The sequence below is a fragment of the Pantherophis guttatus genome, chromosome 2, assembly GCF_059756535.1.
Source record: "Pantherophis guttatus breed Tessera chromosome 2, ASM5975653v1, whole genome shotgun sequence".
Classification (NCBI taxonomy): domain Eukaryota; kingdom Metazoa; phylum Chordata; class Lepidosauria; order Squamata; family Colubridae; genus Pantherophis; species Pantherophis guttatus.
Window position 1 is genome coordinate 58113680 of NC_142064.1, and position 288358 is coordinate 58402037.

Consider the following 288358-nt stretch of genomic DNA (forward strand, 5'->3'; position numbering starts at 1 on the left):
TCCAACTCTGTTAATCTGTCAGATTGAAAGACAGTTATTGACTTGTTAGAAAAGCTACTAAAAATTGCTTTTGAATATGCTTAGTTTTAAAATGTTGAATGAAGAGCACTGACGAGAGTGTAAAAATGCTGATTGCATATACTAGTATTTTTCACCTCAACAACTTTAAGATGCATGGGCTCAACTCCCAGAATACTTTAGCTAGCATGTTCAGGTTGAGAAAAATATGCACATGCAATGTGCATATTTTAAAAAAGTGATTATTTTAATACACCTGTACTGTTCCATATTCTGATTAACCTGGCATGATATTTTAAATTTGGAACAGGTTGTGGAACAGATTGCAGCAAACCCATTCACAAAATGGCTACCATAGCAGAAAGGAACACAGGGCAGCTAAACAGTCATCAGAAGTAAATTTCACAACTGCCTAACATTTGCATGTTCTAAAAAGACTTGGAGGCCCATTTCCTACTTTTGGAACTGCAATTATATTAGAGCAAGGCACTTTTCTTTCAATTAGAAAAATTAAAAGCTGTAAAATTGCAAAGAATAATATTTTATAAATAAAATAATTTATAATAGTGAAATTTAATCTCATAAACAGTGTCGGCTGGCAACCCCCAGGGGGAGAGCCTTCTCTGTGGGGGCACCTTCCGTCTGGAATGAGCTCCCCCCAGAGATACGGAGGATCCCGGATCTGCGCACCTTCCGCCGCGCTGTGAAGACCTTTTTATTCCATCAGGCGGGCTTGGCCTAATCTCTTCCCTTTTTTAAATATATAAATTTTAATCTGTTTTTAAATTATTGGGGTGTTTTAATTCTGTCTGGGCCAAAATGATTTAATTTGATTTTATCTGGTTTTTTAAATTTTTTGTATCTATGTATTTTATTGTTTGGCTGTTCACTGCCCTGAGTCCTTCGGGAGTAGGGTGGTATACAAATCAAATAAATAAATAAAATAAAATAAAATAAAATATAAATATTGGGTAGAGCAGGGAATTTGGAACAGCTAGCCCACAAGGATTTTTTTAAACATACATTGTAGTGATTTTTCATAAGCCAATGAGTCTACTAGTAAGAATTCCTCTTAAAAAAGAGGAAAATACAAATCCCAAATTGATTTGGGATTGAGGTAACTTCCATGTGTAGATTCATAACTTATATCATCATCAACTGAACAGTTCATTCATAGCTGTCTCTGAAATTTAGACATGAGAGTTCTATTATTTGTGTTACATCAAAAATGCTGAAATAATTGAAGTATATTTAGGTGTTTTGTTTTTTGATCCTTCATCTCCTGCCTTCGAGACTTTTTTTTTCCTGTGTTGGCTTCTTAATCATAGATTGGCAATCACCTGTATCTTCTCTTTAGCATTTTGCCCTAGGATGTTTTCAATGTGTTCATTTGGTTGCCTTAGCAAGTACTCCCCTCAGCTTTCTTCTGAAAGCCACTGAAGATTGCTTGTAAAAGATCTGTAAAGAAAGAAAGAACAAGTGTGTCATCCCACTCACATTCCCAGAGATAGCGCATCTAAAAATATACCATAGAAAATTATATCTCCTTACCTGCCAAAATGAAATCTTCTTTTTGGAAGAGAATCTAGGACTTGAGGTTCATGTGGAAGACAATTTGTGCTAAGCTCTGTTCTCTTTATATAAAATACTCAGGTAAGCCTGTAACTCAAGATAACAGATGTGTTAAATCTTCCATTTAACAAAAGAACTGAGTGCCAGAGACTCAGCAGGTGCCCTTTCCAGTACATTCCAGGTCAGTAGGATTTTTTTTTAAATTTAATTTTATATTTCTGCTGTTTTCTTCACCTTTCAGGCTAATCATGTTGGGCCTCAGTGTAGCAGAAATTTTAGATATTGAGGGCCACATTTGACTTTTCTATTATATAAGCATGCTTTTTTGGTCTTTTCTGTGAGTACAATGAAAATTTGTTGTGGAAAGAATAGTCCTCATCAAGTATAGGCATTTCCATCTGACACAACTTTCACTGTGTTTCACATCTGGCCCCATCTCTCATAACCCAGTTTGATGTTGACCTGTGAGCATTGTTACATCTGCTGGTATTGAAATGCTAAGAACAGGCAGAAATTCCTACAATAGGTCTCCCTCCAGCTGATCAAACGGATAATTCAAAAATAGGGTTCAAACAGTGCCCTGCTCCTGATGTGCTATAGTTCTTGCAGTAAAAAGACATGATCTCATTTAAACCAAGCCAATGACAAAAGAACAGATAGGTCCAGAGCCAATCTATGAATGACATAAACTGAATAACTAGAATAACTTTTTCAGGCTCTGAAAGGCCAAGAAAGGAGATATACCAATTATGAGATATACCAATATACAAAATACCTGTTTCTTCTGGGTTTTTTTCATATATCCAATATATTAAGTAAAATATATTAATCAGTAATTGCATGTTACAGTTTGCCAGAGATGTTCATGCCATGCACAAATACATACTTATTTAAAACTTAATAGTTATTATTTATTTATTTATTTATTTATTTATTTATTTATTTATTTATTTATTTATTGGTTCGATTTATATGCCGCCCTTTTCCGGAGATTCAGGGCGTCTTATAATGCATTAAGCAATAGCCTTCATACTTTTGTATATACCTGCTTAGTAGGGCTTTCTGGGCCCCCTAAGTGGTGCTCTTTTTTATACAAAGTCAGCTTATTGCCCCCACAATCCGGGTCCTCATTTTACCTACCTTGAAAGGATGGAAGGCTGAATCAACCTTGAGCCTGGTGAGATTATTTCCCCCTTAAAAATATTTTCCCCCTTTAAAAAAAATTAAACAATGTTACTTCTTCAGCAATCTTTTGGCACTTCTCCTGTCATCTAGGACAGTGTTGGCGAACCTTTTCGGCACTGAGTGGCGAAACAGGAGCACACGCAAACACACACACATATGTGTGTGCGTGACAGGAACAGGAAGAACAGCGCCTGGTGTGCATGCGTGTGCTGAGCAGTTGTTCTTCTGGTTTCCAGCGCACGCATGTGCACTGGCCACCTAGTCTTCCGGTTTCTTGCACACATGCACATGCGAAGACCAGCTGGCCGGTGCGCACGAGCGCGCCAGAAACTAGAAGATCATCTTCCCAGCGTGTGCATGTACATCAAGCGGCTGATCTTCCAGTTTCTGGCACTCCTGCGTGCATGAAAACCAGCTGGCCAGTGCGCCATAACCCAGAAGAGCAACAGCTCGCATACCTGGAGAGATGGCTCTGCGTGCCACTTCTGGCACACGTGCCATAGGTTTGCCATCACAGACCTAGGAGATCACAAAGATTATTTCTTTGTTTGTTTATTATTACATTTGTAAGACCATCCAGTTCCATGGTGATTCTAGTCATAATCTTAAATTAGTAACAACAAAAATAGTGTGACATATGGGCAGATGTCAACATACAGCATTTCCCACTAATGGCCTATCACTCATCCTAAGCAAGGCCTAGGAAAGTGTCAAGTTTTAAGGGCTCGTTTGAAAAAGGCCAAGTACGAGTTCATACAAATCAGTTTGGAGATGCTGTTCCATAGGGCAGACCCTGTGATGGTGAAGGCCCATTTCCAGGGTCCTGGTTAGTGGCATTCTTAATGGATGGGACCCAAAGCATACCAGCTATCTCAGATTAAATAGTTTGGATAGACACCCCAAGGTTTGACTAGGTAGTCATACCTTTCATCAGTTCCAACATGGGGCAGAATTGAAATGCTGGTGCAAAATCGGAATTAAGCAGTTCAGCCTATTGCCAGTCACCATCTTATCATATTCTCCATTCTGTAGATTTACCACTTCCTTGACTTTGATCTCTTTTTGTTGTTTCTGAACCTTCACCTCATTCTGAATGTTAATCTTCCTGGTTTCATTAACCTTCTTGACCCTGTCCTTAGAGATTTGGAATTCCCCCCCTGATATTCTGTTTATGTTATATGCCCCTCTTTCCATTTTTATGAAACCTATAATTTCACCTATAACTTCTGCTCTGTTGGGTGGCCTTAGCATCAATGTAGTTTATTCAAACTACTAAATCATGGCTGAATATAACCAAGAGTGGACCTTCTCTTCAATATCCTCTGAGAGCACTCATTAAGGACAAATGAGCAGCAAGCCCAAGAGCTTGTTTTTTTAATCTTTAATCTTTAATCAAGTCTAATCTTTAGGAACAGGCCAAATTCACGAAACACTGTTTCCTCATAAATATTAATAGCATCAACATTTCCTTTTGTGACATACATTGCAGTTTGATGTTGTGCTTTAATTTAAAATGCGTCCAAGGATTCCTGTACTATAATTTCTCTAAGTATGGAATCTGAAGCATAGTCCATCTTCTTTGCTACACAAACTTACCAGACAGTCAGTGGCTCCCACAGGACTAAACTCCAAGCTCAAACTAAATAAAAATCGCTATGAAGTTGCAATACATCGTGTCCAGATAGAAATAGAGTGTGAAATAAGACTGCATTGCTAAAATGCTTGATTGGGAGTTCAATGGCTCAGCAGTTAAAGACGCTGAATTTGTCAACTAGAAACCTGACAGCCTGGGTTTGAGACCTGAGCACCGTGCAACAGGGTGAGGTCTCATTAATTGTCCCAGTACTTATCCACTTAGCAATTCCAAAGCATACAAATGCAAGTAGATAAATAGGTACCACTTCAATGGGAAGCACTCCTTATGCCTCATGTATAATCACGCTGGCCACATGACCATGAAAGTGTCTTTGGACAATGCTGGCTCCCTCAGCTAAGATATGGAGATGAACACTGCCCTTAGAGTTGGACCCGACTGGAAATTTACCTTTGCTAAAATTCTTAGTAAGTTGTAAACCACATTGAACACAGCTGGATTTACCGTAATTTTGAACAGCTCTGCATGGAGCTAAGCCATAAAAACATATATTAGTATTTTTAAAAGACCAATTTTTATTGCTTTAGTTAAGTTGCCAGTGTGGATTTTATTAATGTGTTTATTGTTCTATTACACTGTTGGAAAAACATATCATAGAAAAGATATTATTGTTATAAAACATATATTCAACTTCAAGATAGATAGATGGATAGATAGTAGATGGTAGAAGGTAGAAGGAATCAGATAGACAGGTGAGGATTCAAGTTCAAAATAAATTATTTTTAACAATCTTCTTCAATGTGTACAAAGTATTACCTCTGGATATATTTTTAATCAATGCTGCAATTATATCCATTATTTGTGAGATTAAGCAAATACAAACATTTCTAGCTCTTTCTGAAATATTTGTTTTCTAACATAATTAATCCCCTCCTTTTTAAATATGTTAAGAGAGCTCAGCAACTCTTTCAATACCCAGTACAATCCATTAAATTTCTATGTCACATTAAGAGGTTTTAAATGCATTCAAGCTTCAAGCTGTAAAAGAAAGGCCTCTGCTAATAGTATGTGATTTCATTTTGTATACTTGGATTTTCCAGTGGCTTCATAGACCAATCTCAGCTTCTTAAAAGGCAGATAAAACTGACTGTTGACAGTGAGCATGTATAAAAACTGCAAATCATTGCAGCATTTATCTTTCCATTTTTGTATAATAATTCTCTTAGCTTGTCCCCATGTTCACGATGTCCATAATTCTTTAAGCTATATTGATCAACACTATAAGCAAAGATAAAACTTCATTGTCTAGGACATAATATAGGAGAACATTTACATTTATTTAAATTTATATCTTATTTCAATTTATATACTGCCCATCTGAAATATATGACACTTGGACACATAAATGTTGTGAAACTTATTAAGAGTCCTATCGTCGTCATCATTGTCATTGCCATCATCATCATCACCCATCTCTATTATTACTAGCATCTTCATTTTCACCATTTCTGTGGGTTTTTTCCCTTATTAAGTTTAATTTTTAAGAAAGATTATTATGGGCTAGACATCAACAGCTAGTGATTTGGGTGTAACTAATGGAAAATAGCAAAATGTATTATGGTAGATGGAAACGTAATGTACTTCCTTGTAAAATGACAGCAGAGACTATCACCATAATTTTGCTGGATTGAAATCTGGGATTAGGCATGATCCTCCAAGGTTAGGCATTGCTATTCTCATTTAAATTACCAATACTTTAAAGAGCTGCTTTTTGCTAGAGAACAGTGCACTCTTCAGAAATAATTTAGAAGAAGCAGATGGTTTTTCATAGTATCCACAGCATGGTCTCCAGAGGGAGTAAGGGAGAACAAGAGAGAAAACCAATGTGACAATGCTGCAGTATATTTATTTGAGTTAGCTATCAGGTCACAAGTACATTTGCATAATGGTATCTCAAGTATGTCATCTTTTGGCATCTTTGCAATTTGCTGACATCAGTGATCCATATCTTGAATTTCAGTCTTATTTTATGCATTATTTGAAGTTCTGTCTCAATCTGAAATGTGGGGAAAATGTCATTCCTTTCAATAACATCTTTTTTTTTTTATCGTTCAATTTTTAAATTCTCATCAAGCAGACGTTCTGTATTGAATTTACTTGTTCTAAAATGGATTGAAATTGCTTTCTCTGCTGTGTAACCCAAATAACAGTTGCAAATAATAAAGCCCATCATTTTGTTTTAAACAAATATTCTTGGATGCCTCCAGGACAATAGCCATAATGGAATCATTAAGATTCCTTTAATCAGGAGAGCTAATCACCAATTTTAATTATAAATACACTGGTGGGAACCGGTGTGAATAAAGAAGACAGCGTGGTGAAGGGAATAATGAGGAAAAGGGGAAACAAAAATATGGCAATAAGAGTTGGTTGATAAAAAGAGACTGAAATTGTCCATTCTTAATGTACCACTAAAGTTACTTATTAGTTACTCTATGTATTGTATACCTGTTGGCCCATTAGATCTTGGCTGCAAAATCCAGATAGCTATTAGAGAAATAGAAAACTATAATTTTTGCTGCCACAGCATGTTGGTGAGCAAAATAAAAGGTCTAAATTCTGCTTAGAACCTAAATGCCCCATGCCATTTATAAATCTTGGTTTACAGTGAGTTTTTCAATAGTCTGGTATATACAGTAGAGGCAAGCAGCTAACAAATCTTTATAGGATTCCTGTATTTCTGCATTCTGTGTTTTTTCTTCATATTTTCAGTCAATTTTATTGCTTCATATTGATGATGGCAAGGGGCTAGTGATGAATAGCCTATTAATTGCTCCTTGAATTGCCTCTTTTAATTTCCCCAGAGTTGATCTCAGTTTCTGCAAGGAAAAGAGAGAATATTAAATTGCCATTTTTTTCTCTTTTAGATGTTTTCTTTTCAATTTGTAATATAAGTCACCCACGCACACAGCATATGGAAAATATATGTTTTAAATGGGACATACTTAATTCATACATTTTTATAAGAAACTTATGCAATGCAATATTAATTGTAGGGTAGAACATCCAGTTGAATACTATTTTTAGATAATTGCAAGGGAGTAATCAGAGCCTATTGAATGGCTAAACAACAAGGAGACATGCCAGTGGTTAAATAGACAGCAAGCCAGATGGCCATAACCCTGTTAGTCTTTCATAATATATCAAAGTCCAGGATCTTCCTTTAGGCGTTTTGACCAGGAGGCTAAGCCAGCTCTGCTAGTTGGTTTGTGCTGTTCTTGTCTTCATTGATTCTGGACATGTTGTATTATTGTTGTAGGTGTTCACTTTGTAAATTATATTATTGGGGTTCTTTTTGGAGTTTTAAACTTCTGTGTGCTTCCTAGAATTATTGTGACAGCTATAAAAATTGTTGAAATGAATGAATAAGGACAAAAGACAAAAAACCCACAAGGATACCCATAACAAACTAAAGTGTATCTCAGTAAGCATCTGCATTTCAAGGGAACATCAAGATTTCAAAAATACGAAATACTTTTAAGCAGAGATGGGATTTACTTACTTTCCCTAAAGGTAAAGGTAAAGGTTCCCCTCGCACATATGTGCTAGTCGTTCCCGACTCTAGGGGGCGGTGCTCATCTCCATTTCAAAGCCGAAGAGCCAGTGCTGTCCGAAGATGTCTCAATGGTCAGGTGGCCGGCATGACTAAACACCAAAGGCACACGGAACGCTGTTACCTTCCCAACAAAGGTGGTCCCTATTTTTCTACTTGCAATTTTTACGTGCTTTCGAACTGCTAGGTTGGCAGAAGCTGGGACAAGTAACGGGAGCTCACTTCTTTACACAGCACTAGGAATTCGAACCATTGAACTGCTGACCTTTTGATTGACAAGCGCAGCGTCTTAGCCACTGAGCCACTGGGTCCTACCTTCCCTACCAGTTCGCAAATGGGAGTGTGCGCGACCTCTTTGCGCTTGCACACAGCCTTCCGCACATGCTCTTTGCTCATGCATTACATCCAGGTGGGTGGCCAGACCCTCACACAGTCGCTACTACCAATTCACTCGAAGCGGACAGAACTGGCTGAATCCCACCTCTGCTTTTAAGAGGAAAAGAATCTACTAAAGACAAAATCCACTAATGGGCAAAGTCCTAGACACTTTTCAAATTAAGTTCCTTGGAACCCTAGACATCCATGAGGGGCTGGGAAATGAGTTCACTTATATGCAGCCAATTTTCTACCATTAGAGCTTTGCCTGTTGTTTAAGAATTCTTAGATTTTTAAATTTTTAACTAATATGTTCTGTGGTCTGGAAAAAGTTTGTAGGTTGTATAGATTGTTACAGAATAGTGTCTCTCTGTTGGGACAGATCAGAACATATAGGGAAGAGGAACGGAACAGAATGTCCTGGAAGAACATCTAGCATGGAGCTTGATGGGTGGAATGGCAAACAGAATACTGTCATCTTGGAGTATTTTACTGAAGATGCCACTTGGTCCATAAGAACCCTGGGTCAGGTGTTTTTTTTTTCAAAAGATGTGAGAGCTTCTCAAGAGTAGCCCTCTGATCTGATCTGCCAAGCACCTTTTAAAACAGACTGGATGTCCCTTCACCTGCCTTGCTAACAATAAGCCAAACTCCATCCTAATCATACAATTTAGCTCAAACTGAAACTTTTCTTTGGAGTATATTTTCTGCTGTGAGAAAATATCTTCAAGATAGTCTTTTCCATTCCAATAAAGAGAAAAACATAACAGTTGAAGGTAGTACCAGGATCATTAGTATGTCTAAAACAGTCTTTCAAATCTACCATTTTCCAGATATGTAAGGTTGCAACCGTCATCATCCAGAATCAACATGCTAAACATGTTGCTAAAAATGATGAGAGATGTAGATAAGCATACATCTAAAGGGCATCAGATGCAGAATGTTACTCTTAAGAAGCCTTGTAAAGTATTTTTAAGTCGCAAAAGAAAGGATTTCAGAAAATTTAACCAGCTTCAAGGATTTTACATATATTGTCAGTAATCCTAAATTAGATTTCTTGGTCTAATGAAACAAATTGCATTTGGATTGGGTGAGTCTTCTCATTTTCATATAATCCAGGGTTAATTGGCTGTTTATAGAACTCTTGTTCTATAAACAAGAGCTTTCTTTTTGTACTGACACAAAGTACAGCTCTGTTGGTAAATTTTGTTATTGTTCAATGGACTATAGAGTGATCTTCATTTAGTGACCACAACTGGGACCAGCAACTCAGTATTAAGTGAAGTGGTTGCCAAGTGGAGCTGCCACTGTCTTATGAAATTATTTCACCTTTCCTTTGGTTTACAGAGCTACTAAGACTGCAAATGTGAAGATTGTTTGTAAAAGCTACTTTTTCATCAGTATCATAATTGTGAACAGTCGCTAAATGAAGTAGTTGCTAAACAAAGACTACCTATATGTTTGTTGAACTTCATTAGATCTTTGGAGTTTGGCTGGCCTATTTTGTATGTGGCAAACTAGGAGAAGGAAAAGGACAGAAGACAATTAGATTCAAAATATAGGATGATTCAAGATGTTCCATGTGTTATAATTCAAACTCAAGTTAATTACAATATTGTAATTAAAGAATTATTTTTAAAATATTCTAGGGAGGATGTGATTCTGCTGTACAAATAGTTTTCTACTCCCTAAATTATTTTCTAAGAAGATACTTTATTAAATGATCATTCCTAAGTTCCAACATTACAAATTCAGAAAAAAAAAACAAATTAAAAATTAAAGTTGTTTAACTTCCAGTAATTTAAGAAATAATAATCTAAAAAATATAGAAAGCCCTCTGTTGAATACATTTAATAAAAAATTCATTTCATACTGTGGCCCACATGAAAATTGTCTCAATAAATTCCCTTAATAAGCTCCTGAGGTACTCAACCAAATGGAATACAGAAAAAATACAGTGGGGGCTAAGCATACAAATCTGTAACTCCTGTTCCTTAAGCATCTAAATGTCTTTTAATTTTGGACTCCTTTTAAAGCTTACTTTAAAGAACTGGACCAAGGTCAGAAGACTGAGAAATAAATCCCTGCTGCACAAATATAGAGCCTATTTGTAATTTTGACCCATTGTTATCTCCCAGTCTAATCAATTTTACAATGTTCTTATGAGGAAGAATTTCCTCTGAAATGAGGAAGACTTCTGATAAGTCATTTTGAGTTTCTGGAGAAATGTTGGAATAAAGTTATAATAAATCCATAATAATAGCTATGACAAAGTCATAAAGCCTAACTATAGGCTTTTAACTATATGCTTTTGACACACAAGTCAGTGGCCATTAGAAAGATGTACAGGGGTGGGTGGGTGTGTTGTGTAATGTTTTTTGAGAAGCATTACCTTTATGTCATTGTATATATTTTAATGTTTGAGATAATGTACCCAACTCTGTTAGTTTCCCAAGAAACCTATAATGTACTTGTATTATGGAATTCCAAGACTCCTGGAGTTAGAAACCACAGATTTAATGCATTTGGAAATTACAATATACTGCATTTTTAACATGGATACAATTAATTTGGTTAGAGAAAGCCAGTGTTGTGCAACAGTTAAGGCACAAGGCTAGAAACTAAGAGACCTTGAGTTCTAATCTTGACTATGGCACAAGCCATCTGGATGACTTTGGGCCAGTCACATTCTTGCAGCTTTAGGAAGAAGGAAATGGTAAGCCATTTCCAACTATGTTGCAAAAACCTGCAGGGACTAATCCAGAGGTCAAAACTCTCCCCCCCCTCCCTCCCTCCCTCCCTCCCTCCCTCCCTCTCTCTCTGTCTCTCTCTGTCACACCCACCCACACAGAGATGCCATATAGCATGGATGATGATGGTGGTGATGAGGAGGAGGAGGGGAAGGACGAGGATGAAGAAGATAAGGGTGAAGGTGAGGGTAAGGATGATTATGATGACAATGGTATCTATTCCATCATGTCCATTTCTTGGCAATTCTATGGACCAAGTCTCTCCACATTTTCCGATCTATTGTGGCTTTTTTCAGTTTTATGTTCTGGCTAGTGTCAGCTTTGATCGTGACTAACCACCATGCATTTGGTGGCCTCATTTCTTTTTATCACTAACTATTATAAGCGTAACTGCCTTTTCCAGTGAGTTAAATCGTATGACATAGCCTAACTAATTAAGGCTCAGCTTTGTGATTTTTCCTTCCAGAGATATGTCTGGTTTTGTGTGCTGTATTCCTTATTTGTCACCTTTGCTATCTAAGCAACCAACAAATGTTCTTTCTTACACATTGGCAAAAAGAATCAGAACACTAAATACAAGCTAAGTGGACATGACCTTGTAGATGACCCTCACTCTGTCAAGGACCTTGGACTACTCATATCTAAATGCCAAAGCCCACTATAACAACATCGCCATAAAGGCATTAAGGGTTGTAAACTTAATCTTGCGTAGTTTCTTCTCTGGTAATATTACACTACTAACCAGAGCATACAAAACATTTGCCAGACCAATTCTTGAACACAGCACATCTGTCTGGAACCCACACTGCATATTGGACATTAATACAATTGAGCGCATCCAGAAATATTTCACAAGAAGAGTCTTCCACTCCTCTGCTTGTAACAAAATACCCTATGCCACCAGACTTGAAATTCTGGGTTTAGAAAATTTAGAACTACGCCGCCTTCGGTATGACCTAAGCATAGACTCTTTTCATGTATTCCAATTATGTTTATACTTTTACCTGTTATCTTATATATGGTTGACAAATAAACTTATGATTATGAAAACATCTGCTACAATGTCCTACCTGTCAATGACTACTTCAGCCTCAACCACAACAATACCCGAGCACACAATAGATACAACTTAAAGTGAACCCTCCAAACTCGATTGCAGAAAATATGACTTCAGTAACAGAGTTGTTAATGCCTGAAATGCACTACAAGACTCTGTGATCTCATCCCAAAACCCCCAAAACTTTAACCTAAAACTGTCTACTGTTGACCTCACCCCATTCCTAAAAGGTCTGTAAGGGGTCTGCATAAGAGCACCACCATGCCTACCGTCCCTGTCCTAATGTTCCCTTTAATTGTATTCATTTTATGTATTCAATTCATGCTTATACTTACATATATTATCTAATATGTAGTCGACAAAATAAAATTTTTAAAAAATGCACAGAAACCTTATCCAAAATCACTGCTTGAACAAGTTGATTTTCCTCCTGTCTAGTTTTTTTCATGGTCCAACTTTTGCATACATAAGTAGGTATGGAAAACACAAAATTGCAGATTCATCTGCATTTAGTTGCCAGACTGATATCCTTGCTTTACATATGGATTAATTTCAACAATTGATTTACTAGGTTCTAGACACATCAAAGTTCCAGATGTGTAATGTCTGAAACACTAAAGTAGCATTTTGAAATTGTCTTTAAATTATGATGATTGGCTCCAGAGTTCATCTGCATCTATTCACTATGCTAAGAAGTCTCTAAAATTACTAAATTAGTAAAATTATTTGAACTTTCCTAACTCATTTCTAATGTCTGTGGATTCATGGTGCCACCTACAGGTTAGTTTTGTTTTCCATAGTTTCAAATAAAAATAATATGGAGCTACTTGAATTAATTATCCTTCGATGGTGTGTGATGGTGATAAAGAGTATATAGGTAACAGGACTTAATCAGTGATTTGAGTAGTAGCCACTGCTTAAGTACCTATATAAATTTTCTTTTTGATAATTTTTTTGTGCTATCAAATCAGTGTCAATTCTTACACCTAGCTAAATTTTCTTCATGAGAAACTGTCCCCAATATGGTCTTTTAGTTCTTTCAGTGGTGCAGCTATCAACACTGTAAGGTGAGTCCATCCACCTTGCTGCTCCTCTTCCACTTCACTTTCTTTCCACCTTTCCCAGCATTAGAGCCTTTTCCAGAGCCTTTGCATAATGCATAAGAAGACTCACAAGACTCACTGATGACTTACACTTGACCCACCCACTTGAACTTCACTTGACACACCCACACCTGAACCCCCTATAAACAGAAGAACACTGACACTGACATCCCCTAAACCCATGATGGCAAACCTATGGCACGCATGCCAGAAGTGGCATGCAGAGCCATCTCTCTGGACACGCGAGCCGTCACCTGTTCCTCTTCCAGGTTCTGATGTGCCGGCCAGCTGGTCTTCATGCACACGGGAGTGACAGAAACTGGAAGAGCAGCAGCCAGGTGTGCATGCACACGCTGGGAAGATGAACTTTCAGTTTCTGGTGAGCACATGCACACTGGCCAGCTGGTCTCCGTGTGCACATGTGTGCCAGAAACCGGAAGACCAGGTGGCCGGTGCACATATGCACATGTGCATGCCAGAAACTGGAAGAGCAGCCACCTGGCACACGCATGCACTTCTGGTTTCCAGCACGCACGTGTGCATGTGCACGCACACGCTCCTGTTTCGGCACTCAGTGCTGGAAAGGTTCGCCAACACTGTCCTAAACTTTGCTGAAGATGTTACCTAATCTGGTAACAAATTGTTCAAAAACTAACCCACAAGCTCAAAGAACAAACCTTCACCTCATTATGTATGTATTTCTTAAAAAGAATGGGCTTTTTTTTTACAGTAAATGTTTTGAAAATATTTTATTTTATGGTCATTATATTTATTTCTACAAGGTTGGATTGATTAGATAAAAGTATTATTTATATTAAAAGTTGTCCTACAGAAATGAGGAACAAGAATCCCTTAACAATTTAACCCCTAGGAAACCTATAAACAAGTCTAAAATTAGACAAGCTTATAGTATAGATTGGATTGGCTTCTTATCCATGGGATGAGAGAAAATAAAACTAATTTTTCTATGATGTAAAGGAAACTACCCTCCCATGCTAGAGTGCATGCAGAGATACCCAGATATTTTGACACTGCTCTTGTTACCAACAGAAGACAATATTTATAGCTGACGATTGAACTGTGTTGCTCTTGATGCTCTCTGAGTTTGGTTTTGGGTGGATTTTTTTTAATCTGTGAAGAAGATTATGTAAATGAGGTGACAGGCTTTTGAATCAAAAAGAATTTAAACTCTAATAAGTATACCAAGCAAAGTATCTTCCCAAACAAACTCATGAATCATAGGTGAGATCCTGCTATCTGCACAATTTATTTTCATTGTTGCAACAGAAGCTCTGCCTCCACACTTTCATAATCTTATCATAAGGCAATTTGACATTTTATATGTAGTTGCATTATGCTCCCATTTTACATTTTATGATCTTTACTGAAATTTGGCTGAATGAAAGTAAAGGAAGAAAAAAGGGATTTTGCACTGAATACTTTGGAGCTCCATCCTATTCCATTGTTTATATCCACTAGATTCAGGTGGCACTTACATAGATATAATCATACACTCGGCCACAGAAATGCTACTTAAACACATATTTTGGTAATATTCAATTTAAAACATATAATTCTATACTTATGTTGGGTGAGATATATTTGTATCTTTGATTCAAATTTCTAATCAGATAGTTCTACTAATCTAATTTTAAATTATCCCCTTAATCAGTCTAATGGACAATTATATTTTCCATGTCCCAATCATAATACATTTTGTACTCCTTCTTCTGTCCTTAGAAAAAAAATGCTTAATTAATTAATCCAATTGTTTAAGCTTAGACAATCCTTCATCCATATAAGATTGTCATCGTGTACTTAAAATCAGAAGCATTGTGTATCCCCATAATTTCTCAAACAACATAGGGGACTCTTTCATTCTGATCATCTGCCATTTTACATGATAATTTCTTCTCAATCATGAAATCTTTGAGTTTGATACAGATGTTTAGGCTCAGTTGGGCATCATAGACTGGGAAGTTGTTTCTTCTCAATTCTGATTTTCTTTATAGGTATTTAGCTTATTTTAGTGGACACACCCTTTTAGTGATCTAGTTTAAGGCTGCTGAATAAGAGCGCATCAATATTGCTTATAAAATGTTAGCTGCCTCTGACAATATTGTAATTGTAGTTTTATTTGCTGCAGAAAAAAACAGAAGCATCTTTCTATTTCTTTGGTTCTTTTTTCCTGCAGTTTTTGTCCTTCCTTCCTTCCTTCCTCCCTCCCTCCCTCTCTCCCTTCCTTCCTTCCTTCTTTAGTAGTTTTGACTTCTTTGTGAAACTGTTTATAAAATTTATATAACAAATAAATGCTCATTTATATATCATTATGTTTGTACCAACGTGCAAAGTACCAGACAGATAGCAATATTTTGCCCACCATAAAACTTTCAGACAGAGTCACTATGAAGGACCACATATGAAAACAGAACTGAACTTGGACTGTTTCAAAACCAGTGTGGCAGGGGTGAAATGCTTCCAGTTCGGACCGGATCACCCAATCCGGTAGCGATGGAGGTGGGTGGTTCGGAGAACCGGTAGCAAAAATCCCTGGCCCCCCCTCCATACCCAGCTCAGCCGCACAATCATCAGAAGCTTTTTTTTTAACTTTTAAAAGTTAAAAACATCTACAACATCTTTGGCTGAAAAAAATGCTTTTAAAAGTAAAAAAAAAAGCCTCTGATGATCGTGCGCTCAGCTGGGATCCTCAAAGGCTTTTAAAAGCATTTTTTCTACAACCTCTTCAGAGGTTGTAGAAAAAATGCTTTTAAAAGCCTCTGATGATCCCAGCTGAGTTGCCTAATCGGCAGAGGCATTTAAAAGAAAAAAAGCCTCTGCTGATCAGGCAACTCAGCTGGGATCGTCAGAGCCTTTTGAAAGCATTTTTTTACAACCTCTTTGCCGAAAGTAAAAGTAAAAAAAAAAATTGGCCATGCCCACCCAGTCACATTACCCCCCCCCCCACAAGCCATGCCCACAGAACCGGTAGTAACAAATTTTAGATTTCACCACTGCAGTGGTGAAATGAGCCATATTCTATTTTCCCCTTGAGAGGAATGCATTTAGCCTAGGAAGGAAAAATAAAAACCTCTTCTAGACTGTGAGCCCCATGCAGTGACTCAGAAATCTTAACAAGGCTAATAAATTTAGTTCATCTAGCTACTGGCCTGTTACTGTTTCCAGGATGAATGACGATGGATCAGCAGGTTTTGTGCAGTAGAAGAGGACATAAACTCTAAGTGCATCCCTTTTGGAAAGAGCCAACTTCTGGCAACATGGTCTTATTACTAGGCTTGTCGTGTAACGGGTGGGATTTGGAAACATTTTTTGAAAGTTAGAGAACATCCAGCTGCTTTCCACAGATTGTGAGATCTTCCAGTCAAATCATTGGTCTTGAAAACTGTGGACCCAAAGGCCAAATCAGACATTCTCTGTTCCTATGTTTGTTATTGATTGTACTGCTTGTAATGTTATCTTTAATTAGACCCCATCCCCACCCCAGCATCTTTTTTGACACCTGGCCACTACTTTCTTAAACAAAGTGGATTAAACAAGGATTTGCAGCTGAAATTTGGAATTGAAAGCTGTGCTTTAATACTGGGTGGTGGCTCAGCTACTTGTTTTCAAAGAAGTAAGATTCAGCAAAAATGTAAAGCAGATAATTAGTGGAACTTGCAACATCCCTTCATTCTGTTACCCATCAATATTCAGGCTGTAGAGGGCCATTACTTTTTATGCTTTGTTTTCCTATCTAAGAGAGGTGAACAGAAGCTTAGGTATGTCAGCATACTGCATATATTTACTGTTTATGTTAATCTTATTGTGCAAGACGTAGATTTAAAAAGGGAATATAATCAAATTCTATAGTTATATGGAATCTGACAGTTGATTGGCTCCAGACAGAATTAACTGGACTGGGATTCATGAGACTTTGCCACGCTTCAAAAGGCTGCACAAGCTCACCTCACTACATGAAGCATCTGAATATATATGATACAGTTTGCAGTGTGAACCTACAAAGCTACTGGAACTTGAAGACTTCCAGTTACATTGGCATATAATAGAACTGGGATGACAATCTCTGTTATAGTTTCCATCACTAGCAACAGATTTGCTAAGCCCACTTTCAGGGATGCTCCATAAATTTCCATCCATAAAACAGATCTTTACCTTTTGAGTAGCGATTCTATAGGAATGAAAGAAGTACATGTGAACTAATAGACAAGCCAATCTATAGTTTTTAGTTTTTGATATTATGGTTTTTATGGTTTATAATTTTATTATTTTTGTGAGCCGTCCAGAGTCTAACATGAGCAGCCATAGAAATTTTTTAAACAAATGAATACAATCTAAAGAAAAATGTGAAGCCTATAGTTGCTGCTCAACCATTTGCATAGAAAGTAGACATGAAAATAGCAAGGCTGGAGTGAGAAGCATTGTCTGTGCTACACAGATGAGGTTGGCTCATTGTGTAGTTAAGAATGTCAAGGTTGTTACAGAAAAGATAGAATATAATTCATTTTACCAGACCACTTTGAAATTACATTTAGCAGAGTCACTACAATGCAAATGCAAATTGGCGTACATGTGGAAAAAAGTGTTTGTGTTTTTAAAAATTATAAAAGTCCTCAGTGTCTTCCAATATTCCATGACTTGGTCCATAAAAGAATGCTGGGGAAAGAGTAGGGGGCTAGGGAGATCAAGGAGAAAAATTAACTTCCTCTTTTGCAAACAGAGCTCATGGGCCTAAGATTATTTTTTAAAAGAACACAATGGAGAATACGGAAGAACAGAAATATTACTAGTGAGAATCTAAGATGTACAAATTAAGACCGATAATTATTCTGTTCCTTTCATGGAAAACAAAGAGAAGAAAGGACAAAAACATTTTGACCTGATAAGTTAGTATAACCTCCTGTTAATGATGGGGATTCCAAGCTAATGGTTTACAGCCGAATTACTATTCATTCATTGCTCATTAAAAATGATGAATACCAAGTCTCTTTGAGACAAAGCAAAAAGGAAGTATATTAATTAGATACCTTTTTTGATTGATAAATGATAAGTAGTCACTTGTAGCAATATTTACCACATACCTGGTAAAATCTGGTATTGTGATAATACAGATTCTTAAAGGAATCCTTTATTTTAAAGTTGCCCTTCTTAACAGTGACTTCATCAATTCTAACGTTAAAATAAAATGGCTGAATTGCTTTATTTTACTTTCTCCAGCTACCACAAACTATAGAAAACTCTTCTGGATTTTAGAACTTTGGAATTGGGCTATAAGACAATACAGAGCACCTCATCAAAGCAACTTCACCTCAGGAAGAAGAATCTCAGTGTCTTCACAGTGCCATGGATCAAGGCCACTTCAGCATTTAAAGACTTTATAGCATAGTTATGCATATACCAATCAGCAGCATGGAGCAGTGAAACTAGCATAAAATTGACTCAGTAACGTACCACTAAAACTGACAAAAAAAACCCTCTCAGATGATCCATCAGGGGCTTACCCAGGGTGATCAATTATATCAAAATAATAGACATGACTGCTTGATCAAACCCCTGCCCTTTTTACCTGTGTGAAATCTGTGCAATGTCCATTAAAAGGGGCAATTGCAGAGGTGGTATTAAGCAGGTACTGACCAGTTTTGGAAAACCAGTAACGGAAATTTTGAGTAGTTTGGAGAACCGGTAAATACCACCTCTGACTGGCCCTGCCCCCATCTATTCTCTGCCTCCCGAGTCCCAGCTGATCAGGAAGAAATGGAGATTTTACAGTATCTTTCCCCTGCCACACCCACCAAGCCACACCCACCAAGCCACGCCCACAGAACTGGTAGTAAAAAAAATTGAATTTCACCACTGGGCAATTGCCTTGTCACACCCTCATTTTTCAAACCCCAGGGGGATGTTTCCATCTTTTTTACCAAAAGCATATTTACTGTACCATCTTAATATAGATTGGAGGGGTGTCTCCTTACAACCAACGCGGTCATTTTTTCAGTTCATATATTGACAATCCTTATCTTACATAAGGATATATAAATGTGTACCTTCACTATTGGAATCACCTCTGATAACATGCCAGTTGTGCTGTTGCCAGTGAGATGCCATGCTTTCATCTGAGGGTTCTTTCTCATAAATGAATGTATTGGCCTTTATATTGGATGGTTCTTGAAGACAGTGCAAAAATAATGAACATGTTTACAAAGCATGCTTGAACAGGCAAATAAAGATCTAGTAGATGCATTTGCACAATACGTTAAGCTTGGTTTGTGTTAATACTAGCTAGTTGGATCACAGCTGGATTAATATATTGTATAAATGCTCCTAATTTATGGTTCAATGTTATGTTGTAAACTCAGAAAATAGGGTCAATTCAATAGCAAATTAAATACGTTGTGTGAATGCAGCCAGAAAGCAGCTATGAGAGTTCTAAGGAGAGAGATTTTCCATTACTATTTCAGTCTGCTTTCAAATTCAAATCCTTATGCTGTTTCTAACCTTCAATGTCTTAGATGGTTTGTGACCAGAATATTTTCTAAATCTTATTCACATTTGTTTCTAAAAGGAAGCCTAAAGGCCTGATAAAATCATATTCTATCAACTAGCATCAGATCACCTTTGCTCTTCTTTTGAAGCTCATCTTCTCTGTTGCAGCGGTTGCAATACAGAACAATATTTCCAAGAGAGAGATGGCTCATCCTGATACCACTTATAATCCTGGCTTCATTTTACTTTCTGCTAATGGCTCAAATTAAAATTGATTTTAACGGGTATGAGTTTATTTTGTGCGTTTTAATCACATTTTGTACTATATTTATTTTCTATAAACTGCTATGATTATTTTTTTTTGTAAAAGACAGGGTGCAAATGAAGCACAGCTAGTACTACTACCACCACATTTTCTGTTGCCATTACTTTACTATTATGATAATCCCAAGTGATTAATCATTTGGAAAAGAGAACAAGAGTGCACAAATGTTTAGTAAGATTATATATGGTCACTGTGTGTAGGTTGGGCAGCGTTTGTTAAATAAGTAAGTAGGTAGGTAGGTAAGTAGGTCGTAGGTAGATAAATAAAGAAACAAACAAACAAACAAACAAACAAATAAATAAATAAAATATTCCACAGTTTGAATAGGAATGCTAGGCTACATCCTATAAGAAAAAGATCTAAACAGTTGTGCTTCAAAACTTGCATAAAGACTGATCTGTTCTTTTGATGTAATATTGTGTCATTTCAAACACCAGAGTCTAACATTTGTGGCAATATGGGATAATATTAGAATTTATGCTGATAGAAACAAGCATTCTTCTGATTTCTAATAGTGGTTATTTGATTCAGTGAATGCTGCCTTAATACAAACATCTTTAGGGGTTCTATTTGAACCCCAGAACAAGCTGAACAAGCTTCTTTTTCTACCTCTTCCTTCCCCAAGTGGATCTCTGTTTTTTTAAAAAAAATAATTTTATGGATGGATGACAGAAAGCATATGACCACAGGTAGCCAAACAAAGTATCTATCAAGGTTCACAAATTATCAGGATGCTCAGACCAGAGAGCGAAGGAGGAAAAGTAGGTTAGTGTGGGAACTGGCCACTTACCTGATTCTCTAAGTGGGCTGCTGTTCATTGCCTTGAGTTTGTTGTTTCTTTGTTTGTTTTATTAATGGTGCCTTGTCAATTTGTAACTGACCGACACACTGTATGCAATTGTAATGGATTATGGATTTATGTTTTATGTTTTGTTTAAAAAAAAAATCGAAAAAAAAAAGAAAGAAAGAAAGACTGAGCGCCAAAGAATTGATGCCTTTGAACTATGGTGCTGGAGAAGACTCCTGTGAGTCCCTTGGACTGCAAGGCGAACAAACAAGTCAGTCCTAGAGAAGATCAACCCTGACTGCTCTTTAGAAGGCCAGATCCTGCAGATGAAACTCAAATTCATCCTGCAGATGAAACTCAAACTCAAACTCAAAAAGAGCCTTGGTAGTACAGTGGTTTAATGCACCCTGTTATTAACACAGCTGCCTGCAATTTCTGCAGGTTTGAATCTTACCAGGCTCAAGGTTGACTCAGCCTTCCATCCTTTCTAAGGTAGGTTAAATGAGGACCCAGTTTGTGGGGGCAATAAGCTGACTTTGTATAAATATACAAAAGTATGAAGGCTATTACTTAACACATTGTAAGCCGCCCTGAGTCTCCGGAGAAGGGCGGCATATAAATCAAATTAAAAAAAAAAATACTGTGGCCACTTAATGAGAAGGAAGGACTCACTGGAGAAGACCCTAATGTTGGGAAAGATTGAGGGCAAAAGAAGAAGGGGACGACAGAGAATGAGGTGGCTGGATGGACTCACTGAAGCAGTAGATGTGAGCTTAAATGGACTCCAGAGGATGGTAGAGGACAGGAAGGCCTGGAAGAACGTTGTCCATGGGGTCGCGATGGGTCAGACATGACTTCGCAACTAACAACAAAAATGTGCCTGAACAGTGTAGTATATAGCCTATGTCACATCCTAAGGTTACAGTTGAAAATGCCAGAGTTGTAGCATTATAACTAAGAGTTGGGATGAGAGAAAAGAGCTCTTAAGATGTTTGTGATCAGTGAACAAGGGTAGAGACCCAAACAGTTCCGGTATCTCATCCTTTTTTTTTGCAATGACTATTTTCCATTGCTCTTCTTCTCTGCTCAGCTCTGGGCTCTGTTTTCTCCTATTCTGCTGCTGTGATGCTGCCACTGCTCTCTAGACAGAAGTAAGAATTCACAAAAGGCAAGATTCTTACCAGAGCTCTTTCCTGCTGTGCCCAGACCAGCGGGTTAGCCTAGAACTTGTGCAGGAAGAGTGAAGATGAGTTCTGATTTCTACAGTGTTGAGTTATAGCCATGTTGGATCAAATTCTGAGCTTTCCTCTCCACTTTGCTTAGACAAACCAATAGCCATCTTATCTGGGGAACAAATTTTGACAGCAATCCTGATTTGAGTGTTCAGTCCATTAGGTTTCCACAGGCATAGCTGAAGCTCTTCAGATGGTGCCTACGTCTTTCCTCTCCATTTTCTTCAGACAAGCTGGCAACCAGCTTGTCCAAGAAGACTAGAGATGAGCTTTGACAGCTGTCCTATTTTGCATTGCAAAATACCCCCCTCTGTTTATGATAGAACTCAGTTTCTCAGAATTCAGAGCCAACATGTGAAGTGGACCAAGCTGGGAAAGGGCTGATATTTTCCATCATATAAAAATCCAGTGGGTATTATCTCAGTGGCACACAGAAAGCTACTCCATACTTGGAAAATTAATTGTACGTCAACTTCATAATAATCTAACCTGTCTTAGGTACAGTTTTCCAAGCTCTCAGCCTAGGAAAAATCTTTTCCATCTACTGTTTCTTCACTCTTTTAATTGAAGAGCCTAGTTCTGCCAGAGCACTGTTCATATTGCACAGTGATCTCATTGTATAAAACGAGACTTATTTCCTACAAAGTCTTATTAGAATGAAAGCTTTCCATTCACTATATGAAATCTGATCTGAGGAATGGCAATACTATTCTAGGAAAGGGGATCCATGACCAGTTGTACTCGTTTAGACACATCAGAGTAAGTAGAATCTGCACTTTAAAGATAGTCCTCAACTTACAACAATTCATTTAGTGACCATTCAAAGTTACAACGAAACTGAAGAAAGTCACTTATGGCTGTTTTACACACTTACGGAGCTTGGAGCATCCCTATGATTATGTGGTCAAAATTCCGACCCTTGGCAACTGATTAATATTTATGATGCTGCAGTATCCAAGGGTCATGTGATCACTTTTGCAACCTTCTGACAAGCAAAGTCTATGGGGAAACCAGATTCACTAACAACCATGTTACTAACTTAACAACTGCAGTGATTCACTTAACAACTGTAGCAAGAAAGGTTGTAAAATGGGGCAAAATTCACTTAACGACTGTCTTGTTTAGCCACAGAAATTTGGGGCTGAATTATGGTCCTAAGTCAAGGACTACTTGTATTTATTTAAAACATTTACTGTATTTTTCAGACTAAAAGACACACTGGTTTATAAGACGCACCAAGATTTCGAAGAGGTAAGTAAGAAAAAAAAGGGTTTTGCCCTTCCCGGCCCCAGGAGCACTCTACAGGCTTCCCAAACCTTCTGCATGTCCTGTTTTTTTGAAAAACGGGCCCGTTTTTGTCCAAGGGTTTGGGAGGCCTGCAGAGTTCTGCTGGGGTCTGAGGGAGGGCAAAAACGCCCTCATTTTTGCGAAAAATAAGCAAAAAACGGGCCCATTTTTAGCAAAAATGGGGGTGTTTTTGTCCTCCCCAGTCCCCAGGAACAGTCTGCAGGCCTCCCAAACCCTCGGCACACCCTGTTTTTGCAAAAAAAATGGGCCCATTTTTTGCAAAAATGGGACAAGCGGGGCGGGGCTTCAGGAGGCCAAAAATGGTAGTATTCGATGTATAAGACTCACCAATATTTCCACACTCTTTTGTGGGGGAGAGTTTGTCTTATACTCCGAAAAATACAGTATATAGCTTCCTATAAGTGGCACAGTGGCCTACAGATGGAGCCTCACAATTAGGAGGCTGTGAGTTCGATCCTAGGTAGTGGCAGATATTTCTCTCTCTGGGCACAATGAGTAATCTGCATTGGCAGAGTTCTATACATATATATATGTATGTATGTATATATCTTCCAATCTTATACTAAACTCTGTGCAGCTCCCAACCAACAATTAAAAGAGATCATTGTATGATTGATATATGCATATATCTATTAAAACAACAGATAGTAATGAAAGCTAGCACCATAATAAATTTTAACAAGCAGCCCACCATAAAACCTCTCATTGATCTCAGTCTACCACAGCACTTAAGGGGAAAGCCAGATTATAAGCACCTTTTGGAAGGCTAGGAAGGTGCGGGTTGGCTGAACTGCAGACCTCTTTCACTTACCATGCCTCTGATGCTGGCCAGATGGCTGATGTTCCACTCTTCTTATAGTATCAAGTGTTGCGCTCTCTCTCATGCTCACTCAGATGAGCCAGAATGATCCACTTTTTAAAATCTTTTTTGAATTTGACTGCAGAGCCGTTACAATAAGCCAATGCAGGACAGAAAATTGCAACCTAGTACAGGAGTTCTTTCATTCTGACAGCATAAGGAATCTGACTCAAAGCGGAGAATTTCAGCCACCACACTATCCTTTCAAACCAATTTGGCACCTCTTTCTTTTTCTGCCAGTTCAGTAACTTCTAGTCATCTTGGCTTATTAAAAAGTAACAGCAGTTTTAAAAGCAATTTGGAGGAGGAGACTTATGGTGTGGGAAACACTCATTTCTATTCCTCCGTGCAAGCTTGCCGCATGATATAGCTCCCAATCATATACTTTACCTGGGATGATATGATCAGCTCATTATAGCCACATCCAGTCTGACTAAAATATAGAATGGGAAGAATATGACTTTCAAGGGTTTTTTTCAAGCTACTGGATTTGTTGTCTTCTAGTCCTTTTTGAAGAAGCTTTGTGTCAGGTAGTTTATTAGTTGTGCAATTAGCATCTGGCATTCAAGCCTTTTGGTTGAGATACCTGTTATATTCAGCCATTATTTATTGCCTGCTGTAATTTCATGGCCTTTATTGTCTTGTGCAGAAATTGAAACAGAGCTGCCTGCTGTTTAGTGAAGGAAAACTGGCAGCCATTTTTGTTATGCCAATTAATAGTGCTTGGGTTAATGGCAATGTGACAATAATTCTGCTGGGCTTTGAAAAATTGGCATATATTTGTCTACTCATTTTATCATTTAACTTGAATTATTGATTCACTTGAGGAGGAAAAAATGGCTGAGGAGCATAGAAATCAGCGTGCCATTGGTCCACCTACCACACAATTATCCCTGGTTCATTCCATTCAGTATATTCCAGTTGTATAGACCTGTCCAATTTATTATTTTCTGTGTGATCTGAGGCAGTTTATTGTGGGTTCAGCTGTGGCCTATCTGGAAATATAGCAATCCTGTCCTTTTCATTGGAAGCACTGTGGCTCTGGAGAGCTTGGAGATGATCCAATTTCTCACTGACAGAAACTCAAGTTTCACCCCAACTCCTAGCTTCTCTCTTTCTCCTTCTTTGAGGTCTATCTGCATGATATTTTCCTCAGTATTTCAAGATAGATGGAAGTGAAGATGTCTATGGATTAGCTTCAAACTCTTTTGGAGGGGCTGCAAAATAGGAATCAGCAGCAGGAATGAATGCGAAAGTGGCATGTCACCTGTTATAGATTTTTCCCAAGATTACCTGTGGATATGTTGGACTCATTGTGGTGGTTTTTGTATGGTTTTGCTTATTACCTGGTTATTATTGCAACAAGCCTTACAAACCTTTTCCTCTGGTAATCCATACATAAAATAAACCATACCAGGCAGCTGATATGCTAATTCTCCAACCACTCCAATATATTATCACTTGCCTATAGAGAGATGGTATGTGTTTGTATGTATATACTGTTAGTTCCAATATTTACTAAAATAAATATTAAACTTAGAACTAACAGGTTATATATATGAATAAGTAGCAATGTGTGTCTAAAAATTCTCCTCCTCCTTCTCCTCCTCTTTTATCAGTTCAGGTATCAAGGGAGATACCAAACAAAATGGTATGTCAAACAAAAAAAACTATCACCTCATAATAGCAAATGTTTGATGATGGATGCCTTTTGTTAATAAATATAATGAATATTAGAAAAACATATGTTGGCCTGCCAGACCCCTATCAAAATTTAATGTCTAATAATCAACTAAGATTATTTTAAAATCTGTATTATGTTCTTTTAATGAACAAAGATAATATCCGTGACCTGAAACTTAAGTAAGGATGCTTATGGAGACAATATCTCCTCGTGCTATTGATCAAAAGCTCGTTTTTTGTTCTTTGGAATGGATATTCTGCTAGAAGAAAAATGATGGAACAACAGAGGCCTTTAAAATTAGAAGATAACATTGTCAGGATACCCCCATAAAAATCCATGATTGTGACAAGTTGACTACATAACAAAATATATGTCTGGAAGAACTGTCACATTATTACTGATAGCTCAGATAAGTAATAAATGTAATCCTTGCCTGAAATGTACCACTGTCAGCTGGACAATGAAAGTGTAAGTATTAGATAAATCAACAAGTTTTCTATTGAATTTACTAGTACATAGATGTGTCTATAAATTAGGTGCAAGAAATGCTATCATAAACAGTGATGGGATGCCAGTTGTTTTTGAACTAGGATTTAACTGGAACATTCAAAGAAATTTCAATGTTCAGTGTAAATATTTCTTTTTTTTAGGCAACAAATTATAATTTGAGGTATACAGAAAGTCCTGGACTTATGACTATAATTGAACCCAAAATTTATGTTGCTAAGAGAGAGAGTCGTTGTTAGATCTGAACACAGCACTCGGAGGCCTGTTGCTTCTAACAAGGCTTTATTAACTCTTCACATAACAAGAACTCTCTGGTGACAGAACATAGAACCCCTGCTGACAGGCGCTTAAATAGCGGCTGTCAGATACATTTTAACCAATCCAATACAGATAACTTCCCGCTCTCTCAGTTGCTAACGGCTGAGCCAATCAGCACCTTCCCAAGGAGGACAGCCCGAGTGAGGACGTAACCCTGAGGACTCAACACCCCTTCCCACCTGGACCGTGCAGGCATAATCAGCTAAGTATGCTGGACGGCGGCGGCAACGCCCCGATCTTCTTAGCTCAGAATTGGCTGTGGTGGTGGGCGGAGCCAGAACTTCAGCCTCGGGGGCACTCGAGCTGTCAGGACCATGGCCGGCGGAATCGGCGAGCCCCTCAGGAACCGGAGGCAAGGCAGCAGGTGGGACAGGTGTGCACGGGGACATGATGGGATCCGGCTCGGCCGAAGACGGGGAACTGGATGTTACAGGACACCGTTGCAGGCATCTGAAGAGAGCACGTCCTTGACAGCCCGAAAGGAGGCTGCTGCCTCCTTGGTCCATGCCAAGGGTGTCCTCTTTTCTAAAAGCCGGTGAAGAGGCTCAGCGAGGGAAGCCTTATGCGGGAGGAATACCGCGTAGAAATTAAGGAGGCCGAGGAAGGCCTGCAGCTCGGCCTTGGACTTGGGTGTTGGCGCTTCCTTGATGGCAGCTACCTTGGAAGGCACTGGCCGAATTCCAGCCGCGTCCACGATGAAACCCAAAAACTCCACCTGTGACACCCCAAAATTTTTCGGGTTTGAGTTTCAGCCCGGCGTCCCTAAAACGGGAGAGGACGGCCCTAACCTTGGAGATGAGTGACGCCTGATCCGCAGCGGCGATCAGGACATCATCGAAGTAGGGCACAACACCCTGTAGCCCCTGGAGCAGGCGCTCCATGAGGCACTGGAATATGCCCGGAGCCACTGACACCCCAAACTGCAACCGCGTGCACTTAAAGGCTCCGTGGTGGGTTGCTATTGTTTGGGCCAGGGCCGTGTCCTCGTCAACTGGAAGCTGCTGATATGCTTGAGCAAGATCCAGCTTCGCGAAGACACGTCCCTGGCCCAGCGAGTGTAGCAAATGCTGCACCACGGGCACAGGATAATGGTTGGCCTGAAGGGCCCTATTCAGGGTCGCCTTATAGTCCGCGCAGATCCTTACAGATCCGTCGGGCTTTAGGGGAATAACAATTGGGGTCTCCCACTTTGCAAACTCCACCGGCTGTAATACCCCTTGAGCTATTAATTTGTCCAACTCGTGGTCCACCTTGGCCCGCAGAGCAAGTGGCACCCGTCTAGGTTTAAGCCGGACTGGGGCTACCTGTGGGTCTAAGGCGAATGAAATTGGCTGCCCCGTGTATTTACCCAAATGCCCATCAAACACCTCCGCAAATTCGCGGATCAGCTCTGCCGAGATGACCGCACAGGTGGAATGGATGCCAGTCACCCCGAGATGTAGCGCCGCAAACCAGTCCAACCCCAACAGGCTGGGGAGACTGTCTCTTACTATAATCAAGGGAAGACGACCTGCAAAGGAACCATAAACAACAGAGAATGAGCCACAGCCAAGAGTAGGGATTGGGCGGCCTTGGTAGTCTCACAGCTTGACCGGACACGGCTTCAGGCGTCGCCTGGGGTAAGCAGGAATCAACTTCTTGAGAGTGGACCAAGCTATCAAGGAACGAGAAGAACCCGTGTCCACCTCCATACGACAGGGAACGGACTCCAGCAAGACTTCCAGATAGATCTTGGACCCAGGGGATGGCGTGGAGGCCTGGCTGACGTTCACGGCATCAACTTCGGCGTCCAGGGACACATCGTCAGCCTTCTCGCTGCGGCCGACCCGCTTTGTCTTCCTGCGCTTGGAGCTGGGCTTCCCTGGAACATCTGGAAATGGGAGAGTTGCTCGGCAAACTCTAGACAAATGGCCGCGCTTCCCGCAGCGCCGACAGACAGCTGACTTGAATTTGCAGTCAGCGCGGCTATGCAGACCACCGCAACCCAGACAAGTACCCTGGGTCAGCCTGGCCAGAGTGAGTCCTCCTGTCTTCCGCGCAGTTTTGAGGTGGCACACATCTCCTTCCGTCGCCGCGGAGCCTTCATCTTCAGAATCCTCATAATGGACCGCCAGTGGGGTGGCAGGTGAGATGATGCCATCACGGGGGGAAGGGCCAGTGGTTTGAGAGCGCTGAATCTCAGCAGACGACTGAGCGGACATCTCAGCCACCCTGGCCTCATCTAAAGTGCTGGAGAGAGTCAAGTCAGGACGGGCCAGCAGGCGCCGCTGAAGCTTTAAATCCCTCACGCCGCAAACAATCTGGTCAAGAAGCATGTCGTCTAGGTCACGGAATTCCCAGTGGACAGCAGCCGCACAAAGAAAAGTAACGTAATCACTTACGGACTCGCCAGCCCTCTGGGACCTTTGATGGAATGCATGGCGGCGGGCGATCCTATACGGCGTGGGGGAATAATGGTTCTTAAGTTTCAGGAGCAGGGTCTCCCACGGCACAGAAAAAACAGGCTGCGGTGCGGCCAAAGCGCGGGCGGTCACAAAGATCTCGCGGCCACAAGAGCTCAGAAAGTAGCCCCGCTTCCTAGAGCTAGGCAAATCAGCCAGATCGTTTGCCTGGAGAAAACATTTGAAACGCTCCAGATACTCGTCCCAGGATTCAGACCCTGGCTTGAACGGCGTGAACGGTGGAAGAGCGAAAGCCATAGCGTGGCACAATCACCCGTACCTTCGTCGCCAGTTGTTAGATCCGAACACAGCACTCGGAGGCCTGTTGCTTCTAACAAGGCTTTATTAACTCTTCACATAACAAGAACTCTCTGGTGACAGAACACAGAACCCCTGCTGACAGGCGCTTAAATAGCGGCTGTCAGATACATTTTAACCAATCCAATGCAGATAACTTCCCGCTCTCTCAGTTGCTAATGGCTGAGCCAATCAGCACCTTCCCAAGGAGGACAGCCCGAGTGAGGACGTAACCCTGAGGACTCAACAGTCGTTAAGTGAATATTGCCATATTTTACAGCCTTTCTTGCCACAGTTGTTAAGTGAATCACTGAAGTTGTTAAGTTAATAACATTGATTGTCAGAAGGTTGCAAAAAGTGATCATGTAGCCCTGGGACATTGCAACTGACATAAATATGAGTCTGTTTCCAAGTGTCTCATGTGACTATGAGGATGAGCAATGGTCGTAAGTGTGAAAAATGGTCATGTCACTTTTTCAGTGCCGTTGTAACTTCAAATGGTCACTAAATGAACTGTTGTAAATTAAGGATTATCTGTAATCAGTAAGTAAATAAATTTATTGTTGTAACCAAAGGTCATAATATAGGAATGCCATAAAATACAATAACATAACAAAAGAACCATGCTATTATGGAATGGAGTGGAAATATTATATGTAAAATGGTTATCACAAAGTAAAGCCAAAGTTACAACTAAAACAGCAGAGCAAAACTAGCAACTTGGTTGCTGGCAGTTGGAAACACATCTGCAAGAGAATAGTTCAATTTTTCATAGTCAGAACCATTGAGTTCATCTACCATTAATAACTTGCCTCTGATCTCAATGCAAATGGTGCACTGGAGAACCTAATGGAAAATGTCCTCCATTTACCAACACCACAAGTACTGAGGTTGCTGTTCAACAAGAAGCTTTAAAAGCCTCTCTGAGATATGTAAAGGGCTGTAGGCAAAGGGATGCTAAGCCCTTCTCAGTGAAGCACTGGATATGTTAACCAAGTACAAGGAAAGGCTTCTATATTTTTTTTATAATACTGACACCAAGATGAAACTTTGGGTGCTTGTAGTACAATGGCATCTTTATAAACATCCCTTTCAAAAATCCAATCTCTAATATTTTCTCTATTCCAAGATCTAAGTTCTCCCAAAGATGGTAGGGAATACATTTTTTTTTTTAATTTGATTTATATGCCGCCCTTCTCCGGAGACTCAGGGCGGCTTACAATGCGTTAAGCAATAGCCTTCATACTTTTGTATATTTATACAAAGTCAGCTTATTGCCCCCACAAACTGGGTCCTCATTTAGCCTACCTTAGAAAGGATGGAAGGCTGAGTCAACCTTGAGCCTTGGAGAGATTCGAACCAGCAGTAAATTGCAGGCAGCTGTGTTAATAACAGGGTGCTTTAAACCACTGTAGTACCAAGGCTCTCTAGAATGGGTACTACACCCATTTGTAGAATGGGTGACAAATGTTTAGTCCATTAATTTTCAGCTGTGTAATGGAGAAAGCAGAGATGGAAATCTTGAGGGTCTTCTCATTTCTTATAGCATCCCAGCAATGTAAGATGTAATTTAACTGCAATGAAAGGTATCCCCCACCTGCATGCTTAAATAGGTAATGAGGGTGCCCTAGAGGAAGACCAAGACCTTCCTTAAAGGTAAAGGTAAAGATTCCCCTCGCACATATGTGCTAGTTGTTCCTGACTCTAGGGGACGGTGCTCAGCTCCGTTTCAAAGCCGAAGAGCCAGCGCTGTCCGAAGACGTCTCCATGGTCATACGGCCAGCATGTCTAAAAGCCAAAGGCACACAGAATGCTGTTACCTTCCCACCAAAGGTGGTCCCTATTTTTCTACTTTTTTACATGCTTTCGAACTGCTAAGTTGACAGAAGGTAGGACAAGTAACGGGAACTCACCCCATTATGCAACACTAGGGACTCGAACCACCGAACTGCCGACCTTTCGATTGACAAGCTCAGCATTTTAGCCATTGAGCCACCACATCCCACCAAAGACCTTCCTTATGAACTTGTTTTGGACTGCTTCCAATTGGGCAATGACCTTCTTGTCCCACCCCCAAATCTCAGCCCCATAGAGCATCTGGACTGTTAGCTTATTTTGGAATATTTTAAGAGCAGGGGCTAATAATTGCCCTCTTTTAGAATAAAAAAAGATCAGAATAGCATCCCCTGTATTCTGGGGAGTTGCCAAGACAGTAGATAAGTATGTTTTCCATTAAAAGGACTTATGAAAGGTGATGCCCAGGCATTCTAAAAAGGGCTCTATTTGTTGGATATTAATTGTCCATATGTGTCTAATATTACTTTTGCTCAAAACTACTACCTTTGTTTTATTATAATTTATCTTCAGTTTTTCCCCTTTCACAGTAAGGGGATAGAGTCTGGCCATTAATCTTCTAAAGCCAATCTCAGTAAAGGAAATAATAGCCATGTCATCAGCCTACATTAACAATAAAATTTTCTTTCCACTGTGTGAGGGGAATAAAAAACTTCATAATTTAAAATATGTCAGAGATTTATTTTTTTAAAAAGCTGACTCTCACCGGAGAAAAATGAGTATGTAATATGCATTGACATACTGCTACAATATAAGCAAAGATACCAACAACAATAGAGTTCAAATGTTCATGTTTGCACATACCTGTCACAATTCTTGATGCATGATTCCCATTTGTATTTCAAGCATGTAAGGATAGAGACAGGACCTGTAGCCAGATTAATCGGAATGGTGATTTGGCATAGTCAGAAAGCATGCATATTTAGGATAAACACTATAATTCTCTGTATCAGGAAGCGTCTAGAAGCACTTTTTCCAACTAACAAATTTTATTCAAAAGCTGCCATGAGCTTTATATGAAGCTCATAAAAGTTTGTGCCACTGCAGACTTGCTTAGTGCTTCACCATCTGACAAACTAATATACCACTCTGACTTGAATATATATGCAACCTTCATTAATTTCAACACAACTCCTGATAATATCAAGAGTTAGACTCTGTGACATTCTGGGAAGATCCTCTACAGGCAAAAGACTCTTGCTTTGAATTCATAAGCTTTACAATAAAAACAGGCTTAGAGTGAGATTTAACTGGGAAGGGGACCTTTCTGACTTTATCCAGATTGTCAAATGAGTGAAACAAGAATGCATTTTAGCATATACTGTACATATACTGTATATATCAACCTTTCATTTAAAATCTTCAGACAGTTGATGTCCATATTCTTAAATTAGCCAATAAATATCTCCCAATTCTGCTAAACACTGATAGTGCAGCCCTTCTCTTCCTTATCTTCAGTGAGACATGAAGTGGGTACTAAGAACCTTGGCATACCACTATAATGAGGAACAATTAATAAGCAATTATGAGCCATGGTGGTGCAGGAGTTAGAATGCAATATTGCAGGCTAATTCTGCTGACTACTGACTGCCAGCAATTCGGCAGTTCAGTTCTCACTAGTTCAAGGTTGACTCAGCCTTCCATCCTTCCGAGGCCAGTGAAATAAGGACCCATATTGTTGGGGCCAATAGGCTGACTCTGTAAATGCTTAGAGAGGGCTGTAAAGCACTGTGAAGCAGTATATAAGTCTAAATGCTATTGAAATAAATAAATAAATAAATAAATAAATAAATAAATAAATAAATAAATAAATAAATAAATAAATAAATATTTTATTTCTATACCGCCCTTCTCCCAAAGGACTCAGGGTGGTGTACAGCCTATTAAAAGTACAAAGACAGACATCAGTTAAAAATAATTAAAATTATTAAATAATTTCAGCTCAAATTTAAAATCCCAAAAATTTAAAACACCCAATTTAAAAATCATTACATTGATAGCCCGGCCTGGCGGAACAACAGGGCACAGCGAAATACACAGAGGTCGGAGATCTTACGCAGGGGCTCCCACAGAGAAGGCCCTCCCCCTGGGTGTCGCCAGCCGACATAACTTGGCTGATGGCACCCTGAGGAGACCCTCTCTGTGGGAGCGAACTGGCCGGTGGGAAGCTATTGGTGGCAGAAGTCAGTCTCGAAGGTGATAAACCTAAAGTTATGATAAACCTAAAGTTTTGTGGGTTTTTCAGCAAAAGAGAAAGCACAAATGGCCATTTGTTCCAATGAATTAGACCAAGTTAAATGTTTTAAATATTTGGGCATGGACCTTCAGGAAATTAAACAGCCCAGGTAAATTATGCCACTTCTACACCTAAAAAGGTTTCCCAACCAATATCTAAATATCTAAATTTTATAAGCAATGGAGCCTGTAGTACAGTGGACTAAAGCACTATTATTAACAACTGCTGCTTGCAGTTACTGCAAGTTCAAATCTCACCAGGCTCAAGGTTGACTCAGCCTTCCATCCTTTCAAAGGTAGGTGAAATGAGGACCCAGATTGTGGGGACAATAAGCTGACTTTGTATAAATATACAAAAGTATGAAGGCTATTGCTTAACACATTGTAAGCCACCCTGAGTGTCCGGAGAAAAATTTACAACCCAGCAGCTGTTTTGGGTTGAAAGCAGTTGTCCAACTCTTATATAGCAATAGCAATAGCACTTAGACTTTTTTGTTTTCTCTTTTTCTTGATAGTCAATTGTTGTATTAAATCATTTCTCTTTTTTTTTAAATAGTGTAAAGGTTGATGAAAGACCATAATAAAGATATTTAACTTAAACAAAAGAAGAATAAAAAAAATAAAGAAAGGAAAGGGATTATGGAGAATGAAAGACTAGAATAAGGAGAGAAAAGAGAAGAAAAGGTATACAGGGCCTGCATGAGTTGACAATTCACCCAGACACTAGATAAGGTATGGTAATAAGCCAAAAGTTACTACACAATAATTGTACAGTTTCTATAACTATAGGAATCCAGAGGAGGAAAAACACTTAACTATCAGCTTTTCAATTCTTTTTCAAAGTCTTTATCAAAGAATTGGTTCAAGGACAGAATCTTTTTTTAAAAAAAACTAGTAATGAAATTTATAACAATAAAGATAATACTGATCTTCAGAAGGAATTAAATATCTGAAAAAGCAGGATTGTTGGCTATAAACCCTATTTTAAAAAGCCTGAGCCAAGGCTTGTATTTGAAACTTTTTTATTTCTCTTTGTGAGCTGATACAGACTCACTTCTTCATCCTTGGCTCTTTCAGAATATTTGTAAATAGTAAAGTGGACTGTTTGAAGTTCCCAATATAATAAATTTAAAATAACTCCTGCCACTCTAATATTGATTTGAAAACTGTCACATAATAATTCTGGAAAAAATATTATCTTTAATGCAAAAATGATGTTATGGGTAATCCACTTAAAGAGGCGGTTTCATAAAAGGTTTATATGCATGCTAGGTGTTATCAATAAATGGATATAATATGCAAAGTTTAAAGGCTGAGTGGAAAAAGGAACTAGAGACCCACATTGTCCCTAAATAATGGGAAAATGTTTAACTTCATTCTGAAAAGAATGAAAAGTCTCATTCTGAACTAAATCTTATTCAACACAAAATAATTTTTTTCAATGTAGTAGGCCCCATTTGTCTAAATCATTTTTCAGGGAGAGATGGGCAGCAGATAAATGTAATAAATAAATTAACTAATTAAATGATTTATATTTTTACAAAAAAAAGGAATAAATAAGTCATTGTGTTTTTGGAGAGGGAATAATTTCAATTAAAGACAGATTTTTTGCCATTTCCAAAAGTTGTTATGTTCTGGGAAGAAACAATTACATATATTTCTTTGATTCTGAAACAAAGTTGAGAATTTTGGGATGCCCACCTTTTGAGCTACATAGCCAATACATGGAAATTGACAAATGGACCACAAGGATTTTCTGTGCTTTGATTAATGCAAGAGTTTAGTTTTTCTGCATATTAAAGATAGACTTATGGTCCCAATTATAAGTCTTGATGTCCTGTTGTTACTTGTATCAGGTAACACCAGCTTACAATTAACCCCTTTAAATATATTGTAGATGATACATGAGTAATGACAGTGAAATATAACTATTTTTATTATAACTGTTAAGTGTATACATACAGACATACAGACATGCATATACACATATACATACACACCCCGCTATATATGAAGGAGATGCCTTTCTATTTACAAATTACCCTCTTGTAATTGTATCTTTTTTATTTCTTCTTTTTTTCTCTCATGCTTTCTCTCTGATCTATTAGATAAACACATTAGCAGTTCGAAAGTATGCAAAATGTGAATAGATTAATAGGTACCACTTCAATGGGAAAGTATCTCTGTGCGCCTTTGGTGTATAGCCATGCTGGCCACATGATCTTGTCTTCAGAAAATGTCTTCAGACAATGCTAGATCCCTCGGCCAAGAAACGGAGATCAGCACAGTCTCCTAGAATTGGATAGCACTGGACAGAGAAATCTTTACTTTTACCTAATTGTATGTTTTCTCTGCTTTTTTCTTCTTTATTTCTGTCATCCGATAGTCTCTCCGATCTATTAAATAAACATATGTGTGTATGTATTGTCACTGCGTTTTTGTATTTACCAGCAGAGCTCATTATTTCTGGACTGTCAGACTTTCCGTAGTTTGCCAACTTTTGTTATCAGTAAGCTAATTACGTGTATCCACATTCCTTTCTTTCCACTTCATACTTTTCTTTCTTCTCTTGCCAAGAGACGTCCGGCTACTGAGAAGTAGCCGATAAGAACTTTGCAAAAATGTAACAATTAATTTTAGATAGTTAGATGTTTTATTTTTCTTTACAATAAATATGAGTTTATTAGAAGATGTATTCCGGTTTTATTTTATCAAAAGTATACACAAGGAGAATGCCACGATCCAGGCAATTAACCCCAGGAAGGTAACGGGGCTAATTACCTCTGACATGTATATACATACATTTCTGCACTTTATCGATCATCTAAATCCATAAAAATTCTAGATTGTTTACAGATATTAATAGTGCTTTAAACAATAAAAAATTAACCATGTGCAGTTGCAATAATTCTTTAAAATATAAATGAATTTATATCTGGCCAGAAGCCCTACACTACTATTATGCATTTTCCTGTGCTAGCTATTAAAGTTTGTGTATTAAAGATTCAAACAAGTTTTGATACCTTTGCAAGTTTTTTTAACAAACATTTATATTGTCTGGCACGATATATGCAGAGTATTTACAAATTCAACTATAGTCTGTTACTTGAAAGTATTTGACATATTCCAGAGAAGGCTTTCAGTTGGCTTTTCATTAGCAGGGAGGTGAAGAGTGCACTTAAAACTAATACTCTGTTTGCTGTATATTTTTCTTTAATTAATTTCATGCTGATTTTAAAATAAGATATGAAAACAGTCATCTATGTTCTTCTTCACCTTTAGATGTTGGGTTAGCTTGCTTCTGTGGAGAATGAGGAAGAAAATAAGGAGAAATCTCTCTATTGCAATGTTTTTCTGTATAGTTAGTTTTTTTGTATTAAACACATATTGTTCTGAAATAAAACAAGTACTTGCCATCATTTTATTTTTGTATTACTAAATATTACTTTATTTAATTAAAAAAATTGTGAAATCAAAAATGTATTTAAAATTTCATAAACACACATACATACATACACACACAAAAATTTCTGCAGATTATTTCCATATACATACATATATACATTCACCCACCATCGAATGTCATTGTCATTCATCACTACCCCTGGATTGCTTGTGTTTGAATGTGTCTACACAGTGTGAGGGCTCAGGAATTAATCTAACTGCCAACACACTCTCTTTGTTTGCTGGCATACCAAGTCTCAGGATTGGCTTGGAAATCACTAATTAAATGTAAAACTAATCCTTCAGATGAAAATCCTTCGTTGACATTTTCCCTTGGACTCCTGTAATGTTTGATGAAGAATTTTAATATTCTTTTCGTTCTAAAAACTGACTTGTTACATAGAAAATGAATTAATATTTTAGAAGTTTGTCTTCTGAATGCTCAGAAAGCAGTAATGTGATGCCAACACTGCACCAAAATTCTCATTTTTAATATCAAGACTGTGGAGAGGAATGTGTGATTCATCTGAAGCTACACAAAATTTGAAAAGTGAAATGTGAGAGAAGATATTTACAGTACTATATCTGTAAATGTTATGTGGTAAATGAAAATACAATAGCTGTGATGGGTGGGCTATGATAACCTATTACCCTGGCATACTGAAGTTCACTTATCTTAATAAAAATATATGATTTTCGTTGTACCAGTATGTATTTTATAAATATGGAGATCTCCAATACTATTATACTGCAGTACTATCATACTGCGGCTACTATATTACTTTGCAAGTCCAGAGGTGCCATAAATTCCCTTTTAAATGATTTTGTTCTGGGAAGAATATTCTACTCTCATTTTTCTTTTCCCTAATGAAGCTCAGGCAGGGAATTGAATTTCTTAGGTATCTAAACTAAATAAATGGCATCTCCCAAGTTTGATATGAAATTTAGTCTTACCCATCCTAATGTCTTCCAAACGTATTGAACAATCATTTCTAACCAGACGTACCTTTGGGAGTTATAGTCCAACACATTCAAAAGGTGTAGAATTGGATAAAGTAGTTGAAATGTAGATTTGTCTAAGAGTATATAAATAATCCTCAATTCACTTCATTTCCTCTTATTTCTGAATGGAAGCAGGATTGATTTCTAAAGTGTTTTCAGCAAGCTCAAAAATTCATCCCCACAAAAGACAGAAAAAGATCTCTATATTTCAGAGAATTTATTTCCCCCAATACCATGCAAAACTGATAACCCAAATAATTATATTAAATAATCATTTACTAATTATTTTCAAAAGAAAAAAATGACCAAGGCAGAAGAAGCAACAACGCCTTCCCCCAAAACATTTCCAGTGATTCCTTGACATACTCTGGATTTTTTTAAAAAACAAGGAAGTATTTCCTGCTGATTGCCAAACTGAAAGCTGTAGTAACAGTGAGAGAGCAAGGTGGGAGAAAATAAAATAATGCATTAAAGTACTATTTTAAGAGAAATGTAGGATTGCCTGAAGAATAGGTGACCTTGACCTGACCTTGGCTTTGTGTCTCAGGACTACAATTATGTTCAGTCTTTTACATGCAAGAGGCATCATTTCAAATTTTAGTTTGGGTGATAAAATTTTCAGCAGGGTGTTAAAACCTGCTGTTAGATGTATTCAGAATTAAAATGAAGGGAGAATCAGTGTATTTTAGGACTATTTGTTGTACTGGATGTTTTATGCTCCATAGTAGCTATAGCAACATCAACACAAGTCAAACTGTTCCTTGTTTAAGCAGACTGATTTGTACCTTTGGCATGGCAACCTTATATAATGTAGTTCTATTTCCGAATTTGCAAAAACCCAGGCTATGTACAGTACTAGCAGTAATTTCAAGTGCAATCTATACTTGATAGATACAGATTTAGGATTTGGCAAAAGCATTGCTCTAGGATCTGAATCTAAGACATACTATCACACCGCTCAGCTGCTAAAACATGCAGCAGAATAAAAATTGAGTGGCATATCCTATAGTCTTTCAGTTTATACTTTTGAAAATGGGGAAAATATCTTCTTCTTTTTTCAAAAAAGGCATAGCCCATTAAAGGCCATCCATTACATCCCAATATGTTGGAGCATAATGTAAGTAAAGAAAAAAAAACAGCACTTAACGACTGCAGCAATATGTAAACCATGCACAGAAAGTCTGTGACACTCAGTGGTGGGTTGCCCCTGGTTCGGACCGGTTCTATAGAACCGGTAATAAAACCGGTGGGAGGCTCCGCCCATCGAACCCGATGTCATCAGAATGCTTCTGAACATGCTCAGAAGCTTCTGCGCATGCGTAGAAGAGTGTGTGTGCACACCAGCAAGCAAAGCGAGCGCGCGCACGTGGCCCCTTTGCAAACTGGTAATAAAGATAAGTAGAACCCAGCCCTGGTGACAGTGATGATCAGATGCTTCAACTGAGACTGTATCTCTCTGGTTTCATGATAAGTGCTCTAGGAGAAGGTGCTGAGATGATGGATGGGAAACTATAAAGATTACTTTTTACAAAAAGGTGCTTTCAGAACAAATAGATGAATACTGTATGCACATATTCCTAATATTTTTTCCTTAGATTCCACCAAGTAAATCCAAATATAATCATGATGCTATTAGGTAAAGTCTTTGCACTGTACTCAGAATCCTCTCTGAACCAGAGTGATCTCCTGTCATTATCTTTGTCTAGCAGATCAGCTGACTGATCTCCACCATCAGGGCATCTGACAGTGCAAAAAATATTTCTCACCCTTTGCAGTGAACCAGGTCACAATTCCAATTATATTGATTCTATTGGTGATAATAACTATCTCAAAAGTCTGGCCTAGTTTTTTCCTCCTCTCCTCCTTTTATACTATAATGAATTAAGAAAGAGTCAATCTAAACTTCTTTTCCAGGTTAGCTGTTTCCCAGGCTTAAGATACGTTTTTGTTTAGGTAGTCATTGTTATTTTTCTTAATTTCCCCAAGGTCATCTCCATAACTTTATTTAATACTTCCACCTAAAATGTTTAAGCAAAGCTTGTTAAGTAGGTCATTTTTCCATTGCTAGGATTCCTTCATCACCTAATTCTTCACTGCCGTGCTTAAGAATGCTACTTCCTCTTTCCTCTATAGTTCAGCTGCCATAACACCATGTTGAGACACTATTTTCCTTTTAAAGTTAAAAAATGGAGCAAATATGGCTTAGCAGCTTAGTAGCTGTCCCTCATAACAATTACTAGGATTTCTTTGTAAATCACTATAGGATAGTGGGAAATGCAGTACTGACTGAATGATGGCTTGTATTCTCATATTAGTCAGTTGTGGGGAATGCTGAGCAACTCAAGATTAATGGAAATGCAGATGTTAATAGAGTTTCTTCAAAACTCTTTTGAGGAACTGGGCAGTAGAGAGGGGCAAGTGGAAGTGTTCTCTGACAACACTGTTCCAATCCAACAATCAGGTATGTCAAAATAAAGGACCCTTCACAGAGAAGGTGTGGTGGAATCACCAGCTAAAGAGGAGGGGGAATAAAGAGACATGTCAGCATGGAGTTGCGACATGGAAGGAAACATGGTAAGACTAGTGAAGCCTTATCTACTGGTTCCCAAGGGAATGCAGCTAGTCCGACAAGATTCTTGTAAAATAGGTGACCAACAATAAAGAAACTGTTCAAGAAATTGTTCTGGTTCCTTGCACCTGATATAACGTGTAAAATGTATCTTGAGATGTAAAAACAGTTATTACTGCCACTGGGCCTTTTTTGTATTTCAATATTAAATGTATCTTGTCATTTCAGTATTGAATTTATCTTGTCTTTTCATGTACACTGAGAGCATATGCACCAAAAATAAATTCCTTGTGTGTCCAATCACACTTGGCCAATAAAGAATTCTATTCTATTCTATTCTATTCTATTCTATTCTATTCTATTCTATTCTATTCTATTCTATTCTATTCTATTCTATTCTATTCTATTTAGTAGAAAGGAGTTTCCTGACTGACATAGCATTCAGGCAATAAATGCTATGCCCAGTTCTTCTGCAAATGGAGGGCCATATTTTATGAGTGACTAACTAAATCAGTAGTACAGTATCCTTTTCTGGTTCTCCTAAACAGGATTTAAATTCCATTCCCACTCCCTTGATCCTGAACTTAAAGATAAGTATAAAGTACCTTTATGGAGTTGTTCCAGTATGGATTGATCCAAAATTTATGACCTTTGGTCAACTGTTAAGGGACTCCACATGCCTATTACTTACCAATAATGTTCCAGCCATACAGTATAACAGAAGATTGTCTACAGGGTAAGTTACCTTGCAATGTGGTCCAGAATGGTCTCATTTGCTATAATTTGGCTGCTTCAGGGTCACTGATCAGAGAGACATAGCTTTAATGTCTGTCAGGTTGCAACTTGTATTGATACAGCAGGGCTATTGATGCAGTATCTACAAGTTGCTCTGTAGAGTATGCAGTGACAACTGAATAGCAAAATGTAAATGCAGAACTTCAGCAATTCTCTTTTACCACCCACTCTAGGAACAGTATGCGGTCATCTGAAATAATTACCTGTCTCACATCTGGATCTCAGCAGGAATTTCTTTCTGCTCATTTTGCTGTCAGAGAAAAAACCTGTCAGCATGGTCCAAAATTACATTCAATATTAAAAGAAGTTTATATTCAACATCCAAACAGAATTGGAGAACTGTAACTTATATCAATGCCAACAGAGGCCCTTAAGCACATAATTAATATTTTGTGAATATCACACACATACCGTGCTAGCATTTAACCATGGCAATTTTGTGAAGCGTTCCAGAATGACTGGATTCCCTTTGCAGCTTCACCAACAACCTGACTCCAGTTGAAAATTCTTCTGTCAGTCTTTCCCCTGAGGTTGGTTATTTGCTTGCAGACATTTCATTACCCAGCTAGGTAACGTAATGTTGTCTAGTTAGGTAATGAGATGTCTGCAAGCAAACGGAGCTCCATAGTTCCATCCTGATCTACATATAGTTGTTTACATTGGAAACTTTTCTCCTTATTCATATGAGAAAAAAAAGTGCAAAGGAAATGAGAAGTGTCAGGTTTTACCAGCAAGCTGGGCAGTAAAAGACCAATCTCCTGACACTTAGCTCAAGTTCTTAGCCTGCTTTGGCAGAAGACTCACCAACATGGCTCAATTATTTATTGTAGACAAGAATGAAGCTATTCACACACAGCAGTTAAATATGCGGATGGAAAGTTTATATTCTCAAGGATTACTTGAATCAGATAATTATGAAATCATTGTCTATGGAGATTCTGAGTCATCCGAGTTATGGTTGTCCCAAAGGTGCTTTTTCAAGAGGCAAGTGGACTTTCTTTCTTTTTGAAGACTTTTCGCTTCTCATCCAAGAAGCTTCTTCAGCTCTGACTGGATGGTGGGAATGGAAGGATGTATACTCCTTGCAGACAGCTGGACATTTCCATTCTTTCAGCGAGTCACCTTTTAGTTAAGGTCACCTAGAGATTTAATGGTATCATCAGGGGCACCTGATGGTGCAAATGGGTGTGGAGCCTTCTTGGAACTGTTGAAAGGGTTTACCAATGAGCTACAAATCCATTGGTGACCTTCAGTTTCACTGCAAATTCAAGGAGATCTAACCCTGATGCTAAATGGGTTTTTTCCGCTATGGGATTTTCCAATGTAATTTACCAGGAAACATAGATAGGGCACACTTGAAAAGTTAGCACCCTCCTAAGGTTTCCAATGGGCTACGAATCCATTGGCAACCTCCATTCTGTAGCGCGAATTCAAGGAACCTAACCCTAAACCTAAGTGGGTTTTCCCCCAATGGGTTTCCCCCATGTATTTTACTAGGAAACATAGATAGTGTACAATCGAAAAGTTAGCACCCGCCTAAGCTAACCAATGTGCTACGAATCCATTGGTGAACTCCATTTTGCAGAGTGAGTTCAAGGAGACCTAACCCGAACCCTAAGTGGGGTTTTTCCCCTATGGGTTTTTATGTAATTTGTAATTTCCAATAAATTTTCATTGGAAATTGCAGTTATTAAGCAATTTTCACAAAATAATTCCTGGATAATCACTAGGGTTGCCAGGTCTGCTTCCAAAAAATAGCGGACAAGCGGGGGAGGGAGGTTAAGTAGTAAAAAAATTACAATTAAATTATATATTTTCTTACAAACATTTTAACACGTATTAAAATAATCACTTCAAAACTTTACTTAAAATTCAAAACATCAAATATATTATAATAATATGTAAAATATTAAATTACATTTTACTTTGCTGTTGTGTGTATTTTTTATTTGACTGCGCAGCTTTGATCAATTCTTTGTGTTTATGTGTTTTATGTGTTTTATTTCGTGCCTGTTCACCGCCCTGAATCCTTCGGGAGTAGGGCGGTATACAAATTTAAATTTAAAAAAAAATTCTTTAATTTCAGTACAACGTTGAGAAATATTAAAAAATATACAAAGTTCACTTCGAACTGATGATACAAGCAGTCGGTTACATTCGTCAGTCCACAAATTTCCCATGACGCTGAAAATTTGTTCAACATTTGCATTTGATACCAGAATTGATGCATAATACTGGAACAGTTTCAGTAAATTCAGAGCTGGTTCTTTCTTGAAAAAGTACGTCCACTTATCAAGGGATGAATCGCCCTGCAGATGAACATAAACTTCTTCTAAGGCAGAAATTTCATCGAAGAGAGTGTTGGGTGGAAGTTCTTCTTGCCATGGTGATAATAACCAGATGTTCATCATTTCTTCTAAAGTTGGAGGATTATTGCAATCAATTAGATTGAAACAATTTAGCGTCTCATATTTTATTATTTATTTTATTTATCGAATTTCTATACCGCCCTACTCCCGAAGGACTCAGGGCGGTGTACAGCCATGAAATAAAACACATAAATATACAAAATTTAAAATCGAATAAAAATGAATTAAATAAATTTGGCTGAATTAATACCCATAATTTAAAATACCCCTAATTTTAAAATACATTAAAAATTTAAAATTTACATTTAAAAGGGAGAAGATTTAGGCGAGGCCCGCTTGATGAAATAAAAGCGTCTTCAACTCGCGGCGGAAGGTGCGCAGATCCGGGATCCTCCGTATCTCTGGGGGGAGCTCATTCCAGATCGTCGGTGCCCCCACAGAGAAGGCTCTCCCCCTAGGGGCCGACAGCCGACATTGTTTGGCCGACGGCACCTGGAGGAGCCCTTCTCTGTGGGAGCGTACTGGTCGGTGGGAGGCTGTTGGTGGTAGTAGGCGGTCCCGTAGATAACCAGGTCCTAAGCCATGGAGTGCTTTAAAGGTGGTAACCAGCACCTTGAAGCGCACCCGGAAGACCACCGGGAGCCAGTGCAGCTCGCGCAGGAGAGGTGTTACGTGGGAGCTCCATGTTGCTCCCATAACCACCCACGCGGCCGCACTCTGCGCCAGTTGGAGCCTCCGGGTGCACCTCAAGGGGAGCCCCATGTAGAGAGCATTACAATAGTCCAGACGAGAGGTGACGAGGGCATATACTGAATCTGTGAAATTATACCACTTTTCTAGGTATGCAATGGCTCTTTGATACACATTGATGGCTTCTTTCTTGAACTTTTGCACGGCATTCTCAGGCAAATGTTTTTTACGTAAGGCAAATAAAACTTTCATTCCAAAAAACTGCTCATCATATTTTTTTTGCAAAGAATCACGCAGCTTACACATGATAATGTGAAGATCACATGCAAGAATTTTATTGCTTTCCAGCTTCAGTAAGGTGTCTTGCATTGACATGAAGAAGTGCGTGAAATATAAATACAATTCTGAAATTGTTGGTTCATCGTCCTTTGCGAGTTCATTTTCCTGATCCGAAATAAGGTTCCAGATAACCTTATGGCACTCATCAGATCCAAGAGAAATAAAATACAATTTTAGAGGTATCCAGTTTAAAAGAAGTCTTTCGACCACTTTAAACAAACTTAACCAACATGGCGTAAAACTTCATGGAATTCTGACTCGCAAAACTTACGTACCATTTCATCATAAAGCTTTTGAATAAAAAAAATGTCCACTATTTTGTGAAAAAAAGTGTGAACATAATGTGAAAAAAGCAGACTGTCCGCTCAAATAGTGGACACCTGGCAACCCTAAATTAATCACACAGCCCAGTTTCAAATATAAACATGCAGATGTTCTGGTGAGTCAAGGAATGCAAAAAATAGGGAAAGGAGGGAGTAATTAAACCAGTTTAGAAATATCTTGCAGTGATGAATAATTTCTTTAATAAGGATATATTTCTAATTGACTAAGTATATTTTTATTTTTATTTATATTTCATACTCTTTACCATTTATACTCATATATTAACTTGATTTTAAATAATGATCTATAGTTTTTAAATGATAAGCTATTTAAATAATTATAACTAAATTCATGTTATTTGATAATTTGTACTTAAGTTACTTAATATTATCAAGCTTGTAATTTTCTGTCTGCTTTCTGTTTTTCTCTTTTTTTTTTATTAAAATGTTCAATAAAAAGGGGATGTATCAGCTTGACAATGCGTATTAAATGTTTCATATGAGAATCTGATTTAGGATAGTGAATAGATCAATCCCAGCCAGATTATGGCAATATTTTAAACTGTTTTTTTTTAAAAAAAATAATCTTATTATTTATTCAGTTTAAGATACAAATCTGGAAATTGATACCATTGAACTTTAAGATGTTCAATTTTGAATAGACAAAAGATTGCACTAGTGAAAAAATAATAATCTGCTGTAAAACTGAATGTAGGAACTTATTAGTCAAGATGCAAAATGTCACTGCAGCTTTTGAGAAAGATTTGAGATCAATAATGCATCAACATGACTGTTAGACTCCCCTGCTCCATCTGACTCTGTGTGTGTGTGTGTGTGTGTGTGTGTGTGTGCGTGCGCACGCGCGCACATCTGTGACATTTTATAAAGCAAAGCATCAGTGCTGGGCATTTGAATTTACCAGGTGCCTGTGTTATGGAAATACTTCTGAATACATAAACAGAGTACTTGAAGAAGACTGACTCATTAAGCAATTGAGGTCTTATAAAAATAAAAACATTCATCATTCCGTTAGATTTAGAGAATGGCCTTAGTCTGCCAGTAAACAGTCACTCTATTTATCAGATACGTATTGATAGATATTGCCTGCATAGATATTGTCTATGCAGGCAATATCTGACAGTATTTGAAATAAAAGCTAGATTTATTAACAAATGCCTCAGACAAAAATCCTCTTCAGGGAAATCAAAACATTCAAGATGCAGGATCCAATCTGAGTCAATCACTGGCACCAAAGGTTGATTCTTCCAAGCTTTTGTGCTCATGCTGGAGCCCATCATCAGGGAATTTCTCTCTCTCTCTCTGGAATACGTGCACTGGGCTGTTCTACGCATTGAGTTTATATGATGCCGTGTTGTGTGCAGCTTTTAGATATTAATTGAGATTAAGATAACAACTATTAAGTTGTTGGTTGTTATTTCCTTGTGTTGCTGCACCCTCAGCTCCAAAATACCTGATGCTCTGGTGGTAGATCAGCACTCCTGTTATCTGACGGGGGCCTGTTTCCCAGGCTTCAATCATTTCTTAGACTATTTTTGTCCCTGCTTGGCCAACAATTGTAGTAGCTGCGAAATTGAATGCATGCATTCGATTTCTCTGGCTATTATTTTCCCGGCTGGGCCCAAAAAGCACACATGGACATGGTCTCAATCATGCAGTTATAGCCATCATCATGATTTTTCATTCTATCTACCCCTTGCAAACAGCCCCAAAATAGTAAAGCCTTACTTCTTGGATACATATTGAAGAAAGTGAAGCAGAAGGAAGAAGGGAGGAAGGGAGGAGGAAGGAAGTTGTTTTTATGTCAGTTTTGTTATTTTAATTCTGATTGTTTTTATTGCTTCTAATCTAATTTTGAGTCATCCAGAGTCATGTATATGAGATGGCTTATACATTTACTAAATAAATAAAATAATGTTGGCTGTTTTTGAAAGAAGAATTGCTCATACTGTAAATATGGAAAACTCTCTCCTATAATTTTTACTTTTGCAATTTGAGATGACGAGTAGTTTTAATTACTTCACAGGTTAACAGTTACTTTAAAGTACAGCTCTTACTTACAAAATCACAAATATTCCTTGAAAGTAAGGAGAATTCAGAGGGAATTGATGAATTCTGTGAAATACAAAAAAGAACAAGGCATGGATAGATACCCACTTTCTCCTTTATTATTCATTCCAGCTCTCGACATTTTGAATAGAGTCATAAGACAAGATGACAGAATTGCTTGAGTGCAAGTTTAAAAAGAAGTTTATAAAGTAATGGAATTCACCAATGATTTGATTCTAATGTGGAGAACACTCTAGGAGTGATAGATATATTAATGGAAAACTGTGAAAATTGGGTGTATTTATTGGATATAAAATTAATCAGGAAAAACCAAAAAATACTCACAAAAAATATGAAGAATATGATGATGAAATACCCCAAAACTGACTTTCAGATTGAGAAAATATCTAATATCTGGAAGTCATTATTACTGAATTGTATGTTATTTTAAAAGAATTAAGTTAAAGTATGGAATGAAATAAGAGACAGTGATCAAGATGGAGAAAATTACAATTGTCATTATTGGGAAGAATTTATATATTAAAATGAAGTGTTACCTAGAATGTTATTCTTATTTTAGAGAACTGATTTGAGAACTGATGCATCTTTTAATCTTTGGCAAAAAGAGACATCAAGATTTATATGATGGGGAGGAAAACTAAGGGTTAAATATAAGATCCTCCAAGATACAAATGAAAGAGATGGACTGGAATTACCTGGTTTTAAATTGAATCATGCTGCCTCCTATTGGTTTGGATGAAGGAATAACTGTTGCTAAGAAATAAGAATCTTTTAGATTTAGAAGGTCATTGTCTGAGATTTGGGTGGCATGGTTACTAATGACATGATAAAGTTAAAGTAAAGAAAGAAAAATTATTATATTAGGAATGTTATACTATGAATATGGACTAGGTACAAACTCAGGCTACACCTTAAAATTCATTTGTTGGCCTCAGTTCAAGAAGCATTTTATAGGGGGGGGGGAAACAGCATTCAAAGACAAATGTTTAATATATAAAAACGTGGCACAGAAAAATAGAAAGTTTAAGATGAAATCAAGAAAACAATTGTCTGCAGAAGGATTTAATTTAAATGATTCTCATATGCATGATTAAGAAAAAACTTCAATACACATTAAAAACTACTAGGAATAGAATGTAATACAATGGAATTGGGGGAGGGGAAATGTACAAATCATGAATGAGTAATTACTAAAATGTATAATATTTTGTGAGATTTGAAAGGGAGAAAAAGCAAGTTTTAAAATGTATGGTAACGGGCCAAGAATTTTGATTATAATATTCAAATGGCTCGATAAAAGAGAATGTGATTGAAAGGTCTGACATTCACCTTGACTTACAATTTTAAAGAAAACTATTTTAAAGTGATATATCATTGGTACATGACACCAGAGAAACTGTCTAAGATGCATAAAGACATCTTAGACATGAAAAAAATGAAGGGACATTTTTTTCATGCTTGATGGACTTGTGAAAAAGCAAAAACATACTGATACAAATCTATATCGTGATGCAGACAGTTTTAAAAATTAACATTCAGAAGAAGCCAAACCTTTTCTTATTAGGGCACTCAAGTAATAAAGCCCATGGACATTGATTTTATATATGTTAACCAGTGGTAGGTTGTCCCCAGTTCACACCGGTTTTATAGAACCAGTAGTAAAACTGGAGGGATGCTCCGCCCACCGACCCCAATGTCATCAGAACGCTTCTGCACATGTGCAGAAGAGTGCGAGCACGCATGCGCGGCCCCATTGCAAACCGGTAGTAAAGGTAAGTAGAACCCACCCCTGATGTTAACTGTAGTGAGGTTATTACAGTATATGCACAAAGATGGAAAGCTACAGAAAGATGGAAGAAGGATTGTGAAGTGGGCTGAGTTTGCAGAAATGGCTAAACTGACTTGATTTGATTAAGGAGGGAAACTTTATAAAAGACTATAAATTTTTTACAGTCTTTTTGCTGAAAATGGATAAGAATTAACTGCTAATTTTGTGTGTGAAATGCAATATGGTAGGATGTAGACAGTATTGTTCAGAAGTCACTTCTTTAGATACTTTTCTATGTTTTGCTTTTTAGTCATTCTTCACTTTTTCATTTACTCTTTTAATATCTTTTTTCTTTTTCTATTTCTTCTGTTTCTGAAGTTATTCTAAAAATCTTTGTAAAACCTTTTAATAAAAATTATTTTAAAAATAAAAAAACGAAAAGAAATTCATTCCAATTTTGTATCTTCAAGTCCAGTTTCATAGCCTTTCACAACTACTTGGAGTTGTAGGAAGATCATAAATATTAATACATTGAGCCAAATCAGTGGTCAGCTTGTAGAATTTTGTAGATTTTTATCAGCTTTACCTGAGTCAGAGTGAGAAGCATTTTCAGTGCATAGTCCTTCATTCCTTTAAGCAAAAGATAATATCCATTTCTTCACAGAACTGGAGTTGTAAAAGCTGAAGCAGACAAAGAAAAAATGGTTCTCCAGCTAAAGGTATCAGCCTCATAAAACAACCACCGTTGGGCTTAAGGCCACCAAGTGTCATATTAGATATACATATATATGAAAGGATGGGAGGAAGAATCCTTGGCTGTAAATCCTTGAAAATATATTGAAGAATCCCTTATATCACTCCACTAAGTAGTATATGACTGAATTCTTGTCTGCAATAAAGATTTTAATCTAGCTGAAGCATGACTATTAGCCTTCTGCCAAGTCAGGCTGAAAAATTGACCTAAAACCATGAAGTATAGTTTACTGTAATTTATTGCCAAATCCTGTTGAAGAAGTCTGACAGCTTGATTAACCCCTTTCTGATTCAGAATAGCTTGGGTTTAAATAACTACATGAATTTTTGTGGCACATCTGAGAGCTAACTTTGAGGATCTGATCAAGCAAGTGACTGCCAGCTATGAAATCCATCACTTAAGAAAGGGTTAGTGTTTGGGGCAAGAATAATGCTATGGGCTAGAATGAAAGAGGCTTAACTGACCAGCTTAAAGACAGACTATCAGATGAAATGCAGGATGAGCTCATCCATCAAGGCATCCAAAAACAGGTGACAGCATTAATCAACAACTGTCTGGGCATTGATGGAAGACTTGAAGAACAGAGTATGGGAAGAAAGAAAACATACCATGATTCTTTCATTCTCTCCTTCATCTCCCTACCCATACAAAATAGACTTTATAACCTATGCAGGTACAAAGTACCTTGTTTCTCCAAAAATAAGACATCCCCTGATAATAATCCCAATTGGGCTTTTGAGTGCCTGCGCTAAAATAAGCCTCCCCCTGAAAATAAGCCCTCCCCGAAAATATTTAATGCAGAGTTGGAAATCAGGTAAGACGGCAAAAGGAGCCTCATCTTGCTCCACATGCCCCAAAATAATAAGATCTCCCCAAAAATAAGGCCAAGCGCTTATTTCGGGGTTCAAAAAAAATATAAGACAGGGTCTTATTTTCGGGGAAACACGGTAGCAGAGACTGAGAAAAGTTATACCAATGCACATATGGGAAACCTGACTTCACACATGAATGCCCTGCTAAAGGCATTACCACTACCATTCCAAGGCATAACAAGATGTCATTGTGAATAAAAAAGAATTTTTCATGAGTAGAAGATGTATGACTTGTTAGGTAATGAAACAGTCGCAGTCCTTGAGGCTCAGAAACTTGGACAACCAGTATGGCCCAGACATGTGGGGTTATACGGCAATATTTAGTTGTCCCTATTACCTTAGTAAGCCAGTTTGGCATAGGATACAACTGTAAACCATAGTAGATTTTGGCATCACAGATAAGTTCAGTAAATTACCCACAAAAATAGGCTTTGCTCATTCAATCTCCTGTTCATATTGAAATATTGATGGTTTGCTCTTATACTCAGGACCCATCACAGAGTGCTCAGACATTTTACAATTCACCATTGGCCAGTATCAAGAAACTTGCCATTTTATTATACTCACACTATATTTAAAAGTCTGGGTAATGGATTAGCTACAGATGCACAATCCACATATTCATTAAATCCATGATAACATCATCTTTGATTCCCCAGAATGCAAAGCTTATAGATTGCAAGGACTCCATTCTGTTCATTCAGCAAGTGCACTCTCCAACTTAGCCTGTTGAGTATATGGATAATTCTGGTATGTTTGCAGGGGCACAATAGCTCAGCGGTTAAAGACACTGAGCTGGTTCGAAACCCAAGTGCCGTTCCTTTTCCAGCTGCTGCATACCTAGTAGTTCAAAAGCATGCAAATGCAAGTAGATAAATAGGTACCACTTCAGTGGGAAGGTAACAGCGTTCGGTGCATCTTTGGGATATAGCCATGCTGGCCATATGACCATGGAGATAGTCTTTGGACAATGCTGGCTCCTTCAGCCTAGAAACGGAGATGAAACTACCCCTTAGAGTCAGACATGACTGACAGGGAATCCTTTACCTTGATGTGTTTGCAAAGGAAGAATCACAGAACCATCCTGACAGTTTTATGACTGAAAAATCAATCATATTGATTCATACAAAATGTCACTACCTAATGTCAAATACAATTTGGCTTATCTAAAGACATTGAATGATAAGAATCTATAGAAAAGTTTTAACTCCGTTATGCCAGTATTCCTACTATTTTTCAAGAATACCCTTATATGTAGTCCATGAGTACCAGCTCCTGAATTTTGTAACCGTTAGGGATTACTATCCCTATATACTATTACTATTATCTTTAGACAATTATTTCTGAACTCTTAGAAGAATTGAAGAAAACAATCATTTTACCAAATTGGGGCATACAATTTGAAGAGAGTGGTGTTACAATAAAATGCTTTTGATTGTAAATATTGGAAGAAAGAATAAAAATCTACATCTTTTGACCTCCAGCTGGCAAAAGTAACTTCTAAAGATTCACAAATTTCATTTTCCATTATTTTCTGGACAATACTTTGATTATCTATTCAAACAATTTGCTCTTCTCTAAAGCTCCTGATCTTCATGCCAATCAAGTTCAAACAGTTCTTCAGACTCCGAGGCTTGAAGTTCCTAAAGTTCCATTTTATTAGAGATGTCATATTGGCACATCTGGGGAAACCTGAATCTGAAAGTTTCCATGTTTTCCCCACCCAAAAGAAAGTCCACGTCCCTGCCCAGCACCCACAAGTCCATTACATGGTCCAATCAAGGCACTAACCCAATTGGAGATGCCTGCCAGTCACACCCCTCCAGGTGCAGGGCAGGATGTCCTTGACTCTCTGAGAAATTGTTATTATGTTAATATAATAATTGTCAATTGTTATTGTATTAATATAACAATTGTTAATTGTTATTATGACTATATATCACCCCTGCTCCATACAATTCCTCCCCTCCCAGTTTCCCACAGCAGTAAATATGGCAGGCCTGAAGACCCAATGAAAAAGATGGTTTCCAAACCTGACACCCATGCTCTAGGCTAATTTATAAAACTGTATTGTTGATCACTCTGTGTTGAACTATTTGAAATTCATATGAACACAACATTTAAGGTACAGTAGTTTATAAGATCTTCTTTACATTTTCAGTCATGTGCAGATTTGGAAGGAGTTTGACCATTTTTACTATAGAATTTGTCCTAATTTTCTTTCTTTCTTTTTCTTTCTTTTATTAGATTTATATACCGCCCTACTCCCAAAGGACTCAGGGCGGTGAACAGGCACAAAATAAAATACATAAATACAAAAGTTAAAAGATATAATTAAAAGCAGATTAAATAATTTAGCCCAAGACAATTAAAAAACCCAATAATTTAAAACAAATTAAAATTTCGATGTAAAAGAATTTTAAAACAGGGGAGAAAATTAGGCCAGGCCGGCTTGCTGGAATAGAAGAATCTTAAGAGCACGGCGGAAAGTGCATAGATCCGGGATCCTCCGTATCTCTGGGGGGAGCTCGTTCCAGATAGTGGGTGCCCCCACAGAGAAGGCCGCCAGTCGACATTGTTTAGCTGACGGCACCCGGAGGAGCCCCTCTCTATGACAGCGTACCAGCCGGTGGGAGGCTGTTTGTGGTAGTAGGTGGTCCCGTAAATAACCAGGTCCTAAGCCATGGAGCGCTCTAAAGGTGGTAACCAGAACCTTGAAGCGCAGCTGGAAGACCACCGGGAGCCAGTGCAGCTCGCGCAGGAGAGGTGTCCCACGGGAGCACCATGTTGTTCCCATAACCACCCGCGCGGCCACACTCTGCGCCAGTTGGAGCCTCCGAGTGCTCCTCAAGGGGAACCCCATGTAGAGAGTGTTGCAATAGTCCAGGCGGGAAGTGACGAGGGCATGAATGACTGTGTGTAGGGAGTCCCGATCCAGAAAGGGACACAACTGGCGAATCAGGCGAATCTGATGAAAAATCCTCCCAGTCACGGCTGTCAAGTGCTCTTCTAAAGACAGCCGTGAATCCAGGAGGACACCCAAGTTGCGAGCCCTCTCCGTGGGGGCCAGTGATTTGCTCCCAGTAGTCAGCAATGGCGTCAACTGACGATATCGGGACGTCGGAAACCACAGCCACTCGGTCTTGGATGGTTTTTTTTTTTTTTTTTTGATTTGTATACCGCCCTACTCCCGAAGGACTCAGGGCGGTGAACAGCCAAGCAATAAAATACATAAATACACAAAATTTAAAACCAGATAAAATCAAATTAAATCATTTTGGCCCAGACAGATTAAAACACCCCAATAATTTAAAAACAGATTAAAATTTACATATTAAAAGAGGGAGGAGATTAGGCCAAGCCCGCTTGATGGAATAAAAAAGTCTTCACAGCGCGGCGGAAGGTGCGCAGATCCGGAATCCTCCGTATCTCTGGGGGGAGCTCATTCCAGACGATAGGTGCCCCCACAGAGAAGGCTCTCCCCCTAGGGGTCGCCAGCCGACACTGTTTGGCTGACGGCACCCGGAGGAGTCCCTCTCTATGAGCGTACTGGCTGGTGGGAGGCTATTGGTGGTAGTAGGCGGTCCCGTAGATAACCAGGTCCTAAGCAATGGAGCGCTTTGAAGGTGGTAACCAAAACCTTGAAGCGCACCCGGAAGACCACCGGGAGCCAGTGCAGCTCGCGCAGGGTTGAGCCTGAGCCTGTTCCTCCCCATCCAGATCCGCACGGCCTCCAGACACCGGGACATCACTTCAAGGGCATTGTTGGGGTGGTCCGGGGTGGAGATGTACAGCTGGGTGTCATCAGCGTACTGATGGTACTTCACCCCAAAACCACGGATGATCTCGCCCAGCGGCTTTACATAAATGTTGAACAAAAGGGGTGAGAGGACTGACCCTTGTGCCACCCCACATGAGGGGCCTCGGGGTCGACCTCTGCCCCCCTGCCAACACAGACTGCAACCGGTCAGAGAGAAAGGAGGAGAACCACCGTAATACAGTGCCCCCACCCCTAACTCTTCCAACCACTGCAGCATGATACCATGGTCGATGGTATCAAAAGCCGCTGAGAGGTCTAATAGGACCAGGACAGAGGAGCAGCCCCTGTCCCGAGCCCTCCAGAGATCATCAACCAACGTGACCAATGCCATTTCCGTGCTGTACCCAGGCCTGAAGCCCAACTGGAACGGATCCAGATACATCATTTCATCCAGGTTCTGGGGGAGCTGTCGCGCAACCACACTCTCAACAACCTTCGCAACAAAGCGAATGTTGGAGACCGGACGATAGTTAGCCAACACTGCTGGGTCCAGGGAAGGCTTCTTGAGTAGAGGCCTCACCACCGCCTCTTTCAAGGTGGCGGGGAAGTCACCCTCACCTAACAAAGCATTTATAATCCCCTGGAGCCAGCCTCGCGTCACCTCCCGGGAAGCCAGCACTAACCAGGAGGGGCACGGGTCCAATAAACATGTGGTTGCGTTCAGTCCACCCAGAATCCTGTCCACTTCGTCAGGGGTCACAGGATCAAACTCATCCCAGATAACATTCTCAAGACCTGCCTCAGTCAACCCCCCTGGAACTACCCAGTCGGAGTCCAGATCTTCCCAAATCTGAGTGATTTTGTCATACAGATATTGAACAAAATCCTCGGCTCTACCCTCCAAGAGGTCCTCCCGCACTTCCTGGTGGAGCAGGGAGCGGATCACCCTAAACAGAGCGGCCAGGCAATTATCTGATGACGCAATAAGAGCAGCAAAATATGTACATTTTGCTGCTTTTATTGCCACTAGGTAATTCATAATATGAGATCTTACCAGTGTCCGGTCGGATTTAGAAAGACTGGCCCTCCAACGCCTCTAGGCGTCTTTTCCGGCGTTTCATCTCCCTCAGCTCCTCAGTGAACCAAGGAGCTAGGTGAGATCGGCACTGGGTCAGAGGCCGCAAAGGCACAACCCGATCCAGAGCTCTAGTGGCCGCCCTATCCCAGGCGGCCACTAGGTCCCTAGTCAAGGCGTGTGCCAGAACCTCAGGAAATGGCCCAAGCTCCATCTGGAATCTATTAGGTTCCATCAGGCGCCTGGGGTGGAACCATCTTACCGGCTCCGCCTCCCTGCGACAGGGTATAGCGGTTCAAAGGTCAAGGCGAAGGCGAGAGTGATCTGACCATGACAAGGGCTCGGTGACTATGTCCCCTATCTCAAGATCAGTCAACCAATGTCCAGAGACAAAAATCAGGTCCAGCATGTTTCTCCCTGTGTGGGTAGGGCCATGAATTAACTGGGTCAGGTCCATAGCTGTCATGGAAGCCAGGCCCGCCCCTCCCCTTAGTGGGCTATCCCCCATGCCCACAACCCACATTCCAATCAAACCCTCCCCCTCCCTAGAACCCCTTAAAAATTTAGCTAAAAATTTGAGTAAAAGACCCCTCAACCCCCTAATTTTGCTGTTCTGACCACACAATTGAAAAGAATTCCAATGAGATTCTGAAGCCCAACAAGTCTTTTTTCAGTTCAAACAAGCATTCATTTCTTGGTTTAGCTTTCATCATACAAATCCAATTCCTGCACATTCTTTGAAAACTTATATTAATGCAATCTAAAATTACTTTTTTTTTTCTTTTCACGTACACTGAGAGCATATGCACCAAAGACAAATTCCTTGTGTGTCCAATCACACTTGGCCAATAAAGAATTCTATTATTTATTTGCCCTTTTTGCAACCATATTATACTTTTGGCCACCTCATTTCAAATCGAAAGTGATTGCTAATACATTTATCTTCTATAGTTGCAGCAGAGTGGTTGATATCATTAAACAGCAAAATGCCACTTTGGGAATACTGAGTTATTAAATGCTATAATAGATTATGTTATAAATAAATAAAATCCTATTTGCAGGTACGTATGCTATATAATTTCCTTCGTCCTTTATCTTTTACCAAAGCAGTCAGATTTTGAACCAATCATGTTAGATAAAATAACTGCATTTTACCTTTTACTTTTCTTTTTGTTTTTTTCTTTGTGTTCAATCATGTCTATTTCTTTGAGACTACCTGGACAAATCCTTGCAATTTTCTTGGCAAGGTTTTTCAGAATTGGACTGTGGGTAGCTTTTTTCTTCTTCTTTTGTACACATGGGGTTTTTTTTCTTTTTGTTGTTAGTGTTGGATGTTTGTTAATCTGTTTTTTTATTTATTTTTCTTCGTTTTGTATTTTATCTTTTTTGATAAAAGAATAATTAAATATATTTTAAAAAGAATTAGCAGCTGCAATTTCACATTTTTGTGTATCTAATGACATTAATAATAAGATTGTATCATAGTATAGCTTATTCATGGTCTTTTGCAGTCACCCTCCAGTGAAAATTCTGTGTGCTTTGTTGAAATGCGTAGTCTTGTTTCTTCAGCTATGCTCCTATTTTCAAGACCATTCATTTCAGTTTCAGTCTCTGCTCAAACTGCAAGAACTACTGCAAGGAAATTCCATTAGAAAACCACAAAAATTAATCCTATTCTGCCCTCCTGTGGTCAATCCTGAAATCACAATGCCTCAGATTTGCCGATAAAGTCTGCCAATACAAGAAGACATATTATGTCTTCCAAAATGGAAACCTAAAATTGCATTTTATTCATTTTCTTCATCCCTAACTAATCTTTTTTGGGGAGTGGAAATCCACTGCTTTTATCCAGTCGTTATTTATTAATATAGATTTTTTTAAAATAAACATTTTCTTTTCCCCTTCAAAGTAACTTGAATAATGATGCTATTATAAAATTTATTTTTGTTCAGAATTACAGGCAACCTGTTTGTATGATTTGCTCCAAAATTTTCACTTTCACAATTTTTTTAGACAGACTTGAAGTCACACTATTATTTTTTATGATTTTTTTTAAAAAACAGAATTAAGACTTAAGCTATTTTCTAGGTTTATAAGCTATAAACTAGCCAAAAAGTGTAGATTTGCACAACTCCAGAAGCCTCAAAAATAGTTAACCACATTTAGTATCCGTTACATCTTAAGGTGGCTAGGTTAAGCATGTGGTAACGGATAAAACTAGTGAATATGGGAACTTGATATGCGTTTTCCACATGCTGGTCTAATATCTTATTATTACACTATTAACAAAAATTCCTTCCTCCTCCAAATAAACATAGACACAACTGATCTTTTTCTGGCCAACTATTTTTTTTCTGCCTTCGAGACAGACTTGACTCCTGGCAACTGTGTGGAAAAGTCCCTTCAATTTTCTTGGCAACATTTTTGGAAAGAGCTTGTGATTGCCTTCATTTTAGGACTGAGAGAGTGCTATTGACCCAGTCATCAGCTGGCTTCATGGCCAGGCCAGGCTAAGAGCTAACATTCTCTTAGTTTCTAGACAAATGCTTTTAACCATCAAACTAGTTCTCCTAACTAAATTAACCTAAATATCTAAGAACAGAATTTTCCTTTTCTTCTAATGAACATCTCTTGGCATGGGAATTTGTGGGAACAGAAATAAGATGAAATAAGTGGTGTGACATAAGCTCTGCTCCTTTTGCATGTGAGTGGTGCCATTGTACGTATCTGTATCAGGGGAGAAATTTGCAATGTGACATTGTGATCCTTGTTTCATCATTTCAATGGACATCTCTGCTCCGTTGTCTCATTTGCCAACATGTGGTGCTTTGCATAGACAGACAGCTTTCTCGGGCTTCCTTCTTTCAGATATTTGTATTTCTATGAATTATTTGCCATGACTTAAATAATTTATGAGCAAGCAATGTATAGTGTGTGCATCTCATTCATTGGTATCCTGAATTAAATTAAAACAACTCTGGACAGATTTAACCAGTGTCCAAGCCAGGCCATGTCTGATACCTACTGAAGCTTGTTTAGTAATTCACAAATAGGAAAAAAAAAACTTGCAAAAATTGTACACAAAAGTGCTTTTTCAAGAGGCAACTGGACTTTGTTTTTCTTTGAAAATGTTTCAACTTCTCATCCAAGAAGCTTCTTCAGCTTTTGACTGAAAATTGTACACATTTCTTCCTGAGCTCTCTAGATAAGAAAAAGTCCTGGGTGAGCAGAGATGAGGAGTGGAATATTTTGTATACCAGCTCAGGCTTCTAATTAATTAGTGGGTTTAAGGGATTTCTTTATTTACTCTCAATCTCCACGCCTAACTTGAAGTCCATTATTTTCTGTTTGTCATCTGCAATTCCACAGCATTTTCAATCTATTTCTCCCCATTGTGAAAAAATAATCCTGTTCTACTTGTCTGTGTACTAAACTTTTGCAATTGAATTAATGACCAGACACACAAGTATACTCTCACATAAAAGTGCAGACTTACAAAATAGGTTATTCAGTAACAATGCACGAGCACTTTTCAAGTGTTTTTTAACTGCTGCACGAGCAGCAGTTATGTGCAGAAATTTAGACACCTGGTCAATTTGTGTATTTCAATCATTAAACAGAAGCCGACACAACCTGTCCATAATGTAGTTAAAAGGATACTATATCTGCAAATTTGAATGTATATTTATTGTGCGCACTAAGTGACTTTGACTGAATGAATCTTTTTCAGCCCGAACTAAATTAGCTGCTTTGAGGAAAAAACTGAAGAAAATGCTCCTGAAGGAAAAGTGGGACATCAATCTAATAAACCATTCATAATAAACTGCTAAAGCTAACTCTGCAGAACATTTGTTTATCACCCTTGTGATTTTCATCCCACTGTAACAAAAAATTAAGCAGCTGTGTTCCCTAATATAGTCTATGACTGAATCTTGTATAAGTGTTATCTTGAATTGTTTCAAATCTAGCATAACCTTCTTTGGCCCACCTCCATATTGGATTTTTTCAACCCAGAACACTGAGTTCCAGAGTGTTCTGGAACTCAATCATTTCAGATCATGGCAGGAATAAAATTATTGTTTCATTTTAAATGATGGAAAAGTGATGGAGTGATTTAATGGAGGAAGGCAAGGCTGTTTCAAATTCTCCGCCTTCCCTCAACAGATTCCATTGGCCCATCTACCTTTCCAACTTTGCCATGCCGTTTTCCCTGTCACTGTTGATGAATTAGCTCATCTTTTTCCTTGTTGCAAGGATCTCACTCTAACCCTTTTCCCACCAGCCGTCACCTCCCCCTATTCTTTTCAGGATCCATAATAACTAAATCCTACTGGGTAGGTAGATATTTTGAGTTCTGAGCATATTGGGGACATTCAAAATTGGATGCCCTGAGAGAGGATTTGTCTAATTACAAAATGGTCACCACTGGAAACTTGGCAAGCCTCTAAATGCCCATTCACAGAGGATGAATGAAAGAGGCTGCTCTTTCTGTCCTTGTAACACCCCCTTGCACTGATGTTAAGTCAATATGTAAATATTCTTTGGTTCAGTTATGGTTTTTATAATATATTCTGGTTTTTTTTTCACAGAGCATATTTGTGGCTGTATTGCATTAGTCTCAGTAAACGAAACAGCATTTTGAGAAGCAAAAGGAAAATATCCAGGCATATAAAATACTATTTTCAAAGTAACTCCTGTTCATTTCTGCTTTAACAAACAGCATGAAAAAGATTTAAAATTTAAACACCTTTGATTACTTCCAGTACAACTCATGCTTTCTTTTCTAACATAGTAACACTACAACTTAGAAACAGCTTTTGGAAAGTTTCCGGTGGCTGCATCCACAACTTTTAGCAGCTGAATATAGACCTGAGTATCAGACTGTACTAATTTATGTTACATAAGAGAAAAATGGGGGGGAAAAGAATAATTAAGCTTAAACTTTATTGATTTATGGGCAAAATTTATAATTGTCTTCCACACGAAATATTAATTAATTGGGATTATAAACAGAACATGTGTGGACTCTATTCAACAGATTAAGGACAACGTTTTTCTTCTCATTCAGAGTCTTAGCCTGGAGGCCAGCCCATCTGACGTCCGCCAAGTACATGGAGATGCACATGATAGACTGATTGAGCACCATCTGGACCCTCATTCACAACCATTCGATATCCTCTAGTCAGGCCTAATTGAGCTGCACATTTTTTCCCCACAATGATTAAATGGCCAAGAAGCTGAAAAAGAAAAGAAAAACACATCACTTTAAGACAAAAAGGAAAAAAAACCCAAAGTCCACAGAACTGCCAAACCAAAATCAAATTCAGTATCAAAAGTGTACGTATACAGTACAGTTTCGGCATCGGTAACTGGTATCTCACCCAAAGTGGGGAACATACAATATAAAAGGGCCAAAACAACTTGCATATTCAGCCATTTCTCAAGTGTTCTTTTCAGCAGATTTACTTATTGTTACGCTGAAGATTAGCTCAGAAAAATGTCAGCAAAAAAAAGGGGGGAGGGGTGAAACCCAGTTCTTCCTTCTTTTAACCTGGCATAAAAATATTTAGAGAAGATGCAACCTATGTTCTCAGGGCAGCATTCCCTCATACTTTATTGGAGGTTTTATAACTAACTTTTAAAAACCACTCAAGGAGAAACTTGGGAAAAGTAAAAGACTATTCAGAAATCTGTTATTAACCATTGCTGCTACTGTATAGGAAGTGCTTATCCTAAGAACATATTGAAAATGTAACAATAGATAACTGTGATTGCACTATATTATTTACATAAATTCTAAATATTTATAACTAAATATAACATGCAATGCAAATGAACCTTGTTTAGAATATAGTACACAATGCAAATAAACCTTGTGTAGAAACTAACAGTGATAGTACTGGTCTTCACAGATATTTACTCTACAAGGCAATGAAGCTTGACTAGTATGTCCAGCTACAATTTCTACAACTATAAGAACTGTCCAGATTTTACTGTATTCCAATATGTTTGGACACTATGCTGAAATTGATTAATCTTCTTGTAGCAAGAATTGCTATTCAAGTTTTGGGTTCTCATGAACACTTTAAACGTTATCTTAGAAACTTATAGATTTAAAAATGAAAAAAAATTGCCTGATTTCTCCAGGAAAATCATCTAGCCTTGACAATTTACCTCTCCTCATGCTATTAATAATAGATTCTTGCCCCCACCCCACCCCTGTAGGCTAAGAAAATAGTTTTTTTTTGTTGTTGTTGTTGACAAACATGGAACTAATCTAGGACAGTTTTTTATTCTTTTCAAATAAATCCATGACGTTTGTTAAAGCTTTGAAAAAAACTCTTGAAAACTGAAACATTCTTTAGTATTACATGTATAATACAATCACCTTAATCAAAGGAGATCATTGTAGATTTTAGAAAGAGCCGGCATAGTCATACCCCACTCTGTATCAAAGCTGCACTTGTAGAGGTGGTCAACAGTATTAAGTATCTGGGGGTGCAGATAACTAACAATCTGAATTGATCTCTAAGGACGTCATCCTTAGTGAAGTGTGCAAACCAGCATTTGCATTTCCTGTGTCAGATGAGGAGAGCACATCTTTCTCCTTCTGTCTTGGCCACTTTTTAGAAGCACGATTTAGAAGCATTTTAACAAACTGCATCACTGTTTGGTTTGGTGGTAGCAGTGCCTCAGATAGAAAATCCATAAAGGGAATGGTAAGGACATCTGAGATTATAGAAAGCCAGTTTCTGGTTATTTAGGATACTGCTTATAAGCGCTATGTGCTTAGAGCTCAAAGCATTGTTAGAGACTCCGCACATCCATTTCACGGTCTGTTTTGGTTGGTCCCCTCTGGGAGGAGATTTCAAAGTATTTCTAGCAGGACTACTAGATTCTGTAACAGCTTTGTTCCCTATGCCATCCGTCTGATAAAACTTGCAAGATTCGTTTTTCTCGCTTTATATATATACACACACATATATAAAAATTATGCATATACCCATGCACACACATGCACATCTGAACTAGACTGTGTTGTTTCTCTGGGTCATATATGTGTGTATATGTGGTATATACCAGGGGTGAAATCCAGCAGGTTCTGGAGAACCGGTAATGGAAATTTTGAGCAGTTCGGAGAACCGGTAGCAGAAATTTTGAGTAGTTCAGAGAACCGACAAATACCACATCTGGCTGGCCCCAGAGTGGGGTGGGAATGGAGATTTTGCAATATCCTTCTCCTGGAGTGGAGTGGGAATGGAGATTTTGCAGTATCCTTCCCCTGCCATGCCCACCAAGCCATGCCCAAGCCACACCCACAGAACCGGTAGTAAAAAAATTTGGATTTCATCACTGGTATATACATACCAGTAATTTTTTGTCATGTTTATGTAGTGTATATTGGAGGTAGTTATCCTTTGAGAGCTATATGCAATGAAATCTCTTTTTTAACGTATGCTGATTACTGTACATTTAAAGTGATAATGAAGTTATTATTCTAAAAAAAAAATTAACAATTGAACTAAAACTCTGAGCTTTTGCTGGTTTAGCAAACCTACCAAAACTTTACCCATCCTTCTTCAGATCTCTCAATTTTTGATCCAAGTTATTATTGAAAAGCTGGCCTCTATTTAATAAAGTCTTTTTGCAATACTCACATCTGCATCGGTATCTTCCACTTGAGATATCTGAGCAATATGCTTCTTGGGGATCACTAGGAAATGAGTTGGAGCTTGTGGAGAAATATCATGAAACGCAAGGCACTAAATAGAAAAAGGCACCACTTTAGTAATAGCTTTTACAAAATGAATATAAAGTTTTAAGTAAGCATGTGAACCAAAAACAAGTTTTTAACTGGAATACTTTATATGAAATATTACCCTATGCTGGCTGGCCCTCTTTAAAACACAATAGTACTTTAAAATACAATTAAAAATTTAAGCAAAATTTGATTAGGAGTTATGGACATGAAAACTGCGAGAAATCGACTGTGAGATGCATTATTAAAGTCACAACTTTTTAAAAATATAGCTCTACTGGGATCCTTATAAATATTCATTCTGGCTGAGGATGAATACATTCCTTCCAATCATAAACTTAAACTGTGAATAGACAAGATTGTAGCCAAAATGGAGCTATAAAGAGGGACAGAATGTCTTCAGAAGCCCTAAGGAAATCCTCTCCAGCCTGGGACTCTTTTGTAGTTAGGGTTAGGAACTGCAAAGCAGGTTTTATTTTATTTAATCTCTGGATTTAGAGGAAAATGGGAAAATCAGGTGCTGGATTTAATCATAATAAGCCATTCCTCATTTGCCTCTAACTCTGGCAGGAATATGCTCTGGCATATCTTTTTTCTAGCATTTCCCCATGGTGCCTCCTTCCTGTTGTCCTCAGCACAGCAGTGAAATAACTTTGCATTGTCTTTAAATATACAGTACAAGTTTTCTCCCTTGGTCAGACCCAGTCCAAAAGTACCCTAAAGGTGCACAAAATCTATACCAGCCATTACACTTTGGAGAACAGTCAAATTATTTTATTTACGGTATATTGCACCTTTCCTCCTGAAGTGCAAAGAAGTACATAGCATTCCCTGTTCTAGTTATTATTCATTTGGGATGAAACGAAAATACCATGAGGACATTGGGAAAAAAAATATTCCTGCAATGGCTAGTTGTATGTGAAATTATACAAACACTATGCAGGGACAAGGGCCCAATGGTTGGAATGTACCTAGGTAATTGAGAACACACTGCAATGGTTAGGATTATAATAATAGAAATGGAAATAGAAATAAAAAAGAAATAGAAAAAGAGTAGAGTAGAGTAGAGTAGAGTAGAGTAGAGTAGAGTAGAGTAGAGTAGAGTAGAGTAGAGTAGAGTAAGGAATGGGAATGGGAATGGGAATGGGAATGGGAATGGGAATGGAAATAGGAAATAGGAAATAGAAATAGACTAGAATAGAATTCTTTATTGGCCAAGTGTGATTGTGGAATTTGTCTTAGGTGTATATGCTCTCAGTGTACATAAGGAGAATAAAATACATTCATCAAGAATAAAAAGATACAACACTTAGTGATAGTCAAGGTTACTAATAAGCTATCAAATCGTACTAGGAAACAAATAAAAACAATATAATTGAATTTGAAGATACAAGTAACATGGTTATAGTAATAAGTGGGAAGAGATAGATACTAGTAAGGAAGAAAAGAATAATAGAGTAGAGTAATAATGCAGTCTTAGTAAATTATTTGACAGTGTTGTGGGAATTAGTTGTTAAGCAAAGTGATAGCATGGGGGGGGGGGGGGAACTGTCCTTGTGTTTAGTTGTTCTGGTGTGCAGTGCCCTATAGCGTCTTTTTGAGGGTAGAAGTTAAAACAATTTTATGTCCAGGATTTATTAATATATTTTAAATATATTTTAAAGAATTTTAATTTATTTTAAAATTTTAAGAAATTTAATAAGATAGAAAACATTAAGATTCAGGGGTGGAGATTAGTTGCAGGTAATATATCCTCCTTGCTCTTTTTTTTTTTTTAGGGGAGGGGGGCGAAGGGAAAAAGACGCAGGAAAAATAGAGCCTCCAGGTGCAAAGACAGTCTACCTCGCTTTGGTTGGCACTCCACCCACAGGCCACGAGATAGCAATTCCCGCCACAAGCGGCCACGGAGCATGCCTCGAAGTCATGCAAATGCCTGTTTCAGCCTGGCATTGCAGCCAAAAAAGGCAAACAGAGCTGGCCAATAAGACTTATGGCCGCAGCCATGCAAGTTCGGACTCGCCCCCGTTTCCCCACCTTCTCGTCCTCGAAGATGATCTTGGCGGGGATCTCTTTACGGATGATTTTCCCGAATATGGTGTCCCCGCCCGGCTGAGCCGCCTGAGCCCTGCAAACCTCAGCGGCCATCTCTGCACGAGAAGCGCCCGCCCCACCTTGCTGTCAGGCCTTTTATATCCTGGCCCCGCCTCTTCGAATTGACCAATAGCGGAGCGTAGGTGGCGAAATAAGCGGCAAGACTGTCCAATCAAAGTAATATGCTGATAGAACTAACCCGTTTTACCGGTCGGTTCCCCTGCCCGTCATTTCTTTTCCCGAGGAATAGCAAAGCGCAGAGGCGCAATCGTATGATGAGGCAATAAAGTTTAAAAAAACACTGCTGGGGAAAAATGCACTGAATGAGTTCAGCGTCTCTCATAAATTATTAACAGGTTTTATCAATGTGGCCTTTTTCCTTTCAGGCATTTGTTTAGGTTTAGGTTTATTTGATTTGTATACCGCCCTACTCCCGAAGGACTCAGGGCGGTGAACAGCCAACAATAAAATACATAAATACACAAAATTTGTTCACCCTCTGTGGTAATCAGTTTTATTATTTTAATGTTTCTCTAAGTAGCATCGCATCAGACAATGCTGCTCTTTCCGTGACATGTTTAATTTGAATAAAAGGAAAATATTAAAAGTCTTCTCCGTTGAACACATTTTTTGTGCCGGGCACAGGGTTTTCTGAACCTCCAAGCAATTTAAAAATACGTGGACTTCAACTCCCAAAATTTCCCAGCAGCCCGCTTCCAACTGCCGGCTTGGCTAGAGAATTCTGGGATTTGAAGTCCTCCCTACACCTTAAAAGTTGCGGAGGTTGAGTCAAATTAGTTTAGCACAGGGGTCTCCAAGCTTGGCAACTTTACGACTTGTGGACTTCAACTCCCAGAATTCCTCAGCCAGCGCATGCCAGCATGCGCTGGCTGAGGAATTCTGGGAGTTGAAGTCCACAAGTCGTAAAGTTGCCAAGCTTGGAGACCCCTGGCTTAGTAGAACGCCGATGCTTTCTTATTCCGTTTCCTTTCTTGCAACTTTGTCCCCGTTTTACTTCTTTACATTTCTTCTCATAATGCTACTCTATAGGTATAGCTCTCGAGTCATCTTTTATCTCCTCCCATTTTGGAATGCAGGACGCCCGCTGATTTGTCGTTGTCGTGGAGGCGATGTTCTCATAGAACCAATAACGTGCACGGATGGGCGTGGCTTTGTTCCTCCCGGAAACCTCTATAAGAGGGATTCCTCCAAGAGCGCCGGTCCCAGCGATGCGAAGGGCAGAGGTTAGTGGATGGTCGTGTGTGTACCTTTCGCAGGCAAGATACTGTTTTGAGGAGAGAGAAGATGGTTGTTGGTGGTGTAAAGTTTTGTTGTTGGGCTGAGAACATTATTTGAGCCATATAAGAATGTATTATAGTTGGAGTGCATGCAAAATATGGTACAGAATGTGTAAGAGATATATTTATTCGCCCTTTTTCTTGATTTTCTTACTTTACTGCCTGACCACATTGTTACTACCGGTATGTTTGCTTATCCATGTCAGAAGCATCACAATTAAAATAAGGCATACTATAAGGCCTAAAATTTAATATATAAAATACAAGATTAAAATACGTACAAATGAAATAGATCTTGCCCAGAAACTAGCAACATTAATTGTGTTATGACCGATTGATTTTCAAAATATGCATTACGCTTTGGCAAAAAAAAAAAAAAATCAGGACAAAAAAATACAAGTTTGATGGACACGACCTTGTAGACGATCCTCACTCTGTCAAGGACCTTGGAGTCCTCATCTCTAATTATCTAAGTGCCAGAGCCCACTGTAACAGAGGTGGGTTTCAGCAGGTTCTGACCAGTTCTGGAGTATCGGTAACGGAAGTTTTGAGTAGTTTGGAGAACCGATAGTAAAAATTCTGACTGGCTCCACCCCCATCTATTCTCTGCCTCTCAAGTCCCAGCTGATTGGGAGGAAATGGGGATTTTGCAGTATCCTTCCCCTGCCATGCCCACCAAGCCAAGCCACGCCCACAGAACCGGTAGTAAAAGATTTTGAAACCCACCACTGCACTGTAACAACATTGCCAAAAAGGCATTAAGAGTTGTTAACCTAATCTTGCATAGCTTCTTCTCTGGTAATATTGTACTGCCTACTAGAGCATACAAAACATTTGCTAGACCAATTTGTGAATACAACTCATCTGTCTGGAACCTACACTGCATATCAGACATTAATACAATTGAGAGAGTCCAGAGATATTTCACGAGAAGAGTCCTCCACTCCTCTGTTCGCAATAGAATACCTTATGCCACCAGACTTGAAATTTTGGCCTTAGACAACTTAGAACTACTTCACCTTCGGTCTGACCTAAGCGTAGTACATAAAATTATCTGCTACAGTGTCCTACTTGTCAATGTAGTTTCAACCACAACAATACACAAGCACACAATAGATACAAACTTAAGGTATACCACTCCAAACTTGATTACAGAATATAAGCAGTAGAGTGGTCAATGTCTGGAATGCACTACCTGACTCTGTGGTTTCTTCCCCAAACCCCAAAAACTTTAACCTTAGACTGTCTACTGTTGACCTCAGTCCATTCCTAAGAGGTCTGTAAGGAGCGTGCATAAGCACACCAATGTGCCTACCATCCCTGTCCTAATGTCCCCTTTTATTCATATCCATTCCATGTATTCATAATCATGTTTATACTTATATCTGTTATCTAATATCTGCTTTATTTGCTTGACAAATAAATAAAATAAAATAATATATGAATCCTTGAAAACTTCCTTGAATTTTTTTTACCTGCCGGATAATCTGGTCCTGAAAGTGAGGTTGTGATAAGGCCAGTGATTATTCAAATGATAAGTTGTTTTTTTATTTAGAATTACTTTTTGATGTCTTACTTGGGATGTACTGAATTAGACTACAATTTCCCATCATCTAAAATGCTGTAGAGCCCTATTGTATACCACTCTACATCTGGGTTCACACAACACACTAAGCCAGAATCTAATACAGTATGTTACAGTTCAGTATAATGTATTAGCCCTACATTTCTCACCATCTTTGATAAGCCACCTACTTCGTTTTTTCCTCTTTAAATGGCACGTGTGTCTTCAGGTCAGGGTTGATTGTTGGCAACTGCCTAGCATCCCTGTAGTTTTCTTGGCAAGATTTACACCAATGCTTTGTCACTGTCTCCCTTAGGCTGACAGAGAGTGACTGGCCCAAGGTCACCAGCTGGTTTCATGCCTGAGTTGAATTAGAATTCAGTTTCCTGGTTTCTAGCCTAATGGCTAAACCACTGTGCCAAACTGGTTCTCATTTAAATGGTTACATAGATTATACATACATTCAATGAGATGAAATGTCTATTGCTTCACTCCCATAAAAGCTGCTATTGCCACTTTTGTTTCATCTCCAAAACTCATGTATTCTTAATAGTTATAGGACAAGCGGAAATACAGCAGGTGATGCCTGTTTTAAACTGGAAAGATACATCTATGGAATTCCTGTTAATTGTACATGTTTTTTTTAAAAAATAAGTTTTGTAAAATAAGGTGTAAATATGTATTTTTTACTCTGGTGTTTACTTTATTTTCTTTGATATCTCAGTTCATAAGGATATTTTTATGTCTTCCTATAAAACAGTGTTCATTCCAATTAAGTATTTTGAGTGGCATTAGTGTATTTTGGTCTTTCTGTGAACCACTTAGTATTTTTATGGGAATTTTTCCCATTCACTAGTCAAAGAGGCTGGTATCCTGGCTTACCCATTTGAAAACGTTTATATATTTCTTTCCTCTCTGTCAAAATTATGAAACAATAACTTTTCTAAAAATTCCTCTTCCACCTATTTCTCTATAAACTAAAAACTGGGGTTTGCAAAAATAAGTGTTATAAGGATTCTTACTGCTAATAATGTGGTGTCTGTATATTAAAAACAATACCATTACTGATATTTCTCTCTATTTTAATTAAGCCAGTAGTGTAACTGACTTAATTTAAGCAGTAAATTTCTGCATTTTTGAAGTACTGTGTCAAATTTCCCTTAGTTTGATTTGTTTATGTATTAATTACTCTGTTTACCTTCAAATAATACCTTTCTCTCAGAGTTCTAGCCTCAAAAGATTAGGTAACATCATCCTCTCTCTCAAAGTTTATTTATTTGTATGTTGCCCAACTCAAATATGTGGCAGCTCTTAAAGTTAAAACAGAAAAACATTACAAAAATTAACCAAAATCATAAGAACAAAAACACATTAAAAACATTAAAAGAGTAAAAACTATGAAAAACCATAAAAAGACGTAATCTGCAAGCATGTAGTTCAACGTGCTCCCAATGTAACCATCTAACAAGCTTCACAATGCCACTACCAGATCTCAGGTTCAAGATGGCAAAGCCAAATCTTCAGACCCTTCCAGAAGACCAGTAAGGTCAAGGCTAATCTGGCCTTGTAAAACTAAAAACTAGCATTCTTAAATTTTAAAGTATTATTGTGTCAGACATATAGCTGGAATATCTGTGAAATGTCTTCTTTAACAACTTTTCTGTCACTTTCTAGAGGCTTGCCTATCTAAGAATCAGGCAAGGAATTTGAGATTATAATACCTATCATATGGTCTTTTAGGCTGAGTTTCACATACCAGTATTACATACCAGTATCTATGTTAGAAGCAGGAATGTGGATTGCTTGTTATATCAGCATTTACAGTAGCTGCTATTTCTAGGAATCATTTTCATTTCATTCTGCTATGACCAAATGCTTTTTCTTGGAGAATTTCTATATTTTGTTTCCCCGATATTCTTACTTCAAATTTAACTGAGCAAATTGTGCTTTCTTTATAACATAAGAATGTAAAACTTTTAACGTTCTATTGTATTTACAGGTCTTGAAAGTTTTCAAGATTTTACATAGGACAAGGCAAAATGTGTTCAAAGGTGACACCAGAAGCTTAGATGGTAAGAACTTTTTTTGTAAAACAAGTTTTACTAAAGGAAAAATGCTCAATCTTTCCCCAGCAGAGGGCTACTTAGAAACATAGCATTTAAAAACATAGTTTTAATGTATAATTATTACTTCTAGCATGTACTTGTATTTGAGACTCTATGCTTGTTTTTTTAAAGGTATACATTCTGTATATGCACTGAGTCCCTTGTCATTTCATTATAAGATCTTGCCAGTGTTGAATTGTAGTTGCCTCCTGTTCTATCTAATCTCTGCCTCCCAAGTCCCAACTGATTGAGAGGAAATGGAGATTTTGCAGTATCCTTCCCCTGCCACGCCCACCAAGCCATGCCATGCCCACCAAGCCACACCCACAGACCGGTAGTAAAAAATTTTGAAACCCACCACTGATCCATATATATACTTCTAGATGAAAACATGTTTCATCACTCAATGTATTTATATGCTCTAAACCTTGATTTCTCATCCTTGATATGGATACATTAAAATTTCTCCTGAAATTTTAAAATAACGTATAGCTCTCTGGACTTTTCATCGTGCATTGGGATAAATTAGTTGTATGCAAATAAGAAAAAAATATCAATCATCAACATGAATGAAAATTTATTATTTATTTATCAAAAGACCCAGCAACAAGCTTAATAAAAAAGAAAACAACACATGGGAAACATATCATTCATAAAAGTTTTTTAATGCACCTAACCCTGGCAGCTGAAAATTTGGCTACATTAGGCCTAAATTTATATAAGAGAAAATTACATGGTTTGAAAAGCCTGGTTGAAAAAAACAAAGGAGAAATCAATGTTTGCCTCAGATACAATTCTACTTCTGACTTCTGACAAAGATAAAATCTTTGTACAAGAGGTATTCTCTCGAATCTGCCTATACGAAAACTGATTAAGAACTATGATGTATGTGGGTTAAATATGAGGTCATACAGTAACAGGGTGAATTGGATTTACAACTCAAGTCCTATGATCTTATATCCCAGAGCCCTTGTCTAACAAACAAAAAAGCTGAAATATGCCCATTAAATATAGGCGATCTGGAAAGAGGCCAATTTGGCTAATTTTATGGGTTATAATTTTAAACTAAGAACTAAATGGGTTGTCAAGATAAGAAAGTAATCCTGAAATGGAATAGAACACAGCTAGTAAAGCTGCAGTAAACCCAACCAAAGAACACCACTCACATCAACACTGACAGGGCAAGCTAGTAGAATATAAAATAAGAACAAACTTCACTCCCTGTAGCACTGATAATGTTACCAGGTTTGGCCAATGAAACATCTTCAAGAAAACAACCAAGCTTAGAGAGCACCAGGGACCCCCTTATTCTGTTCACATTATGCCACATTTGAAGAATAGGAGCTTATGTATACTTAAATATCTCCTTGCTGGAGCCTTATCTTATCCAAGATAATTATTATGCTGCTTTTTGATATATCAGGTAAGCTTTCTTTAAATACTGTTAACTGTTTTATGTTCAACTTCCTCAAAGTGTTGCAAAGGAATAGTTAGTTTTTAAATATAACATGCATTTGGGACTTTTAGTGACATTTTGTAATATTGTATATTGCAACTTAACTGTTGTGGAAAAGACTAGATCTTTTAAAATATCTTCAGATTAGCACATAAGATTTTGGTAGCATACTGTGGAAATAATTTTTATAGAAGTATCTATTTTATATGTAAAAACTGAATGACTACATTTTTTTAAAATGCCTGGTCTCTTTTTTTTATCTAGCTGCAAGACTTAAGATAAATGAAGAATTCAAAAATAATAAAAATGAGACTTCTCCTGAAAAAATAGCTGAGGTATTTGCGTGGAAATTGATTTCTGTTATTGAATACAATCCTGTGTTGCATTAAATATATTGTATTAAATTAGTTTAACTATTACAAAATATACTAGGTTTAACTATGTATTAACTATACGGTACAGATTAGGAATAGACCGAGGATAGAGATTACTAACAAAAAAATTGTGCATGTCTCTTTAAAATTATCATTCTTAATGATTTTCTAAAAGAGAAACTATACAGTGAAACTGACAAAATACAAGTGTAATCTATATATTTATATTGGAAACCACAGATTGAAAGCCAATGGCTAACACTCTGTTTTACAGTGATAGTTTTTCTGCTTCATATTCAAAGGGAAAGATAGTGCAAACCAATAATCAAAGATGAATTAGGAACAAGCAATTGTTGAGCAGAGATAACAGTTACTCTATTTTTTTTTCTTAGAATTCTATCCTTTGCAACATTTTTATTGTAGCTTGAAATAGAGAGAATAGTCTGGAGTCTCCTAATCTTTAAAGCTAATACAGGTAGTCCTTATTTAGCAACCACACAGGACTGATAACTGTTGTTAAGCAAATTGGTCACTAAATAGAAAATAAAATGACTCAGATTGTGCTTACATTTCCCTGCCCCTTAGAATGCTCACTCCAATGCTGTGACAATTAGCAAGGAGGAGATTAATATTTGTATTCATTGGAGAGGAAGGGATTATAAAAGACTATGCAGACACACCATGGGGAATATATATTGGAAGAAAAGTGGTGGTACTGGCAGCCCCAATCATGTTTGGGCTGGGAGCCATACAAAAATAACCTGGTTTATTCCCCCTCATATGCCTGCTTAGTCTCTTGTAAACCCTTCCTCTCCAATCTCACTGCTGTACAAACTACAGGGACCACAGGTCAGGCAAAGGATAAGGCTTTCTGAGCATAATGGCGATTACATGACTGAGGGATGCTGACAAGGCAATCGGTAAGTGAGGACTACTTGTAGGTACTTTTGAATTTTGAATAAATGCTATGAACATTCCCACAACAAGACTGCTCTGGTAGTGTGGTCACACAGTTTACTAAAAGGCAACTGATTAGAAGATCCCTGCTACCCTTTCTTGCTTGTCCCAAAACTTTCCAGTTCACATACTCATTTGCAAAAATTTATATCTTTAGGGTGAATATAATTCCAAAAGAGCATTGAACCCCCATCACTTTTATTTTTAAAGAATGCTGCTTGGAGGGCACCATGTGAAGTTCCTGCTGGCACTTGGAGGAACCATATAGAGAGAGCTAAACCTTAATGTTTTGGAATTTTGTACAAGCTAGCTAGTTTCTAATGATACAGGTTTCTTATTTTTTATTAAAGCTGGCTAAATATATCTAGATGCTTTTTTTGTCTGATTATTAATCAATCAAGATCCTGAAGCAGAGAGTTAAATTGCCTACAATTTTGTCACCTTCGTATATAGCAGAATATGTTACTATCGTATACTGTCTGATATAACTGTTATTTTAAAGTTTATTAGCGCAGTATTATATTATGTCACCTGTGCCAAACTAGTGAATAAGCTCTTTTTGTTGCTCCATTTCAGAAACATTCCCCATTCATTGAACTCTTTTCCTAAAAATGCCACCATTTATAAATGAATGCAATCTGACAGGTGAAAAAGAGCGAGATTAGGAACAATAGCATTTCTGAAGAATCTGCTTAAAAGAATAATAATTTGCCTGTAAAACAGGAACAAGTTCTTTTATGTGCATGCAAGATATGTGTATGGACAACTTTAAATGAAACCCTCTTTGTCATAGAGTCGTCTTGCAGAAATTGGCATAATAGATTCCATTATTCTGTAATTTTCTCTCTCTTAAAATTGGAACAGCTCTAATTTCTTGAATTATTGATATTTAGTTTCTTTTGCCTGAAGGAAAAGAATACTCTTAAATTCAGCAAGTGTTCAAGTGTTCAACAGCTCAGCTCTAAAACATGAATTTCTGAAGCTTTCACAAAATCTTAGCTGATTGAAAACTGATAGCTAAAATAAACACATGCATATTTTTTCATGGGTTATTCTTTCAATCAGTAACTCAGATATTTTTACAAGCTGATTCATGCAGATAATTGTTTAGATTTGGAGGAATAGACTGTCAAATTATTCATGAACCTGATGAAATGATAAAATTATAACTGATCTGAAACTAAAATAAACTAATTACTATATGTGTATCAAGTAGTATATTTCTGCTTTATGTTCTAATAAAGTGTGAAACCTTTTAGTGCTATTCAGTTGATAGCTCCCTGACTACTTCTTTGAAGCAAGAGTAGCATTATATATTAAATAGCATTATAAGCATGTCTACTAGTAGGTGCAGTATAAATTAGTGAAAGATGTCAAACATGAAAATTTAATATTAATATTAGAAGAATAAAAATATTTCAAAGAGGAAAAAATATAATTAAACAAACTAATAGTTTCAGCCATTCTTTAGTTATTATAAAGGAAATATATTGAAAAGTTCACTTTTGCTATCTTCTGCAAGCAAATGTATGATTTTTATGATTAAATCTTGACCCCATGATAAATATGTCTTGCTAGTTCTGGAAAAAATTCCCTATTCTATTAAGGAGCATGTAATATAACTATAGTAATGTCAATATACAAATACAATATACATATACAAAGCTTACTTTGTATAAAAAAGAACACCGCTTGGGGGGGGCGAAAGTCCTACTAAGCAGGTATATACAAAAGTATAAAGGCTACTGCTTAACGCATTGTAAGCTGCCCTGAGTCTTCAGAGAAGGGCGGCATATAAATCGAACCAATGAATGAATGAATGAATGAATGAATATCAAAGATAAGCGTCCTTTGAAAATCCCAGTTATGAAATGCACAATGAATTTGTAATAACATTTCATGGATGATCAGGAAGCAAAATATATTGATGAATAATTATTAATTCTGTTTCCCAACTCCACCTAGTTTATAAAAATAGCTTCAGATGTGGAAGTTTTACTTAGAACATGTGTCCTACAAGGTGTTTATGTGGATGCCAACAAAATAAGTAAGTAAAGATTCTCTTCCTTGCAACTTTTATTAATTAGTTTGGCACAGTGTATTTGATTTATTAGATATATATATATATATATATATATATATATATATATATATATATATATATATATATATATATATATATATATATCAGATTAGATAGATAGATGACAGACAGAGGGCATACATATAATTATACAATATCATTCAGAATTTAATTAGATTTAATTAGTATATTAATTAAATAGTAATTCTATAGATTTCTATATATTCTATTTATGGCAGGTTGATATTCATTTTAAGTAGTTCTTTAATGAATAGTGGAATATTGATGAAATATCAGAATAGTTGTGAAGGCCTTACAGTTAGCTATCAAATTTGTTCTGTTTTCCTGATTCCAACTGAATCTGTGTTTAATAGAAACTTTCTACCATGAATAATTAAATATCTTAACAAATGTTAAAGTTTCCATTAATATATTTTTGCAATATTGTCTCTATGAGTTGATTAGATAATGTACCTGAAAGTATACCTGTATCTAATAAAATGTACGTGTTTTCTCTATTTTTCTATCCTATACTTCCTGTGGAGTGTGAGATCTTTGCAACTTAAAATATAAAATGTTATGATTAATTCAAATGGGTTAAACCACTTTTAATCCCAAATATGTAGAGATTCAGTTTGCATCAAAACCTTAACTAGAATTCCAGATATGAAGGTACCATAATTTTCTGTTGGCATTTTTAACCCTTTCTTAATGATCTGTAGCATGGAAATTTGCCTTTTTTTAAAAAAAAAGAAGCTGCTATAAATTGCATCTCAGTGGCTCTGTGGCTAAGATGCTGTGCTTGTCGATCAGAAGTTCGGCAGTTCAGCGGTTCGAATCCCAAGGGCCACGTAACGGGGTGAGTTCCTGTTACTTGTCCCAGCTTCTGCCAACTGAGCAGTTCAAAAGCACGTAAAAAATGCAAGTAGAAAAACAGGGACCACCTTTGGTGGGAAGGTAACAGTGCTCCGTGTGCCTTCGGCATTGAGTCATGCTAGCCACATGACCACGGAGACATCTTCGGATAGCGCTGACTCTTCGGCTTTGAAATGGAGATGAGCACCGCCCCCTAGAGTCAGTAATGACTAGCACGCATGTGCGGAGGAACCTTTACCTTTACCTTTATACATTGCATGAACGTATTTTTTTTATTTATCCACTTCATTATTGACACCAAGGGCAACATGTCAACCCCTCAATCACCCCTTTGGCTTCCATAGCTGTGACTGGATACAAACAGAGATTTCCATAGTTTTAGTTAACCACCATGCCATATTTGTTCTATTATTCATTATGGGTTTTTTAAAACTGAAGAAGAAGAAGAAATTGAGCATTGCATTCATCAAGTCTTTATTAGCTACAGTACTCACAGGGGTTTGTGGCTCAGTAATAAACCTTTTCTTTGCGGCAGGAAGTCAGAGTCGGTGTCTGCGCATTTAAGGAGATAAGGATGATCTCAGAACTCAGCTCTTGATTATCACATAACATACAATAGCGTAGAAATAGTCTGCCATTTTTTTCTTCCTGGATTTATTAACTTGTTTATCACCTGCTAAAGTAGCATCTCCAGAAATGACTGGAACAATTCCTGCCTCAAACTAAGGAAACCTATCACCAGTTGAAACAAATAATACATGGTCGGGTGAATGAATGTTTTACCTTAGTACAGAGTCTTTTGCGATGACCAGACTACCAAACAGATAAAGAATATTGAATGGTCTTTGCAAAAGGGAGAACATTTAAATATACTATATGTATTCATAATTAGTTTATAATTTTACAAATTCCCATGTGTCGAAAATACTGCTTCTAATTCTACAATCTCCATTATTATTAGAGCACTAGAAAGACAGTATTGGCTTTGTTTAAACAATAGTGTGGAAAATCTAATAATAATGTCTTTTTCTTCCAGAGCTTTTACCAAGAAAGGAGGTACTACGAGACAATGCCCCATTCTGTGACACACCGAAGCAAAACACATGAACAGAATAAAACTTTTGATTCATTAACAATGCCATGTAATTTCTTTTAAAATAAAATCGCTTTCCTATAATACTGGCCTAAATAAAATGTTCAACCTGAAAAATGTCAATTATTTGTATTCAGATGAAAAGCAAAACAAAAAACAAAAAACCAACTTTCGGTATTTCAGGAAATGTATTCAAATTTATTTTCTGGTTTAAAAGAATGCCTTTACTATTACCAAATTAGTGTAAGACTTTCATAACTTTTAATCCCTCCAATGGATATGATTCATTCTTCCTATGTACTGCAAGTTTATATTTTTCTATCAATCCCCAAAATATGTAATAACCTGCTTTAGAATTAAAAAGAATATGTTTTCAAACCTTAAGACATAATTCTAAAGGTTCCAGAAAACAAGGTATAGAGTTTCATACAATAAATGTAAATTAAAAAACATTTCAGAGAATTTTATGCATTATGCATATTATTTTGTTTAAGTTTAAGGACATCATTTTAATTTTTTACACTTGAAGAAAGAAGTGTTAGTTTATAATGGTATAATTCCAGTCATTCCACTCAGAAATTATTCACACTGAATTCATTGGGTTTAATCCTAGATATATACCGTAGATTGCAGCCTTAAGCTTTGATGCTATCTACAATTTATATTATTTACATGCTAATAGACATCAAGTGACTTACGTTTACTTTTTCAAATTTTAGTGAACTTCTATGTAATCTTGAAATTGTGCTATATGTAAATTGTTACCCCTTTATGTTTTCAGTATAATTTTGAACCTGAGTTTTAGCCTATATATTGAATATTTTTGGAGGAGTTATAGATATAGCTTGTTCCCTTGGCTTTAACACTGTTACAGGAAAACAGTAATGGACTAAAGGTTTAATGAAGAAGGAGGGACTCTTAACAGTATGATTTTTTGCTTTTTTAGAACTACAAATAGTGGAGTATTGAATGGGAATACTCCCATTCGTGTTGATTTAAATATGGCAAAAGGGCTGAAGAACATCCTCACGGATAAAAATGGAGAGATTATTACGAAGTTTTCTATGAAGAACTTTCCCCATTCCTGATCTAGCATGGTGGCTTTCATTCCAAAATTATTGAAATGATGTATATTGTATTTTTAGAATAATTCTCATTGGATAATTACATCAAATTGACTTCATTTCCTCCATTTGGAACCACAGAATTACTAATTTACATCCTGACTCAGACCAACTCTTTAACACTGATTTCAATGATTCTCATAGCATTATCCAGCCATTACTACTGCAAAGTAATATAAATAGTCATTACTGTTGCTTTGGTCCAAACTTATCAAATGAAATCACTAGTGGGGATAGCTTCAGATAAATGCCATTTCTCTATGATAAAGATACCCACATGGGCAGACAAATTGGCTTATAGGTCAATTTTGTTTATAATTAATGTTTAGAAGCTTACTAGTAAATTAGTACCACTCCATTTGTTCTTTAGATTTTATTTATTTTTATATCCATTCCTAAAGGAGATTAGATAATATTTAGTCAAAAACATAGTGATGTGTTCAGCAGATGGTGCTCTTGCATATCTATACAGAAGCAAGCTTCGGAGAGAGCAGAATCATGCCCTGTGTACATTTTATATTGAGAGGTAAGCAGTATTTAAAAGACAATTGTATAATTAATTGATCAAATTATTTGAAATAAATTAAATAATTAAACCTTTGTTTTACAAAGAACTATAGAAACAAAAAGGTTGGTTTTCAACTGTTTAATCAAGCATGAATTTAATTGAAATACATGCATATGAAATAAAACACATACTGTGTAGAATAAAAGTAAATAAGTTATGATTCAATTAACAATAACATCTTATAGCCATAACAGTGAAACCCTCTTAGATGTAGGTCTGATTAAATTCAAAGAAATGGATAATGGATAAGTAAGTGTACAGTATTTATAATCTTAGCTAAATTATAACCTTAATTAGATTTTTTCCAAATTTTTCAATACCTTTTAAAATTTGACTTCTACAGGGATTCATTGCCTTTGTGCTATTGCTCCTGAAAATGCCAGATTGGTGTTAGCTTTAATGATGTAACTGTAATTATTGGCTGTGTGTCATATTAGATCTGTACATAAGGAATTTAATTTCTAGTACTGGCAGTTCTTTACACTTCCTTTGCAAAAATGGAAAAATATTAACACTGGAAAACTAAAAATAAGGCCAACTAACCTTTGCAGGAAAACAGACTTTCCTTGCATGAAACAGATTTTTCCAAATATTTCCTAAGGTTTAGCTTGGAAACAACTCTTACAATGAATGAGAAATGCGTTATCATGAATGCAATTAAATACGCAATCTTTTCTATCAGTTATGACTACAGTAAATCTCCATTATAATCTTGAATTGTACATACCTTATGTGTTAAAATGTTTTTCTTTATAAACCTTGTTCCTTTTATAGGAAATCACTCCTGGGATACAATTTAGGCATATAATATAATCAGTGGTGGGTTTCAAAATTTTTTACTACCGGTTCTGTGGGTGTAGCTTGGTGGGCGTGGCATGGCTTGGTGGGCATGGCAGGGGAAGGATACTGTAAAATCTCCATTCCCTCCCCAATCCAGGGAAAGGTTACTACAAAATCCCCATTTCCTCCCAATCAGCTGGGACTTGGGAGGCAGAGAATAGATGGGGTGGGGCCAATCAGAATTTTTACTACCAGTTCTCTGAACTACTCAAAATTTCCGCTACTGGTTCTCTAGAATTGGTAAGAACCTGCTGAAACCCACTTCTGAGTATAATCTTCTCAGACATTATGTTTTTTACCCTATTATGGGAACAAAATCTCAGATGTTATGTAGCATGTTGTGTTTAAAGTATTGGATGTATATGTTTCAGCTATAAAGTATCTATTCCAGGGGTGAAATGCTCCCGCAAAAATCCCTGCGCCTTCCCCACCACCACCATGTCCAGCGATTATCAGAGGCTTTTTTTTTACTTTTAAAAACATTTTTTCTACAACCTCTTCCAACAAAAAAATGCTTTTAAAAGTTTTTTTAAAAGCCTCTGATGATCGGGCGGCTCAGCTGGGATCATCACAGGCTTTTCAAAGCATTTTTTTCTGCAACCTCTTCCAGGGAAGAGGTGGTTTAAAAAATGCTTTGAAAAGGCTCTGATGATGCCAGCTGTGTTCCTGATCAGCAGAGGCTTTTCAAAGCATTTTTTTGCATTTGCAGAAAAAATGCTTTGAAAAGTTAAAAAAAAAAAAAAGTTGGCCACAGCCACCCAGTCACATTAGCCCACCACCACCAAGCCACGCCCACAGAACCAGTAGTAACAAATTTTACATTTCGCCCCTGATCTATTCATTTTTGAATTTGAAAGAGGTGAAGTTGGGAAGGACTATTCTAGTTCCTGCCTTTTTAAGATGATTTATCTTAGTACAGATGGCATTATTATATCATGCTTGACTGTACTTTGAGAAATTAAATTTTAAACACCAATTTAAACTAAGGCAATCTGGGAACTTGATAAATATAAAGAAAAGCTAAAGCCCCAAATTCTTAAAAGTATCTTCAGGTTGGTTCATGCTAAGAAAAGATAGTCAGTTTAGACCTTTGCAAAGCAGGAATCGTGCTAAACTGGCCTTGCCTTTGTTTATGCTTAGAAATTATATTCTTATAAAGTTTACTGTTCCGTCTTTCAATCTATCTGATTCAGTATTGTCTGTAGGACTGTTTTCTGTCAGAACCTGTGTTCACACATCATGATACTTCATCCAGGTACAATACTTTTCAAGATAGCTTTACTGCAGTAATTTAATGGTAGCTTTATTTACATTATCTCCTCCTACAAAGCCTACACTGGAGGGCATAATCAACTGCAGTGGCTCCAGATAGAAATGCTAAGTATAATAAAGTAATCAAGAAATCATTCTACAATTCAATATATATTTTAGGACATGGAGCAGATTTAATAAGACAGCACCTTTTTTTCTTCCCTCAATGGCCTATATGTAGCCTCAGGTCAATTTAGAAGATTCAGATGTGTACATCAAATGTGAGGAAAGAGATAAAAGGAATTATGTCCTTCACTTGCCAGAGATTGCCCGGGGCAAGTAACTGCTGTCAGTCTCTGACTTGTCCCATGTTGGCTGTTTGCTAAAACAGATCCAGCTGATTAGGTCTCATACAATTAAAAGCAGCAGGAAAAAATTATGTCTGAACTGAGAATATTTGGGGGGAAAAATAGTGGGGATTGTACTTCTAGAAAGGACCTTATAAGGCAGCAGTCCCCAATCTTTCTGGCTTTGTGGACTGCCAGCGGTGCAGGAAGAGAGGGGATGGTTCTGTGCAAGCAGTGGGCGAGCACCGTTGGCAAAAATGGAGGTTGGAGACACCTGCTATAGGGTTTTTTTCTTATATTGTCCAAACAGTTGGCCAATCAAAATATATTTGATATTTATTTAATTTGCAATTAAGCACTAGGCAGGGCAGTCAGTGTGATAATATATATTCCTGCCTCATTTTTATCTTCATAACAATCCAATGAGGTAGTCTGCACTGGGAATTGTAATTGCCCTTAACTCACACAAAGAGCTACATGGACAGGCATGAATGTGAGTCTGTCAAACTCAAGATTTCCATGCTGATGTTGGAAATGTAAAGGAAAGTTTACCTCTGCAACCAATGATCTCTAGTCCAGTCTGCAACAGTACATATGTTCTGGAGTTGTTGCTTCAAAGCAGGCTGTTAACCAAATAAAACAGTGCTCTGGCATGAAAGCAAAACGAATGACATGAATGAGAATGAGAACACTAATACTCAAGAGAACAGGAAAGAAAGACCAAAACAACGGATACGAAATAAAGCATGGTCATCATGTTCCTCTTTTTTTTCCCCAAAGGATGGTTGCCCCTCTCCTGCCCTTTCCTCCTACACTGCAGAATATGAGTAATTTGATGTAAACTTCCTTTCACTTGAAATTTGTAAGTGGAAGATAGTTTCTTGTGTTCTTCAATTGTCTATTCCTCAACAGCAGACTTGGCAAGAAGTTTTACTAGAAATGAAGTATCACTCTTAATTCTCAGAACATTTTTTCTTTACATGCTTCTTTTCCACTGCAACATTTTAAGATATTCTGGACAAGATGTTCTCTGTGTCCCCATATTCCTGACTCCCTTTTGTCCACCACTTACTTTCTTTTCAGTTGCTTTTACAGTTCCACATTCTCTTTTCGTTTGCTCCTTACCAGACATAGGACTGCTCTCCCCATCCCATTTCTCGGCTAAATTCACACAACCATATAGTATTTTCATCAAGAGCAGGTACCATTAAGGTTGCCCCAAAGCTGATGAGGTATGGATATATAGAAATTTGCCAAAGGTCTACAATCAGTGGTGAAATGCACATACCTTTGTTATCAGTTTGGAAATGTGAATGCATGCACCTCTTCTGTACATGCATGCACAGAGAGTCAAAAACAGGACGTAATGACATCCCAATGTGTTGACGGAGCCTCCCACCACCGGCGCTACCAGTTCGTGCGAGCCAGATAGATCCAGCCAGATTTCACTGCTGTCTACAGTGCTTCATGTATATCATGGCACTATTTTAAGTTTTGTTCATTCCAATACTTATGCTTCCATCCATTCTAAAGAAGATAGAAAGGACTTCAAGGCTACGTAATGTAAGATTAGAATTAGAAAAACCATTATATTTGCTTTGCTACGGTGGACTGTGACTTATTTTTTATTTATGTCCTGCCTTTATTTTGCACACTTCAAGGTGGCAAACATAATGCTTCCTTCTCCAAATTTCCTAGAACAACAACCCTATGATATAAGTTGGGATGGGAAAGTATGATTAGGTCAAAGATGTCTGATCATTATCAAAATATATAATTAGGATGAACTTTCTATTAGATCAGTTAATCAGCAATAGAATGTGAAACCATCTGCCACTATAACTTTATCTCCACCATAAAGTGATATATGCATGCCAGGGGTGGGTTCTATTTACCTTTACTACCGGTTCGCATCGTGCACACATACGCTCTTCTGCGCATGTGCAGATCACTTCTGATGACGTCCGGGTCAGTGGGCAGAGCCTCCCGCCGGTTTTACTACCGGTTCTTACAAACCGGTCCGAACCGGGGGCAACCCACCACTGATTCATGCCTAGCTACTTCAACAACAACAAAGAATGTTTTCTGTGGCCAGCATTGAGAGCTAGCAAGAGAAGCCAGCCGGATTCAGATTTTACATTGTTGAAATAAAGTACTTATCCATACCATAATCTCACAGAATCAACATTGATAATGAAACCTGATTTTATTGATTAAAGCTACAAAAACTATGAATGGTTTATGGTTTTTTAGAGTGTATCAAGGTGTGTTGTTCACACTCAATGCATTTGGCATATTCACCAGTGTGTATGATATGTCATATCTACACCTATCTCATTATATTTACACCTATGTCATCATATCTACACCTATCTCTACATATATATGCATACTGTCATCTTTTTTTTCAAGATGCTGGAAATCACAGTGAAGTAGATAAACCTTTTAAAAGCAAGAATTCTCTGAAAGGCATTATTTATTTGTTTGTTTATTATTAAATTTATTTGTTGCCTATCTTAAGTATGAGCCTGCAATGTGCTGCAGCTGCAAAAAAAAAAGAAACCAAAAACCAGTCCTAGGCTGCATCAATAAAAGAATAGCCTTTTAATTGCCTTCATTCGTGAATAGCATCAAGATCACAAGAAATAATAGTATCACCTTATACTACATTAATTAGGCCACAATTGAAATACTGTGTTCAATTCTGGTCACCACAATATAAAAAAGATAGAGGATTATTCTCCAATGTTTTTGAGGGCAGGACAAAAAGCAATGGGTGGAAGCTTGTTAAGAGAGATCCAACCTGGAACTAAGAAATTTCCTGGCTATAAGAACAACTAACCAATGGAACAGCCTGCCACCTGGAGCTGTGGGTGCTCCATCACTGGAGGTTTCAAGAAAAGATTGGACGATCATTTGTCCAGGATGAAATAAGGCCTCCTGCTATGGGCAGGGAATTGGACTAGAAGATCTTCCAGTCCTATTATTTCTATTCTATTCTGTTCTGTTCTGTTCTGTTCTGTTCTGTTCTGTTCTGTTCTGTTCTGTTCTGTTCTATTCTATTCTAAAAAATAGTAGAATGTTTCCTGAGATAGACAGAAAGTGTAGCTTTAAAATGGGAAATGGGTATCTTAGTGTTTCAATGTGTGTCTGAGAGGAGCTTTGGCTGTTCCATTCTTCTTGGTATTTTATTTAATTAACATCAAATATTTCACATGGCATTTACATTTTGATCAGTTTTTAAGCTTTTCTTTGTTTTCCCAGCAATTATTTCCTCAAATTTAAAGGTATCCCTAGAACTCAAAACTTTGGAGTTTTCTGATCTATTAAATACAAAAGTGTGGCTGAGCAAAAATATGTTGCGTATGTTGAATGTTTGGGACCAGGGTTATAGCTTGCCATATTTTATGCCCAGATACTCCATACTGACCAAGTACTCTGTTTTCTCTTTTTTTTCCAACTAGTTTCCACCTGATTCCCACTGAGCACATTCATTTTTTAAAAATATTGGTGAATGGATAATCCACACACACACACCCAGGAGGTTTTCCAGAAGACCCTTTCAAGCCCATTCATGCGATCTTCTTGTGGGTGAGCTGTATGATACTTAGAATCCATAAGTTCAGAGAACAAGTTTGCTGTTCTAATACAAAACTAGCCAATGTCTAGTTTGACAGAATACCAAGAGCATTCAGAGAGATAAATATATTTAAGTATTTACTTCCTGTATGCTGAGCAACGCCAGATTTTTTTCCTTTTGTAAATGAGACTGGCCTCTGGATTTCATAAGCTGTGATAGAGATCCTTCTATAAAGAGGAACAAATATTTAGTCAATATATTCTAATCACACTGGTCAGTCTTCAGTTAGAAGGTAACAAGTCAACTTGGGCAAGCCAAATTCTTGTTTTCTGAATAAGTATGTTTTTTTTTCTTTTGACAGAGAGTTTTCTATCATTCCTTCAGGATGTAAACTACATAACCCCAGTTTGTATAATCTGTTATGCCATCTGACCTTTCCTCACTTTTCCCAAGGTTTGTATGAGGTGAAGCTGAATTCCAGCCAAGTTGGCTGATATTGAGACTGATGAAAAACCAGCTCACAGAGAAAAACAACTAAAGGAAATGGAAGAGGTTATAATTGCTCCCTGTATCTAGAGAATGCATCCACCTTTTGATTCTCAGTGAATCGGGTTTGGATGAATAGTTGGCTTTCTCTTAGGCTAGATTAAAATGGATGAAACTGGAAAGAACAAAGCAAGTTTCTGATAAATAATAGTTCCTAAAAGAGCAGTTTCTTCAATCTAACATTGTGTGTGTGTGTGTATATCTAATAAACTTCTCCATGGCTCTCCATAACTTCAGTGAAGTTACTGAAATGTCCATTGACTTGTTTGATTAGAGAAAAGACAAAACTTATGTTTATTGATGATTGGAAACCCAATATGGATTCTGCATAAAATAGAATAAAAATAATCTTATGATTCATGGTTTTTATTATTAGATAGGATATATAATAGAAAGAAAGAAGAGAGACATGATATAACTTTGAAGAGAGAGGTCAATTTATATTTGTATTGGAAGCCACTTCTTTATAACTTTTTTCTTTCATTTGTATTTTACTGCTATTCACTGTATTTTACTGCTAAAAACCTTGGTAGTACAGTGGTCTAAGGCACCCTGTTATTAAGCTGGTTATTAAGACCAGCTGCCTGCAATTACTGCAGGTTCGAATCTCGCCAAGGCTCAAGGTTGACTCAACCTTCCATCCTTTCTAAATTGAGGACCCAGTTGTGGGGGCAATAAGCTGACTTTGTATAAATATACAAAAGAATGAAGGCTATTGCTTAGCGCATGGTAAGCCGCCCTGAGTCTCCGGAGAAGGGCGGCATATAAATCAAATTAAAAAGAAAAAGAAAAAATATTCTTTTTCTTTTGGCACTTTTTGTTTTTTTTTCTTTCATCTTTCCTGTTTTATTTTTCTGTATTTTAGTTCGTATTAATCTTATTCTTCTGTTTAAATTAGTCTTATTCTTCTGTTTAAAGTTTTCAATAAAATTAGATATGTATATGAACATGTACATTCCTAAGGAATCATTAAATGACTATATCTAGTCTGACTGGTATAAGTTCCAGCTTGGACAGTGGTGTGCTACAGCAGTTCATAACAGCTTCTGAGGCAGCCAATTATTAAATTTTCAGGAATTCTGAGAGCTGGTTAAAAGCAAGGTAAAATGCCCAATTTGTTATAAAATGAATCAGATGAATCAATAAGATTGGAAATATTTCCTTTATTCAAACTGGGAATATTAGTAGAAATTTAAAAAGCTTAGTGTTGTTTTTGTTTAAAAATGGCAAAGGTTTTTAAGCAAATTTTACTTGACCGTTGCTTTAATTCCCATGTATCTAAATATACATCTCATTTCTATTATTACTGTAACCATAAACTAAGGAAGAAATTAAGGGAAAAATGAAAGATTATAGTATCTGATCTTTAGGCAACCATTATATCCTGTTATGTTATTATGTTCAGAATTTAAGGTTGTGAGGTAACAATAGAAAGGAAACATAGGAAGAAAGAAGATAGAAAAACAGAAATGTGTAAAAAGATATATTATCAAAAAAAGAGTCTTTTTTAATGAAATGTCATTTTGACCCTGAATTAAATGAGAATTCTTTATGCAAATTTGAGTTCATACTTACTATTCATGTATAGTAAAATAATAAAACTGTGAATATGGGTGATGCAGAAGTTTGGATATTCTTCATGTCCATTCGTTATTATTTTACTATTATTTAGGACCCAAAAGTTTGGCTTACAACCAGAAAGAGGAAGATTTTTCCACAAGTGTACACATTTGCTGATCTTTCTAACATCTCTGATTGTGATCCTTTTTCTCTCTACATTCAACAATCATGTGCTTTTCCTCCCAACAGCTGCCTGAACATTCATAGGTGAAGATAATTCACACTTAAAAAACTCAGGAAGACTAAAAAAAAAAAAAAATCTTTAAACACTTCCAACTAGAAGCTTTAACTGTGAAAAACACTATTAAGAAATAGAAGCGTTGAGGCAATATCTCAAGGACCAAAAAAAAATTCTGCAATACAGAAATAACAAATCATTACAAATGACCAAGTGATAAATTTAATAAACTCACACTGGAGTGATTGTCCACAATTCCATAGTACAGTGTAGTTAACAAAACAACAATCTTCAAGAGAAAATTGTCAAAAAATATTACCTCTAATCTCATCACAAAAATCATGGCTTAAAAAGTGCAAAAGAAAACTCAAGAAACACATTTGGAACAGCACTTTGTACTGATGAAACAAAAACTGAACAATTTGGCCGCCACCTTTAAAAGATATATTGGTGGGGGGGGTGAAGGATTTGAAAAAAAAACAAAAAAACCTTGCCAACTGCTAAGTACAGGAGGAATCTGTTAGAGTTTGGGTTTGTGTGGCAGCAAATGGTACACGAAATATTGTATGTAGGAGGAAGGAAGAATGGATTTCATTAATTATCAACACATCCTAGTGGTTAATATATGAAGAAACTGAAGCTGAAAAAAGGTTGACTATTTCAGCAAGATGACATTCTAAAACAAATTTTCAATCAGGCATAAAAGGAAAGAAAGGTAAATGTTCTGGAATAGCTGCTCAGTACTCCAACTTGAATATAATTGGAAATCTGTGAATTGGAATGGAAGCATGAAGTGCATGCAGACAGACATAAGTATATTTTTATTTACCTGGAAGAATTCTGAAAAGAACACTGGGGAAAAGTTCTAAAAGCAAAAATTTGGAAGTTATTTTGGAATGGGGGGGAGAAAAAAAGGGATGCTGTGGCTCAATGGCTAAGACGCTGAGCTTGTCGATCGAAAGGTCAACAGTTCAGCAGTTCAATCCCTAGTGCGCGTAACGGGATGAGCTCCTATTACTTATCCCAGCTTCTGCCAACCTAGCAGTTTGAAAGCACATAAAAAATGCAAGTAGAAAAATAGGGACTACATTTGGTGGGAAGGTAACAGCGTTCTGTGTGTCTTTGGCATTTAGTCATGCCAGCCATATGACCACGGAGACATCTTTGGACAGCACTGGCTCTTCAGCTTTGAAATAGAGATGAGCACCGCCCCCTAGAGTCGGGAACAACTAGCACATATATGCGTGGGGAACCTTTACTTTACCTTTTTATCCACTGTTTTCTTATCTTAATCTGTAAAATAACTGCACACGACTAGTAAATATGCTTTTAAATTTCCAGAAAAATATGGCTATTGTATCAGTTTCTTTCCCCTTATAGACTGAATGAAATACAACATTTGGCAAGAGGTAGCTCTTTTGTACAATAACTGTTATACTCTGCGCAGAGTCATCTTATAGGACAGATGGGTGGCATACAAATTAAATAAGTAAACAAATAAAGAAAATATAGAAACACCCCAAAAATTTGGTGAGGGGCTAGCAGGATATAGAATTAAGCGAATTGGTCACCTAATTGGCCCTTATATCGGTACTATTAGGTGTATGAGCTCTTTTCTCCATCTTCCACTTCTTTTTCGCCTGCTGAGTTACCTAGAAAGGTGATATAGTATTATACTGTATGAGTTGATCAGTAGTCTTTTTTCAATCAGGGAATGATTATATGTAGCTTGAAGGATCTAAGTCAGCAATACTTCTTTATTTGCATTAGCCCCTGACTAAAATGTTATCCATTTTTGCTCCAAAACTATCATAGCTGCCTATTTTCAAAGACCCAACAAGAGAGCTCTAGTCTTTCGCTATCTTAAAATACAATATCAGTGGGATAAAATTGGTATGTCTTTTCAAATCCTGCTGTACTCCAAATCCAATTAATCAAAATAGCCAACATCATTCATTAGAATGGGAATTGAAATCCAAAAATATTGAGAAGATTACAGATTGCCTGCTCCCAGATTAAGTACTGGACTGTATAGCATACTGAAGGGGCCAATTTATATTGAAGCTAGACATCAAAGATATTTTTTTCTGAACAGCAAAGGATGGAGGAGGGCCACAATTAATCTATACCCTTTATTATAATGGTAAGGAAAATACAGTATGTACTTCAGTACTAAGAGACAAATGCTGGAAAGCTTCAGACACGTATTTAATTAGCTGATTAGTTTTGATTCCTTGAAACCAACAATGCTTGGTCAGCAATTGGCAGAAATGATTTAACCTCTATGTTTCTAGATGTGGATTTATTTTTCCTAAAGTAATTCTGAATGCATGCTTATTACTAAAACATATGAGTATACTGTTAAAGTGGCTTTGTATGGTTATATGTGGCAGAGAAAATATTTTTACATAATGACAAATTGTACTGAAGGATAAGGCATAACATAAGGACGCTATCCTCTTCAAAGTCCCTATAGTTCGGCTTTTCTCAGGTAGTCACCATCCTGATCAGGGGAGGGTTCTACTTACCTTTACTATCGGTTCGCAATGGGCTAGTGCGTGCGTGCGTGATCGCTTCGCTCACGCATACGCCTTGCTTCTGCGCATGCACAGAAGCTTCTGTGCATGCACAGATCGCTGATGATGACATATGGGGTGGTGGGCAGGGCCTCCCGCCGGTTTTACTACTGGTTCTTGCGAACCGGTCTGAACTGGAGGCAACCCACCACTGATCCTGATGTGTTGAGCATTACTCAAAGAAATCCCAGTCATTACTCCTAACATATCTGGAGAGTACTTTATGGAGAAACATTATTTGACTCAGGGTCTGCGCTCTGAAACTTTTTCTTTTCATCTTTATGCTCAAACTAAACATGATAAAAGAAAGATACAATTCCCATTTGCTGACATGAATTTAGGGTCATCTGTGTTGGTGAGGGTCTATAAGTCTTTCTGTCCACTGATTACTTCTTGCATGCCTCCATGTCAATGGTGAAATTCAATTTTTTTTTACTACTGGTTTTGTGGGCGTGGCTTGGTGGGCATGGTGTGGCTTGATGGGCATGGCAGGGGAAGGATACTGCAAAATCTCCATTCCCTCCCCACTCCTGGGGGAAGGATATTGCAAAATCTCCATTTGCACACCACTCTGGGGCCAGCCAGAGATGGTATTTGCCAGTTCTCCGAACTACTCAAAATTTCTGCTTCCAGTTCTCCAGAACCTGTCAGAACCTGCTGGATTTTACCCCTGCTCCATGTGGACATTGAAAACAGAGCGGGAAAAACATTAATTGAAAGGGAAGTGATGGTGAGATCTGTCTACTGAATATGATTTTCCCTCTAAATGCTTTTTTCCTTCTGTTTCCATGATTTCCAAATATGAGGTTGGAGTAAAATACTGAGCCCTACCAACTTGTTGTGTTTATAAACTGGAGCTAACGGTCTGGTCTGTCTAACCAGAGAGGCAGTTTAGTGTACTGTAGTGGACATGCTGAGCTAGGAAGGAGGAATCTATGAGTTCTAGGCCTCTTCTAGCCATGAAAGTCAGTTAGGTGACTTTGGGAGAGTCACTCTCTCTCAGCCTAATCCACTTTACAGATTATTGCTGTGGGGAGATAGGAAACACGAGTATGAAGTATGTTTGCTATCCTTGCCAGGTGTCCACTATTTGAGCGGACAATCCACTTTTTTCACATTATGTTCACTATTTTTTTTCACAAAATAGTGGACTTTTTTTTTATTCAAAAGCTTTATGATGAAATGGTACATAATCTAAAGCTGTACAGTCTAAGAGAATAAGGATAGGAGAATCGCTTTTTGTCTTTTTTTTCATAAGTTAGAATGAGACAAAGATCGAATATCCATTGAACTCGATTCTCCGAAAAAATTAATGTTGAGATTGAAATAAAAATATATTATAAAATTATGTACAGTTCACATTTTTAAGAAGTATTGTAGCTTGTGCTGACTGACCTAAAATGGCGTCGAGTGATGAGAGTGACAGCGGTGAGATTCGAATTCTTTAAAACGAAAGAGAGGAGTGTGCAAATACACCAAAGACTGGGAAGCTACTTTTGCATGGATTACCAACAACAAAACTGACAGAACAAATACGATGGCCTACTGTAAATTGTGAAATCATTCACAATTGAATATAATGATATAAAAGCTGTCACACAGCATGCAAGCACAAAAAATCATTTAGACAAGGAGAAAATAGCTTCCAGCAACAAGCGAATCAATTCGTTTTTCATTGTTAAAGACTCCTCTTTCAGTGAGAAAGTGACTGTAGCTGAAATGGCTGAAATTTACCATGGGATCAAACACCATATTTCTTTCCTGGCTCAAGATTGCGGTATTAAATTAATGAAGCAAATTTTTCATGATTCAGAAATTGTAAAAAAGATGTCTTGTGGAAGAACCAAATCATCAGCTATTGTCAATGAGGTTTTGTATCCTTTTTCTATTGAGTTGGTTCTCAATGATCTTAAAACTAGAATTCCATTTTCTCTCTCCACTGACGCATCAAACAAGGGAAATCGCAAAATGTATCCTGTTGTCGCACAATATTTTACTTGTGAAGAAGGACTGTGTGTGAAAATTTTAGCATTTTATGAGGATTCTTTCGAAGATTCTACATCAATAAAAAATCAGCTGTGTCGAGTTCTTAGTGATAACGAATTGGAAATAAATGATGTTTCAGCTTACTCAGCAGATAATGCATCGGTCAGTTATGGAGTGAACAAATCTGTTTACCAAAAATTATTGCTAGAAAATGACAATATTGTAGCTACTCATTGCAATAATCACATTTTACACAACAGTGCAAAAAATGCATTAAAGCAGTTATCTTTTGATATCAAAAAAGTAGTGCTGAAGGTTTTTGCCGAATTTTCGAATTCTGCGAAGAAACAAGAAGAGTTGAAATCATTTTTTGAGTTTTGCGAGTCAGAATTCCATGAAGTTTTGCGCTATGTTCCAACACGTTGGTTAAGTTTGTTTAAAGCAGTCGAAAGACTTCTTTTAAACTGGATACCTCTAAAATTTTATTTTATTACTCTTGGATCTGATGAGTGCCATAAAGTTATCTGGAACCTTATTTCGGATCAGGAAAATGAACTTGCAAAGGACGATGAACCAACAATTTCAGAATTGTATTTATATTTCATGCACTTCTTCATGTCAATAATGTAAGACAACCTACTGAAGCTGGAAAGCAAGAAAATTCTTGCATGTGATCTTCACATTATCATGTGTAAGCTGTGTGATTCTTTGCAAAAAAAATACAATGAGCAGTTTTTTGGAATGAAAGTTTTATTTGCCTTACGTAAAAAACATTTGCCTTAGAATGCCGTGCAAAAGTTCAAGGAAGAAACCATCAACGTGTATCAAAGAGCCATTGCGTACCTAGAAAAGTGGTATAATTTCACCGATTCAGTAAATGAGATGCTAAATTGTTTCAATCTAATTGATCGCAATAATCCTCCAACTTTAGAAGAAATGACGAACATCTGGTTATTATCACCATGGTGAGAAGAACTTTCACCCAACACTCTCTTCGATTAAATTTCTGCCTTAGAAGAAGTTTATGTTCATCTGCAGGGCGATTCATCCCTTGATAAGTGGATGTACTTTTTCAAGAAAGAGCCAGCTCCAAGTTTACTGAAACTGTTCCAATATTGTGCATCAATTCCGGTATCAAATGCAAACGTTGAACGAATTTTCAGCGTCATGGGAAATTTGTGGACTGACGAACATAACCAACTGCTTGTACCATCAGTTCGAAGTGAACTTTGTATATTTTTTAATATTTCTCAACGTTGTACTGAAATTAAAGAATTATTCCTTAAACACAAAGAATTGATCAAAGCTGCGCAGTCAAATAAAAAATACACACGACAGCAAAGTAAAATGTAATTTAATATTTTACATATTATTATAATTTATTTGATGTTTTGAATTTTAAGTAAAGTTTTGAAGTGATTATTTTAATACGTGTTAAAATGTTTGTAAAAAAATATATAATTTAATTGTAAATTTTTTTTTATTTTTTTACTACTTAACTTCCCCCCCCCAGCGCTTGACCGCTATTTTTTGGAAGCAGACCTGGCAACCCTAATGTTTGCTGCCTTGAGATATATAAAAAGGTTGGATAAAAATCTAAGAGTAATGTTGACAGTAATCCCAAACCCATTTTCTACTCTTTAGGGCAGAAAGAGTGCTTGGTAAGAAATTAGTTTTTTTCAACCAAAAAGGGAAGAATAGGGTCAAAAGCTGTTTCTACTCCAAAAATAGAGACATGTGAAGGAAGCTTCCTTTTTTAAGATTTTTGAGCAAATACCAGTAATTTTGCTGCTTGCAAACAGAAGCAGCAAGTCGCAGTCCTTGAGTATCTTTTGTGTGATCAGACTTAATCTCTATTTTAAAAGGCTTGATTGTACAGATCTGTAAGAAAACTGTTGAAATAAGCACTGGCATGTCTGTATTGGGTTTTTCCAGTCAGAAAGGAATAAGAACGCAATCCAAAGGTTCTGGCTGCGAGTGATCCAGGATTCAGATCAGGTAGTGGAGCCTAAAGTAAAATGACTATGGTATCTTTGTTGAAATCTGACATTGCATTCTGTCTCCCTAGATATATTGGAATCACAGCCATTCCTAGCCTGATTCCTCTTGTACCTATTGTAACACTTACTAGTTTAGATCCAAGGGCTGCCTTGGGTAATTCTTTTGATCTAGCGTCTTGATAGATCTAATTTACTGCTTTGGTCTTGGGTGAGCATACAGTCTCACTTTTGTAAAATAGAGAAATTAAAGCATGTGATAAAAATACTAAAATTGGTGGAATCTTATGATGATTAAAATCAAATTGGGGATACCAGAAATGATTTTTTTATTGGTTAGATCCTTTTAATATTAATAAGTGTGATAATGTAATAATCCTGGCAGCTTTCTTCCATTAGAAATTGTATTTGGAAAGGTGAGAATCCTATCACTTTCTTTATGAGAATTCCACTTCTTTAATTTCTTAATATATAAACACGTATGCTTGGAAGTCAAACTGGAAATTTCTTAAAGTTCAGTCCTCAGGTCCTCCTGTTAAATCTAGCCTATAATCATTTTTATTCTTGCTGTCCTTGGAACACTAAAAACATGCTGATAATACCATTGAATTAATCAGGCTTATTTTCAGCTAGCTCATAAGAAATTTCAGAAATGTCTTGCTGATTAACATGGATCCCTGCGTAGTAAGATCTATCACTCACTCTTCAAATTACAAGATAATAAATTCCTAATACCCCAGTACCTGTGGTTTCAGTTTACATGTGAATGTGCTTGCTTTATCATTTTGCAAAAGGCATTTTTCTCATACTTCTAAATCTTAGTTGCATATTGCTATGGTGTTGGAAAAAAGATAAACAGTTTAGAGAGCCTGCAGGCAGGATACCCGACTTTTAATGGAAGAGAGAAAGAGTATTGATGGCTAGGAGGTATGAGGTGATGATCACCACAAATGAAAAATGTCTGTCCATAAATTCTGCAGAGCTTCAGCATCGCAAATAAACAAGTTACCTTTTCTACAATTTGAGGTACTCAGCCGATGAGCCAGAAATATGTTGGATCAGCTGCCAAACAGAGACTGTGTGAAATCATGTAAATGTGGAATTCCTTTTGAAATGGTACAAAGACCCCGTGAGGAAGTGTCCTTTATTATTTTAGGAGAGCAAAAGGATTACATTGGCTTATTAAAAACTCCTCTGTCTTTTCAGGAAATACTAGACTCTACACAATTGTTGCAAAATGGTAACGCTCATGGCCCAGATGGTTTTTCAGTAGAATAGTATAAGACATTTGCAGGTTTGTTGTGTTTTATACTTTTGGAAGCATATAATGAATCTTTTAAGAGTGGTAAATTGCCATCATTTTATGAGGCACATATAAGAGTGATTTTAAAACCAGATAAAGATCCAAACTTTTGTGCTAGTTGTAGACTTACTGCATCAATTAATGTTAACTACTATAGATGTTAACTACTATACTATACTGGCTAGGTAGTTGCAGGGGATCTTCTCAGACATAATTTATTCTTCCCAATTGCGGTTTTTAAAAAATCATTAAGCATCAAACAATTTACAGTTATTAACTAATATATTCAATATAGCCAAGAACAAAATGGATTCTGCAGTACAAGAATCTTTAGATGAAGAAACCCTTTTGATTTGATTTGGATCAAATTCCTAGAGCAAGTGATTATTAGATATGACTTTCGATTGAGATTTATTACTTGCAACTCTGTGCCAGAACTATAACAAATGATATGATTTCTGACTCTTGGATTACAATGTGGCACTCGGCAGGGCTGCCCACTTTCACCCTGGCTATTTAATTTCAACCTTGAACCTTGGCCACCATGGTAGGATAGACATTAAGAGAATTACATTGGCATAATGTGAGTATAAATTACTATCCATGCTGATATTTTGACAATTCTAGATCAGCAACCTATCAAGCATCCTAATTTTATAAAAGCAGTACAGTATGTTGGAAAGCATTATTTGGATAAATCTTACCTACTTCCCTTGTCTTCTAATATATTAATACAGTTAGGCAAAGAGTTGGCTGTTCCAACTGACTATATTGAATATCTGGAGCCTTATAAAAAAGAAAGGATTGCAAAAAGAGAGAATTAAAGGGATCAAAACTAGTGGAATATAATCAGTGACTCAGAATGCTTTTTTGTTGGATAAATGAAAATGATAGACTGCCACAGAAACCAATTTTAGCCCTTCCTGCACATGGCTGAGAGCTATCAAATAGCAGAATTTGCACTGACAATTTTGGTAAAAGACAGCCTAAATGGGTAAAAAAAATCACAATCTGCTTCTGTTCCAATAGATTTTTTAAAAAATAGTATATACAAGTGCAGTAGTCTTAAATTTGAGTAGAATTATGGAGTAAAGTGGAGATGGAATTGCTCCACACATCTTTGCTCCACACATTTTTCAATTTAAATCACTTCCCCCAGGCCTATTATGTTGTTGTTTAGATCATGAAGGAAACACAGAAGTATGAGTATATTTATGCAATGTAGGTCATGTGTACTTAATTACTGTGTTATTTTAGCAAATCAACATGTTTGTTGTTGTTGCTTTCTTTTTCTTTTTTGCAAATTCAGTATATAAGAACTTTCTATATTTTGTGGAATTAAATTCATCTGGAAAAATTTCATGCAAAGAAAACTATCTGCCAGTTCCGTTTCATTCAATTGTTTTCGTTGCAGTGAAGAAGAAAAAAATCTATTTCAACATTTTGATGAGTTACACATGATAGCTAAAAGCAATCCACACTTATTCCAAGATTATACTTCAGTTCCTTAGCGAACCCCCCTATTTGGCAATATTGCATTGATGAAAGTGGGAAAACTCAAGGGTCATTGGGCAAGAATGATGGAACATTGACTTCCTGGTGTTATTGTGCTTCAGAAATTATGAAAAACAATCTTTTTTCTCTCCTTACAACACAATCAATATGTGCGTAAGTCTTCAGTGGAAATACAGCATCTTAAAGTTAATTATGGGTCTAAATGTTTTTCATAATGAAGATAACTATCTTAAATTTTAGGTATGATAGTCTTTACATTCAATAGATACTCTTTATATCACTTGACAGCCAAGTATGAGTTAAGCAGGAAGTATATGGAATGCATCCAAAAGCATGTTCATCAAAGTATCAGAAGATATCGGGAGAACAGAGAACTGAAATACTGCTAGAGGAGGAAACCTGAGCTCCACTCTAAAGTGACAAGTTATCACAAGTACAAGAGGGAAGAGGAATATTTTTCTGCTTAAATGAATTTCTCTTGGTTTTGCAGTGTAGCTGGCAGAAATATTACAACTCTCAGTCTCCAATTTTTGCCCGCTCAACTTCTATGACTCCACAGTGATGTCTTTATATTTCTTTCTATCTACTTACAAAGATCAACTACACTGGCAATTGAATCTTACATTGACCCCAGAGACTTAAGAACAACTGCAACTGCAAACATTACATTGACATTGACAGCATTGTTTTCCAATGAAAGGGAATAGCCAGAGATTCAAGAGAAACAGCCAAAATGGCTAATGCTTCACTAGGACATAGTAGATGAAGTAGATACTTTCCTGTATCTAATGATAGGACTGTTCCTATCTGCATTTATTAACTGAAGGAACAAAGTCCATCCCAACTTTACTACAATGTGTGCAGTTGAAGTGTAAAACTTTATATGATTATTTGAATCATGGCTGAAGTCCCTCCTTCAATTTTAGATGCCTCAATTAACAAACTACAGTAATGTGCACACTTAGCTTTTGTCATGCCAAGAAAAAGTTCTATAGTTTTATTTTCATCATCATGGAAGAACAAAAGGAGGAAGAAACAGCAGAATGAATATAAAAATTAACGTTATAAAGTTGTATGAAATATGAGCAAGCTGGAAAAATTTAACCAAATTCCAATGTATTTCCATCATTTATGCAATCCATCTAAGCTCTAATCTTTAAATGGTATAGCAAAGTATAGCCCTTTTTCCTTTAGGTACACACGAATGTTTAGATACTGTGTTCCATGGGAGCACTGCATGCTAGAAAGAAGAATGGCTTATATGGTTGTAAAAACTGTTAGAAACCATTTATTTGCAAATGTTTCACTGATGCACCCAGCTGCCAACTACTGGTGAATATAGAAAGAAATATAAAGTATACAATATATAGCAATATAATGTATAATGTATACTTTATACAGTATGCTGTATAAAGCAATATCAAACAACCTTGGAAATTTTCAGATATGTGGACTTCAACTCCCAGAAATCCCCAATGTCCGGCTGGGGTGTTCTAGGAGTTGAAGTCGGGGTGAAATTCAGCCGGTTCTATCCGGCTTGGGCGAACCGGTAGCAGTGGCTGCGGGAGGCTCCACCCACCTGCACAGACGTCATGATGTCGCTTTTTTATGACATTTTAAGCCTCTGCGCATGCGCAGAAGGCTTTGGGCATGTGCAGACAACTGTGCGCACATATTTGTGAACCGGTAGGGAAGATAAGGGAATTTCATCTCTGGTTGAAGTCCATACATCTTAAAGCTGCCAAGATTGAGAAACACTATAACATATACAGTATATAGCAAATATATTAAAGATAGCAAAGAGATAGGTAGGTAGGTAGGTAGGTAGGTAGGTAGGTAGGTAGGTAGGTAGGTAGATAGATAGATAGATAGATAGATAGATAGATAGATAGATAGATAGATAGATAGATAGATAGATAGATAGATAGATAGGCAGGCAGGCAGGCAGGCAGGCAGGCAGGCAGGCAGGCAGGCAGGCAGGCAGATAGATAGATAACCCTAACCAGCAAACATACACAAAACCCTTTGCAATTAATGCTTCTTGGGTAAAGAAATATACAACTTCAAATCATTAGCAACATGTAGTCTTCCAAAAGAAAAGCATTTTCCCATTTATTTATTTCCTGATAACAAAACTGGCTGTAAATCAAATTTATATCAGGATTTGCTGGTTGCTTGGTGATGAAGTAAAAGGAACACAGTACAAAGTAAAAGAATTTTTAAAAATTAAACGTGTTGCCATGGTCACAATCATAAGTCATTGAGTTTGTTAATTTATTTCATATTTCATATAAAATATTTTCCCCCTTTGGCTACATTCAGAGCCAGCTGCATGTGAAAACATATTAAATATATATTAAAATATGATTCTGCTCATGAAAACATGAAATGAATGTGAATAAGGATGTAACTTTATATACGCTTAGCTGAAAGTAGGCCCTATTAAGCTCACTAGGACTTCTGAGAAGACACACATTGGATTGCACTATCCATTCAGAATTTAACATCTGAATCTGCTCATGTCCATCTTTCACCATTAGGTTTTCCATCAACAAATATTTTCCATTATTTTGTAATTAGTTGTTGATAATTCTAGTTGTGGAACATTATAATGTATGCATGTATTCAATAGGACAGACATACACTGGCATACTGTAAGAAGATCACATTTATATCACAACATTTATTACAACCACAATTGAGCGTAAAATGTATGTTGCTAAGCAAGACAGTTGTTAAGTGAGTTCTTCCCCAAAACTCACCCCAAAGAAAAGTTATGACTTTTCTTGCCTAAGTTGCTAAGTGAATCACTGCAGTTGTTAAGTTAGTAACATGGTTGTTAAGTGAACCTGACTTCCCCATTGACTTTGCTTGTCATAAATACATGCCAGTTGCCAAGCGTCCAAACTTTGATTACTTGACAATGGGGATGCTAAATCACTTTTTTCAGTGCCTTTGTAACTTCCAATGGTCATTAAACGAATGGCTGTAAATTGAGGACTATTTTTTCAATCAGAATAGAGCTGGAAGGGACCTTTGAGGTCTTCTAGTCCAATTCAAGCAAGAGATCCTATATCATTTCTGACAAATAACTATCCAGTCTCTTCTTAAAAAGCACCCACAACTTCTGACAATTTGCTCCACTGGTTAATTGTCTTCACTGTTATGAAGTTTCTCCTCAGTTCCGAGTTGCTTCTCTCCTCAATTACCAGTACTTTCCATCCGTTGTTTCTTGTCCTGCCCTCTGGTGCTTTGGAAAATAAGTTAGTCCCCCTCTTCTTTGTGGCAGCCTCTCAAATACTGGAATACTGCTATCGTGCCCCCTCTAGACCTTCTTTTCTCTAGACTAGCCAAACCCATATCCTGTAACCTTTCTTCATATGTTTTAGTCTCCAGGCCTTCAATCATCTTAGTTGGTCTTCTTTGCAGTTTTTCCAAAGTCTCAACATCTTTTTTGTAATGTGGTAACTAAAACTGGATGCAGTAGGTGTGACCTTACTAAGGCTTTGTAAATCTATACATTTATAAATTTACCTGTAATGGATTTCACATATACTCCGTCAACCAATTCTTCCCTGTGTTCAGCCATTATATCACCATGCAATCATGGTTAAAGCACATATGTGTAAAATTTTATTTACTGATTAATGTATTGATTGATTAATGAAATTTGTATGGCTACCCACCTCATAGAAATGACTCTGGACAGATACAATAATTAAATATATTTTACTCGCTTGGTAGAAATAATTCCAGAGAATTCCACAGTATTCTTTTTATGGTTATGATTATGTTTTTTGGAAAGATTGGTTAGCAGTTAAAAAAACAAGTCGCCTAAATCAGAAGAGTTCAAAATATCTGGCCAAGATAAAACAGACCTATTTGGGAACAGGCAAACCCTAGTACAGCGCATGTGCTGGCTGAGGAAGTCTGGTAGTGGAAGTCCATAAGTCGTAAAGTTGCCAAGGTTGGAGACCCCTGCCCTAGAAAACCTTGAACTGTTTCTGATTTGAAAAACGTATTTCTGCAAATTGTCAATTTTTTTCTTCAGAATGATCCATTATCCAAATCAGAGGTGGGTTTCAGCAGGTTCTGACCAGTTCTGGAAAACCGGTAGCGGAAATTTTGAACAGTTGGTAGAACTGGTAAATACCACCTGTGACTGGCCCCGCCCCATCTATTCTCTGCCTCCTGAGTCCCAGCTGATCGGGAAGAAATGGGGATTTTGCAGTAATCTTCCTCTGGAGTGGGGAGGGAATGGAGATTTTACAGTATCCTTCCCCTGCCACACCCACCAAGCCACGCCCATCAAGCCATACCACACCCACCAGGCCACGCCCAGAGAACCGGTAGTAAAAAAATTTGAATCCCACCACTGATCCAAACAATACATTTTGCACACCTCTAGGTAGAAGCATTAGAAAATGTCTGCTGTAAAATGCAAATATGCTATCCTTTCATCTCTACAGCTTGCAAGAGAACTTTAAATTCAGGTGAAAACCTTTTTGTCATACTAACTGCTCAGAATTCTTAACAAACTACAGATCAAATGAACCCAAAATAACAGTGAGAAACACTAGCAATCATTTTTTTTCCTGTTGTGTGATGTTATAGTTGAGAAATTTTTTGTTGCACCAAGATCTGTTGAAGCTCACAGAATAGTGCAATGATTGGATGATTTCTTCAAAACTTTCCTAATAGTCAACTGGTAGTGAGCACTGATTTGCTTTTAGCATCCCTTGTGTGTTCTCAGAATTGTGAAATCTGTAGAAACAAAGGTAAACGCAAGTCAGCTTTGAGTTACACTGTGAGGGATTCAGTAATGGAAATGAAGAATGTAGATAAAGTATCTGAAAGACCCCGTTTTTTGTCATGTTGGTGCAGCGGAACTTGAAACTATTGTATGGGTGTAAAAATAAGGCTTGAGCTATTTGCTTTTCATAATTTCTCTTTCGATATATGGGTTATTTAAAGATAGTATTGAAAAAAACAGAGGAGAGGAATAATCGGGGTTTATGGCAGTGGTGGAATTCAATTTTTTTTACCACCGGTTCTGTGGGCGTGGCATGGTGGGTGTGGTGTTGCTTGGTGGGCATGGCTTGGTGGCCATAGCAGGGGAAGGATACTGCAAAATCTCCATTCCCACCCCACGCCAGGGGAAGGATACTGCAAAATCCCCATTCCTTTCCCACTCCTGGGATATTGCAAAATCTCCATTCCCATCCCACTCTGGGGCCAGCAAGAGGTAGTATTTGTTGGTTCTCTGAACTACTCAAAATTTCTGCTACAGGTTCAGCAGGTTCTGAACCTGTCAGAACCTGCTGAATAGCACCCCTGGTTTATGGGACTGATGCAGAATGGGTTAGGAACATGTAGTCCCAAGTCTCCTTTTGTGGGTTGCTTTTTTATATTTATAGTTTGCAGAAATAATATTTCCCTTTTCCCCAACATTTCTGAAAACTGATGGCATGATTTGCTACTTTATAGAAGTGGAAAATAGATAAAAATTATTGTCCTATTGTCCTAAAGCAGGCTTCAGATAGTAGGGCTGTGCAAACTGTTTGAAGGTTTATGTCAAACATACTTTAAATCAGCTTTCCAAAAATTACAGGGCCTTCCCCCTCTTTCCTTTTAAATAGCAGAGTTTCTGCAAAGGCTCTTTCTGGCTAAGGGAGATGATGGAAAAAGTGCTTTGCGTTGACTCAGAGAGGTAAGTAGTTCTGGTGAAGCAAATTGTTATTATCCTGCACTAGCTCAGAAGATCATTATGAATAAAGAAAAGAGCAAACTCTCCAAGTTCTAAAGAAAAGAAAAACAGGAAATTACTAATCCAACTATTACCTCCCTCATCTCAATGTTTCAAAATCACAGATATTTTTCATCTGCAGTCTCCAAATTGCCACCCTGTATACGGCAGTCCAGGGTTTTGTGCATTGTTTGTCAATTTGCTCACACAGAAAGGGACCCATGCATTTTGCTAAGTGGAAATTACCAAATTAGAGAACTATCCGTAGATCAAAAATGACAGCAGTGTTTCAGACCTGAGTAATCAAAAAAGCAAGTGGCAGCCAAATCATTAAAGAATTGAATAACATTAGGGCCAATATTTATTTGCCAGTCAACTTCTAGCACTATACATCCATCAACTAAATGTAACTTTGATAAATTAACCAGATTAAAGTACAGCTCTAAGAGTTAAAAAAAAATGTGGGCAGCCTTAATTGGCTGGTGTTTACACAAGCATCCCTGTGGCTGTGACTTTGGAATTTCCAGTTTTGGATGTGCCACCCTCAAAATGACAGAAACGAGGCTGACTTTTTTGGGAACTGGGGTTATAACAGGTTTTGGGAGACCGTAAAAGTGGTGTACAGGTGGCACACAGAGTCATATTGGTGGGCATGCAAGCGTTGCCCTAGTTTAGCTGCAGTGCGCATGCACATGCCAGCCAGCTGATTTTCAGGCCTTCTGGGCCCACCGGAAGACGGGAAACAGGCTGTTTTCTGCCTCCAGTGAGGTGGGGTAGGCCCATTTTTTGCTCTCCCCAGGCATCAGAGGCTTTCTAAGAGCCTGGGGAGGGCGAAAACAGCCTTCTCCACCTCACCGGAGACCCTCCGGAGGCCAGAAACGGCCCGTAGAAAGCCTCCGGAGCCTGGGGAGAGTGAAAAATCCCACCAGAAGTCAGTAAACGGGCTGTTTCTGGCCTCCAGAGGGCCTCCAGGGGGGGAGGCCGTTTTTGCCTCTGGAGCCTGGGGAGGGCGAAAAACGGGCCTGCTGGGCCCAGCATGCCATCACGTGCCAAAAGCGGGGGGAGCGCGGGGGATCACGCGCACATGTGTGGGGAGGTGGGGCGCATTGAATTATGGGTGTGGCCACGCACGTGACCCCTCCACGCAACCTCCGCTTTTGGCACGCGACAGCAAAAAGGTTAGCCATCACTGCTATAGAAGTTCATTGATGTTCTATATTTCTATACGGGAAATGCCACACTGAGTGATGCCACAATAATATCAGTGCATCTCTCGCCCTCGCTCTCTTTCTCTCTCTCACACACACACAATGCCCTCTCTCTTGAGGTTCCAAAAATTCCTTATAACCTGCCTTTGTTCCCAGGCCTGAGGTTAGTGTGTTGCAAGGTTGGGGAAGGGTTCTGGTGCTTTGTTTAAGCAATATTTTTAATGTGGGCTGTTTGTGTACATTTTTAGCTTTTTAGTATTACATTTTGTAATACACCCAGAAACTACTGGATTGGGTGGATATAATAAATTTATGGTAATTAAATAATAAAAATAAAATTAACATTGTAACTCAAACAGTGATGATAAATAATCCCAGGAGATGGGCTGTCGTAGATCCATGTATTTATCTTCAGAATATATAGATCCTATTCTTTAATCAATGTAACTTACAAATGTCACTTAATTCCTTAGTTCAAGATAATGCACTAACTCACAAAAAAAAAAAAGGTTCTGGAGGAAGAGGGGAAACCAACTAAAGGACTAGTTCTTGATGTTAAGTTTGTTTCAAATGAATTTAATACACTAGTTTAGGCAAAGATGAGGAACTGCTGCTGGCTACTTCACAGTTGAGAAAAATTAAAAAATAAACGTAAATAAAATAGTTTACATAATTAGTGTAGTTTCCAACCATAGTACCTGTGGGTTCTTGGCATTTGTAAAGTTCCATATCCTACTTGATGATTTTTATATTATATTTTTAATAAAACATTAAATTGAAAGATAGCACCTCGCAAAGCATTCATTTTCATTTGCAAGAATGCCTAGGGATCCCAGAGGAACAAAAGTGTCCCATCTGTGCAGAAAAAAGGGCACAAAAAGTTAGTTGAGACATTAGGTGATGCTGAATGTATGACAAACAACCACTTTATATTGCATTCTAGCAATTGAGTGTTTTATGACAAACCACCTTCTTCCTCAGATCAAAGCTCCTCCCCTTTTTAATGTGTTTTCATTTTGCAGTTACCATCTTGACTTTTTGAGCCCCAACCTAATTGTTAAAAAAATTATTAATCCAGCAGTTTGTTTTTAGCAATTTAACAATTTAAAATTTATTTTAGAAATATAGGTATAAAGTACATGACTATTTCTCCTACTTCTAATGCTTATCTCTATTTAGTCTTTTAATTCCAGTTTAGGAACGAAGCCTGAGGTTCTATTCACAGACCTAGGAGTGGATATTTGCCCCAATTCGCTATGAGATGTAAGAGATCCTGTGGGTCGTATTAAAAGGTCAAGATCAGACCGCTACCACCGGTATTGAAGCGATGCTTCATTATCCTCGGTGCAGCAGCACACACTCAGAATCATTAAGGCGGGCTGGGTAGGAAGCGTAGCCGAAGGCATTTGGGCATATATGAGATTCAAGTGAATTACACTGCAGGCGGACGTGGAGAATTCAGATTGGCAACCGAAACATCAACCCGCCTATTCTAAATATTTGTGCTCTGCGTATATTTGTTCAAATGAGTTTGGATCATAAATGCTTCCTGTATGTTTGAAAGAAGGTGCTTGTCCACATAGGTTATATTTTTCACATGTGACGATTCAGCAATTTTTATTTTCCTTCTAAAGAGGATCAAATTGACACTCAAAATGTAGGTATTTGGAGGTATAGGGTTGTAATTTTAAAAAACTTCCCATTTTGGGGGTTGGCGCTTTGTGTTAAGCCATGATTTTCTTAATTGTTGAATAAACTACAGTTCTTTTTCATTCAGTACACCAAGAGTAAACTATGAATCATAGTTTGCAAACTTCAGAAGCCACGTTTTCCGAAAATGCTGTGGTTTACTGAATTAATAAAGCTGACTACATTTGCACAATACAGTAAACTGAACAATAAACTCAACTAACCACATAGAATTCAAACAATGCATGGAGAAGCGAACTGAACAATTAATTCACAAAAATAAATATCAGAATCAAGTGTGTTGCTTAGGTTTACCTTTTAGGCCTACTAAAATGAGATAGGGTGATGTGTGAAACCACCTCTTAGCATGTATGAAATAGGTTTTCACATTTAGATATAATATTTGGGCATGGTGTGTTATGTGAAAATTACTGGGGATAGGACTAAACGTGTGAACACAGTTAATTATGGCTTTCTGTGATATGTAAACCAGTTTTGGTATTATATGAAAATATTATATATGAAATAGGGCAAGGAAAACAAAACTTATCACTCCCTCATTTTGGCCATAATGTGTATATATAAGCTATTTTATTCTGTTTATTTTAATATAGACATTGCCTTCTGTGAGGCCCACTTCTTCAAAATTCTGCCCCCTTTTGTCTTGGAAAAGAGCAATGTCATGTTTTGATATATGAAAAAAATCACTTCATTCTGACTATTGTATCTCGACCTGTTTTTTGCATACATATCAATTAGCTAGAATAATACAACATTCTAAGCTGTAAACTATAATCAAATTGTGCAGTTCCATGCCCATAAAAACATCCTTTCTGTGGCCTTTGAAACTTCCTCTCATCATGATTGCTTCATACTGGCAGTAGAGTTCAGTTGCTCAAGAGGAGTTTGCACTCATTTGTGTATGAAAAGAGAAATTTGTCTGATTGGTTTGTGTAAAGGTTTGCAACAGGAATAGGTTTGCAACAGTGTCTGCAGAAAACTCTGCAGAGATTAATGAAGATCTGGATCCAATGGCATAACTCTAGAATGAAGGATGCATAGGTACAGAATAGGTCAGGAGTGTCAAACTCGCAGCCCGCAGGCCGGATGCGTAACACACTGGCCATGCCCACGCCCAGTTTAGCGAAGAGGAAAAAAAGGCACAATACGTCACGTGATGACGCTGTGACGACATGAGTTTGACACCCCTGGAATAGGGGATACCTGGCTCAACAGTAATAACTATAAGAGAGATCTAAGTGTCATGTTGGACCACCACTTAAGTCAGCACTGTGCTACAGTTGCCAAAAAAGCCAACCCAATCAACAGAGGGATAACATCAAGAACACAAAAGTGGTAATACCGCTTTATACTGCATAATGAGTCCACACTTGGAATACTATGTGCAGTTCTGGTCACTGTGATACAAGAAAGATACTGAGATTCTAGAAAGTGTGTAGCGAAGAGCAACAAAGATAAGAGGTCTAGAAGCTATATTGTATGATAAACAATTGAGGGAGCTAATAATGTGTAGCCTATTGAAGATAAGGATTGGGGGAACGGGACATGATAACTGTCCTTCAGTACTTGAGGAACTGTCACAGAAGGGATTGTCTTATTCTCCAAAGCATCAGGGGACAAGACAAGAAGTAATGTGGAAGCTTGTTAATGAGAGATGTAAGCTAGAAGTACAAAGAAATTTCCTGAGAGTTGGAACAATTAATTTAATAGCTTGCCTCTCGAAATTGTGGGTGCTCCATCACTGGAGGTTTTCAAATATAAACTGAACAACCATTTGACCGGGATGGTATAAGGTCTCCTGCCTTAAAGCATAAGGTTGGACTAGAAGACCAAGGTTCCTTCCAGTGTTGTGATTCTATGTTCTACTCTGTCCTCTCTTTTAGCAATCCATGCACTCCTTGTCTAAGAGATTGCTCAGCTGTCACTTCCGTTTGCTTTTTCTTCCAGGCACACACACACATCGAAACTACATGCTGATTCCCCTGGCAAGATGTAATTAGCTAGTGTTAGGCTTTACCTATTACAGTCTCATATTTTCTGTAAATAAATAATCCCTCAGTTCTAGTTACAAAACCTGCTTCACTAATTGTTATTGAGGTCAGACTACACATTCGGTATTATAAACAAGTATGTATTGCTATTTGCATGAGATCATGCATGCTACATAATTTGCCCCCTCCCAAAACTCCTCTACAGAGACCCAGGATGGGTTGACTATGTACTGGGAAGAGAGTTCAGGAAGGGGAAGTAAAAAAGAGCCAGCCTAAAAGTAGAGAAGACAGTGGAATTTGAGGATAGTTGCACATTCCCAGACTACACTCAATATACTGTATCTTTTATATTTTTATAAGCACTGGGATCTACCTGAAGGCCCCCAACCAGGGATGAAATCCAGCAGGTTCTGACAGGTTCTGGAGAACAGGTAGCAGAAATTTTGAGCAGTTTGGAGAACCGATAGTGGAAATTTTGAGTAGTTTGGAGAACCCGCAAATGCCATCTCTGGCTGGCCCCAGAGTGGGGTGGAAATGGAGATTTTGCAATATCCTTCTCCCAGAAGTGGGGAGGGAATGGGGATTTTGCAGTATCCTTCCCCTGGAGTGGGGTGGGGATGGAGATTTTGCAGTATCCTTCCTCGAGTGCGGTGGGAATGGAGAGTTTGCAGTATCCTTCCCCTGCCATGCCCACCAAGCCACGCCCACCAAGCCATGCCCACAGAACTGGTAATAAAAATTTTTGGATTTCATCACTGCCCCCAACCTCTTAGGAAGAACAGGATTAGACTAGACAATACTTGACATTATCGACCAGTTGTTTGGTGGCAGTTTCAGAGAAGGGACAGATAATGTTTGATTTGCATCACTGGAAAACCGTACATTTAAGCATAATTAAAGAGTTGCTACTTTCCATAGCAAAACTGTCCTATACAAGGTCTACCCTTGTAAGCTTTGATTAGCATTCCTTGCCAGGATTCCCTCTTCGAACTACAATTCCCAGAATTCCTTTGGGAGAGGGGAAAACTATGACAACCATAAACCCATTGAAGTTTGTCAGGCAGACGTCATCTAACTTCCTCTGAGCTCGCTGTCATTGAGCGGCTCTCCGCGTGCTGATTTACCCCGCGTGCCTCCGTCTCCTGAGACCACCACGGTTGATCGCGCGCACCAAGATTTCCCCCCCCCCCTTCTTGCTTTATAATACAGCAACTGTGGCAAAACCGGCTTCATTTGGTCGCAAGTGACGGCCGCGTTTCTTGGAGGCGGGTGGAAGGAGTAGTCTTTACAACTTCACTGCCGTCAAACGAACACGATAGGTTTAGCTTTGAAACTATCACTCCGCCCCGGGTCTCTTGCACCGAAGCCTAGTAGACGAAGCGTGGGAAAACGGGTTTATGACGGTCAAGCTCTCAGTGGCCGAAAGGACCAGTCGTTTAAAAAGATTAAAACTTTTTAACATTGTACTGACGGATACAGTTATACCTACTTTCTCTTTAAGCGTCCAAACCACCATTGTATAAACAGATAGATGAATGTTTCTTTGCAAACGTTTATATCTTGTTTACTGGCTTGGCTTTGTCAAGCAAGCTGTCTCCCACGTCATCTGAAAGATACCGTAGTAGAGAGTGTGAGTGTGTGTGTGTGTGTCTATCTCTCTCCCTCTCCGTTTGTTAACTGGCTTTCTCCTCGCAACCCCAATGCTTGTTCCCTTCGCTTTTTGCCCCGCCTTCCTCATAAGGAAATCTAAAGTTAACCCTTTATTTGCACAATTCTGAAGCCGCCCTCTCCTACCGCATCCCGGAGCACTCGCTCTGTGGCACCGGTCGGACTAAGGAGGTTCCTCCGTCCTCCTGCCCGGCCTGAGCGCTCCAAGGAGAGCCAGCCAGCCAGCGCTACTTGCACCCATCCCTTCGCCGTGCTTTGTCCGGGATTCGCCGGCTTCTCTCGCAGCAGCCCGAGCCGAACCGGTGAAGGGCAGCGAAGCGGGAAACGGCGCTGCACCGCCAAAGCGACAGGAAGAAGCGGAGGGCGGTACGGCGGCGGAGTCGCCTCCCCTTACTCCCCGCGCCTGCCTTCCAAGCCTCGCGTAGAGACTCCTCGTAGAAGCCGCCTCTTCGCCATCCACCGGAGCCAGGAGGAAGACTCGCTCTTCCGAGCTGCAGAAGGCAGAGAAACTGCGAGGCGGCGCCGCCGGTGCCGAAAGCAAAGCGGCGAAAGAGGAAGCGAGACAAAAGAGGGCGAGAGCGAGAGAGGAGGTGAGTGGCAGGCGGAGAGCGGGCTGGAAGCTCAGCTTTTCTGCGGCTCGGGCTTCACTGCTTCGTGAGGGGCGCGGGAAGGGGGCGGTGAGACCAGGTAAACGTCTTCTCCTCTCGCCGATATCCCCGCCTCAGCTTGCAGCCCTCAAGAAGCCACTGATGGACGGGCGCACTCGCGGTCCTTCCAGCTAAAGGCGACCGGGGACAGCGCCGGGTGGTAAACGAAAGGGGGTGGTGGCGGCGGCGGCGGCGGCGTGGCTTTGAGCCTCGGCACGTGAAAACAGAAAGTGCTGTGAGGAGGAGGAGGAGGAGGAAGAAAACGAGCCCTGGCTGATCGCCGCATGATAAAGTGCGAAGGCCTTCCTGGATGTCTGTAATATGTAACTGCACCCGTGTGTGTGTATGTGTGTGTGTGTGTGTGTGTAACTTACGCCTCTAGGATCCACGCTGGGGCCGATTTATGTTTTCCCGTGTGTTTCAATTGATTTAATAAATGCGGGTGTTTTTTTTTTTTTTTTTTGCCCCGTGGTTCTACTCTCCTTTTCAAAGGAAAAGGAGCGGCGCTGAATGAGAAATACGGTAGCCTGTCGCGAAAAAGCATCGAACCACCGCAGGGGAAACACTAGAAATAATAATAATTTTAAAAAGGGTTTGGTTGATGGAGATGAGGGATTAGGGAAGGGGGGGGATGCACTGCTGCTCAACTAGCCAGCCATAGGGATGGAAGCAAGAGGAGGTGGGGAGGGGGGTGTCTCGCAGTGGCAAAGAAGAGGAAATATTTCCCTTTCTCTGCCATTTTTGCAGAAAGCAAAGCCTCATGAATAGGTGGTTAAAAATGTAAACCTTTGAACGTTTAACTAAGGACGAAGAGTGGCCTGTGTGGTTTCCTAATGATGAGTTCAAGGACTGAGAAGCTTTTCTCGTTGCTGCCCTACATAGATAGTTATTCATCATCAGCATAGGAACTAAATTAAATATTTTGGCATTTTCATATGGATTTAAAGCAAGGGAGAACACAGGGCAGGCTTCTCCCCCGTTATATATGGCTCCTGTGTGATGGCATCGATGCCCTTAATAAGAATTTCAGTCTGGTAAATTGGAAGAAAGTGAGAATCTTTGGATACTGTGATGTTTGTATTTGGTGGGAAGGTACATCCACCCTTCTTGATACTTTTCGGAGGATATTTTAAAAATTGCTTCTTCTGCCCTGGTGTAATAGCAGAGAGGAAAAGCTTAGCTAGATGGTGCTTTAACAGGTTGTTCAGCACTATAGTAGTATTTTTTGGCCTCAAGGACCAATGGTAGCTTTACTTTTTTTTCCCCCCCTCATGTTGTAAGAGAGGGTGCGGTACCTGCTCTGTAATGCCGCACTGCTAGCAGCAGATAATAACCAAGGCTTCTATGCATGGACGGAATAATATTTCTGCCCTCTTTCAGAGTCTTATCAGAAGAACAGATAAATGTTGTTTTCGGCATAATACTTTAAATTTCCTAAGAATTTTTTTTTACAAACCTCTGCATGAAATTCAATGCTGAATTAGGCCATTATGTGCAATATGTGCAATATGTTCAAATATAATTTTTTAAAATTGTTTTTCTGGTCAAGTTTAATCCTCTTCGGCCATCCATATTTGTAATAGTCTAGTACTTAAGTACCTTTATCAGTGTTAAAATTTATTAAAACTAATAAACTTTAGTTTTACCGTACACTGCCTTTCTATGATAGGTTTTGTCTAATACTGTTGATTTCATTGTGATATAGTCGATTTTAGTTTGCTAGAAGGTTTTGAGATTTATATGGCCCGTTTGCTAGAAGGTTTTGAGATTTATATGGTTTTAAATCAGTGTTCTCATTTAAAAATAAGCATATTTATGTCATGATAGAGAGACTCTGCTGCAAGTCCGCCCTTGGCCATGGAAGCATGCTGAGTGACTATGGGTTAGTTTCTCTTTCTCAATTCAACCTACCTTCTCCAGTGTGGTTGTATGGAAAAATTGGAAGAATTGTCTTTAGTTTCTGAAGTAAAGTGGATTATAAATCCAACAAATAAATAAATAAATTTATTTGTATTAAAGATAGTTAAATAAGATGCACTTATTGCTTTATTTAAAACAAATAGCAGGTGTGGTATTTTAAACTCAAATTATTTCTAAATGGTAAATGCATATTTTAATGAAGGGATTTTTTAATTATGGAAAAATGTGGATGATTGATTTCAGGATTTATTGAGTACTGATTATATATTGATTAAATAGTTATGAGCACTTAGTTAGGAAGAAATGTTGACTATATCACAGCATGGTGCATGCTTATTTTTCTGTCCATTATATTGATTGGGATATTTTATTCCCAGTCTTTGCTTAGAAATTGGATGAGAAATATATTGCATTTATATATGACATATGCATACTGTATACAGTCAGGCAAAAAAATGATTCTTTGATATGGAACAAGAGTTTTGGGTGGATTACTCTAGTTTTATGTTGGAATAAATCATAATGGAAGAAGGCAGTGGTGTTTTCATACTGCTCTCTTCACCCCAAACATGAATATTTCTGTGAAATCACCATGAATTGAACTTGTGTCTTTATTGTTTTTACAGTAAAGTTAACAGGACCTAATCTTCTCGTAATAAGAATAATGATGATTCTTCAAATTAATATTTTTCCAGGAGAGATAGAATGCTGGAGAATGCTAGATAAATTCTTAATATGGCCTAAGTCCTAAGGAAGAACATTGGAGATATAAAAGCCTTCTCTGTTAATTGCAATCCAACAAAGTTGCCTTTAAATGTTAATAATGCATTATACATTTGTTGGTAAATGGAGGTAGGGACATCCTCAGCTTTTTATGTTATTGAGTCATTTCTCATTGTGCCCTCATTTTACCTTTTGGCCCTATGTTAGGCATATAATTCCTTGATGTGTCTATTGTTGGCAGTGTAAAAGTAACTCATGCTGTTTTTCAGGGATGTCATGTTCTGGTTTATCTCTAAGCCCAGCACAAGATCCCACATGGGTAGAACATTTATTCCCAACTTGGTAGCTTTGTTAGTATGGTTCTCCGGGTAGCTCAGCTAGTATATTAGAAATGCAAACATTAACCTTAATCTTGGTTTAATTTCAACTCAAAGGACATGATGTACTACCCCTACGTTTTCACTTTTGAGCCCTCTCACCTTTATTCTGATCTGTTCCATTGAAACCATTCATCTTAATAATATTTAATCTCTAACTGAGCTTTCTACATCTAGTATTACCACCATAAAGTCTTTACTTATGCCAGCTACTACACAATAAAAGTCATTTCTGTTTTTACTTCCTCTCTCTCTTCTAGCAGATTTTTTATTTGAACTGACTTTGCACCATTGTTTCTCTGCAAAGTGCCATAATGGTACTATATATTAATAACCAAACTAGAATTTCATCATAGATTTGATTTACTAATATAGTTCTGATCTATGTAATGGCGATTGATACGTTAATGACCATTTCTTTATAAATGCCTCTACAAACGTTTATATTTTGTTTACATTTTTGTAATTGTAAACTAAGACACTTTTGCTAGCTTCAGTTTAATTTCCATGATTTACTAAGTTTGAACATTACTAATAGGGTTGATATTTTTCAGAACTTGCAGTATTTCTTGTACTTTTTTCCCCCTTTAGTCTGTGTCTGCCTTTTTAAAAAACTTAATCGCCACTTCCTCTTTGCTAGAACATGCAAAGTTTAAGTGTTATAAATCTCAAATTGTGAAATACTTGCATATGAATTGTTCTATTAATAATCAGTTTAATAGAAATATTTTACTCTTTAAAAACATTTAAATAAATCATTACAAGACTGGGTTCATACAATACAGTTTTAAAGTGGTGTGCATATGCATATACAGATACACATACACCCATAGATACATGCAAAACATTTTATGCTTTAAAAATATCATTACCAATCTTTCAGTTTTATTCAGGAGTAAATTCTACTGTGCATAGTTGTGCTTTACAAGGACTATAAGCAGTATAAGGATCAGAATTGCTCAAATGCCCCTCCCCCCAACTATTTTCTCTTGTGAGGTATGAAATCAGAAGTACTGTGTGGATCTTAAAGAACAATTGTTGATCCCTATATTATATTTTCCACATGTACTGCTACAACTAATGAAAAAATCCTGGGATTTCCAGATTTTCATTTTCAGTCTAAAACCCTGTAACCCAAAAGTGCAGTGAGATTTACCAACAAACCTGTGGCTGGATATGAAATTCGGAAAAGGTAGCTTATAGACTACTTCATTAGGACATACGTAAGCAAAGATGGTGTCTTGTCGTGACAGAAAGGCAGCAAAAGAGAATTTTCAGCATTTTGTTGTGATATTTTTACCTGTAACAGGAGAAGAATAGCCCTTTGACCTCAGTCAGAGAGAGAGAAAAAAGTGGACTAAACAGTCAATAGAAAAACAGGAAGTAGATTCAAAATTATTTGTGTGTGTGTATATATGTGTGCTTGCAAATTGTTATGCCTTTTAGCTGCTAGTTTTTTAGCTAAATTATTTGATAACAGGGCTGTGAACACAGTTTATGTGTTACAGCTACTTAACATTTTTAAAAATAAATGCCCTGTTAGGTCTAGGAATTCTATAATGGAAAACGGATTGTGGAGATCAGTCAATTAATCTCTTGTCTTGTACATGAAAGTCTGATTGTGATAGAGATTACCAATTACTGTATTCTTTACATCATTTTTAAAGATGTAAGTTTTGCTCCCTCCCCCTTTTCATTATTTCTTTCTTGATTTGTTGTTAAAATGAATTCCCAATCATTTGGAAACTAGATCAGTAATATGACATCTTCATTTATTTATATTAGAATTTTAAACAAGTTCTGTAATAATGTTTCAAATAATTATGGCTTGCTTTTTAATAAAAGGATTTATGATTGGAAATGAGTTATGAAGTTGAAAGGTCATTAAGAAAGAAATAATGTTTCACTTCTGTATAAGTATTCTCAGTAATTATTTTTGGCAGCCTGATTTTTTTTAGATTTTTTTTTCTTTCCACGATATAGTACTTATTCTGAATTTGTTTCAACTAATCACGTGACAATAAAGCAAAGTACCTTCTTGTTTGTTCTACTATGTCAGTCAGCTTTCAGTTTTACCTTCAGCAAAGGTACATTCATGCTGTCTAACAAAACTTTTAAAAATTTCTAAATTCTATTTGACACTTCACCAGATTTATATATCTGGACAACTTGTGAAATAATCCAGAATGGATGGATATGGAAAGATAGGTGCATGCTAATCTATATCTAGCATCATATACCTTGCTCTTTAGCTTAAGCGTAGCTTAAGAAGAATAAAACCAAATGGTCGCTGCCTACAGGGCTTGTAATCTAAAAAATATAATACAGGTAGTCCTCAATTTATTACCACAATTGAGCCCAAAATTTATGTTCTTAAGTGAGACATTTGTTAAGTGAGTTTTGCCCCATTTTACGATATTTCTAGCTACAGTTGTTAAGTGAATCATTGCAGTTGTTAAGTTAGTAACTTGGGTTGTTAAGTGAATCTGGTTTCCCATTGAGTTTATTTGTTAGAAGGTTGCAAAAGCTGTTCACATGACCCCAGAGACACTGCAACCATCATAAATATGAACCATCTGAATTTTGATCATGTGACCATGGGGATGCTGCAATGGTCATAAGTGTGAAAAATGGCCATAAGTCACTTTTTCAGTGCTGCTTTAACTTTTGAATGGTCACTAAACGAACTGTTGTAAATCGAGGACTATCTGTAGATAAGGGACATCGAAAGAAGAGGAAGGGACAACCAAACAAGAAGAATAAAAAGGGAACTCACCCTTAATACTTCATGGTTCTTTACTAGAAAGGTATGATGGAAATGGCGCTGTACAGGAAGACTTTGGAGATACTGTCACCCCCAGGAACAGACAGTGCTCCTTTTTCATCACACAGTAGTTGATTGTAAAGAGACAAAGATGCTGAGCCAAACAAAACACCTGCAGCCAGCAAGATAATAACATTTCATTGTCTGCTGCTTCTCTTCCTCAGATGGCTTTTGGTTCTGATAGCCTCTGTGAGAAATGAATGGACGTGTTGCTTTTGTTTGTAGAGTTGTAGGATGATTAGCAGTAGAAGGCAACTGCAACTAGTCTCTCTCTCAGTGGCAATATAAAGTCTTCAAACTGAGCCTTATTCCTGGTGACCATGTTTTTCATTGGCATCTTCTGGGGTTTTTTTCCCCTCCCCAGCTTTCAAAACTACCACTCTTGGATTTTCCAGTGGTCTCCCATCCATCCAAGTATTTACACAGGTACAACTCGCTTAGTTTTTTCCAAGGGTTAGCTAAGTACAGTACTTGTCTGGGATTTTTGCTGGGAAATTTGGTGTCATTTACAAATGGCAGGTATGTTCAAATGAACTGTAACTAGGGTACATCTAGAAGGAGACTCCTTTTGTCTTCAAGGCATGGCTGGGTAATTATCTTTTTTAAGGCAGTTGCTGCTGTGTAAATTCTTGATAATCTACTGTGCTTCCAACATGATGAAACAGCATTTGTTGGTGCATTGTCTTATAATCGCAGGAGTGGAAGGAGTTTGAAAGGCTGAGTGTGATCCATTTGTGTTTATAGGTCAAAGTAGAAATATAATGCTCTGATTGAGGAAGAAGGGGGGGTCTTGCAGGTTTCAGTTTTCGTTAAAACAAAAAAAAATTGCTGATAAATTTATGTACAGGCAGTCCTTGACTTACGACCCCAATTGAGCCAAAAAATATGTTGCAAAGAGAGACATTTGTTAAGTGAGTTTTACTCCATTTTACAATTTTTCTTGCCACATTTGTTAAGTGAATCACTGCAGTTGTTAAATTAGTAACACAGTTGTTAAATGAATCTGGCTTCCCCATTGACTTTGTTTGTCAGAAAGCTACAAAAGGGGATCCTATGACCCCGGGACAGTGTGATTACTATGAGCCAGTTAGTCAAGCAACCAAATATAAATCACCTGACCATGGGGAGGCTGCAATGGCCATAAGTGTGAAAAAGGTTACAAAGTGCCATTGTAACTTTGAACGGTCACTAAATGAACTGTTGTAAGTAAAGGACTACCTGTATTATTATTATTCAGGACTTTAAATATCAAAAGGACTTTGTTGTTATTTAAGATTGTTTATCTTGAAAATTGGGCTTACAATGCTGTTAATATTAAAACAGAACATTTATGAATTTCCAGTCTTCAAATGCCTTCTCCTGTCCGAGGTCAAAGATGAAAATTGAGGAAAAATGTTACAAAACTAGTTTTATAGCTTAACAGGTTATTTAACTTGCATGTTAAATGGCTACAGTGGAGCGTAAAAATTCAGAACAGTACAGAAACTGTGATCACGAAAACAGAAAGTTGTAAAATGCATTTTGAAAGAGAACTATACCATATTCGCATGACTTGCATGTGATTGGATAGCTTTTTCCATCTATGTGGCTTAAAACAGCTGCCACTTAATTTGTTAAAGGTTCTGGTTTCATCTGCCTACAACTTTTCATCTTCCCACTAACCAATGAAGGAAACATAAGAGTTTTCTTGAAAGACAACGGTCAATAGATAAGGCTACTAAGTTTTGCCCAGGGGTGGGTTTCTACCGGTATTACCACCGGTATTACCACCAGTTCGCTTCATGCACATGCAGTGTATTACGGAACAGCTGAGACGCGGCAGTCCGCTCTGCCGCGTCTTTCAGCTGGGCTAAAAACTTCAACTTGTTAATAAGGGGTGTCAAACTGTCCGCCCACGGGCTGGATGCGTCACGTGCAGGCCACGCCCACCCCAGCTCCGCAAAGGGGAAAAACAGTCGTGAAATGTCACTTGACGGCAACATGACACGGTGAATTTGATACCCGTGAGCTGGGCTATCATTCAAGGCACCCTTCTGCATTCCTACCTGCTAGGAGTACAGATAATCCTTGCCTTTCAACAGTTAATTTAGTGAAGGTTCAAAGACACTGAAAAAAATGACTTATGACCATTTTCCACACTTATGACCGTTGCAGCATCCCCATGCTCATGTGACCAAAATTCAGATGCTGGTTCATATTTACGACGGTTGCAATGTCCCAGGGTCATGTGATCCCCTTTTACGACTGTCTGACAAGCAAAGTCAATGGTAAAGCCAGATTCACTTAACAACCATCTATACTAACTTAACAACTACAGAAATTCACTTAACAACTGTGGCAAGAAAGCTCGTAAAGTGGGGCAAAATTCACTTAACCGTCTTGCTTAGCAGCAGGAATTTTGGTCTCAATTGTGGCCATAAATTGAGGACTATCTATATGTGCACTCTAAGACTTCCGTATGATGGAATAATGTTTTTGACTTGACACTTTTTAGATTCAAAAGACAATAATACTCCACTAATTTGGGTTATGATCATCTGCTAATTTCTTTTACATTTTTCTTCATCTCAGGAATAGAACAGTGGCTTTTTCAATTTGTAGGTCAATAAGTTCTTCATATAGTGAATTAATGTGTTGGTGCTCAGACAGTCCCCTTTTTTTCCTATAGGTGGGAGACATAAGCAACCTTAAAACCCTAATTTACTGGCATTGGAGAGGAGGGTATTTAGCTTGCAGTTCAAGACCTGGCCAATTTTTTTCACTCAATCCTTTGTTTAGAATAACAGAGTTGGAAGGGACCTTGTAGGTCATTTAGTCCAACCACTCTCTTCTTTAAAGCTTCCAGTGATGAAGCACCCACAACCTCCGAAGCTGTTCCATTGGTTGATTGTTCTCACTGTCAGAAAATTTCTCATTTCTAGGTTAAAACTTTCCTTGATCAGTTTCCATCCATTGTTGAGAGATCCAGGAATCCAATATTCTTCTGCAGGATAACTATGAGATGGTCTTTGAGTCTTTTTCCACTGTTTGTCAAAACAATATCAGCTAATGTGCTTGCTTCTACACCTAAAACACTTCTTTGCCTTCAGGTACAATAGCCCTAATAACCTGTAGTATGGATTGATATCAGGAAGAGAAGACCATAACTTAACTCCGTGATGGTGAACTTATGGCATGCGTGCCAGAGGTGGTACACAAGCGCCTCTCTGATGGCACGTGAGCCGTTGCCCCAGTTCAGCTGCACATGTGTGCGCGCCTCCCGCTGGCCAGCTGCTCTTCGGGTCTCTGCCGCGCATGCACACAGTGGTGGGGTGTGTGCGGGGGGCAAGTGCATGCGGGGGGCATGTGCGGGGGGAATGTGCATTGTATTTTGGGGGTTCGCGCACGTGCATGCATGCTTTCAGCACTCGGCCTAGAAAAGGTTAGCCATCACTGACTTAACTACAGAAGTTTCAGAAGAGAGTTGCTATATAGATGCTCCATGTTTCGAATGTGGGAACAGTAGTGATATATAAAACAGAACAGTTATATATTAAAAAGGAATTGATATGAGATGGCTTTGCTCCTTATTAATTTTGAGCACATTGGCTGGTGGTTTTTTTGTACAAGTTCTGTATACATTTTACAATTAGTGTTTTATCAAATAGGTCATTTTTGGACTCTTTCTCTGCTGATTTGATTCAGTCTACCCATGTTTATTTACTACTTTTTCTATCTCTGTGCATCTAATGAAACAAGCTCTTGTCCTACAAAAATTGTGTCCGCGCTAAACTGAGTAGCCTCTATGGTACACTGGTATTTATAGCTCTGTTGTTGACCACTGGCTTCCATGAACTAATGTTATTTTTCTGGAGGGATACCTCGCTTAGAATTACCACTTAGTACTTGTACTGAATGTTATGGTATGTATCTTCACAATAGAGTAATTGCAATAGTACTTTAAGACACAAGTAGGCAAAATATTTAATTCTCTGCAGCTATTTTACAGCAGAACAATAACTTACTTGTTTAAAACAGGATTCAAAAACAGCAAGTCATTTGTTTGCCGAATAACTGAAGGTCACACATGGATTCTAAACATACTAAAGCATTATATGTTTACCATTTAAAAATATTTTTTCTTGGAGGATAAATTTATTTTCTCTCAAGCTTCACCCCAGATTCAGTTTCTTAGCAAACTAAATCCATAAAGCTAAAATCTTCAGAAAGAAAGTAGGCGGTGATATATATGTGACATAAGTTAACATTCTAATGAATCCATTTTAATATGTGTATACGGTGATTTAGGTATATATTAAATGAGATAATAAAACATATTTCCAGATATCCATTAATATTTTAGATACCGTTGTATTAGAAAAATGTTGTCATGGGGGCATTGGGTTTTAAAAGTTTGAGTTTGGAACTTTTTAGTAGAATTGTACCAAGCTTTCAGAAGAGTCTAGTGCCCCTCCTGAGAGTTTTAAGGCAGTCATGCCTTTCAAAATGCTGCCGATGTGCATCTGTTGGAAGAAATGTCCATCTGGGTTCAGTTCCAAGTGGGAAAAAAGACACTGGAAACATGGAGACTGCTTGGAAAGATGGTTTAATGGTGGACAGGACCACATAGTTTGAGGTCCTGGGCAAAAAGAGCACATGGATGAGATAGGGAGAGAGATTTATACCCTCTCTTGGGCCCCGCCTTGGAGCTTCCTGTTCCTGTGTAAGAAATGTACTCTGATTGGTTGTCAGACACCCATGGGGCCATGCAGGGGTAACTTTGCAGGTTTCAGGTTGCAGGTTGTCTTGAGTCCCAGGCCTGGTTGAATCTTGCTGGGTGATGATGTAATGCAGGGGCTTAAGGCTTAATGGCTTTGTCCTGGTTTGGATCTTGAGTGAGGGCTAATCCTATCATGTCCTGAGGGCCATGTCTTTTGTTTTGTGGATAAATTGGCCCAGCCTTTGTCTTGTAGATAGATTGGTACCAAAATATCAGCTGCGGGGGCAGGGAGCTGAGGCTCTGAGTTTGTCTTTTGAAACATGTTTCTCCTTTAAGGAAAATATAATATTCTGCCTTTTTAATATTTCCTAGAATATTTCATTTTCCTAGGAGAGGGGCGGATGCTAACTTCCTACACATCCATAGGCTCTTTGCTTCACCAGCAGTCCCAGTAAAGGAACTCTCTACAAAGGACCCAAGAAGGCTCCTTAAGCAGCAACATTTAGCTTTCTGAAGGACATTATAGCCTCGTGGCTTTGAACAGGAGCTCTTCACAGGATAATTCATCGGATTTTCTGCACATCTGTCCTTAATATTGTCCTTAATATTTACTCTGATAAAAGCTACTTTATTCATAATGTCACTGATAGTGCTACACCAACAACTAGAATATCAATTTATTGTAGAGCTTTCTGTTGTACAGATAGTCCTCGAGTTACAACCACAATTGAGCTCAAAAGTTATGTCGCTAAGGGGAACATTTGTGGACTTTTGCCCCATTTTACAACCTTTCTTGCCACTGTTGTTAAGTGAACCACTGTAGTTGTTAAGTTAGCAACAAGGTTAAGTGAATCTGGCTTCTCCATTGACTTTGCTTGTCAGAAGGTGACAAAAGCTGATCACATGACCCCAGGATATCGCTTGTCAGACGGTCGGAAAAGAGGATCACATGACCCCAAGACACTGCAACCATCATAAATATGAACCAGTTGCCAAGTGGCTGAATTTTGATCATGTGACTATGGAGATGCTGCAACAGTTATGTCACTTTTTTCAGTGCTGTCGTAACTTTCAGTGGTGGGTTGCCCCTGGTTCGGACTGGTTCACAGGAACTGGTACTAAAACCAGCAGGAGGCCCCGCCCAACAATGACCGATGTTGTCATTGTCATTCTGCGCATACACAGAAGCAAGGTGAGCGAAGCAAGCGTACGCACGCAATCCCGCTGCGAACCAGTAGTAAAGGTAAATAGAACCACCCCTGGTAACTTTGTATGGTCATTAAACAAACTTGTAACTCGAGAACTATCTGTATTTGTGACAAAGAAGACAGCATTTGATCCATAAGCCTTCATTCTCTACTGATAATGTCAGTACTATTTATCAGAATATTAGTCTTATCCCCTAATTTGATTTCTATATCCTGAGTGTTAAATTCTATTCTATTGTTTTCAGGATGTTTCTCTAATCTATCTAGATTATTTTTATTTTATTTCTGGCAGAGTGTTAAATGTCTCACCCAATCATTATCATCTTCAGATTTCCTAAGCATTGCCTCTACCTCATATATAACTAATTGATAAAAATGTTGATGAGTAGAACTCCAGGACTGAACCTGAACCTTTTATGTTACTCCCACTGTTACCCCATTTCTGTTTGATGAGAAATCATTGATAAACACTTGTTGAATATAATTTGCAAGCTATCTGTAAGCAGACTATCCTCAGCTTCTACACGGTTTAGGAAAGATGCATTTAGTTAGAGGTGCAGGCATGTGCCAGTTTCATATCCATGTGTACTTTGATTTCTTTGAAAATGAAATGCTGTACAACTCTACTTAACGTACCTTCCAAGTTGTCATTTCATCCCGCCCATAATTAAATTTCTTAAGAGCCAGAACGTTATGGACTACTTTGCCAAATGCTTTGCTTAAATCAAGACATATTTATTGCATTTCCATAATTCACTAAAGAAGTATGAGATAAGTCTGGAAAGGTTGAAAAATGCCTGCTGGTTTCTGATAATTGTTCCCAATTTATTTAATCTCTTTACAGTATAACCTGCTTTACAATCTTCCTAGATATCAGTATCAAAATGACTCATCTGAATTTCCTGAGACCCTTTTCTCCCTATGATTGGAAATTATGGACATTCGTTTCCTGTTCATCTGATAGTTCACCAGGTCTCCAGATTTTTTTAAAAATGATGAATATAAGTCTAGCCACGACATCATCAAATTCATTAGGGTGCAGTTCATCTAGAACCAGATATTTAAATTTGTCCAAAGGTAATCAATATTTATTTATAGATATTCATCATATTTCTGTCATTGTTAAATTTCAAGACTTCCTTTTTATTCTGGTCTTCATATTGGCTTTTTATTAATTTTATTAAAGCTTATAAATTAATTTTATTAAAGCTTATAAATACAAAGATAAACAGTGAATACAAATTAAAGAAAATAGAAACAGAAAAGAAAAAGAAAAGTGAAAGGTACCCTGTTTCCCCCAAAATAAGACATCCACTGAGCGCATGGCAATAAGGCCAAGCACTTATTTCAGGGTTCAAAAAAATATAAGATAGGGTCTTATTTTCAGGGAAACACGGTAGAAAAAATGAAGAAAAAAAAAAGATACATGAGATGACTTCCTCCATCCCCCAGGAGAAGTATGAACAATTTAGATAACATTTCACCAAAACTTCAATTTAAAAATTGCTTCTTCCCTTATCTCATCCCTTAGCAATAATCAAATTGCAAAAACACATCATTCAGACCTAATCATCTAAAAGTTCACTAAGAACTACCCCAAATATTAACATAATTTAATCTTAATTTTAAAAAATCAATTTTATAATCTAAATTTACCACTTTTTCTAAAAAAAAAAAAATAGACCAAAAGAATGTCTTTCTCGCCTTCATAATGACTTAATTGAATCCATACCTTTCTGTTTGAGGAGATTGAGCCAAATAAGACTGAAGTAACTATATCTTAAGTATACTTAATGGACAACTAATCTGATTTTGTAGTGTTTTATCATTAGTAGATTCTATAATGCTTTCATGGCTGAGTTTGAATTACTAAATGTGAAAGTGTGTAACTTCCACAAAAACTTGTGCTTGTGCTTTCTCATCTTTCTTTGGAAGACAGAGAAACAATAAAAGAAAATTGAGCCCTATTTTTGCATATGTTAACTTGTCACATGTTAACTGCGAAATGTGTTTTAAAAACAACTTAGTTCAGTCTTTAAAAAAAGTCCCGAGTAGCTTAATTGGAATATATGAACATATTTTTATTGTTATTTTAGAATCTCAAAGAAGATCTTACTTATTTCCAGGCCCTTTTTATTTGTACTTACTTGTTAAATCCATGCCTGTCCTACACCCAGACATTTAAGATAAGATATTCACTACTCAACAGTCCTATGATTGAGAAAGAGGATTGGCCAAATTACTATTTGATGAGTTTCTGTGATTTAGCTTGAAATTGGCCCTATGCCTTTCTGATCATAATCCAAGCACCTGACTTTCCTTAATTTCATTTTCTGAAATAGGCAGATAAAACTCAAAATATTTTGTAATCCATTTTTTTAACACTGTCATTTTCAGAGTTATTTGGATCTCTATCTGAAAAGCTCTCCTAATTATGTACCTGTATCGAAAACATCTGTTGGTTCTTGTCTGCAGCATTTCTCCTTTAATAAATCCCCACTCCAAAAGCATATAACCCATTATCTGAGCTCCTTTTCTTTCCCTCCCCTGTGAGGAGTACAAGTCACTATGGGCAGCCTTATCTATGCTTTGCAGCTTACAGGTTCTAGAGGTAAGTGCTCTGTTGTGCAATGAAAGCATGTGTAAGTGCTTGATTTATTAAATACCACACAATCCCCTTGCTGAGTGATGAGACTGCTCAGCTAACATTTGCAGTGTTTGCCAAAACTTTTTCAAACTGACATTTAAAAGTTAGAAACTTTTATGGTATCAGCTTCTCTAGGAGAGCTGCATAAAAGAGCTGAGTATCCATAAAATGTTCACCCCAGCTAGTCTTCCAGTCTGAACATGTACAGAATCTGTGATACAGTCTGCACGAAAGAGATTATTTTGGCCAGCAGTATTTAATTTATTCAAGCATGGTGTTTCACATGAATAGTATCAGACTATTATTTTACTGGTTATGGTCTTTCCTGATAATCCCTGTACAATGATTTGATGCTTATGTCCAAGGCCAGTCAAAGATTTTTTGCTATGTTCTGCCTGAAGTGCGCAGCGGTCCTTCATAGTGTTACAGGGCATGCCTGAATAAAGATCGCATGTCATATATGAGCACACGTTTTGAGATTTCAGTTCTAGTTAATATCATTGCAAGGCTTCTCAATTGAACCTTAGACTCCTAAATTAATTGCCATGCAAGCAATTTTGTTTTTTTTTTTGCACATTTGGCCCCACCAGTTGTGTAGGAAGGCATGCTATACAATTTTCAGTGGGCACTGGGTGGGATGCAGATTATATTTTTATTATTGTAAAGACATGATCATTGAGACAATATTCAAGAACTTAGTTTGGATCTCATTGGTTTCTTTAATATAGTCTAACCCTGGATTTTTAAAATATAGTTTATTAAATAAGCCACAGTGACTGAATTTACACAATATCAAAATATAATCCCTGAATAAAATGCCGCAATATCAGGGTGCCTTGTTCTTCTATTATATTAAACCATTATATGGTTAATTTTATTTGGGAGTGTATAGAGCAGCATTCCCTAACCTTTCTGGCTTGGCAGACCAGCGGAGGTGGTGTGGGAGGAGAGGGGATAATTTCACGCATGTGTCTACACCACTTTTACAAATGCAGCTTCTTACATGCGCATGCATGCCACTTCCACAGCCCAGTTTCCGAACGGGTGTGGTCTAGAAATGGGCCACGGACTAGGAATTGGGGATCCCCGGTATAGAGGGAACCCAAACACAGTAGTTTGTAAATCATGGTTTATGTAAACTTGATCTGTGAACCATTGGTTATTCAAACCATGACATAACCACAACCTAACCATGTGTTTGCAGGTTTTGGAAACCAGAATGGAAATGTGTTATATGTATTTGATATTTTTTTTCTTGATTTTTCTTAAACTGCTCCTTTTACAATATTTATTATAGAGCTCAATCACAGTTGTAATAATTAGCATAGACTACTGTGTCTCATTGGAAGTTCCTTTTCCCAGTTCTTTAAAATTTTTGTGTGTAGCAAATGATGATATTAGCATATTACTGCAACTTTTTGAGGAATCGTCTGACATTCCGCATAGGCACCGTATTCTTTGAGCTGCTAAATAATGTTAAAATAATGTTCAGATTCTTTTAGTTTATCTAACAATTCAGATACTGAAAGTTAGGAAGTATGTCTTTTTGCTAATCCTGGAGCGTAATATCCTTAATAACATATTGAATTGTCCATATATCATTATTTATCTTTCTCATTTGGATTACTTTGAATGAAATATTGTGAACGTATCTAACTTTTGCATAATGCAAAGGTGTTGGGTGTTTTATCAACTATGATTCATCTGTGGCTCGGAATGTGACTGCTTCTTGGTAGTTTATTGTACTTTAGCTTTTGAAAGAATAAGCCAGTATTACAGTTTGATCAGTGTTCAAGAAGGTAGATCTCATTGGGACATGACAACATAGGTTGCCTGGTCAGGATAGTGGCTTCAAATAGGTTTGATAGCTGGACAGAAATATATATATATATGTAAAGATAACACAGCTTGCATTATATGTGTATGTCTATTTATAAGAATATGTGTGTTTAAATAATTGCCATAGGACGCCTCAGTCATATATGACATATTAAGACCGATACAGTCTTTTTCTCACAAATCCAATTTCTAATATTCCCTATCTGCTAAAGACAAAATCCTGAAAGGGAAGCTGCTCACAACACAGCCTGTAATCTCCTTTCCTTCATACTTAAATATTAATATCACTGTGATTCAAATTATGATAAAATCTCATGACAGAACATAAATCATTAATAGTGAATTACTGTAGTTAATAACAGTTAACAGTGAATATAACATGATTAATATTAATTATATAATTACATTAATGACTGAGCATGATGTTGCTTTACTATAAGGCCAGATAATCCACTGCTATGTCCCAGTGGTTCTATTAGTGCTAAAAATAAACCAGTTAATTTACTTAAATATTACTGGCTAATACATCAGATGTAAATACCAGAAGGTGCCATGTTTGCTAATGATTTGATTTTATCCATTTATTTCCAGTATTTCATCTGGAAAGGCTAAACCGATAATTACAGGTAGTCCTCGATTTAGAACAGTTCATTTAGTGACTGTTCAAAGTTACAACAGCACTGAAAAAAGTGACTTATGACCGTTTTTCACACTTATGACCATTGTAGCATCCTCATGGTCATGTGGTCAAAATTCAGAGGGTTGGCAACTGACTCATATGTCGGCTGCAGTGTCCTGGGGGTTCATGTGATCCCCTTCTGCGACCTTCTGACAAGCAATGTCAACGGGGAAGCCAGACTCACTTAACAATCATATTACTAAGCTATCAATTGCAGTGATTTACTTAACAACTGTGGCAAGAAAGGTTGTAAAATGGGACAAACAAACTTTGGGCTCAATTGTAGTTGTAAGCTGAGGACTATGGACCTATACGACCCTCATATTTAAAATCTAAAAAGGCAAGACATAATGAAAAATGAGGTTGGGAATGAAAAGGAAAACAAAAATCAGGCCCGATTTATTGATGTTACACAGTTTTCATTGTGATTTGATATACCCTTTTTCCCCCAAAATAAGACAGCCCCTGATAATAAGCCCAGTCGGGCTTTTGAGCGCATGGCAATAAGGCCAAGCGCTTATTTCAGGGTTCAAAAAAATATAAGACAGGGTATTATTTTCGGGGAAACACAGAAATACAACTGAAATGTTATGACACTGTTAGCTACTCTTGGTTTCTTTTCATGGCCAGCGAGAGCAAAGCAACTCATGGAGTAGAGCAGAACAATATCACTGTCTCAGATGATATGGCTCACTTTTCTCCCCTTCACCTCTTGTCATACTACAGACTGATAATATGGCTACTGAATAATCTACTGAAGGCCTATTTCATAAGCATATCCTTATGAAATAGGCCTATTTTATCAGCAGAATTTATGGTAACTTGATTTTTCTCTTACTCTGGTGCAGTCTGGTGGAATGGCTGCTGAACTTTCTTTCCCAGTAAACTAGTAGTCCTATACCATAGACATATTAATTTTATTTCCTAAAGCAAATCATTATCAGTAAGCAAGCACAGAGAGAAGATGAAAAAGCCTACCTTTTCGCCACTTTGATCTCTATTATTGGCTTGAAAGATACTTAATCTGAAGAGATTTGTGAAGCAACAAAATTACTAAATCATGTAGGATTCTTTTGCAATTTCTATCAAGCAGAGTAATTAGATAATTGGTCTTAATCAATTCTCCATGAAATATTTGGATTGGATTGGAATACAAATATTGGAATAGCCAATGTCAAGAAAAGTGTAATTCTTAGAGCTGGTAAATGTTTTTGTTCAGTTACACAGGTTCACAGAAGTATGCCCCAGAGTTAATTAGTTTTGTATCACTTCTTAAATTTTCAGTTTTTCAGAATTAGTTTTATTGCTTATAATAATTATTAGGCTTTTACTCTGTTCTGTAATTTGCTCTATTGAGAAAGAACTTGTTTTGTGGTTTTGAATGTGTGTAATAAAAGTAAAATTAAATGGGTGTGTAATTACATTTTATTTAGAATGGTTACAATGACCAAGAAGTGGATAAGAAATAGGAAAAGTCCACTGCAGCCACCTGAGTCTGATTCAGCAGCTAATAAACAGCTTCAGTTAGCTTGCAAGATGCTAGCCTGAGAGAGTATTAATCCTAGTACAGATAGTCCTCAAATTATGATTACAATGGATCCTGGAATCTTGATTGTAAATTGTTGCGGTCATGGCACAAAATGTCACTGGACTTGATTTTATGATCATAGATCATTGTGGCCATTAAGCGAATCCAATGGGCATTTTTTTTGGCATTCTGCTAGAAAGCAGCAAAAAAATTGCAACTCATGGACACATGATTGCAGAATTCTACAACTCGTCATAAATGTAATCGCCCAAAATGCCATTACATGACCGGGGAAGTGGGATAGTAGTCATAACTTTGAGGAGGGGGTCATAAGAGCCTTGGTAGTACAGTGGTTTAAAGCACCCTGTTATTAACACAGCTGCCTGCAATTACTGCAGGTTCGAATCTTACCAGGCTCAAGGTTGACTCAGCCTTCCATCCTTTCTAAGGTAGGTTAAATGAGGACCCAGTTTGTGGGGGCAATAAGCTGACTTTGTATAAATATACAAAAGTATGAAGGCTATTGCTTAACGCACTGTAAGCTGCCCTGAGTCTCCGGAGAAGGGCGGCATATAAATCAAATTTAAAAATAAAAATAAAAAAAATAAGTTTGTCATATCTTCATTAAGTGACCGGTTGTAAATTGAGGACTATCTGTATGCAGTTTGTTCTGTAAAATTCATTGTGGATTATTCACTCAATTTTATTTTCAAGATGCTAATAAGGGCAACGACTGGCCACCAAATGATAGCTGTACCACTCTTCCACTGTGGATCTTCTATGAATAATGATGTGTAAGGATCTTACTGGAGTCAGTCGTCCTCTGTATATAAAAATTTTGCATATTGCATTCCTACATTGAAAATGAACAATGTAAACTAGGTATTTATTCAGTGGCTTGTTGTGATGTTAGTCATCTTTTAACAAAACATCTAATTATTTCATTAGAACCTAAGAAGATAAAATTATACCCTGCCTTCATTTTTTTGTTTTCCATATAAATTCACTAAACATGCTAGTTGACATTATTTAAGTTTCCTTGACTATTTTGACATCTGTCTGTACATTTGGCATTTCTCTTTCCAAACATGGTCCCATTTTTCTAAGTAGCATATTAAACATAACTTTAGGTGAGGAATTAGGTTGAGTATTTTGCACTTTTTAATACAGATTTATTCACCCATCTTTTCCAACCACAGTTTTGGTTGTACATCTTTGTTGATTACAACCATTAGCACATTAATTGCCTCTTCGGCAGTTCTAAGGAGGATAGCAGTTGCCATCTGTGCTTGATATTTTCCTGTTTGATCCCTGAATCCAACTTATTAGACAAATTTGTCACTCTCAACATCCATTAGTAGCTTCCTGAGGTGCTTCTTTCGATATTGCTAAGTGTTTTATATTCCTGTCCTTTCTAAAGAGGCATGATCAATGTTGCTTGTTCTGAAGTTATTACAGGTAGCCCTTGCTTACTGACCATTCATTTAGCAACCTTTCAAGGTTATTACAATGCTTAAAAAGAACTTTATGGCCCCTTTATAACCAATTAACAATATTTGCAGCATTCCTCAGTCACGTGATTGTCATTATAGTCAGTATATCTCCTGTACCTGACCTGTGATATTTTTCTTTCTTTCCCTTCTTGCAGAGCAAATATATTGAAGAAGGAATTGCAAGATAGTAAACTATTTGCTATTCTTGAAAGAAGCGAGATCATGCTGGAAACCTGGGGCAGCCAGGGATTGAGAACCACAGGCATGCTACACAAACAGCTGACAGTATTCTTTTGAAATCTCATTCTCTTCAATCTCTTCCCTCTGTGGGGTGAAGGGTAGGAGGAAAGCAAGCAATTTCTGTAGGCATCTCTCCTTTGCCTAACCTTTTCCCCCCAACAGAGCAGAGAGATTGAGGAGAAAGAGATTTAAAGAGAACAAACTGTTTGGTCTTCTATGTATAAAGAGCAATGCGATTATACCAATAGCTGAGAAGGTTAATTGAGAGCTTATAACATCATGTTATACAGCTAGCTTCTTTCCCACAGTGAATGTACTTTACAGCTACTTTGAGTGCTTTATTCTTTATATGTATATTTGGCTAATCCATTCTTTTTCACTTTCCCATTTTCATAATATTTAAATATAAATAAGTATTTGTTCACAAATATATTTGTATATTTTAAAATATATTTTAAAATACTTTTAAATGAAACATTTAAAAATATAAATTCTTTTTCTATATTATAAATTACATGAGCAATTTAGTTTGATAAATGAATAAAAAATGGAAGAATCTAGGCTATGTAGTTTTTAGTCTAGAGAAGACTAGATTATAAAGATCTGCCCAGAAGACAATGTGACATATACCTAAGGAGGAATCAATTGAGCTTTAAAAGTACCTGAAGATAAAGTAGATTATTATATTATTGGGGGTTGGGGAAACGTTATTTTATTTATTTAAAAGACTTGTATGGCAGCCCATCTCAGAACCCATCTTTTATATGAGAGACCTTGATAACTGGTGTAGAATATATTTTAAATAAATAAAATAAAAATAATCATTGTATACCCCTTTGAATGTAAATATTAATAGTTTTTATGGTAATGCTTCACTTTAAAATTAGGTGGAAAATCCTTTGTTTTTGAACTTTCTTTTGTCTGTAAAATATGAGAATGTTTTTCTTCACAAAATATTGAAGTCATTGGGTCTTCAATATGGAAAAGGATCAGAGTATAAGGATTTGAGAATCACAAACTTCATCATCTAAACCTGAAGCATTTCCTAGAAGGCTACTTGGGTCTAATTAAGTTCACTTGGACATTTGCTTCCCATTGATTTACTGGTGGGAATATGAATATGCAGGATTGAAATAATTTAAATCTTAAATTCATGTTCCCCGACAAACTTCATCATCTTCTATCTAAGATGTTATTACCTGCAACTTGATAGACTTCACACAAATGGGATTAATTTTTGTTCTAGCCTTTTCTTCAATCTCTTTCACACAATACAATTTCACAGATTTTTGTTTTTGTAGCTTTTCAAAGCAGTACTTTGTACATTTTTTAAAAAAAATTGATTTATATGCTGCCCTTCTCCGGAGACTCAGAGCGGCTTACAATGCGTTAAGCAATAGTTAGTTAGTTAATTAGTTTATTATATTTGTATACCGCCCTTCTCCCGAGGGACTCAGGGCGGTGAACAGCCATGTACAACAAAAATTAAAAGCTTATTAAAATAATTCAATCATTCAGCCAAATTTAAAACATCCAACTAAGATCATTTTAAAACCCCTATCAAAACCCAATTTAAAAAACCTTTATCCTGTCAGTCCAGCTTGCTGGAATAATAGGGTCTTCAGAGCGCGATGGAAGGCACGGAGGTCGGGGATCCTTCGTATGTCTGGGGGCAGTTCATTCCATAGGGCCGGGGCCCCCACAGAGAAGGCTCTCCCCCTGGGGGTCGCCAGCCTACACTGGCTGACGGCACCCTGAAGAGGCCCTCTCTGTGGGAGCGTATTGGTTGGTGGGAGGCAATTGGTGGCAGAATACGGTCCTGTAGATAACCAGGTCCTAAGCCATGGAGCACTTTAAAGGTGGTAACCAACACCTTGAAGCGCACCTGGAAGACCACCGGGAGCCAGTGCAGCTCGCGCAAGATGGATGTTACATGGGAGCGACGAGTCGCCCCCATTATTACTCGCATGGCTGCATTCTGGACCAGTTGGAGCCTCCGGGTGCTCCTCAAGGGGAGCCCCATGTAGAGAGCATTACAATAGTCCAGCCGGGAAGTGACGAGGGCGTGACTGACTGTGCGCAGGGCGTCCCGATGAATAGCCTTCATACTTTAGTATATTTATACAAAGTCAGCTTATTGCCCCCACAAACTGGGTCCTCAGTTTACCTACCTTAGAAAGGATGGAAGGCTGAGTCAACCTTGAGCCTGGTGAGATTCGAACTTACAGTAATTGCAGACAGCTGGTGTTAATCACAATGCTATCTGTCTGCTGAGCCACCAGGCTCAATACATTGATGTATTAATGCATTTTTTTTCTGCAGTGTTTCCTCAGTGTAGACTTTTTAATCAAAGAGAAGAGAGTCTGATTATTACTAAACTTTGCTGTATGCATTCGTTGATTGAAGAACTATTTGCTTTTAATGCTTCAAATTATTCAATTATATAGCAAGAACAGATGGGAAAGTACATTTATCATGGTACTGTGCTCATCAAAACATGGCAAGGAATTTAACCTTAAATAGATTGGATTTGGCTCCATGACATTCTTTCATGAATTTCTAAATAGTGCTTCAAGTATCCCTTAGGTAATGAACCTCTCAAAAGCACTATGTTGGAATTATGATATGCAAAATATCTTCTGTTTCTACAATAAAAACATCCTTATTAATATTCATATATAATACAAACCAAAATTGACAGAAGGTCCAGGTGCTTCATGACCTTCAGTTAATTGAATGAATTACTTTTGACAGTAATTAATTCTTCTGTTTCCCCACTAGCATTATTTATAGTATCCTGCCCTAAAATGTAGAAACATATATGATTTTAGGTTTGTGCTGCTTGTTTTTTTGGAATGAGAGGAGCAATTCAATTGTCTATAGAAGATTGAAGCTCATCGCATATCTCAGTATTTCTTTTAAAAAGGAACTCTTCCGTGATAACTTATTTTATGTTGTAACAAATGTAATTTAATATCAGGAATAAGGAAGAGACTAAAGAATTATTACATTTAATATAAAAGTGTTATTTTTGACTTGGTTGTTACCAACTTTATTTTTTAGAAAATTGGCTTCACATCTAAGTTTTTTTTTCTTTTTCCTTATTTCTGCCTATGTAATGTAGAAAATATGAGAGAAAAGGACTATTTTGTCAAAATAATAAAAAGTAGGTCTCCTCCTGCCTTAATATCCAGCTAGTAAATGAAAGTCATTGTCCCAATCAGTGCATAAATGGCTGTCTAGGACAAAACCAACAATAGCTTTGTTAGTTTGACAGAGTTGGAGAAAAACTAGGAGATCATGAGATCTGAACTGGTAGTCATAACTGAAATGAGGCTTCCAAACAATCGTCAAAATTATTCACTCTCTGACATCTTGCTCTGAGGTGTTTGCAAGTTGACTTTAGAATCGATTATTTAAATGTACTTCATGGACAATCTTGCCTTCCAGCTATGGCTAGGCAGATTGATTAACAATGCATATTTTTCCTGATGTATAACTTTAGCCTTAATGCTAACTCTAAAGAATAACTGCTTTTTCTTTAGCTATGATTATTTATTCAGTGTTGTTTCTTCATAAAATTCTGGTGCTAAAAAAAGTCTGATATTTGCAAATTATATTTCAAATATATAGAAATAGAACATGCACTATCTGCATCACAATGTCCTGTGAGCATAAATAATATTCTAAAAGAAACAAATTTTTGTTGCAAAAATTCGGTCATCTATCATTATTCTCATTTTATATTTAAAGCATTTGTTCATTTGCAAAATTGTGGCACATCTTCCAAGTGTGCTACATGGATGAACTTCCATTTTTCTTTTTACTTCCCCTACTCTCATAATAACTTTTAAAATGACTAACAGTTGTCTTCATTGCCACTATTAAGGAAACACCAAGAATACTAGATGATCAAGCCAGCCCTCCCACTAGTTATCCAATTAAAAATGAGGTGCTATATTTTCCCTCCCAAAAAATCTGAGCATCCCAACAGTTTCAGATCGTCATCCTTAGTTTGTGTTACTTTTCTTCTTGGCCAATTTAAAATTAAATTAAATTTTGGCAAAATTATTATTTTTAAAAAACAAAACAAAATTAGTTCCTAAGATTGAGGTACAAACCCTTCAGCTGCTCAGTGTTAAAAGAAGGCACAAAGATCAAACAGTGTCTTAGCAACTAATAAAAAAAAAACCATAAGAAATCAGGACATAACTGGAAGGTGAAATGCAACAGAATTTCTTTTCAGTAGGAACCTGCTTACTTTGAATGTTCAATTGCAAAGTTATATTTGTAGCAATTTTTTGTACTTTAGGAGAACTGGAATTTAATCAAATTTGTTGCTCTGAGGAGGAAACTGCAAGTGATCATACGGGCAGGGCATATGGGCAGGGCATCTCCACTTACCACTCCACTTGATGAGATGATAGGGACCATTTGATTGTGAACAAAAGCTTAAATTCTATTTTACACTAATTGGCCTTATTTTACAAATGCTAAGAAACCACCATACATAGAATGCAGATAGGCCTACATACCCCTAAAATAATGAAATAAAATTCATTGTGTATACATCTTTAAGATTTTCTATGTCCAGAAAAGGGACTTGGTCCAAATTCCTAGATGTCTGTACATTTATTTAACAGGAAGGTATATATGCAGTAATCATAATATGTAGCCCAGAACTATAACCATTGAAATTCTTCTTGGTTACAGCTTGGCTGTAATGTGCAATGGACATAGGATGAATTTAAAGAAGCCTCTGAATTCAAACATCTGTTCGATTTTATCACAAGACAACTCGTGTGATATCATTCCCAAGGTGATAGCAAAATTAAAAACTCTTGAGAGAAAATGTTTAAGGAAAATAATTAATTAGAGATGCAATAAATGCAAATATTTGTGGTCATTTATTTAAAGTCTGCTTAATAGATTAATTGATTTTTTTGTTGTTAGAGGTCCATTAGAGTGCTAATAAGATACAACCATCTGTAACAACATAATCTGCAGGGATGTTCACAGCCATCTGTACTTGTGTTTTAACAGGACTGTTGCATCTATCAATCAATCATTAGTTATTTATATATCTAATAGATTACCTGGAGATATGTATATCAGTATAAGTTAAAATTAAAAAATATGAATGATAAAATCATTGGCTGTAAACATGTTTAGATTTTAACCCATCTATAATTTGGTGAATTATTAAAAAACAGAGCAGATCTGTGATTAGAAATTGGATCAGATAGAGATTTAGACACATGTTAGTGGCTTTTAGTAGAAGCAGACTCACTTATTTTTCTTTCCCTGGATGAATTTTAGTATGGGAAGAGAGACTCTCAAATTCAGATGAAAACATCTTTTGCTACCATTAATGGAAACCTTTGAAACTTCACTTAAGTTATACCTTACTGTAATAGAAATTATAATTCCTGTCATGAGGTGGGATTCAATCAAGCTTGTCCATTTGTGATTTACATAATAAACAATTTCTCAGATATATTTGGAGTTTGATGGACTGCCATATATTTTTCAATAGTCTCTTAAGCAATTGTTTCAACTAAAGTTTAGTTTTGTTAGTGGTTTAAATACACCTGGAACCTAATAATATTTGTCAATTTTGATATTACTGAATAGCGATAAAGAAAAACCAAGCTTCAAGAGTTTTACAACCCATATGGATTTTGGAAAGGCTGAAATATGACTTCCTAAATTCCTGATCAAAGGCAAATAACTAAGAAGATTCTCCATAGTTATTCCTGTGTTGTCCAAATCAGGACTTTCATGGCATTTAACTTAACATTAATTTGGACATTCTCTAATCTGATAGGCATTCATTTGTGGTATGTGTGTTTTAATTTATTATTTTACTGTTTTTAAAATGGTGACAAAAAAGAAATGAAAAACCCTTGCGAAGATAAAAAATACATACATTGTAATAGATACTAATTTGTGTGTTTAACAACATCATTTTTTAATTTTTTTTGAAGATTTCAGAATTTTAGTATTCTAAAATGTTAGGAGAAAACACCCATAATGTCCCATACAAGCTTTTTTTCTCAAAAGGCAACTGGGCTTTACTTTTTTCCTTGAAGACTTTCGCTTCTCATCCCAACAACTTCTTCAACAAAAGTTGCCTTTTGAAAAAAAAAACTATTTTTGAGACAACCATGACCTGAATGACTGAGAATATCCATAGACAAAACACCCATAAATGTTTTAATAGTTAAAAGGAATCTCAGGCTGGACTTTATAAAGATAATTTACTCACATTTTAAGTAGTCTTCCCAAATTATGATTAAGGTAACTCAACTAGTGTTTTAAAAATACATTTTAAGTCTGCCACATACTAAAATTCTTGCTTTGAACCAATTATTGAAACAAGTTACATTATTGATGATAATTCTAAGTTGTTAAGATTGCCATTTCCAATCAGCTGTTTCAGTGAAGAAAAAAGTATATAATTTCTATTTCATTGGTCCTAATTTTTATTAGTTTTCCTCCAAATTACATACTTTCTACACTTATCTCTCTTGAAAAATGGTCCTTTCCCTTTGCATTGTAGACTTACCACTTATCACAAGTGAAAATTAACTGGTATTATAAGTGGTTAATATCTCTGATACCGTTATCTCTTGTTAGTTTATTTTTTTATTTTTAACACACATTTTCTGTAGTACTCTTTGAAACCAATTAAACATTCTGTAAAAGTCTATTTTTGTCACTAATTTCTCTATTGTTCTTCAGCTGTTTGTTTTTTTAAAAAATTAATGTGTGGGTTTGCCTGGTAAATTGTTTTCAAACATTTCTGCAAACTATTTTAAGTGCCATTTTATGGATGAAAAACTTCATGCCATTATTAGGTGTCTGGCTTTAAGAGTAGCATTATTGACAAATGCATCTTTTTATTATAACCTTTTAGAAATTATTTAACTATGCGTCAAGGTTGACAATGTTAAAGTTATTGGGTTCTGAAGGCATGGACCTGAAGAGTGCTTTGATTTCTGAGAATAACGTCTAGCAGAGACACAGGGTATAACTTTTGAAACTTGCTCAGGTTGGATTCTTTCCCTTCCATGGCTCTTCATATGTAAATGGGCATGATTGAGTGGTTGGAATTATTCAAGAGCGAGGGGGCCAGCAAGAGCTTCATTCTCTCCATGTGAGTGCTCTGAGAAAAGATAATGAAGCCCTTTGTACCCCCTTGAAAGATCTGCGTTTCAGCTGGAATTGGCTGAGCAGCTGGCACCTTAGCAACCAGGCCTAGCAGAAAAGAATTAGAGCAGTCTTCCAAAGTGCTAGGCAGACAATGTGGTCACAATTTGAGATGTTAAGCTTTATAGATAAGCAAGACCACAGTCTTCTAAAGAGGATAGATGTTGGGATTTTATAAAATCTGTTTTAGACAAATGAAACCATTTCTGATGACAGCTATTAGTGCCTTTAAAAATATTTATCAACTTGTAAGACTGAAATGGAGCCTGGGGCGTTTGCGACAGCAGGATTTGAATTTATACTCCTATAAAAGTTGGAGATCCTTGGTTGATTTCAGGCATTTTGTTTTGCTTTTTGCTTTTACGTTTTCAGCAGCATTTAGGGCCATAGTCATTTAAAGAAATTGACTAAAAATATTTCAGTGGGAATAAGATGTGTGTCTTCACCCATGTGATTTGCTGTTTGCATAAGCTCTGATTTAATCAGAATAATGGTGCTGATGTGAATACAATAGACTTCATTAATCACCCAGCTGTTTGGAATGATTCAACTAGCTCCAGCACAGTTTTGCTAAGGGGAGTGAGGAAAGAGGAGAGTGAATACAGTTTTTTTCCTTAGCCAGAGTCACACATTTAGTAATTTGTGTCAAATTTTTTTGTGATAGATTGGCACACAGGTAGATTTTTGGATGGTCGGTGGGAAGGGAGTCCTGTATATGAAGTAGTATGTGAAATGCCCTCCAAAATAATTCCTTATGTTGTCCTTTCTTCTAACAAGCAGGAAATTGTGAATATAATAGCATAGGTAACCAAATTCCGTCGAAGACGACATAAAGTAACCTGTGGAGGATTCTAGTCACATCCTAATGGTGGATAGGCCTGAAGAAAATGGAGGATGGAATCACCATTCTTTCTATTCCTAGAACCAATTATCTTTGTCAGAGGATTTTTTAAATTAAGCTGAAAATTGTATATAAGCCTGGAATCATAGGCTGTATACTATCATCTAAATATAAACTTAAACCTTGTGAAATAGATCTTTGGATATTAGATAAATGATCATTCCTGGGTTATTTTTCACAGCATCTGTTCAAAACAACACAGTGCTGATCAACAACTGCCATTAATATTCACATTCTTCCTCTTGATGGTAAAAATTTCTTATGCTTAATGCTGTGAATATTGGCACAAAAGACAGCAATAGGAGCCTTTTCCAAAACCTTTGGGACTAGAAAAATTGGGATGCATTTCTATAAATTTGGGGGTATTAGAGCGGCATGTGAACATTATTTGGCTTGTGTGATCCACTCATGTTTCATCATCAGGCACAGAGCAGCTTGTATAAATCATTACTGTAAATTGTACACTTTGCCTTAATCTTATTTGACTATTATTAAAACATTTCGTTTTAATGAGGCTGGCACCTCCCCTCCCTTCCAAAAATAGTTAGTCTTAAGCTGTGGCCTTAGATCAGGTTCTAAAATTTGGGAATTCAGAGCAATATTGAATTAGATGTGTTTAGCTCTTTAGTGAAATCATTAATAAGATTTATGATAGATAATTTTTACCGAATATGGCAGCTTCTTTTGCACATTTCTGTACTGCAGCCGAAAATTGGAATTATTTCCTTTAAAAATGGGCTGTAGATTCATAGTTAATGTATTCTAAATAACACTGTAGACAAAATTTGTATAATTTTCAGGAACTGGTGAGTGGCATTATGGATGATTCTATGATATATTTAGTTCTTGACAGACACAGAAGTTCAGAATTAGTGTGGTACAAGGGGAAAAAACTGAGGTAATTACTCCAAAGGGTAGCAGTGAGGGCTGTAATTTTAGACAAAACTAGTTTGTTTTTTTTAAAAAAAGACATTTGGTATTTATACAATGGATAGCGTAAATGAATTTTTGTTGAAAAATTAATATTAAAGAATATAAAAAATAATCTCTTAAAGTTCCATGTTGTATATATTGCAGTGGTTTCGTGTGATCCTTTTTACATTCTCAAAATAAGTAGTGAATATAATCAACTTCATGAAGTCAAAACATGCTTGTAATTACAGAGTTTAAATGACAGATTCCTGTAAGTAAGTAAGTAAGATACTTTTGTCGGCTGCTTCTTTCTCTTATAATAAGGCTACTTTTAATTATTGTGTAGTTTATCTTAAAATACTGTAAAGCTACCTACAATTAGTCATCCTACAGAAAGTCTGCACTATACTATTCACAAGCATTGTGTCTATCATTATTTGAAACCTTACAGTATTTAATCACAGAAATGACTAAAAACAGACTTGGTCAGCATAACAGCATAATCTCTTGCTGATGAAGCTGCATCCATTACTGAGCTTTAGGAAATTTCCTCTACCTATGGGGAAGGGAGGGAGAGTTTGTTTCATGGCCAGTCCATTTGCATTTCCTTTACATAGCCCAGAAATAGAAATGAGAATGGCAGCAAATGGGATAAAATGAACCACATTTGCACTAATAGAAAATAAAAAATAAAAAAAATCTTGTTTTCCAAGATAATCAGGAACCAATATTTTTTTGCTTGCTGTAGCACTATAAGAGAGCAACAGATACCTCCAGCAGCAAAAATTGACTTTTCCCTATGTATAGACTAAACATCTGTAGAGTCATCCAGGTCATGGTTGTCCCAAAGGTGCTTTTTCAGGAGGCAACTGCATTGTGTATAGACTGTTTTATTTTGATTAAAGTAATACTTAATATGCAATGGAAAATGAACTTCCCTCTTGTGCTAAATTAGCAGTAAAAGGGCAATATCTGTAGTCTTCAATTTACAGCCACAATTGAGCTCAAAATTTCTATTGTTAAGTGAAACATTTGTTAGGCGAGTTTTGCTTTATATTACGACCTTTCTTGCCATAGTTGTTAAGTGAATCACTGTAGTTGATAACTTAGTAACCTGGTTGTTAAGCAAATCTGTTTGCAGAAGGTTGCAAAAGGGGATCATATGACCTTGGGACATAGCAGCGGTCATAAGTATGAAGATTCTGAATTTTGATCTTGACATGATCGTGGGGATGCTGCAAAGGTTGTAATTGTGAAAAACAGTCATAAGTCACTTTTTTCAGTGCTGTTGTAACTTTTAACGGTCACTAAATGAACTGTTGCAAGTCGAAGACTACCTGCACTTGAAGTTAAGTGTATCTCAGTAAATTAAATTGAAAGTAATATTTTCTCCTACTGTTCATTTTAGTTCTATTATACCTTTGTCCCTTTAATTGAATATATTTTCTTCTTACCCCAATGTTAATTTCATTTACACAGATATTTTGTAGATCACTTGTGGGAATATTTGCTAAATCAGAAGGTGTATTCTGTGTGGGACAGCAGTATAAAGAATACTTATGCACAGAGATGCTTAAATAAAATTCAGAAGTGCATGTAAAATGCACAAGGTAAACTGTATTTGAAGTGTCTCCAATGTTTTTCATACGATGGACATAATCTTACTTTGAATGTCTGACTAGTGAGTGTTCTAATTACACTATCTTCTAAGATTTGGAAGCTGGAGGTACTGAACTGCAAGACCCAAGCTCAGATGTGAATAGTGAAGGATATTGGGTCTTTTAGTTTGGTAATAACATCTGAGGATCATAGACTTCTGACCCCTGCTTTTTCATGCATTATTGGTAACACCTCTGTTTCTATAAATTGTGTACAATAAGAAGTAAGGGGAAATATTTTAAGCAGATAATATGGTATTATTGGGGTTAAAAATCCAACTCAGAAATGAATGCTTTGATCTTCAAAGCATCAATCTAATTTGAAATGTTTATCTGTTAAACATTTTTATTTAATTACTAGATCAGTATCATAAACTCTATTCTGGCCCAAACAGTTTGCATCACTCTAAAACAAAGATAAAGAAGAGAGGGGAAACCCATTTTTAAAAATTTTGTGCTTATCACAAAATCTCTTTATAGTCAGGCTGAAAGCTGAAAATGTTCACAAAGCAAAAGAAATCCAAAAATAACCACATGCCTTACAAGGCCTTAAATAGTCATAGGCTTGTTAGCTGCAAAGGAAATTGCGTGGGAGTAACTGAGCATGATGTGTTTTCTGAAGGAGAGAGGTCTTTAATTTGTAACTTTAAAATATATTAACTGCTAAATGATTTTAATGAGAAGAATTGCATTTATTATGCATAAGGAGGAGCCGTGCTTATCTAGTAATAATGAAAAAACACCGATTCAACTTTGCCTTATATTCTAGTGGTACAAAGATTTATTTATAGCTAGCTTTATGCGATATAGCAGCTCAAGAATTCTGCATTTTGTTGTGGTTTATTTAGCAGCATGTTTATGCCATAGAGCAAAAACTTGCTGTCTGATGCCTTATTATGCATAGGTTATGCCAAGTATTTCATGGATATCAAATTAGGTTATGTGATCCTAATAGGGAACAGGAGTGGAAAGTGGGGAAGATTTAAATAAGCGCAATTCAACTATGATAGTTAAAATAAATTGTATGACCCATTAACACTAGTTCCATCTGACTCCAGGGGAAAAAATACTGCGTGATATTACAATGGGAAATCCTAAAATTTGTTATGTGCCAGAATGTCAACAGAACAAATGAACTAAGTTATCTACTATCTGTCCTTACTAGCCTCTTGCTGGTAAAGCAGTACCGTCCTCAGATAATGCTGGTTTTACATGACTTCAATGCAGCTGTTATATATCAAACATATCTATATGTAGAGCAGATGGCTTAAGAAATTATCAATATTAAATGCTTATGGTAAAAACTCATAACATACATAACATGATCAAGACATTAGGATGGTAAAATTTCTTAAAACATTCATCATTTTCAGATACCTCCTATGTAAACTTTTTATAAGAAATACAAGAAAACACATGTTAATATTCACATACTCAGTTTCCCACTTTTATCTTTTGAAAATATGGACTACAGGATGTTTTCAAGCTCTCACATGATAACCAAAGACAATATTGTATGTGTGCATTTACATGTAATTAAGTTTATTATAAACCGTATTAAAGCAATTGCCTAAATAGGAGAGGAAACATCAGAATTGTAGTAAGGATACCTTAGTATGTTAGTCATAAAGAGATTTTCAATCCCAATCAAAACTTCTTAGGGAAGAGTTGATTGCTTCATATTTTTTTTAGCAATGCAACATGTGTTGACAGCATTGCAAAGGAAACAAGTATAGATAATGATGTCATCTCAAGAGACCATTAAATTCTTGTATAAGAATACCCCTCCAAATGTAATCACCTGCATGCCATATTTTTCTGTGAGAAAATAAAACCTCAATCAGTTTACAAATTTAATTATGGAAAGAGAAACGTGTGTACCAAATGGATCGTCTGAATTAAAGATTTCAAATGATTTAAACATCAGACAGCCTTCCTTATCTTAGGAATTCCCTAGCTTCTTTGAGCTACAGTCTCTACCATCCTCAAGCCTACAGTTGCTGATAATGCTAAAAATACCATATTTCAAAGCTGTTAAGTTGTAGACAGACTGCCATTTTTATTTTTGTTAAATAATAGATGCTTCCAATCACCCCTAGCCCTCACAGTTACGACAGTGATGACACAGTACCTTTGCAACCAACTCACATTTATGACCTCCTCAGATCTGTGAAGCAAAGGAAAAATGAACTAACAGGACTGCATTGCTCAGCAATATAATCCCAGCACTCCCTTCTGCTGCGGTTAGTGTGGATTGCAATTTGTTAAGCAAGACCTAGATGGCTTGCAAGCAGGCTGGCAGGTAGATAAGAGGTTGCTGCCAGGCAGGGAAGGGTGTACAGATGACCAGCAGGCACAATAGCATTAAGAGTAGCTGCTCCTGGGTGGGGGAGGGTAGGTGGCCCTTGAGGAACAAGTGCAGTGGGGTTGGGGGGGTGGCTACTTCCAGATGGGGGAGAGTGCAAGCGACTTAGCAGAGTGACTTGCAACCTTCCCTGCTGATTTCCCCATTGATTTTGCTTGTGGGAAGCTAGCAGGGAAGGTCACAGAAGGTGAATGCTGCAGTCATAAGTGTGAGTCATAGAATCACAGGGCTGAAAGGAACCTTGTAGGTCTTCTAGTCCAACCATTTGCCCAAAGCAGGAGTCTTTATACCATGCTGGACAAATTGTTGTCCAGTTTTTTCTTGAAAACCTCTAGCAACAGAACACCCATTATTCCAGAAGGCAAGCCATTGATTGATCATTCCAGAAGGCCATTGATTGATCATTCCCACTGTCAGGAAATTCCTGTCAGAAAACTTGGCAGAACAAGGTACAATATTCTTCTGATTATTCCTGAGAGTTTTCTGCATTCACCCTTCCATAGTGGGTCCAAAGTGTATGTATGTGTAACAAGGGTGGGTTCTACTTTCCTTTACTAGTGGTTCTCAATGGGAGCTCGGACGTTTCTACGCATGCGCAGATCATCAATTATGACGACAGGGCGGGTGGGCGGAGCCTCCCGCTGCTTTTACTACCGGTTCTAAAGAACCGGACAGAACCGGGAGCAACCTACCACTGATATGTAAGGATAACAATACACAAATAAAAGATAAAGATCTAATATGGCTTTGTTTTTGTTTTAGCACGATCTGTGATCAAACCTATTATAGATTAGCATGTATGAACCTGGCCATTACAAGTACAATAAACCAAACATCTTGGTTTAATGTTATAAGTGAAGCACAATTCTTCTAAACTTCTTGCATTGTGAAATTGTGCCTTATTGGCTTCATTTTTATAGGAAACTAATAATATTATCAGACATTTGTCTTTGGTTTTCTTTACCAAAGAAGACTTTTATTTGTGATAAAATAAAGATCATGTTTGCATCATATATTTTGTTTTTCACATATCAGAAAAATATTGGGAGAATGGAATAGCACCTGTTATTGTGATTAGCTTCATCTGGATGCCAGTCAGATGGAATGCTAGGTATCATTTCTCATTTCAGAAGTAGCTCCTGCCAATCACCAAGACCTACCTTGATTATGTTATAACTGCAATATGTTATGTTTTGACATATAGCTTCTGTATTACTATAGCTTGGAGGAAAGAGAAGGAGATCCTATCTTAACTTTAAGATAGAAATCCCTTAGGTTTGAAAATTGTATTGTACTGTATATTTACCCCAGATAGATAGATAGATAGAAAACTTCTTCCCATTCTTAATATATGGAATTAATACTCCAAATTCTTAGCCACTTTTACTCAAAATATGTTAGGGGAAAGGGGGGGAGGCTAAGAGAATGAAGAGAGATTTTTTCAAAATGAAAAAAAATGTGAATTATCAGTAAATATAGGATTTCTTTTTTAAACAAAAACCACACTAACATTCAGAATGTATATAGGATTTGTTTTGATTGCATAATCCATATCTTTTCTATAAAACAGTACTGGGGGTTTAATGGTAATTATTTTCATTTCTATAATTTTAGGCTACCTACTGTAACCCTCAATAACTTTGGGCAGTTTACACTTAAATATAAAAAAAAAAAAATGGAAATGATAAAAAGAAATAACAAATGCCCTGAAACAGCATACAGCGTAAGCAACCCACATACACACAAGCTAGCCCAAAGCTTTCATTCAAGAGACTCACTATTCACCTTCCCCAAAAACCTAGGCGAACAGCTAGGTCTTTACTAGGTTTCTGCATATCATTACAATGGGTGTAAACTTTCCTAATTTAAATCTCAAGAGATTGTAAATTGGCCACACATAACAGTTTAAGAGACTTTTAATCATACATTTGGATACTGTGCGGTTTTTTGTAATATATTTTGACCATAGCATAAAAGAATATGGGAGAATATGCCAAACAGCTAAGTAGAATGCCTCATTAACTTTTCAAAAAAAAAAAATCATCTAGGTTAGAGATTAACTACTCCTTCAGTCTCACAAAAATATGGATGGAATCTTGTGTGTTTCAATTTTTCCACTATAGGATCTTATCACCTTTTAAGGTAGCAGTTCAAAAATAGTCTATATTTTGAAAACTCCCTTTCTTTCAGCAGTAGGTTAGCAGTAGACAATTTATGTTCATCTGATAGCATGTCAGTAAGAACACAACCAGGTTGCTTAAACACACTTAAATGAACTGGGATTATTTAGCAGGCCAGTGACATAAACAAATACTACAGAGACAGAGGATATTCTAACAGAAACTTACCGTAATTACAATAATAAATAAGGTTGCTGTTAAAGAATCAGGAGGACTATTACTGTGTCATTTTATGATATGCAGAAAATGTTCACATGGAATATTTAATATGGCCTTTTTTGGCGTTCTTTGAGAAGTATGGAAGAGGATGGAAGGCAAGATAAAGTACATGTTCTGAATCTCTGCATATTTGAGATTTATTCCTTATGGGTCTTACTGTAGAAAAAGCAATTTTATATTCAGTTCCGTATAGCGTATAACTTTGTAGAATATGGAATGTTTGGCAATTAAAACCTCACTGTGTAACAAGCAATATATCACATTTCTTTAATTTTTTCTTTTTTGCTTTTCTTTCAGGATTTTACTAAAACGCTAATAAATGAAGAAAACTATTGGTTTGGTGATGCTGCAATCAATACCTTGAGAGATACAGAAGAGAACTACGTGAACGCCAGCTTGTTTCATTTTGTAGACAAAGAAGCTTAAAGGACGAATTTTATTTAGCTACTGTGGGACCTCATGCACACTGATTATTAGGGCAAGATACCTTTCAGATTTGAAGTGTTGTGTCTTGCTCCTAACTTTTAAGATTTGCACTTTGAACTGTTAAAAAAAAATGAGTGAGTTCTGGTTGTGTTTCAACTGCTGTATTGCAGAACAGCCTCAGCCTGTAAGTATGGATTTTAGATTACTTTTCCATGGTTGAATAATGTTCCTTACATTTTATTTAATTTTATTTCTTTTCTTTGTTTTTAATCATTTTAATGATCAAAATATTCCTACTGAGTTATAAGAGCAATTAGTTTGAAGCCATTTTGTGGTATATGCCTTTAATTGATCATTTCTAAATTCTGCTAAATCTGATGAAAGGAACAGCAATTGACACTTCACCTCATAAGATCATTTTCTATCGGTGGTATTCTTTAAATTTGAAAAAGTAGTAAATGTGGTTAGAGGTGTTCTCTTAGAACCACAATTGAGTCTGGAATATTGGTCATTGAAATGAAGCAGCCATTAAGCAAGATGCTGTGTGACCACCTCATTGAATAACCACAATCCTGGCTCACCCAGTCACAGTCATTAAACAGTTTCCTGAGCGGAACACCAGGGAAAGGGCTCAGACCTCCTGGGCATGGTGAGACAGAGCACATGGGGCTCCCACTATACTTGGAAGGCCCAGGCCCTTTCTTCAGCCGAAGAGGTTGTAAAAAAAATGCTTTTAAAAGGCTCTGACAATCCAGCTGAGTTGCCTGATCGTCAGAGGCTTTTGTTTTCTTTTAAAAACATTTTTTTTTTGCTTTTAAAAGAAAAAAAAAGCCTCTGACCATCAGGCAACTCAGCTAGGATCGTCAGAGCCTTTTAAAAGCATTTTTTTACAATCTCTTCAGCCGAAGAGGTTGTAGAAAAAATGCTTTTAAAAGTAAAAAAAAAGTCTCTGATGATCGCGTGGCATGGGAGGGGCAGGGATTTTTGCTACCGGTTCTCCGAACCACCCGCCACCATCGCTACCAGATCGGGCGATCCGGTGACAACCAGGAGCATTTCACCCTCGGACTAGCAGTGTTCCAGTATCTAAGGGGTTGTCACAAAGAAGAGGGGGTTGACCTATTCTCCAAAGCACCTGAAGGCAGAACAAAAAGCACTGATGGAAAATAATCAAGGAGAGAACCAGCTTTGAACTAAGAAATTTCCTGACAGTTAGAACAATTAGTCACTGGAAAGACTTGCCTCCAGAAGTTGTAGGTTCTCCAACACTGGAGATTTTTAAGAAGAGATTGGACAACTGTTTGTTGTAAAATGGTGTAGAGTTTCCTGCTGGAGCAGGGGGTTGGATTTTTCATTTTTTCATTTTCATTTTATTAGATTTCTATACCGCCCTACTCCCGAAGGACTCAGGGCGGTGCACAGCCAAACAATAAAAACACATACAATACAAAATTTAAAAATAGAATAAAATCAAATTAAATAATTTTGGCCCCGACAAATTTAAAACCCCAAACTTTTAAAACCAATTTAAAATTGAATATATAAAATACTAAAAGATATTTAAAATTTTAAAAATCTTTTATAAAAGAGGGGGAAAATTAGGCGAAGCCGGCCTGGTGAAATAGTAAGGTCTTTAAGGCGTGGCGGAAGGTGCGCAGATCCAGGATCCTCCGTATCTCTGGGGGGAGCTCGTTCCAGATAGTAGGTGCCCCCACAGAGGAGGCTCTCCCCCTGGGGGCTGCCAGTCGGCATTGTTTGGCTGACGGCACCCGGAGGAGCCCCTCTCTATGGGAGCGTACTGGCCGGTGGGAGGCTATTGGTGGTAGTAGGCGGTCCCGCAAGTACCCGGGTCCTAAGCCATGGAGCACTTTAAAGGTGGTAACCAGAACCTTGAAGCGCACCCGGAAGACCACCGGGAGCCAGTGCAGCTCGCGCAGGAGGGGTGTTTCATGGGAACGCCATGTCGCTCCCATTACCACCCGCGCAGCCGCACTCTGCGCCAGTTGGATCCTCCGAGTGCTCCTCAAGGGGAGCCCCATGTAGAGAGCGTTGCAATAGTCCAGGCGGGAGGTGACAAGGGCATGAGTGACCGTGCGTAATGAGTCCCGATCCAGAAAGGGACGCAACTGGCGAATCAGGCGAACCTGATGAAAAATCCTCCCGGTCACGGCCGTCAAGTGCTCTTCTAAAGACAGCCGTGAATCCAGGAGGACGCCCAAGTTGCGAGCCCTCTCTGTGGGGGCCAATGATTCGCCCCCAATAGTCAGCGATGGCGTCAACTGACTATATCGGGACGTCGGAAACCACAGCCACTCAGTCTTGGATGGGTTGAGCCTGAGCCTGTTCCTCCCCATCCAGATCCGTACGGCCTCCAGGCACCGGGACATCACTTCAAGGGCATCGTTGGGGTGATCCGGGGTGGAGATGTACAGCTGGGTGTCGTCAGCGTACTGATGGTACTCCACCCCGAAACCATGGATGATCTCGCCCAGCGGCTTCACATAAATGTTGAACAGGAGAGGCGAGAGGACCGACCCTTGCAGCACCCCACATATGAGGGGCCTCGGGGTCGACCTTAGAAGATCTCCAAGGTCCTCTCCAATTCTGTATTCTGTTATTCATTCTGGAAGGCTCAGATTAAATAATCAAGAGATTATTGTCTCCTGATAATAATCCTTGAAATAATCTTTATAGTGTGATTGAAAGGATTGGACTATCAGGAGCAAAGATGAGAAGCACTTAAGTTAAATAAACAGGCAAAAAAGTCTGAGGTAATCAGACTCAAGTTTTAAGTTACACATAAACTGTAAAACTACTTTTAAGGTCAGAGTATTATGAGGAACCCCCCAAAGAATTTTGAAGTTATTTTTAAATTAAGCTTTTCTCATGTTCATGAGTGAAAATGTCAAAATAATGCCTGTCACCCAGTTACAAACACATTTTTGTAAGATTAACCTTGGTACTACAAGGTTTTGTAACCTTGTAAGAGCCTTGGTACTACAGTGGTTTAAAGCACCCTGTTATTAACACAGCTGCCTGCAATTTACTGCTGGTTCGAATCTCTCCAAGGCTCAAGGTTGACTCAGCCTTCCATCCTTTCTAAGGTAGGTTAAATGAGGACCCAGTTTGTGGGGGCAATAAGCTGACTTTGTATAAATATACAAAAGTATGAAGGCTATTGCTTAACGCACTGTAAGCCGCCCTGAGTCTCCGGAGAAGGGCGGCATATAAATCAAATTAAAAAAAAAAAAAAAAAAAAAAAAAAAAAAAAACCAGTAGAGTAAAACAGATGCTCCAATATGAAAATCTCCACAAAATAAATGACTAACTTTCAAGTTAAATAGAGAAGAACTAAATCCTGTGTCTGCTTGAACTTGTGACCAAAGTTGAAATATATACTTAATTAAACCCACCATTACCAAGAAGTAATCATAATTTTTAGTTTGAAAATATCAGTAGATATTTGTATTAGTAAAAGTTGGTGATGGTGATGATGTTATCTGTTCAGTCAAGTTTGACACTTGACGATTCCATGGGTAGTAAAAGTTAGCAATATTTTTGTTGTTGTTGTTGAAATATGATAGAATGAAAACAAAAATATATGAAGCAGTAAACATTCATCTATTTCCATAAAAAGGCACTCGCATGGTGTCAGACAGAAGCAGGAAATAGTTAATGGCAATCTCTGCAAAACCATTTCCCAACCTATATAACCTGTCTGATCTAAAGATAACCTGAGCTGGGTTGAAATATTTGGCCTATGTCAGATGAAAACAGATTATCAGAGGATATATTAAATAGGTTCACTGAAAGTTTGAACAGCATATATCCTTTCTGCTCCTGAAGGTGAGATGGATCTGGCGAAGGTGAAATGAGATCTGGTAGGATAACTGATCTAGAAGATAAATAATTGCACAGTAAATGTCTATGAAAAATAGCTTTGCATTAATTTAATAATTTCTCAAATATTTGTAGAAATTAAAGTTTAGATGCACTGCTGTGATTGGCAAAGAAAATAAGTTTAGGAATGCTAACGTAATTCTAAAAATGTGAATAATTTTTATTAATTATGGACAGGCTACTCCTCCACTCTTTAAACTGAAAATGTGACCAGATGCTCACTTTAATAAGCAAACTTTGGGAGGGTTTCATATTTTGGATGCCTGAATAGGGAGTAAATACCCTCTTAAAAGTCAAGTGAAGGTTTCAAAATGTTAGGACTGATCTATATACAAAAAAAAAAGTGCAGTCTTCTTAGAACTGTGTTGCTCCATATTATAGTTGAGAATCTCATAGACATGCACAACATAAACTTTTGCAACATTAAATAATCCATTGGAGTTCCACATTCACTTTTTCATTTTGAAAGTACAAAACAAGTGTTAAGTGTTAAGAAAAACAAGTGTCTTCGCTTGTGTTAATCTTCAAAGTTCCATTTTTGTAGTTTAGATGTTCAATTATTTAAAGTATTTGTAAAGAATTTTTAACAAATGGTAAATTTGTAATTTGTAAAATTACAAATTTACAAATATGTAAATTTGTAATTTAAAGCATTTGGTCATGAAGACATGTTTTTGTACAAGTTCTTCAAAATATTAGCAATGTTTTTAAAACAATAAAAATGCCAAATCCAGTCTAAACATCTAACTGTGAGACAAACCATAATACTAAATTGTAATAACAAACACCAATAAGAACTTAGCAAAAAGTTTAGTTTTACACCATTAGGCTAGCAAAAGCCAAAAGGTTTTCCAAAGTTCTATGTAATTCATGCAGACTTATCGAGATCTATCAAAAACAAGTTGGAACATAAAGCCTGACCAATGAGGCAAAGACTAGTAACCCAAGATGTTATGATAGAGCATGATAATAAGTAACCAGCGGTAATTTTGGAATAGCAAGAACTTCGTAGAGCTATATTTTAGACGGTCTCTTTCCATGCCTCACAGACACATGAGATTTTAAGATTTAAAAAATAAATTTTGGAAGTATTCATTAAAAATTCTGTTTGTTTGCAGTATTTGGCACTTATATAACATTTAATGCATTCAATACATATTAGATTAGAGAGAATGAACTAAGACTGTTTTTTTCTTCCTAACATTAAATATAGCATTTTGGAAAATTTACCTTAATTAAATGATATATATATATATTTAATAAGGCTGGTAAAGACACATCTTTCTCTGCAATTTGTACAATGTTTTATTCTCTATTCTAAGTAATCTTTAGATAAAGATACTTTACATTAGATGTTAGTTTTATTTTTTAAAAAATAATATAATGATCCTGACCCTGTGATTATTCTTGTAGCCTGATAATGATATCAGAATAATGCGCATCCTGATAAATACATATATTATGTAGCATCCTCAAATGAAATATATTTCCAATTCACATAAATAAAAAGGACAATTCTATGATCTTAGTGTTTTCCTCTAAAGTTTACAAGTTTTTAATATGATATCTCAATATTCCCAGGAGTAAAAAAAATTGATTGTTGCAGTTTTTTTTTAAATGAGACAACATTGAATAATCTTTTTTCTCTAAGGCCTCAATGAGAGCATTGGAGAAAAGTTTCCATTGGTAATGCTAATCTTTTTTAGCATCAATTCACTCCCAATACCTAGTAAAAAAAATCTGAAAGCAATGCATACAAACTTGCAAACATCTTTTTTTTTTAATTTGCAGACATCTTGGATTTTTTGTTTGTTTTATTGTCATTATATTTAAACATTTGAGCCTGCCCTGGCTCATTTCACGAGGTCCCTTGTAAATATGCACACTCAAATTACACAGTAAAAGAAGGATGTGGGTTGATTATTTAAACAATCTTCTTCAGATCAGGGAAAGTTATAATCAGGGAATTAGAACTTTGTATATTCTTTTTAACTGTGATTATGAATGTTACAATTTACAACCATAATGGGCAGACTCCCTTTGGTTATAAGGACAATCTGTGCTGCATGGCTGGAACTTCAAGGACTGTTGTTATAAGTACACTTATTCAGCACTTTAATAACTTTAAACAATTGATCAAAGAGTGATTGTTAGGACTAGCTGTAATAGGGAAAGAAAATAGAAGTAACTGAAATATTGAGAGAACTTGACCATGTAATTATTATTTCTTGATTTTAGGAGAAATTAAAACTGTCATTTCCACCCCAAAATCAAGAAATGTTAATTAAATTTCTCTCAATATTTCAGCCATTTCTATTTCCTAGTGAGTAGATAAATAAGTACCACTTTGGTGGGAAGGTAATTGCATTCTTCGTGTCTTGGCATATAGTCAGGCTGTCTACAGGATCACGGAAAGGGTCTTCAGACAACACTGGCTCCCTCCGCTAAGAAATAAAGATGAGCACTGCCCCCTAAAATCAGATACAACTGGATAGGAGAAACCTTTACCTTTTTTAAAAACTGTCATTGTACACTTATATTGGAGTTTGAAAAACGTAAATAGAATAAACTGAAAACAACTATAGTCCGTGCAAGGAGATGGTAATAGGAAAAGAAGTTCAAAATAGGTGAGTTCTTGAAAAAAGATAATAATATCATAATTGCAAATAATTACAATAAGAAAAAAAAAGAAAAGAAAAGACAGCAGGAGAAGCCAATGTGTTTACACAAAGTTTAGTGAAGATCTGAAAATAAAGGAAGTAAGAAAGAGAAAAAATCACTATGGAAGAATACAATAGAATAGTCTGGAGTTGTTGAGATTATAATAAAGATTAAACATCAAAATGAACAGAGTTTCATGAAGAATGCAAGGACAATAAAGACAACATTTTAAGGTGCAGTATTCTTCAAGTATGTAAAAATTTGTAAGGAAAATAGTATGATTATCTGCTAAGTGAAGATTTCAAATTCTGAAAGGGAACAAAAGACAGAATTACTCTTGAGTCTATACCTTTCATCATGCAATTGTGAAAAGCATAAAAGAGAGGCCAAATTGAAACTTGAGATTGATAGAAACATGGTTAAGAAATCCCAATTTATTTTGAATGAGTTGAGTAAGTTTCCAATAGCCACTCCAGTTTCATTTTAAGGTACTGAGAGACCATGATGATAGTCTTGACAAATATCTTTTCATTATCTTTGAGAAATCCTGGGAAAGAGAAGAAACCTGGATAATAGGAAGAGGACAAATGCTACCCAGCATAGAAAAGCCTACAAATGTCATAATTTTGCTTCTTTTATATTCTATAAAAAGCATAATTGTAGTGGGTTAGAAAAAAAACCAACTTTCTCCTGGTGTTTTATTAAAAAAGCTTCTGGAAGAGTTTGTGGAAAATGCCATTTCTTCCTATGTAGTAAATTTATTATTGTTCTTGATAAGCATTTTTAGTAACAATGTTTATATTCTTTTTTATCATTCTTTTATTATCATTATTATTTTCCTTTGTGTTGATAAGAATCCACTGAGTATAGTATCTAGTTCATGGCATCATGAAAGAGTTTTTAATAAATACAACAGCAAAGAACACATTGTGGGCTAGAAACTAAGGCAACCTATTGGTATTGCCTCCTTATAAAAGTCATAGGGCTTTTGTTGATTTGTAGAAGTTGAGCCAATTAACTCTCGGCTTAACTCACTCTCCAGAGGAATCACTGTAGAAATGTGTGCGCATTTCCCATTATTTGGTACTTGACTTGACATATTTTCTTATTAATCCCTGTCATATCTCAGCTTTCTTCAAATGACTAAAGAGGTCAAAAACTTCCCTATTCTGGTATAATCTATGCAGTTCATCATCTAGGTGATTTTTTTCCTTTGATGTTCAAAATGAAAATCCAAACAAACTAATATCATTAGCACAGGGACCAAAAGTAATATCTCTGAGCAGATGCAGTTATTGTGTAGGTGTTATAGGAAACTGGACTGTCCTTTTTGTTTCACATTACAGAGATGTTCCATAGTCAGTGTAGGTGGATGGGGTGGATTTTTAGACAGATAACAGCTTCTTCTTTATCTCTCTGCTGTCCAGGGGTGGACTTCAAAAATTTTAGCAAGGGGTTCTCTGCCCGGTTGCTGGGTTGGTGTGGCCATGGTAGGCATGTCCTAGTCAGGCTCCTTCATCACGGTGGGGAGGGGGGCGTTTTTGCCATCCCCATGCTCCAGAGTCTTTTCTCAAGCCTCCGGGAGGGCCTCTGGAGTGGGATTTGGGGGTTCTCTGAACTGCATAGAATCTTAGCTAGAGGTTCTACCGAATCCCTGCGAACCCCCAGCAGCCCACCCCTGCTGCTGTCCTGTTAAAAGTATATGTCTATACCATCTATCTAATCACTTTGAGCAAATCATACTCTGTTGCACTCCTTTTCTAGTTGATGAATTAAACCAATTGAATTCCTTGTCTGTCAAGCTGATAATTGAAATTCCCTCTAAAGTAGGGGTGGGCAAATGTGGCTCTTTTACAACCTGTGGACTTCAACTCCCAGAATTCCTGAGACAGCCAAGCTGGCTCAGGAATTCTGGGAGTTTATTTATTTATTTATTTATTTATTTATTTATTTATTTATTTATTTATTTATTTATTTATTTATTTATTTATTTATTTATTTATTTGATTTATATGCTGCCCTTCTCCAGAGACTCAGGGCGGCTTACAATGCGTTAAGCAATAGCCTTCATACTTTTGTATATTTATACAAAGTCAGTTTATTGCCCCCACAATCCGGGTCCTCATTTTACCTACCTTAGAAAGGATGGAAGGCTGAGTCAACCTTGAGCCTGGTGAGATTTGAACTTGCAGTAATTGTAGGCAGCTGATGTTAATAACAGTGCTTTAGTCTGCTGCGCCACCAGGGCTCGTGGTTGAAGTCCACAGGTTGTAAAAGAGCCACATTTGCCCACCCCTGCTCTAGAGCAAAGAAATGTTTGAAAATGGCCTAAATATGCTGCAGTTCTTGAGTTGTATTCATCTGTTGACACCAATTATGGAACAGAATAAATATTAAATATTCACTGTATATCAGGAATTATTAATATATTGTATTAGTTCACCTTTTTGTGCTCGGCTTGAATTGAATTGTTGGGGAACTTAATCTGAATAAAGTAAGAATAAAGAATAAAGTTCTGTTTATAATTGAATTATATATCAGTTTGGCAGAGTAGCATAGCAAAGTATTAAGTGATGCTGTTGCTGAAATTAGTCCTTTGATGTTAGAAGGCCACACTCAAGAGAACTTTACTTGTAAGATTTTATTAACTCTTTTCACATTTCTTGCAATATTGTGCTAGGAATCTTAGGAATTCAAAGTTTTGTGAGAAACATGCTAACTAGACCACAACAGTTTGTATGGTAAATTTTCTATCAGCTGAGAGGGAAAAGTGTTTTCAGCAAGTGTTATTAATCAAGTTTGAAGCAATAGACACATTTCAGGCCATTTTTGTCCCAAATTTAATTTTTTTCCACTAGGCTGAAATTCATTTTTCTAGCTGAAAATCCTAAAAGCAATTGCATCTGAAGATTTAAGGGCTAAAAAATAGATTAACTATTGTTTCCAGTTCCTATAATTTGCTGACCCTTATAGGAAAAGCATTTCAGATTCATGACTCCTTAGATATTAGTTATCTTGTATTAGAACATGAGTTTAAAGAAACTAAATGTTTAACAACAGTGAGGGCTCTGTTAAGGTTTCTTGCCTGGACAAATAGAGCATAAGGAGAGAAGACCTGTAGTCTATTATACAGTATGTGGAAACTCTTACAAACAGAATCTGAAATTCAGAGAACTATCCATGGAAAAGTCAGGCTGATAAAAATGAAAGAGACAGTGCTACCTCTGTCATAATTTACTCTATGGCTGCAAAAATCTGGATTACCACAAGATCATTGCAAAGAGGGTGAGTACCTTGTATGTCTTTGCTTCTATCTCATGATAATCTGGACTGTTGCACTCCAGGTCTGATGCTCCTAGCTTCCCTTTATCCTGTCTATAATTTTTAACAGTTTACATCTACAATCTGACTGAAATTAAGATTAGGAAAACTGTCATATGTAATTTAAATCACATACACAATCTTATTTTAAATAATTACATAAAGCTTTGTGTTTTATAATTCCTAACGAGTCTGTCGTATCTGGCTGCTCTAACATTGAAAATTTTGGTTTGCAGCTAAATATAGTATTTGTACTATCTAAAAACCGTAATCTAAAACATCTGCCAATGTAGTAGCCAACATGCTTATTTTTTGTACTGTATAATTTATATCTGCTCAAAAATGGGAGAAGGTTAAACTATGCAATTAATGGATTTCTGTTTGGCTCCTTGTACACATGAGGAACATATATGTGAAGATGAACAACAGTCAAATAGAGAATTAGTGTACTAGGCTGTGCCAGAACTTTATTAGTTCAAGGATGACATTTATGAAGCAAAACAGTATTTACTCATAAATGGCAAGTAAACGTCCATGTTATTTGATAGTCAAATATACTTAATTGCAATAATAAGATGGCTGCTTGGCACACATTTATGATCCTTGCCTCAGAAGTCACATGACTTTTTCTTTTTTTCTTTATATAGAAGAAATAATCTTAATTTCAAAAGTCTTAGAGAACTGTTGAAAATTAAATGCATTTCTATTCAAGTTTCATTTGAAACCATTTTAAATTTCTTTGGTTTTTTTTCTTATATAAAAATAGGCAACTGAAAGAAATATTCAGAAAGGATCTTAAAATATGCTGAAGCTCAAAATTACCACTTTCTATGCATAATTGTTATGGAAACAGTTCCTTAATGAAGCATATGTATATAGGTCAGTGGTGGGTTTATACCGGTTCGCTCCGGTTTGGGCAAGCCGGTAGCGGCGATGGTGAGCTGAGAGCGAACCGGTTCGCTCTGACCATCAGCTGGGCCCGCCTGCCCGCCCCTGCACTATACCTACCTATATTCATTCATTTTTAGCCCAACTGATAGGCGCGGCAGAGCGGATTGCTGCACCTCAGGTGTTCTGAAATGCAATGCGCTTGCGCGGAGTGAACCAATTATAACACCGGTTGAAACCCACCACTGATACAGGTAGTATCAGATGCAGGTAGTCTAGTATCAATGTAATTAGGACTAGCGCAAAGCAACACAGTCGCAAACTTGCAGTTCTGTCATCCCCATTGTTGTTGCTGGCAAATCCCATAGCCACAGCCCACAGTTCATGATCAATATTTGTGATCTGCTGCTGTCTTCCCCCATGACTTTGCTTGTCAAAGCCAGCAGTGAAGATCACAAACTGCAGCTACAAGGACCCATCATAAGTACTCCTCATTCGGCACCATCACAACTTTGAACAGTCGCTAAATAAGTAGAAATTACATGAGGTCTACCTTTATTGGTTGACATCTAAGTAAATGAAAAAGCCTTATGTAAAAGTAGGGACTTAGTGGCTAAGACGCTGAGCTTGTCGATTGAAAGGTCGGCAGTTCAGTAGTTCAAATCCCTAGTGCCACATAATGAGGTGAGTTCCCATTACTTGTCCCAGCTTCTGCCAACCTAGCAGTTAGAAAGAATGTAAAAAATGCAAGTAGAAAAATAGGAACCATCGTTGGTGGGAAGGTAACAGTGTTCCGTGCGCCTTTGGCGTTTAGTAATGCTGGCCACATGACTACATGTCACGTAGTCCAATCTTCGGACATCGCTGGCTCTTCGGCTTTGAAACGGACATGAGCACCACCTTCTGGAGTCGGGAACAACTAGCACATATGTGCGAGGGGAACCTTTACCTTTACCTTTAAAAGCAAAATACTAACATATAAGAAACAAAAACACCTTTAACTATACTACAACTTAACTCCACCTTTTCAAAACATTGTTACTTAAGAATAAATGTTTTAAATACAAAAAAAATTCATTGCCAAATTTCAGTGACCAGTCCTACTGCTAATGGGTTCAAGAGTCTGGCTGTGATAGCTGACCACCTGAAGATCTTGGTTTGCCCAGCTTCACTCGTCTGTTGTTCATTCAACAGACATTTTTAGCACTTTTTAGGCTTTGAACTGCAGTGAAAAGCAGTTCAAGAAGAGAGCCTGTTTAAGTAATATCTCCACTGGTGGTGGGGGAGGGCGAGAGGGTGGGAATCTGAAAGGCACAGAGCAGTGTATACTTACTGATTATAATGGTGAATATGTGACTGAGAGAAAGATGTAAAGGTCATAAATATGACCATTGATCACAAGCTTACTTTTTTTTTTATCACCATCATAATTGCAAATGGTCACTGTCCAAGACAATCATTAAACAAGGACTACCTGTATATATTTCTTATAGCAACTTGTAATTAGTTCTAGTATAACTAGCATCACGTACAGAAAGCTAATTTTCAACCTTCAGCACAATGAAGTGGGGTTTTTTTTCTCCCAGTGCTTTTGTCAAATGAAACAACTCTAGAGAGTTTCTTATTCTGGACTTAGTAACTTGTGAAATCAAAATTTGCAATCAAAATTGATAGGATTATGAGTGCCTGTCTGAAAATAATATATTTTGATGATTGTAGAGAACACCCGAGTTTCATAGGCATTATCTGAGCCTATTGGGCATCTGGGTATTCTCTAATAAATGTTACATGGTGTTTTACCTGTTAAACGTGACTACTGTGCAATACTACTCTTATGTTATCAAGTGAGAAGATTAGACTGATCAGTTATTTAAAGAGGTTCAAAGCAAAGGGCCTTAAATGAGGCTTTCTGAATCTGATACTCTAATGCATCTCTAAACATTTGAAGGCAAACTGATCAAATATTGGCTGATACTATCCCAGGTTACCTTGGGATATATCCAGTATAGTATGCATTTTGTGAATGTAGCCACATTATGCTTTCAAATCCTCAATGTGAACACTGATAGAAATCGCTGATATGCTATATCTGCTTGAATTGTGTAGATCATAAATAATGTGTCTCAGCAAGATTGTTTGTGGATAATACAAGGTGGGCAAGAATTAACGTTCCACAGCTCTATTTGTGCATCTAAAAGTGACTTTTACCGTTAGCTAAGTGATTCTCTTTAAAAGCTTATTGCATACATGGAGAAGAAGCATGGAGAGGCAGTTTCTGGGTTAGATTAAATTTTAGCCATAAATTTCCTGTGAATACAAGGCCAGCTCTTTGCTTCTTTTTCCCCTTCACAATTGGAAGTGACATTTATTTAGCTGAATAGGAAGGGCTTCACATTGTAAGTACTGACACATATCCTGTCATGGAGTTGTAACATTTCATCATGTTAGTTGACCTCTCCAAATATTTCCTGTGTTACTTCCAAGAAAGACAGCAAGTGAAAAACAGGGTTTGCTATCTCTCCTGTACCTATATCATGTTTAGAGACAGCTGCCATTGAACAACAGCCAAAATTGCTTACAAATTACCATATTTTACCTAAAGGTAACATTGCTAATCATTTAGACACTTAAGACTGTTTTTTCTAACATTAGAGCATTTCTCATTTGGTCCGAGACTGCTCTCAAATAACTTGAGTTGCAGTGTCAATCCTTAAGCATTGGGTTCCCTCAATTCTATTATTTTTTACATCGTTTTGAAGAATAACACCATGCAATCACTTAAGGATTTTGTAACAAGCAGCCTAGATGGGCCGAGAAATGACTATAATTCCATCCTAAGCAGCTCCCAGTCTGTATCTTTTACAACAGAATTCCCCAAGCTTTCCGGCTTTGTGGACCAGTGGAGGGAGGGAAAGGGGATAGTTCTGTGTGCGCGCAGTTCCATTTGTGTGAGCAGCGGGCACCCACACCTGCTGCGTAAATGGAGCACATGCACACAGGCTAAGCCGCTGCTCTGGGGATATGAGTGCACACTCGCACACTTGTTTTGCAACCTGGTTCCGAATGGCTCAAGGCCCCGTAATGGGCCACAGCCCAGGGGTCGGGGACTCCTCTTTTACAAACATCAATTTGGGTGGGAAGGTTTGCTATAGCATGGGTAGTGACCTTCAGATTTAAATTACGTTTCCAGGAACACCAACCAACATGGTTAGTTGTCACAGTTTACATGAATTACAGTCCAAAATATCTGTAAACCACCACTGATTTTATAGTAATCAAAAACTCTACAATATTTTGGCTTGAAATTGTTAGTATTATGTGATGAGTAAAATAACATATATATCATATATATAATGTAATGGTACATTAGAAACATAGTTTACAGATTGCATTATTTACTTTAAAAGATTGCTAAAATGATGGTCTGCTGAGCTAGCTAAAAAGAAAGAAATTGTGTGGTTTAGATAAACGATATCCATTTCTGAGGTCCGGTTCAGCATCACTTACCAAGGTCAATATAACTCAAAATAGATTTGTAATGAATATTCTTCCTATATTTACTATCACTGAGTGTTTCAGTACAATAAAAGGGAAAGTCTCCTTGAGATATATCATAAACCTAGGGCAGAAAAGAGGATTTCTGTGCAACACATTCCGTCCAAATGTGTTTCCTACTTGAATATTCCAGTGAGGGTGTGGCATTGGTAAGCAATTCTTGTGGATGGAGTTAATGCTGTATCCTGCTTTTATACCGGATAAGTAGTGATAGAATACTACGAAAGGTCACTGAAGAAAGTTGAAGGTTTAATTGTAAAATAGAGAATGGATTCACAGATCTAAGCTGGGAAAAGTAGGGATAAGGTCATGTGAAAACATCTATACAGGTAATCCTCAATTTATGACCACAACTGAGCCCAACATTTCTGTTGTTAAGTGAGACACTTGTGAAGTGAGTTTTGCCCCAGTTTACAACTTTTCTTGCCATAGTTGTTAAGTGAAACACTGCAGTTGATAAGTTAGTAACCCTGTTCTTAAGTGAATCTGGGCTTTCCCATTGACTTTGCTTGTCAGAAAGGTTGCACAATGACCTTGGGACACAGCAATGGTCATAAGTATAAGTCAGTTGCCAAGCATCTGAATTTTGATCACATGATCATAGGGCTGCTACAAAGGTCATAAGTGTGAAAAATGGTCATAAGTCACTTTTTTCAGTGCAGTTGTAATTTTGAACATCATAAATGAATTGTTCTAAATCAAGGACTATCTGTATTGCTAATAAAAATAATCTAACCTTAATTAGGAGTATGTACATAGATTTTAGAGAAATGATAAAATAAGAACACAAATAATTTTTAATTGATTGAAAAATGTTTATGTGACATGGAAAAGAAGGGAAAAACGTGTGGGAGCAGAAGAGGATACAAATACTTGGAAAAGATCAAACCGAATGAGCGGCCTGTATACATTCTGGCAGTGCTCTGTGTGGGTGTAAAGTTTTGTACTTAGCAGTGTTGAAACTTCTGCTAATTTTTCTGTTGTCATAGAAACTAGAGCATCCAGTTTCAAAGGTTCAATTTATTTTACTGTTTAGGGGAATTGTAAACATGGAGAATTTTTTAAAAAATCAAAGTGGAAGACTTAGTTATTTTCCATTTTTTATCCCATATAATTCACCTAATTAATCCTCCATGTACCCTCAGAGCAGGAGTGAAATCTACTTACCTTCCCTACCAGTTCGGAACTGCGCGCACGTGTCACGTGAGATTTTGGGACCCTCTGCACATGCACAAATCCTTCTGCGCATGCACAGAGGGTCAAAAACGATGTCCGGGTGGGTGGGTGGCGCCTCACCCTGCCACCGCTACCAGTTCACTGAACCATCCGCCGCCACTGCTACAGGTTCGCCACTGCTACAGGTTCGCCTGAACCGGTGCAAACTGGTAGCATTTCACTCCTGCCTCAGAGGACAAGAGTTAAAAGGAAACCAAACCTGGTTGGTGGCTCTACAAAATTGCTCCAGGTGAACCAAAAGCAATTTTCCAAAGTTGTCACCAGCAGCTTCCTAAATAAGTTTCCGGTTTGTTCAAAATGGTTATTGAATATGGCAACCTTTTTCAACTGTTCCCTATCAGATGTACTGTGACTAAAATTATGAACCAACATTGCCAAAGCAAGAAACTGGAAATTTAGCCTAGTTTGTAGTAAACTTGTTCAGGCTATTTATGTTTTAAACACATTAAAATTTTGCACCAGAAATATTAAAAAAATAGCATATCTTTCATTTTTTTTACTAGAAGATGATATTAGTCGTAATTGCCAGATCCAATGAAGTACAATAGATAAAACTGCTGGGAGAATCTAACTCTCTATTCTCCCAGCCTTCTCCTGTCTTCTCTGAGGATTAGAAGACTGCTGGCATTGGCTATTACTAGTATGTCTGAGAAAGGAAGGAAGAAATCTCAAAATCAGGCAAGATGACTTTCACAGAAAATACCACTGCACCCCCCCATTGAATAGATTTTTCCATTTATTTTCCAACAAACAAAAGTTGAAAATACTTTAAAATTTTAATATTCAGTGCAGAAAGCTGACTCTGAGAGACAAGGAGCAAGTTTTGTATACATCTGGCTTCCCCTGATCAGCATTTTATATACTTCTGAATATATTGATGGAAGAGAATATTTGTAGCTCGAGGTTGAACTGTGGGGTCCTTGGTGCTTTCTAGCTTGGTTGTTTTCTTTAGATGTTTCACTACCAAACAAAATAACATCATCAGTACTAGAAAGGTATGGAGTTTGCTCTCATTTTATATATTAGTGGTTTCCCCTGTCAGTGTTGGTGGGTGTGGTCTTGGTGATTCCTTGATCTGCTTGTTGTTTATTGTTAGGTTGTTTGAACCTGAGTTGGTATTTTCTTGATTAGGGTATTGTTTACTTCTTGATTATTGGTCCAGTGCTAAATTACAATAGCACTGAAAAACTGACTTACGATCATTTTTCACATTATCATTGCAGCATCTCGATGGTTGTGCAATTAAAATTCAGATCTTGTAACCTTCTCACAAACAAAGTCTGTGTTATTAACTTAACACCTGCAGTGATTCACTAACGAATTGGCAAGAAAGGTTGTAAAATGTGGCAAAACTCACTTAACAACTGTCTTATTTAGCAACAGAAAATTGGGGCTCAGTTGCGGTTGCAACCAAGTCTAGAACACACATGGTTCTAAGCCATAATTATCATTTATAAACCCCAATCAGGAGTTCATACAAAATACATGATCATTTTGCACAATATAGCCTTTGTATTTATTTTCAACCATCTGATATTATGAATTTGATAAGACACATATTTGAAGCAAGCAAAGATGCCTGAAAAATCTCACCAGTAAGTTTATTATGTTTGTCTTTTTCAATTGAACTCAGTAAGGGAAAGGTTCCCCACACACATATGTGCTAGTCGTTCCTGACTCTAAGGGGCGGTACTCATCTCCGTTTCAAAGCTGAAGAGCCAGCGCTGTCCGAAGACGTCTCCGTGGTCATGTGGCCTGCATGACTAAACGCCAAAGGCGCGTGGAACACAGTTACCTTTCCACCAAAGGTGGTCTCGATTTTTCTACTTGCATTTTTTACGTGCTTTCGAACTGCTAGATTGGCAGAAGCTGGGACAAGTAACGGGAGCTCACTCCGTTATGCAGCACTAGGGATCAAACTGCTGAACTACCAACCTTTCGTTCGACAAGCTCAGCGTCTTAGCCACTGAGCCACCATGTCCCTGTTTTGAATTCAGTACATTGGGTTAATGGTCTAATATATACCGTATTTTTCAGAGTATAAGACGCACTGGAGTATAAGACACAGCTTAGTTTTTTTGGGAGGAAAATGGGGGGGGGAATCTGCCTACCAGGTATTCATCTGGCTAGCGTCCTTAGTCTGGTCAGCTTCAGCACATTAGTTTGCTGGTTTTTTATCCCCTGCTTGGGGATAAAAAAACAGCTTCTAAGGCACAGCTGAGAGGAAGCAGCAATGAGAAAAGCAGGCAAAAAACGGGGGGAGATCGCTTCACTCGGCTAGCGCTAGTTAGGGCTGAAAAAAAAGCTTCTAAAGAACAGCTGAGAGTTGGAGCAAAGCATGGAGATCGCTTCACTCGCTAGCGCCTAGTTAAGGCACAGCAGAGAGTCGAGGGAGCAGGCAAAGTTGGAAAGATCACTCGCTAGTGCCTCATTAGCATCTCGTTAGGGCTGAAAAAAAGCTTCGAAAAAGCTACATTCGGAGTACAAGATGCACCCAAATTTTCAGTCTCTTTTGGGGGGGGGAAGGTGTGTATTATACTCAGAAAAATATGGTACATGCTTGGTTGGTAGGAACCGGAGTTGATCATTCAGCAATTTCTTGATAACATTTTATTATAAAGTTCAAAATGGTTCACAGTATTGGCTAGGTACCTTTAAGCATGTAAGAATTGCATTCCATTGGAATCAATGGAATGTACATACATTTGTTTAGGATTTTGTGCTAGCATTTTCTTCTGCAGATTTGGCATATTTTTTAAGATGCTTATTATTTGTGAAAAAAGTTCAACTGTCCTGGTGTGCTTGTTATTCAGAAAAAGTGGGGAGTCTATAGCATGGGCATGTCTGTTGTGGGCTTGAGATCATTCTAAACAGATCTTGCTTTTATGGGCTATAGACCATGATGTATTCTCAGCTGTGGCTTTGATTTGCAGTGACTCAACTAGGGCAGTGTTTGGACAGCAGAAATCCTGCTGATGAGATGAGTAAACTTCCACCCAAAACTCTAGGTGGTTTTACCATCTCCTCGCATACCATATGTAGGAGGATGCTGATTCCTTAAAATATGTGATGGAGAAAATGCTTATAGGGATAGTGCTGATGGGGTCAAAGAACCTTTTCAGAGTAATGGAATAACATGAAAAGTCCTTTTAGTAATCACTTTAAAAAAATCACTCTGTTATTTAAGACTGCAATTTCTGCTTGTAGGTCAGGGAAAAACTTTTATTAGATATTAGGAAGAATTCTTAGGGGACCAATTACTTCTTGGGGGACCAAAACTATGAAGAAGAGAAGCTTAATTTTTTAAAAAAAAAGTCTAGTTCTCTTCTATCTTTTAAATCAGAAAGCTGATTTCTGTTCAAGGAAGTTGATCTTGTGGGGTTAGTATCAGCTTTATCTTAGAAAAATGAAATAGCACATACTTTTGAAAACTCCCTAGCTGACATTCCCAACTGGATTCCCTTCCTATATATGAGAACCAAACTGAAAAAAAATAAATAGCTTGGCTGCTTAAGAATTACATCAGTAGGGAAACAAAGAATATAGTGGTGTTGCAAAAAAACCCAAAGCCTTGAAACTTGATTTTTTTTTTTTACTAAAACTTACGGATAGTCAATTAGAAAAGAGTCATGGATGATTGTTTTTATATATGGCAACTGCAATGAGGCTATGATACTCAGAAAGCTAGAAGTACACAGAATACCCATAATAGAAGAATGGATCATTAAAATATTAGAGCTTGCAAAATGGTGCAATGGCATATTTGATTAAAGTAGGAACAACAATTAAGATATAGAAGACTGGAAACCATTTATGGACTTTTTGCCGAAAATGGATTAAAATGAATTTATGCTTTTGGGATTCATTAATTTAAAAAGGTTGTTTATGGGAAGAAAAAAACCATGATATATAACTTGGGAGGGTGGAAATGTTTATAACTGCTGCAAAAGACAATCAGAGGTTGCTTCTGTAGATGTCTTTCTTTTTCCTTTCCTTTTGTTGTCTTTCACTTTTTCTTTTATTTTTTAATATTGGTCTTTTCTTAAACTTTTTGTGTTTCTGTAGTTTTTTCAATCTTATGTAAAATGTTCTTTTAATAAAAATTACATATAACAAATCCAAAGCCTCTAATGGAAACATCCATACATATGTTTAAATGTTGTTTCCTTCTGAGTTGCACACAATGAGTTGTGTTTTGCTTCCTTTTCAGAAAAGGCGGCGGCGGATCGATCGGAGTATGATTGGTGAGCCAACAAACTTCGTTCATACTGCTCATGTTGGTTCAGGAGATCTCTTTAGTGGAATGAATTCGGTAAGTGCATTTGCCAGGAATCCAGCAAGGTTAGAGACCTTATTCTTGAACATTATATTTTGAAATAATATTTCTGTCCTGCTGCCGTGCAGATACGTTGGATTTCAATCTCCGTAATTTCCAGATAGCTTTGGTTATACTTTCTGGAAATCATCAGTATTAAATTCCTACAGGAAGATGGCTTCATGATGGAAAAGGATATATTATACCTTTTAGATTTATAACTATATCTAAAAGGAAAAAAAATGAAATAATTTGAAAATGGGACAGGAATTATTAGTAAAGAAAAGGAGAGAGGAATTTTCAGCACATCATAGGAATCCATTTACTAAGGGATAATATGTTTCTAATCAAGAAATGCTTCTCCAGAGGCAACTAAAAATATATCCATGATGTAATTGCATTTCAGTTTTTTCCTTTTGTTTACTCTGTAGACATCATTGAGATCAGTGCAGCTTACCCCAAGGAATTCTGCATTTGTGTGTGGTGCATTAAAATCGTTGTAAAAACATCTGATAATAAATACGTATGTCAAAATTAGGGTATGGTACTATATAGAGTAGCCTTCACATACAGCAAAGTCTTTAAAAGGTAAATTTCAATCATCATTTTTAATGGCATTATAAGCATGTTGAAAACAAGCTACAGCAAGTGAGTTCTTTTGCTTACCTTCTTTCATGTAATATTGCCACAAGGAAGAATTTGAAAAGTTACCTGCTTGCTTGCCTAAAAATGTTTCATTTTTTTTGTTAGCCATATTTTTTAAAAGTATGATTAATGTCATTTGGGACGTTTAAAGTAAAGTAAAAAGCATGTAGTTGGGAGCCCAGCATATTTAAGCAAAATATCAATACATTAATCATAGTTTAGTGTTTGGACAATGCACTAAACATTCTAGGATTCAAGAAATACATAAAATCTGTAGAATGCTATCTGTCTAATGTAACAGAGAAAGTGTTTTACAGTGCTATATCTGTTGTTTTTGTTCACACGTGTAGTCTCCGGTTTCATTATCAGGGAATAAGCTGTTTGTGTTGGTGATAGGTCACAGCCAATAAGTGTGTGTGTGTGTATATGTGTGTGTGTATATACATACACACACACACACACACACACACACAAAATCATCACTTCTTGATTACAGCACTTACATATTTGAATTCAAATGTTATGAAAAAGCACATCTAGCCATCTTTCTGGTGCCATCTTCTAAAGTCATGCAGCTTCCTGGCTTAGAACTCCATATGTCACCTCTGGGTGAGACTGGGTGGCATATAAAAAATTATAAAATAAAAATAAATAAATAAATATGTCCAATGTGGCTATAAATAGGTTTTTGTGCAGTATTCTAGCCCATTGAAGCTATAAGAAAATTTATGTTGCTTGTTGAGTTGTTAAGCTCTCCCTCAATGTTAACATGTGCCTGACATATAGACATTTAAGAAAGGAAACAAGGAAAACCCACATGATCTTGCATGCTTAGCCACCAGTCTGTCCCTTGACTCTCTGAATACAACAGCATACAAATAGCATGCAAATGAGCTTCGGTCATAAAATAATGTACATGCATCTGTTGGGTGAAATTGAAGAGAAATTGAAATAGTAAGAGATTCCTTTGGAGCTAATTAAATTTTGGGACAGCAAAAAACTTAAGTTGAATATTGCATGAAAAAGAAAAGCACAGAATTCTGTAATATCCTTTTCTTATATGTTTGGCTGTATATATTAATGAGTAATATGGTTGACTTTGTACAAATTTTCTACTGATTAAATAGAATAGAATAGAATGAATAGAATAGAATGAAATAGAATAATAATGTTATTGTCACTTTGAATGTATACTAATCGGCATACATTGAAATGAAATTTCGTTGCATACAGCACTCAAAGGGTCACCACCTCCAATATAGAATTCAAAAAAAGAAAGAAAGAATTCAAGAAATATCACATTATAGTTGACCATACTTTCTATAACAAACAAAACCATCATGGTTTTGTTTCTTTAGGTGAGCTCAATTCAAAACCAAATGCAGTCCAAAGGAGGCTATGGAGGAGGCATGAATGCAAATGTTCAAATGCAGCTCGTGGATACAAAGGCAGGATAACTGGGGCATCTTTCCAGTAAGTATTACACACTTTCCACATTTTAACATCTTTCTCTTCTGACTTCCAGAGACACAAATGTATGGGACAGCAAAGTCATTCATAATTGCTACCTCAAAACTATATGCCCGTGATGGCGAACCTATCATACATATTGGTGAGCACTTGAGTGTTGCCCTAGTTCAGCTGCAGTGCACATGTGCATGTTGGCCAGCTGATTTTCAGGCCTTCTGGGCCCACCGGAAGTCAGGAAACAGGCTGTTTCTGGCCTCCGGAAGACCTCCGGGGGTGGTAGTGGGAAAGGCCCGTTTTTGCTCTCCCCAGGCTCCAGAGGCTTTTTAGGAGCCTGGGGAGGTTGAAAACCACCTTCCCCCCCACCCCGGAGGCCTTCCAGAGACTGGAAACGGCCCATTTGCTGACTTCCGGTGGGACCGGAAGGCCTGTTTTTTTGTCTCCCCAGGTTCCAGAGGCTTACTAGGAGCCTGGGGAGGGTGAAAACGGCCTTTGCCACCCTCCAGAGGCCCTTTTTGGCCTCCGGAGGGCCTCTGTGGGGGTGGGGAAGGCTGTTTTCGTCCTCTCCGGGCACCAAGAAAGCCTCTGGAGCCTGGGGAAGGCAAAAAACAGGCCTACCGGGCCCACTGTGCCATCATGTGCCAAAAGCGGGGGTCACGCGGGGGGGTCGCACACGCATGCATGGAACACATTGAATTATGGGTGTGGGCATGCACGCACGCGACACACAGCCCCACGCTCCCCCACGCTTTTGGCACGCGATGGCAAAAAGGTTAGCCATCACTGCTATATGCAATGTACATTTTGGTGTATTTCATACTGATTTCACACATACATTTATCAAAACCGGCCTTAGCTATTTGAGCCTCTTAATTATTATTTCATTAATTAATTATATCTTCTTCAATATTTGTCTCATACCAAAATCAGAATTAACAATGGAGGAAGTTGGAGGAGGGCACTGTAGTAAAACATCATGTTGCAGACCTCGATCGCTTTCTACATCATAATAGCAAACTTTCAATTACTTGTTTTGGTGGTGGCTTGCAGTGAAGTGCTTAAGGCTGCGGATAGGAACTGTTGCTTCCTAGAAGCTTCTTGCTCCTCTTCCCATTCTACCTTATCTTTCCCCCTCCCTCCAAATGCTGCAAAGAAGACTCAAAAATTCACTGCTGCTGTTTCCAGTAATGACATATTATCACCAGATGAATTTCTGCAGTCTCCAGCAAATCAGGAGATGAAGTTGCAGTCCCTAACCACTCAATACAGGTAGTCCTTGATTTACAACAGTTCATTTAGTGACCGTTCAGAGTTACAACATCACTGAAAAAAGTGACTTATGACCATTTTTCACATTTGCGACCATTGCAGCAGCCCCATGATCACATGGATCAAAATTCAAGACGCTTGGCGACTGACACATATTTATGACGGTTGCAGTGTCACGGGGTCATGTGATCCCCTTTTGCAACCTTCTGACAAGCAAAGTCAATGGGGAAGCCAGATTCATTTAACAACAGTGCTACTAACTTAACAACTGCATTGATTCACCTAACAACTGTGGCAAGAAAGGGGGCAAAATTCACTTAACAAATGTCTCAAGAATAGAAATGTTGGGCTCAATTGTGATTATAAATCAAGGACTATCTGTACTGTCCACTGCTGTCCCTTACATTATAGCATAAAGAGAACACAAAGGTATTTATACTTTCAGATAATAGAGTCACATGATCATGTACCATGACAATATGCTAAACACTTTTTCCTTTATATTGGGGATGGAAGATGTTCAGCCTATAGATTATTCCAGGGGTGGGCAACTGTGGCCCTTTTACAACCTGTGGACTTCAACTTCCAGAATTCCTGAGACAGCCAAGCTGTCTTAGGAATTCTGGGAGTTGAAGTCCACAGGTTGTAAAAGGACCACAGTTGCCCATCCCTGGATTACTCCTATCTAGTTTAATCAAGCCAAGATGCAGGTCTCTCCAACTCCCTTTCTCAGATACAATCTGTTGCATTTCTTCTCTGTGAATAGAGAAAAGGACTGTTTCATCACGGATACACAGAAGAATCAGGTCCTTACCTTGTCTTCCTCTGGCTTCTGTATGCACATCCCTGTTTGGAGAAAGGGACTACCATTTTCTGCACATATAAATATAATATCCAGCAATATTTTTGAACTGTGCCTGTAACATAGAAAACCAAAGTGATATTGGACTCTAGCTCTGTCTGCTGCTAGTACTTGGCCACTGATGCTCTTTATGGATGCCATCATAACCATATTAGCAAACCATCTGCCCAACCTATTCTCAATATATATTGCTGAGTTATCTACTTAGAGTGGGGAAATAGAAATTGTATAATATCGTTGCAATGTGGGATAGGTCACAAATGGTACGACGAGGGGAAAACCCAAGCTATCCTTGATGAACTTGAGGACTGTTAAATAGTGTCATTGGTGCAATGAACATAAGTTTGGGTAAACTCCAGGAGACAGTGGAGAACGGGGAGGCCTGGTGTGTTGTGGACAATGGGGTCATGAAGGGTTGGGCATGACTTAGTGACCAAACAACTACTATAGTTCTGCCCTACTTAAAATTGTTTTATTCATTCTTTGCTCTATTTTTCACAGGTACCTGCAAATTTCTATACTTTGTTCCTGTGTCCCTCTCCTTTATGCCTTGGTGACTGCTTCCTGTGCTCATGATAAGAGAAGTTGATGGCCCATCATCCACCCTTCATGATTATTATGCCATTCAGACATTCCTGTTCTGCTGTGAGGCTGACATTTATCAGACTGGTTGTGCCTTTAAAGTGGCAAGCTTTCATTTCACTACCAAAACATCTGTGGACATTGTACTGGTTGACCTGTTTTTTGAGCTTCTAAAACTTTTACTCTCAGTATTTTGAAACAATATTTTGAGCAATCTAAATTCTAAACAGACAGGTTTGGTGTTGGGTTGACCCTCGTTTTGTACTTCCTCTGCAAACCCTTGATTATACCATTCTCATCCTTTCATTGTTGTTGTTTATTACTTCTTTCTTTGTAATTAGAAGCAAGCAAGTTTCTGTTAATATCTTGTGTCTGTCATTGTTGATATAGATCTATTTTTTTTAAAGGTCTGGGACCTGCAAGCACAACAAACATTTCACACAGTCAGAAATCAGGAGTATATGAGTGTATGACCGCATGCTATGTGAATTTGCTTGGTATGGTGGCCTGTTGGATGCCAAAAACATTATTTTTATTTTTAATGCTTGTTCTTGGAGATGGATGATGCTAAAGTTGGTGGAAAAAATGCAGTGGTACCAGACTATGCCAATCTCTCTAGGAAAAAATGGACTTGTAACTCTTAGCTGCTTTGGAAATACGTCTTAGATTTTTAATCCAATTCATCTTGAAATAATAAAGAGAGAGTCTGCATTCAGAAGACATTTTGGTGTAAATGTTCAATATATTTATTTTGGAAGAGCTGACCTCAAGATTGTAAACCAGTGTGGTAACGTACAAAGTAAATATTGTGGTGGCGCTTTTGTCTAGTTAAGAGGCATTGTTATGTTGGCTGCTTTTTCTTTTTTCTTTTACAGTGCTTAATTTTAGGCTTTTCCAGCATTACCAGTAGCAGCATGATGAACTGCCTGCAATATTATAGCTGGAATTTAGTTGAACTCTCTAAATAGTTGGCAGTTTCCACATACTAAATATTTAGGGGCCCATGTAAGTTGCTAAGACCAACATAGTAACCTAGCAGGAATGGATATCAGTGAAAACAACATACAGGGTGGCTTTTTGCTATATTGGTGAAGAAGCCTTTTGCTCAGGTTCCAAAGCATGTTTCTTTCACAAAGTGTGAAAACTGTGTTTTAATATTGCACTGTTTTTTTATGTTATTTTATATTTTGTTAAGTGGTCTATTTTTGTCTTCCCCATACTCATGCCTCCTTTGTCATATTAAATTAAAACAGTTGATTGAGTATTAACAACATAATTTTAAGACACATTTAGAATCCTCCGCATCATTTTTTAATATCTTAACTGGCAAATAGAGTAACTGAGCCTAATTGGAGAAATTCTTAATGTTACAAGTATTTGCTGCATATTTGGGGAAACAAGACGATGCAAGAACTTTAAGCAGTTGTCCCCAAAACAAAAGATTATATAGTAGCATTGCTTTGTAGTTAATGCTTATTGCTACTTTCTCCACTGCCATTTATAATTTGTAAGGGGAGACTAGAGAATGAGGGAATATCATACTTACAGCTTTTTAAAAAATAAATGAATTCCCTAAGAGTTTTGAAATTATTAACAATTGTTCATTGGAAATAGAAGAATATCTTTATCTACAACCACTTTTGAGCCCATACCCACTGAGGAAGTAATCTATGTAAATATCTCTTAGTCAAAGCAGTAGTTGAACAAATATATGAAGACTGCTGCTGCACAAAAATCCATATTTATGGGCTGTGTCCAGAAGACATTCCTGGTAGAGGCAGCCAAATAATACAGATGAAAATATAATTTTGTTGGGGAAATTTTCATTTCAGGGAGTCCAGGGAGATGCCTTTTACTGTTGGGGCCAAATACACAGGCAGCTTAGTAGTTGCCAAGATCAGGATGTCAAATGCATACATTTTCAAAAGTGCTCTTCAAAGTACTCTATGATATCTTTCCATATGATAGCTGTCTAAATATATTGGACTGCACATTATCCCTGAAATCATAAACATTAGCTACTAGTCAAGGGAACTGTAGTTCAAAAGAGAGCATCAGGTTGGGGAAGACTGTCCTGGGGTTTCAGATTAAATTTCACTTTATTCTGAACTGATAGAAAAGAATTCTGGGAAGAATTTTTGATCAAAAAATAGTCATCATCTTCAGCTCAGTCGCCAGAAAAGAGAGACATATTTTTATAACAAACATACATTTTTGTACATTATGTTCATTCTTAAATAATGTAAGTTCAATGTTGTCTTGTAGATATTAAAAGGAAAATATTGACCTTTGATTCAATAAATGTTTTCTTTCAGTTATTGGTTTTCCTATTTCTTTACCATAATCAGTACCTATTTGCTGGGACAAAGAGATCTGAAAAACAATGTCGTTGTTTCAGATTTTTCTGAACTGATGGTATGGTAAAGGTGAAAGAAAGGTATTGCGATATAGCTGTTCTCTTTTCACATATCTGCACACGGTACAAATTTTATATGACCCTTAAAAGGAAGGAAGTTCAATAAACTGCAGTCAGTTTCTTGAACATAAATTCTTAATCTGCCTTTTCTATATGTATCAAATCCAGTGAATATTTACAGGTAGTACTTGACTTACAACAGTTTGCTTAGCGACCATTCAAAGTTACAACAACATTGAAAAAAATGACTTATGACCATTTTTCACACTTATTCCATTGCAGCATCCCCATGGTCATATGATTTACATTCAGATGCTTCAAAACTGACTCACATTTATGACGGTTGCAGTGTCCCAGGGTCATGTGATCACTTTTTACAACATTCTGACTAGCAAAGTCAATGGAGGAGCCAGATTCACTTAACAACCATAAGACTAATTTAACAACTGCAGTGATTCACTTTACAAATGTGGCAAGAAAGGTTGTAAATGGAGCAAAACTCATGTAACAAATTTCTCACTTAGCACCATAATTGTGGTCGTAAATCGAGGACTATGTGTATATGCCACTTCTTGCTATAAAAATATCAAAGAGTTTGACAGAAATACCAACAGAAAATTAATACATGTTAAAATTAGCTCATTAAATAAGAGAAGTGTGAAGACCAACTTTCCTTGAGAGCTCCAAGCCTTTTTCAGACTATATAGGAAATATTAGATTTGCCTGTCACTGGAAGTGGTCTTAGTATCTGTAGGATTTTTGTTTCCAAATAAAACCAGTTGAAGATCTGTTATAAACATGATAAAGCACTATATATTTCAAGCTCACAATCTTTTAGTTACTTGGAAATGACTCCCAAAGATTTCCAGAGATTTGTTTGTGAAAAAATAATAAGTACACTGTGCAAGCTTCTTATATTGTATTCAGTTTCTTCTGCCTTTTCTCCAACAGTGTAAAGACTTGCTTTAAATTGAAATGCAGACTTGTTGCATAGCTGCGATACAAATGAACTGTATAGTATTAGATATGATATTAAACATGTTAAATTATTTGAATAGCTCGACTTCACAAAATCTATTCCTCCACAAATATTATTATTGTTACGTATTATTTAGAAAAATTTCAATTCCTGAAATCTCATGATAGTTTCTAATAAAACAAATGTTGGTTTTTAATTACTGTTAACTAAAGCAAATGATAATGAGGAAAAAAAGAAAGAAAAGAAACATTAAAAAAGTTCGTTCAGAGCAAATGAATAATAAATATCATGTTGGTTTGATTAACCTTAGATACAGTATATTTTGTTTCCAGTTATCAAAGCTGTTCAAGAAGTATTTTGTTGCTAATGTGGCCAACAGGTATATGTATTAATGACAAGTCCAGTTAATAATTACCGTACTCTTAACTAAGAAATATAAATCACAAGTCGGAGCAAAACTCTGGTTGCAAAACAGGTATCTCTTTAAATAGATAAATCTCCTGTTATTGTTTCAATCATTTTACTTAGTGATTTATAGTATTTTTATATCACTTTTCATTTAAAAAATGAAGCACATTATAGTTTAAAAGTCATTGTAATAATTGCAATGAATAGTTTAAAATAATAAAAACTATACCAACAAAAATAGAGAAGTTTATTTTTTAAAAAATAGGGAGATAAACGGTTTAGGCAAGCAAGAAAGAGATAAAGAGATAACATCCTCCTGATTTCAGCAAAATCCTTCCATTCAATGAGTTTGCCTAATTGTTTTTTGGAAAGTGGTTCATAAAAGAGTTGATAATGCTGCTTAATCATTAAAACAACTGACAGCTGTCAATGTCAGCACAGGAGGATTTCAGTTCAATAATTCTATTCACCTTGTTTTCAAGCATATCTATAAACAGACTGGAATTATGTATGTTATACACATCTTGAGATAAACATTTTAAGATTTAAACTAAACAACAGACCTTTGGGAATTTTTGTATTAATGCCAATTTGCAGTGGCCTATTGTCTTATTCAGCAGTCTCACAGTTTATAATCTAGCATCCTTCTGTTTTGGGGAATTATTATCCAGCTAAGAGAGCAACTTTAATTTTTCTGTTGCCAGTCGAGTCCTAAAAGAATTTGAAACTCACGAGTGTTCTTTAGCTAGCTCAACTTTATACATATATATTCAAAGAAAACTGATTCTTAGTCTTAGTATATCTAGGTGAACCTTTCACCCCACCCCCCCACCCCCAATTGTTAGGTTACTTTTTTTTTTTTCAGAAGCTAATCTTTTGGAAAATCTTTACAATTTGTGATTCTTTAAAATAAAGGATTTGTTATCATTATCACCAATCCTGAGAATAAAAACTATTGCTTTCAAAGATGAATGGAACAATGGAGACAGCTTCTAAAATCTGCTATTTTTCACTCATCAGTCTTCCATGTGCTATCAAAAGTCACAAACTGAATGCTCAATAAACTCTACTCAGTTCTCATTAAGCTCAGTGATAAGATTCACAACTCACTATAAATCACAATGTGCTTAGTTTGGATTAGTTGCATCGGAATCCAGATATGATGGCTTGTAAACTATTGTTTACACTCTGTGTGTGTGTGTGTGTAAAATTATAAGGTGAAAATGGAAATTTCAGCAAAAAATCCAGCCCTAGTTGTGGTGCTTTTTTACTTCACAAAAGGAACATGTTCAGGAAAAAAACAATTGTAATAAGGATGCCTCTATACATTCGGTCTAGCTTAGACATACAAAAGTTTTTCCCAAGATCATGGACCTTGGAAACAAAAGCCTCCAATTACAGCCTGCTAGACTGATGCCAGCATTGGTTTTGTACCGTATATTGTATACCTGTACTCAGAATTTAAAACAGACTATAATAGGAAGTACTCTTAAGATCAATGAATAAAAGCTCCAACTTTAGAACGGAGGAAAGATATACAAGCTAAGATACATGCATAATATTACAGTGGCTTCTATGATAAGAGAAATGAAAATTACACTGCAAGGATTTATGAACGTAAAAGCATGTCGATTAGAAATAACATATATTAATCAGTACTTCTAATTAGAGCAGATGTTCCAAAAGATAGGTTATCACAAAACATAACACAGAAATGTTAATACCATATATCTGGCAGTCTCTTTATAAAGATGTGCTGATAAGGAGAATTTATATGTGCTGATAACAGCTGTTTAGTGCAAAACAGAAAATTGTGCTGTTTCATTCCAGTGTAACAGTAGGAGCTCCTCTGCTTGAGTTCATAGCAAACACAGGCATATTTCTGGCCTACTTTTCATGAATTTTGACCTACTTGTGACAACTCCTATAAAGTACCGCCAGAGAAACAACACAGTTAACTTGTGCAGTCCAGAGATACCTTGGGCGGTTCTTTTGAGACATATTTACAACCTCTTAGAAATTGAGAATATGCTTTGGTCCCGGAGGATCTAAGCCAGTGTTTTCCATCTATATAAAATATAAGCTATATAAATGGGAGCTAATAATTTATTGTTGCATTTACATCCCATCTTTTCTATGAGAGCTGACCCACCCACTCGCATGATTTGTTCTCTTTCCTTCCATCCACCCCAGATAAACTTGTATAGTAGAATGAGCTGAGGGTGGGTGATCGATGCCGAGCCGGCGGAACAAAGAGGGCTGGCGTTGGGGGAGAGCAACGGGCAGCGGCAGAGAACCGGGCTTCGGAGGAAGGGAATTCACCAGCAGAGGAGCCTGGAAAGAAAAAAAGGGGGGAAAGCAGGGACGGGGAAAAGGAAACGGTTAGCGACAGAAAGGAGCCGAGGGAGAGCCAAAGAATGGCGGGAAGGCGCGCAGACAGAAAAAGAGGAAAGGCGGCGGGGGGGGGGAGGGACTTGTTGAAGGAGCGCGAGGGTGCTCTGGCCTCTTTGGGAATGAATGAATAAATGAATGAGCAATCCCGGCCAGATCACCTTTTTTTTTTAATTATTATTATTCCCAGACGGACGAGGTATTCAGAAGCTACAATCAGGTGTCTCTGGGAAATAACCAAGCTTCAAGTCTTTTGAATATGCAGTGATAATTAAGGAATCACGCAGCCAATTAATGAAGAAAAACATGCACGTGTTCGCGAAGCCTTGCCTAAGGATAGAACAGGAATGTCGTTCCATAGCTGGCCCGGAGCAAGGATACCTCTGATAGGGCACTTAAGGAATTGAATTGAATTGAGATGCTCTCAGCGGTGAAACAAACAAACAAACAAACACAGATCAACTATCTAAGCTTGTCCTGACATTATTTAAGTAAGGAGTCCTTTAAAAAAAAAAGATTTTTACCCTGCTTTTTTTTTCATATAGCACTCAAAGCAGCAAAATATATCAATAAACTTTCCTGCTGTTTTCTCCACCCCAACAATCCTGTGAGATGAGTTGGACTGAAAGACTGGCCCAAAGTCCCACCCAGCTGGATTTTCATGCAGTGATGATAAATATCAGCAGGAGAATTAGAAGTGACATGAGGTAGAAATCAGCTTTCCAACATGAGTTACTCATCAATGTTTTTAATATAAGTGTATTGACCTGAATTTGTTTATAAAGACTTACAGGTTTCAAATGCTGAGTGAGCAACCTGCAATAAAGCTATGAAGAGCTCTTGACATTTTAACTCTGAGCCAATAACAGTGCTGAAGTCTTGAGAGAGGCAGTGCTCCCAGCAGAACAATAAATTTCATAGACTGGGGAGATGTGGAAGAAAATACAGGAAACCTGTATATTTTTTACTAGGATTGACAGGAGCCATAATAATTTAAAAAGCGTAGGCTTTATGAAAGCATTGATTATTGCGAATCTGCATTTCACAGCTGCCTTTTTCTTGTTTTAATGAGAAAATTTCTCTTTTTAAAAAAATCACTAATTTCTGCTGACATGCTGTGTTATCTGTTTCTAACAACCCCCCCCCCTTTTTTTTTTAATCCCTTGTGAAGGCTTTGAGCTTGAAAAGCAACAGGGAGGGAGATTTTTCTCAAAAGTTCAATGCAAATGTATTTTCCACCTGAGGTTACTCTAATCCTTTCAAACTGAATGGCATCAGCATACTATCCGCAAGGGATTATACAGAATAAGCAGTGGGAACTAATGAACTTAAAATACCAGGATCTCTTTTAATGCAAATGAGCTTAGCCGTAAAGAATGTGGGAGAAGAAGTAAAACCTAGCATTAAAATGTACATTTTTTTCCCAGTTAGGACTCAAGTTTGTTCTTCATTAATTCATTCAACCAGGTCAAGTTTATTAAAAAGTTATTTATGTTAAGCGCTTATGGTAAAACAATACTTTACTTTAGTACTGTTTTGCTAAATTCAATGTATTGAATTTATAGTTCTATTGAATTTGTGCCTGAATAAATACATTTCAGAATTCAGCCCTTTAATGAAATACGTTATAACTTAATATAATATAATATACAATATAAGGGTTCTGATTTGGAAACCATAGTATTCAATAAAAGCTCAAGAAATTTTACACGAGACAACTATCCTTTAATTCCTATTTTTTTCACCACATCTCATTTCTCTTATTAAGACAGTGGAGTTATAATGTAATCTGAATTTATATGCTTAGTCCTATAGAAGTCTACTTGTTTGGCTTAGTGAGTGATTTACATTATTATTTTTTTCATGCTAAAACTATTTGACAAATTATTATTCATTTTCCCTTTATTAATAGTAGAACCAAATTAAACTTGATCTATAGTAGCTTTTTCCAATCCGTACTCAACTTGGCTAAACTTGAAAATTCCTGATGGCAGTTCGTGTTGGTAAATCTCTATGCTGGGGGTGTCAAACTCGCAGCCTGCGGGCCGGATGCGTCACACACTGGCCACTCCCACCCCTGTTTTAGTGAAGGGGAAAAAAGTCACGATACATCACATGAAGAAAAGATGGCGCCACAAGTTTGACACCACAGCTCTATGCAATAGAAAGAAGACATCCAATGAACACAGTACATGTTGCAGCCCATATCTGGGGAAGCTTTCACACAAAAATTATTATAAATATGATCATTATATTGCACTAGGTCTGTTTTGTGATGTAGTGATCTGTCTCCCAGGCTGAATAATAGAAGAATACTATTTTTAGTATTTTCTGTGCATCCAAGGGTCTTCACTGAAAGAATACTTAGACCATGCACAGATAGTCCTCAACCTACAACCATTTGTTTAGTGACCGAAGTTATAATGGCACTGAAAAAAATGACCATTTTTCACACTTATGACCATTGTAGCATCCCTGTGGTCAGTTGATCAAAATTCAGACGCTTGGCAACTGTATTTATGACAGTTGCAGTGTCATGGGGGTCAAGCAAAGTTAATGAGGAAACATGTTCACTTAACAACCATGTTACTAACTTAACAATGGCAGTGATTCATTTAACAGCTGTGGAAAGAAAGGTCATAAAATGGGACAAATCTCACAGGTCGTAAAATGGGACTGAACTGTCTTACGAATGGAAATTTTGGGCTCATCTATGGTCATAAATTGAGGACTATGTGTGCTAGTTTTTTCACTTGCAACATTTCCTGCCAGCATAATCTGTAAATCTCCTGAAAAAAGGACAAAAATATTCAGTCCTATTCCTATAGTGATAACACAGCATCACTAAACAGACTCCTGTAACTCTCCAGAAAGGCAGTAGCGTAGCTCATCCATCAATACAATCAAGGCTGAGTCAACTCCAAAGTCATGTTTGTTCTAAAATAGACTTAATTAATTGATTACTTTTCTCCAAGAATCTCTGCTGTGATCCTTTCTGATATCTTCCCCAAATGTTGCTTTCAGATAATTAGCCTGGCTTCCTTTTAAGATACTAAGGTATTGCCACTTCACACACCGACATATCCACACAATTGGGTCAGCCCTTTGGGCTATTTCTAATTAGAGAGAGGTTCAAAAGACCACCTACTTAGCCTTGCCCCTTAGTACTTCAAATATTGTCTATATTCAGATCCTATTCAAAAGGCCAGATGGTGTATTGAACCCTATCTGAATCTCTTTTATAATAACCAACTTATTGTTGAACTGGTCAGCACACATCCGCAGTGGATTATTGAGGGCTCTGGACCTCAATTATCCAGTCAGATGTCAGTAAACCCAACTCACAGGAAATGTTTCATTAGATACCCAGTTGCGCTACCGTAAAGTTCACTGCTATGCGTAGCCATTATTTCCAGCAGCCATTTGGTTATTTTTGTAGCAAGATCTTATCAGTTATGCCTTTGCTATTGTTCAGCCTGTTCCATTGTGCACAATTAATTGTCTACTAAAGAAAAGTCACATAAGGCAATCCCAGTAGCATCTGCAGTGGGGGCAGGGGTGGTGGTGGAAAGGGACAGAATTACAAAAGCAGTATTGCAACACAAGCGACAATTTTTTATATGTGTGTTGTGACATCGCATACAATAAAGCAGCAGAGCTTGCAGTTGATGCTGCTTTTGGCATTTGGCAAAAGCAAAGAGATCCTGTGGATATTTGTGTTCCTGAGGAATGACTTCGAGAGACAAATTTTGCTGGTAAAATATTTTATTTTTTATTTTTCAGAGGAAGATTTTCGTTCCTTACATCTGTTCTATCCTACCTTTTTATTTTACTTTTTACCATGCTTCCTACAATTATAGCATTGGAAAGAATGTTAATTGTATAGTGCTTTGCCTTAATTGGCATTTAGTTTCTTGCTTTGTTTGTCTCAGGCATATAGAGTGATGAATTTATGCAGAGCTTGCTTTTTGCTAAATTCTCCCAAGATTGTTTGTCAGGGCTTTCTGGCACTATTCCACAGCTTGGGGGGTATTCTTTTTATAAGAAATGCAGTAAGACATTCAGAAAGTATCAGGCACTCATCCCATTCCTTGATCCACAAAAAGGTTAACAACATTTCAATTGGTTTGGGAGTTTTGAAAGTATTTAAACTTCTAAATGGCCTGAGAGCTCCAGCATGGCTGATAGTGTGCCAGTTCCAGAACAGGCTGTTCCAATACTGGAATGTTCCATCACAGAATATTTTGCATATTCTACATTGGAGTATTTGTAGAAGAAATGAAAGTAAAATTAACCAGGAAGTAGCTGAACAAGCTAGGATCATTTTTTTTGCAAGACTAACATTGTTTTGTTATCAAACCATGATTAAAATAAATTCTATCTTATTACATACAAATACAATGACATATTACCTTGACTTTTGAATACATATGATTTTTATTAATTATTTGTTCCCATACATATTTTTGGGAGATTAAACCAGAAGTTGAATAATTTCCAACAAATTTAGAATAAATTCTACTACTACATTTAATAACAACAACTGGCTCTTTAAATATAAACATTCTTAGGCCAAATGTTTGCTAGCCACACTGAAAAAGATAAGGATGATTGGGTATGTATGTATGAAGAAGCTTCATTTCTTCTAGAAATGATAAAATATGAGGTAAACCAATTTCTAGAACTATTAGTTCCTTTGGGTTGTCTTTTGATTTGTAACATACTTTACTATAGAAAGAAAACAGCTATTCCATACCTTTTTATTAGATGCAATGTACTCAAAATTTGAAACTCATCGAATTTGGTAGTCAACACATTTTGACATGAAAATTTTGTCCCAGTATTCATTGTTTGCTTGGTACTCAATGCACAGGCTAAAATTTGTCAGTTTTGGCTACCTTGTGACTCACTACATTATTCCTTATGAGAAAATGTTGGCAAATCATTGTTTATGGTATTAATGATGAGTACTGAGGTACCACTGTACATTTTTTTCCTAAAACAGCATAGTGATGTCCTAACAAATGTAGGATATACATGTTCAAAGAATAAAATTGCTTCCAATAATCTTATTTATGCTAGTAATGTAAAAAACTCCAGTGAATTTCAATTATGTTTCAGTTATGTTTGTATTGGATTTTACAAACAAATCTAGACCCAACAATACAATAAACAGCAAGTCACAGAAACAATTTCTTTAACATGGTATTCTTCCAGTTGGGCTCCAGTAAACTTAGTCAGCATTCCCAAATTAATCCTTAAAGATTTTGGGGAAAAGGATTCTGGAAGCTGAAGTCAAATAACATTAGAGAGCACCAGATTTAGTGATAGTGGTTTAATCAAATAATAAATGAACTATTGAATTTTTACTTCACAACTATATAACAAGCCAGCTTTGTAGTTTGATTACAAATTACAAACTGTAGTTTGATTTTGAAGGCTCAGGTTTATATATATATTGAAACAGTGGTTTTTCTGTTCTGCTTCTTATTGTTATATTTTATTCTTGCTATTTTTATAATTTGAATACCTTTAAAATTCATCCAGAGAGCTTGTCAGTGGATAAATTCATAACATAATACAATCAGATATATATGGCTGAAGGCTGAAGGGTAGAAAAACTTTTCTATATTGGAAGAGGAAACAAAGGAAACTAGATTTGCCTCCTTTTGTTAATTTACAAAATAAATTCAAAATAAAGCCTTGTTAAAATATATAGTGATATTGATTACATAATAAAACTAGAAATACTTGAAGAAGGCAGGAATCTTTCCAGAAAATCAAGTGCTTGAGATCAGTGGAAGAGATGTTTATAATGTTTCACACCTTCACATATACACATATATACAGTACACTTCTTCCTTCCTCTCCCTTATCTTTTAACCTGCAAGACACATACAATTCTGGCAGAAGATTTAAGAGACAAGTTAGCCCGAGGAGCAGAAGTTAGTATGGAATTTGGCACAGGAAATGGAAAGCTGGTGACTCCTTATTCATTTAAAACTCTGATTGTTTTGTCCTGCCTGAAGCTTTATATCTGAATCAGATCAGAGGGAACCCTCTCTAATTAGCATTGTAGCAATATCAAAATACCACATCTTAAAATACCAAAATAAAGATACTGAAACCAAGCAGAATGTTACATATACTGTAACATGGTATACATTTATCTGTACTTACTTCCTTTGTTTATGTTTATACCTATACCTGCTATCTTGTACATGTTTGACAGACAAACAAACAAATAAATAAATAAATATTACAGATTCTGGTTATGCTGTAGTTGACAGTGATATCCAGCACTATTTCATATCCAAGCCCTGAGACATTAAAAATTTCTGTAGTGGACAGTGAGGAATCCAGTACCTCCATCTGGCATGATATTCAGTGATAACTAAACTAAACTAACTAAACTAAACCTAAACTAAACCTTGGCATTTCAAAAAACTAGGATGCTAAACTCTTGTTTTTGTTATGAAGCCTATCAAGCCCATATTCAGAAAATATTGAAAATATCTAAATTTTAGTAATGTTTAGTGTGAAGGAGGTCCCTTGTACATAGCTTGGGCTCCCTGCATAAATGCAGATTTAATAAACATGCAATAAAATAAACTTAATAGATTTTTTAAAAATGTGTTTTCCCTTCAGCTGCCCAATTTGTTTTCGGTTCCCACAAAACAAAGATATTATTATTATTATTATTATTATTATTATTATTATTATTATTATTATTATTATTATTATTATTATTATTATTATTATTATTATTATTATTATTATTATTATTTATGGTGCCGTTGACTTAACCTTGACAGGCCATATAAATCTTGCACGTGTTATAGCTCTTGCAGTATCACATCTATTCTGAGGCCCTATCGTGAACCTCTTGGGTGCCTAGCAGGGTTGAAATCCAGCAGGTTCTGACAGGTTCTGAAGAACTGGTAGCGGAAATTTTGAGTAGTTCGGAGAAATGGCAAATGGCAAATGGCTGGAGCCAGAGTCGGGTGGGAATGGAGATTTTGCAGAATCCTTCCCCTGCCACGCCCACCAAGCCACACCACGCCCACCAAGCCACGTCCACAGAACCGGTAGTTAAAAAAAAATGGATTTCACCACTGGTGCCCAGTGAATGTGCTTAATATTCTTTTAAAAAGAGAATGAAACATATTTCTAAAAGAAAGAATTTTATAAATGTCAGAGGGGCTGAGAGAAAACAAGATGAGACACCAAAACATCAGGATGCTACCAATTTCAAATGAAATTGTTTTCAGCCCCCAGGATCTTAGTTTTTTTTTACAGAGAGATAATAAATTTCTAAAAGCTAAACACTTCCTGTGATCTGTTGACAGATCTGAAACAAATCAGTAATGTTTCCATAAGTCCTTTCGACTTTCTGACCTCTGCATACTTCTGGCTTCCAAATGCAAATCTGTGTGATAGCAGTGCTGTAAAGTTTGGCCAGTCACAAATTATCTGTTAAGTTTCTGACCAACACTTGCAGATAGAGGGTAGTGCAGATCAGATAACAGAATCTTTCCCTACAAACAGCTTGTGAGTTATCTTGTGAAGCTACTCATTTGGATCACAAATATTCATCTCCTCTTCAATGTATAAATAGATCAAAAGCTTAGACTTACACATCCATGTTTTAAGTAAAGTTTAAACCTCAGGGGGGATTTCTAGCTCAAAAGTAATAGTACAGTATTTGATGCAGGGTTGTGAATTTTATGAACGATAATCATAGGCATTATATAATTACATGTGGTAGGAAACACTTGCCAAATTGATTCATATTATCTTGTGGTCAACCTTATTTTTGCAGCAAAGATATAGTAACCGTAGTTGAGGGACTTATGGGTCACTGCCACATTACTATCATAGTATGGAAGCTACAACAGGGCAAGACTTTCCTTGAAATTGCACTATTCTCACTCAGAATGTCCTAATGTCTTTAGATCTCCCTCTACTGGTAACCTAGAATGCTACAGATGGAATACTTTGCACATTCATATACAAATACATGACTGGATCTGGCATAGTTGATTCACAGGAAAAAAATAAAATAAATGAGAAAAGGAGTTGAATTCTTTTTCCTTTGGGTTATACATTTGCTGAGGGCATTTTTGTTGAGAAAGTAGATGAGCAAGGAGTTTATAAACCTATAAATGTTGTACAACCTGGATAGATATTTTATGTGTGAAATATGGGATTTCCCAGTGAAACATTACAGGGAGATTCAAAATGGAAAAATAAAACCAATTCTTTTCCCATTAGTGATATATGACATTTAGATGGATTTTAAATGTGATTATGCAAATGTATCGAGAACAGCTTAAAAATTCAGAGGAGTGATAAGCTAAATAACTAAGAAACCTAATGATGGTCAATCTTGGAAACAGATTATTGGACTAGATAATGGATCTCTGATTTAAGTAGCAAGTTTATATATGTTAACATTCACTACTTCTTGTTGTGAAGCCAACCTTCATTCACTGTACTTCAAACTGCCAAATTCATGCTAGGCAGAATGCAAACAGTATTGATTTACTCACCTCAATGTACTTCTTTATGCTTTGGGTCACTTTTTAGTTCATCTGAGCTGCTTCCTTTTTTTGCTAAACATGAAAGAAGTTGGAACTTCTTTCAAACAAAGAAGGAAGCTACTGGGTTGACAGTGGCAAAATGTGAGATTTAGCATTTCCCCACAACCTTAGAATTGGTGGATTAGAATTTCCCAGAAAGGGGAAGCAGGGAAATACCACTTGAAGAACTGTGTTTATATCTAATGGTGACCATTTAGCTAGGAATCTACTATTAAGATTTTTTAATATATTTTGTATTAAATATTTGTACAGATAGTTATATCATGACTCTGGATAAAATTGTTGAGTAGCATGTAATTTCCACAGTTATATATTTTGAATTGTGTTTATGAATTTGGCTATACAGGCGTTAAGACATTATTTTTCCTTGATAAACCAAAGTTCTATAAATCTAAAGTATGCAATGATCAGTAAAACAAGCAAATGATAGTGGAATAGCACTATCTAGTGATTTAAATGTTTATTACACTGCACTTTACTTTTTCCTTTATTCTTTTTAATAAGCTTATTGGTTAAACAGCTTATCAGTTGCTGTTTTTCCATGAATTAGTTTTCTTTTTAACAAGCACCTGCATTTTGATTTTTTAAAACAAATGTAGCCTTTACACTTGATCTTTCTTTCTACTTACTTACTTTAATAAGTACTTTAAACTTTAATAAAGTTTTGTTTTGTTTATCTCTTGCGAAGTTCTCCAGAGGAGAAAGGAAGGAATCATTCTCCCATAGCTGCACCTCGTTAGTCATACTACAGAATTTCATTTAATTTTTTTCTAACTTTTTTCTTTTTAATTTGCCAATAAAGAAAGATAGGTTATATAATTTTTATCTCTGTCACATTCTGTGATTAGAGGAAGTACACCAGATGAAATAGCTCTTTGGAAAATAGGTGATAGTAGCAATAAATACCAAGACACCAGGGGTGAAATGCTACTGGTTTGTCCGAACCGGTATTTCCAACGATCACCTCTGCCGCGCGATTTATATTCACTAGAAAGCAGGAAATTCTGCTTTCTAGTGAATTTAAATCACGCGGCACAGCTGATCCCCCCCTCGCTGTTCTACTTACCTTCTTAAGCCTCCTTTTTCCATGCGAAACACACGTTTGGTGCACACTGTGCACTGGTGCGCATGCACAATGTGCATTTGGCACACACTGCATATGCATGTACAGCATGCATTTGACATGCACTGTGCATGCACGTGCACAGCACATTTTTGGCATGCACCGCACATGTGCGGGCAGCAAACTGGTGGCAAACCACGGAGGATTTCACCACTGCAAGACACTTATACAAGGCTTGCACAACTTGTAAGGTGAAAGGGCCACATTAGGAAATTAAAAATCATCAGTGACCACAAGGCATGTCCCATTAGCTGACAGGCAGACCTGGCGTGCTCATTAGCTGTTCAATAGTTAGCAGAGTGGCCATGGTATTAAGACTTAGAGGAACTTGGAACATATTTTTCAAGGTGGCAACAGTGCTGACAGTGGTAAATTTATTATTGCTTTTTAAAAAGCAGATGGGCCACACAAAGCTACTTGATGGGCTGCATTTGAGCCATGGACTGTATGTTGTGCATGTCTGCATGTACCAGTGCAGGAGGCCAAAGTAGGTATGGGAAAGAAAGTTTAAAACCTACCTTTTACCCTATGGCTCAGCTGTGCCATTACATCACTATATTTTAAAATTGTCTAATATATTTTATCTTTGTTAAATTCTCGGACAGAATTTGATTAATTTGATTAATTTAATCAAAGTATTCTTTTTGAAAAATATTACAGGATCATATATACAGATGTACAGATACTTACAGATGTTAAATTGTCCTTTTACATTATGAACATTCATATTTAATTTTTTTTTTTACTAATTATAGTTTGTTATTTCATTGGATCAGCAATATGAATCATTTTATCTATGAACTTTCCAACAAACCAATAGCAGAAACCATGTTATAGCCTGAATAGCCTCATTCAAAATGAGCCCAGTTTTTGTTTTGGCTGGATAAAATAATAAAGGCCTGATCCACATACTGTACAACAATAAGCCAACATCTATATTCACACATTATTCTAAGCTGAAAGCAAACTACATTATAGCTTTGCATAAACCCAGCCAATGTATTCTTAATTGAAAATTGAATAAGATGCTTATTGTTTAAACAATGAAAAGGGGAAGAGGAATGTCAGAAGTCTGTTATTTGTTCATGCTATATCCAAACATTGTCTGTACTTCAATTGGCTTATCCTTTTCTTAAATTATTTCTTATTTTATGTGTTTTTTCTTCACCATAAATTAAATAAAATTACAATGTTATAGTATATTTTGAAAATTTTGTAGTTTGGCATGATGTAAAATATATCTATCTTTGTTTTTTCTCATTATAAATTAGCATTTTTACTTTTGCTTGCTTTAATTATTAAAAATTGTATCCATACGTATAAACCTGTACTGTAAATGCATCAAAATACCAGAAATCTATGAATCTACAAATCTTTTTCCTACATGGAATGTGTCAGTAAAAGAAAAGCAATTGTGTATCTTTCCTTTAAAGGCTGTGAATATGAAGAATGAATTATGAATAATTTATTATAGTATATGTTAGAAACTAGCAAATGCACAGCATGACTTTGATTTTTTACCAGTTGAAAGAACATTTTAATTAATAGTGTGGGGAATAATAACCTGAAGTATCAAAGGACTCTGAAACTAAATATTAATGAGTGCAAACACATTTTCTTGCATGCAGCCAAAAGACCCAATGCAAAACTACTCCTTCCTTGCTATCTTCTTCCAGCCTCTTTGTGGAAGTTCCATTGCCAAGTTCATCATTTCAGACTGATTGTCTCTAAATTGTCTGTCTTACTTTCAAAGATACTTTTAGGCTAAGAAACACCCCTTTCTGCTACCATGGCACACAACCACCATAGTCAATTTATAGTTAGTTAAGGAAACATTATTTCCCCTTTTAGGTTAGCAGCCTGAAAATGAAGGAGACGTTGAATACTATGTACTCTGAGAAAACCTAACATTAAAATATTTCCTTAATTACCAGTATATACAAAATTGTTGATTGGATGCCAAAAATATTTTGAGGGGTATATCCAGCATAGGTTTTGCATGTACAATTTACATTGCACTATGCACATTAAAAATATAAATCCCTTTTCTCTTGCTTGAGTTTATTTACAAGCCCACCTCAAAAATATATATGCAGAACATGAAGAAAAGAGCACAAAATATATTAACATGTCCCTAATGTACAACTGTAAAACAACAGATCATTAAGCAAAGTAAGATAAATCATGACTAGGGTATTGCAGCTTTCTAGAAATAAACATAGGCAAGTAAAATGTTCAGTAAGTAAAATGTGCAGTCCCTGCACTGCATTAGCATGGTTTAACCTGGAATCCTGCATTCAAGAATTAATTTGAGACAAGGAAATGCATACAGCTCACCAAGTGATGGGAGCAAAAATTAATGGCCAGCTGGCTTGTGTTTTTTGGATATAAAGTACAACAGAAAGGTCTTATTCATTGCCAGGTGTTTAGGTTCAACCCATTTAAATTCCTAAGTGTCCTCTAAACCATACCCCATTTCAGATCCTGCCGCAGAGAATAACAATAGCACTATAGCACTAGCACTTAAATGTATATACTGTCCCAAAGTGCTTTACAACACTCTCTGAGTGGTTTACAATGTCAGCATATTGCATCCAACAATCTGGCTCCTTATTTTATTCACCTCAGAAAGATGGAAGTCTGAGTCTACCTTGAGTTGGTCAGGATCGAACTCCTGGCAGCGCAGCCATCAGGCACTGCCCAGCACAACTATTTTGGCTGAAGCTGCAGTAGAAACAAGATACCTGGCTTCTACTGAAATAGTTGTCTATAACCAGAGCTTTCACAAGTTTATGTCAGGGCTTACGTTAAAGGTATTAAGAATTGAAATCATGTTAGAGCTACAGACTGATTTTTGTTGTTGTTGAACAAGTACTAATTCTGTGAGGCATAAAGACCAATTTAGACCACGAAAAAGCCAGGTTCCACCACTTGTATATTATTGATTCCACCACAAATGAGTGCATTATAGCAGGAGGCTCCAACCTTGGCAATTTTAAGACTTGTGAACTTCAACTCCCAGAGTTGAAGTCCACAAGTCTTAAAGTTGCCAAGGTTGGAGACTCCTGCATTATAGAACCCCCACCATTTCTGACAAGGAACTTTGCATGGGCCTGCTGCTTTTATTATTTTATTTGGGAGCGGGGATACATTTTTGCTTACTTTCACAAAAATTTGCCTAATCATTGGGCTACTTGGTATATTGCTGACCATGGCCACCCACAAACACCATTGCCATGCTTTTGTAGTACTAGCTGAGGACAAAATTTGCTCACTCTTCCTCCATACTTGCTAACTTAACTTGCAATTTAGAGGGGCAGAGGAGGGGCAGAGGGTGACGTAGGATAGAACACCTTCATATCTACAATTCATCAGTTGCACAGCTGGAAAGGTGGTTAAATCCTCTATTCCTGCAATACCCACACCAGGGGTCAGCAACCTGCAGCTCTGGAGCCACATGTGGCTCTTTCACTCCTCTGCTGCAGCTCCAGCACTCAAAATACAAAATACACATCACAACCACCAATGTGTGACACCCGCCAGCACATGATTTATTGAGCTTTTCAACCCCTGGTAGGCTAACCATGGATAAATCCAAGAAAAGAAAAGTTTCAGAAGAAAACAGAACGTTTAATTCAACTACTCCAAAACTATCCTAGTTCAAAACTCCTACTACTACTTGAAAACTATCCTAGTTTTGTGGCCACTCAAGAAATAGTCAGGCACAGGAAGGGTTTTGTGGCTCCCGGTGTTTTCTTTTCTGTGGGAAATGGGTCCAAATGGCTCGTTGAGTGTTTAAGTTTGCAGACCCCTGACCTACACCAACACCTTAGAGAGTGATTGGTAATGTTTCTCTTGCTGCATTGAGAACTGACATATAAGAATACAGTTGCCAGGCTACACTACACACTACTGATCAAATGCACTCTGGGCCTCAAATGACAGAGATAGATATCAAAAATGAAGACAAATATGGAGATGGAACTGTTCAAGGTTGGATCTCTTATGGACACTTTCCTACAAAGGGAAAGCAATTTTAGTCAAAATACCTTTCAAATTCCTTTTAAATAATCGGTCCTCACTATTATCCTACTGAGCCATTGCCTTCACCATTCAACGGAACTCCACTAGATGGCACTTAAATATATAAAATAAGCCATTTTTCCTTCTTCACTGCTACATAATAGGCATTCCCATTTTTGCTGAATGGTACTTGTCTTTAGGTATGAATAATGCCATTCTAATCTTACTGCTTATTCCCTTATTCAAACTCGACACACAATTTAAACTATTGATGCTTCGGTTTAAAGTCCTTTGGCATAAACTCTGTGGTAGTCAGTGGTGGGATTCTACTGGTTCAAACTGGTTCGGGCAAACCGTTAGCTCTGACTTTCAGCCGTGAGCGAATCAGTTCTTTCTTTGAAATGGGCCCGCCCGCCCGCCCTTGCGTTATACTCACTTATATTTCTGATTCCGAAGCCCAGCTGATCAGGGAGTCAGAATGGATTGCCGCTCCTCAGCTATTTTCCTTGCTCTCAGCAACATGGAAGTTCAATTTTCTGCAAACTGCGCACTCGTGCATAGTGAATCGGTTGTTAAACCGGTAGGATCCCACCACTGGTGGTAGTTGTCAGCACTTATTTCTTCACAATCCTGTTTGTTCTATTCCTCTGACAAAAGCCCTCTTTTGGTTCTTCATTTCAGCATCTCCTTCTGCAGGCTTTTTGGGAACTGATCCCATGACTCAAGAGTCAGCTGACTTCCTCCTATCAGCTCTCTAGAACTTTGATGGCCTTTTAAAATAATTTAAATACTTTTTTAATTTAAGCATTAAATATTTTATTTTATTTTTACTTAGTAATATGTAAGTATAAGTATAAGGTTGTTTCATCTTATTATTTAGCTGTCATTTCCAGGTTAACCTGTTTTAAACTGTTATCAGTGTCAATACACACAGGCACCATTTTAAAGGTACTGTTTTGTTGATTGTTTTAGTCTTAATGGTTCTTTACTGGTTTCTGAGCAAATATAAATGGATTGATTTGAAATTATTGTGCCGATGGCAGTTTTTGTTTCATTTTATACCACATCATAGTTAAAGTGCATAATAAATAAGTATTATTGCTATCACTGTACCAAGATATGTTGAAGATCCACAGTGAGCCCCGTTTCCTTGTTGAAAATAACTATTTGATGTTCTGTGTCATTGATTCCTGCTTGTGTAAGAAGTCTTAAAACTCTTGACTTTTGGACCGGCTGATGAATCTTGCTTGGCTGAATCCCAGACTGAATATTGACTACTCTGATTTATGTCCTTTGCTTGTCTGCTCAGCCTGGACTAAATTTCTTACTATTACCTAGCAACTGTGTGTTTGTGTGTGTTTGAAATCTGTAACAGGACAGCTATGAAGTCTTGATCTGGCCGTATTAGGTAGACACCGACATAGATATTGAAGTTTTCCCACAAGCCCGGAATCCTCTTCCCATTCACTTTACTGAATCTCTGTTCTAGCTCTTTGGCTTAATAGCAGATACATGCCCTAAAACCTGGTGTGACAACAGAGTTTCCTCATGAGATGGAGGTTCTAGAAAGACCTCAAGTTTATCCATCTCTTAAAATTTTGTCCTGGATTTTTAACTCCACTGTAGGCAAGTTTTGACAATGGTCTCACTTTTTGTGACTCTGATCATCTCTAAATAAAAGTTGTTAGAGCCCTCCAAATTGCTTATGAACAAAAGCTAGGGTGTGTGTATGTGTTGCTGCCCATAGTTTGAGAATCTCTGTGTTCATAAATAACATGTTAACTTTTCTTCATTTAAGGTAATGTCAAGTGCTAGAGAAATCAAGAAATCCAGGCAGTTCAAATGGGTATAAAGATTTATTGCAAGCTTAAGCTCTCTACAAGAATTTGAACTATTAAGGGTCAAAGCAATTTGACGATAGAAATTCAAGGTGGACTGGACTTAGATCTCTTGTGGGCACAAAGAGACTCCTGACTGATGACATGTTTGACCTCTCCCTCGGGTTCAACCTGGTCATTTTCTACAAGTTAACTCCTGTAGGAAATGATATACAGGTGAAACTCAAAAAATTAGAATATTGTGCAAAAGTTCATTTATTTCAGTAATGCAATTTAAAAGGTGAAACTAATATATGAGATAGACTCATTACATGCAAAGTGAGATAGTTCAAGTCTTGATTTGGCATAATTGTGCTGATTATGGCTTACAGCTCATGAAAACCCCAAATTCACAATCTCAGAAAATTAGAATATTGTGAAAAGGTTCAATATTCTAGGCTCAAAGTGTCTCACTCTAATCAGCTAAGTAAGCCATAACACCTGCAAAGGGTTCCTGAGCCTTTAAATGGTCTCTCAGTCTGGTTCAGTAGGAATCACAATCATGGGAAAGACTGCTGACCTGACAGTTGTGCAGAAAACCATCATTGACACCCTCCATAAGGAGGGAAAGCCTCAAAAGGTAATTGCAAAAGAAGTTAGATGTTCCCAAAGCACATTAATAGAAAGTTATGTGGAAGGGAAAAGTGTGGAAGAAAAAGGTGCACAAGCAGCAGGGATGACCACAGCCTGGAGAGGATTGTCAGGAAAAGGCCATTCAAAAGGGTTGGGGACTTTCACAAGGAGTGGACTGAGACTGTAGTCAGTGCATCAAGAGCTACCACACACAGACGGATCCTGGACATGGGCTTCAAATGTCGTATTCCTCTTGTCAAGCCGCTCCTGAACAACAAACAACGTCAGAAGCATCTTATCTGGGCTAAAGAAAAAAAGAACTGGTCTGTTGCTCAGTGGTCCAAAGTCCTCTTTTCTGATGAGAGCAACTTTTGCATCTCATTTGGAAACCAAGGACCCAGAGTCTGGAGGAAAAATGGAGAGGCACACACTGCAAGATGCTTGAAGTCCAGTGTGAAGTTTCCACAGTCTGTGTTGATTTGGGGAGCCATGTCATCTGCTGGTGTTGGGCCACTGTGCTTCATTAAGTCCAGGGTCAACACAGCCGTCTACCAGGAGATTTTGGAGCACTTCATGCTTCCTTCCACAGACGAGCTTCATGACTTCATTTTCCAGCAGGACTTGGCACCTGCCCACACTGCCAAAAGTACCAAAACCTGGTTCAATGACCATGGGATTACTGTGCTTGATTGGCCAGCAAACTCACCTGACCTGAACCCCATAGATAATCTATGGGGCATTGCCAAGAGAAAGATGAGAGACATGAGACCGAACAATGCAGAAGAGCTGAAGGCCGCTATTGAAGCATCCTGATCTTCCATAACACCTCAGCAGTGCCACAGGCTGATAGCATCCATGCCATGCTGCATTGAGGCAGTAATTGATGCAAAAGGGGCCCAAACCAAGTACTGAGTACATATGCATGCTTATACTTTTCTGAGGTCCGATATTGTTCTATGTACAATCCTTGTTTTATTGATTTCATGTAATATTCTAATTTTCTGAGATTGTGAATTTGGGGTTTTCATGAGCTGTATGGTGTAAGCCATAATCATCACAATTATGCCAAATCAAGGCTTGAACTATGTCGCTTTGCATGTAATAAGTCTATCTCATATATTAGTTTCACCTTTTAAGTTGCATTACTGAAATAAATGAACTTTTGCACAATATTCTAATTTTTTGAGTTTCACCTGTAAATGTACATTGCTCAAAATTACATATACTGTTGATAGGAGGGCTGATTTACCACCAGTTTACCAGGTACTGAGGAGCCTAGGGTGCAGCACCACAAGGAAACAACAACCAACAACCAACAAGTAGCCAGCCATCAAAACTCCAATTAACAACTAAAAAGCTACACACAACCAGGCACCACCTAAACATTATGCACAGAACAGTCCAATGCACATATATATAAAGAGAAGTTCCCTGAGGATGGGCTCCAGCCCAAGTGTGAAAGCTTGGAAGACTAAATCTCTGATCCCAGTAACTGACTCCAGGGCCGGATTTAGATTGAAAGAGGCCCTAGGCTATTCCACTTATGAGGCCCTTTCACCAGTGGTGGGATTCAATTTTTTAACAACAGGTTCTGTGGGCGTGGCTTAGTTGGGGGTGTGGCTTGGCAATCATGTGACTGGGTGGGCATGGCTAGCTGGTCACGTGACTGTGTAGGCGTGGGTAGCTCGTCATGTGACCGGGTGGGCGTGGCTATGTGCATAGACTTTTTTCAGAGGGCTGAAAAAAGTCATTTCTGACTGGGCCTCACACTTTTGACCGGTCCTCACACTTATGACCATCCGCACATTTATGCCCGTGCAGCTTTCTTAACAACCATGTCACTCATTTCACAACTGCTTTTCTTCACCATGGTGACAAGATAGGGCAAAAACGTAAAACGTGAGGACAGTCGTAAGTTCGAGGACTGGTCAAAAGTGCGAGGACCAGTCAAAAATAACTTTTTCAGCCCTCTGAGTAGTCCATATGCACAAAAGGACTACCCAGAGGGCTGAAAAAAGTCATTTCTGACTGGGCCTCGCACTTTTGACCGGTCCTCACACTTATGACCATCCTCACATTTATGCCCGTGCAGCTTTCTTAACAACCATGTCACTCATTTCACAACTGCTTCTCTTCACCATGGTGACAAAATAGGGCAAAAATGTAAAATGTGAGGACAGTCGTAAGTTCGAGGACTGGTCAAAAGTGCGAGGATCAGTCAGAAATAACTTTTTCAGCCCTCTGAGTAGTCCATATGCATAAAAGGATACAGCAATAGAGAGGGATGAAGGAAAGGAAGGGAAATTAGAGTAAGAGAGAGAGGGAGGAAGAGAGGAGGAGAAGGAGAAAGGAAGAGGAAGTAGGGAGGAGAAGAAGAGGGGGAGGAAGAGAAAGTAAGAAGGAAAGAAAAGAGAGGTGGTAGGTTTGAGGAGAAAGATTGCTGTACAATAAAAAAGATGAAAGGGAAGAAAGCCAACCCCAAACAAATATAAAGATATTAAGATAAAGAATGAATTGTTAAACTTTAAAGAATAAAAGAGAACAAATATGAATAAATAGCAATAATTAGAAACACACATACAAACATACAATGTATTTTCTTTGAACAGAGTATTTGGCCGGTTCACAAATTTAAACAGTGTTTAGTCATTTCAATTAAATTTACAATTTCTATATTTCCTTTTTGCCATATTTATTCCTCATCTATTTTTGTAAAAAACCAATATTACCCTCATCCTCATCTCTAATCTTAATCAAATTCAATTTTTCCCTTCTATTCTATATTATACCCCTTCCCATTGTCATCTATTTTTATATCCATCCTCACATTGGTTAATTATGTAATATTAGTTGTTTAATATAAATTCAACATTTTAATATAAATCAATTAGTTATATAACTACCTTTTTTGTATATTAATCAATATGAACATGAATATTCCAATTATTTCCATGCAATCCAATTTCTTACAAATCCATTAATTATATTTACCAATAATAATAAACCAAATAATTTCCCCATATATTCCTCCAAACCACAACTTAACCATTTCTGCTTTCAGAAATATACAATTAATAGTATCTCAATTATTACAATTCCCTAGTTAAATAGAGCTTTTTTTCTTTTGTGTTTTAAAATCTCTTCTTTTTCCCTAAATTTCTAGTTGTTTGCACCTACCTTTTTTGGTGAGGAAAAAGAAAAGAAATCTGCCTGCCTAATTTTCCCAAGTGCAAAGCCAACAGCCTGCTTTACTTTCTCTTTCGTTTTTCAGTATAGCTAGGGGGAAAAAAAACTGCACTCTTTCCAAGCAAGCAAAAGAGCCCTGAGCAAAACAGCTGAGAGCAAATCAGCTGGGGGTCGGGAGCCAATCAAAGCAAGGGCTAATTAGCCTATGCTGAAGCTCCGGGGGCCAATAAAATTACAAAAAAACACCGAACCCTTTGTTAAATTGCTGGCTCCCCCGCCCCTCGCCCACCACTATTTATTGGCAATAAATAGTGGTGCGGAGGGGCGGGGCAAGCCAGCAATTTAACAAAGGGTTCGGCTGCACCACTGGCTCTAGGGTGGCCCTTTGAAGCCCCGCGGCAAGAATTTGAAGTTTTTTTTTCCTCTAGCCATCGGAGGCAGCAGTAGATGGGGAGTGGGTGGGGTAAGCGAATGGCCGGCGATCCAACAGAGCAGAGAGGGAGGGTGAGTGAAGGCGTGGAAGTTGCTTTCTCCATCCTGCTCTCTTGCGTCCGGAGCCGGTGGGGAACCACGTGGCAGCCCATGTGGATCCCAGGCAGCGGAACTCAGGCTAGGGAAGGGGTGGGCAATTGTGGCTCTTTTACAACCTGTGGACTTCAACTCCCAGAATTCCTGAGACAGCCAAGCTGCATCAGGAATCCTGGAAATTGAAGTCCACAGGTTGTAAAAGAGCCACAATTGCCCACCCCTGGCTATGGTAGGCTGGCGCCGCGCGGGTGGGAGGCGAGGGGCGGGCGAGCCAGCAATTTAACAAAGGGTTCGGCCGAACCCCCTAGAACCCCCAGAATCCCACCACTGTGTAGGCCCCTCTTGATCTTGAGGCCCTAGGCTGAAGCCTAGTTAGCCTATAGGAAAATCTGGCCCTGACTGACTCAGATGGGATCCTGCAACATTATCCCAGGTCGTATATTTGTCTTCATTGTTTACATATAAGCATCTTTGGTTTTTGAGAACACACCCCAAACTATCATTCATGATAAATGATCTGTCTTCTGTTCCTCCCTTTGCTTCTGTTCTAGCTATTAGTTAACTTCTGATAAAGAAAATTTGTACCACCAATAGAGGATTAGATTAATGATTTGAGATCTGAGAGATAAAAACTGCCAAAGAACGATTCACTAAACCTTTTCCATCTCATTTTCTTCCACCAAAGTCTGGATAACAGATGTGCCTAGATGACTACAAGAGGAGACCTAACCATTTATTTGAGGATATTGTTTGCCAGGTTAGCTCATTTTCCTCCTAGAAAAATCAGCACTTTTTCTAAACACAAGAGTCAGACTGCTTCCAGACAGAAGGAAAAAACTGGATTACACTTCATCGCCAAAGGTTACGTTGGTGTCCAAAAGTTATACAAAAGATGAACATTTGTTTCAGTTGGTTGTAGCATTTCTTTGTCTTTTTGATAATGTTCCAACATGGGTCTTCATCTTCCATAGTGTTTTAGAATAATCCCAAACTTTTTCTGGCAAGATTTTTTTCTTCATTATTGGATGATTTTTTTTCAGTAAACACAATTGCACTGAGATGTAAAGATTTTTGGAGCATTTTCCATAGTATTTGATATAGCAGAGCCATCAGACTATTACAAGTAGCCCTCAACTTACAACCACAATTGAGCCCCAAATTTATGTTAAGTGAGATATTCATCAAGTGAGTTTTGCCCCATTTTATGACTTTTCTCGCCATGTTTGTTAATAATAATAATAATAATAATAATAATAATAATAATAATAATAATAATAATAATAATAATAATAATAATAATAATAATAATAATAATTTTATTTCTATACCGCCCTTCTCCCGAAGGACTCAGGGCGGTGTACAGCCTATTTAAAAACACAACACAAAACAGCAGTTAAAAATTAAAATGATTAAATAGATTTGGCTCAATTTAAAATCCCAGAAATTTAAAATACCCCAATTTAAAATTATTATGTTGATAGGCCAGCCTGGCGGAACAACAGGGTCTTCAGTGCGCAGCGAAACACCCGGAGGTCGGAAATCTTACGTATTTCCGGGGGCAGTTCATTCCACAGGGCTGGGGCTCCCACAGAGAAGGCCCTCCCCCTGGGTGTCGCCAGCCGACATAACTTGGCTGATGGCACCCTGAGGAGACCCTCTCTGTGGGAGCGGACTGGCCGGTGGGAGGCTATTGGTGGCAGAAGACGGTCTCGAAGGTACCCGGGTCCTATGCCATGGAGCGCTTTTAAGGTGGTAACCAACACCTTGAATTGCACCCGGAAGACCACTGGGAGCCAGTGCAGCTCGCACAGGAGGGGTGTCACGTGGGCACAATGAGTTGCGCCCATAACCACCCGCACAGCTGCATTCTGGACCAGTTGGAGCCCCCGAGTGCTCTTCAAGGGGAGCCCCATGTAGAGAGCATTACAATAGTCCAACCGGACTAAGTTAAATGAATCACTGCAATTCTTAAATTAGTAATACGGTTGTTAAGTGAATCTGGTTTCCCCATTGATTTTGCTTGTCAGAAGGTTACAAAATGGGATCAGATCAGGGGTGGGTTCTACCTATCTTTACTACTGGTTCGCAACAGGGCTGCGTGCACGCGCTCACTTCGCTTGCCTGCATGCTCTTCTGTGCAAGCGCAGAAGCGTTTTGATGTCGGGTTCAGTGGGCAGAGCCTCCCGTTGGTTTTACTACCGGTTCTATAGAACTGGTGCGAACCAGGGGCAACCCACCACTGGGATCAGATGACCCTTGGACATTGCAACCGCCATAAATGTGAGTCCGTTGTCAAGCATCTGAATGTAAATCATGTGACCATGGGGACGCTGCAACAATCATAAGTGTGAAAAATGGTCATAAATCACTTTTTTCAGTGCTGTTGTAACTTTGAACAGTCACTAAATGAACTGTTGTAAGTTGAGGACTACCTGTACACAGTGGGCAAAGGTGTTTAAAAATAAATAATACATAACAGTGATAGACAGGTAGAATATTTTGCACCCTAGCTATGTACAACTAGGCTTGGATATTGAAATGTAATATTCTGATTTCATTCAAGCACATCTGCCCAGGAAACACAGAAGAATTACAGACAGACAATTACAATAACTGGACTATCAACCATAAAATTATATGAAGTAAAAAGAATGATTGTGTTATGCATGCCTTGTCTGGAACAGTTTGGCATGGGATCCAAATAATGTTAATATCCAACTGCAATCCTCCTGTGGTTTCCCAGACCTGCTTCTATCTTTTTACTGGAGAGAGTTCAACTTATTTTTAGAAGAATGGAGAAGCACACACAGCAGAACTAAAGGTAAGAGCAGATAGCACTCAGGTATATTGATGTTTTGTAGCCATTCTAAACAAATGGGAAGGTCCCCTCTCAGCAGATATTTTGCAATATCTCCAACATGTTCTCAAAAAGTAAAGCTGCCTTTTGCAATTGACTGATGGTGATTTTGTCAGGGCCAATGGTGTTGAAGTGATGCTCTGGGTATTTTCGGTTTGCACCAAAACAGCTTATTACTATTGGTGCTACCTTTGCTTTCTTTTGCCACAATCGTTCTCCTTCTATTTGACAGGCTTTGTATTTTGTTATTTTCTCCAGTTCTTTCTCTTCTCTTCTGCTGACTCCAGATTCTACAATGTCCAATATCCAGACTTTTTTTTTACTTCCTTATCAACAATTAAAAAATACTTATACTTCATTATAGCCCTATGGAGTTGTAATACCATACCCATCTCTATCATTTAAAGGCATTTCATGTACACATTTTAGAACATCTTTAGCAAAAGAATAGGTTCAAGATGATAAAATGGTGCCCAGTGCAAGGGACAAGGTGATAGGTGCTCATTGGTATTAAGCTCAGCTGTCTCATACGTCACTTTGCATGTTTAAACCACATTCCTTAAAAAAACATTTTAAGACTTCAGAATGGACAAAAATGGAAGATAAATTGCAATTCTTATCATTTAAAGCAGGATAGCACCTCTTTATTAGCACTAGGAGCTATGATTCCTGGAAGCGACATATGTTTTATGAACAGGAATAAAAAATGGGTCCATGTAGTGAATTTGGGAGCACCTCAAGAGGTTCAGATACAGAAAGACTTAAAATAGCTGACCTTCCCATCCAGTTAATGAAAGAGAAAACATGGGCACTTGTGTCTTAATTATGTATCGCTAGGAATACTGTAACACAGGGGTGTCAAACTCAAGGCCCGGGGGCCGGATCTGGCCCACAGGGTGCTTAGATCTGGCCCACGGGGCCACACTGGAAACAGCGAAGGACTGGCCCGTGGTGCCTCTGCCAGTGAAAACAGAGCTTGGGAGAGCTGTTTTCTCTGGCAGAGCACTTAGGCCACCACAGGCGCCCATGACAGGAGTGATGGTGAGTTGGCCACGCCCACCCTGGCCATGCCCACTCCAGCCCTCTGAGGCCAAACACAACCCTGATGCGGCCCTCAATGAAATTGAGTTTGACACCCCTGCTGTAATACCTTCTACATGAAGCTGTCTTTGAAAACTACATCTGCTCCAGAAAACCATAGCTTGAATAGTTATGGATGCATCTCAATGTGCCTATATAATTTCACTACTCTGAGAGCTAGTTGCTAATTTGCTTTTAAGGGAAATTCAAGCTGTTGGCTAATGTTCAAACCTTACAAGGCTCAAGACCTGGGTATCGGTGGGGGAACCTACTTCCTATTAATCTGCCTATCCAATAAAACGGGGTGAAATGCTACTGATTTGTACCTGTTTGAGCAAACCGGTAGCGATAAAAGCTACTGGTTTGGGCAAACCAGTAATTAAAAAAAAAAGCTACCAGTTTATCCGAACTGGTATTTCCGACGATCAGCTGTGCCGTGTGATTTATATTCGCTAGAAAGCAGGAAATCCTGCTTTCTAGAGAATCTAAATTGCGCAGTACAGCTGTTCTATCCTTCACTGTTCTACTTAACTTGTTAAGCCTCCTTTTTCCATGCAAAACATGTGTTTGGCATGCACCGTGCATGTACGTGCATATTGTTTTGGTGTGCACTGTGCATGCATGCACAGCGTGATTTTGATGTGCACTGTGCATGCATAGCACCCACCACACATGCGTGGGCAGCGAACTGGTAGCAATCTGTGGAGGATTTCATCACTGCAGTAAGATCTGGTAGTATAAGCTCTCTCCCATTCTCAGGGGTCATCTACAGACATGGCATCAAACCCTATCAATTATCCTTCTGTCAGTATTCCTCTGGAAATTGAAATGATCCTGCCCTATTAGGCTTTAGGGAAACTATTAAAACTAGGCTACTTTAGCAGGCCCTTGGGAGTTGGGATTTTTTTAATGCTGATCCCTTACACCATGGGTGTCAAACTCGCCGCGTCATGTTGCCGTCACGTGACGTATCGCAACAATTTTCCCCTTCACGGAGCTGCGTTGGGCATGGTCTGTGGATGACGCATCTGGCCCCCTGCCTTATGGCTTTGAAGCAATTGACTATGATAACTGATATTCTCTGTATGTGTGGGTTTGTCCAATTTTCTGATTATGTTACTTTTTTACTCTGATTTACAGAGATGCAGGGTCCCTTATATTGACAGCATTTGGAGTAGCATATAAATTCAATAAATATAATTTTAAAAAATTAAAGGGCACACAGGGAAATCAAGCACTGAAGAGCCAGGACAAAATACATTTTGTATTTATTACTGTTTTTCCTTCAAGTCTGGTTGTGAGGTATGGGTAAAGCTCCAGCCAACAACAGCAACTTGAGGGAAATGTAAAGAATTCAGTCAGCAAGCCAATTCTGGTACATATTCTATTTTATTTTATGAGTTGAGAACTGAGCTACCTGTTTTTGTTCTGGTGCTTGACTGAGAACCTTTTCTAGAGGACAGTAGACTAAGATCACTTGCTTTGAAAAGCAATGTTTGCTCCCTTTTTCTGCTTCAGTTTCTTCTAAGGCTTCTGTCATATGCTAGATCCACCTCCCAGAATGAGCTCCACTGGTTCATCAAGAATACTAAATCTTCATTTGTTATCTGCAGCAGGCTGGGGAATGAATGAATGCTTGATGCTTGTTTACTGGGTTGGGCTGGGGAAGAAACAAATGCTTGCTGGCACTTGCTAAGTTGGGTTGGAGAACCATACGGGGTTGAGAAGAGAAGGCAACTGAGCAAATGAATGCTTGCTGGAGCAGGCTGGGGCTTCCTGAGGTGTAATTGGCAGCTCCAGAGTTGCACCGTTCTAGAGCTGCTTGTTACCCTACAAGATAGGGCAGCAGGGGCCAAAACAACATAGATGGGAAGCAGATAGGCAGGTGGGAAGAGCTTAACTGCCCCTGCAGTCATAAATAGATGTGGGCTTCCAAGTACATGCATTTTGATCATGTGACCGCAGAAGAGCTACAACAGCCAAAACCTTCAAGTACAGCTGTAAATGTGACTCAGCCTTCCAACCTTCCGAGGTCAGTAAAATGAGGACCCAGATTGTTGGGGGAAATATGCCGACTCTGTAAACTGCTTAGTGCTGTATAGCACTATGAAGCAGTATATTTATTTATTTATTTATTTATTTATTTATTTATTTATTTATTTATTTATTTATTTATTTTTCATATTTGTATACTGCCCTACTCCCGAAGGACTCAGGGCGGTGAACAGCCATAATAAATACAAATACATATAGAAGTTAAAAACTATTAAGAAACAGATTAAGTAATTTAGGCTCAAAGATTAAAAACATCCAAATTTATCTAAAGAGGTTTAAAACCCAATTTAAAAGCCAGTTTAAAAGCCAATTAAAAAGGGAGAGTTAGGCCAGACCAGCTTGTTGGAATAGAAATGTTTTCAGGGCACGGCGGAATATGCGTAAGTCTTGGATGTTTCGTAACTCCGGGGGAAGCCCGTTCCAGAAAAGGCTCTCCCCCTGGGGGCCATCAGTCGACATTGTTTGGCCGACGGCACCCTGAGGAGTCCCTCTCTATGGGAGCGAACTGGTCGGTGAGAGGCTATTGGTGGCAGGAGGCGGTCTCGTAAGTACCCTGGTCCTGAGCCATGGAGCGCTCTAAAGATAGTAACCAAAACCTTGAAGCGCACCCGGAAGACCACTGGGAGCCAGTGCAGCTTGTGCAGGAGGGGGGTTACATGAGAGCGCCACATTGCTCCCATTACCACCCGCGCGGCCGCATTCTGGACCAGTTGGAGCCTTCGGGTGCTTCTCAAGGGGAGCCCCATGTAGAGAGCATTACAATAATCCAGGCGTGAGGTGACAAGGGCGTGAGTGACCGTGTGTAACGAGTCCCGATCCAGAAAGGGATGCAACTGGCGAATCAGGCGAACCTGATAAAAAGTCCTCCTGGCTACGGCCGTCATATGCTCTTCAAAAGACAGCCGTGAGTCCAGGAGGATGCCCAAGTTGCGAACCCCATCTGTGGGGGCCAACGACTTGCCCCCAATAGTCAGAGATGACGCCAACTGACTATATCAGGACGACGGAAACCACAGCCACTCGGTCTTGGATGGGTTGAGTCTGAGTTTGTTCCTCCCCATCCAGATCTGTACGGCCTCCAGGCACCGGGACATCACCTCGAGGGCATCATTGGGGTGGTCTGGGGTGGAGATGTACAGCTGGGTGTCATCAGCGTACTGATGGTACTTCACCCCAAAACCACGGATGATCTCACCTAGCGGCTTCACATAAATGTTGAATAGAAGGGGCGAGAGGACCGATCCTTGTGGCACCCCACATATAAGGGGCCTCGGGGTTGACCTCTGCCCCCCTGTCAACACAGACTGCGACCGGTCAGAGAGAAAGGAGGAGAACCACTGTAGAACAGTGCCCCCCACCCCCAACCCTTCCAACCGGTGCAGCATGATATCATGATCGATGGTATCAAAAGCTGCTGAGAGGTCTAGTAGGACCAGGACAGAGGAGCAACCCCTGTCCCGAGCCCTCCAGAGATCATCAACCAATGCGACCAATGCTGTCTCTGTGCTGTACCCGGGCCTGAATCCCGACTGGAACGGATCTAGATAATTCGATTCATCCAGGTACTGAGGCAGTTGTCGTGCAACCACACTCTCAACAACCTTTGCAACAAAGCGAAGGTTGGAGACAGGATGATAATTTGCTAAAATGAGTTTAAGTGCTACTGCTTAATCCATTTTTTCAGCACTGTTAAGATTTTATTGCATAATTACCTTCTAGATTCTATCGCTATTCAACTTGCCAATGAAAAGGGGGGAGGGTGTGGAATGTGTAGGGAGGAACTGGGAAGGCAAGAGGCCATTCACAGACCATGAGAGCCTGCAAAATGCCAAGGTTACTGCTGCAGGTGATCAATGGAGAAGTGGAATGTTCCCATAACAAAAATAAGTTTTACAATTGGACAATATGAACACTCGAGGGGTGGGAGAAAGAGAACCTATTGTTTAACTAACCAAGCATTCGCACAGAAAAAACAGAGCAGGTTCTGCTTCTTCAGTTCCGAGATGGTGTATTCAATAAAGTTTTACTTTGTTGGGTTCAAAGATTCTGAGAATTCCTGTTTTGGGGTTCGCTAATTGGACCATTGACAACATTTTCATAACTTCAAACAGAATGAATGATTGTAAATTGAGCACTACTTGTAATGCCCATGAGATCATCAGTAACAACACCAAAATAGCTCCTTAGATGTTTGATTTCATTCTCCTTGCAATGTGTGTCCTTCACTGTATAAAATATAGAAGTATACAGTTCAACTTCTTTGCTTACATTCCATTTTCTTTCCGGAAGAACAAGAAGGCTAAATGATTCTTTATTCCTTTGCATTCCATTCTCACCCGGTGAGGTAGGGAAAGTCACAAAAAACAAAATGCAGCCAGATGGAAACAGAAGAGTCTGATTTCCATTCACTTAACATCTCTCTCCCCCCCCCCACTTTCCTGAGAGAAAAGAATACTGCATAAGAAGCAGTGAAAACATATAAGGGAGATGGAAGGCATCATCATCCGGACCCTGTAAAATTCCATGGGTGAGTCAGGAGAATTGCACAATTAAAAACTTGATCTGGAAGTTCTCGGATCTCAGTCTCTGCAGAGTCTTCTGGCTTGCTGACTGGAAATTCTGGAATTTGTTAATCCCAGCACATCTGGAGAGTACCAGGTTGAGGAGGGCTTGTGTAAACAGTTCTTAATGCAAATAGAACCAAGAGACCTGCGGCTTTTTACAGACTAACAGTTATTATGATAGAGGTTTTTGTGGGCCAGAAACCATATCATTATAGGCATGGATATCATTCTCAGGGGCAGATTATGTACAGTATGTAAAGATGGGTATAAAGAAAAGTAGAAGAAAAATGATGGGTTGAAGGGAAATGAAATACAAGAAGTTCAAACTTTACAATCACATTAAAATGTAGATCCATATGAAATATTTATAGAGACCAAGTAGGTATTGTTGAAAAACATTTTGACAACTGATTAATTAATAACTGAAATGCAATAAAATGCCATGGGAGATAGAACAGAGCATGTGTATCAAATAACTAACCATCAGGATATCACAATTTTTTCATGTTTTGGTTTGTAATACCTTTTAACAGAAATTGAGGAGCTTCACTAGCAATGTTAACTCCTTTTTCTTTTTGAACATTTTGCTTTCAAACTGAGATTTTATTAAATGCATCACTAGGGGGAGCCATTACTTCAACATCCAATTACTGAATCTGGAGTTATACCTCAGACTGTATATACTGTAAAATGCAGGTCTATAAATTTTGGTTTGCAATTGGTATGCAATGAATGATACAAGATAAATCTAGGAGCCATAAGTGAAACTAAAGCCAAGTTCTGACTAGTCTGCACTGGATTAGATCCCTCCACTTAATTAATGTATTAGCTATAATTAAAGAAAAAATTAAAAAGGTTTTGGTTAAGATAATTCTGTATAGATTTTTATGAAATGTGGCAATTATAGCAATCGCAAGAACTCAAACTAAAAATATGCAGAATTTAAATGCAAAATTAAATTTCTCTGTGTTGTAAAAGAAACCATTCTGTTATAAAGACAAACCTCTTCAGAAGATCGCTTGATGTAAGAGTTTAAGGCAGAGTCCTCTAAGTCTGTGCTGTAGCCTGGCCAATAGATATGCTAACTGGGAATGATGGGGGCTGTAGTTCAAAAGACTAGCTGTGCTGCATTAAGATTGTGAAACAGAGCTTCATATTAGAAAAGCAAGTAGCATAGGATAGAGCTATAAAAGCAGGTACAAAAATTGGAGGAATAGAACAGAACAGAATAGGATATGGGAGGTCTTCTAGTCTCATCCCCTTCTCAAGCAGCAGACCCTATACCCATGATGGCGAACCTATGGCAAGGGTGCCACAGGTGGCAGGCGGAGCCATTTTGGTGGGCACGTGAGTGTTGCCCTAGCTCAGCTCCAGCGTGCATGCGTGCACCGGCAACTGATTTTCAGGTGTTCCGGTCCCACCGGAAGTTGGGAAACTGGCTGTTTCTGGGCTCCGGAAAGCCTCCGGCAGGATAGGGAAGGCTGTTTTTGCCCTCCCCAGGCTCCTAGAAAGCCTCTGGAGCCTGGGGAGGGAGAAAAAAGGGGCCTACTGGGCCCACTGTGCCATCATGTGCCAAAAGCAAGGGAAAGTGTGGGAAGGTCGCGTGCGCGTGTGCGGGAGGGTGGGGCGCATTGAATTATGGATGTGGGCATCCGCACCGCAACCCCCCATGCTATCCCCACTTTTGGCACGTGATGGCAAAAAGGTTAGCCATCACTGCCCTATACCATTTCAGACAAGTGTCTGTCCAATCTCTTCTTAAAAACTTCCAGTGATGAAGCACCCCCAACTTCTGAAGGCAAGCTGTTCCATTGGTTGTTTTCATTGTTAGGAAGTTTCTCCTTAATTCCAGGTTGCTTCTCGCCTTGATTTGTTTCCATCCAGTGTTCCGGATGTGGTCTTACTAAGTTTTATAAAGTGGTACTAATACTTCAAATGATTTTGATTCTATGTCTCTGTGTATACAACCAAGGATTATATTAGCTTTTTTGGCTGCTGCCACACACTACTAGATCATATTTAAGTGATCGTCCTTTAGGACTCCAAGGTCCATCTCACAGTTACTGTTTTTGAGCCTGGTTCAAAAATGGAAGGCTAGTCTGTCAGTTTAGAGTAATTCACTAAACAACAAGTTTGACACCTTTACAATTTAAAGAATAGTAATTTTTAAGAGCTCCAAGTTCATATTGGTGATCTTGGGTCACCTGGTTACTCTTTCAATGCAAGTCCACTTGGAAATTCCAGGGATGTTGGCTATATTACAAAAGATGTTTTAAATTTGAAAGTATCCCTTATTGCCTTATTGTTGGGATGAAGAATCTCTGGCCCAGAGATCCAATACAGCCAGCTGGACTTTCCCATCCATCCTTCTGTTTAAACCCAGCTTCCTACCTATCCCTTTGCTTCTTTTTCATTTTTCCAGAAAAGCTCCTAAATGGTCCTAGGATTTTACCCACTCATCTTGGAGAACTCTATTTTGTCATAAGTGATTCAGTAGGTTCCTTGGAGGAGAACTCTGGTTTCTTTGGAACTAATGTGCCAAGTACCAGTACCTATACTATACCTGTGTATTTGTTTTTTCATGCCTAAGTGTAAAACCTTACTTTTATCACATGTGAATTGCATTTTGTTGGATAGGGCCCAGTGTTCAAGATCCTTCTGAATTTTGGGCCTATCTTCTACAGTGTTGGTCATTCCTTATAGCTTGGTATCATCTGAAAATTTTATGAATTTCTCTTCTATACCCTCATCTAAATTGTTTATGAAGATGTTAAAGAATCCTGGGATCTAAGACAAAACCTTGGGGTAACCCACTCCATGTTTCCTCCATGTAGATATAGTTCCATTGAGGAATACATGTTGAGTGCAGTTGATCAGCCAGTTATGAATCCATCTGGTGGTAATGCTGCCTCTCCTACATTTTTACCAAGAAATAGGTTGTGGTCTACTTTATCAAATGCCTTACTGAAGTCCAAGTATACTATGTCCACAGCTTTTCACTAGTCCACTAATTGAGCTTCTATCAGAATATTACGAAACTTATATGTAAAAAGGAGCCCAACTAACATCTGATTCAAGTGGCCAATAGTTGCTTCCTTAAGCCATTCCTGGGGTCATCTGAAAATTTACAATAAAGAAATAGGAACAGCTGAGGATAGTTTAAACCTGTTTCAGACATGAAGCTAAAGGAAAAGATTAAAGAAATATCTTGGGAATCTGTCTGAAGAAAAAGGATGCCATTGCATGATTGTCCCATGATTAGGTGTAAGTAAGAGGTGCCATCACCATAATGGGTGTGTGATGGCTCAGCAGTTAAAGACGCTGAGCTTATGAGCTGGAAAACTAACAGGCCAGGTTCAAGGTCCAAACACTGTGTGAGCTTATAGCCTCAACCCACCTAGCAGTTCAAAAGCATACAAATGTGAATAAATAAATAGGTACCACTTTGGTGGGATGGTAACAGCATTCCATGCACCTTGGCATATAGTCATGCTGGCCACATGACCATGGAAATGTTTTTAGACATTGCTGGCTCCCTTGGCTAAGAAACTGAGATGAGCACCATTCACTAGAATTGGACATCACTGGACAGGAAAACCTTAACTTTAAGAGTTGCCAAAAGTTTTGTCCAAGTGGACATGATTATAGTATCTAAGTTGAGTTTTGAATTGTATGATGCAACAGATGGAGTCAGCTCTCCCTCTTGTTGTCCTGTATACATACCCTACTATTATTAAAAACCAATCAACCACTGGTAGGTGGGGAAAGTGATGCAGAAGAGAACTCTATGGTGTTCTCTCCTATTTCACTGCACACTCCTCAGACCACCACTCAACTATCAGCCCTTTGAGGTAAACTGGATCTGGACCAGTGGTGGTATTCAGCCGATTCGGACTGGTTCGGGTGAACCGGTAGTGGCGACCTGCAGGTGGGCCTGCCCCCCCCCCGCCCCAGTGATATGCTGTCTTATTTAGCCACGTTTTCTAAGCCATGTGCACGTGTGCAAGCAAAATGGCCTGTGTGGAAAGCCACTTGCATGTGCAGAAGGCGCACACGCGCTCACATTTCTGATGCACGGCAAACCAGTGGTAAAATTATGTCAAACTCACCTCTGATCTGGACACCAAAGTCATGTAGACTAAAACCACTTTTATTAGAGGATTATGGTAACAGAAACATGCAGCTCTGAATGTGCCTCCCCTACTCCATTGCCTATCCTAAAGGAAACTTGGAAGGGTCAAGTCTGAGATGCTTCCTCAAATTTCATTCCTCTTCTCCTTTGGGCTGATATCTCTTATTTGACCATTGCCTTGGCTGCAGCTCTTCCTCCTCTTTTCCAAGGTTGTTCTCACAGCCAATTTGACAACTATTTGTTAAGCTCATTGGAATGTTCCCATGCAAAGACTGGCAGACAGCTGGGAGCATGTTATACAGATGGCTAAACTTACTTAATGTCAAAATGTAGCCCCAGTCACATCCCATGTTACACAGACACATCAGCTGCTGACATTTATTGGGAGTTGAGGGAAAGAAATCTGGGGAAACAGACCAATTCCTTTCCTAAACTTGCCATAACCCTCTAGATAAAGATGCCACTGTTTGGCAGCAACTAAGAACAGACACAGAGATTGCTAATGGAGGAGGCAATTTTATGCATCTATTTTCTGCTGGCTTGAAAACTGGAAATAGCACTTTAAGTTGGCAGTGAGAAAGGCATATATTTTTTTTATCAAATCTTGTTTATTGTCAATGGTTTTAAATGCATATCTTTCTTTTAAAATACGATTTTTCTTTCCTGTTTTAACAACAGACCCTAAAAGATGAAAGTGGCAATAAAATAGTTATAAATATGCCAATTTATTGTAATAAATGAACTGTAGAGCAATCATATTCAAGAGAACCGTATCTAATTCCAGGTTGGCAGGGCAGTACTGAGCACCAGTGAGTTCTGATGGCTGCTTTTTTAATGAATAATATGTATTATAGGAACGCATGAGAAGAACCTGAAGCAGAGCATTGTCTTTGGACCATTATCTTTTCTAAGTATTTCAAGACATATAACTTCAGAAACTCACGGATGAAATATTCCATCTAATAGTCTCTGTGAAATGCACTTCTTGTCTCATTTATCTGCACTACCTGTGATGAATACCTCTCTAATCTAAACAGAAGGTGCCTTAAGGGTATTCAGATGGATGCCCGTAATGCAGCATATTTCTAGCTAACCATGCTATCAACATGAAATGTAACGCTTACTTTTTAAAGGAATGTTTTAGCTATATTTAACTAAGTAGGGTGGATGGAACTGCTTTGCTTTTCTCTTGACAAATATGTATGTTCTAACACACTGGGAGACTTTAGAAGCATGGAAATGTTCTATGTGTTTAGGCAAGAGCTAGATAAGCATGAATCTGGAAGGGGAAATCATGTGTAATTAATTATTTAATTATATTAACTATAATGTAATATAATTATTAATTGTTGCACCAGCTTTGGTGAGTTTCCACTTTGAGTGCTCTGCATAGATAAGCTTATGAACCCATACAAAGGCATGCAGGAATATGAGAAACAATGTTTTATATTCTTGAATCCATCACTCTCTAGCAAATGATAAACTTTGACAATGCCATGGAGAAGTTAGCAGATATCTATTAAATAGACACGTTATCTAACTATCAGGTCATTCCTTTTCCTGATAAACAATGAAAATAATATTTGATCTCATTGCTAGTATACTACTGCTGAGCCAGATTGCCCAAATTATCACCAATGATAAATTAATATGGAAGACTAAGTATTTTCTGAGGCTAGAAAAACATGTGCAGTTTGGTTTATAATCCAAAATTTATGCTGTTGGGTTAAGCCTGTGATTTATCATATATTCATCAATACAAAGGATTATTTTTGCTATTGTCCTTCAGGAGCTTGATACAGTATAACATTATAAGTTAATACTTCCATAAAGTATCTTTTAAAAATGTTTTCTGAAGGAAAGGGAACAAATACGATGACTATGGCAACTTGTTCTACTAAATGAAGCTTTAGTTTAATATTTGGGGCATGATGTCACTAATAATTGCAACGAAGCAAGATCTGCATTCAGTGATGGTTGCCTTTTCACAGCAGAGCTGAGAAAGAGCAAAACTATTTTACCTAGGAAGGAAAGGATCCCATTCAATTCTCACAATACAACAACCAAAAGACATTTTGTAAGTTCTCATGTAAGAGAAAAGAGAGAGAAGTTGCAATTTGAATGATAGAATCTGTAAATCTAGTAATTGTTATTTCCAAACTATTGAAACTCAGAGGCAGCTGAAATCCTTTAATCTAGTCTCCCTAAACATGGTAGCCTGTATCTTGATGCATCTCAATCTGCACAGGTGGGGAGGGCTGCGTTAATTCTACTTTTATTGATTTAGATGTGGAAGATATACTACCTTCTTCAGGCTTGACTATTGCAATAGGGCTGCTTCTGGTTTAGCTCTTCTGTTTTAATTAAACCAGTCAGGTGTCCTTTTCTTTTTTTAAATACAAACTTTATTTTAAATATATAGTCACTTTACATTCGTCAAGTTGATAATAAAAATGAGATAATAAAACACACTACAAATATTAAAAAATCACGATTTGGAACTTTTAATAACCCTTCCCTTCCCTAGCCAGTAATCACTACAGTATTTGAATATTTATACTTTTTTTTTTTGATATATTGGAGAATGTTCCTTTCATCACATATTTTAAAACTGATCTCTTAATTCCTTTTTTAAAAAATGTATTTCAAATATCTAAACCCACCTTGCTGTGTGATATAATGTATGTAAGGAAACCATTCCTGCTTAAACTTCTGTTACAAATATATACAATCAGTATTGCCATTATTTTGTGCTCTCTGATTTTGGCTCTCATTTTTTAATTGTCAGCAAGGTTTCACTTTTCCAACGTTGTGCCAAATTAGTTCTTACAGCATCTACTTTAATTGATGGTGATACCTTTCATTTATGCTGTCTAGGATTTTTCCTAATAAAAGTATGTGTGGTTTCAATTAAACATTTATATTTAACATTTTTGGAATTTGCTTCCCTCCAAGTTTTGAATTCTTCTCCAGGGTTTATTTTGTTCAGGAAAGTTCTAGCAGGAAAGTCCATTCCAAAGCTTTTTTCCATGTCTAAGAATATTATCATTGCCTTTTTTTTCTTGTTATTAATTTATTCACATGCATTTATTATAAAGCTGCTGATGCTCTGTTGGTCAACAGGTTCATCAACCTGCTTGCATTGTATGCATAATTTTATAATTGCACTTCCTCTTGTTCACTTGTGTTCACTTATTCAGCTAATGTTATAAATATTTTATATCATTCAATACATACATTGGTCTATTTTTTCCAATTTATATAGCTGCCTATGTCAAATATATGACTCTGGAAGGCTTACAAACAGCTAAAATAATATAAAGATATCAACATAATCCAATTTAAGAACATTTTCAGTTATTTCAAGGGATCAGGGGAGTTCATGAAAACATGAAGATACAACTTCATCTTGTTCTAATGTCAAGATTGCCATTGCCCTTTCCCCCTCTCCCCAAAGAAATGAGAACAAACAAGCTATTATTTGGTGCCAGGAAAAAGCTTTCACAGATTAACTATTTCATAATTTCTATTAACAGGTGGCACGAATTAATTTATTGTTTATTTACTACTGGTATCTAGCGTAGATAATGGGGAAAAAATGTTTCATCCGATGGGATGATTTACATCAGCCACGATTTTTGCAAAACAATTCACATGGCATTCTTTTTTTTAGTTTTGGATATTTTATTATGAAATTATAGAACCTAGAATATAAACCTAACATTCTAAATGGAATACTGAGTCATAGCACAATTTTCTATCCTGCAACAATAGCTTAGTGATGCAAACAGGATTTCACTGGGAAAAGCAGGTCAACATTAAGATCATGTACATTTTGTATATGGTCCCCAGTCTTGTGACCATCTCAGTTATATTTGCAAAGAATTAAAAAGTTAAAACTGCACTCTGCAGCAGAAGAATGGTAAAGTATACTGCTACTACTACTGAAACATTCTGAATTCCATCAAAACCTTTTTTACCCACATTCATTCTGAGTTTAAGACACAGTGAAGGCTTACAGGAGTTCTGAAACATGCATATTATAACTTTTAATCATGTTCTAAAAAAAACATTTCTTATTTGTATAATCTGTACTTAGGAATGCTTCCAATATTGCATACATTTCTATAGAAGAGTTTGGATTTTTTTTCTCATTCAATTTATGTAAGAAATGTTTAGTGGTCCTGCTGGCAACTGTAGAAACCCCTAGTGAATATTTCTTAAAATCAAAGCAATAACCAATTCTGATCTAACATTTTCAACGTTTTATTCCAGAAGAGCTATTTCCCAAAAGGCACTATTGGCACTATGCCTTTTATCATTTTGAGTTAATAACTGAATAATGACAATGCCAATTAAGAACTTTGTTGAAAGTAGAATAGAGGAAAACTCCAATAAAAAAAATAAGTTCAATAAGAGTAAGTTACTACCTTGATCATATTTTAATTTGATCATATTTTTAAATAAATTTAAGAGTAATAGCTGTAATTTAGGAGAAATAAACACAATGCAATTTACCATAATGGATATGAGAGTAACCAGGTATGCTCATTCTGCTTTCCATGGCCTATTAATGGGCACCTTCCGTCTCAATTAAATTAGACAAATGACCTTTCAAATAAAGGACAGTTATCAAGGAGAGGGCTGGGGTTTTGTTTTTTTTTAAATAAAGTAGAATACCACACTTTTCACATGCCCTGGGTATGAATAAACCAACTACAATCCATGCTACGGTAATACACTGAATTGCTAGAATGCATTTATTACTTCTGAAGACAATTCCAAAACTTCTGCTAATGCAGAATGGGTTGTGAGAATCAGATGCAATAACCATGTTACATTATTTTTTTCCTGTCTTGCCTAACTTCTGATTAATTTCTGATTTCCAGCACCAATTCAAGTCCTTTATGCTTTGATCAAATCTCTTATGTTGAAATTTAGAAAATAATGTCTTTTTCATTAGTATCTAATATTAATATTTAAAGATAATGACTTTTCATTATTATTCCACTCAAATAGAAAATCCTTTTTTGTTTCTTAAGTCTTTTAATATTGCTTGAATGGTTTTTTTTTACATTTTTTAGTTTGTATTACAAAACACTGTTCGTTAATTATCATTAACTACGATATTTAAGTCCTTTTTACAATAGTGTGCAAATAAACTGTTTATATTGACAATTTTGTTCTTGAATCTCTGGTCTAAGACTATAATGTTGTTGTTGTTGAATACTGGCAGCATTTAATACAATTTCTATAATAGTAAATTTATTTTTTTTTAAAAAAAATTAGTTGCAAGAAAATTCATCAGGAGGCAACTGATAGCTAAGAAGTATCAGCAAAGACCATTCTTATGAAAGATAAGATGTTTCTTTAATGGAGTAATACAAATCTATGAATAAAACCTTCCTTCACTTTTCAGGATAAGGATTAAACCCATGTTGGGGTCAAATGTAGACGGAATTGTTTCATGTATATTTCATAAGACTAAAAATAAAGATAAAGAAATTCTGTCCATATAGATTATTTCAGGCTTTTCTGGAAGTGTAGCTCTAACATCTGGAGGACACCAGGCAGGGGAAGACAGTTATGATGTCTGCACCTTGAAGTACAATGGATGTAAATAATAACCTGCTAGATTTGAACTGTTCTGCCAATACTTTCATATATGTTTTACCTATAACTTGAAGGCCTTCCTGTTTGCCTTCTGGTCTGGATTATATGGATCTGTAAATAAAAGCAGTGGTCTTGTGAATTTAAATAACCTGGCAGGATCCACTGGTCAGCATTTTTCCAGTTGACACATGGATTTTACAGAGACCAAAGCTACTCTGGTCTGGTCTGGTGGTTTGAGCTTCAGCTCTTTGGAATTCAAATTTTAAACAAATCGGCAATACTGAAAATTACAGAGTATTAGTACTGTGGAAAAATCTGAGATTGCATAGTGGTATTTGAAGATTTAAAAAGATGCTGTATTGTGAAGAACTGTCCACTCCCCAATTCTTTTAACTATGTTTTCTCTTTCATATAGCCCAGGAATCTTTGCAATTCTCTCCAATTTTTTTTTCCAGGACATTTCATTACTAGTAAGTTAAAGTGGTACCTACCTAATCTGGCAAAAAAACCTTGTCCTCATTGTCAATTTGTATAGGTAGTCATTGACTTACAACCATTCATTTAACAGCAATTCAAAGTTACGAAGGTACTGGAAAAAAAAGACTTCTGACCAATCAGTGCATTTACAAGTGTTGTAACATCTCCACAGTCATGTGACCAGAACTTGGCCACTTGGCAACCAGCATTTATTTATGATAATTGTTGCCTGCTGGTGTCATGTGTTCACATTTGTGACCTTCCCAGCTGGTTTCTGACAGGCAAAACCAACAGGGGAAGTTGTACTTGCTTAACAACTGCATGATTCAATTAACAACTGCAATGATTCGTTTATCCACCATGGGGGAAAAAAGTCCTAAAATTGGATGCAACTTATTTAACAACTGCCTTGCTTAACAACAAAAATTCTACTCCCAACTGTGGCCATAAGTCAAGGACTATCTGTATAAGTGGTGGGGTTCAGCCGGTTCCGTCTGGATCGCGCGAACCAGTAGAGGCAACTGCAAGAGGCTCCGCCCACCCACCTGGACATAATGTATGACTACTGCATCTGCGTGCGCAGAGGCGCACGCTCACATTTGCGAACCTGTAGGGAAGGTGAAGTGAATCCCACCCCTGATCTATATCCTGTTCCTATTGTCAATTACTGCCAAGTCACCTGATTTCCCCCCTAAGAAAAAGAGTGACAATGGTCCATAGATTTGAAATATTTTGAAGCCATCATTATATACTGTTAGAATTAAGGGTAAAATAATACTTGTATATTCTATAACTAACAATGATTTAAAGCTATTTCACTAATGGGATGGGGTCAGGATGAGGCTGATGTAATGGCGACAAGGGAAAAACTAAGTCCTTTTAGCACAACTCTGCTGTGATGAAATACACATGGGGACAGTAAAGCTCTTTATAATGACAGGGTTATACATGGATGGCAGCCATGACTCAAGTTTCTATTAAACTGATTCATAATTATAATAACTGTTCCAAAAAGATAATATATTGACTTAATTTATATTTAGATTATATATTTTATAATTATATTGTAAATTAAAAAAAAACTTACTTAGAATTGGAACTCAGATTTAGGTCCTTTCAAGCCATACAAATTTTAATTTCTCATTTCCCTTTCTGCTACAAAAATAATATAAAATTAGGCTTATTCCCCCTATAACTAGTTCTTGTGAATATGAGAATATTCATATTAAACTTTTCTCATTTTTTAAAATACTCTGCTCTTCTTCTGGATTTCTTTACTACAAGCATTCTACTATCTCATTTAGCTTTGCCTGCCTTTCCTTTTTTTAAATCTATCTTTCTTATCCTTGGGGAATTTTCATACTAATAATATTTTCATCTGTTACTTAATTTTATCTTTCCAATTAATCTCCTACTTTATATTCAACAATGCTAGTATGCTTTCTCTGCATTTTCTTATGAAATGTAATTCTAAGATTATATCAAGTAAACAACTTACCCCATTCATAAATTATGGAAATTCCAGATATTATTATTTTCGGCTTACAACTTTCCAATATTTTCCTATCGCTCTTTTTGCCTTTTTGTTTCAACAAAGAAGAAAGACCAGTGGTGGGTTTCTATCGGTTCGCCCCGGTTCAGGCGAACTGGTAGTGGCGGTGGTGGGAGGCTCCGCCCACCCACCCAGACATCACCACTCTGCACATGTGCAGAAGGTTCTGTGCATGTGCAGAAGTGCCACGTGCAGGTGAAGCAAGTGCACATGCTCACAGTTCTGAACCGGTAGTGAAGGTAAGTGAAACCCATTACTGAGAAAGACTCAGGAAAAGATGGAGTAGCTCTACCGTGCCTTCTAATTAGTAATACTATTGAGAATTGAACGCTATTTATTTAAGATATATAAATAAATATAAATAAATTGCCCAACTAACTCCTGGTAACTTGGGTGGCTTACAGAAATAAGATTCCAAATACAAAACCCAATACACGCCATCCCCCTTGGCAGCAACATTCAAACAAACCACTTGATTCACTGCTGGCAAGACCGTGCTTTTCAGGCTTTTTGGAAGAGTATCAAGAAGAGCCCCCAAGGAAAAAAACCTTCTTGATTCCACTAGAGGAACCTTCTTAATGGGGGAAAAAATAACGTTCCCTGATTCCCAATATGATGGGTTGGGTAGATGTAACTGGGAAAAGACAATCCTTCAGGTAACCACAATACACAATACATGGAGGGCTTTAAATAACTAGAATCTTGAATTGCACCTGGAAGCAAACTGGCAACCAATGCAGCTTCTGCAAAAGAGATGATACATTTGTAAATCTGTGCAGATGACTGCATTTTGAATCAGCTGAAGTTTCCAGATATTTTTCAAGGGCAGCCCATATAGATCGCATTATAGTAGTCGTGACAAGAGGTAACTAGGGCATGGGTGACCATGAGCAGGGTTTGTTGGTTCAGGAAAGGGTATAATTAAGGCACAACCCCTTTGTTGTGCAAAGGCCCTCTGGCACAATTGCCACCTGCTCATCAAACAGGAGTAATGAGTCCAATTATGCATGGGGTCCATTTGGGGCAATGCAAACCCATCCAAAACCAAAGATGGCAATTCTCCATGAACCAAAGAACTCGATACCTAGAGCCATTCTGTCTTGCCAGAATGGTTTCGGTCCAATGCTCCCCATCCAGCCCTTAACAGCTTTTAGGCACTGTAAGAGCATCACTTAACTCTCCATGACCTGACATAAAAGCTAATTACATCAGCATACTGATGATACCCCTGGAATGGGACAACTTGGCGTGACCAGCTCGGTGCAGCCAGGTCACTGCCACCAGCTCGCCACTGCCAACTCACAGCCACCAAGTCACCACAAGACAACTCAACATGGCCAATTCATTGAGGGACAACTCACTATGATCAGCCCAAGAGAGAGCTGAGTGAGCAAGCGGGTTGGAAGAGCGCAGAGTGGCGGCAGTGGCTGGGGGCTTCCCATTTTCACACACACCCTGATGCTACTGTCACCGAACTCTGGGTCACAGAGGCAGGGGATGGCGGTGAGAGCAATGGGAGGGGCAAGTGGTGGGGAGGCAGCAGCGCTGGGAGCATCCCATTTTCACACATCATGCTGCTGCCACTTCTGCTGCCACAGCAAGCTCTGGGAGAAAGGCCCACCCACTGCTCCCTGACTCCCTGGGAATAGGCACCAAGGAAGGAAGTGATCCAAGACAATACAGTGTTCCCTCTGCTACCAACTCACAAAGCTTCTCCAAAAGGACACCACGCTTGATGAAGGCTGCAGAGATGTGCAATAGGACTAGGATGGATTCACTATCACCATCCCGTTACTGCCAAAGATCTTTAAAAAGTATGACCCATGCTATTGCCATCCCACATTCAGACCTTAACCCAACTGAAAAGTGTCCAAATAATCTATTTCATCCAGGAATTTCTGAAGCTGCAGCACAACCACAACCTTCCTAAACAAGGATGAAATTTATCCAACAGGCTGGAATCTAGCAATAGGCTTTTAAGAAAAGAAGGGATCATAATCTCCTTAAAAGGTTGCGACAGCATCCTCTCCCTCACCAGAACCCACCCACCTGTTATCTCCAGGGAGGCTTTCACAAGCCAAGTGGGACAAAGATCTAAAATACAGCTGATTGTGCTCAAACTTCCTAAGACCCTGTCCACTTCCTCGAGAGCAACAGGATCAAATCATTCCCAGACAAGAACCTGCCCCACACCTCCACCGGATCAGCTAACTGGGAATGAATTTAAGTGACTGCATTCCACAAAACCAGTGAATGCCTCAGCATGCCCTCTATATCTTCCTTTCCCAGGAGGAAACATGTCATCTTAAAATTACTGGGTGTTCCTTTGCAGATGCAATTAGTGTGGAGAAGTATTTATGCTTTGCCACCCTAATTACCACAAGGTAGGCTTTAATAGTAGCTCTTACCAGTGGTGAAATGTAAAATTTGTTACTACCAGTTCTGTGGGTGTGGCTTGGTGGGGTGGGTGGGTAATGTGACTAGGTGGGCGTGGCCAACCTTTTCCTTTTTCCTTTTTCCTTTTAAAAGCATTTTTTTCTACAACCTCTTCGCCTGAAGAGGTTGCAGAAAAAAATGCTTTTAAAAGCATCTGACGATCAGGCAACTCAGCTGGGATCCATCAGAGGCTTTTAAAAGCATTTTTTTTCTACAACTTCTTCGGACAAAGAAGTTGTAGAAAAAAATGCTTTTAAAAGGCTCTGATGATCCCAACTGAGCCACGCGATCATCAGAGGCTTTTTTTCGGCCGAAGAGGTTGTAGAAAAAATGCTTTTAAAAGTAAAAAAAACAGCTTCTGATGATCGCTCGGCTCAGCTGGGCATGGGGGGGGCGCAGATTTTTGCTACCGGTTCTCCGAACCATGTGCCTCCATCACTACCAGATCAGGCGATCCAGTCCAAACCGGGAGCATTTCACCCCTGGCTCTTACCCATGTTAGATTGAGTTTGTTCATCTTCTGCCAACGGCTCTCTAAACATCCCTTAAACCAGGGATGTCAAACTAAAGGCCCAGGGCCCGGATCAGGCCTGCGGGGTGCTTAGATTTGGCCCGTGAGGCTGCCCTGGAAACTGCAAGGACTGGCCCACGGTGCCTCTATAATGAAAATGGAGCTCAGGAAAGCTGCATGTGACCCCCTTGAGCTCTATTTTCACTGGCAGATGGTTGCAGGAGGCTGTCGCAGCCGAAATGGAGATCAGGAGCCGATTTTTGCTGGCAGAGCACTCGGGCCACCACAGGTGCTCCCAACGCGAGTGAAGTCGAGTTGGCCACACCCACCCCAAGCCCTCAAGGTCAAACACAACCCTGATGCGGCCCTCAGTGAAATCGAGTTTGACACCCCTGCCTTAAATCATTTCATTCCTCTCAATTCGTCAGTGTATCACAGATGGCAATAAGTTCCATGGGACAGGAAAAGTCACATGGGTGTAATCCTGTCCAAAGTCCCAGTCATCTCCCTATTCCAGGTGGCGAGCAGGGACTCAGTAGGACCATGCATGACCACTAGCACTGATGATGTTACCTAGTTTAGGTAATGAAATGTCTACAAGAAAACAATCAAGCTCAAAGAGTACCAAGGACACCTCAGCAAATCTTCAGCTATAAAACCCAGCTCCCGAAACCCATTTGGGACCCTTCTGAATGCAAAGCTTCTATGGAAAATATTTGGAAAGCCCATGTGTGGCTCTGCAGTACAAATCCAATCTTACTCTCCCTTCACTTATTGCCATTACAACTACTTCTTTCCTATTTAAAGAATAAGCTTTTTGTGATTTGTACCAGTGGTGAAATCTAAAAATTTTCCCTACCGGTTCTGTGGGCGTGGCTTGGTGGTCATGTGACTGGGTGGGCATGGCCAACTCAATGTCACTCACATCAAGGGGTGCCTCATTTGGCCCCTCCCGTCCCAGCCATTCCTTGTCACACCCAGCATCAACATATTTATAGTTCTGTAAAAATGTTCACCTTTTTTCAACTTTATTATCTATGTACTATAGCTGTACTTTCATGGGCCACTGAAAGGAGGAAATGGCTCACATGCTTTGCCCAAGAGTGTGATAGGCAACAGGCTTTTAAGGGGCTGCCACAAAGAAGGGGGGGAATGTATTTTCCAAAGCACCAGAAGGCAAAACAAGAAGCAATGGATGGAAACTGAAGAAGCAGAGAAGCAACCTAAAACTAAGAAGAAATTTCCTGACAATGAGAACAATTAACCAGTGGAACTGCTTCACTAGAAAGGGCTTTCTTTTGCTCCAGGAGAAAATCAAAAGAACTGGAAAAGCCTTCACAGGAAGAGGCTTTTTTGTTCTGCTGTGGAAGAAAAATAGAAGACACAGAGAAATCTACCCTGGAAGAGGCGCTCTGCTTTTGCTCCAGAGGAAGCAAAAGGCAGTTTCTTTTGAGGCAGTTTCTCAATTCAGGCAAGGTGGTTTGCAGTTTCCACAACATTTTAATGAGGTGATAATTGCTCTTGGCTGAACTCCCAGAAATCTCATTAAAGCTAGTATTCCTTTCCTGCTGGGGGGAAGGGGGGGAGAAAAAAAGCAGCAGAAAGTGTCCCTTTGTTATTCTAGCTGGGGGCAAATGAGACTGACTCATTTGTTGTTTCTTAGCTCAGCTGAGGAGGAAATTGCTCTGCCGCGCAAATCAGCTGAGCTAATAAACAATAGAATAAAGGAGAGGTAAGAGGAGGGGGAGGGCAGGTGGGCGGAGCCAATCAAAATTATCCCTACCGGTTCTCCGAACCAGTCAAAATTTTCCCTACCCAGACGGCATAAGCGGTCCGAACCAGTAGCATTTCACCCCTGGTTTGTACTCTTGCACAGTGGTGGGCTGCTGCATGGTCGCAAGGGTTTGGGCGAACCCTTAGCTCTGATTGCTGGCTGGGCTTGCCCACCCACCTCTATTTTATGTTATCCATTTATAACTTACTTTCTGGCTCTTTGCCTGGCCCAGCTGCGTTCTGTGCCACCCCTGCTGTTCTCACCATAGCTGCCTGAGCTGATTAGGAGCCTGTTTGAAGCTCCGTTTCTTTCCCAAAGGGGCATGTGCGAGCAAAGCAAGTGTGCATGTGCTCACAACCAGTGAACCCTTTGTTAAAGAAAGTGCAGCCCACCTCTGCTCCTGCGTCATTTCTCTTTTCACTGCTGTTTATCCACTATCACATTAAAGTCTCTAGAGCCCCTTTTAGGGCCCTAGGCTCCTTAAGATTAGGTTGCTGGACTTTGATGTCACAATTTCCTACCATTTTCCGATGAAGAAAGATGCACCTTTAAATAGATGTAGCATCGGTAAAACTGTGGAACAAATTCAAAATGCGTGAAGATTAACACAAAATGTTTGAAGAAGATTTGTACCTCTTAATAATTATATAACATTTCCGCAGCCTTATTATACTTGCATCCTTTGAAAGTTTTTGTCCTTAAAAAAAGACACCAAGAACAAAAGTAAAAGAAGAGATACAATTCTGTAAGACTGCTGTTTGATTGTTGTACAGCATCAGCTGCTTGGGCTGTTCATAGCAATTTGTCTTGATGATGACTCTTAGTGAATTAAACAGGAAATTAAATACAAACTGATTAACTGTACTAAGGCAAACTGGGCCTTAAAATACCCTGCAGTCTGCAAACCCAACAACTGTCATAGAAATATAAATGTGGTTTGCTTCTGGTTTCAGTAGAACGTTAAACATAATTCCTTCTGAGGTGGAAATGAGAAATGCTTATAGCAATCAAAGGAAAATTCCAAGATTTCAGTGCAATGAAAATAATCCCTTTTTTACCAAGATCATTTATTTCTCTGCCTTCTTATAACTATTTTTCCCCTACTGTGCACTCCCACAGGATTTCCACTCTCTAATCCCTCACTGACCAATTTGAAGTTGATCTGCAGTCATCTTCATTTCTGCCAACTTTCTGCCCACAAAACACAGAGAAGAGATAACAGGAATTAAGACATTCCCTCAGATCTTCTTCCAGACTAAGTCCAATGCTTAACTACATTAAAAAAGATTTTTTCCTAGATTGGCCCATTTTTCAATTAATTTTCAACTGGTCCTTTCATAAGGATATCTTCAGTATTTCACTGTCCATATTCAGCAGCTAAATACATTAATTTATGCTTTCATTTATAGCTCAGTTGCACATATCTGAAAAACCCTGTCTTTCTGTATGATTTACAGAATTAATTGCAATCTGTTTTCTTAAGCAGGACATTTGGTTCACCCTACCTTCCAGGCCTCAAGTGGATAGCATCCTGTTCACAGCTCTCCCTTTAAATAACTGCCAAGGGGAAGAGTGCATAAGATCAGACAAATATATGGCACCCTGCAGATACCTGTTTAAAACCTATATGAGACTGAGCTGCTGTTTGTTTGGATTTTCTCAGGACTCATGGAAATCCCATAGGTTTATCTGCAGGGTCGAACAGAGGAATTTTCTGTGGAGGATAAAATCATCTGTACCTGTTTCCAACTGGATGTTAAGCATGATATAAGTCTCACAGAGTTGCCCCAGGAACAGACTTATCTAGTTATCTGAAAACGGTTTGATTCTGTTGGCCCTGAAGAAGTGGACAGGTTCTTCCAGAATGTAAATGTGGATATGCATGTACCGGTAAATGCAAGATCTAACCTGTGAGTTTTGTTTGGTCAAGGCCATCCAAGAGATGTTCATGCACTGGTGAATTCATCCTTCATGTGGTGTGTTCTGTCCCCCTTTTAAAAAGGTGCTAGTGTGCCCACTCCTCAAGAAGCCATCACTAGAATGCACCATTCTGGACAATTTACATCCAATTTCTCACCTCTTTTTAGAAAAGATGATTGATAGGGTATGGTGTTGAAATTCCAGACGATCCTGGATTACTTTTTTTTGTTAGGGTTCGGGCATGGATATGAAACAAAAAGAGCATTGGTCACACTTTTAGATTATCACTGGTCGGAGCGTAATGGTGATGGTTTCAATTGTGGTCGTAAGTTGGTGACTACCTATTCTGGGAAAGTTATGGGTGGTTTCTAAATATAATAAAAAACAAGCAATTTTTCCAGGAAGTTAAGGTTATGAATTTTTGTTGCACCAAGATTCGCATTGTTGAGTCATTGATTAAATTACAGGGTTTTTGTCCTCTTTTATTAGCTCTCTGGAAGAGTTGCTCTGGTTGAGTCATTAATGCCTCCAGTGATGATGATAGTCACACAACCAGCTTTAAAACAGTTTGAAAGGACTCAATAGTGGAAACAATGCAGATCTGCCCCTAATTGATCATCAGAGGGGATGCTCAGATTCTAAATATGGGATGGCTTAAGTTCAACAACTAATTATCAGAGTATTTTTACATTCCTGTCTCACAAAATAGAAGTTAAACCTCTTAGTATACATGAGGGTGGGGGTGGGTGCAACTACCATTGGTGTTTGAAAACAGAAATATCGACAAACATCTCCTCTTGGGAAATCTTAAATTATACCTGAATGTAGTTATTTAACAATCATTCACACTTACAATAAAAAAGTAACTTTATGACCATTTATAACTTTCATTTATAACTTTCACACATCTTTAAAACAAAGGAAGCTGAAGTGAGATCATAAGCACAGCCAAGGTTTCACTTAGCAGTCGCCTTGCTTAACAACCGAGTTGCAGATCGCAATTGTGATCGCTAAACAAGGGCACCTGTACAGAAATCAGCATGAGAACAAACATGGTTGGGTCAGTCATATACCAATATCATGTGTGAATTGTTTGTGCACAGTATACATGTTTTGGAAAAGAATACCATCCACCAGGCACATAACTGGCTTAGATTTTTTTTCTTTCAACAGATCTTTTTCCCCTTTTGGCTTTGTGATAAAGTTTTGCAAAATGAAAATACAAATTATAAAAAGTAATTAAATAGAAACATGAAGTCTGTAAGAATAAAAATCAACCAAAAAAGGAAAGGTACCTGGAAGGGTACCTACTTAGAACCCAGTCATTGAAAAGCAGGAATATTTAGGGCAGAATGTAGTCTCACTAGACAGAATAACAACTCTTGACACAATGCCTTTTCTGTTTATGCTTGTTTTAGCCAAACTGTTTGGGAAGGCAGGCTGAACAACGAGTGATATCATATAGTCCAATAAGCACTCCTAACACTGTGCAATCCTGAACGCTCATCCCAGATAATAAGTTGGATTGCTGGAGGGAATGTGATGTGTGTCATATCTTCCCAGATAAACTGCAGCTTGAGAATAGCAATACTATACACAGTGTCTCTATAAGTGAGATGCTGCATTGATGAATGGGAATAGGATCTCTTTACTGGGTGAAATTCCTCACTCATGTTATTTATGCCATCCATTTTATACCAATATTCTTCACTGTCACTTTTGCTATTCGGATAGAAATCAGTTTTGCTGCAGGGGCATCCAAACCTTATGCTATGCAATTCAGGAACAACTGATTTTGTTTCCACAAAGTAGACCAAAGCAGCATCAGTTTGCTTCTGCCCTGGCACTATTCCTTTTAAACAGATGGATGTGAACATTCTGAAGGTATTCTTTTAATGATAACCATATTTATTTAAATATTACTTATAAAACCAGGCATGGAAGGGTGTGGCTGTTCTGAAGCCACAAACTGCAGTCCTGTTTCACTACTTGCTTTGCCCTCGGCAAAATGCAACATTATTTCAGCCCCTCCTTCCACACACATCTGGTGTTATTATGAGTGGCTGAAATGAGAGTATCTCATAAATTGCCAAATGTTTTATGTATGAGGTTTACACTTATATTTTATATTTACCGTGTATTTATTATTATTATTATTGTTAAATTTATTTGCCATCTATCTCACTGTGGGGTTATTCTAGGGAACAAAAACGGGAAAATGACATGTAAAATGTAACAGTGGTAAAGTAATGGAACAATAGAATAAGCAAAAAAAACCCCACCAATGATACAACGATATGAGGGAAAAAAAGGTGGGCGGGTGGGGAAGCAGGCAGCGAGGGTGAAGATGGGGTTTGCTATCAATCTATGGTAATAGCCACCTCCATTGGGTCCCCAGGCCAACCAGCAGTCAGATCTTCAGGCTCTTGTGGAAGGATAGGAGGATAGAGGCAAATCTCACCTTGGAGGATAAGATGTTCCAAGGGTAGGTGCTACAGCAGAGAAGGCTCTTTTTCGGGATCCTAATAGTCAGAATTTTTTGACCAACAAGATCCACATTGAGTCCTCTCTGCTGTCCTAGTGGGATGAGTCATTCATCTGCACCTATTCCATTAAGGGCTTTACAGGTCTTAACCAGTGGTGAAATCCAAATTTTTTTACTACCGGTTTTGTGGGCGTGGCTTGGTGGGTGTGGCAGGGGAAGGATACTGCAAAATCCCCAATCCCTCCCCACTCCTGGGAGAAGGATATTGCAAAATCTCCATTCCCACCCCACTCTGGAGCCAGCCAGAGGTGGTATTTGCTGGTTGTACGAACTACTCAAAATTTCCGCTACCGGTTCTCCAGTACCTGTCAGAACCTGCTGGATTTCACCCCTGGTCTTAACCAACACCTTGAACTGCACCCAGTTCAGGGGCAGAATGGTAGCTCGTGCAGCAGAGGTATAATATGGGCTATTCTAGGGGCCCCAAAGACTGCACTTGTTATTGCACTTTGAACCAACTAAAGCTTCCAAATTTTAGCTCTGATCTGACATGGAAATGGTGCATAGGTTGAACCAAGTGACAAAACAATGATGAGGCCACATTCTGTTTTTATGTTAAAAGAAAAAAAAACCCTAATCATTGTTGTTTAGATAAATGGTTGCAACATGCATTTGCAAAATTATTAATCAAAGTCAATGCTGAAAGTGAGGATGACATTTTAACTATGGGGTTTCTAAATTGGTCTTGTTTATATTAATGAAAATAATACCTACTGCCTACTGCCAAGTTTTAAGATGCTTACTAAGGATGTACAAGATTATGGGCGGAATCACCACTTTAAAACAGTACTTTCTTATTTATTAAAAGAAAAAAAAATTCATCCAGTCATACTAAGTCATTTGGAGAAAACTTGGGAAACATTTCAACTTCTACTGTATGCAGGACATCATGATCTTTATTTGAGGCTAAGGTACTTTTCAAATGGTTTAATACTTCGGAGACACCTGTCTGAACATTGCTAGACTACCCACAAAGGTATTTAATTAAACATGTATGCCGGTTCCCAACAACTCTGGGCTGTTGACTTAAGTGTTGTCTGGGGAGGAGAATCTGGGAAATCCCATTAGAGCTGAGTACAGGTAGTTCTCACCTTTTGACCAGATTTGAGTCCACAATTTCTATTGTTAAGTGAGACATCTGTTAAGTGAGTTTTGCCCCATTTTACGATCTTGCTTGCCACAGTTGTTAAGTGAATCATTGCAGTTGATAAGTTAGTAACCCAATTGTTAAGTAAATCTCGTTTCCCCATTGACTTTGCTTCAGTGGTGGGTTTCAAAAATTTTTACTACCGGTTCTGTGGGTGTGGCTTGGTGGGTGTGGCAGGGGAAGGATACTGTAAAATCTCCATTCCCTCCCCACACCAAGGGAAGGTTACTGCAAAATCCCCATTTCCTCCGGATCAGCTGGGACTCGGGAGGCAGAGAATAGATGGGAGCAGGCCCAGTCAGAGGTGGTATTTACCGGTTCTCCGAACTACTCAAAATTTCCACTACCAGTTTTCCAGAACTGGTCAGAACCTGCTGAAGCCCACCTCTGCTTTGCTTGTCAAGAAGGTTGTAAAAAGCGATCCCACCGCAACGGTCGTAAGTATGAACCAGTGGCCAAGCATCTGAATTTTGATCCCATGATCACGGGGAATGCTAACCAAGGTTGTAACTCTGAAAAACGGTCATAGTAAGTCACCTTTTTCAGGGCCGTTGAAACTTTGGTCACTAAATGAACTGTCGTAAGTCGAGGACTACCTGCACAAGACCATCGTGGGGGAAAACAAGTCTCGTTTTTCGGTACAACGAAAGGGGGGGGGAAAGCTTCTCCTTTGTCAGAAAAAAAAAGAACATTTGACATCTAGGCATGCTTAATCCAAGGAAACATTATTATTGGGCATCGATATCCGCCCTCCTCCATGCATGTTAAGATTGAGAGACCATCATTTTCCACGCTCGCGTGCAACGAGAACTGCCGCCTCTCGTTCTCGCTGATTTAAAAAAAAAAAAAAGCCGGCAAGACCAGCTCCAACCGTCCTCGCCTGTCTCGCGCGCTCTACGTCACGGCTCCTCCTCCTCCTCCTGTTTACGCTTGGCGACGTTACCCTCCGCCTCCTACCCGGAAGGAACTGAGGGCGATGGCGGCGGAGCCTATGGGGCAACAGTGGGTGCTGGTGGAGATGGTCCAGGCCTTCTATGAGGTGAGCGGCTAAGATGGCTGCACTGAGGGGTTTGGGAATGTCATCTTCAGCCCCTCCCCCCCCCGCCCGCATTGAGGGGGAGACCGAAAGCTCAGGCGGAATTGCATGTCACCTTTCTCTTTTCCCCCCCACCCCGCCCGCGCCCAAAATAAAGGCTGTGGCTGACGAAAGGTTCGGGATTTATAGGAAGGGAAGATGGTCGAGTCCCTGTTAAGGAGGGATGGAGTAAAAAAAGAAAAGAAAGAAAGGGACTTGGGCTGGGAGGCGAAGGCATCGTGATGTTGGCTTATGTATGGCGCGGGGAAATGTATTGTGGGGATTCATGACACCAGAGATCTTCAAACTTGGCAGCTTTAAGACTTGTGGACTTCAACTCCCAGAATTCTCCAGCCAGCTATGCTGGCTGGAGAATTCTGGGAGTTGAAGTCCACAAGTCTTAAGGCTGCCAAGTTTGGGGACCCCTGCACTACACTATACGTGACCCCAACAAATGACGCGAAGAGGAAGATTTATTTACCCACTTATTGCAGTTTTGATGTTCGGTATCGTCCGTTTCTGGGGTTAGATTTTGATAAATGTCTAGGAAGTTTTATCTTCTGCCCTTCCAGCCTGAAATAAAATCCATCAGGATCATAGGGTCCTAATTCTATGATTCAAAATTTAAAATCATATTAGTTTTATCAGTCTCAAATTAGAGTTCCAATTATAGGCAGTTTAGTTTGCAGCTTCAAAGTTATAGACGTTTTTGCATCACAGTGAGACATGCATAAAAATAGATGCAGTCCTTTTTCAGTATCCCTATTGAATTTTTCTCAGTCATATTCTGTCTCAAAACTCATTCTTGCATAGTCATATAAGTTGTGTTTCAAATAGAGCTTCGGAATTGCAGAAATTGCCTGTTATGTGTATTTTTTGAAATAACTTTGGTTGTTCATTAATAATTTCTCTTTTGTTGTTTAATTTTTAGGCTCCAGCGTACCATCTTATTTTAGAAGGTATTCTGATCCTATGGATAATCAGACTGCTTTTCTCTAAAACATACAAACTTCAGGAGCGATCTGATCTTACACCTAAGGTCTGAATTTCTAAAATTCTCTCTCTCTCTCCCTCCCTCCCTCCCTCTCCCTCTCCCTCTCCCTCCCTCCCTCTCCCTCTCCCCCTCCCCCCACCCCTCACCCATTCATACAGATACACAAACATATATGTAGTGGCTATAGAAAGTCTACACACCCCTGTTAAAATGCCAAGTTTTTAAAATGTAAAATAATCAGACCAAGATAAATCACTTCAGAATTATTTCGACCTTTAAAATAATATATAAGCTGAACAATTCAATTGAAAAATTGAAATGTGAGTAATGCCAAAGAAAGGTACATTTATTATAATTGCTGCAAGAAGACCTGGGGATATAAACAGAGATGCGTGTCTATCATTGACCAGTCAGTGCCAAGCATCTAAAAAGGAGGATTATCTCCTTTTTATAGTATAATTATTTATTTTATAGTTTCTAGGCATAGTTGGATTTTAATGTTACAATTTTATGTGGTGTTTAGTATGTTCATCAAAGACTGCTGTAGAAGATACTTAGTTCTGTTCAAAAGCATACTGGCTAGTTAACTTACTAATGTGTTCTGAAGTTATGTAAAAGTTGTGCAAAAAGAAGTTTTTGTAATTGATGCAACAACCAGTCAGTGTTCCTAATATTCTTAGGAAAACTATGAATTATGTAAAAGATTTACCAGTAAGCAAATGACATAAAACTACTTTTAGTAGATTTAAAATGAACATGATTTCAATCTCATTAGCTTAATCTTTTTTAGTTCTTACAAATTGTGTGTGTATCTCAACTGGTTAGACCCAACTTTTCATTCTTTTCATAATAAATTGGGGTTAAATTGTTGGATTAGGACAAGAGAAACCAAAGTTTAAGTTTACTCTCAGCTATAGATGCTCAGAGCGTGACTTTGGACTACAGTAATGTAGGAGAAGACGAGGCAAAGCATGAGGACAGTGTCAAGAGGAATCAGTCTGGAGTTATTACATTCTCGCAAGCAATCTAAGTGCAGCCCCCCTTGAATTCCATTAACCCTTATCTAGTGTCAGTTTAGTGCTGTTAGTAGATTCTTGTATATAGGCATGAGCAATAAATTGGCTCAACTGGAATTTAACATGTGATCCTGATTCTTCTCACCTGACAAGTAGTCATTCTCTCTCAGGCCAACTTCCTTCATAGGATTGTTGTTATAAAGGAAAATTAAAGGTGGGTCTGCTATATATGTCATCTTGAGCTAGGGGGAGGAAAGTCAGGATATATCTATCTATTGAATAATACATCGCTCAGTACTTCTGTTTCTATTTGTAAAAGGAAAAGGAAGAGTTGATTGAAGAATGGCAGCCAGAACCTCTTGTTCCTCCAGTACCAAAAGATCACCCAGCACTGAACTACAATATTGTTAAAGGGTAAATTTGGATTATCATAATTTCATATTATATTTAAAGCCCAGGTTTTTTTTTTAACATGTTTACATGAAATACGACTGCGTTCGAAAGTATATATACTTCTAGCAGATGTGTTTAGGATTGTGAGCTTGATTACTTTGTAGAATAATTATGGATTGTTGTTTTGCAAGTTCAGAGAACTAGGTTCAGCACAAATTTAAATTCTAATGTTAGACTTGAATTGTAAAAGATACCAAGTAGGCATAGTAAACTACTTCATTTTTATCACTCTGCTTAACAGATAAAATAAGCATGCCTGATGGTCCTTAGAAGCCCTGGTGAAATGAAAAAAAATTGTTTTCTTTGGAGTTGAACAGATTGTCTCAGAAGTTGAGCTAAATTGTTAGAGGTAGGCTGTGGTTTGGTTAAACTAAAACCAAACACAGGGATCTCACAGGGCAAGCAAGACCACCCTGGTATGTTCCACCAATCCTTCTAATCGATTATGCCTTGATTCAAACATGGTGCCTAGCTGCCTGCTCCCCTCTCAATCTTCCTTTCTAGTATGTCCCTTTAAGGGAGATCAAGTGGGCCAATTGGATGCCAATCCTCTGAAACACTTCTGCCTAGGATTCATATATTTTGGATCTGTTTTGGTCACCTGGAATCAGCTGTTCTGGACACTGTGTGCATAAAACAATTTACATGTTCCTGTTATTAATTTATTCAAACATTAGAACTAGTAATTCCAGGTTTACTTAATTTATTAAAATTTTCAGTAATAACAGACATTAGCCATTTAAAGGGTATTAAATCTCAGGATAAGACAGGTAATTTTAGATACTCATGAATGGTATTTTCTGTTCCATCCTTACTTCAACGCTTCCTTGTTAATTGAGTGGTAAAGCCTGTGCTTTGCCTGCAGGACATCTAAGATTCAAAATTTGCACATAACACTGCAAAAACTACTACAATCTTGGCAAGATGCTGTCAGTCAACGTAGACTATATTGGGCTAGATGAATTAACAATATGACTGGTAACTTCCTGTTTTTTTTTCTAATAAATATGGAAAAGGGAAAATCTATTTACAGTAATGTTTAAAAGGATAATTTCTATAATAAAGGGGGATTTTAACTGCTGCTCTTTTCTTAAACTAATTAATTCTCTACCATAGGCATCAAATATTTAATTTGTCCTCTTTTTTTCTTTCAATTTCATATATGCCCACTTAAATCGAATCTAATTTCTGAAAAAAATGCTTAAATGCTATGCTTCCTAGCTCAGAACTTAATCCAATTGAATTAATGGAGCTTCAGCATAACTAAGCATAGGAAGTATTATTCCTTTAAACATTAAATGTTGAGGATGCTTGTTGACTGTGCCAGAAGTTTAAAAAGTCACAGGAATTTCAGTATACCTCTAAGCACTCTTTCTGTTCTAAGTAACATTTATCTCTTCACATACTTTATATAAGGATACCATATTATATTTGTATTTCCTTATGTTTAAGTCTGGAAAATTTCTGAGCAATTCATGGTTTAGTCACTGTTTAAAATAAATGCCAAAGTATTTTTGAGAATGCCATTTTATATAGTAAATGATATGCATGGAATACATCAGCATGATGAATACAATATTAATATTAATTATGACATGTTTTATTTCTGAGTACAGTATGTGGCTAGATTTACTCCAGCAGAATAAGTGCCTTTTGATGCAGGATTGCATCATGTTCTTTATGTACATTCTTTAAAACAGTGTATAAATGATCTCAAACAATAAATGGCAGCATGACAAAATTATATTATTTTGAAGAATTCTGCACTTACATGGCATACCTTTATAAATTGCTTTGCTGAATTAGTGCTATTTTTCAGTCATACTATAATCTTTTTCAGTTATAGAGAATAAAATTCATGGACATATTTTATGACACAGGAATTCAAGCATTGCGATCTTCCAAACATCTTTAATGAGATTGGTGTACCTAAACGTTCATGAATGATTTGAATAGTGAAATAGACCAAACTTAAAATTTAGTTTATTTTTGTTGTATTTCAAAATAAAAGATAACTAACAAACATAAAAAAACACTAAAACACTAAGTGAAATGAAATTATCTTTCAACTTAATGTAAAAATAATAGAAACCAAACAAGAAAATAATAAAATATTTAACATGTGTTGGAAATGCAGCTTCTAGAACTTCTAAAATGCTACTTAGGAATATTAAGAACCTCATCCTGAACATAATCTGGAAAGAAATATGTCAATGAAAAATAGTCAACCATTATAAATAATGAAACATGCTGGTTTAGAGAAAGTAAGCTGTTAATAGCAGTTGATAGGTGGCTTGAAATTTGGCTATTGCGCATCTGATCTTCCTTTCATTTGGAAGAACTTTTTGATGTGCTGTTATTTGGAGCTATTGCACCAAAAATGACTTCTATTTAAAAAAAGAGTTCAAAATAAGTGCTGGGCTAGTAAAATTGTGGTTTATGTTTTAAGAGAAGTTGCTGTACTATTATATGTTTTTAATATTAAGGAAGTTGGATTATGATTTATGTTGTATAATTTTTTGACATGCTAATGTTAATCAACTAAATGTGGAGATGAATAACATAAAACTCCATGTATAGCCAGAACTTCCAATCAGTTGCCATATGCTTTTTGATGTGATTGAAGGAGACAAATATTAAATGCCCATGGATAATTTTTACTTTACATTAGTTAAGATAGAGTAAATGCAAGATACATCACATTTTATTTTTCTCTTGATCATTCATTTCTTCCTTTCTGGCTTTACTTTTTTTACAATATTCAAGGTAATATATGGCTCTCAACCTAAAATCTGTGTGCAGCCCTATTCTAATGGAAGACATTCAGGTTCTTGTAGAACTCTGAAGGTTCCATAAACTCCAGATGGGGGGAAAAATCACATTTAAATATCTGCAGGCAAGTGCATGCTGGATTGGTTCAGCAAGCTTCTATGTGAATAATGAAGAGATGTTGCAATGTTAGGCAAAAGCATTGCCTTATAAACTTTCTTCTGAGCACAAGTATGTCCAATTTCAGTGATTCTTGTGACTGTCAAAAGTGACTGGCAGGGATGAATTTTTTTCCTTGGGATCTAAGCCATAATGTGTGGCAATATGTATTGAATGGCACTTTAATAAATTAATGTAGAATATTCGTAAGACTGCTTCTTGTCACAGTCTCTTGCTAGATGACTGCTTTAGAATGAGTTCTCTCTCTAATTCATTTGACTGACTCTATTTTACATCTTAGCTTGAATTGATTCTTTAGAGATTTAATTAAAATTAATTCTTCCCTTAATCCTTGAATTAAGCAGTGAAACAAATTTTTAAACACACTGAATTTTCTTAAGTGGCAGGATAACTTTTCCTTAGGATGTAATTTTGATATATATATATTTTCTGATAGCATTATTGTTGCTCAGCTAAAATACTTCTCTTTCAAAAAAATAAAAAAATGAAATATGTTCCCAAAATTCTGAGAAGTATTCCAAGAAAAGTATAAAGTATCACTATCAGCAATGAAGAGGTTCCTTTGGAATTCAACAATAGATAAGTGATTCATTAGAACAAAGTTGTTTGTATTAATAGCATAAGGAACAAGTATTCTTAACTAAGATATAAATCTCTACATCAAACAGTATCCCCACATTTAGATACAATACCAGATTGGAGAATACTACCGTTGTTTTCTGTATTCAACAATACTTTGAGCTTCTAAATCTGTGCTAGTCCTCCAAATTTGTTCACTTTGCTTTTTTTTTTTCATACTTTAAGGCCTCCAAGTCACAACATTATCGTGAATGACAAGGAATGCATAAACTTTGCATCATTTAATTTTCTTGGGCTTTTGGATAATGAAAGACTTAAAGTAAGTACCTCCATAGATCTCAGTATGTAGCCTTTGGGTCAAAAGAACTATTTGAATGACCCATGGATGGTTATAATCTTTTAGAATGTAATTGTGACTAGTATTTCTTCTTGTATAAAATCTGTGTTGATTCCTCTTAGTATTACATTCATTTACAAGAGGGCCTCTAGAGTGCACATGCCCAGAAAAAAACAAGGATGATTTATAGTAATAGGAAGTATTGTGCTGAACTAAAGAGAAATTAGAGTACACATTACCATTTAGATTATGGTAAATCAAGTCTCATTTTCAAAATAGTCCAGCAGCCCTGTGGCAGTGAGAATGTCCATAGCATGCATGCCTGTATACATATATAATCACCATGTTAGTCCCTATTGGACAAGCAATATATGAAGTGGAGAAAAGGAGTTAGATGTAGTAAACAAAAAAAATTTAAATATAGAAGATAAAAGAAAAAAAATGTAATTAAACCAACAGTTTAATTATATTTTATAATGTAATTAAACTGTTTAATTAAAGTTATACCAACATCATTCACTGTACCTCTTTATATGTCTTGTCTTTTCAAACCCGCCTTGCTTCTGCCGTGTCTCTATATTGATTCATACATAAAATAATCAATGCAAATGTAATTTTTTAAAAAATGTAAACAGAAAATACAGTGGTGAATACCTAAAAATGGGATTTCATTGTGCTGGAGATTCATTCAGTCTTCATCCTTTAATAATCAGATGTTTGTATTGAACAATATTCTTAACTCTAGCAAGTTGGTAGTTTATTTTATTTATTTTATTTATTTTATATTGGATTTCTATACCGCCCTTCTCCCTAAGGACTCAGGGCGGTGTACAGCCAGATTAAAAAAAAAAACAAAAAACATGCAGAACAAATATTAAAAACAATTAAAAGATATATAAATTTGGCCCAATTAAAACTCATTTACCAATTAAAAACGTTTAAAACATTTAAAAACAGTTAAAAATTTCATCTTAAGCCAGCCCGGCTTGTTTAAATAAATGGGTTTTAAGGGCGCGACGGAAGGCACTGAGGTCTTGGATTCTCCTTATCTCTGGGGGGAGCTGATTCCAGAGGGTAGGTGCCCCCACAGAGAAGGCTCTCCCCCTGGGGGTCACCAGCCTACATTGTCTGGCTGATGGCACCCCGAGGAGGCCCTCTCTGTGGGAGCGCACGGGTCGATGGGAGGTCGTTGGTAGCAGCAGGCGGTCTCGAAGATAGCTAGGCCCTATGCCATGGAGCGCTTTAAAGGTGATAACCAACACCTTGAAGCGCACCCGGAAGACAACTGGGAGCCAGTGCAGCTCGCGCAGGAGCGGTGTTACATGGGAGCGCCATGCTGCTCCCGTCACTACCCGCGCTGCTGCGTTCTGGACCAGCTGGAGCCTCCGGGTGGTCCTCAAGGGGAGCCCCATGTAGAGAGCGTTGCAATAGTCAAGGCGAGAGGTGACGAGGGCGTGAGTGACTGTGCACAGGGAATCCCGATCAAGAAAGGGCCGCAACTGGCGAATCAGGCGAACCTGACAAAAGGTCCCCCTGGTTACAGCCGTCAGATGTTCCTCCAAGGACAGCTGCATATCCAGGAGGACTCCCAGATTGCGAGCCCTCTCTGTTGAAAGAGCTTTAAAATGGAAGGTATTCACAAATACAACCTGTTTTGGAAAAAAAATATATACTTTAAAAATATTAGGAGTGAATGTTAGCTTTATCCATCCATTTTGCAAATGTTTATTTAGTTGTCTACATGTGTAGATAGTATGAGAAAGACTGGAAAAAGTGAAAGAATGAAAATGATACTCTTTAAGGCATCAGGCAAAACATTTATTCTTTTCATACATAAATTGTAAGTTGTATATTACTGTATATGTCATCAGTTACATCTTCTATATCTGCAAACTTATCATTTTAGTGTTCTCAAACATTTCCTTTTCATCAGCATTTTAATTCTACTCTTCAATATTAGAATACCTTTCACAATTTTTAAAAATACATCTAGCAATTTCACTTCAGTTTCATGCCAAATTATTTCATTTGTTTAATTTGTAGTACTATTACCTTTTTTCTTTGTCAGCTTTCCCCCCACTTCTGAAACAATTTTTACTTCTCTCAGAATTACAGCAAAGAATATTACCTGTTCACCATCTTTTTCTTAAGATTGTCAACATTCCATCCATTATGTGAAATGATAGGACTGTGATGGCAAACCTATGGCACGTGTGCCAGAGTTGGCACAAAGAGCCCTATCTGTGGGCACATGCGCCATGGGCATTCATGCTCTTCTGGTTTCCGGTGTGCACATGCATGCCAGCCAGCTGGTCTTTGTGGATGCTGGAGCACCTGAAAACAGCCTGTAAACGGCCCAAAAAACAGTGTGAAAATGACCTGGAAAATGGCCTGAAAAACAGCCTGGAAATGGCCTGAAAACGGTTCCAAAACCGGCCAAAAAATGCCGGCCAGCTGGTCTTCGCATTTCCAGTTCTCTGGCGCGTACACATGCATGCATGTTCTGGTTTGGGCACTTGGTGCCGAAAAGGTTTGCCATCACTGTGATAGGATGTCAGAATGAAAATAAAGTCTCTCTGGTTTCACATATTATCTTGTATGAGCCCCAGGAGATTACTGTACTCTTTGGGCAATGCAGAGAGAAGTTGCATAGCATAATAATGGTGATATGAAAGAAACAATGTAATGTATGATATCAATGTGATAATGATTTTATTCTACAATATGATTACATGTAATATGATTTTCTTCTTATATCTCTTTAAAGAATGCAGCGCAGGCATCTCTGGCAAAATATGGTGTTGGCACATGTGGCCCTAGAGGATTTTATGGCACTTTTGGTAAGTATTGCATCTTTTTCAATATAGATTTGAACATAATAATAACTACCTTGATTTTAACTTTACAAGAAAGAATTGAAGCTGTTAAATTGTTCATACAGTTTAAAGAGATGCTTCTGAAGTTCTTTACAATAATCTTGGTTTTTAACCTAGCTGAATAATTTATGTATTTGTAAACTTGGGCAGTTGGCTGCTTTTTCTAAGGTCAGGATCTTTTCTGAGCAAGCTAATGAGCATTGGTCCTTATTCAGATTCTTAAGTCAGGCAGCATAGAAGCTAATTAAATAATTAACCTCCCTCCATTTAGAAATTTGTCCATTTATTCCTATTCCTATTTATTACTATAGTTGGTCACACAATAAGCCTGAAGTTTAGACTGGATTTGATATTTTAGCCACTATCGAGTCTTCCCAAGGACCTGGGATGATGATGGTAATGATGATGATGTTATCCTGCTTTTTATATATTTTGATCAGCTAAAGGTGATGAGTATGCCTAATACTCCTGCCTCCTATTTTGTCCTTAACAACAACCATGTAATCCTTTGAGATGTATTGGGCTGAGAGAGAGTGACTGGCCCAAAGTCACCCAGCTGGCTTCATGCCTAAGGGAGTCCTAGACCTGACAGTCTTCTGGTTTCAAGGCCAAGACCTTAACCACAACACTAAACGGGTTTTTTTTTTATTCCTAATTGTTATTTTCTTTAGCCAGTTATCAATCCATAAAAAGGGCATGCACTCTTCTCTTATGATTTCTAAGTTTATTCAAGAGCCGTTGATGGGTGGAGAGAGAGACTTTATCGAGGCTTTTTAAAAAGATTAGTGATTCATACACATTCCATCATCAGTTGACATGTAACTTTCTGCATCCTGCTGTTTAGCCAAAAAATGCTGGATAGCATGCTGAAATTTAATTATGCGCTCCTTATGATCTTGAAGAAGATTTATTTGCTTTTTGTTTAATTTCCATGGCTGGGGAATTGTTATATAGGGAGATTCAAATGTGTTGAAGATTGAAATCTCTAATATTGCAGTGTTGTGTTCAGAGAGACCACAAGAGGGCAGTCTACTGACCGGCTTTAAATTAGTTTTTTACACAATAATGCAAATACTTTAAAATAATATATATTTGTGATGATCATGGTGTTTTAATTTAGGCCTAAAACGTAAGATTTTTGTAATTGAAATCCTAATATGAAAATCCCAATCTATGCTTAATCATAAAATCCACTGTACATCTCTTTAAAGATAATACTATGGACCTAAGCATTCACTTTATCTTCATGGATTGATTCTCTGGAAGTATAAATCTTGCGAATGCTTTTATACATGATTAAAATGGTTTTCATGATGTCATGCAGAAATGTTCAGGTCTTGTTGTTCAGTCACTAAGTTGTGTCTGATTCTTCGTGATCCCATGACCATAGCATGGCAGGCTCCCCTGTTCTCCCCTGTCTCTCAGGGTTTGCCCAAATTCTTCTTCGTTGCGTCAGTGACACTATCTAACCATTTCATTCTGCTTCTCCTTTTGCCTCCAATCTTTCATTCAGGTCTTACATTGGAGTTATTCACCTTATAGTATTTTGGCAGTATATATGAATTGATTGTTTATTGATTGTTTAAGACAGTGGTTCTCAACCTTCCTAATGCCGCGACCCTTTAATGCAGTTCCTCATGTTGTGGTGACCCCCAACCAGGGGTGGGTTCTAAATTATTTTACTACCGGTTCTGTGGGCGTGGCTTATTTTGTGGGCGTGGCTTGGAGGTCATGTGACTGGGTGGGCGTGGCTAGCTGGTCATGTGACCGGGTGGCCGTGGCTATGTGTATAGGGACTACTCAGAGGGCTGAAAAAAGTCATTTCTGACAGGTCCTCGTACTTTTGACTGGTCCTCACACTTATGACCATCCTCACATTTATGCCCGTGCAGCATTCTTAACAACCATGTCACTAATTTCACAACTGCTTCTTTTCACCATGGTGACAAGATAGGGCAAAAACGTAAAATGTGTGGACAGTCGTAAGTTCGAGGATGGTCAAAAGTGCGAGGACCAGTCAAAAATAACTTTTTCAGCCGTCTGAGTAGTCCATATGCACAAAAGGACTACCCAGAGGGCTGAAAAAAGTGATTTCTGACAGGTCCTCACACTTTTGACCGGTCTTCGCACTTATGACTGGTCATCATTTATGCCCATTGTAGCATTCTTAACAACCGTGTCACTCATTTCACAACTGCTTCTCTTCACCATGGTGACAAGATAGGGCAAAAACGTAAAATGTGAGGACAGTCGTAAGTTCGAGGACTGGTCAAAAGTGTGAGGACCAGTCAAAAATAACTTTTTCAGCCCTCTGAGTAGTCCATATGCACAAAAGGATACAGTAATAGAGAGGGATGAAGGAAGGGAAGGGAAATTAGAGTAGGAGTGAAGGTAAGAGAGGGAGGAAGAGAGGAGGAGGAGGAGAAAGGAAGAGGAAGTAGGGAGGAGAAGAGGAGGGGGAGAAGGAGAAAGTAAGAAAGAAAGAAAAGAGAGAGGTGGTAGATTTGAGGAGATGAAAGGGAAGAAAGCCAACCCCAAACAAATATAAAGATATTAAGATAAAGAATGAATTGTTAAACTTTAAAGAATCAAAGAGAACAAATATGAATAAATAACAATAATTAGAAACACACATACAAACATACAATGTATTTTCTTTGAACAGAGTTTTTGGCCAGTTCACAAATTTAAACAGTGTTTAGTCATTTCAATTAAATTTACAATTTCTATATTTCCTTTTTGCCATATTTATTCCTCATCTATTTTTGTAAAAAACCAATATTACCCTTCATCCTCATCTCTAATCTTAATCAAATTCAATTTTTCCCTTTTATTCTATATTATACCCCTTCCCATTGTCATCTATTTTTATATCCATCCTCACATTGGTTAATTATGTAATATTACAGTTGTTTAATATAAATTCAACATTTTAATATAAATCAAGTTATATAATTACCTTTTTTGTATATTAATTAATATGAACATGAATATTCCAATTATTTCCATGCAATCCAATTTCTTACAAATCAATTAATTATATTTACCAATAATAATAAACCAAATAATTTCCCCCATATATTCCTCCAAACCACAACTTAACCACTTCTGCTTTCAACACAATATACAATTAATAGTATCTCAATTATTACAATTCCCTAGTTAAATAGAGCTTTTTTTCTTTTGTGTTTTAAAATCTTGAACTCTCCTTTTTTGCCCTAAATTTCCCATTGTTTGCAGTTTTGTACCTACCTTTTTTGGTGAGGAAAAAGAAAAAAAAGAAATCTCTCTCTGCCTCATTTTGCCACGTTGCAGCAACAGCAAAGCCAACAGCCTGCTTTACTTTCATTTTCGTTTTTCAGCATAGCTAGGGGAAAAAAAATCTGCTCCAGCAAGCAGCAAAGCCCTGAGCAAAACAGCTGAGAGCAAATCAGCTGAGAGTTGGGAGCCGATCTAATCAAGGGCTAATTAGCCTATGCTAAACCTCCGCGGGCCAATAAAATTACAAAAAAACACCAAACTATTTGTTAAATTGCTGGCTCGCCCACCACTATTTATTGGCAATAAATTGTGGTGCGGAGGGGCGGGGCGGAACCGGCAGAATCCCACCACTGGCTATAGGGCGGCCCTTTGAAGCCCCGCGGCAAGAATTTAAACAGTTTTTTTTCCTCTAGCCATCAGCTGGGACTCAGGAGGCAGCAATAGATTAGGAGTGGGCGGGGTAAACGAACGGCCGGCGATCCAACAGAGCAGAGAGTGAGGGTGAGTGAAGGCGTGGGGGGGGCGAGAGAGGGCTTTGGCAACCCCTGTGAAATGGCCGTTTGACCCCCAAAGGGGTCGCAACCCCCAGGTTGAGAACCGCTGGTTTAAGAACTGCCATGATAAGTGTTCATAACTAATGGACCTTAACTGATCTCTGAAAGCTAGCAGGGTTCAGATCTCATTAATTCATAGATAGAATTTTATGAGAAATATCAGGGATAGTCATGAGGGTGGGGAAAAAATCCTAGAAAATGGCAGGAGTAATCACTTCCATATTTTTGCCAAGAAAACCATTTGGATGTGTTTGTGAAGTCATTAAGAAATTGATTTTGTCAAATCAGGTGGTAGTAAAACTCATTTGAATTCACTTGTTGAGGTTAAAATTTGGGATGAAACTTGATTTTTAACTATGTTCAACATGATTGCATTCTGGGCTGTATAGATAACTTTAAAACTATATAGTTTCCGTATGGGATGACTTACATGCCTTCTGAGGTGAGAAATTATCTAATCTCTTAAATGTAAATTGTCATCTTTTCAACTACTGATGGGTCGTTGTTCCATAGGTTAGTTCCATAGTGGAATATGAAGTGTGCAGATTTTTCCTTGATATGTAATAGCAGATATTTTTTAGAAATGTTTACAATCCAAATTGGAACTGAAATAAAGGATTGTATATTTATTTTGAGCATCTGAAAAATGTGCAGAGACAACAGTGATTATTTTGGATTTCTGAAGTCACTTGGATTTGTTAACACAGGATACCTCTTCCAGATATATATTGCATGCCTCATTCAGGCCTATTTGCCCCGATGCAGTTGCCAAGTGTGAAGAAATCCTAAAGTTCAAGCCCCTCCTCGTATTTGAAGAAATTGGTTGGCATGTTCATTTTTTTTTTTTTTTAATTTGATTTATATGCCGCCCTTCTCCGAAGACTCAGGGCGGCTTACAATGTGCTCAGCAATAGCCTTCATCCTTTTGTATATTTATACAAAGTCAGCTTATTGCCCCCACAAACTGGGTCCTCATTTCACCTACCTTAGAAAGGATGGAAGGCTGAGTCAACCTTGAGCCTTGGCGAGATTCGAACCCTGCAGTAATTGCAGGCAGCTGGTCTTAATAAGCTTAATAACAGGGTGCCTTAAACCCCTGTAGTACCAAGGCTCTTCATGTCCCACATTCCTTGCAGTACATACAAACAAAAGTCTCATCGAACTTCTCACATGCTCTGGGGTCCGCACTGTCTTTAACTAAAAAAAAGGTCTTAGCTTTATTGTAAATAGGTTAATGACTGTAAGGGGAAAATCCTCTTCCTATTAGGAATCATTAGGAAAGGAAGTGAAAATAAAACTGCTTCCTTACAGAAATCAATGATATGTACGCATCTCGAATTTTGGGTATTGTTCTGGTTGATACATGAAACTTTTTTTTCTTATATATGTATTTGCAGTCCTGGAGTTTATTTTATTAGTGGTGGAGTTTAAGGGACAAAAACAGAACAGTGAATTTTAGCCTTGTTAAGCATTTTGTTAACTGTGACTCATAGTATGTGAATGGTCTGGATCATGGTCTGCTGTCACCGGGGCAGGGGGTGGGGGTTGATTTTATTATATTACATTATATTACTTTATTTGATTATTTGTATTAGTTTTATTGTTTTAAATGAAGTTTTATATTCTGTAAGTCGCCTTGAATAGCCATGGGCGTATAGGCAGCAATATAAATTCAATAAATAAATAAAAATAAATAAATAATTATGCTATTGTTGCATGGGGGAATATTTAAAGAAGGCCTTCATAAATATAGCTGCATATATAGGTGACTTCAACAAAGCCTGGACCTTGCATTAGTAATAATATGCACATAGGCTTCCTCTAAATATAAAAATGTTTGCAGAAAACATTTTTGTAATAGAGACAGCACTTAACAGAATGTTCACACGGTGAATGCTCTAGTTATTGTAAAAGGTGATCAGGACTTTGCTGCGAAGTTGAAGAATTGGATTAGTGAGTATATGTTCCTCTACTTTCTGTAGGAAATAAATAATCTATAAAGATTCTGTCATCCAGGTCATGGTTGTCCCAAATGTGCTTTTCAAAAGGCAACTGGATTTTCTTTGTTTTTTCCTTGAAGACGTTTCACTTCTCATCCAAGAAGCTTCTTCAGTTTTGAAAACCATCTTTGGGATAATATTGGAAATATTATCCCAAAGCATATCTTTAGCATTTCCAATACTAAAGAACTTTGAAACTTGAATGGGTTTTTCATTGTGTCAATAATCTTTAATATAGTATTTGTGAGAGTTTAAAACCAAAATTCTGCTCATAAATGTGTCAACTACACTTCCTAAATAGATGTGCATTTGGAACTGGAGGAGCGACTTGCCAGATTTATGAAGACGGAGGAAGCTATCCTATATTCCTATGGATTTGCTACAATTGCCAGTGCTATTCCTGCCTATTCAAAACGGGGCGACATTTTGTTTGTGTATGTATACATTCCTGATATTAAAAAGACCAAAACAAAATCTACAAAGAATTCTAGTTGTTAAAGATTAAACGTTTAAACATTAATTTTATGATCAAGTAAGATTACTGAATGTATTAATTAGCATATGGTTATTTAATAAACCTTTTCATTGGAAAAAAGGTTTTAGTGAAATTATGGATAATTTTTCAAAGCTCATTTAAATTATTTAAGTTTTATTTAAGAACTCATTTGATCTTGTCAGTTTCAAAGCAGTGCCTTGATGTTTTCAGATGCTTGTTAAACTACAATTTTAATCATTTATGGAATATTTTTAAAATGACTACTTCTTAGAATAGATTGCTGTTTCAAAATACTCTTTTAAAAATTACTAACAGCTGTTCAAATGCTTTGTCAGTATTCCCATAGGATATAGCCAAGAAAAAAGTGCAGTTGACAAGAGTGATTAAAATAAATTAATATCAGACAATTTCATCTAGGATTTTTTTTAAAATTACTTATGTTTGTCCCGAGTCTGTAACTATAATCTTACGCATATTTTCAAAAGTAAATACAACTGAGTTCAATCAAATTTGTTCTCAAGGTGTGTAGGATTGCAGCTTTTGTATTATTTTCTGATTTCTGAAACCTAAGAATGCACACACTTTGCTGGGCCCAAGGGCAACATTTGAATGTTGAAGGGAACCTCATTCCAAAAGTATTGAAGCCAGTCAAATAATCATTTTTCCCCTTCAAACCCTATCAAAGGCAATAGACTCAGGACATTACAATAAAACATAATACCTATATAACTAAAATCCAATATAATATCAATGAATCAATTAAAATTAGCAGTAAAGTTGATTAAAATTAGAATTAAATTGCAAAAAAAATTAGGCCCAAAGGCATGGTAAAATATTAATAAGGAAAGGACAAAAAGTAAGTTTGATTTATTTCACTGTAATTAAAATTCATTATAGTTCAAAAGATTACTTCTAATAGATTTAATTTGTCTTAGAATTTCAGTTCTGTAGCTATATTTGGGGAAAGTTTGAGGGACTACCCTTAGGGGCTTTGAAGGCAGAATGTGACCCTTGGTGCAGTTCATTGCATTGAATGATGCAAGAATAACCCAGTAACAATAATTCATCCTTGCTCATAGTCAGCAAGGTAGGAGACTAAAAATAATCTTTAAAGTATACATTTAATTTACTGTTTGTGAGGTCCCACTCTCACCTCAGAGAGAAGAATGTTCCACAGATGAAAAGGCCTGCTGTGTAAGGCCCACCAAATTTAGCTCCCTAAATAGCATAACCCATAGCATGCCCGCTCATGATATGAGGTACAATATCATATATCACATCATAAACTTGGAAAAAATATGGCTTTTATAGAAGGAATTTTAAAACTGTTTCCTTAACAATTCTTGAAACCATAAGCTCTAGGTTTTCCTTTTTTTAACCAACTAGATCACACTCTGATTTGCCTCTCTAACATGCCAACATGGGCAAAAGTTTTCCTTTAAGAAGGAAAACTTACCTACATGGCTTGCAAAAATATAACAATACTTCATAATTTTTTAACACCTGAACATAGTTCAATTAAAAGTAGGAATGCAAGTATAGAAAATAGTTAGACAACGCATCAATATCTTAGCATGCATTGTGGGGAAACATTAATCTTTTAAGAGTTAGCCTAACCATGAGTGAACTGAGAGAATTTATTGTGTATTTACAGTGATGAAGCAGCCTGCTTTGCTGTTCAGAAAGGGTTACAGGCATCCAGAAGTAACATTAAGTTTTTTAAGCATAATGATATGGCTGATCTTGAGCATCTACTACAAGAGCAAGAGATTGAAGATCAAAAGGTATTGGGTTTTGGAAAAAAATTAGTGTATAACAAACAACATTTTTAAGTAGATAGCATATTTGAATAACTTCATTTTTCATTATTTATTTTCCAATGGTAACCATCCTGAATGGTAACATTTGAAATAGATTTAGGTAGTGTATTTAATTTGGTGATTGCGTTACTTGGAAAAGGCACTGCCATAAAAAACAGGAGAAAAATCTGCCAGTAGAATTGGATGCAGTTTTCCTTTTATTTTATACGTGAATGCATCTGCTCAGCCAAAGTGCCATTGATAATGCAGTGTAAAAATGCTCAGTAAATTGTTTTGGTCCTGAGAAAAATAGTCAATATCAATTCTTTGTACCATGTTCCTCCTCTGGGTAAAATGTTTATTGAAATAAAACTCCATCAATATTTGTTTTACAAGATCAAGAAAAAAACACAGTAACCATTTTAATGTTAAAGGAGTGTTTTACTATATATATAGAGCATTTTCTCAGATACAAATATGCTTATTGCACTTCTGATAAAGTAAACAAGTTGATTTTCAACATTCTATCTGCTTATGATAACATTTGAAAAGTAAGCTAAAAAGTTGTTTTCCATAAAAATTTATATATATTTATACTAAATTGTTTGTTTTTCTGCAGAACCCTCGAAAAGCCCGTGTAACACGAAAATTTATCGTAGTAGAGGGGTTGTTTATTAATACTGGGGATATTTGTCCTCTGCCAGCATTGGTAAGTAATTCCTTCTTTTAATATCTAACTAACTTTTACAGACTGCAAACCTAAAAAATGGAAATCAATCTACTAAAAATGGAATCAATCTTCTATAAATAGATATTAAGTGTGGTCTTCCCTTTCCCAGCTTTGATGCTGCTGCCAATAAGATGGTGGCTGATGCAGAGGGCTGAAGAAGAGATTTGGTAATGGCAAGTCAGAAGTCTGGTTCTGCTGTATTTCATTCTCTTCTGTTGAAAAACATTATTTAAAGTTCAGATGTTTGCCATAATTTAAAGGCTGGGATTATGGGTCTATGACAATTTGCCACAGCCGACTTGCCAAGGACAAGAGTTACACTAACATCAAAGAAATGGTGAAATAGAATAATTAAATAACGGATGCAAAAGGAGGGACAAAATGAAATGTGAATGACAAAAATTAAAATATTATTTATTCATTATAAATCATTGAATTGTTAAATTGTTCTGTGGTGAGTTGGCTCGCAGCCAGTTGGTTGTCACAAATTGTCCCACAGTGTGTTGGCCGTGGCAAGGTGGCCATAGCGAGTTGGTTATGGCAAGTTGTCCCATTCTGTGGATTATGAGGGTCAGTCCCTGGACTTGCTACTCTTGTAGGCAAAGTAGTAAATCTATTCTACAACCTTATCAGGGGTGGGTTCTACTTACCTTTACTACCGGTTCGCAGAGGGGCCACGCGCGTGCGCTTGCTTCGCTCGCGCGCACGCTCTTCTGTGCATGCACAGAAGCATTTTGATGACGTCGGGGTCGGTGGGCAGAGCCTCGTGCCGGTTTTACTACCAGTGCGAACCGGGGGCAACCCACCACTGAATCATATGCTAAGTGTTCCACTGAAGAAAAGTCAAGGAATTCAGCATCAAATCATTCATAATTAGAAAATCTCAGTACCTACTTCTGATTTTGAAAAATCAGGTTTAAAATCAGAGCTACTGCGACACTTGAAAGGATGATTTCACTAAGGGTTCTATAGTAATGTCAGTAGCCTCTGTAGCCTACTACAGTTTCCACCATCTTGAAGCAGCAGCAGATTCCACTAATTAAGAAAATGCTTTCACAATTGTCAAGTTTATGTAATATAAATAAATTCAGTTTCTTGGCAAAAGAATATTTCTTCATAGAATATAAACATTGAAAGGTCTGCATTCCTGGGGTCATTTTATATTGAAGATGTTGACTATAAATGGTGCTTTTAAAAACATTTCCTATGGTTAGCTACTCAAAATGCTACTTTTTTTCCATTACATGACATGTTAGTGAGAAAATATGTTAAAATGTATCTGCATTTTGAAGGATGTCATCTCAATCAGCAAGGTAACTTGCAAAATAGAACAATTAAAAGTATAAACAACACAAAAGGCAATTTGTCTTACTTACTAAGCAAGTAATTTTGATATTATTTTACAAACAAAAAATGGTTCTAGATGACATTCAATCTGTTCATTGGCACATAATCAGGGAAATCTACATGTAGCAACTAAAATGCATGAAGATTGAGTGTCTAGGAAGATTCACAATCATCCAGATCATATTTGCCCCAAAGTGGTTTTTTTTCAAAAGGCAACTAGACTTTCTTATTTTTTTTCCCTTTGAAACCATTTCACTTCTCATACAAGAAGCTTCTTTACTTCTAACTGGATGAGAAGCAAAACCAAGGAAGTCCAATTACCTTTTGAAAAAAGCACCTTTGGGACATGTTGAGTGTTGAGCTGAAGATAGTCAACAGTAGAATATTTTGAGGAACCCTGGTGGTGCAATAGTTAAAATGCAGTATTGCAGGCAAACCCAGCCTGCAATTCGATCCTGACCCAGCCTGCAACTTCAAGGTTGACTCAGCCTTTCATCTTCCGAGGTTGGTAAAATGAGGACCCAGATTGTTGGGAGCAATAGGCAAATCATGCTTCCATATTGTAAACCACCCGTAGAGTACTGTAAAGTGCTATCAGGCGGTATATAAGCCTAAATGCTACTGCTATTTTGATAAATCGTTCCTTCCTGAGCATTCATTAACCATGCATTGCTTTGTGTCATTTGTTAATACATAATCTGCAGGTAAAGTTAAAGTATAAATACAAAGTGAGATTGTTTTTGGAAGAAAGTTTCTCCTTTGGAGTATTGGGAGAACATGGACGAGGAGTTACAGAACATTTTGGAATAAATGTAAGTCTATGTCATATGTAAATGATAGTAGAACTTAATGCTAGCAACCAGAAGGTCAAGTTTTGATCTGGTATATTTTTTATGGTAATATCTTCAAAGAAAATAAAGAATGGTATAACATGTAGATGGTAGTCTTGTTTGTTGCTCGATGACCATCCTGCACTCTGATTGTGGTTGTTAGGCAGTCTTCCCAATTGTTACGCAGACAGAGCAAAGGAGCTGCCTGCCCTCTCAAACATTCCTGCAGCCCACTGATGGATTTCAGCCCCCACTCCATGCACAGAGTGGAAATCCTTCAGGGGACTGCATTTCAGAAGGATCCAAAAGTTGAGCACCAGCCTCCAATTGAGAAGTGCTATGCTATCCAAGACATTGATGAAAATGTCCCCAACCCAAGGAGTCAAACAGCCACATATACTCAATCTTGCCAGGTTTCAGTCAAAGTCTGCTCATCACATTCATCACATTCAGACCTGAACAGCCTCCAGATATTAGGTCAACACCAGCAACCTCACCTGGGCAATCTGGAGTACAGTTATTAAGCTGGCATTATCGCTATACTGCACCCCAAACTGACAGATAACTTTAAATTATTCTATGCTCTGCAATAGTAAGAAATGGCACACTACAAGTTGCCAGAAAATCCTGTTACCTCATGCTGTTTAACTGACATTGTGGAACCCATGGTTTACAATATGTTATGTTTAAACAGTTCATAAAACAAATGTTGTCCAATTGTGGGACAGAATAAAAACACTGAACTTGTGAATTTTCCTCAGTCTTGTACTAATGAACATGTTTTTGTTCATAGTCTCTGATTTTTCTATATATAATCTTTTTTAAAGGAGAGAGGAAAATAAACAGGTTAGAATAGTCTCAACTACACTTAGCTATTTTAGAACTTGATGGTAGAATAAGAAACTTCAAATGGATACATGTGGTAACAGAAATGTGAACTGTATTTTTCTTTCTTGTAATGTACTCTCATTCATTAAGTATTTTTTATATTACTTATCGGTAATGACCCATTGGAGAGTTAGGATTTATTTTCTTACAGCTGTATGACTGTAACTATGTTTCACTTTTTAACATTAAGCAATTGGCATTTCTTGTGTTAGATTGATGACATTGATCTTATAAGTGCAAATATGGAAAATTCCCTGGCTTCTATTGGAGGATTTTGCTGTGGACGAACCTTTGTTATTGACCACCAGGTATGTGAAAGACCTTGAAAGACAAACTACGACAGTTATCTTTTTATGGAACTCTGTAGCCAATACAGGTATTTATTTGTATGCCTATTTATTGATTGTAACAATTATACCACACTGCAATCAAATAAGACCCTTGGTGGTTCACAAGATCTATAAAAAATAACGGGATTATGGTAAATCTAAATAAAAACATGTGTAATCAATTAAAAAACCCATAAGAACAATCAGAGACCAGAAAACATATATTGTCATGTTGAGCCACATATATACCTAATGGCTGATTCTGCATTGTAAGCGCTCCATAAAATAGCTGTTTTAATATTTTCATGAATTAGGAAGGTGGCCAACCTGCTAGAAGGCTGCCCCAGGGGCCTCTATTGAAAAGCAGCATCATTTAGCTTGAACTCCTTTGCAGGTAGTCCTTGACTTACAACTACAATTGAACCCAAAATTTCCATTGGTAAGCAAAATAGTTAAGTGAGTTTTGCCCCATTTTACAACCTTTCTTGCCAGAGTTGTTAAGCGAATCATTGCAGTTGTTAAGTCAGTAACACAGTTGTTAAGTGACTCTGGCTTCCACATTGAAGTTTCTTGTCAGAAAGTCATAAAAGCGATCACATGAGCCTAGGACATTGCAACCATCATAAAGGCATGCCACTTACCAAGTGGCTGGATTTTGATCATATGACTAGGGGGATGTTGCAGCAGTCTTGTGAAAAATGGTTATAAGTCTTTTTCAGTGCCATTGTAATTTGGGACATCACTAAACGAAGTCAAGGACTACCTGCACTTCATACAAATGAAAAACTATTATATGTTTTCTCCTAAGATAACCTTTTTGAGGAGGCTTATTCCAGATAGAAGTTTTAGATGAACATGAATACACATCCTGTCAGTCTTGCACATATTTGCTACAAATTGCTTGCTCTGCATGTTGTCAATTCAGAATTATATCAATTGTTGGCAGGCACTGAACTTTGGGGAAATACTGTATTAATATCAGATGCTGAGAAGTAGCTTTTATTTGGTACTGAAGAATAGATTCACCTTTCTTCCCAAGAATGAATTTGCCTTGACATGTTGTAGCTGATAGGTGACGGGTGGGAAGAAAATATCACTAAAAGGATATTAGAATAACAGATAATTGTTCTGTTTCTTTTTTGATCTAATGACCTCAATTATCATAGATATTAGGCTCGTTATAGCCCGTTTGCAAAGACAAGGAGGTTGTCTGTGTAGAAAATGGTTGTAACTGCATAGAATTTTCAAATATTGCACATCGAGATTATTTTGGCATGTTTGAAAGTGATCCATCAGGTCATGTTATGCATGTAGTTTTTGCCAGTGTTGGCAAAGATGCAGTTTGAATTAATCAGCCCATCAGCCCATGCAGATGCTGCCAATAAGAATGTAGACACAACTATATATTAACTGTTATATTTACAAAGAGAAATATTGTTTTACTTCTCAAATAGTTTTGAAATAGAAAAGTTAAGTTAGATTTATTAAGTGTTAATGCAGTTATATAAGAGCCAGTTTAGTGCAGTGGTTCAGGCTGGAAATCAGGAGACTGTGAGTTCTAGTTCCCCTTTAGGCATAAAGCCAGCTGGGTGACCTTAGACTGGTCACTCTCTTTCAGTTTTAGGAAGGAGGCAATGACAAACCACTTCTGAAAAATGTCTATGGAGATTCTCAGTCATCCAGGTCATGGTTGTCCCAAAGGTGCTTTTTTTCAAGAGGCAACTGGACTTGTTTTTCTTTGAAGAAGTTTCTCTTCTCATCCAGAGCTGAAGAAGCTTCTTGGATGAGAAATGAAACATCCTCAGAGAAAAACAAGAAAATCCAGTTGCCTCTTGAAAAAAGCATCTCTGGGACGCTTCTGAAAAAACTTGCCAAGAAATCTAGAGGAACTTGTCCTTGCAATCACTTAGAATTAAACTTAGAGAATTAGACATGATTGAACGGAAGACATTTTTTAAAATTATTATAATGTATATGTTGCTTAAACTAGCAAGAGCCAAATTAGATAAAATACATAATTAACTGATTGCTGTCTTTTTTGGATAAAATGTTCTTAAATTTAGATTTTTCCTTCCTTTCAATTAAACAAATAGTTGTATATTTACCAGTATGTTCTGTATATAGATAATACTTGGAAATTTGCTCCTTTAATATTATTTCTTTTGTTCTCAGAGGCTGTCTGGTCAAGGCTATTGCTTTTCAGCCTCTCTGCCTCCCCTCCTAGCTGCTGCCGCCATTGAAGCTCTCAATATCATGCAAGAAAATCCAGGTAATTTTTCTAGAATTTAATAATTTTAGAGAATCAAGTTACATTTAGAAAAGTACATGAACTGAGAGTTTTCAGAATGATGTCTATATTTCATACACACAAACTTATATTCACTTATGTCTATGTTAATTGCAGTGAGGAATGCATAATGTTGTAACAGAGTTTGCATGTTTACATAAAAAAGACTTTCTAGCACTTTAACTGACTTTAAGAAATGTTCAAAGAGCTTCATTTCATGCACTGCACCATAGAAGAGAGAAGAACAGTGATATTTGAAAAATACAATTATGTCCTCCACTCGATAATTTGCCAAGATTAAATATACCCAAATACTTTGTCTTTCTTCATAGAGGTTAATTTTTAGTTCTATGAACATCTGCATCACCCTGTCTTTGAACCTGGACCATTTTCTCTAACTCCTTATTAAAATGTGGTACTCAAACTCTTCACAATAGTCAGAGTGTTACCCATCTTTGTTAAATAGAACTCCAGATTGTCTCAGCATTTTGGAACTCAAACTCATGTTTCCAGAAATAAGAACTCCCCTGTGAAAGTCACTTATGTGACCTGTTATTGATCTGTCATACAGACCCAGTCTTATATTTTTTTGAACCCTGAAATAAGCACTTGGCCTTATTGCCATGCGTTCAAAAGCCCAATTGGGCTTATTATCAGGGGATGTCTTATTTTGGGAGAAACAGGGTAGTCCTTGATTTACAACCACAATTGAGCCAAAATTGAGCACAAAATTTCTGTTGCTAAGTGAGACATTTGTTAAGTGAGTTTTGCTCCATTTTACGACCCTTCTTGCCACAATTGTTAAGTGGATCACTGAAGTTAAGTTAGTAACATGGTTGTTAAGTGAATCTGGCTTCCCCATTGACATTATTTGTCAGAAGGTTGCAAAAGGGGATTACATGACCCCAGAACACTGTAACTATCATAAATATGAGTCAGTCGCCAAGCGTCTTGAATTTTGATCACATGACCATGGGGATGCCGTAACGGTTGTTAAATGTAAAAAACAGTCATAAGTTACTTTTTCCAGTACTATTGTAACTTCATACTGTCACTAAACAAACTGTTGTAAACCGAGGACTACCTGTATTCATTCCCTTTCTGGTCCTCTTTCCATAGGCCGAAAGGATGGATGAGATATGACCTGCACACACATACCCAGAGTATTGAATTTATTTCTATAATTTGTAAAGTTTGATTTTAAAAAATGCAATTGCATTTTTTTCCAAATGTATCAGCCAGGAGAGATCATTTTTCCCCAGATTTGATAATGTCTTGGGAATTGTTCTCATGTGTCTTTAATTCTTGCTCTTGGCAGATATCACCCTTCACACATAAATGGGTCTGACTAGTTTTCTCTCAATTCTTCTTACCCAAACAGTGTTTATATAGGGCCCAGTTGGCATCCTTTCTTCCTTTTTAAAGATTCTATTTTCATGTTGAAGTCCTGTCTCTCTAGTACAGGGGCATCAAACTCACATCATCACAGCGTTGTCATGTGACCTATCACAACTTTCCCCCCCCTTCGCTAAACCTGGAGGGGTGCTCAGCGCATGATGCATCTAGCCTGCAGGCCGCAAGTTTGACACTCTTGCTCTAGTACAATAGGCACCAATCCTATCATTATATTATCATCATCGCATCCCAAGCACTCCTTGTTTGCCAAAATAATGATTTTAAAAAGTTCAGCTTTCAGATCTAAAAGATTTGCAGCACTAAGTGTAGTCTCAGCTGCACAATGGATAGAAGAGCTTTAGAGGATTCACTGCCATCAGTATTTTATATCTATGCTTAACTTTCAGATTTGTTAAAGAAAGGCATCCTATGAAACGAAATTGGCTAGGAAATGATTTTGGAACTATAGTTAAAAAACCAAACCACTATGCTCAAAGTGATTTTTTAAAAAATCAAATCCAGCATTAGAATCTATGACAAAAGTCCTTCGGGAGTAGGGCGGTATACAAATCAAATAAAACCTAAAACCTAAAACCTAAAAAGTTGAAATATTGTACATAAAATTAATAACATTAAAAACTCTTAGGATGGCATCATACAAAATTAGGTGTTGTGGCTATTATTAAATGAATATGGGGGAAATGAGAATGGAATGGAAGATGTGCAGTTAAAAGGTACATAGAGAGACCATTTTTCCTTTGAAACTACAAACCACTCTCTTCCTGCAAGCAACTAGAAGGAGAAAATGCTTGATTCTAGAGCAAGAACAGAGAATGTCTAAGATGAGGGTCACATTTGGTCTTTAAGCCTTAAACTGGAAGTCATATTCCAAAAATAGTTGGCATGGATAGAACAAAACTAAATTTTATTTTACTTTTAGCTTATATTTAAAGTAATTAAATTTATAAAGTCATTCATCTTACGGAAAGCAACTCTGGGAAGTGCACAACAATCAGATAAAAACAACAGAAACAAAACTTTAAAATATAAAAAAACCATACTAATAAATATCATAACCGTGGAAGAGGGAAAACAAAAATGTCTCCCTCAACAGCAGAGCCATCTAAACAAGTCATAGTACAGAGGGCTTTTCAGAATATCCAAAGGGATGGGGCTGATCTCATTTCAGAGGGACGAATGTTCCATAGGGCAGACGCAAGGGCAGAAAAGAGATGTAATGGTATATTTTCTCTTGTGACTTTGGAAAGGTAAAAGACAGAAAGAATGGACAAATTGCAATGCAGTCTTAAATAGCTATTTAAATTGGTATGTCATGCTTAACTAATTAAACTGATATTCAAGGATTTTTTTTTTGTTTATTTTTTGTTTAGGCATTTTTCAGGTTTTAAGACAAAAATGTAAGCAAATATACAAAGCTTTACAAGGGTAAGTAAATTCATTGTCATCTTATTTAAAACTTGAAAGAGAAAAATGACTTTTAAAGAGATTACAATAAAGGAAACATTTATTGTTTTTACCTCTATATTTAAGCTATTTTAGTGTAAACAACTGCTTTTTACTATAGCTATAGCGGTGTAGTTTTTAAAAAAACTCAAAAATATTTTGAGTTGAAAACAGTTTACTGTAGGATAGGAACAACACCCGTAATATTTTTTTTTGCTCCCAATTCTGTTTGAAATCATACCTGGAAGGATGTTCTCATGATTTTTATGGGATAGTGGAGCTCTCCCCTCAGATATATGTTCCACCATATCCTATTAAATGGCCATATCCTCCATCTTCCCAAATATCCTCTTATCTTCATTTTCCCCTTTCCTGTTTCTCATCAGCCACTGATGTTCCAGCCTGATAGAACTTATCATCTTAGCTTCACCTCACTTCCCAATAGCTTTTTCTTTTGTGCTATCCTGCCTCTTCTCAGTTACCAAAATACTCTTGGCTTTTCTCACTTTTACTTTTCTCCAGACACTTCTTCCTGGAATTAAGGGGGTTGCAGTTTATATCCAAAACAACACACTCCTGCTTTGTTTCACATCCAGACTAAATATGCATGTTCCAGCATTAACCACCCACAAAACTAGCTGTACCATGCACAGAACAATCTGGGCATAAATCATTTGGCATATCTCTATTTTAACCCCAATTTTTTGATACATTTTTTGTCTCACGTATGTTTTCATTGCGTAAAAATCCACAGTGTGGATTTCCACTGTGTTCCTTTACAACCGTGTTTCTCAAACATTTTGGCCTCAAGACTCCTTTCTTAAATTTCTTAAAAGTGATCGAGGATTTATGTGGATTACATCTATCGATCTATACTGTATTAGAAATTAAAACTGAGAAACGATAAAATATGTATTTATTTGACTTCTTGACAGGCTCTTAGGGATTTCCTGGGTTTCCAGACCACACTTTGAGAACTGCTGCATTAGAATATGATCAGCTTGCTTATAAAAAGCTAACTGCTGTTCTCTCACGCACTCTAATTGATTGACCTTTTGTCTGAAAGGGCCTGTGTCTGTCTTTGCTTTGCTTATTCTTTTCTGACGAGATGTGTACTTGAGTCAGATGACAGTTTATTTTAAGTAACTGACGAAAGTAACATAGAAATCAACTTGAGGTTTGTATAGCAGCCTCTAGAAATTCAGACTATGTTTATTACAGAGTGTTGTTTGGCCAAAACCTGAAAATGTCAAAGTTTTGATTTGGCTGAGGTTCAAAGGTGTCTTCTCACATTACTCCAGCTGTTCCTTTTACAACCATTATTTTAGTTTCTGAAATATTTTAACAGACTGTTTTGTTAGAAATGTCTGACTGAATTCAACAATATGCATGCTGCCGAGAATAGTATATTGATTTCATAATTTTCATCTTGCTGTGTACTGGTAACTCTGGCCCATGATAAAATATGGTCTTGTTTGTTAGTAATTAAGCATATGTGTTATTTTAATTCTGGACCTGTTGTTTTCTCATTATCAAAAAATAATCACATCTATTGAACCAAGTAGCAATTTGGAAAGGTTTATAATTTCTATAATTTCCAACAGCACTCCATTGGGATTATAACTTCCTATATTATTACAAACTGATCTCTTGATTACATACTTATTATGAGCTCCTTGGATTCCATGCTGCTATTGAATTATTCTTCTTTATATAGTATACTTTTATATACTATTGTAATATGTAAACAATCAAGAAATTTACCTTCTATAAAAATCTGAATAATAAAATATATTTTAGGCTCAAAATTGCCTAAATTTTAGATAATATTACCATGCTTACATTGTGATTTTACATTACAGTCTTAATGTAGATGCTGGTTCTCTCTTGATAATGGCTTTCTATTAATAAATAGCTCTCATAACAAATGACTGCTATATTGAAAAATCGCAATAAATATACATTGGTAGCTTGTTTTATTCTGTTGTCTTTGGAAATAAAATTTTCTACAGGTATCCCAGCCCCTTTCTAAAATATTGTGCTCAAGTCTCTTCATGCAAACCTTTGCATTGACTTTATATAATCCATTTAAGACGTTGTCCACTTGCTCTCAATTTTGATTTCATTGATTTAATTCAGTTAATTAGATTAGCAGTTCTGTGTTGGCAATGCTTTTGTGAATAATTGGTAGCAGTAAAAATACATTTTAGAAAATGCCTTTTTTTCTGCTCATCTTAGCTTAGAAGCATATTTTTGGCATATACAACTCTTAAATGGTCCAGTGAGGTCAAGGCTTTCAACTTGTCTGTCTTAAGCTAGAGCAATAGCTTGTATAGCAGTGGGAGAAGAGATAACTGCAGGAACAATGCCTAATTATACTGCTTCATGGAGCATGTCCAAAAGTAGCATGGTATGCCCCTTAGAATAACTAGAATTAGATGGTATCCTAGGAAAATTACCATTCATCTAATCTAGGAATGTTTTCCTTTTGACGCTTAACAAGTACATGTAGAAAAATACTGATACAGCTAACTTGAACAGGAACAGAAAAGTAGATCAGGCAGGCTAGATAGAATAACTGTTCATGGTTATCTGTAGCTAACACTAACAACCTGCTTTATTACATGCTGTTTGTTTCTACTCTTATGGAAGATTGTGGGTAGTGATCTTAGTGATCAGGTCATCTGCCTTGAGGTGAAGTGTGGACTTGATTATGTAATTCCTGCTTTGCAGCCTTGCACGAAACCAAGCAGTGTGCTATATTCAGTTCACTGTAACAGCAAAAATTTTAACAAAAAAAAAAACCCCAAGTTTTTTTCAGTTATATTTATAATCCTGTGTTTGATTTAATGTGGTTGCTTTTTGTAGGATTCCTGGTCTACGACTAGTTGGACAGTCGTTTTCCCCAGCATTACATCTCCAATTAGAAGAAAGTACTGGATCTCGAGAAAGTGACATGAGGCTACTGAAAAAAATTGTAGAATATGTAAGATTTCTTTAAAAAATGTTGAATCCTTCAAAACTGAACTTGAGCAGGAAACATGATCCAATAGTTTTGTGCTTTGTCATGAGTCTTAAACTAAGGTTCATCTGTCTTCAATTACTGCTAGTATATTTACAAAGAGAGGACAACAAACCAAGATTATGTCAACATTGCTTTGTTTCACAATACTGGTTTGTTTCAATAAACTTCACATTATATTGCCAGTATTTCATAATAAAAACGTTAATGGGCATTTCATATACTTAGTTGGATAACTGGTTCTATGTCTTTTTTCCAGTGTATGAACAGAGGTATTGCTTTAACTCAGGCTCGCTATTTGGAAAAAGAAGAAAAATATCTTCCTCCACCCAGGTTAGTAACTACTTCATTCTATTAAAATAAAATTTTTCAAGTCCAGTTACATGGTATAGTTGTGGCAGATTGTACTGGAATTTATACAGTTTAAATATTTCTACTATGTTTCTAGATTGCCATTAAATATAAGACAATTACAGGGTTCTTTTTTTATTCACTGGCTGAACAATGGAATGTAAAAATAAGAAACAAGATTTTTTATTTGAAGCTCCCTCAAACTTGATGGAATCATGAAATGTGTTAAGCTATGGTTGATACTGAGTCACTCCATTAGCCAATCACAGTATTATCTATTTCAAGTAGCAGTCCTTTACAGATTGACTGTCCCGTTTATGTATATTTTTATTTAATCCATTTTTAAATCTACCTTTCTCCCAATAGAAACAGACAAAGCAATTAGCACAGTCCAGTGAATATAGTAACAGTTACAACAATTTGCATTATTATAATTACAAGTAAAATATCTACAAAGTGTACAAATAAAACAAACCCATCCAATCTAACAAAGAATCATAAAGTTGGAAGGTCTTCTAGTCCAACCCCCTGCCCAAGGCAAGGTTCTTTATACCATCTCAGACAAATGATTATCCAATCTTTAAATGTCAATATCTATAACAATACAAAAACACAAATTATTAAAAGAGAGAAATCTTAAACTGGAAATAGAACCTCTATGGAGGAAACAATCTACATTCTTAGGCTAGAGTCTCTTGTTTGTTGCTACTCCATGCCTGTCAAACTCGCGGCCCCATGGGCCAGATGTGTCACACGCTGGCCATGCCCACCGCCGATTTAGCGAAGGGGGAAAAACTCATGATATATCACGTGATGACAAAGTTTGACACCGCGAGTTTGACAGCCCTGCCTTAGAAAGTCTTGATAGAATTAAGATAGTCTTAAGGATTGATTTTAAAAGACGTGCAGATTTGCATGAGTTTGAGGGTACAGACAAATATAATCTCTCAAATAACTTGTGGGGCTTGGAAAATAACCACATTGTTGATTGCATTAGGAAAAAAATCAGTAGCCATTACAATTGATGTAATAAATCTAATTACAGCTTTTAACTACATTTAATATGTACAGGTCTAATTATACTAATCTGTTGATATTGTAAAGCTATTTTTTTAAAAAACTGAACAGCAAATAGATGTCAATTGACTGTTTTTGTCCCTTCCAGCATAAGGGTGGTAGTGACGGTTGAACAAACAGAGCAGGAATTGGACAAAGCTGCCTCCCTTATCAGAGAAGCTGCAGAATCTATACTACACTGAGGTTGGATTGCTTCGATTTCTGTCTCACACAACACTAGGATGCTGGTGTTTTCACAGTGTGATGACTTGCACTTCAGAGATTTAAATTATTTGGATTATCATCTGATGGAACTGAAACTTGGACTTTATCGGGTCATTTCACACACAAAAACAGATATACAAATACTGGAACACTGAACATACACTATATAAAACTTTAGCTCTATTTTTAGATTGTTTAAATTGGGGATCATTGTTACGCTGATATTTCACTTGAGCAAGATGATGTCTCCGTTCTCAAAAGTCTTTCTTTCCCTAGTTTTCTAAATGCATAACAATTTTTTTTGAAATAAGTTAAAGTACATGAAAAAAGGATATGAAAGTTTACAGAATACTCTTAATTTAATCATTCTTAGTAAAATATACTGTTTTGAACATTTTTCAAAAACAAAACAAAACACAACCTGTTGTCAAAATAGATACTTAACATGATATTATGGGATCCTATGGAATTAAGTATTTAAGGAGCTTTTATTACCCTTGTATGTGAATTTTTGTTTAGATCATTCCACTTCTCAATTTCTTGAAAACATTAGCTTTTTAACAATCTTTGTTGAATTTAAATTGCATATCTCTTCATTCCAGTACCATTATGAGTTGCCATTTACCTTTATTTACCATGTACTTAACTTTTACACCAGTGCCCCAACTACTGATAATGTGCAGTCATTTAAAGCCATAATATGGACATAAAGTTACCTATTTACACTTCAGGTGGAGTGTGAGTTTGTATATTAAAAGAGTTTTATACAAGGTTGATGTCTTCATGAAATACAGTTTGAGCCGGTGTTTGGCAGCAAGAATAAAAATAGGGCACAAAGAGAATACAACAGTAATTTGGTAGGTGCTTTAATCACTGGATAAATTAGTTTAGTAAAGGTATCTATGTTATATATACTTACTGCTAAAAATTTTAACCAATTAGAAATTTGTACATGTCATTGCATGGAGTTCATATCATCTGTACTAAAGTATTTCCAAACTTCATACCTAGAATGTAATTGCTTGAGATCACAAAGTTTTTGGCATAGATTTGCAAGAGATTACAGTAAAACAACAGTCAGATATACCGAAGAAATTACAATATGCCAATATTCTTGTAACCTTCAAGGTAGCTGAGATGTTGTGATATATGTAATGTGAATTGCCACAAGTAGGGTTCCAAAGTCATGATTAAGACTATGTTTAAGATTTTCTAATATGTCCAGGTTGGATTCTTTACCCTTGTGCCTTCTTTGGTTGCTGCTAAATGGATTCCAGTGCTATATTTGGACATATTTTTTTAATAAAAGCATATATTTGATCCAGTATTTCAGTTATTTCTGAAGTCTTTGTTACGTTGTACCCAATTGTGTGCATCAATTACAAGAATTGTTTCTGATTTAAAAAAATAGCTGAATCTGATTTGGAGCACTTTCTGCCACAAATTTAAGTATCCTTTTGACAGTTATTTTAAATCAATAATTGAACTATTGGTTTCAATTTTGTTACCTAATTAGATGATATTGTCAAACTTCCTCTTCCACATTGTCCCCCCAACCCAGCAGATAAATATCAATATATGTGGTAATTGAACCCCAACTCCTATTATCTTCAATAAGCTAATTAAGTTGCAAAGATAAATAATTACAGTACCAAGCGTTCTTCAGATTTGAACCAATTTAACAAATATTAAGACAAATTTATGATATGCAAATTGAATGGACCAAATCAGAACTTTATGATATGCAAATCTAATATACTAAAATGGACCTCCTCCAGGCATTATTTGGCAATATAGAACATGAGAAGAATTAATTTTTATGTATCACACTTCAGTGTGCAGCACCTGATTTGGTGTTTCTAGTATCTCTTAAGCCACTAGTATATTACCTGCATATATTGTCTGGAAATATTTGCACTATAAACCATTGTTTAAAGGTGAAAGTTACAGAATAGTATGGGAGCATAATCTGAGACTGCAATTAGAACCAACCCTAATAGTCTTTATTGTGACACAAAAAAAATCATCTGCCTCAATCCAGCTCAGGGAAATCAAACATGTTATATCAATAGTACTTAGATTTATGAATCTGAATTGCATTAATCAGCCTTCTGGGAAGGGTGATGAAGGGTTTTAATAAAAGAAACAATAATGTTTTATGTGATAGAATGGAATGAAATAGAATACACACCTGAGGGGAAAGGGTTGTTGAAATACTAAAAATTGTAAAGGAAATCCTCCAAAGCCATTAAGAAGAAAACACTACAGTGCTAAGGAAAAAAGTGTTTTTCTTTCTGCTCAAAATCCTGAAATGCAGAATTGGCTAATGCTAAACCACAAGAGTAGCGGTGTAATGTTCAGTTTTGCATGTGGGGAAGATTGTAATGAGAGATTCCCTTTTAATAGCAATAAAGACATATCTAGATATCAAAAGAATTTTAAAGAGAAAGTGGGAAAAACAAAAGGCAACATTCCTAAAAAGAATGCTTCAGCATATATTGAGAAATGACAGCAGAGAATATACTTGGAGTAAGAGCACCTTCTGCTTCTTATTTTTCTGGAAGATAAAGAGTAGGAGGTGCAAGATCCTGTATGTAATCTTATAATAAAAGTAGCATCAAGATTCATAACATGGGTTTCCCAAACTGGTCTACCTCAAAAGGCTGCAATCAATCTTGAAAGTCTGAATGCACCTCTATCCTCCATCTTCGAGGTAACTAGGGAGGGTAAAGTCTTCCCCCCCCCATGTTTTATTTATTTTCTTTATATAACATAAAAAATCAATTTCCATCAAACTGTGATCTGGGTACAGTTGTTTTAAGAAGTCATAATCCACATACTTGTTATAGTATTCTTCACAATAATATTGATAATATAATATAATAATACTTAACATTATCTTCTTTAACAACTCTCAACTTTAACATTTCCTCTTTTTATGTGTCCTCTTTTCTAATTTCTGTTTCAATTGTCTAGTTATTGATAAAATACGTCCCATATCAAAAAATATTCAGTTTCTTCTTTATTCTTAATAGTAAACGTTAATCTATCCATTTCTGCGCATTCTAGTATTTTCTTAATTACATTCTGACGGAATCTCATCCTTTTTCCATTGCTGTGCAAATACAATTCTGGCTGCGGTTAGTATATGTAAAACCAGATATAAAATCCTTTTATCATATTTTTCCGGTAGAATGCCCAACAAAAATGTCTCTGGTTTCAAATCTATATGCTCCTTTATCATTTTTTCCAACCAAGTATGTATTTTCGTCCAATATTTTTTAGCTTTTGGGCGTGTCCGCCGCATATAATATGAAACAGATGATTACACTTCCAGCATTTAGCGGATCTATTTTTATACATTTTTATCAGTCTTGCTGATGCCATCTATAAAACATTTTATACAAATTTTCTTTATATGCAGTTTATATAGTCAATTTAATATTTCTATCCCAAAGTTCTAATTAGATAAATTAGAATTTATCTAATTCTATTGCATGTCCAAATTTTTTAGCCCAAGCAATCATTGTCTCCTTTACCTGTTCACTTTCAAGTTTAATACTTAATAAATACCAATATAATTTCTTTATCAGTTTTTCATCTGTTCCAGTTAATATCTGGTCTAGTTCTGTTAACTCTTTGTTAAAACCATACGTTTTAGCATCTTTCTTGTAACGAGATTGTATCTGCATGTGTGGCTACCATGCAATGTCCTGCTTGGTTTTAATTCCCCTTTTTCATTTAAAATATCATGGTATCTTACAATTTTTTCCATGTTAATAACGTTAGGATGTACCAATACTTCCATCATGGAAAGCCAGACTGGTATTTTCAAATAGTGTTGTTTTTTTATTTTAAACCAAACTAATAACAATGCATTCCTAACATAGTGTCTTTGAAAATAACTATGTATCTTATTCTTCCCATACCATAAGAAAGCGTGCCAACCTAGTTGGAGGTCGTGACCTTCTAAGGTTAATAATCTTGTATGTCTCAGGCTGATCCATTCTTTCACCCATGTGAGTATCGAGGCCTGATAGTACAATTCCCAGTCTGGTAGCCCAAAGCCCCCTCTTTTTTTGTCCTGCTGCAACATTTTCAAACTATTCTTGCTTTTTTCCTTAACCAAATGTATCTTGATATCATTTTATTTAATTCTTCAAAATATTTTTTCTCCAGTTTTATTAATATTGTTTGGAATATATATAACAGTCTTGGTAAGATATTCATTTTTATAGTAGCTATTCTTCCTGTTAATGACAGTTACTGATCTTTCCATTTCTCCAGGTCTAGTTTAATTTGCCTCATCAGTTCCATATAACTATCCTCTTTAATTGCTGCACATTTTGTTGTTAATTGTATTCCTAAGTACTTTTTTAACTATCTGTCTATTAATTCATTCCATCAACACTTTTTCTGTGTATCTGTAAGATTCTTAACTAAAATCTTTTGTCTTATCCTTGTTTATTTTCAATCCTGCTACTTCCTCATATTCTTCTATTTTTCTAATTAGCTTCGATCCAGTTTATAAGGGGGTCTTCTAGTTATCTGCAAATGCCTGTAGCTTGTATTTCTCTTTTTTTATTTCCATTCCTTTTATTTCTTCATCTTGCTGAATGTTCCTGGTTAACACTTCCAATACACTGTAAATAGCAGAGGGAACAGTGGACATCCCTGTCTAGTGCATTTCTTAATATCAAAGTTCTCTGTCATGTCTCTATTTGCTATCACCTTGGCTGATTGTTTACAGTATATTGCTTTAATCATATTAATAAATCTCCCCAAAGTCCATATATTTTAGTTGTAATAATATAAACGGCCGATTAACATTATCAAATGCTTTCTGTGCATCTAAAAACATCAATGCCATTTGTTTTACAGGGTACATTTTATAATACTCCAATGTATTTAGAATCATTCTCATTGTTTTTAGTCTGTCTCTTTGGCAGAAATCTGTTCTGATCTGGGTGTATAAATTTGCTCAAGTACTTTTTAATCTTTCTGCTATTATCAAAGCATATATTTTATAGTTCGCATTCAGTAAAGATATTGGCCTGTAGTTCTTTATCTGGGTTAAATCTGAATCATCTTTTGGTGTAAGAGTGATATTTGCTTCCATCCATGAATTTGGTATTTTTGCTTCTAGTAGTACTTCATTATAAACTTCCAATATCACTGGGCTTAATTCCTCTTCTAGTTGTTTGTAAAATTCTTCTGGTAGCCCATTGGGCTCTGGTATTTTATTATTTTTTTTGTCTCTTAATCACTTCTGTCAAATTCCATCATGGTTATCCATTCATTCAGCATATCTTTAACTGTATCAGGTACCTTAGGGAGTTCAGATTGTACCAAATATTGTTGTATTTTATTTTCCAAAATTTCCTCCTTGTCATGCAATTTCTCATAGTACTCTTTTATAATAGTTTTTTTCTCCTCATTCTGATAGTAAAAAGTCCCTTTCTCATCAATTAGTTGATGTATCAATTTTCTCTCTCTTTTGTCAGTTTATATGCCAACCATCTTCCAGGCTTACTTGCATTTTTAAAGAAATTTTGTTTTGCACTTTTAATTTTTTTGTGCCAATTCTTCAATTCTTCACCGGGAGGGTGAAGTCTTGAGAGGTTTCTCAAATTATGTTTCTGTCTTGGATGCATATTTCTTTTGTCCGACCATTGTCTTGGTTGCGGCTCTTCCTCCTGCTCCTCGTCATTATTGCTACTACCCTTTATAAAACCTCAGTTCAAGCGGAATTGAGATAGGCACTGCCAGATTTCCACATAGTGCTGAACCGTAAAACATATGTTTAAATGGGCTAGGCCAGTGTAGGAGTAGCCCATGTGGTATCCCAGTCACCCTGTATGGCTGGTTCCTGATGTTCTTATCCTATCTGACTAAAATAATATTATACATTAATCAGTTTATTTCAAAGGTAAATAATGTGCATCTGGTAGGTTAAAAGGACAGTGCCAGCCTCTAACATTATCTTTATTTCAAAGATTGCCTTTAGGGCCTTTAGCTCCAATGGTGTTCTGAGAAAATAACAGGGCTTTGAAAGGATCTTAAGTGGGACCACCTGCCTTCAAAAAGGATACCCGGAGGTAAATATGTCCACAGATTCCCTATTTTGTGCTTGAATTATGTATTTGCAACAGGGAAACTAGAGAGAAAATGTTTGAAGTAGTGCTGTTCTGCTGAGATGAGCTGGTGCTAAAACAGTCTTTATGCAAATAGATAGTAACCAATTACTTCCATATCTTTACCACCTCGAAGACCGAAAATTAAACCAACAGAAACATTTGGAAAACAAAGTGTGATTCTTAAAGGTGGAATCTATCTTTCTCAATTCATAAAAATATGTTAGAAGTGGAAGTTTACTAAGTATATTTCTCTTTCGCACTTTTGAAATGTGATCCTGGTCACTGATGAATATTGGACTGTCTTTATTGTTCTCCTCCCACCCCCTCTTTCCATCTGGAGTTTATTACTTCAAAAGGACCTATGGAGTGTTGGCATTTGCTGATATCTGGCTGCTACTGCACACCAAGGTTGCAGCCTTAGAAGCTTTATAAAATGTACTATAGCAGCAAAAGAAATATCCTACATATGCCTTCAGCACATATGGATGTAATGTGTTCGTTGCAACAGAAAATGAAGATGTCTGTTCAGGTGAGCATATGCATATATGTGGTATATGTTTCGTTTTCTCACAACATGGAGAAATATAAACTGATGGGCCTTTCCCCACTTACCCCTACCACGGCCCTAGTATATCATGACAATATTTTTCCATACTCCCATGACATTGCCTTTATCTTGGTCCAACCTGAGAATGAAGAATGTCATATACCAGCTGCTCACTAACAGTTCTGAGACAGGTTGAATTTTTGTAAATACCCTAGAATAATTACTCCAGCGAAGAGTTCTCCATTTGTGAATTGTAAAAATGTACTGTTAAATCTATCAAACGATGTATTTCTTACATTACTATTCATAATAGCAATAGCAATAGCACTTAGACTTATATACCGCTTCACAGTGCTTTAGAACCCTCTCTAAGCGGTTTACAGAGTCAGCCTATTGCAACCCAACAATCTGGGTCCTCATTTTACCCACCTCGGAAGGATGGAAGTCTGAGTCAACCTTGAGCATGGTGAGATTTGATCTGCCAAACTGCTGGCAGCTGGTAATCAGCAGAATTAGCCTGCAGTACTGCACTCTAACCACTGCACCACCACAGCTCTTATAATAAATGACTATCAACATTTACTATTCTTAATATCAATATATAGTTAAAATCCCCAGTCAGTTTATAGGATCAGATAAATCTTGCACAAAAGACCTTAGGAAAGCTCTTTCATTTCAAATTCCCCTTGTTCTCCTTGACTGGATAAATAAATGAAAAAAATCCTATTGGAATGGAAATCCACTTGGATTAGGGTTAGGATTCCATGAATTTGGAGAAGAAAAGAAGCATCACTAATTGATTTAGAGAGGCTCATTATTTTCCAAGGCTGATTGAAATGGATATCTGTAAGGTATTTCAAGTAGATTGTTTAATTATTAAGGATTTTTTTAAATGGGAAGGATATCCCCCTAGAGTCTGCGCTATCCCATCATAGTTTCTTTGTTGAAATATTTCTTTTACTCAAATATGGCTACGATAGGATTATGGGGACTTTAATTTTCCTGACCTTCCACTTTATGTTCGGATTAAATCCAAGTGATCAGGTTCAGAAACCATCCAGAGCACAATTAGATACTTTTCGCATCAAATTATTTAAAGATTGAGCTGTATTTCCAAGATAAAGAGCTGCAACGTGTAGTTGAAAGGATGGAAGTATGTCTTCACATGAACAACAGATAGCATGGAAATCCCAGTTATGTGATTGCTGTAAAGCCTTATTTTGGAATTTATGAGCGAGTAGCAGTATTAGTATTTTAGATCAGCTTAATTGCCAATCACGTTTTTAAATCCTTTGCAAGCAAATTTGGATTATCAGAAACTGAGGAATGGCAATATATTAAGTTAAAATACCTTTTGCTTTTACAGGGATGTAATAGCTTAGTAGTTAAAGACGCTGAGCTTGTCAGCTGGAAAGCTGACAGCCTGGATTTGAGACCTCAGCCCCGTGCAACTGGGTAAATTCCTATTCATTTCCCAGTTGCTGCCCACCAGCCGTGGGCATGCAAATGCAAGTAGATAAATAGGTACCATTTCGATGGGAAGGTAACAGGATTCTATGCACCTTGGCATATCTGACCACATGACCATGGAAATTTTCTTCGGACAATGCTGGCTTCCTTGGCCAAGAAACGGAGATGAGCACAGTGCCCTAGAGCCGGACATTACTGGACAGGAAAACTTTTACCTTTACCTTGCTTTCATAGATTTAGTAGTATCTAAAATTCAAGATTTACTTTACCAGCTTTGGATTTTTACTCTACAGTGTTCTTTAAATCAACAAATAGTAGACATAATTATTCTAATATTAATTATCCTGAACAAATTTGGAATATAAAATTGCAATATCTCTATAGAATCAATGAGATTTTCATGGAGTTAATCTTGTATTGTCTGTGTTCCATTTCAAGCCTTGGAAGATCCAAGTTCCTCATTAAAATATGGGAGATCTTATCTTCATTCCAGTTTAAGTGGTGGCAATCCAGAGAGTTCAATTGAATCAAAGAATTCTGCTGGAAAATAAGTAGTGTTAGTTCCTTCATTGGCAGCAGTGGCAGGAACAATATTCTTTCAGCATTCCAGAGAAGCATCTACTGCATATGGAATTGATTTTTCTTTCCATTTTATTGAGAGAAACTGAGATGGAGTTCTTTGAGAACAGTTCTTCAGGATTGTTAAATGTTGGCTAGATGAAATGTACATATTTTACCATAGTTCTTGCTGCAGAACCATATCCTCAGATATTTCTATTTCATCATTTTGATTTTTCTGAATTTTGTTTTTTCCAACATCCAATAAGAATTCAGGATATCTTCCTTCTCCTTCCCTCAATCACATATTTCTCCTTAATTGAAACTTGACAAAGCATTTCCATAAGTATGATTTTTTGGTTGCATGAATTCTGCACATCCACATTTCCTCATTTCACAATTAGTAGAAGCTGACAAAAATTACCACATCCCCAAAGGCCTCATTTTTGCCACATATATAATGAACATATATGTGGCTACGCTTCAATGATGGTGAGTTCGTTAGCGATTTGTGCATTAAATCTTTTCTCATGTTCAAATGCTGTTCTCTGGTCAGGATCAATAACAATGGAAACTTCTGGCATGTCTCAAAATTTGTTCTTTTGCAGGCTGAAGGGACTCAATATAGGGGTTTCGTTGTAATAGTTTCTCCAATAATTCAACAATCTCATGTTGAATTCCATCATTGTAGAATATATCGATTCTCAATTCTAAGATGTCTTGAGGATCCATGAAGTAAATTTGAATAAATTTGGCTTACTGGTTAGGATCTGGCATTAACTGTTCAATGTGATGATGGAATTCCCCTTGTATAATCATAGGATTCCATTTGTTCCTCATTGGAAGACCTTCTTTGGCACCAAACAATGTCATTTGAAAGAGGCAGTTATTTTGTCTGATGTTCTTCTTGAACTCATTTGCAGTAAGTTCATCATTGCTATATAGATTGAGCGGTTCCTTAGGTAGAGGTTGCACATAGTTTATTATGGCCTTTCCCTTCATGCAGCAGAAAATGGTGGTTTCTCCAGAGAATAGAAATGTCACTAAGCATAAGGGTAGACTTTAGTCATGGTACAACATCAGCAGAAATATTATATCATGCACACTGTACATTTTGCCTTGCTATTTCTTCCTTGAAGTCTTGTTGAAAGCAGATATTGTTGTGTTGAGGAACTGTCACAATAATTAGTGCTTGGCACATATTCTTGAACTGGTCTTCCCTTTCTCCTGCCATCTTTTCTTATTTCCTCATTCTCTACCTTTTCTTGCAATTCTGGAGAAGTTCAACCTTTTTATCCTCTGTTTCTTGAGCTCTCTTCATCCTTGCTGCATCCCAATGACATTTGGTGTCACCTCTAACCCATGACATCCCCTATCTCTTTCTACGGGACATAGTTATGCCGACGATGTTTCAATTTAGTTTAATGTAATTATTTTTACAACAATGTTGGACATTGCCGTTCTCACCTCAGCATAGATGAGAATTCCTGCCAGCTTCTCCACTGAGTTAGAGGAAGCTATTACAGACAGTTTACACACAACTCTTTGTGTCTGCTGTAAAACAGCTTTTGCTTTTTTGTACCCAGATTCTGACCTGGATTGCAAAGAGCAGATAATCATGATGAGACAGAACTTTCTAATTCGTTGTGCCATTGTGTGATCATTCAGAGTTTTGCAGCCTTGATCTGGTACCCCTAACCCAAATGTGTTTGAGTGTAAATGTGTGTGTATGTGGGTATCCACATCTGTACTTACCTAACAGAATCTAGTACTGTGATAAGCCTTCTATGGCTTGTTCAGTTTTGGCTTAGTAGGCTACATTCATCCAATCCTTTGGATAGAAAACAAGGATTTGTGGTTTAGTGTTTATGAACTGAGCCAGCAGTCGTTTATTCAAAAAGCTATGGTTAAGCAAGCCTGGCTTAATAAAATGGGTCAGGAATCACATGCCCACAGTTTGGGCATGGATCTACTGTACTGACATGCTTCCTTGGAATCAGTTCAGCTCTGGTGATCTCTGTGAGAAGAAATCACATGTGCATATTCTGTCCTGCTGGAACATTAGTTCCAGAGCTCCATGGAATAATCTGTCTCTTGGCCATGTCTTCACTTCATCCCTTTCCAGGGGGTTTGTTCTTGCAATGTGCAGTTCTGGAATGTATTTAAATAACATTTAGTACATTCAGGAGCACAGGAAACAGAAACAATCTGCCCTAGGCTTTACCAAATATCAATGAAATCACTGGCAGTAGGTTAAATATGCTCATTTGGTCAGTAGTGCACAGGTGCTATTTTCTAACCCAAAATAGATTACAGAAAATTGTTCAAGGGAAAACGATTTTCATGCTGTTTTAGCAGCCAGTCTGCTTATATTTCGGCTGAACTGAGAGAGAGATACCCCCCCCCCCCGCAGTGTGTTTTGTGAGGAAACAACCTTAACAATTTCATTCTCCACTTGGCCTAAGACCTAAAATATTTTTCTGACTCTTGAAACAGGCTTGCTAACTCTCTCTTTCAGCCAAAAGGCTGACATGTTAAATTACACCTCGTCACAGTGAAATTAAACACTAACTTTCTCAGAATCTTTTTTCCTCTGTGTCAGGCATCTATGTATATGTATACAGAGCATTTCCCTCTACAAGCAACATATGAGTATAAAGCAGGAGTCTGGAGATTGCAGAAAAACAGCCAAGTTGAGCCTCATTTTCATAAACCCCAAGATCAGGACTGCTACAATCCAACAAAAAGTATACAGTGGGTAGACAGAAAATTTTAAAAGACATCAAGATGGCACCTGCAGTATCATGATTGAAACTCTGACTCTTTTTTAAACATGTTTCACACATTAAAAAGGAGTAGAGATTTGATTATGCAGTGGCCATAAACTTGCCTTACCTGACTTCCCTTCCCGCAACTTCTCCATCCGGCATGAACAAAGAATGCTGGTTGTGTTAATTAAGAAGGTTAGATCTGATATATACAGTTGTATGGCAACAGAGGTAGTGACATATTTTATTTTCCTGGGCTCCAAGATCACCGCACATGGGGACTACAGCCAAGAAATTATAAGACGCTTGCTCTTGGGGTGGAAAGCTATGGCAAATCTAGACAGCATACTAAAAAGCAGAGATGTCACCTTGCCAACAAAAGTGTGTATAGTCAAGGCTATGGTTTTCCCAGTTGCAATGTATGGCTGTGAATGTTGGACCATAAGGAAGGCTGAGCATCAAAGAATTGAGGCCTTTGAACTATGGTGCTGGAGAAGACTCCTGCGAGTCCCTTGGACTGCAAGGCGATCAAACTGGTCAGTCCTAGAGGAGATCAACCCTGACTGCTCTTTAGATATCCAGATCCTGAAGATGAAACTGAAATACTTTGGCCACTTAATAAGAAGGAAGGACTCACTGGAGAAGAGCCTAATGCTGGGAACAAGTGAAGGCAAAAGAAGAAGGAGATGGCAGAGAATGAGGTGGCTGAATGGATTCACTGAAGCAGTCAGCATGAGCTTAAATGGTCTCTGGGGGATGGTAGAGGATAGTTGGAGGAACTTTCCTGGAGGAAAGTTGTCCATGGGGTCATGATGGGTCGGACACGACTTCACAACTAACAACAACAATGGCAGCAGAATTCATCTACAAAACTTTCTTAGTTTTCCAGACTTGAAACAGCTCAAAGCAGCAAAGTACAAGTAGTCCTTGACTTATGACCACAACTGAGCCCAAAATTTCTGTTAAGTGAGACATTTGTCAAGTGAGTTTTGCCCCATTTTACGATATTTCTTGCCACAATTGTTAAGCGAATCACTGCAGTTGATAAGTTTGTAATACGGTTGTTAAATGAATCTGGCTTTCCCATTGATTTTGCTTCTCAAAAGGTTGGAAAGGATGATCACATGACCTTAGGACACAGCAATGGTGATACAGTAAGTATGAACCACTTGACAAATATCTGAATTTTGATCACATGATCATAGGGATACTACAAAGGTTGTAAATGTGAACAATGATCATAAGTCATGGTCACAAAAGGTGATCTCATGTGCCTGGGACACTGCAGCCATCATAAATATGAGTCAGTTGCGAAGTGTCTGAATTTTGCTCATGTAACCATAAGGATGCTTCAACTGTCATAAATGTGAAAAACAGTCATAAGTCACTTTTTTCAGTGCAGTTATAACTTCAAACAATCATTAAATGAACTGTTATAGCGTAATTTTCAGAGTATAAGATGCACTTCCCCCCCCAAAAGAGGGTGCAAATTTGGGTGCGTCTTATACACCAAATGTAGCCCCACTCACCCACTGGCCCATACCCTTGGCCTGTTTTCGGCCTCCATGCGTCACTTTTTTGGTCTCCGCCTGCTGTTTTAGACCTATTCCAGGCTGCGATCGCCACAGCACATCACCACCTCCGTGCCTTGCATTTTTGGCCTCCATGTATTTTTGGCCTCTGTGCGATTCCTGCAGCCTGGAACAGCTGATTGGGGGTATTCCGGGAGGCCGATCCACCTGCCAATCAGCTGCTTGTGCTGAATCAGGCTGCAATAATGTACTGAAGCTGATTAGGCTGTTTGCTATTTGTTGCAAGGACGCTAGCCAAATGAATACCGATGGATCTGGTAGGCAGAGGCAGAAATTTTTTTTTCTTGTTTTCCTCCCCAAAAACTAATATGTCTTATACTCCAGAGCATCTTATACTCCGAAAAGTACGGGTAAGTCTAAAACTACCTGTAATGAATTTTTTGACTCCTCCAGAACAGCTGTCAGTCCAGAACAGTGTATGAAGTTAGAGTTGCAACTTAGCATCACTGTAAGGCAAGTTAGACTATTATCTCTCCTGTGAACCAAAGCAGGAGTTGGCAAAATATCTCTTGTCTCTTGTTACAATTCCCATTAGCAGAATTGCACGACCAAATTTCTTAGGTCCAATTTTTCAGACATATCTCAAGTGGAGCACATAGAGAGAGGAGATCCTATGTTGAATTGCTTTCCAGTTTAAGATCTTACAGGGCTCCCTGCTAACTATAGCAGGTAGTACTGAGCTCCTTTTCTTATTATGCTCTGCATATTCTGTGTTTTTGCAGGTGGGCCAACTTTTATATGCAAACTTATGTATCTATGCATTCTCTAAAATAAACCTTTGGTAAATTTTTAGGTAGCTTGGTGGTGGAAAGGGATTTATAATGGTTAGGAAAGAGTTTTCACACACAACTCCAAACAATCTTATAATTGAAAAAGTGCATTCTCAATTATTGAAAGATGACAAATTGATTAAGAAAATTAAGGAAGAACTAAATTTTTAATTTAAAGAAAATAATAACCAATATACAACGACCCCAAACTTATGGGATACTATGAAAGCTGTTATACGGGGAATTATAATATCCTATGTTGCAAAAAAGAACAAAGAAAAATATGCCCAACAAGCCCAATTTCAAGCAATCAAAAAATTAGAGACTAAATTACAGAACAGCCCACAAAATTCCCAATTACAAGTACAATTGATTTTTCATAAACTCAAACTCAGTTGATCAGGAAGAATTGGTTAGAAACTTGAAGGCAACCAAACAAGTATACTTCAAACAAGCAAATAAGCCAGTGTTGAGTGAACAAAACTAGATAAATATATTGAGTTTTAAGTATTTGAGTCTAAAGGTGTAGTTGAGATCATTTAAGTGAGAATGCAAAGGAGACAAAAACAATGTGTGAATGAAAGAAACAGCCAAGTAATAAGAAGACCTGAATAATACCTTCCTGAACCAGATTACAGAACTTTCAGAGAAGAGACACATAGTAAAAATGCAATACTATTTAGAATCAACTTGGTCAAAATTTCAAGGGCCCCAAAACTCCTTAGTGGACTTGCCAATTGTTTCCTTGTGGAGGACTTGGTGCTCTTTGAGATTTGTTGTTTGCTTGCTGGCAATTCATTACCCTACTAGGTAACATCTTCAGTGCTAGAAGAGAATGGTGTTTATATACAGTACTATAGCTTGCCCTGTCAATTGTGGGTATAGTTCAGTGATGGCGAATCTTTTTTTCCTCGGGTCCCGAAAGCAGGTACGCCTGTGTGCCGACACCCATAATGCAATGCCCCCCGCAGCCTCCCCATGCATGCATGCGTGACCCCCATGCTCCCCCCCACCCCCGTGCATGCGACCCCCATTTTTGTGCTAGCAGACCTCCCTGAAGCCTCCTAGAACCAAAAGCGGGTGGGGGGGGCATGTGCATCTCCCGGCAGAGACCTGAAAATCAGCTGGCCAGCGGGAAGTGCATGGGCATGCGCGGTGGAGCTGATCTGGGCGTTGGCTCGGGTGCCCACAGAGATGGCTCCACGTGCCACGGGTATAGTTTGTTTCATTTTCCAGATGACTGAAGAAGACATAAGGAGATCAGTTCTGTTGACCTCTCCTTAACCAATAGGAAAAAAAAACCTCAGTGAAAATGTGAAACAGGTTACAGGGCAATTGGCAATTTTTCAGAAATAAGATACTGTATGGGTACTTGCACACTATTTCAACAAGAAAAAAAAATGGAAGGACGGCAACTTTTGATTGAGCTACAAGATAAAGGTACCCATCCCATCCGTTTCGGTTTTAATTTGAAATTGGTTTTAATTGGGTTGTTTTAAATTGTGGGCCGAAATTATTTAATTACCTTTTAAACTGTGTTTTAAATTTTCTATGCTCTGTTTTATCTCGGCTGTTCACCGCCCTGAGTCCTGCTGGAGAAGGGCCGTATACAAATCAAATCAAATAAATAAAATAAATAAATAAAATAAAGTTGAGTATGCATCAATTATCATTATCAAATTGGAGCTAAGTGTTAAATGAAGTACTACATACCGTAGCTCCTTTCTAGACCTGTTGCTGTTCAACGTGTTAAAGATTTTCTCCTCTGTTTGAAATGAAATGAGAAATGGCAGTTAGCAAAATTTAAGAAGAACACAGTAATTTTATGAAGTGCAAAGCTTATGTGGACCAGAGTTTTATTTTTGCTCTGTAGCAATTCATTCAAGGAATATAGGAATATGAGAAAGTGTTTAATTGTTTTATATGATCTGAAGAGTTGTTTAATTGTTGATTTACAGAATGCGCACAATAGGTTTGAATTAAGGATGTTTTGTGTAAATATGAAGTTGAAAATTGGTTGCTAAATGTGATGACAGTTAAATAATGGAAGTAAAGCAGGCATGAAAATAAATGGAAATCCTTGTGCATGATTCCACACAAAGCAGGGAATAAACCTCTATAGTTTGATATTGTTATTTATGGGAAATTATATGTTCGTAGAGAATATGAAATTGTAACACAGGGTGTGTTAGTGCCTGAAAGCCTCAATGATTTTCGGTGAGTATTGATTGCATTGTATGCTGAAATGAGGATTATATATTTAAAAATTAGTCTCAAGACCAAAGCATTTGGTAGAAAAATGGAGAGAGCACGCAGGCATGGCAACAAGCTCAGAGCAAGTACAAGATTCAGTCTATCTGCATTTAAAAGACAAAAGTCACTCTTTTGAAGAGAGCAAAGACCACATTTTGGACAGAGAAGACCACTGGTTTGAAAGAGGGGTCAAAGAGGCCAACTATGTCAAAACTGAACAGCCATCTCTCAACAGAAGGGCAGGGATAAGACATCATCTATCTTCAGTCTACAACACAGTTCCAAGAAGGTTCCACACCCATTTGCACTACTCAGGTGACCTCCGATGATACAGATAAATTTCCCAGTGGCCTTAACGATTCTTTAAAAGAATGCAAATGACCAGTTGTCTGCAAGGAGTATAAATCCTTCCATTCCCCACCATCCAGTCAGAACTGAAGAAGCTTCTTGGATGAGAAGCGAAACATCTTCAAAGAAGAACAAGAAAGTCCAGTTGCCTCTTGAAAAAGCACCTTTGGAACAACTTGTTCTGATCAAGGCTGACCAAGAAAGTAAACAGCACAAACTTAGTCCTGGCAAACCTCTTTAATTCATTTAATTGTAAATTACTTTCACTTACAGACCGCAAGACTTGATAAACAGTCTTTCAGAGGAGTGTTTACAAACACTCACCTTATTTCCCTTGGAATGCTGCCAGAGAACTAATTGCCAAACGCAGGGCAAGGCCAAACTTAGCACAGAGTCAAACAGAGCTTTTCCAGAGCTTTTACTGACCAAATGAACTAATTGCTTCCTGCAAAAGCTCATGTCCCATTTGCTTCTCTTTTATGTCTTATGGGAGGGGTCAATCATCTCCAAGCCTTACTCCCAAATTGACCCTGTTTCCTTAATTGTTCCTGTCTCCTGGCAGCTCAGCACATGCGCATACTGGAACAGGCTCACGCTGTTCTTCTGCCTTGCTGATGTCAGACTCCAGAGACTCCAGAGGCAGCAAAGAACTACCAGATGGCCTTGGCCCCCTCTCTGCTTCCGACTCAGAGCCATCGTCCTAGCCTTTCCAGACTTCAGGACTGGCCCACGTTCCTCCCCAACTTCCTCACTGTCCGAATCTGCAGCCAGCTCTGCTGGCTGCTGGCAGGCCACAACACAACTATGCCCTGACTATGACTGAGAATCTCCATAGACACTTAGAGCAAGTAAATAAACTTGTGCAACCTGTCCTTTGTGGGATGTTTTCTTAAAAAATGTATATGGTAAAACAGAGATAGGGTTATGAATGAATAGAAATGAAGGTGGATTGGGTATAAAAGTGAATTAAATACTATGATGAATGTACAATGAGATGTTTAATCGATCAGAGGGAGTGAATGAGAATCAAATCTCAAAGCAAATACAGGAAAGAAGAATGAATGGGCCACAAAAGGAAGGGAAAGACCAAGAAAGTCATAGTTGGATAGATGAAAACTGCTAAAAGAAAGAAGTGTAAGTACCAAATGACAATAGAGAGTGTACAGACAGGATGAAATAATGATAGTTCGTTGATTAAATTTGTTTGCCACCCATCTCAACTACAAGGTTGGAAGGTTACTAAGATATGGAGCGGTATAGTCAGAGATATTGGTGTAAAGTAGGTTTGTTTGGAATTCCCTGTCTTCTGTCTAATGCCCTACCCTATATTGTGTAGCGTTTTTCACTTTTTTAATTGTAGAATGCTACTTATCCTAAAAGGGAATAGCATGATGTGAGTGTATATATGTCATGTCTGATGAAGCATTAGTTTCCATTTCTTGGATCACATAGAGTTTGACCCATTCTTTATAACAAATTATTCCCAGCCTTGCCTGGCAAATCCTTTGTTTACTCCGACTTCATGGGAAGATAATGTGGTCTGGGAACGGCTAGATGTAAATCCTTCAGGTATACATTTCTGATGAATCTAAATGCCCCACACCGAAGAGATTAAGTAATTTGAACAGAAGATTCTCTTTCCTACCTAGTTCTAGCATTAGACTCCCTAAAAGGTCTACTCTCACAAGTTAGGAGCCCAGTAATTAATGGTCACCTTTAAAGTAAGGCTTCCCTCCTCCAGGCAGGTGATGATATTTTGACCTTTTTGTACCTGGAGCAGCTTTAATCATTTAGATATACAGTAGAACTAAGAAGGTTCCAGATGGAAGCTGAACCTACGACCCCTTAACATAAAAACATCTCTGACACCAATTACACCATCTGTTGGTCATAAAACCGCATTCAGTATCTTCCCTAGTCGCTTGTGTTTTATAAAGCTGAAGGTTGAGATTTGGGACTGTTCAAGTTTATCCAGGAACTTTAATACAGAACACATTTCTACCCAGAGAGAACAAAGCACAAAAGCCCTGTACTTAAATGTATGTTCTTTAAGTCAGTCGAAAACAAAACAAAAATGAAAATAAGAAACAGTTGTCCAAGGGCCATTATTTTTTACCCCAAACTAGCGTTTCAGATGAGTTACATCTCATCCTTCTTGCTGATTGTATTGCATATATTTACATAAAATAGATAAGATTTGAAAATCTGAAAATATTATTTTTTTTAAAAAAATTTTTTTTGCTTGTGATATAAAAAATAAACGTAATCAGCTACATAAACCCCAATTGAATTGACAAGCATTGCTTTGTGCTTCCTTTTCTCCTTATCCATTCTCTTTTTTTTTATACTTGTCTTTCGGGAATTTTGAGCAAGCGTATTTTTTTTCCAAAAAAAGTTTTTTATTTTTATTTCTCATAAACACATTTACATGTACAGTCATTTATCCATCATTTTTCATTCATTTTATCTTTTAACTTTCATTTTTCATTTTTACTTTCTCAGGGCTGTTCTTTTACCATTTACCTTTACTCCAACCTTTCTTCTTCTCCTCCCCCTCTCTTCCTTCCTCTTTCTCCTCCTACTTTCTTCATTCTTCCTCTCCTTCTCTTTCCTACTTCCCCTTCCCTTCCCCCACTCCTCTCTTCTTCCCCCCCTTCTAGCCTTCTCTTCATGAGCAAGCGTATTTTGAGTGCATTACAATAGGTAACCTTGGAGATTTCGCTGGTCCTTTTAAAGTTTAGAAATAAAATGTTATTTTGCAATAAAGTTAACTTTATTTTAGTTAACTAATATTTTAAAAGAAATGTGATGTCCTAATGTAGGAGAAACACTCTATTCTACTCCTCTACTTCCATAGTTTTTCATTTCTTGTTCTTCTAGCATCAACTGTCTCTGCAGAGCCACTGGAAATGGTTAATTTACATTGGCCAGCTTTTGGGGCGCCCTTAGGCCAATCTTGGTATTCCCTCCAAACTTGGTGATGCCCCCCTCTTGTGCATGGGAGGTGCTGTTTTAGCTATAAAATCAGAGGTTTTCCTTCCCTGATGTTGATGTCTATTAGGAAAGCTCACACAAAAGGTTTTGGAGTGGAATGACCCACAAGATATATTATTTTCATTATAATATGGAGCTTACAAGTATTCTTGTTGAACCAGGGGTGAAATCCAGCAGATTCTGACAGGTTCTGGAGAACCGGTAGTGGAAATTTTGAGTAGTTTGGAGAATCGGCAAATACCACCTCTGGCTGGTCCCAGAGTGGGGTGGGAATGGAGATTTTGCAATATCCTTCTCCCAGGAGTGGGGTGGGAATGGGGATTTTGCAGTATCCTTTCCCTGGAGTGGGGTGGGAATGGAGTTTTTGCAGCTTCCTTCCCCTGCCATGCCCACCAAGCCACACCATACCACACCCACCAAGCCACACCCACAGAACCCGTGCTAAAAATTTCACCCGTGGTGAAATTTGGATTTCACTACTGTGTTGAACATGAATTAATGCAAACTTTGGGGAGCAAGTGAGCTTTAGTTATATTTACTGTATATACGTATTTCCCCCTCAATTGAAATTACATAAACTGTTTTTAAATGAGCTGGTTTAAAGTGCAGAGCGAAATTCTTATTCCAGAAAATGATTGAAAATTCCTGTTCAATGACTTAATGGGAGTTTTGCCCCAGAGCTAACATAGTCATTTAATACTTGGAAAAAAGATTCCCGTGGAATGTCTTAAACGCAGCGGGCATTCAAATTAAGAAGATTGGTTCCTCCCCATGAATTGACAGAATACCTACCATATATATCATCGGATGATTAGAGTGTTCGTGGTAGAATGGGATCAAACCACAATTCCAATCGCAATAACAAAAAGTAGCACTTTGTAGTTACACATTAGAGGTAATCCTTGCTTACTGATTGCTTGTTCAGCAACTACAAGTAGTCCTCAACTTACAACAGTTCACTTAGTGACCATACGAAGTTACCATGGCACTGAAAAAAGTGACATGACCGTTTTTTAGATTTATGACTGTTGCGGCATCTCCATGGTCACATGATTTACATTTGGATGGTTGATTCACATTTATGATGGTTGCTGTGTCCCGGAGTCATGTGATCTCCTGTTGCGACCTACTGACAAGCAAAGTCAATGGGAAAACCAGATTCACTTAACAACCATGTTTCTAATTTAAGAACTTCAGTGATTCGCTTAACAGACCTGCTGAGAAAAGTTGTAAAATGGGACAAAATTCACTTAACAAATTTCTCACTTAGCAACATAAATGTTGGGTTCAATTGGGGTTGTAATTGAGGACTACATGTATTAAAATTTGTAATAGTGCTTAGTGGGTGCTGTTTACAACCAGTTTTTGGAGTTCTGACTGTTGCAGTGCCTCCTCAGTCAAGTGATCATGATTCAGATGCTTGGCAACCAGATCAGAGGTGGGTTTCAGCAGGTTCTGGAGAACCGGTAGCAGAAATTTTGAGTAGTTCGGAGAACTGGTAAATACCACCTCTGACTGGCCCCGCCTCCATCTATTCTCTGCCTCCTGGGTCCCAGCTAATTGGGAGGGAATGGGGATTTTGCAGTATCTTTCCACTGGAGTGGGCTTGGAATGAAGATTTTGCAGTAACCTTCCCCCTGCCACATCCACCAAGCCATGCCATGCCCACCAAGCCATGCCTGCAGAACCGGTAGTAAAATTTGTTGAATCCCACCACTGAACCAGATCCCATTTATGATGGTTCCAGCATTCTGTGTCATGTGATCACCATTTCTCAGTTTCCCTACAAGCTTCCCACAACAAAGTCAATGGGGGAGCATGTAGGAAAGATTGCAAGTCACTTTGGTAAGTCCCCCCTCCCCCCCAGTGGCCTTCCTGTGCCCTGTGCCATACTTTCCTTCCCTCATTCTCCCTGCATTCACCTGAGCCTGTGACTCTTTCCCTTAGTTTTCCTGCCCTTCCACTACACCACAGCACTGCCTTCTCCAATTTGTGTGCAGACTGTGGTGGCCCTCTCAAGGCTTCCCCCATGCCTCTGGGTCCCCGCCCCCAATCCTTACATGTGACTCCCACTGATTCCCACTTAACCACCTATATGTCTTGGAGTTACTAGTAGCAACCAGGACAGCCTGGATTGCTGTCACTAAGCGATGCTATCACGTGACATTCACAGTTTACAACCACATTGCTTAGTGATGACAATCCTTGTCCCAGTCACTGTCATAACCCAAAAACAACCTGTACTGTTCCCTTAATGAATTCAAAAAGAGAATATCCGCATAGTTTAGATAGCTCATCATGTTTGATAATTCAGATCCATGTGTGGGGGGGGGGATAACGGGAGGATTAATAATCATGGAATGAGGTTCCCTCCCCATGAGTAAATTTCATTTTGACCTTATATGTCCAAAATGGGAGATTAAAAGAGATTTCAATCTTTGGTGGCTGATAGGCACATTTTGAAAATAGCTGTTACTGTAATTACAAAGATACTGTTATGGGTAACGTGGCTACTCATAGACACTCTTTCCTGGGGAAGCAGTTCTGAAAAGCTCAGAGACCCAAGGGGACAAAGTAGAGACTGAATCTGAGTAAACACAAAGCATTTTTCTGCTCCAAAATTTGTTTCACAGAATAAAGATGCTTCTGTAAAGCAGAAACATGTTCTGGAAACACTTTTTTTCCATGCTATGTGCATATAACACTTGTCTTCATTTTATCCCCAGTCCATGGATGTGACAGGATTACAGTATGTTATCCTTAAAGTGCTGTTTCTTCCCTTATTCCAAAGGGATCCTAAAGCTATGCAAAATTGGTGAGACTTTTAAGGATGTTAGGTGACTTCAGTGTCTTGAAACAAAAGCAATCAGGGCATGATAGGAATGGCAAACTGGACAGTACATTTCCTGCCAGTATAGTTTTTTTGCTGACTGAAGGAAATGTGAATAGCAGAATAACAGATTAACAGAGTTGGAAGGGACCTTGGAGGTCTTCTAGCCCAACCCTCTGCTCAGGCAGGAAACCCTATACCTGTGATGGTGAACCTATGGCACGCATGCCACAGGTGGAGCCATATCAATGGGCAGCCAAGTGCACACGGAGCCATATCTGGCATGTGAATGTTGTCCTAGTTTAGCTGTAGCACGCATGCTCATGCCAGCCAGCTGATTTTCAGGCTTTCCGGACTCACTGGAAGGCGTGAAACAGGCTGTTTCCGGCCTCCGGAGGGCCTCCGGTGGGGTAGGGTAGGCCCATTTTTCGCTCTCCCCAGGCTCCAAAGGCTTTCTAGGAGCCTGGGGAGGGCAAAAACAGTCTTCCCCACCCACTCTGGAGGTCCTCCAGAGGCCAGAAATGGTCCATAGAAAGCCTCTGGAGCCTGGGGAGAGTGAAAAACCCCACCTGAAGTCGGCAAATGAGCCATTTCCAGCCTCTAGAGGCCTTCCGGGGGGTGGGGAAGGCCATTTTCACCCTGCCCAGGCTCCTAGAAAGCCTGGGGAGATTGGCATTGCATTCCAAAAGTGGGGGGAAGCGCGGGGGTCATGTGCGCATGTATAGGAGGTGGAGTGCATTGAATTATGGGTGTGGGCACGTGCGTGCCCGGCCCCATGCGTGAACCCCGCTTTTGGCACACGACAGCAAAAAGGTTAGCCACCACTGCTCTATACCATTTAGACAAATGGTCCAATCTCTTCTTAAAAACTTCCAGTGTTGGATTATTCACAACTTCTGGAGGCACATTGTTCCACTGATTAATTGTTCTAATTGTCAGGAAATGTCTTCTTAGTTAGGTGGTTTTCTCCTTGATTAGTTTCCATCCATTGCTTCTTGTCCTGCCTTCAGGTGCTTCGGAGAATAGCTAGATTTCTTCTTCTTTGTGGCAACCCTTTAGATATTGGACTACTGCTATCATGTAACCCCAGTCCTTCTTTTCATTAAACTAGACATACCTAATTAATCATCTTTGTTGCTTTTCTCTGCACTGTGGCTTCGCGGCAGGAAAAGGCTGAGAAATCAATAACAGAGTGAAAGGTAAATGTCCCACAAGAGGACTGTCTACAAGAAGGGGGTATGAAACATCACAATGGAGACAACCACCATATAATCAAAGCTTCATCCCTTTTTATATGTATTGCATCATAAAAAAGGGGGCAGAACTTTAATCTCATGGTTGTGGCTGGCATCTTACTTCTGTGATGCTCCTGCAACAAGGAAAACACGCAGATTCACAAATGCATGCCCAAAACAAATACAGCACATAAATAATCCTGCAAATTTGAGGCACCTTCTCTTTTCTCTTCAGCAGGGAGACAAATGAACAATTTATATCTTTCCTCATTAAAGTTCTCCTTGGAAGACTCTTGAGAAAGCAAGTGAGTCCAGATTTGGGCTGTTATTTGTCAAACTATTTTTTTCTTTCCTAGAAAGTGACCCATCCAAATTAAAATAGAAACAACATGGCAAAAAACCTTTCTGAAAATTACAAGTAGAGGGTAAAAGTTAACTAAACCAAGAATGAATTTGCATCCTCATTATCAGAATTTGAATTAAATTACAATATATTAATGCAAAGGACTTGCATTAAATTTAAAACCAAGAAGAAATCATGGTCTATTCTGAAATGTCTTATTGTGTGATAATGTCTCACCTTGACTTTTAGTTTATTTCCATCATGATGACATATAGTGTCATATCCAGTGGTGGGTTGCCCCCAGTTCAGACTGGTTCACAAGAACTGGTAGTAAAACTGGGGGGAGGCTCCGCCCACTGACCCAGACATCATCATAGGTGATCTGCGTGGGCGCGATGCGAACTGGTAGTAAAGGTAAGTAGAATCCACCCCTGGTCATATCCATACACCATAGACTCTCTCTTCTACAATCAACTTTGCATATGACCTGAAGACTATTTGGGACAGCATCCTCTAAGGCTGTGATGGTGAACCTATGGCACGCGTGCCACAGGTGGCACACAGAGCCATATTGGTGGGCATGTGAACATTGCCCTACCTCAGCTGCAGCGCGCATGCGCGCACCGGCCAGCTGATTTTTGAGCCTTCCGGGCCCACCGGAGGTTGGGAAACAGGCTGTTTCCAGCCTCTGAAGGGCCTCCAGGGGTGGTGGGGTGGTGGGGAAGGCTATTTTCGCCCTCCCCAGGCTCCTAGAAAGCCTCTGGAGCCTGGAAAGGACGAAAAACGGGCCAACTGGGCCCATCGTGTCTTTGTGTGTCAAAAGTGGGGGGAGCACAGGGGGGTCGCATGCACATGCACAGGGGTGCATTTATAGGTATGGGCATGTGCGTGTGTGACCCCCCCTGTGCTCCCCGCTTTTGGCATGCGATGGCAAAAAGGTTAGCCATCACTGCTCTAAGGTGTGAACAGCTTTTTCTAGCAAGATTAATGTGCTTTCTGCTGTGAAACCTCTTTTCAGCTGGGTTTAGAAATTAACAGTTGTATACACATTCTGTCTGCAACTTCTTCATTAGTGTTCCAAGGTATTAAATATGGCAGTGGTGACATTACACAATTCAGTTTAACCTAATTCAGAATTAGGTCTGAACCCAGTCTGTGTGGCTTCTGAGGTAACTTGTTCTAAATCACAGGTGTCAAACTCACCGTGTCATGTTGCCATCACGTGACATTTCACGTTTTCCCCATTCCAGAGCTGGGGTGGACGTGGCCTGTGCATGACACATCCGACCCGCGGGCCACCAGTTTGACACCCCTGTTTTAAATGAAGCAGAATGATACGAAATTTATATACTAACCTGGCATTCGGTGGGGGAAATGTGAAATAAGGGTTATAAAAATTGATCCTGTTGATTTTGCTCTTTTGACTGATATGTTAAAATACTGCTCATGATATTGTTTGGGAGACCAACATGAAAAAGCATGTTTCAATAATGGCCCATATCATCAAGAACATCTTGTCAAATTCAAGCAGAAACATTGGGGGCTTTTGTGCAAAAAGAACCATTTGTAAGGAATTACAGTGCCTCTTCTTGAATGTAATGATACATTATAGGTGGAGTAAGGTCAAAATATAAGGACCTAACTCAAGATTTAAAAAAAAAAAAAAAGAAGAAGTACCTCAGTTGCTCAGCTTGTCTACTAGCTGACCTAATTCACAAAACAGCAGCACAACACATTGGTGACAATAAGGTATTATGGATACCTCATTAAGGGTATGGTTGAATGACCAATGAGGAGATTTGATCATAAAGATGATTCTGATCTGAGGGGAAAACTTCATTCATGTATTCAGGATTTCCATCCCCCAGAGCATTTTACTCAAGTACTGAGTACTTGACAAGTACTTTGTTCCCCCTTGAACAAAAGGTTGTAGTTTAATGTTTAGGGTTGTAGTTTCAACACCACCATTCTCCAGATCCCTGGAAAAAGAGAGGAGGCATGGAGTTTCCCTGAGATCCAGGACTAAAATAGGGAGAGTTCAGATTTGTCCACTCCAGCCAAAGGAATGGAAATCAAATACCCACTCCCTGATATATATTGGGTTAAATTGAAAAAAAAAAAGAGCTTTTCTCAGAGATTAACTATAGTTTTTAAAAAGCTTCCAAGAAATGAGCAATCATTTGCACCTTGAGGGTGGAGATTCGTTTTCTGACCTTGTGGGTTGGTATCCTTAAATTCTGTTACTAGGCTAGGTAACCTCTTCAACTGAGTTTAGGGGATGTCAGTGTCAGTGTTCTTTTGTTTATAAGGGCTTCAGGTGTGGGTAGGTCAAGTGAAGGTCTTGTTATGGGTCAGGTGTGAGTCATTCAGTGAGAGTCTTGTGATGGGTCTTGTGATAGGGAGGTTACATCAGGTCAGGGTCATTGGGAGGTAAACTGTTGGTGTGGTGGGGTTGTGTGGGTTGGTTGAGGGTTGGTGCTGTCTCTGGTTGGCTGTGTGGTGATTTGGATTCTGACAGGTTTGTAGGTTGGTTGTAGGTCAATGTGTTTGTTGATGGAATTTCTTGTGGAGTGCCAAGCTTTGATGAACTCATGAGCATAGCAAGTGTTAGTATGGTCAATGATTTTTGTGTTGGTCCAATCAAACTGGTGCTGTTTGTTGTCGGTGTGGGTAGAGATTAGGAATTTGGGATTGTGGCATTTGACTGCCAGCCAGTGTCAATTGATGTGATGTTTGTGCCTCAACTGCAAAGCCAACCAGAGATAACACCGACCCTCAACCAACCCACACAACTCCCCCCACCAGCAGTTCACCTCCCAATAACCCTGACTTGATGTAACTTCCCTATCACAAGACCCGTCACAAGACTCCCAGTGATGACTCACATCTGACCCATCACAAGACCCTCACTTGACACTTTCACACCTGAAGCCCCTATAAACAGAAGAACACTGATACTGACACCCCCTAAACTCTGCTGAAGATGTTACCTAGCCTGATAACGAAATTTTCAGAAACCAACCCACAAGCTCAGAGAACAAACCTTCACTCTCATCCTACACCTGAGCTACTGATAGTCACCACATTTGCCCTGGGCTACCATGTCTACTTTGATACTATATTTTTGGATTATTTAGAAAATGCCCAGAAAATGAGGGAATATACTGTATGTAACCAAGACTATTTTGTCAGTGGCTGCTTTTACTTGAACAAGTAAAGGTAAAAAAAAGTATGAATCTTTATAACCTAGCCCAACAAATAGCTCCTTGACCTTTAATCCAGGACTATAATGGGAAATGATGGAACATAAAATTAATCTTTTTTAAAAAAAAAAAAATTAGCAAAGGAGACATTTATACAAAAACTGCCAAGAAAACATTTTAAGAGATAGCAATAAAATATGGCTTGACAAAACAAAGCATACATAAGCAATCTATGATACGATTAGCTGTTAATTTAAATATATAAAAAGCAGTCCAGTGTTGGCATAATTGTGTGATTTATGGCAGTTCTTGAGTTCATGCAGTTGTTTATTTGCTGGCATTGTAAGCCTTAAACTAAGGCCAAGGATTGTTGAGTGCCAACATGACTTAAATGGTTACTGATTTTTGTTGTTTATGTTTTGTCTGGTTGAAATAATTGTTTAAAGTAGACATTTAGGTCCAAAAGCCACATCTGGTACCCACTTTGGGGTTGGGGGGTGCAGACATGTGTATACATGCATTGCGCCTACCAGATCTGGGCTGCAAAAACCCAGGTGGCTACTTTTGTTGATGTTGCTCACTTGTTCGGTTGTTTCCAACTCTTTGTGACCTGATGGACATCGTTTTGCCAAGATTGTCTGTGAGAAATTGCTTCTTTGAGTTCCTGTAAGCTCATGCTTATTTCATTCGGGAATGTGTTGAGCTATTTTGTCTTCTATTGGCCTCTTTTTTGATTGACTTCTCCAATAAATCATGTCTTTTCATTACATATCCAAAGCATATAAGCATTAGGTTCATTATAGGGGTCACAGGAGTAAATTTAAGTGGAACCCAGGGTGAAGGTGTCTGATATTTCTGATCAGTAGGCTTAGAAATCTTCTGTCTGCAAGTACCCTTATCTTCTTCAGCATCTATCAAGATATCTGTCAGAGAAATATAAACAGGCATTTGTCACAAACTTCTGGAGCTTTGTAGTAAGACTACACCTCCAACCATCTAGGCTTTGTCTCTCTAAGAAATTTAGAAAGGCAAAAGTCTTCAAGAGATTTCTTATCTGGAGAAAGCGATAGAATTGCCTTGTAAATGTTAACATGATGAGTATATTCCTCTTCACCATGAAATAGCAAGTCAGTAATGATGTCTTGATGAAAAAGAAGTGCCTTATCAATGGCTCTTTCAACTGTGGATAATTCTTGCTCCCAATTCAGTGCCAAAGAGTTGGGGTTTGTATTTCTATATATGGTAATTGTGAAAAATATGGTAACGTTAAAATGTAATCCTTTTGTTGGAAGTGGAAGGTATGTATGCTTGTTGTTTATATAGAAGCTGGTTATGTACTTTTGTTACATGCGTCTGATTAGAACTTGCCAAGAAGGTCGTAAACTTGCTTTCCTGGGAAGACTCCATTTCTTTTTCTAGCATTGGAGATTTTATTATTTCCATAAGCTTTCCATCTTATTCGGCTCTTTGTTTCAAATCTCCCCTCCTCCTACACCAACAAATTCTACTTGTTATTCTTCAAACCAAGTTAATATATTGCATCAGATTTTAAAATAAATGCTGACAGCAGCAGGACTGGACCTAAATACCAGGCCGATAACACATGGTTTAAATAACCGACGGAACCCCACAGAGCGGGGATCAAATCAAAATCCTTGGACACTCATTGCTTAACATTGATTCAAATCTCTGTCTTTAAAACTTCTCCTTGATTTTTCACTGTAATTGTGCTGGGGGTGGAATATATCCTTTTCTGGATATATTTATGTAATTCTCATTGAAACTAATGAGATTTCCCAAGGGTTCCAAGAACTGCAGCTCAATTACTTGGTCAGCTTAAATCTTCCTTCTCAACTGGCAGTCCTGCTACAAACACATATTTTGGCACGTCTGCCTGACATACTGCAGCAAACAGCACCCCAGCACTGATGCAAAGCACCATCAGCTCTCTCTAGGCAG

General features: G+C 37.6%; 4 protein-coding genes and 2 long non-coding RNA genes across 10 annotated transcripts; 4 read left to right on the forward strand and 2 right to left on the reverse strand.

The window, feature by feature from the left end:
- Nucleotides 1-60134: 60134 nt before the first annotated feature.
- Nucleotides 60135-65398, reverse strand: HINT1 (histidine triad nucleotide binding protein 1). The gene is made up of 3 exons (XM_034410010.3): nt 65254-65398; nt 63119-63223; nt 60135-60697 (listed from the first exon to the last, which is right to left on the reverse strand). Exons 1-3 carry the CDS (start codon nt 65362-65364, stop codon nt 60533-60535), a joined length of 381 nt encoding a protein of 126 aa, XP_034265901.1. The 5' UTR covers nt 65365-65398; the 3' UTR covers nt 60135-60532.
- A 1027-nt stretch (nt 65399-66425) lies between these two features.
- Nucleotides 66426-77233, forward strand: LYRM7 (LYR motif containing 7). 4 transcript variants are annotated; one of them, XR_015732202.1, is made up of 6 exons: nt 66426-66587; nt 70172-70244; nt 71998-72068; nt 72948-73027; nt 75030-75111; nt 77060-77200. XR_015732202.1 is itself a non-coding variant. In XM_034410012.3 (5 exons), exons 1-5 carry the CDS (start codon nt 66471-66473, stop codon nt 77128-77130), a joined length of 381 nt encoding a protein of 126 aa, XP_034265903.1. In that variant the 5' UTR covers nt 66451-66470; the 3' UTR covers nt 77131-77233. The 4 variants fall into 4 exon arrangements, 3 of the variants coding, with proteins under 3 accessions (XP_034265904.1, XP_034265903.1, XP_034265902.2); XM_034410012.3 differs by lacking the exon at nt 72948-73027 and having other exon boundaries at nt 66451-66554; nt 77060-77233; XM_034410011.3 differs by lacking the exon at nt 72948-73027 and having other exon boundaries at nt 66471-66587; nt 77060-77233.
- A 28687-nt stretch (nt 77234-105920) lies between these two features.
- LOC148115118 (uncharacterized) lies at nt 105921-109083 on the reverse strand. The gene is made up of 2 exons (XR_015732203.1): nt 108997-109083; nt 105921-108808 (listed from the first exon to the last, which is right to left on the reverse strand). It is a non-coding gene; the product is annotated as an uncharacterized LOC148115118 (long non-coding RNA).
- Nucleotides 108786-172586, forward strand: CDC42SE2 (CDC42 small effector 2). 2 transcript variants are annotated; one of them, XM_034410015.3, is made up of 5 exons: nt 108786-109460; nt 145439-145751; nt 165339-165440; nt 167447-167561; nt 170188-172586. In XM_034410015.3, the coding sequence occupies exons 2-4, from the start codon at nt 145698-145700 to the stop codon at nt 167543-167545; spliced, it is 255 nt and encodes an 84-aa protein (XP_034265906.1). In that variant the 5' UTR covers nt 108786-109460; nt 145439-145697; the 3' UTR covers nt 167546-167561; nt 170188-172586. The 2 variants fall into 2 exon arrangements, with proteins under 2 accessions (XP_034265906.1, XP_034265907.1); XM_034410016.3 differs by lacking the exon at nt 108786-109460 and adding an exon at nt 109571-109809.
- A 55235-nt stretch (nt 172587-227821) lies between these two features.
- Nucleotides 227822-260678, forward strand: SPTLC1 (serine palmitoyltransferase long chain base subunit 1). The gene is made up of 15 exons (XM_060690584.2): nt 227822-228077; nt 229045-229152; nt 230443-230537; nt 234330-234423; nt 237209-237281; nt 243434-243566; nt 245283-245412; nt 246047-246136; nt 248209-248316; nt 249435-249530; nt 251724-251820; nt 254625-254679; nt 257566-257683; nt 257979-258052; nt 259236-260678. The coding sequence occupies exons 1-15, from the start codon at nt 228015-228017 to the stop codon at nt 259327-259329; spliced, it is 1428 nt and encodes a 475-aa protein (XP_060546567.1). The 5' UTR covers nt 227822-228014; the 3' UTR covers nt 259330-260678.
- An 8222-nt stretch (nt 260679-268900) lies between these two features.
- Nucleotides 268901-270928, forward strand: LOC117661947 (uncharacterized). The gene is made up of 2 exons (XR_004590174.2): nt 268901-268985; nt 270666-270928. It is a non-coding gene; the product is annotated as an uncharacterized LOC117661947 (long non-coding RNA).
- Nucleotides 270929-288358: the final 17430 nt, after the last annotated feature.

Bases quoted from the DNA above. Each gene is read 5' to 3' on its own strand.
- HINT1 (XM_034410010.3), bottom strand. From the start codon at position 65,364: ATGGCCGCTGAGGTTTGCAGGGCTCAGGCGGCTCAGCCGGGCGGGGAC. The intron at 63,224-65,253 runs GTGGGGAAACGG...TTTTCTATTTAG, and splicing joins TCATCTTCGAGGACGAGAAG to TGCCTTGCGTTTCATGATAT. The intron at 60,698-63,118 runs GTGAGTATTGCA...TTTCTTTTTCAG, and splicing joins TGGAAGATACCGATGCAGAT to CTTCTTGGCCATTTAATCAT.
- LYRM7 (XM_034410011.3), top strand. From the start codon at position 66,471: ATGGGCGTGGCTTTGTTCCTCCCGGAAACCTCTATAAGAGGGATTCCT. The intron at 72,069-75,029 runs GTATTTGCGTGG...AACTCCACCTAG, and splicing joins CTCCTGAAAAAATAGCTGAG to TTTATAAAAATAGCTTCAGA. The intron at 75,112-77,059 runs GTAAGTAAAGAT...TTTTTCTTCCAG, and splicing joins TGTGGATGCCAACAAAATAA to AGCTTTTACCAAGAAAGGAG.
- CDC42SE2 (XM_034410015.3), top strand. From the start codon at position 145,698: ATGAGTGAGTTCTGGTTGTGTTTCAACTGCTGTATTGCAGAACAGCCT. The intron at 145,752-165,338 runs GTAAGTATGGAT...CTTCCTTTTCAG, and splicing joins TTGCAGAACAGCCTCAGCCT to AAAAGGCGGCGGCGGATCGA. The intron at 165,441-167,446 runs GTAAGTGCATTT...TTGTTTCTTTAG, and splicing joins TCTTTAGTGGAATGAATTCG to GTGAGCTCAATTCAAAACCA.
- SPTLC1 (XM_060690584.2), top strand. From the start codon at position 228,015: ATGGCGGCGGAGCCTATGGGGCAACAGTGGGTGCTGGTGGAGATGGTC. The intron at 237,282-243,433 runs GTAAGTATTGCA...CTTCCTAAATAG, and splicing joins AGGATTTTATGGCACTTTTG to ATGTGCATTTGGAACTGGAG. The intron at 251,821-254,624 runs GTAATTTTTCTA...TTTTTTGTTTAG, and splicing joins TATCATGCAAGAAAATCCAG to GCATTTTTCAGGTTTTAAGA.